Source organism: Natrix helvetica, assembly GCF_964273705.1.
Source record: "Natrix helvetica genome assembly, chromosome: 5".
Lineage (NCBI taxonomy): Eukaryota > Metazoa > Chordata > Lepidosauria > Squamata > Natricidae > Natrix > Natrix helvetica.
The window spans coordinates 86,079,883-86,368,240 of record NC_138551.1 but is presented as its reverse complement, the minus strand read 5'-3'; the positions used below and the strand labels follow the sequence as shown (position 1 = coordinate 86,368,240).

Below are 288,358 nucleotides of genomic sequence, written 5' to 3'. Positions count from 1 at the left end.
TGTTTAGGAGGGGTCACACCTTTTCAGCCGGCCTTATGTACGTTTCCTGGCAAAATACGTGGGAAAATCCCTTTGGGGAAAATTCCACTTAGGGTTAGGGTTAGCTATCCATGAATTCACAGAGCAAAACGTACATCGTCATTGGATTCGGAGCCTTTTGGTATGGGTAGGAGGGGTTACGCCTTTTGAGCTGGCCTTATGTACGTTTCCTGGCAAAATACATGGGAAAATCCCATTGGGGAAAATTCCACTTAGGGTTAGGGTTAGCTATCCATGAATTCACAGAGCAAAACAGACATCGTCATTGGATTCGGTTTCTTTTGGTATGGGTAGGAGGGGTCAAGCCTTTTGAGGCGGCCTTATGTACGTTTCCTGGCAAAATACATGGGAAAATCCCATTGGGGAAAATTCCACTTAGGGTTAAGGTTAGCTATCCATGAATTCACAGAGCAAAACGGACATCGTCATTGGATTCGGTGCCTTTTGGTATGGATAGGAGGGGTGATGCCTTTTGAGCCGGCCTTATATACGTTTCCTGGCAAAATACATGGGAAAATCCCTTTGGGGAAAATTCCACTTAGGGTTAGGGTTAGCTATCCATGAATTCGCAGAGCAAAACGGACATCGCCATTGGATTCGGAGCCTGTTGGTATGGTTAGGAGGGGTCACGCCTTTTGAGCTGGACTTATGTACGTTTCCTGGCAAAATACATGGGAAAATCCCATTGGGGAAAATTTCACTTAATGTTAGGGTTAGCTATCCATGAATTCACAGAGCAAAACGGACATCGTCATTGGATTCGGAGCCTGTTGGTATGGTTAGGAGGGGTCACGCCTTTTGAGCCGGCCTTAGGTACGTTTCCTGGCAAAATACATGGGAAAATCCGATTGCGGAAAATTCCACTTATGGTTAGGGATAGCTATCCATGAATTCACAGAGCAAAACAGACATCGTCATTGGATTCGGAGCCTGTTGGTATGGTTAGGAGGGGGCATGCCTTTTGAGGCGGCCTTATGTACATTTCCTGGCAAAATACATGGGAAAATCCCATTGGGGAAAATTCCACTTAGGGTAGGGTTAGCTATCCATGAATTCACAGAGCAAAACGGACATCGTCATTGGATTCGGTGCCTTTTGGTATGGTTAGGAGGGGTCACGCCTTTTGAGCCGGCGTTATGTACGTTTCCTGGCAAAATACATGGGAAAATCCCATTGGGGAAAATTCCACTTAGGGTTTGAGTTAGCTATCCATTAATTCGCAGAGCAAAACGGACATCGCCATTGGATTCGGAGCCTGTTGGTATGGTTAGGAGGGGTCACGCCTTTTGAGCCGGCCTTATGTACGTTTCCTGGCAAAATACATGGGAAAATCCCTTTGGGGAAAATTCCACTTAGGGTTAGGGTTAGCTATCCATGAATTCACAGAGCAAAACAGACATCGTCATTGGATTCCGTTCCTGTTGGTGTGGTTACGAGGGATCACGCCTTTTGAGCTTACCTTATGTACGTTTCCTGGCAAAATACATGGGAAAATCCCATTGGGGAAAATTCCACTTAGGGTTAAGGTTAGCTATCCATGAATTCACAGAGCAAAACGGACATCGTCATAGGATTCGGTGCCTTTTGGTATGGATAGGAGGGGTCACGCCTTTTGAGCCGGCCTTATGTACGTTTCCTGGCAAAATACATGGGAAAATCCCATTGGGGAGAATTTCACTTAGGGTTAGGGTTAGCTATCCATGAATTCACAGAGCAAAACGGACATTGTCATTGGATTCGGAGCCTGTGGGAATGTTTAGGAGGAGGTACGCCTTTTGTGCCGGCCGTATGTACCTTTCCTGGCAACATACATCGGAAAATCCCATTGGGGAAAATTCCACTTAGGGTTTGAGATAGCTATCCATTAATTCGCAGAGCAAAACGGACATCGCCATTGGATTCGGAGCCTGTTGGTATGGTTAGGAGGGGTCACGCCTTTTGAGCCGGCCTTATGTACGTTTCCTGGCAAAATACATGGGAAAATCCCTTTGGGGAAAATTCCACTTAGGGTTAGGGTTAGCTATCCATGAATTCACAGAGCAAAACGGACATCGTCATTGGATTCGGAGCCTTTTGGTATGGGTAGGAGCGGTCACGCCTTTTGAGCTGGCCTTATGTACGTTTCCTGGCAAAATACATGGGAAAATCCTATTGGGGAAAATTCCACTTACGGTTAGGGTTAGCTATCCATGAATTCACAGAGCAAAACAGACATCGTCATTGGATTCGGTGCCTTTTGGTATGGGTAGGAGGGGTCAAGCCTTTTGAGCCGGCCTTATGTACGTTTCCTGGCAAAATACATGGGAAAATTCTATTGGGGAAAATTCCACTTAGGGTTAAGGTTAGCTATCCATGAATTCACAGAGCAAAACGGACATCGTCATTGGATTCGGTGCCTTTCGGTATGGATAGGAGGGGTCACGCCTTTTGAGCAGGCGTTATGTACGTTTCCTGGCAAAATACATGGGAAAATCCCATTGGGGAAAATTCCACTTAGGGTTTGAGTTAGCTATCCATTAATTCGCAGAGCAAAACGGACATCGCCATTGGATTCGGAGCCTGTTGGTATGGTTAGGAGGGGTCACGCCTTTTGAGCCGGCCTTATGTACGTTTCCTGGCAAAATACATGGGAAAATCCCTTTGGGGAAAATTCCACTTAGGGTTAGGGTTAGCTATCCATGAATTCACAGAGCAAAACGGACATCGTCATTGGATTCGGAGCCTTTTGGTATGGGTAGGAGGGGTCACGCCTTTTGAGCTGGCCTTATGTACGTTTCCTGGCAAAATACATGGGAAAATCCCATTGGGGAAAATTCCACTTAGGGTTAGGGTTAGCTATCCATGAATTCACAGAGCAAAACAGACATCGCCATTAGATTCGGTGCCTTTTGGTATGAATAGGAGGGGTCACGCCTTTTGAGCCGGCCTTATGTACGTTTCCTGGCAAAATACATGGGAAAATCCCATTGAGGAAAATTCCACTCAGGGTTTGAGTTAGCTATCCATTAATTCGCAGAGCAAAACGGACATCGCCATGGGATTCGGAGCCTGTTGCTATGGTTAGGAGGGGTCACGCCTTTTGAGCCGGCCTTATGTACGTTTCCTGGCAAAATACATGGGAAAATCCCTTTGGGGAAAATTCCACTTAGGGTTAGAGTTAGCTATCCATGAATTCACAGAGCAAAACGGACATCGTCATTGGATTCGGAGCCTGTTGGTATGGTTAGGAGGGGTCACAACTTTTGAGCCGGCCTTATTTACATTTCCTGGCAAAATACATGGGAAAATCCCTTTGGGGAAAATTCCACTTAGGGTTAGGGTTAGCTATCCATGAATTCACAGAGCAAAATGGGCATCGTCATTGGATTCCATTCCTGTTGGTAAGGTTAGGAGGGGTCACGCCTTTTGAGCCGGCCTTATGTACGTTTCCAGGCAAAATACATGGGAAAATCCCATTGGGGAAAATTCCACTTAAGGTTATCGTTAGCTATCCATGAATTCACAGAGCAAAACGGATATTGCCATTGGATTCGGAGTCTGTCGGTATGGTTAGGAGGGGTCACGCCTTTTGAGCTGGCCTTATGTACATTTCCTGGCAAAATACATGGGAAAATCCCAAGCGGACAAATTCCATTTAGGGTTAGGATTAGCTATCCATGAATTCATATAGCAAAACGGATATTGCATTGGATTCGGAGCCTGTCGGTATGGTTAGAAGCGGTCACCCCTTTTGAGCCAGCCTTATGTACCTTTCCTGGCAAAATACATGGGAAAATCCGATTGGGGAAAATTTCACTTAGGGTTAGGGTTAGCTATCCATGAATTTGCAGAGCAAAACGGACATCGTCATTGGATTTGGAGCCCTTTGGTATGGTTAGGAGGAGTCACGCCTTTTTAGCCGGCCTTATGTACGTTTCCTGGCAAAATACATGGGAAAATCCCAATCGGAAAAATTCCACTTAGGGTTAGGGTTAGCTATCCATGAATTCACAGAGCAAAACGGACATCGTCATTGGATTCGTAGCCCATTGGTATGGTTAGGAGTGGGCACGCCTTTTGAGCCGGACTTATGTACGTTTCCTGGCAAAATACATGGGAAAATCCCAAGCGGAAAAATTTCACTTAGGGTTAGGGTTAGCTAACCATGAATTTGCAGAGCAAAACGGACATCGTCATTGGATTCTGAGCCCGTTGGAATGGTTAGGAGGAGTCACGCCTTTTGAGCTGGCCTTATGTACATTTCCTGGCAAAATACATGGGAAAATCCCAATCGGAAAAATTCCGCTTAGGGTTAGGGATAGCTATCCATGAATTCACAGAGCAAAACGGACATCGTCATTGGATTCGTAGCCCATTGGTATGGTTAGGAGGAGGCACGCCTTTTGAGCCGGACTTATGTACGTTTCCTGGCAAAATACATGGGAAAATCCCATTGGGGAAAATTTCACTTAGGGTTAGGGTTAGCTATCCATGAATTCACAGAGCAAAACAGACATTGTCATTGGATTCCGTGCCTGTTGGTATCGTTAGGAGGGGTCACGCCTTTTGAGCTGGCCTTATGTACGTTTCCAGGCAAAATACATGGGAAAATCCCATTGGGGAAAATTCCACTTAGGGTTATCGTTAGCTATCCATGAATTCGCAGAGCAAAATGGATATTGCCATTGGATTCCGAGCCTGTCAGTATAGTTAGGAGGGGTCACGCCTTTTGAGCTGGCCTTATGTACATTTCCTGGCAAAATACATGGGAAAATCCCAATCGGAAAAATTCCACTTAGGGTTAGGATTAGCTAGCCATGAATTCACAGAGCAAAACGGATATTGCAATTGGATTCGGATCCTGTCGGTATGGTTAGGAGGGGTCCCGCCTTTTGAGCCGGACTAATGTACGTTTTCTGGCAAAATACATGGGAAAATCCCATTGGGGAGAATTTCACTTAGGGTTAGGGTTAGCTATCCATGAATTTGCAGAGCAAAACGGACATCGTCATTGGATTCGGAGCCCGTTGGTATGGTTAGGAGGAGTCACGCCTTTTGAGCCGGCCTTATGTACATTTCCTGGCAAAATACATGGGAAAATCCCAATTGGAAAAATTCCGCTTAGGGTTAGGGTTAGCTATCCATGAATTCACAGAGCAAAATGGACATCGTCATTGGATTCGTAGCCCATTGGTATGGTTAGGAGGAGGCACGCCTTTTGAGCCGGACTTATGTACGTTTCCTGGCAAAATACATGGGAAAATCCCATTGGGGAAAATTTCACTTAGGGTTAGGGTTAGCTATCCATGAATTCACAGAGCAAAACAGACATTGTCATTGGATTCGGAGCCCGTTGGTATGGTTAGGAGGAGTCACGCCTTTTGAGCCGGCCTTATGTACATTTCCTGGCAAAATACATGGGAAAATCCCAATTGGAAAAATTCCGCTTAGGGTTAGGGTTAGCTATCCATGAATTCACAGAGCAAAACGGACATCGTCATTGGATTCGTAGCCCATTGGTATGGTTAGGAGGAGGCACGCCTTTTGAGCCGGACTTATGTACGTTTCCTGGCAAAATACATGGGAAAATCCCATTGGGGAAAATTTCACTTAGGGTTAGGGTTAGCTATCCATGAATTCACAGAGCAAAACAGACATTGTCACTGGATTCCGTGCCTGTTGGTATCCTTAGGAGGGGTCACGCCTTTTGAGCTGGCCTTATGTACGTTTCCAGGCAATATACATGGGAACATCCCATTGGGGAAAATTCCACTTAGGGTGATCGTTAGCTATCCATGAATTCGCAGAGCAAAATGGATATTGCCATTGGATTCCGAGCCTGTCGGTATAGTTAGGAGGGGTCACGCCTTTTGAGCTGGCCTTATGTACATTTCCTGTCAAAATACATGGGAAAATCCCAATCGGAAAAATTCCACTTAGGGTTAGGATTAGCTAGCCATGAATTCACAGAGCAAAACGGATATTGCAATTGGATTCGGATCCTGTCGGTATGGTTAGGAGGGGTCCCGCCTTTTGAGCCGGACTTATGTACGTTTCCTGGCAAAATACATGGGAAAATCCCATTGGGGAGAATTTCACTTAGGGTTAGGGTTAGCTATCCATGAATTCACAGAGCAAAACGGACATCGTCATTGGATTCGGAGCCTGTGGGAATGTTTAGGAGGAGGGACGCCTTTTGTGCTGGCCGTATGTATCTTTCCTGGCAAAATACATGGGAAAATCCCATTGGGGAAAATTCCACTTAGGGTTACAGTTAGCTATCCATGAATTTGCAAAGCAAAACGACATCGTCATTGGATTCGGAGCCCGTTGGAATGGTTAGGAGGGGACACGCCTTTTGAGCCGGCCTTATGTACCTTTCCTGGCAAAATACATGGGAAAATCCCAATCGGAAAAATTCCACTTAGGGTTAGGGTTAGCTATCCATGAATTCGCAGAGCAAAACGGATATTGCCATTGGATTCCGAGCCGGTCGGTATGGTTAGGTGGGGCTACGCCTTTTGAGCTGGCCTTATGTACATTTCCTGGCAAAATACATGGGAAAATCCCAATCGGAAAAATTCCACTTAGGGTTAGGGTTAGCTATCCATGAATTCACAGAGCAAAACGGACATCGTCATTGGATTCGGAGCCTGTCGGTATGGTTAGGAGGGATCACGCCTTTTGAGCCGGCCTTATGTACATTTCCTGGCAAAATACATGGGAAAATCCCAATCGGAAAAATTCCACTTAGGGTTAGGGTTAGCTATTCATGAATTCGCAGAGCAAAACGGATATTGCCATTGGATTCCGAGCCTGTCGGTATGGTTAGGAGGGGCCAAGCCTTTTGAGCCGGCCTTATGTACATTTCCTGGCAAAATACATGGGAAAATCCCATTTGGGAAAATTTCACTTAGGGTTAGGGTTAGCTATCCATGAATTCACAGAGCAAAACGGACATCGTCATTGGATTCGGAGCCTGTGGGAATGTTTAGGAGGAGGTATGCCTTTTGTGCCTGCGTTATGTACATTTCCTGACAAAATACATGGGAAAATCCCATTGGGGAAAATTCCACTTAGGGTTAGGGTTAGCTATCCATGAATTTGCAGAGCAAAACGGACATCGTCATTGGATTCAGAGCCCGTTGGTATGGTTAGGAGGAGTCACAGCTTTTGAGCCGGCCTTATGTAAGTTTCCTGGCAAAATACATGGGAAAATCCCATTGGGGAAAATTCCACTTAGGGTTAGAGTTAGCTATCCATGAATTCACAGAACAAAACGGACATAGTCATTGGATTCGGTGCCTGTCGGTATGGTTAGGAGGGGTCACGCCTTTTGAGCTGGCCTTATGTACATTTCCTGGCAAAATACATGGGAAAATCCCAAGCGGAAAAATTTCACTTAGGGTTAGGGTTAGCTAACCATGAATTTGCAGAGCAAAACGGACATCGTTATTGGATTCTGAGCCCGTTGGAATGGTTAGGAGGAGTCACGCCTTTTGAGCTGGCCTTATGTACATTTCCTGGCAAAATACACGGGAAAATCCCAATCGGAAAAATTCCGCTTAGGGTTAGGGTTAGCTATCCATGAATTCACAGAGCAAAACGGACATCATCATTGGATTCGTAGCCCATTGGTATGGTTAGGAGGGGTCACTCCTTTTGAGCTGGCCTTATGTACGTTTCCAGGCAAAATACATGGGAAAATCCCATTGGGGAAAATTCCACTTAGGGTTATCGTTAGCTATCCATGAATTCGCAGAGCAAAATGGATATTGCCATTGGATTCCGAGCCTGTCGGTATAGTTAGGAGGTGTCACGCCTTTTGAGCTGGCCTTATGTACATTTCCTGGCAAAATACATGGGAAAATCCCAATCGGAAAAATTCCACTTAGGGTTAGGGTTAGCTAACCATGAATTTGCAGAGCAAAACGGACATCGTCATTGGATTCTGAGCCCGTTGGAATGGTTAGGAGGAGTCACGCCTTTTGAGCTGGCCTTATGTACATTTCCTGGCAAAATACATGGGAAAATCCCAATCGGAAAAATTCCGCTTAGGGTTAGGGATAGCTATCCATGAATTCACAGAGCAAAACGGACATCGTCATTGGATTCGTAGCCCATTGGTATGGTTAGGAGGAGGCACGCCTTTTGAGCCGGACTTATGTACGTTTCCTGGCAAAATACATGGGAAAATCCCATTGGGGAAAATTTCACTTAGGGTTAGGGTTAGCTATCCATGAATTCACAGAGCAAAACAGACATTGTCATTGGATTCCGTGCCTGTTGGTATCGTTAGGAGGGGTCACGCCTTTTGAGCTGGCCTTATGTACGTTTCCAGGCAAAATACATGGGAAAATCCCATTGGGGAAAATTCCACTTAGGGTTATCGTTAGCTATCCATGAATTCGCAGAGCAAAATGGATATTGCCATTGGATTCCGAGCCTGTCAGTATAGTTAGGAGGGGTCACGCCTTTTGAGCTGGCCTTATGTACATTTCCTGGCAAAATACATGGGAAAATCCCAATCGGAAAAATTCCACTTAGGGTTAGGATTAGCTAGCCATGAATTCACAGAGCAAAACGGATATTGCAATTGGATTCGGATCCTGTCGGTATGGTTAGGAGGGGTCCCGCCTTTTGAGCCGGACTAATGTACGTTTTCTGGCAAAATACATGGGAAAATCCCATTGGGGAGAATTTCACTTAGGGTTAGGGTTAGCTATCCATGAATTTGCAGAGCAAAACGGACATCGTCATTGGATTCGGAGCCCGTTGGTATGGTTAGGAGGAGTCACGCCTTTTGAGCCGGCCTTATGTACATTTCCTGGCAAAATACATGGGAAAATCCCAATTGGAAAAATTCCGCTTAGGGTTAGGTTTAGCTATCCATGAATTCACAGAGCAAAATGGACATCGTCATTGGATTCGTAGCCCATTGGTATGGTTAGGAGGAGGCACGCCTTTTGAGCCGGACTTATGTACGTTTCCTGGCAAAATACATGGGAAAATCCCATTGGGGAAAATTTCACTTAGGGTTAGGGTTAGCTATCCATGAATTCACAGAGCAAAACAGACATTGTCATTGGATTCGGAGCCCGTTGGTATGGTTAGGAGGAGTCACGCCTTTTGAGCCGGCCTTATGTACATTTCCTGGCAAAATACATGGGAAAATCCCAATTGGAAAAATTCCGCTTAGGGTTAGGGTTAGCTATCCATGAATTCACAGAGCAAAACGGACATCGTCATTGGATTCGTAGCCCATTGGTATGGTTAGGAGGAGGCACGCCTTTTGAGCCGGACTTATGTACGTTTCCTGGCAAAATACATGGGAAAATCCCATTGGGGAAAATTTCACTTAGGGTTAGGGTTAGCTATCCATGAATTCACAGAGCAAAACAGACATTGTCATTGGATTCCGTGCCTGTTGGTATCCTTAGGAGGGGTCACGCCTTTTGAGCTGGCCTTATGTACGTTTCCAGGCAATATACATGGGAACATCCCATTGGGGAAAATTCCACTTAGGGTGATCGTTAGCTATCCATGAATTCGCAGAGCAAAATGGATATTGCCATTGGATTCCGAGCCTGTCGGTATAGTTAGGAGGGGTCACGCCTTTTGAGCTGGCCTTATGTACATTTCCTGTCAAAATACATGGGAAAATCCCAATCGGAAAAATTCCACTTAGGGTTAGGATTAGCTAGCCATGAATTCACAGAGCAAAACGGATATTGCAATTGGATTCGGATCCTGTCGGTATGGTTAGGAGGGGTCCCGCCTTTTGAGCCGGACTTATGTACGTTTCCTGGCAAAATACATGGGAAAATCCCATTGGGGAGAATTTCACTTAGGGTTAGGGTTAGCTATCCATGAATTCACAGAGCAAAACGGACATCGTCATTGGATTCGGAGCCTGTGGGAATGTTTAGGAGGAGGGACGCCTTTTGTGCTGGCCGTATGTATCTTTCCTGGCAAAATACATGGGAAAATCCCATTGGGGAAAATTCCACTTAGGGTTACAGTTAGCTATCCATGAATTTGCAAAGCAAAACGACATCGTCATTGGATTCGGAGCCCGTTGGAATGGTTAGGAGGGGACACGCCTTTTGAGCCGGCCTTATGTACCTTTCCTGGCAAAATACATGGGAAAATCCCAATCGGAAAAATTCCACTTAGGGTTAGGGTTAGCTATCCATGAATTCGCAGAGCAAAACGGATATTGCCATTGGATTCCGAGCCGGTCGGTATGGTTAGGTGGGGCTACGCCTTTTGAGCTGGCCTTATGTACATTTCCTGGCAAAATACATGGTCAAATCCCAATCGGAAAAATTCCACTTAGGGTTAGGGTTAGCTATCCATGAATTTACAGAGCAAAACGGACATCGTCATTGGATTCGGAGCCTGTTGGTATGGTTAGGAGGGGTCACGCCTTTTGAGCCGGCCTTATGTACATTTCCTGGCAAAATACATGGGAAAATCCCAATCGGAAAAATTCCACTTAGGGTTAGGGTTAGCTATTCATGAATTCGCAGAGCAAAACGGATATTGCCATTGGATTCCGAGCCTGTCGGTATGGTTAGGAGGGGCCAAGCCTTTTGAGCCGGCCTTATGTACATTTCCTGGCAAAATACATGGGAAAATCCCATTTGGGAAAATTTCACTTAGGGTTAGGGTTAGCTATCCATGAATTCACAGAGCAAAACGGACATCGTCATTGGATTCGGAGCCTGTGGGAATGTTTAGGAGGAGGTATGCCTTTTGTGCCTGCGTTATGTACATTTCCTGACAAAATACATGGGAAAATCCCATTGGGGAAAATTCCACTTAGGGTTAGGGTTAGCTATCCATGAATTTGCAGAGCAAAACGGACATCGTCATTGGATTCAGAGCCCGTTGGTATGGTTAGGAGGAGTCACAGCTTTTGAGCCGGCCTTATGTAAGTTTCCTGGCAAAATACATGGGAAAATCCCATTGGGGAAAATTCCACTTAGGGTTAGAGTTAGCTATCCATGAATTCACAGAACAAAACGGACATAGTCATTGGATTCGGTGCCTGTCGGTATGGTTAGGAGGGGTCACGCCTTTTGAGCTGGCCTTATGTACATTTCCTGGCAAAATACATGGGAAAATCCCAAGCGGAAAAATTTCACTTAGGGTTAGGGTTAGCTAACCATGAATTTGCAGAGCAAAACGGACATCGTCATTGGATTCTGAGCCCGTTGGAATGGTTAGGAGGAGTCACGCCTTTTGAGCTGGCCTTATGTACATTTCCTGGCAAAATACACGGGAAAATCCCAATCGGAAAAATTCCGCTTAGGGTTAGGGTTAGCTATCCATGAATTCACAGAGCAAAACGGACATCGTCATTGGATTCGTAGCCCATTGGTATGGTTAGGAGGGGTCACTCCTTCTGAGCTGGCCTTATGTACGTTTCCAGGCAAAATACATGGGAAAATCCCATTGGGGAAAATTCCACTTAGGGTTATCGTTAGCTATCCATGAATTCGCAGAGCAAAATGGATATTGCCATTGGATTCCGAGCCTGTCGGTATAGTTAGGAGGTGTCACGCCTTTTGAGCTGGCCTTATGTACATTTCCTGGCAAAATACATGGGAAAATCCCAATCGGAAAAATTCCACTTAGGGTTAGGATTAGCTAGCCATGAATTCACAGAGCAAAACGGATATTGCCATTGGATTCGGAGCCTGTCGGTATGGTTAGGCGTGGTCACGCCCTTTGAGCCGGCCTTATGTACATTTCCTGACAAAATACATGGGAAAATCCCATTGGGGAAAATTCCACTTAGGGTTAGGGTTAGCTATCCATGAATTTACAGAGCAAAAAGGACATCGTCATTGGATTCGGAGCCCATTGGTATGGTTAGGAGGGGTCACTCCTTTTGAGCTGGCCTTATGTACATTTCCTGGCAAAAGACATGGGAAAATCCCAATCGGAAAAATTCCATTTAGGATTAGGATTAGCTATCCATGAATTCACAGAGCAAAACGGATATTGCCATTGGATTCGGAGCCTGTCGGTATGGTTAGGAGGGGTCACGCCTTTTTAGCCGGCCTTATGTACATTTCCTGGCAAAATACATGGTCAAATCCCAATCGGAAAAATTCCACTTAGGGTTAGGGTTAGCTATCCATGAATTTACAGAGCAAAACGGACATCGTCATTGGATTCGGAGCCTGTTGGTATGGTTAGGAGGGGTCACGCCTTTTGAGCCGGCCTTATGTACATTTCCTGGCAAAATACATGGGAAAATCCCAATCGGAAAAATTCCACTTAGGGTTAGGGTTAGCTATTCATGAATTCGCAGAGCAAAACGGATATTGCCATTGGATTCCGAGCCTGTCGGTATGGTTAGGAGGGGCCAAGCCTTTTGAGCCGGCCTTATGTACATTTCCTGGCAAAATACATGGGAAAATCCCATTTGGGAAAATTTCACTTAGGGTTAGGGTTAGCTATCCATGAATTCACAGAGCAAAACGGACATCGTCATTGGATTCGGAGCCTGTGGGAATGTTTAGGAGGAGGTACGCCTTTTGTGCCGGCGTTATGTACATTTCCTGACAAAATACATGGGAAAATCCCATTGGGGAAAATTCCACTTAGGGTTAGGGTTAGCTATCCATGAATTTGCAGAGCAAAACGGACATCGTCATTGGATTCGGAGCCCGTTGGTATGGTTAGGAGGAGTCACAGCTTTTGAGCCGGCCTTATGTAAGTTTCCTGGCAAAATACATGGGAAAATCCCATTGGGGAAAATTCCACTTAGGGTTAGAGTTAGCTATCCATGAATTCACCGAACAAAACGGACATCGTCATTGGATTCGGAGCCTGTTGGTATGGTTAGGAGGGGTCACGCCTTTTGAGCCGGCCTTATGTACATTTCCTGGCAAAATACATGTGAAAATCCCAATCGGAAAGATTCCACTTAGGGTTAGGGTTAGCTATCCATGAATTCGCAGAGCAAAACGGATATTGCCATTGGATTCCGAGCCTGTCGGTATGGTTAGGAGGGGTCACGCCTTTTGAGCTGGCCTTATGTACATTTCCTGGCAAAATACATGGGAAAATCCCATTTGGGAAAATTTCACTTAGGGTTAGGGTTAGCTATCCATGAATTCACAGAGCAAAACGGACATCGTCATTGGATTCGGAGCCTGTGGGAATGTTTAGGAGGAGGTACGCCTTTTGTGCCGGCGTTATGTACATTTCCTGACAAAATACATGGGAAAATCCCATTGGGGAAAATTCCACTTAGGGTTAGGGTTAGCTATCCATGAATTTGCAGAGCAAAACGGACATCGTCATTGGATTCGGAGCCCGTTGGTATGGTTAGGAGGAGTCACAGCTTTTGAGCCGGCCTTATGTAAGTTTCCTGGCAAAATACATGGGAAAATCCCATTGGGGAAAATTCCACTTAGGGTTAGAGTTAGCTATCCATGAATTCACAGAACAAAACGGACATCGTCATTGGATTCGGAGCCTGTTGGTATGGTTAGGAGGGGTCACGCCTTTTGAGCCGGCCTTATGTACATTTCCTGGCAAAATACATGTGAAAATCCCAATCGGAAAGATTCCACTTAGGGTTAGGGTTAGCTATCCATGAATTCGCAGAGCAAAACGGATATTGCCATTGGATTCCGAGCCTGTCGGTATGGTTAGGAGGGGTCACGCCATTTGAGCTGGCCTTATGTACATTTCCTGGCAAAATACATGGGAAAATCCCAAGCGGAAAAATTTCACTTAGGGTTAGGGTTAGCTATCCATGAATTCACACAGCAAAACGGATATTGCCATTGCATTCCGAGCCTGTCGGTATGGTTAGGAGGGGTCCCGCCTTTTGAGCCGGACTTATGTACGTTTCCTGACAAAATACATGGGAAAATCCCATTGGGGAAAATTCCACTTAGGGTTAGGGTTAGCTATCCATGAATTTACAGAGCAAAATGGACATCGTCATTGGATTCGGAGCCCATTGGTATGGATAGGAGGAGTCACGCCTTTTGAGCTGCCTTATGTACATTTCCTGGCAAAATACCTGGGAAAATCCCATTGGGGAAAATTTCACTTAGGGTTAGGGTTAGCTATCCATGAATTCACAGAGCAAAACGGATATTGTCATTGGATTCGGTGCCTGTCGGTATGGTTAGGAGGGGTCACGCCTTTTGAGCTGGCCTTATGTACATTTCCTGGCAAAATACATGGGAAAATCCCAAGCGGAAAAATTTCACTTAGGGTTAGGGTTAGCTAACCATGAATTTGCAGAGCAAAACGGACATCGTCATTGGATTCGGAGCCTGTTGGTATGGTTAGGAGGGGTCACGCCTTTTGAGCCTGCCTTATGTACATTTCCTGGCAAAATACATGTGAAAATCCCAATCGGAAAAATTCCACTTAGGGTTAGGGTTAGCTATCCATGAATTCGCAGAGCAAAACGGATATTGCCATTGGATTCCGAGCCTGTCGGTATGGTTAGGAGGGGTCACGCCTTTTGAACTGGCCTTATGTACATTTCCTGGCAAAATACATGGGAAAATCCCAAGCGGAAAAATTTCACTTAGGGTTAGGGTTAGCTATCCATGAATTCACACAGCAAAACGGATATTGCCATTGCATTCCGAGCCTGTCGGTATGGTTAGGAGGGGTCCCGCCTTTTGAGCCGGACTTATGTACGTTTCCTGACAAAATACATGGGAAAATCCCATTGGGGAAAATTCCACTTAGGGTTAGGGTTAGCTATCCATGAATTTACAGAGCAAAACGGACATCGTCATTGGATTCGGAGCCCATTGGTATGGATAGGAGGAGTCACGCCTTTTGAGCTGCCTTATGTACATTTCCTGGCAAAATACATGGGAAAATCCCATTGGGGAAAATTTCACTTAGGGTTAGGGTTAGCTATCCATGAATTCACAGAGCAAAACGGATATTGTCATTGGATTCGGTGCCTGTCGGTATGGTTAGGAGGGGTCACGCCTTTTGAGCTGGCCTTATGTACATTTCCTGGCAAAATACATGGGAAAATCCCAAGCGGAAAAATTTCACTTAGGGTTAGGGTTAGCTAACCATGAATTTGCAGAGCAAAACGGACATCGTCATTGGATTCGGAGCCCGTTGGTATGGTTAGGAGGAGTCACGCCTTTTGAGCCGGCCTTATGTACGTTTCCTGGCAAAATACATGGGAAAATCCCAATTGGAAAAATTCCGCTTAGGGTTAGGGTTAGCTATCCATGAATTCACAGAGCAAAACGGACATCGTCATTGGATTCGTAGCCCATTGGTATGGTTAGGAGGAGGCACACCTTTTGAGCCGGACTTATGTACATTTCCTGGCAAAATACATGGGAAAATCCCAAGCGGAAAAATTTCACTTAGGGTTAGGGTTAGCTATCCATGAATTCACACAGCAAAACGGATATTGCCATTGCATTCCGAGCCTGTCGGTATGGTTAGGAGGGGTCCCGCCTTTTGAGCCGGACTTATGTACGTTTCCTGACAAAATACATGGGAAAATCCCATTGGGGAAAATTCCACTTAGGGTTAGGGTTAGCTATCCATGAATTTACAGAGCAAAACGGACATCGTCATTGGATTCGGAGCCCATTGGTATGGATAGGAGGAGTCACGCCTTTTGAGCTGCCTTATGTACATTTCCTGGCAAAATACATGGGAAAATCCCATTGGGGAAAATTTCACTTAGGGTTAGGGTTAGCTATCCATGAATTCACAGAGCAAAACGGATATTGTCATTGGATTCGGTGCCTGTCGGTATGGTTAGGAGGGGTCACGCCTTTTGAGCTGGCCTTATGTACATTTCCTGGCAAAATACATGGGAAAATCCCAAGCGGAAAAATTTCACTTAGGGTTAGGGTTAGCTAACCATGAATTTGCAGAGCAAAACGGACATCGTCATTGGATTCGGAGCCCGTTGGTATGGTTAGGAGGAGTCACGCCTTTTGAGCCGGCCTTATGTACGTTTCCTGGCAAAATACATGGGAAAATCCCAATTGGAAAAATTCCGCTTAGGGTTAGGGTTAGCTATCCATGAATTCACAGAGCAAAACGGACATCGTCATTGGATTCGTAGCCCATTGGTATGGTTAGGAGGAGGCACACCTTTTGAGCCGGACTTATGTACGTTTCCTGGCAAAATACATGGGAAAATCCCTTTGGGGAAAATTTCACTTAGGGTTAGGGTTAGCTATCCATGAATTCACAGAGCAAAACAGACATTGTCATTGGATTCCGTGCCTGTTGGTATCGTTAGGAGGGGTCACGCCTTTTGAGCTGGCCTTATGTACGTTTCCAGGCAAAATACATGGGAAAATCCCATTGGGGAAAATTCCACTTAAGGTTATCGTTAGCTATCCATGAATTCGCAGAGCAAAATGGATATTGCCATTGGATTCCGAGCCTGTCGGTATAGTTAGGAGGGGTCACGCCTTTTGAGCTGGCCTTATGTACATTTCCTGGCAAAATACATGGGAAAATCCCAATCGGAAAAATTCCACTTAGGGTTAGGATTAGCTAGCCATGAATTCACAGAGCAAAACGGATATTGCAATTGGATTCGGATCCTGTCGGTATGGTTAGGAGGGGTCCCGCCTTTTGAGCGGGACTTATGTACGTTTCCTGGCAAAATACATGGGAAAATCCCATTGGGGAGAATTTCACTTAGGGTTAGGGTTAGCTATCCATGAATTTGCAGAGCAAAACGGACATCGTCATTGGATTCGGAGCCCGTTGGTATGGTTAGGAGGAGTCACGCCTTTTGAGCCGGCCTCATGTACATTTCCTGGCAAAATACATGGGAAAATCCCAATTGGAAAATTTCACTTAGGGTTAGGGTTAGCTATCCATGAATTCACAGAGCAAAACAGACATTGCCATTGGATTCCGAGCCTGTCGGTATAGTTAGGAGGGGTCACGCCTTTTGAGCTGGCCTTATGTACATTTCCTGGCAAAATACATGGGAAAATCCCAATCGGAAAAATTCCACTTAGGGTTAGGATTAGCTAGCCATGAATTCACAGAGCAAAACGGATATTGCAATTGGATTCGGATCCTGTCGGTATGGTTAGGAGGGGTCCCGCCTTTTGAGCCGGACTTATGTACGTTTCCTGGCAAAATACATGGGAAAATCCCATTGGGGAGAATTTCACTTAGGGTTAGGGTTAGCTATCCATGAATTCACAGAGCAAAACGGACATCGTCATTGGATTCGGAGCCTGTGGGAATGTTTAGGAGGAGGGACGCCTTTTGTGCCGGCCGTATGTATCTTGACTGGCAAAATACATGGGAAAATCCCATTGGGGAAAATTCCACTTAGGGTTACGGTTAGCTATCCATGAATTTGCAAAGCAAAATGACATCGTCATTGGATTCGGAGCCCGTTGGAATGGTTAGGAGGGGACACGCCTTTTGAGCCGGCCTTATGTACCTTTCCTGGCAAAATACATGGGAAAATCCCAATCGGAAAAATTCCACTTAGGGTTAGGGTTAGCTATCCATGAATTCGCAGAGCAAAACGGATATTGCCATTGGATTCCGAGCCGGTCGGTATGGTTAGGAGGGGCTACGCCTTTTGAGCTGGCCTTATGTACATTTCCTGGCAAAATACATGGGAAAATCCCAATCGGAAAAATTCCATTTAGGGTTAGGATTAGCTATCCATGAATTCACAGAGCAAAACGGATATTGCCATTGGATTCGGAGCCTGTCGGTATGGTTAGGCGGGGTCACGCCCTTTGAGCCGGCCTTATGTACATTTCCTGGCAAAATACATGGGAAAATCCCATTGGGGAGAATTTCACTTAGGGTTAGGGTTAGCTATCCATGAATTTGCAGAGCAAAACGGACATCGTCATTGGATTCGGAGCCCGTTGGTATGGTTAGGAGGAGTCACGCCTTTTGATCCGGCCTTATGTACATTTCCTGGCAAAATACATGGGAAAATCCCAATCGGAAAAATTCCATTTAGGGTTAGGATTAGCTATCCATGAATTCACAGAGCAAAACGGATATTGCCATTGGATTCGGAGCCTGTCGGTATGGTTAGGCGGGGTCACGCCCTTTGAGCTGGCCTTATGTACGTTTCCTGGCAAAATACATGGGAAAATCCCATTGGGGAGAATTTCACTTAGGGTTAGGGTTAGCTATCCATGAATTTGCAGAGCAAAACGGACATCGTCATTGGATTCGGAGCCCGTTGGTATGGTTAGGAGGAGTCACGCCTTTTGAGCCGGCCTTATGTACATTTCCTGGCAAAATACATGGGAAAATCCCAATTGGAAAATTTCACTTAGGGTTAGGGTTAGCAATCCATGAATTCACAGAGCAAAACAGACATCGTCATTGGATTCCGTGCCTGTTGGTATCGTTAGGAGGGGTCACGCCTTTTGAGCTGGCCTTATGTACGTTTCCAGGCAAAATACATGGGAAAATCCCATTGGGGAAAATTCCACTTAAGGTTATCGTTAGCTATTGATGAACTCGCAGAGCAAAATGGATATTGCCATTGGATTCCGAGCCTGTCGGTATAGTTAGGAGGGGTCACGCCTTTTGAGCTGGCCTTATGTACATTTCCTGGCAAAATACATGGGAAAATCCCAATCGGAAAAATTCCACTTAGGGTTAGGATTAGCTAGCCATGAATTCACAGAGCAAAACGGATATTGCAATTGGATTCGGATCCTGTCGGTATGGTTAGGAGGGGTCCCGCCTTTTGAGCCGGACTTATGTACGTTTCCTGGCAAAATACATGGGAAAATCCCATTGGGGAGAATTTCACTTAGAGTTAGGGTTAGCTATCCATGAATTCACAGAGCAAAACGGACATCGTCATTGGATTCGGAGCCTGTGGGAATGTTTAGGAGTAGGGACGCCTTTTGTGCCGGCCGTATGTATCTTGACTGGCAAAATACATAGGAAAATCCCATTGGGGAAAATTCCACTTAGGATTACGGTTAGCTATCCATGAATTTGCAAAGCAAAATGACATCGTCATTGGATTCGGAGCCCGTTGGAATGGTTAGGAGGGGACACGCCTTTTGAGCCGGCCTTATGTACCTTTCCTGGCAAAATACATGGGAAAATCCCAATCGGAAAAATTCCACTTAGGGTTAGGGTTAGCTATCCATGAATTCGCAGAGCAAAACGGATATTGCCATTGGATTCCGAGCCGGTCGGTATGGTTAGGAGGGGCTACGCCTTTTGAGCTGGCCTTATGTACATTTCCTGGCAAAATACATGGGAAAATCCCAATCGGAAAAATTCCATTTAGGATTAGGATTAGCTATCCATAAATTCACAGAGCAAAACTGATATTGCCATTGGATTCGGAGCCTGTCGGTATGGTTAGGCGGAGTCACGCCCTTTGAGCCGGCCTTATGTACATTTCCTGGCAAAATACATGGGAAAATCCCATTGGGGAAAATTCCACTTAGGGTTAGAGTTAGCTATCCATGAATTCACAGAACAAAACGGACATCGTCATTGGATTCGGAGCCTGTTGGTATGGTTAGGAGGGGTCACGCCTTTTGAGCCGGCCTTATGTACATTTCCTGGCAAAATACATGTGAAAATCCCAATCGGAAAAATTCCACTTAGGGTTAGGATTAGCTATCCATGAATTCACAGAGCAAAACGGATATTGCCATTGGATTCGGAGTCTGTCGGTATGGTTAGGAGGGGTCACGCCTTTTGAGCTGGCCTTATGTACATTTCCTGGCAAAATACATGGGAAAATCCCAATCGGAAAAATTCCATTTAGGGTTAGGATTAGCTATCCATGAATTCACAGAGCAAAACGGATATTGCCATTGGATGCGGAGCCTGTCGGTATGGTTAGGCGGGGTCACGCCCTTTGAGCCGGCCTTATGTACATTTCCTGGCAAAATACATGGGAAAATCCCATTGGGGAGAATTTCACTTAGGGTTAGGGTTAGCTATCCATGAATTTGCAGAGCAAAACGGACATCGTCATTGGATTCGGAGCCCGTTGGTATGGTTAGGAGGAGTCACGCCTTTTGAGCCGGCCTTATGTACATTTCCTGGCAAAATACATGTGAAAATCCCAATCGGAAAAATTCCACTTAGGGTTAGGGTTAGCTATCCATGAATTCGCAGAGCAAAACGGATATTGCCATTGGATTCCGAGCCTGTCGGTATGGTTAGGAGGGGTCACGCCTTTTGAGCTGGCCTTATGTACATTTCCTGGCAAAATACATGGGAAAATCCCAAGCGGAAAAATTTCACTTAGGGTTAGGGTTAGCTATCCATGAATTCACACAGCAAAACGGATATTGCCATTGGATTCCGAGCCTGTCGGTATGGTTAGGAGGGGTCCCGCCTTTTGAGCCGGACTTATGTACATTTCCTGACAAAATACATGGGAAAATCCCATTGTGGAAAATTCCACTTAGGGTTAGGGTTAGCTATCCATGAATTTACAGAGCAAAACGGACATCGTCATTGGATTCGGAGCCCATTGGTATGGATAGGAGGAGTCACGCCTTTTGAGCTGGCCTTATGTACATTTCCTGGCAAAATACATGGGAAAATCCCATTGGGGAAAATTTCACTTAGGGTTAGGGTTAGCTATAGATGAATTCACAGAGCAAAACGGATATTGTCATTGGATTCGGTGCCTGTCGGTATGGTTAGGAGGGGTCACGCCTTTTGAGCTGGCCTTATGTACATTTCCTGGCAAAATACATGGGAAAATCCCAAGCGGAAAAATTTCACTTAGGGTTAGGGTTAGCTAACCATGAATTTGCAGAGCAAAACGGACATCGTCATTGGATTCGGAGCCTGTTGGTATGGTTAGGAGGAGGCACACCTTTTGAGCCGGACTTATGTACGTTTCCTGGCAAAATACATGGGAAAATCCCGTTGGGGAGAATTTCACTTAGGGTTAGGGTTAGCTATCCATGAATTTGCAGAGCAAAATGGACATCGTCATTGGATTCAGAGCCCGTTGGTATGGTTAGGAGGAGTCACGCCTTTTGAGCCGGCCTTATGTACATTTCCTGGCAAAATACATGGGAAAATCCCAATTGGAAAATTTCACTTAGGGTTAGGGTTAGCTATCCATGAATTCACAGAGCAAAACAGACATTGTCATTGGATTCCGTGCCTGTTGGTATCGTTAGGAGGGGTCACGCCTTTTGACCTGGCCTTATGTACGTTTCCAGGCAAAATACATGGGAAAATCCCATTGGGGAAAATTCCACTTAAGGTTATCGTTAGCTATCCATGAACTCGCAGAGCAAAATGGATATTGCCATTGGATTCCGAGCCTGTCGGTATAGTTAGGAGGGGTCACGCCTTTTGAGCTGGCCTTATGTACATTTCCTGGCAAAATACATGGGAAAATCCCAATCGGAAAAATTCCACTTAGGGTTAGGATTAGCTAGCCATGAATTCACAGAGCAAAACGGATATTGCAATTGGATTCGGATCCTGTCGGTATGGTTAGGAGGGGTCCCGCCTTTTGAGCCGGACGTATGTACGTTTCCTGGCAAAATACATGGGAAAATCCCATTGGGGAGAATTTCACTTAGGGTTAGGGTTAGCTATCCATGAATTCACAGAGCAAAACGGACATCGTCATTGGATTCGGAGCCTGTGGGAATATTTAGGAGGAGGGACGCCTTTTGTGCCGGCCGTATGTATCTTGACTGGCAAAATACATGGGAAAATCCCATTGGGGAAAATTCCACTTAGGGTTACGGTTAGCTATCCATGAATTTGCAAAGCAAAATGACATCGTCATTGGATTCGGAGCCCGTTGGAATGGTTAGGAGGGGACACGCCTTTTGAGCCGGCCTTAAGTACCTTTCCTGGCAAAATACATGGGAAAATCCCAATCGGAAAAATTCCACTTAGGGTTAGGGTTAGCTATCCATGAATTCGCAGAGCAAAACGGATATTGCCATTGGATTCCGAGCCGGTCGGTATGGTTAGGAGGGGCTACGCCTTTTGAGCTGGCCTTATGTACATTTCCTGGCAAAATACATGGGAAAATCCCAATTGGAAAAATTCTGCTTAGGGTTAGGGTTAGCTATCCATGAATTCACAGAGCAAAACGGACATCGTCATTGGATTCGTAGCCCATTGGTATGGTTAGGAGGAGGCACACCTTTTGAGCGGGACTTATGTACGTTTCCTGGCAAAATACATGGGAAAATCCCATTGGGGAGAATTTCACTTAGGGTTAGGGTTAGCTATCCATGAATTTGCAGAGCAAAACGGACATCGTCATTGGATTCGGAGCCCGTTGGAATGGTTAGGAGGAGTCACGCCTTTTGAGCCGGCCTTATGTACATTTCCTGGCAAAATACATGTGAAAATCCCAATTGGAAAATTTCACTTAGGGTTAGGGTTAGCTATCCATGAATTCACAGAGCAAAACAGACATTGTCATTGGATTCCGTGCCTGTTGGTATCGTTAGGAGGGGTCACGCCTTTTGAGCCGGCCTTATGTACGTTTCCTGGCAAAATACATGGGAAAATCCCAATTGGAAAAATTCCGCTTAGGGTTAGGGTTAGCTATCCATGAATTCACAGAGCAAAACGGACATCGTCATTGGATTCGTAGCCCATTGGTATGGTTAGGAGGAGGCACACCATTTGAGCCGGACTTATGTACGTTTCCTGGCAAAATACATGGGAAAATCCCTTTGGGGAAAATTTCACTTAGGGTTAGGGTTAGCTATCCATGAATTCACAGAGCAAAACAGACATTGTCATTGGATTCCGTGCCTGTTGGTATCGTTAGGAGGGGTCACGCCTTTTGAGCTGGCCTTATGTACGTTTCCAGGCAAAATACATGGGAAAATCCCATTGGGGAAAATTCCACTTAAGGTTATCGTTAGCTATCCATGAATTCGCAGAGCAAAATGGATATTGCCATTGGATTCCGAGCCTGTCGGTATAGTTAGGAGGGGTCACGCCTTTTGAGCTGGCCTTATGTACATTTCCTGGCAAAATACATGGGAAAATCCCAATCGGAAAAATTCCACTTAGGGTTAGGATTAGCTAGCCATGAATTCACAGAGCAAAACGGATATTGCAATTGGATTCGGATCCTGTCGGTATGGTTAGGAGGGGTCCCGCCTTTTGAGCGGGACTTATGTACGTTTCCTGGCAAAATACATGGGAAAATCCCATTGGGGAGAATTTCACTTAGGGTTAGGGTTAGCTATCCATGAATTTGCAGAGCAAAACGGACATCGTCATTGGATTCGGAGCCCGTTGGTATGGTTAGGAGGAGTCACGCCTTTTGAGCCGGCCTTATGTACATTTCCTGGCAAAATACATGGGAAAATCCCAATTGGAAAATTTCACTTAGGGTTAGGGTTAGCTATCCATGAATTCACAGAGCAAAACAGACATTGTCATTGGATTCCGTGCCTGTTGGTATCGTTAGGAGGGGTCACGCCTTTTGAGCTGGCCTTATGTACGTTTCCAGGCAAAATACATGGGAAAATCCCATTGGGGAAAATTCCACTTAAGGTTATCGTTAGCTATCCATGAACTCGCAGAGCAAAATGGATATTGCCATTGGATTCCGAGCCTGTCGGTATAGTTAGGAGGGGTCACGCCTTTTGAGCTGGCCTTATGTACATTTCCTGGCAAAATACATGGGAAAATCCCAATCGGAAAAATTCCACTTAGGGTTAGGATTAGCTAGCCATGAATTCACAGAGCAAAACGGATATTGCAATTGGATTCGGATCCTGTCGGTATGGTTAGGAGGGGTCCCGCCTTTTGAGCTGGACGTATGTACGTTTCCTGGCAAAATACATGGGAAAATCCCATTGGGGAGAATTTCACTTAGGGTTAGGGTTAGCTATCCATGAATTCACAGAGCAAAACGGACATCGTCATTGGATTCGGAGCCTGTGGGAATATTTAGGAGGAGGGACGCCTTTTGTGCCGGCCGTATGTATCTTGACTGGCAAAATACATGGGAAAATCCCATTGGGGAAAATTCCACTTAGGGTTACGGTTAGCTATCCATGAATTTGCAAAGCAAAACGGACATCGTCATTGGATTCGTAGCCCATTGGTATGGTTAGGAGGGGGCACGCCTTTTGAGCCGGACTTATGTACGTTTCCTGGCAAAATACATGGGAAAATCCCATTGGGGAAAATTTCACGTAGGGTTAGGGTTAGCTATCCATGAATTCACAGAGCAAAACGGACATCGTCATTGGATTCGGAGCCTGTGGGAATGGTTAGGAGGGGTCACGCCTTTTGAGCCGGCCTTATGTACATTTCCTGGCAAAATACATGGGAAAATCCCATTGGGAAATATTCCACATAGGGTTAGGGTTAGCTATCCAGGAATTCGCAGAGCAAAACGGATATTGCCATTGGATTCGGTGCCTGTTGGTATGGTTAGGAGGGGTCACGCCTTTTGAGCCGGCGTTATGTACATTTCCTGACAAAATACATGGGAAGATCCCAATCGGAAAAATTCCACTTAGGGTTAGGGTTAGCTATCCATGAATTCGCAGAGCAAAACGGACATCGTCATTGGATTCGGAGCTCGTTGGTATGGTTAGGAGGAGTCACGCCTTTTGAGCCGGCCTTATGTACGTTTCCTGGCAAAATACATGGGAAAATCCCATTGGGGAAAATTCCACTTAGGGTTAGGGTTAGCTATCCATGAATTCACAGAGCAAAACGGACATCGTCATTGGATTCGGAGCCTGTTGGTATGGTTAGGAGGGGTCACGCCTTTTGAGCCGGCCTTATGTACATTTCCTGGCAAAATACATGGGAAAATCCCAATCGGAAAAATTCCACTTAGGGTTAGGGTTAGCTATTCATGAATTCGCAGAGCAAAACGGATATTGCCATTGGATTCCGAGCCTGTCGGTATGGTTAGGAGGGGCCAAGCCTTTTGAGCGGGCCTTATGTACATTTCCTGGCAAAATACATGGGAAAATCCCATTTGGGAAAATTTCACTTAGGGTTAGGGTTAGCTATCCATGAATTCACAGAGCAAAACGGACATCGTCATTGGATTCGGAGCCCGTTGGTATGGTTAGGAGGAGTCACGCCATTTGAGCCGGCCTTATGTACGTTTCCTGGCAAAATACATGGGAAAATCCCAATCGGAAAAATTCCACTTAGGGTTAGGGTTAGCTATCCATGAATTCACACAGCAAAACGGACATCGTCATTGGATTCGTAGCCCATTGGTATGGTTAGGAGGGGGCACGCCTTTTGAGCCGGACTTATGTACGTTTCCTGGCAAAATACATGGGAAAATCCCATTGGGGAAAATTTCACGTAGGGTTAGGGTTAGCTATCCATGAATTCACAGAGCAAAACGGACATCGTCATTGGATTCGGAGCCTGTGGGAATGGTTAGGAGGGGTCACGCCTTTTGAGCCGGCCTTATGTACATTTCCTGGCAAAATACATGGGAAAATCCCATTGGGAAATATTCCACATAGGGTTAGGGTTAGCTATCCAGGAATTCGCAGAGCAAAACGGATATTGCCATTGGATTCGGTGCCTGTTGGTATGGTTAGGAGGGGTCACGCCTTTTGAGCGGGCGTTATGTACATTTCCTGACAAAATACATGGGAAGATCCCAATCGGAAAAATTCCACTTAGGGTTAGGGTTAGCTATCCATGAATTCGCAGAGCAAAACGGACATCGTCATTGGATTCGGAGCTCGTTGGTATGGTTAGGAGGAGTCACGCCTTTTGAGCCGGCCTTATGTACGTTTCCTGGCAAAATACTTGGGAAAATCCCATTGGGGAAAATTCCACTTAGGGTTAGGGTTAGCTATCCATGAATTCACAGAGCAAAACGGACATCGTCATTGGATTCCGAGCCTGTTGGTATGGTTAGGAGGGGGCACGCCTTTTGCGCCGGCCTTATGTACATTTCCTGGCAAAATACATGGGAAGATCCCAATCGGAAAAATTCCCCTTTGGGTTTGGGTTAGCTATCCATGAATTCACAGAGCAAAACAGACATCGACATTGTATTCGGAGTCTGTCGGTATGGTTAGGAGGGGTCACGCCTTTTGAGCTGGCCTTATGTACATTTCCTGGCAAAATACATGGGAAAATCCCAATCGGAAAAATTCCATTTAGGGTTAGGATTAGCTATCCATGAATTCACAGAGCAAAACGGATATTGCCATTGGATTCGGAGCCTGTCGGTATGGTTAGGAGGGGTCACGTCCTTTGAGCCGGCCTTATGTACATTTCCTGGCAAAATACATGGGAAAATCCCATTGGGGAAAATTCCACTTAGGGTTAGGGTTAGCTATCCATGAATTTACAGAGCAAAAAGGACATCGTCATTGGATTCGGAGCATGTCGGTATGGTTAGGAGCGGTCACCCCTTTTGAGCCAGCCTTATGTACCTTTCCTGGCAAAATACATGGGAAAATCCGATTGGGGAAAATTTGACTTAGGGTTAGGGTTAGCTATCCATGAATTTGCAGAGCAAAACGGACATCGTCATTGGATTCGGAGCCCGTTGGTATGGTTAGGAGGAGTCACGCCTTTTGAGCCGGCCTTATGTACGTTTCCTGGCAAAATACATGGGAAAATCCCAATCGGAAATATTCCACTTAGGGTTAGGGTTAGCTATCCATGAATTCGCAGAGCAAAACGGACATCGTCATTGGATTCGGAGCCTGTGGGAATAGTTAGGAGGGGTCACGCCTTTTGAGCCGGCCTTATGTACATTTCCTGGCAAAATACATGGGAAAATCCCATTGGGAAATATTCCACTTAGGGTTAGGGTTAGCTATCCATGAATTCGCAGAGCAAAACGGATATTGCCATTGGATTCGGTGCCTGTTGGTATGGTTAGGAGGGGTCACGCCCTTTGAGCCGGCCTTATGTACATTTCCTGGCAAAATACATGGGAAGATCCCAATCGGAAAAATTCCCCTTTGGGTTTGGGTTAGCTATCCATGAATTCACAGAGCAAAACAGACATCGACATTGTATTCGGAGTCTGTCGGTATGGTTAGGAGGGGTCACGCCTTTTGAGCTGGCCTTATGTACATTTCCTGGCAAAATACATGGGAAAATCCCAATCGGAAAAATTCCATTTAGGGTTAGGATTAGCTATCCATGAATTCACAGAGCAAAACGGATATTGCCATTGGATTCGGAGCCTGTCGGTATGGTTAGGAGGGGTCACGTCCTTTGAGCCGGCCTTATGTACATTTCCTGGCAAAATACATGGGAAAATCCCATTGGGGAAAATTCCACTTAGGGTTAGGGTTAGCTATCCATGAATTTACAGAGCAAAAAGGACATCGTCATTGGATTCGGAGCATGTCGGTATGGTTAGGAGCGGTCACCCCTTTTGAGCCAGCCTTATGTACCTTTCCTGGCAAAATACATGGGAAAATCCGATTGGGGAAAATTTCACTTAGGGTTAGGGTTAGCTATCCATGAATTTGCAGAGCAAAACGGACATCGTCATTGGATTCGGAGCCCGTTGGTATGGTTAGGAGGAGTCACGCCTTTTGAGCCGGCCTTATGTACGTTTCCTGGCAAAATACATGGGAAAATCCCAATCGGAAATATTCCACTTAGGGTTAGGGTTAGCTATCCATGAATTCGCAGAGCAAAACGGACATCGTCATTGGATTCGGAGCCTGTGGGAATAGTTAGGAGGGGTCACGCCTTTTGAGCCGGCCTTATGTACATTTCCTGGCAAAATACATGGGAAAATCCCATTGGGAAATATTCCACTTAGGGTTAGGGTTAGCTATCCATGAATTCGCAGAGCAAAACGGATATTGCCATTGGATTCGGTGCCTGTTGGTATGGTTAGGAGGGGTCACGCCCTTTGAGCCGGCCTTATGTACATTTCCTGGCAAAATACATGGGAAAATCCCATTGGGAAAAATTCCACTTAGTGTTAGGATTAGCTATCCATGAATTCGCAGAGCAAAACGGACATCGTCATTGGATTCGGAGCTCGTTGGTATGGTTAGGAGGGGTCACTCCTTTTGAGCTGGCCTTATGTACGTTTCCTGGCAAAATACATGGGAAGATCCCAATCGGAAAAATTCCACTTAGGGTTAGGGTTAGCTATCCATGAATTCGCAGAGCAAACCGGACATCGTCATTGGATTCGGAGCTCGTTGGTATGGTTAGGAGGAGTCACGCCTTTTGAGCCGGCCTTATGTACGTTTCCTGGCAAAATACATGGGAAAATCCCATTGGGGAAAATTCCCGTTAGGGTTTGGGTTAGCTGTCCATGAATTCACAGAGCAAAACAGACATCGACATTGTATTCGGTGCCTTTTGGTATGGGTAGGAGGGGTCACGCCTTTTGAGCTGGCCTTATGTAGGTTTCCTTGCAAAATACATGGGAAAATCCCATTGGGGAAAATTCACTTAGGGTTTGGGTTAGCTATCCATGAATTCACAGAGCAAAACGGACATCGTCATTGGATTCGGAGCCTGTTGGTATGGTTAGGAGGGGGCACGCCTTTTGAGGCAGCCTTATGTACATTTCCTGGCAAAATACATGGAAAAATCCCAATCGGAAAAATTCCACTTAGGGTTAGGATTAGCTATCCATGAATTCACAGAGCAAAACGGATATTGCCATTGGATTCGGAGCCTGTCGGTATGGTTAGGAGGGGTCACGCCTTTTGAGCCGGCCTTATGTACGTTTCCTGGCAAAATACATGGGAAAATCCCTTTGGGGAAAATTCCACTTAAGGTTAGGGTTAGCTATCCATGAATTCGCAGAGCAAAACGGACATCGCCATTGGATTCGGAGCCTGTTAGTATGGTTAGGAGGGGTCACGCCTTTTGAGCCGGCCTTATGTACGTTTCCTGGCAAAATACATGGGAAAATCCCATTGGGGTAAATTCCACTTAGGGTTAGGGATAGCTGTCCATGAATTCACAGAGCAAAATGGACATCGTCATTGGATTCGGAGCCTGTTGGTATTGTTTAGGAGGGGTCACGCCTTTTGAGCCGGCCTTATGTACGTTTCCTGGCAAAATACATGGGAAAATCCCATTGGGGAAAATTCCACATAGGGTTAGGGTTAGCTATCCATGAATTCACAGAGCAAAACGGACATCGTCATTGGATTCGGAGCCTTTTGGTATGGGTAGGAGGGGTTACGCCATTTGAGCTGGCCTTATGTACGTTTCCTGGCAAAATACATGGGAAAATCCCATTGGGGAAAATTCCACTTAGGGTTAGGGTTAGCTATCCATGAATTCACAGAGCAAAACGGACATCGTCATTGGATTCGGTGCCTTTTGGTATGGTTAGGAGGGGTCACGCCTTTTGAGCCGGCGTTATGTACGTTTCCTGGCAAAATACATGGGAAAATCCCATTGGGGAAAATTCCACTTAGGGTTTGAGTTAGCTATCCATTAATTCGCAGAGCAAAACGGACATCGCCATTGGATTCGGAGCCTGTTGGTATGGGTAGGAGGGGTCACGCCTTTTGAGCCGGCCTTATGTACGTTTCCTGGCAAAATACATGGGAAAATCCCTTTGGGGAAAATTCCACTTAAGGTTAGGGTTAGCTATCCATGAATTCGCAGAGCAAAACGGACATCGCCATTGGATTCGGAGCCTGTTGGTATGGTTAGGAGGGGTCATGCCTTTTGAGCCGGCCTTATGTACATTTCCTGGCAAAATACATGGGAAAATCCCTTTGGGGAAAATTCCACTTAGGGTTAGGGTTAGCTATCCATGAATTCACAGAGCAAAACGGACATCGCCATTGGATTCAGAGCCCGTTGGTATGGTTAGGAGGGGTCACGCCTTTTGAGCTGGCCTTATGTACGTTTCCTGGCAAAATACATGGGAAAATCCCATTGGGAAAAATTCCACTTAGGGTTAGGGTTAGCTATCCATGAATTCACAGAGCAAAACGGACATCGTCATTGGATTCGTAGCCTGTTGGTATGGTTAGGAGGGGTCACGCCTTTTGAGCCGGCCTTAGGTACGTTTCCTGGCAAAATACATGGGAAAATCCCATTGGGGAAAATTCCACTTAGGGTTAGGGTTAGCTATCCATGAATTCACAGAGCAAAACGGACATCGTCATTGGACTCGGAGCCTGTTGGTATGGTTAGGAGGGGTCACGCGTTTTGAGTCGGCCTTATGTACATTTCCTGGCAAAATACATGGGAAAATCCCATTGGGGAAAATTCTACTTAGGGTTAGGGTTAGCTATCCATGAATTCACAGAGCAAAACGGGTATCGTCATTGGATTCCGTGCCTGTTGGTATGGTTAGGAGGGGTCACGCCTTTTGAGCTGGCCTTATGTACATTTCCTGGCAAAATACATGGGAAAATCCCATTGGGGTAAATTCCACTTCGGGTTAGGGTTAGCTATCCATGAATTCACAGATCAAAATGGGTATCGTCATTGGATTCCGTGCCTGTTGGTATGGTTAGGAGCGGTCAAGCCTTTTGAGCCGGCCTTATGTACGTTTCCTGGCAAAATACATGGAAAAATCCCATTGGGGAAAATTCCACTTAGGGTTAAGGTTAGCTATCCATGAATTCGCAGAGCAAAAGGGACTTCGCCATTGGATTCGGAGCCTGTTGGTATGGTTAGGAGGGGTCACGCCTTTTGAGCCGGCCTTATGTACGTTTCCTGGCAAAATACATGGGAAAATCCCATTGGGGAAAATTCCACTTAGGGTTAGGGTTAGCTATCCATGAATTCACAGAGCAAAACGGACATTGTCATTGGATTCGGAGCCTGTTGGTATGGTTAGGAGGGGTCACGCCTTTTGAGCTGGACTTATGTACGTTTCCTGGCAAAATACATGGGAAAATCCCATTGGGGAAAATTTCACTTAATGCTAGGGTTAGCTATCCATGAATTCACAGAGCAAAACGGACATCGTCATTGGATTCGGAGCCTGTTGGTATGGTTAGGAGGGGTCACGCCTTTTGAGCCGGCCTTAGGTACGTTTCCTGGCAAAATACATGGGAAAATCCCATTGGGGAAAATTCCACTTAGGGTAGGGTTAGCTATCCATGAATTCACAGAGCAAAACGGACATCGTCATTAGATTCGGTGCCTTTTGGTATGGTTAGGAGGGGACACGCCTTTTGAGCCGGCGTTATGTACGTTTCCTGGCAAAATACATGGGAAAATCCCATTGGGGAAAATTCCACTTAGGGTTTGAGTTAGCTATCCATTAATTCGCAGAGCAAAACGGACATCGCCCTTGGATTCGGAGCCTGTTGGTATGGTTAGGAGGGGGCATGCCTTTTGAGCCGGCCTTATGTACGTTTCCTGGCAAAATACATGGGAAAATCCCATTGGGGAAAATTCCACTTAGGGTTTGAGTTAGCTATCCATTAATTCGCAGAGCAAAACGGACATCGCCCTGGATTCGGAGCCTGTTGGTATGGTTAGGAGGGGTCACGCCTTTTGAGCCGGCCTTATGTACGTTTCCTGGCAAAATACATGGGAAAAACCCTTTGGGGAAAATTCCACTTAGGGTTAGGGTTAGCTATCCATGAATTCACAGAGCAAAACGGACATCGTCATTGGATTCGGAGCCTTTTGGTATGGGTAGGAGGGGTCACGCCTTTTGAGCTGGCCTTATGTACGTTTCCTGGCAAAATACATGGGAAAATCCCATTGGGGAAAATTCCACTTAGTTTTAGGGTTAGCTATCCATAAATTCACAGAGCAAAACAGACATCGTCATTGGATTCGGTGCCTTTTGGTATGGGTAGGAGGGGTCAAGCCTTTTGAGCCGGCCTTATGTACGTTTCCTGGCAAAATACATGGGAAAATCCCATTGGGGAAAATTCCACTTAGGGTTAAGGTTAGCTATCCATGAATTCAAAGAGCAAAACAGACATCGTCATTGGATTCGGTGCCTTTTGGTATGGGTAGGAGGGGTCACGCCTTTTGAGCCGGCCTTATGTACGTTTCCTGGCAAAATACATGGGAAAATCCCATTGGGGAAAATTCCACTTAGGGTTAGGGTTAGCTATCCATGAATTCACAGAGCAAAACAGACATCGTCATTGGATTCGGTGCCTTTTGGTATGGGTAGGAGGGGTCAAGCCTTTTGAGCCGGCCTTATGTACGTTTCCTGGCAAAATACATGGGAAAATCCCTTTGGGGAAAATTCCACTTAGGGTTAGGGTTAGCTATCCATGAATTCGCAGAGCAAAAGGGACTTCGCCATTGGATTCGGAGCCTGTTGGTATGGTTAGGAGGGGTCACGCCTTTTGAGCCGGCCTTATATACGTTTCCTGGCAAAATACATGGGAAAATCCCATTGGGGAAAATTCCACTTAGGGTTAGGGTTAGCTATCCATGAATTCACAGAGCAAAACGGACATTGTCATTGGATTCGGAGCCTGTTGGTATGGTTAGGAGGGGTCACGCCTTTTGAGCTGGACTTATGTACGTTTCCTGGCAAAATACATGGGAAAATCCCATTGGGGAAAATTTCACTTAATGCTAGGGTTAGCTATCCATGAATTCACAGAGCAAAACGGACATCGTCATTGGATTCGGAGCCTGTTGGTATGGTTAGGAGGGGTCACGCCTTTTGAGCCGGCCTTAGGTACGTTTCCTGGCAAAATACATGGGAAAATCCCATTGGGGAAAATTCCACTTAGGGTAGGGTTAGCTATCCATGAATTCACAGAGCAAAACGGACATCGTCATTAGATTCGGTGCCTTTTGGTATGGTTAGGAGGGGACACGCCTTTTGAGCCGGCGTTATGTACGTTTCCTGGCAAAATACATGGGAAAATCCCATTGGGGAAAATTCCACTTAGGGTTTGAGTTAGCTATCCATTAATTCGCAGAGCAAAACGGACATCGCCCTTGGATTCGGAGCCTGTTGGTATGGTTAGGAGGGGGCATGCCTTTTGAGCCGGCCTTATGTACGTTTCCTGGCAAAATACATGGGAAAATCCCATTGGGGAAAATTCCACTTAGGGTTTGAGTTAGCTATCCATTAATTCGCAGAGCAAAACGGACATCGCCCTGGATTCGGAGCCTGTTGGTATGGTTAGGAGGGGTCACGCCTTTTGAGCCGGCCTTATGTACGTTTCCTGGCAAAATACATGGGAAAAACCCTTTGGGGAAAATTCCACTTAGGGTTAGGGTTAGCTATCCATGAATTCACAGAGCAAAACGGACATCGTCATTGGATTCGGAGCCTTTTGGTATGGGTAGGAGGGGTCACGCCTTTTGAGCTGGCCTTATGTACGTTTCCTGGCAAAATACATGGGAAAATCCCATTGGGGAAAATTCCACTTAGTTTTAGGGTTAGCTATCCATAAATTCACAGAGCAAAACAGACATCGTCATTGGATTCGGTGCCTTTTGGTATGGGTAGGAGGGGTCAAGCCTTTTGAGCCGGCCTTATGTACGTTTCCTGGCAAAATACATGGGAAAATCCCATTGGGGAAAATTCCACTTAGGGTTAAGGTTAGCTATCCATGAATTCAAAGAGCAAAACAGACATCGTCATTGGATTCGGTGCCTTTTGGTATGGGTAGGAGGGGTCACGCCTTTTGAGCTGGCCTTATGTACGTTTCCTGGCAAAATACATGGGAAAATCCCATTGGGGAAAATTCCACTTAGTTTTAGGGTTAGCTATCCATAAATTCACAGAGCAAAACAGACATCGTCATTGGATTCGGTGCCTTTTGGTATGGGTAGGAGGGGTCAAGCCTTTTGAGCCGGCCTTATGTACGTTTCCTGGCAAAATACATGGGAAAATCCCATTGGGGAAAATTCCACTTAGGGTTAAGGTTAGCTATCCATGAATTCAAAGAGCAAAACAGACATCGTCATTGGATTCGGTGCCTTTTGGTATGGGTAGGAGGGGTCACGCCTTTTGAGCCGGCCTTATGTACGTTTCCTGGCAAAATACATGGGAAAATCCCATTGGGGAAAATTCCACTTAGGGTTAGGGTTAGCTATCCATGAATTCACAGAGCAAAACAGACATCGTCATTGGATTCGGTGCCTTTTGGTATGGGTAGGAGGGGTCAAGCCTTTTGAGCCGGCCTTATGTACGTTTCCTGGCAAAATACATGGGAAAATCCCTTTGGGGAAAATTCCACTTAGGGTTAGGGTTAGCTATCCATGAATTCGCAGAGCAAAAGGGACTTCGCCATTGGATTCGGAGCCTGTTGGTATGGTTAGGAGGGGTCACGCCTTTTGAGCCGGCCTTATATACGTTTCCTGGCAAAATACATGGGAAAATCCCATTGGGGAAAATTCCACTTAGGGTTAGGGTTAGCTATCCATGAATTCACAGAGCAAAACGGACATTGTCATTGGATTCGGAGCCTGTTGGTATGGTTAGGAGGGGTCACGCCTTTTGAGCTGGACTTATGTACGTTTCCTGGCAAAATACATGGGAAAATCCCATTGGGGAAAATTTCACTTAATGCTAGGGTTAGCTATCCATGAATTCACAGAGCAAAACGGACATCGTCATTGGATTCGGAGCCTGTTGGTATGGTTAGGAGGGGTCACGCCTTTTGAGCCGGCCTTAGGTACGTTTCCTGGCAAAATACATGGGAAAATCCCATTGGGGAAAATTCCACTTAGGGTAGGGTTAGCTATCCATGAATTCACAGAGCAAAACGGACATCGTCATTAGATTCGGTGCCTTTTGGTATGGTTAGGAGGGGACACGCCTTTTGAGCCGGCGTTATGTACGTTTCCTGGCAAAATACATGGGAAAATCCCATTGGGGAAAATTCCACTTAGGGTTTGAGTTAGCTATCCATTAATTCGCAGAGCAAAACGGACATCGCCCTTGGATTCGGAGCCTGTTGGTATGGTTAGGAGGGGGCATGCCTTTTGAGCCGGCCTTATGTACGTTTCCTGGCAAAATACATGGGAAAATCCCATTGGGGAAAATTCCACTTAGGGTTTGAGTTAGCTATCCATTAATTCGCAGAGCAAAACGGACATCGCCCTGGATTCGGAGCCTGTTGGTATGGTTAGGAGGGGTCACGCCTTTTGAGCCGGCCTTATGTACGTTTCCTGGCAAAATACATGGGAAAAACCCTTTGGGGAAAATTCCACTTAGGGTTAGGGTTAGCTATCCATGAATTCACAGAGCAAAACGGACATCGTCATTGGATTCGGAGCCTTTTGGTATGGGTAGGAGGGGTCACGCCTTTTGAGCTGGCCTTATGTACGTTTCCTGGCAAAATACATGGGAAAATCCCATTGGGGAAAATTCCACTTAGTTTTAGGGTTAGCTATCCATAAATTCACAGAGCAAAACAGACATCGTCATTGGATTCGGTGCCTTTTGGTATGGGTAGGAGGGGTCAAGCCTTTTGAGCCGGCCTTATGTACGTTTCCTGGCAAAATACATGGGAAAATCCCATTGGGGAAAATTCCACTTAGGGTTAAGGTTAGCTATCCATGAATTCAAAGAGCAAAACAGACATCGTCATTGGATTCGGTGCCTTTTGGTATGGGTAGGAGGGGTCACGCCTTTTGAGCTGGCCTTATGTACGTTTCCTGGCAAAATACATGGGAAAATCCCATTGGGGAAAATTCCACTTAGGGTTAGGGTTAGCTATCCATGAATTCACAGAGCAAAACAGACATCGTCATTGGATTCGGTGCCTTTTGGTATGGGTAGGAGGGGTCAAGCCTTTTGAGCCGGCCTTATGTACGTTTCCTGGCAAAATACATGGGAAAATCCCATTGGGGAAAATTCCACTTAGGGTTAAGGTTAGCTATCCATGAATTCACAGAGCAAAACGGACATCGCCATTGGATTCGGTGCCTTTTGGTATGGATAGGACGGGTCACGCCTTTTGAGCCGGCCTTATGTACGTTTCCTGGCAAAATACATGGGAAAATCCCTTTGGGGAAAATTCCACTTAAGGTTAGGGTTAGCTATCCATGAATTCGCAGAGCAAAACGGACATCGCCATTGGATTCGGAGCCTGTTGGTATGGTTAGGAGGGGTCACGCCTTTTGAGCCGGCCTTATGTACGTTTCCTGGCAAAATACATGGGAAAATCCCATTGGGGAAAATTCCACTTAGGGTTAAGGTTAGCTATCCATGAATTCACAGAGCAAAACGGACATCGTCATTGGATTCGGTGCCTTTTGGTATGGATAGGAGGGGTCATGCCTTTTGAGCCGGCCTTATGTACGTTTCCTGGCAAAATACATGGGAAAATCCCTTTGGGGAAAATTCCACTTAGGGTTAGGGTTAGCTATCCATGAATTCGCAGAGCAAAAGGGACTTCGCCATTGGATTCGGAGCCTGTTGGTATGGTTAGGAGGGGTCACGCCTTTTGAGCCGGCCTTATGTACGTTTCCTGGCAAAATACATGGGAAAATCCCATTGCGGAAAATTCCACTTATGGTTAGGAATAGCTATCCATGAATTCACAGAGCAAAACAGACATCGTCATTGGATTCGGAGCTTGGTGCTATGGTTAGGAGGGGGCATGCCTTTTGAGCCGGCCTTATGTACATTTCCTGGCAAAATGCATGGGAAAATCCCATTGGGGAAAATTCCACTTAGGGTTTGAGTTAGCTATCCATTAATTCGCAGAGCAAAACGGACATCGCCATTGGATTCGGAGCCTGTTGGTATGGGTAGGAGGGGTCACGCCTTTTGAGCCGGCCTTATGTACGTTTCCTGGCAAAATACATGGGAAAATCCCTTTGGGGAAAATTCCACTTAAGGTTAGGGTTAGCTATCCATGAATTCGCAGAGCAAAACGGACATCGCCATTGGATTCGGAGCCTGTTGGTATGGTTAGGACGGGTCACGCCTTTTGAGCCGGCTTTATGTACGTTTCTTGGCAAAATACATGGGAAAATCCCTTTGGGGAAAATTCCACTTAGGGTTAGGGTTAGCTATCCATGAATTCACAGAGCAAAATGGACATCGTCATTGGATTCGGAGCCTGTTGGTATGGTTAGGAAGGGTCACGCCTTTTGAGCTGGCCTTATGTACGTTTCCTGGCAAAATACATGGGAAAATCCCTTTGGGGAAAATTTCACTTAGGGTTAGGGTTAGCTATCCATGAATTCACAAAGCAAAACGGACATCGTCATTGGATTTGGAGCCTGTTGGTATGGTTAGGAGGGGGCATGCCTTTTGAGCCGGCCTTAGGTACGTTTCCTGGCAAAATACATGGGAAAATCCGATTGCGGAAAATTCCACTTATGGTTAGGGATAGCTATCCATGAATTCACAGAGTAAAACAGACATCGTCATTGGATTCGGAGCCTGTTGGTACGGTTAGGAGGGGGCATGCCTTTTGAGCCGGCCTTATGTACATTTCCTGGCAAAATACATGGGAAAATCCCATTGGGGAAAATTCCACTTAGGGTAGGGTTAGCTATCCATGAATTCACAGAGCAAAACGGACATCGTCATTGGATTCGGTGCCTTTTGGTATGGTTAGGAGGGGTCACGCCTTTTGAGCCGGCGTTATGTACGTTTCCTGGCAAAATACATGGGAAAATCCCATTGGGGAAAATTCCACTTAGGGTTTGAGTTAGCTATCCATTAATTCGCAGAGCAAAACGGACATCGCCCTTGGATTCGGAGCCTGTTGGTATGGTTAGGAGGGGGCATGCCTTTTGAGCCGGCCTTATGTACGTTTCCTGGCAAAATACATGGGAAAATCCCATTGGGGAAAATTCCACTTAGGGTTTGAGTTAGCTATCCATTAATTCGCAGAGCAAAACGGACATCGCCCTTGGATTCGGAGCCTGTTGGTATGGTTAGGAGGGGTCACGACTTTTGAGCCGGCCTTATGTACGTTTCCTGGCAAAATACATGGGAAAAACCCTTTGGGGAAAATTCCACTTAGGGTTAGGGTTAGCTATCCATGAATTCACAGAGCAAAACGGACATCGTCATTGGATTCGGAGCCTTTTGGTATGGGTAGGAGGGGTCACGCCTTTTGAGCTGGCCTTATGTACGTTTCCTGGCAAAATACATGGGAAAATCCCATTGGGGAAAATTCCACTTAGGGTTAGGGTTAGCTATCCATAAATTCACAGAGCAAAACAGACATCGTCATTGGATTCGGTGCCTTTTGGTATGGGTAGGAGGGGTCACGCCTTTTGAGCTGGCCTTATGTACGTTTCCTGGCAAAATACATGGGAAAATCCCATTGGGGAAAATTCCACTTAGGGTTAGGGTTAGCTATCCATGAATTCACAGAGCAAAACAGACATCGTCATTGGATTCGGTGCCTTTTGGTATGGGTAGGAGGGGTCAAGCCTTTTGAGACGGCCTTATGTACATTTCCTGGCAAAATACATGGGAAAATCCCATTGGGGAAAATTCCACTTAGGGTAGGGTTAGCTATCCATGAATTCACAGAGCAAAACGGACATCGTCATTGTATTCGGTGCCTTTTGGTATGGTTAGGAGGGGGCATGCCTTTTGAGCCGGCCTTATGTACGTTTCCTGGCAAAATACATGGGAAAATCCCATTGGGGAAAATTCCACTTAGGGTTTGAGTTAGCTATCCATTAATTCGCAGAGCAAAACGGACATCGCCATTGGATTCGGAGCCTGTTGGTATGGGTAGGAGGGGTCACGCCTTTTGAGCCGGCCTTATGTACGTTTCCTGGCAAAATACATGGGAAAATCCCTTTGGGGAAAATTCCACTTAAGGTTAGGGTTAGCTATCCATGAATTCGCAGAGCAAAACGGACATCGCCATTGGATTCGGAGCCTGTTAGTATGGTTAGGAGGGGTCACGCCTTTTGAGCCGGCCTTATGTACGTTTCCTGGCAAAATACATGGGAAAATCCCATTGGGGAAAATTCCACTTAGGGTTAAGGTTAGCTATCCATGAATTCACAGAGCAAAACGGACATCGTCATTGGATTCGGTGCCTTTTGGTATGGATAGGAGGGGTCATGCCTTTTGAGCCGGCCTTATGTACGTTTCCTGGCAAAATACATGGGAAAATCCCTTTGGGGAAAATTCCACTTAGGGTTAGGGTTAGCTATCCATGAATTCGCAGAGCAAAAGGGACTTCGCCATTGGATTCGGAGCCTGTTGGTATGGTTAGGAGGGGTCACGCCTTTTGAGCCGGCCTTATGTACGTTTCCTGGCAAAATACATGGGAAAATCCCATTGCGGAAAATTCCACTTATGGTTAGGAATAGCTATCCATGAATTCACAGAGCAAAACAGACATCGTAATTGGATTCGGAGCTTGGTGCTATGGTTAGGAGGGGGCATGCCTTTTGAGCCGGCCTTATGTACATTTCCTGGCAAAATGCATGGGAAAATCCCATTGGGGAAAATTCCACTTAGGGTTTGAGTTAGCTATCCATTAATTCGCAGAGCAAAACGGACATCGCCATTGGATTCGGAGCCTGTTGGTATGGGTAGGAGGGGTCACGCCTTTTGAGCCGGCCTTATGTACGTTTCCTGGCAAAATACATGGGAAAATCCCTTTGGGGAAAATTCCACTTAAGGTTAGGGTTAGCTATCCATGAATTCGCAGAGCAAAACGGACATCGCCATTGGATTCGGAGCCTGTTGGTATGGTTAGGACGGGTCACGCCTTTTGAGCCGGCTTTATGTACGTTTCTTGGCAAAATACATGGGAAAATCCCTTTGGGGAAAATTCCACTTAGGGTTAGGGTTAGCTATCCATGAATTCACAGAGCAAAATGGACATCGTCATTGGATTCGGAGCCTGTTGGTATGGTTAGGAAGGGTCACGCCTTTTGAGCTGGCCTTATGTACGTTTCCTGGCAAAATACATGGGAAAATCCCTTTGGGGAAAATTTCACTTAGGGTTAGGGTTAGCTATCCATGAATTCACAAAGCAAAACGGACATCGTCATTGGATTTGGAGCCTGTTGGTATGGTTAGGAGGGGGCATGCCTTTTGAGCCGGCCTTAGGTACGTTTCCTGGCAAAATACATGGGAAAATCCGATTGCGGAAAATTCCACTTATGGTTAGGGATAGCTATCCATGAATTCACAGAGTAAAACAGACATCGTCATTGGATTCGGAGCCTGTTGGTACGGTTAGGAGGGGGCATGCCTTTTGAGCCGGCCTTATGTACATTTCCTGGCAAAATACATGGGAAAATCCCATTGGGGAAAATTCCACTTAGGGTAGGGTTAGCTATCCATGAATTCACAGAGCAAAACGGACATCGTCATTGGATTCGGTGCCTTTTGGTATGGTTAGGAGGGGTCACGCCTTTTGAGCCGGCGTTATGTACGTTTCCTGGCAAAATACATGGGAAAATCCCATTGGGGAAAAGTCCACTTAGGGTTTGAGTTAGCTATCCATTAATTCGCAGAGCAAAACGGACATCGCCCTTGGATTCGGAGCCTGTTGGTATGGTTAGGAGGGGGCATGCCTTTTGAGCCGGCCTTATGTACGTTTCCTGGCAAAATACATGGGAAAATCCCATTGGGGAAAATTCCACTTAGGGTTTGAGTTAGCTATCCATTAATTCGCAGAGCAAAACGGACATCGCCCTTGGATTCGGAGCCTGTTGGTATGGTTAGGAGGGGTCACGACTTTTGAGCCGGCCTTATGTACGTTTCCTGGCAAAATACATGGGAAAAACCCTTTGGGGAAAATTCCACTTAGGGTTAGGGTTAGCTATCCATGAATTCACAGAGCAAAACGGACATCGTCATTGGATTCGGAGCCTTTTGGTATGGGTAGGAGGGGTCACGCCTTTTGAGCTGGCCTTATGTACGTTTCCTGGCAAAATACATGGGAAAATCCCATTGGGGAAAATTCCACTTAGGGTTAGGGTTAGCTATCCATAAATTCACAGAGCAAAACAGACATCGTCATTGGATTCGGTGCCTTTTGGTATGGGTAGGAGGGGTCACGCCTTTTGAGCTGGCCTTATGTACGTTTCCTGGCAAAATACATGGGAAAATCCCATTGGGGAAAATTCCACTTAGGGTTAGGGTTAGCTATCCATGAATTCACAGAGCAAAACAGACATCGTCATTGGATTCGGTGCCTTTTGGTATGGGTAGGAGGGGTCAAGCCTTTTGAGACGGCCTTATGTACATTTCCTGGCAAAATACATGGGAAAATCCCATTGGGGAAAATTCCACTTAGGGTAGGGTTAGCTATCCATGAATTCACAGAGCAAAACGGACATCGTCATTGTATTCGGTGCCTTTTGGTATGGTTAGGAGGGGGCATGCCTTTTGAGCCGGCCTTATGTACGTTTCCTGGCAAAATACATGGGAAAATCCCATTGGGGAAAATTCCACTTAGGGTTTGAGTTAGCTATCCATTAATTCGCAGAGCAAAACGGACATCGCCATTGGATTCGGAGCCTGTTGGTATGGGTAGGAGGGGTCACGCCTTTTGAGCCGGCCTTATGTACGTTTCCTGGCAAAATACATGGGAAAATCCCTTTGGGGAAAATTCCACTTAAGGTTAGGGTTAGCTATCCATGAATTCGCAGAGCAAAACGGACATCGCCATTGGATTCGGAGCCTGTTAGTATGGTTAGGAGGGGTCACGCCTTTTGAGCCGGCCTTATGTACGTTTCCTGGCAAAATACATGGGAAAATCCCATTGGGGTAAATTCCACTTAGGGTTAGGGTTAGCTATCCATGAATTCACAGAGCAAAATGGACATCGTCATTGGATTCGGAGCCTGTTGGTATGGTTAGGAGGGGTCACGCCTTTTGAGCTGGCCTTATGTACGTTTCCTGGCAAAATACATGGGAAAATCCCTTTGGGGAAAATTCCACTTAGGGTTAGGGTTAGCTATCCATGAATTCACAGAGCAAAATGGACATCGTCATTGGATTCGGAGCCTGTTGGTATGGTTAGGAAGGGTCACGCCTTTTGAGCTGGCCTTATGTACGTTTCCTGGCAAAATACATGGGAAAATCCGATTGCGGAAAATTCCACTTATGGTTAGGGATAGCTATCCATGAATTCACAGAGTAAAACAGACATCGTCATTGGATTCGGAGCCTGTTGGTACGGTTAGGAGGGGGCATGCCTTTTGAGCCGGCCTTATGTACATTTCCTGGCAAAATACATGGGAAAATCCCATTGGGGAAAATTCCACTTAGGGTAGGGTTAGCTATCCATGAATTCACAGAGCAAAACGGACATCGTCATTGGATTCGGTGCCTTTTGGTATGGTTAGGAGGGGTCACGCCTTTTGAGCCGGCGTTATGTACGTTTCCTGGCAAAATACATGGGAAAATCCCATTGGGGAAAATTCCACTTAGGGTTTGAGTTAGCTATCCATTAATTCGCAGAGCAAAACGGACATCGCCCTTGGATTCGGAGCCTGTTGGTATGGTTAGGAGGGGGCATGCCTTTTGAGCCGGCCTTATGTACGTTTCCTGGCAAAATACATGGGAAAATCCCATTGGGGAAAATTCCACTTAGGGTTTGAGTTAGCTATCCATTAATTCGCAGAGCAAAACGGACATCGCCCTTGGATTCGGAGCCTGTTGGTATGGTTAGGAGGGGTCACGACTTTTGAGCCGGCCTTATGTACGTTTCCTGGCAAAATACATGGGAAAAACCCTTTGGGGAAAATTCCACTTAGGGTTAGGGTTAGCTATCCATGAATTCACAGAGCAAAACGGACATCGTCATTGGATTCGGAGCCTTTTGGTATGGGTAGGAGGGGTCACGCCTTTTGAGCTGGCCTTATGTACGTTTCCTGGCAAAATACATGGGAAAATCCCATTGGGGAAAATTCCACTTAGGGTTAGGGTTAGCTATCCATAAATTCACAGAGCAAAACAGACATCGTCATTGGATTCGGTGCCTTTTGGTATGGGTAGGAGGGGTCACGCCTTTTGAGCTGGCCTTATGTACGTTTCCTGGCAAAATACATGGGAAAATCCCATTGGGGAAAATTCCACTTAGGGTTAGGGTTAGCTATCCATGAATTCACAGAGCAAAACGGACATCGTCATTGGATTCGGTGCCTTTTGGTATGGGTAGGAGGGGTCACGCCTTTTGAGCTGGCCTTATGTACGTTTCCTGGCAAAATACATGGGAAAATCCCATTGGGGAAAATTCCACTTAGGGTTAGGGTTAGCTATCCATGAATTCACAGAGCAAAACAGACATCGTCATTGGATTCGGTGCCTTTTGGTATGGGTAGGAGGGGTCAAGCCTTTTGAGCCGGCCTTATGTACGTTTCCTGGCAAAATACATGGGAAAATCCCTTTGGGGAAAATTCCACTTAGGGTTAGGGTTAGCTATCCATGAATTCACAGAGCAAAATGGACATCGTCATTGGATTCGGAGCCTGTTGGTATGGTTAGGAGGGGTCACGCCTTTTGAGCTGGCCTTATGTACGTTTCCTGGCAAAATACATGGGAAAATCCCTTTGGGGAAAATTCCACTTAGGGTTAGGGTTAGCTATCCATGAATTCACAGAGCAAAACGGACATCGTCATTGGATTCGGAGCCCGTTGGTATGGTTAGGAGGGGTCACGCCTTTTGAGCTGGCCTTATGTACGTTTCCTGGCAAAATACATGGGAAAATCCCATTGGGAAAAATTCCACTTAGGGTTAGGGTTAGCTATCCATGAATTCACAGAGCAAAACGGACATCGTCATTGGATTCGTAGCCTGTTGGTATGGTTAGGAGGGGTCACGCCTTTTGAGCCGGCCTTAGGTACGTTTCCTGGCAAAATACATGGGAAAATCCCATTGGGGAAAATTCCACTTAGGGTTAGGGTTAGCTATCCATGAATTCACAGAGCAAAACGGACATCGTCATTGGACTCGGAGCCTGTTGGTATGGTTAGGAGGGGTCACGCGTTTTGAGCCGGCCTTATGTACGTTTCCTGGCAAAATACATGGGAAAATCCCATTGGGGAAAATTCCACTTAGGGTTTGAGTTAGCTATCCATTAATTCGCAGAGCAAAACGGACATCGCCATTGGATTCGGAGCCTGTTGGTATGGGTAGGAGGGGTCACGCCTTTTGAGCCGGCCTTATGTACGTTTCCTGGCAAAATACATGGGAAAATCCCTTTGGGGAAAATTCCACTTAAGGTTAGGGTTAGCTATCCATGAATTCGCAGAGCAAAACGGACATCGCCATTGGATTCGGAGCCTGTTAGTATGGTTAGGAGGGGTCACGCCTTTTGAGCCGGCCTTATGTACGTTTCCTGGCAAAATACATGGGAAAATCCCTTTGGGGAAAATTCCACTTAGGGTTAGGGTTAGCTATCCATGAATTCACAGAGCAAAATGGACATCGTCATTGGATTCGGAGCCTGTTGGTATGGTTAGGAGGGGTCACGCCTTTTGAGCTGGCCTTATGTACGTTTCCTGGCAAAATACATGGGAAAATCCCATTGGGGAAAATTCCACTTAGGGTTAGGGTTAGCTATCCATGAATTCACAGAGCAAAACGGACATCGTCATTGGACTCGGAGCCTGTTGGTATGGTTAGGAGGGGTCACGCATTTTGAGCCGGCCTTATGTACATTTCCTGGCAAAATACATGGGAAAATCCCATTGGGGAAAATTCTACTTAGGGTTAGGGTTAGCTATCCATGAATTCACAGAGCAAAACGGGTATCGTCATTGGATTCCGTGCCTGTTGGTATGGTTAGGAGGGGTCACGCCTTTTGAGCTGGCCTTATGTACATTTCCTGGCAAAATACATGGGAAAATCCCATTGGGGTAAATTCCACTTAGGGTTAGGGTTAGCTATCCATGAATTCACAGAGCAAAACGGGTATCGTCATTGGATTCCGTGCCTGTTGGTATGGTTAGGAGGGGTCAAGCCTTTTGAGCCGGGCTTATGTACGTTTCCTGGCAAAATACATGGGAAAATCCCATTGGGGAAAATTCCACTTAGGGTTAAGGTTAGCTTTCCATGAATTCACAGAGCAAAACGGACATCGTCATTGGATTCGGTGCCTTTTGGTATGGATAGGAAGGGTCATGCCTTTTGAGCCGGCCTTATGTACGTTTCCTGGCAACATACATGGGAAAATCCCTTTGGGGAAAATTCCACTTAGGGTTAGGGTTAGCTATCCATGAATTCGCAGAGCAAAAGGGACTTCGCCATTGGATTCGGAGCCTTTTGGTATGGTTAGGAGGGGTCACGCCTTTTGAGCCGGCCTTATGTACGTTTCCTGGCAAAATACATGGGAAAATCCCATTGCGGAAAATTCCACTTATGGTTAGGGATAGCTATCCATGAATTCACAGAGCAAAACAGACATCGTCATTGGATTCGGAGCCTGTTGGTATGGTTAGGAGGGGGCATGCCTTTTGAGCCGGTCTTATGTACATTTCCTGGCAAAATGCATGGGAAAATCCCATTGGGGAAAATTCCACTTAGGGTTTGAGTTAGCTATCCATTAATTCGCAGAGCAAAACGGACATCGCCATTGGATTCGGAGCCTGTTGGTATGGGTAGGAGGGGTCATGCCTTTTGAGCCGGCCTTATGTACGTTTCCTGGCAAAATACATGGGAAAATCCCTTTGGGGAAAATTACACTTAAGGTTAGGGTTAGCTATCCATGAATTCGCAGAGCAAAACGGACATCGCCATTGGATTCGGAGCCTGTTGGTATGGTTAGGAGGGGTCACGCCTTTTGAGCCGGCTTTATGTACGTTTCCTGGCAAAATACATGGGAAAATCCCTTTGGGGAAAATTCCACTTAGGGTTAGGGTTAGCTATCCATGAATTCACAGAGCAAAACGGACATCGTCATTGGATTCGGAGCCTGTTGGTATGGTTAGGAGGGGGCATGCCTTTTGAGCCGGCCTTAGGTACGTTTCCTGGCAAAATACATGGGAAAATCCGATTGCGGAAAATTCCACTTATGGTTAGGGATAGCTATCCATGAATTCACAGAGTAAAACAGACATCGTCATTGGATTCGGAGCCTGTTGGTACGGTTAGGAGGGGGCATGCCTTTTGAGCCGGCCTTATGTACATTTCCTGGCAAAATACATGGGAAAATCCCATTGGGGAAAATTCCACTTAGGGTAGGGTTAGCTATCCATGAATTCACAGAGCAAAACGGACATCGTCATTGGATTCGGTGCCTTTTGGTATGGTTAGGAGGGGTCACGCCTTTTGAGCCGGCGTTATGTACGTTTCCTGGCAAAATACATGGGAAAATCCCATTGGGGAAAATTCCACTTAGGGTTTGAGTTAGCTATCCATTAATTCGCAGAGCAAAACGGACATCGCCCTTGGATTCGGAGCCTGTTGGTATGGTTAGGAGGGGGCATGCCTTTTGAGCCGGCCTTATGTACGTTTCCTGGCAAAATACATGGGAAAATCCCATTGGGGAAAATTCCACTTAGGGTTTGAGTTAGCTATCCATTAATTCGCAGAGCAAAACGGACATCGCCCTTGGATTCGGAGCCTGTTGGTATGGTTAGGACGGGTCACGCCTTTTGAGCCGGCCTTATGTACGTTTCCTGGCAAAATACATGGGAAAAACCCTTTGGGGAAAATTCCACTTAGGGTTAGGGTTAGCTATCCATGAATTCACAGAGCAAAACGGACATCGTCATTGGATTCGGAGCCTTTTGGTATGGGTAGGAGGGGTCACGCCTTTTGAGCTGGCCTTATGTACGTTTCCTGGCAAAATACATGGGAAAATCCCATTGGGGAAAATTCCACTTAGGGTTAGGGTTAGCTATCCATAAATTCACAGAGCAAAACAGACATCGTCATTGGATTCGGTGCCTTTTGGTATGGGTAGGAGGGGTCAAGCCTTTTGAGCCGGCCTTATGTACGTTTCCTGGCAAAATACATGGGAAAATCCCATTGGGTAAAATTCCACTTAGGGTTAAGGTTAGCTATCCATGAATTCACAGAGCAAAACAGACATCGTCATTGGATTCGGTGCCTTTTGGTATGGGTAGGAGGGGTCACGCCTTTTGAGCTGGCCTTATGTACGTTTCCTGGCAAAATACATGGGAAAATCCCATTGGGGAAAATTCCACTTAGGGTTAGGGTTAGCTATCCATGAATTCACAGAGCAAAACAGACATCGTCATTGGATTCGGTGCCTTTTGGTATGGGTAGGAGGGGTCAAGCCTTTTGAGCCGGCCTTATGTACGTTTCCTGGCAAAATACATGGGAAAATCCCATTGGGGAAAATTTCACTTAGGGTTAGGGTTAGCTATCCATGAATTCACAGAGCAAAACGAACATCGTCATTGGATTCGGTGCCTTTTGGTATGGATAGGAGGGGTCACGCCTTTTGAGCCGGCCTTATGTACGTTTCCTGGCAAAATACATGGGAAAATCCCTTTGGGAAAAATTCCACTTAGGGTTAGGGTTAGCTATCCATGAATTCAAAGAGCAAAACGGGCATCGTCATTGGATTCCGTGCCTGTTGGTATGTTTAGGAGGGGTCACGCATTTTGAGCCGGCCTTATGTACATTTCCTGGCAAAAGACATGGGAAAATCCCACTGGGGAAAATTCCACGTAGGGTTAGGGTTAGCTATCCATGAATTCGCAGAGCAAAACGGACATGGCTATTGGATTCGGAGCCCGTTGGTATGGTTAGGAGGGGTCACGCCTTTTGTGCTGGCCTTATGTACGTTTCCTGGCAAAATACATGGGAAAATCCCATTGTGAAAAATTCCACTTAGGGTTAGGGTTAGCTATCCATGAATTCACAGAGCAAAACGGACATCGTCATTGGATTCGGAGCCTGTTGGTATGGTTAGGAGGGGTCACGCCTTTTGAGCCGGCCTTAGGTACGTTTCCTGGCAAAATACATGGGAAAATCCCATTGGGGAAAATTCCACTTAGGGTTAGGGATAGCTATCCATGAATTCACAGAGCAAAACGGACATCGTCATTGGACTCGGAGCCTGTTGGTATGGTTAGGAGGGGTCACGCCTTTTGAGCTGGCCTTATGTACATTTCCTGGCAAAATACATGGGAAAATCCCATTGGGGTAAATTCCACTTAGGGTTAGGGATAGCTGTCCATGAATTCACAGAGCAAAATGGACATCGTCATTGGATTCGGAGCCTGTTGGTATTGTTTAGGAGGGGTCACACCTTTTCAGCCGGCCTTATGTACGTTTCCTGGCAAAATACGTGGGAAAATCCCTTTGGGGAAAATTCCACTTAGGGTTAGGGTTAGCTATCCATGAATTCACAGAGCAAAACGTACATCGTCATTGGATTCGGAGCCTTTTGGTATGGGTAGGAGGGGTTACGCCTTTTGAGCTGGCCTTATGTACGTTTCCTGGCAAAATACATGGGAAAATCCCATTGGGGAAAATTCCACTTAGGGTTAGGGTTAGCTATCCATGAATTCACAGAGCAAAACAGACATCGTCATTGGATTCGGTTTCTTTTGGTATGGGTAGGAGGGGTCAAGCCTTTTGAGGCGGCCTTATGTACGTTTCCTGGCAAAATACATGGGAAAATCCCATTGGGGAAAATTCCCCTTAGGGTTAAGGTTACCTCTCCATGAATTCACAGAGCAAAACGGACATCGTCATTGGATTCGGTGCCTTTTGGTATGGATAGGAGGGGTGATGCGTTTTGAGCCGGCCTTATATACGTTTCCTGGCAAAATACATGGGAAAATCCCTTTGGGGAAAATTCCACTTAGGGTTAGGGTTAGCTATCCATGAATTCGCAGAGCAAAACGGACATCGCCATTGGATTCGGAGCCTGTTGGTATGGTTAGGAGGGGGCATGCCTTTTGAGCCGGCCTTATGTACATTTCCTGGCAAAATGCATGGGAAAATCCCATTGGGGAAAATTCCACTTAGGGTTTGAGTTAGCTATCCATTAATTCGCAGAGCAAAACGGACATCGCCATTGGATTCGGAGCCTGTTGGTATGGGTAGGAGGGGTCACGCCTTTTGAGCCGGCCTTATGTACGTTTCCTGGCAAAATACATGGGAAAATCCCTTTGGGGAAAATTCCACTTAAGGTTAGGGTTAGCTATCCATGAATTCGCAGAGCAAAACGGACATCGCCATTGGATTCGGAGCCTGTTGGTATGGTTAGGAGGGGTCACGCCTTTTGAGCCGGCTTTATGTACGTTTCCTGGCAAAATACATGGGAAAATCCCTTTGGGGAAAATTCCACTTAGGGTTAGGGTTAGCTATCCATGAATTCACAGAGCAAAATGGACATCGTCATTGGATTCGGAGCCTGTTGGTACGGTTAGGAGGGGGCATGCCTTTTGAGCCGGCCTTATGTACATTTTCTGGCAAAATACATGGGAAAATCCCATTGGGGAAAATTCCACTTAGGGTAGGGTTAGCTATCCATGAATTCACAGAGCAAAACGGACATCGTCATTGGATTCGGTGCCTTTTGGTATGGTTAGGAGGGGTCACGCCTTTTGAGCCGGCGTTATGTACGTTTCCTGGCAAAATACATGGGAAAATCCCATTGGGGAAAATTCCACTTAGGGTTTGAGTTAGCTATCCATTAATTCGCAGAGCAAAACGGACATCGCCCTTGGATTCGGAGCCTGTTGGTATGGTTAGGAGGGGGCATGCCTTTTGAGCCGGCCTTATGTACGTTTCCTGGCAAAATACATGGGAAAATCCCATTGGGGAAAATTCCACTTAGGGTTTGAGTTAGCTATCCATTAATTCGCAGAGCAAAACGGACATCGCCCTTGGATTCGGAGCCTGTTGGTATGGTTAGGACGGGTCACACCTTTTGAGCCGGCCTTATGTACGTTTCCTGGCAAAATACATGGGAAAAACCCTTTGGGGAAAATTCCACTTAGGGTTAGGGTTAGCTATCCATGAATTCACAGAGCAAAACGGACATCGTCATTGGATTCGGAGCCTTTTGGTATGGGTAGGAGGGGTCACGCCTTTTGAGCCGGCCTTATGTACGTTTCCTGGCAAAATACATGGGAAAATCCCATTGGGGAAAATTCCACTTAGGGTTAAGGTTAGCTATCCATGAATTCACAGAGCAAAACAGACATCGTCATTGGATTCGGTGCCTTTTGGTATGGGTAGGAGGGGTCAAGCCTTTTGAGCCGGCCTTATGTACGTTTCCTGGCAAAATACATGGGAAAATCCCATTGGGGAAAATTTCACTTAGGGTTAGGGTTAGCTATCCATGAATTCACAGAGCAAAACGAACATCGTCATTGGATTCCGTGCCTTTTGGTATGGATAGGAGGGGTCACGCCTTTTGAGCCGGCCTTATGTACGTTTCCTGGCAAAATACATGGGAAAATCCCTTTGGGAAAAATTCCACTTAGGGTTAGGGTTAGCTATCCATGAATTCACAGAGCAAAACGTACATCGTCATTGGATTCGGAGCCTTTTGGTATGGGTAGGAGGGGTTACGCCTTTTGAGCTGGCCTTATGTACGTTTCCTGGCAAAATACATGGGAAAATCCCATTGGGGAAAATTCCACTTAGGGTTAGGGTTAGCTATCCATGAATTCACAGAGCAAAACAGACATCGTCATTGGATTCGGTTTCTTTTGGTATGGGTAGGAGGGGTCAAGCCTTTTGAGGCGGCCTTATGTACGTTTCCTGGCAAAATACATGGGAAAATCCCATTGGGGAAAATTCCACTTAGGGTTAAGGTTAGCTATCCATGAATTCACAGAGCAAAACGGACATCGTCATTGGATTCGGTGCCTTTTGGTATGGATAGGAGGGGTGATGCCTTTTGAGCCGGCCTTATATACGTTTCCTGGCAAAATACATGGGAAAATCCCTTTGGGGAAAATTCCACTTAGGGTTAGGGTTAGCTATCCATGAATTCGCAGAGCAAAACGGACATCGCCATTGGATTCGGAGCCTGTTGGTATGGTTAGGAGGGGTCACGCCTTTTGAGCTGGACTTATGTATGTTTCCTGGCAAAATACATGGGAAAATCCCATTGGGGAAAATTTCACTTAATCTTAGGGTTAGCTATCCATGAATTCACAGAGCAAAACGGACATCGTCATTGGATTCGGAGCCTGTTGGTATGGTTAGGAGGGGTCACGCCTTTTGAGCCGGCCTTAGGTACGTTTCCTGGCAAAATACATGGGAAAATCCGATTGCGGAAAATTCCACTTATGGTTAGGGATAGCTATCCATGAATTCACAGAGCAAAACAGACATCGTCATTGGATTCGGAGCCTGTTGGTATGGTTAGGAGGGGGCATGCCTTTTGAGGCGGCCTTATGTACATTTCCTGGCAAAATACATGGGAAAATCCCATTGGGGAAAATTCCACTTAGGGTAGGGTTAGCTATCCATGAATTCACAGAGCAAAACGGACATCGTCATTGGATTCGGTGCCTTTTGGTATGGTTAGGAGGGGTCACGCCTTTTGAGCCGGCGTTATGTACGTTTCCTGGCAAAATACATGGGAAAATCCCATTGGGGAAAATTCCACTTAGGGTTTGAGTTAGCTATCCATTAATTCGCAGAGCAAAACGGACATCGCCATTGGATTCGGAGCCTGTTGGTATGGTTAGGAGTGGTCACGCCTTTTGAGCCGGCCTTATGTACGTTTCCTGGCAAAATACATGGGAAAATCCCTTTGGGGAAAATTCCACTTAGGGTTAGGGTTAGCTATCCATGAATTCACAGAGCAAAACAGACATCGTCATTGGATTCGGAGCCTTTTGGTATGGGTAGGAGGGGTCACGCCTTTTGAGCTGGCCTTATGTACGTTTCCTGGCAAAATACATGGGAAAATCCCATTGGGGAAAATTCCACTTAGGGTTAGGGTTAGCTATCCATAAATTCACAGAGCAAAACAGACATCGTCATTGGATTCGGTGCCTTTTGGTATGGGTAGGAGGGGTCAAGCCTTTTGAGCCGGCCTTATGTACGTTTCCTGGCAAAATACATGGGAAAATCCCATTGGGGAAAATTCCACTTAGGGTTAAGGTTAGCTATCCATGAATTCACAGAGCAAAACAGACATCGTCATTGGATTCGGTGCCTTTTGGTATGGGTAGGAGGGGTCACGCCTTTTGAGCTGGCCTTATGTACGTTTCCTGGCAAAATACATGGGAAAATCCCATTGGGGAAAATTCCACTTAGGGTTAGGGTTAGCTATCCATGAATTCACAGAGCAAAACAGACATCGTTATTGGATTCGGTGCCTTTTGGTATGGGTAGGAGGGGTCAAGCCTTTTGAGCCGGCCTTATGTACGTTTCCTGGCAAAATACATGGGAAAATCCCATTGGGGAAAATTTCACTTAGGGTTAGGGTTAGCTATCCATGAATTCACAGAGCAAAACGAACATCGTCATTGGATTCGGTGCCTTTTGGTATGGATAGGAGGGGTCACGCCTTTTGAGCCGGCCTTATGTACGTTTCCTGGCAAAATACATGGGAAAATCCCTTTGGGAAAAATTCCACTTAGGGTTAGGGTTAGCTATCCATGAATTCAAAGAGCAAAACGGGCATCGTCATTGGATTCCGTGCCTGTTGGTATGTTTAGGAGGGGTCACGCATTTTGAGCCGGCCTTATGTACATTTCCTGGCAAAAGACATGGGAAAATCCCACTGGGGAAAATTCCACGTAGGGTTAGGGTTAGCTATCCATGAATTCGCAGAGCAAAACGGACATGGCTATTGGATTCGGAGTCCGTTGGTATGGTTAGGAGGGGTCACGCCTTTTGTGCTGGCCTTATGTACGTTTCCTGGCAAAATACATGGGAAAATCCCATTGTGAAAAATTCCACTTAGGGTTAGGGTTAGCTATCCATGAATTCACAGAGCAAAACGGACATCGTCATTGGATTCGGAGCCTGTTGGTATGGTTAGGAGGGGTCACGCCTTTTGAGCCGGCCTTAGGTACGTTTCCTGGCAAAATACATGGGAAAATCCCATTGGGGAAAATTCCACTTAGGGTTAGGGTTAGCTATCCATGAATTCACAGAGCAAAACGGACATCGTCATTGGACTCGGAGCCTGTTGGTATGGTTAGGAGGGGTCACGCCTTTTGAGCTGGCCTTATGTACATTTCCTGGCAAAATACATGGGAAAATCCCATTGGGGTAAATTCCACTTAGGGTTAGGGATAGCTGTCCATGAATTCACAGAGCAAAATGGACATCGTCATTGGATTCGGAGCCTGTTGGTATTGTTTAGGAGGGGTCACACCTTTTCAGCCGGCCTTATGTACGTTTCCTGGCAAAATACGTGGGAAAATCCCTTTGGGGAAAATTCCACTTAGGGTTAGGGTTAGCTATCCATGAATTCACAGAGCAAAACGTACATCGTCATTGGATTCGGAGCGTTTTGGTATGGGTAGGAGGGGTTACGCCTTTTGAGCTGGCCTTATGTACGTTTCCTGGCAAAATACATGGGAAAATCCCATTGGGGAAAATTCCACTTAGGGTTAGGGTTAGCTATCCATGAATTCACAGAGCAAAACAGACATCGTCATTGGATTCGGTTTCTTTTGGTATGGGTAGGAGGGGTCAAGCCTTTTGAGGCGGCCTTATGTACGTTTCCTGGCAAAATACATGGGAAAATCCCATTGGGGAAAATTCCACTTAGGGTTAAGGTTAGCTATCCATGAATTCACAGAGCAAAACGGACATCGTCATTGGATTCGGTGCCTTTTGGTATGGATAGGAGGGGTGATGCCTTTTGAGCCGGCCTTATATACGTTTCCTGGCAAAATACATGGGAAAATCCCTTTGGGGAAAATTCCACTTAGGGTTAGGGTTAGCTATCCATGAATTCGCAGAGCAAAACGGACATCGCCATTGGATTCGGAGCCTGTTGGTATGGTTAGGAGGGGTCACGCCTTTTGAGCTGGACTTATGTACGTTTCCTGGCAAAATACATGGGAAAATCCCATTGGGGAAAATTTCACTTAATGTTAGGGTTAGCTATCCATGAATTCACAGAGCAAAACGGACATCGTCATTGGATTCGGAGCCTGTTGGTATGGTTAGGAGGGGTCACGCCTTTTGAGCCGGCCTTAGGTACGTTTCCTGGCAAAATACATGGGAAAATCCGATTGCGGAAAATTCCACTTATGGTTAGGGATAGCTATCCATGAATTCACAGAGCAAAACAGACATCGTCATTGGATTCGGAGCCTGTTGGTATGGTTAGGAGGGGGCATGCCTTTTGAGGCGGCCTTATGTACATTTCCTGGCAAAATACATGGGAAAATCCCATTGGGGAAAATTCCACTTAGGGTAGGGTTAGCTATCCATGAATTCACAGAGCAAAACGGACATCGTCATTGGATTCGGTGCCTTTTGGTATGGTTAGGAGGGGTCACGCCTTTTGAGCCGGCGTTATGTACGTTTCCTGGCAAAATACATGGGAAAATCCCATTGGGGAAAATTCCACTTAGGGTTTGAGTTAGCTATCCATTAATTCGCAGAGCAAAACGGACATCGCCATTGGATTCGGAGCCTGTTGGTATGGTTAGGAGGGGTCACGCCTTTTGAGCCGGCCTTATGTACGTTTCCTGGCAAAATACATGGGAAAATCCCTTTGGGGAAAATTCCACTTAGGGTTAGGGTTAGCTATCCATGAATTCACAGAGCAAAACAGACATCGTCATTGGATTCCGTTCCTGTTGGTGTGGTTAGGAGGGATCACGCCTTTTGAGCTTACCTTATGTACGTTTCCTGGCAAAATACATGGGAAAATCCCATTGGGGAAAATTCCACTTAGGGTTAAGGTTAGCTATCCATGAATTCACAGAGCAAAACGGACATCGTCATAGGATTCGGTGCCTTTTGGTATGGATAGGAGGGGTCACGCCTTTTGAGCCGGCCTTATGTACGTTTCCTGGCAAAATACATGGGAAAATCCCATTGGGGAGAATTTCACTTAGGGTTAGGGTTAGCTATCCATGAATTCACAGAGCAAAACGGACATTGTCATTGGATTCGGAGCCTGTGGGAATGTTTAGGAGGAGGTACGCCTTTTGTGCCGGCCGTATGTACCTTTCCTGGCAACATACATCGGAAAATCCCATTGGGGAAAATTCCACTTAGGGTTTGAGATAGCTATCCATTAATTCGCAGAGCAAAACGGACATCGCCATTGGATTCGGAGCCTGTTGGTATGGTTAGGAGGGGTCACGCCTTTTGAGCCGGCCTTATGTACGTTTCCTGGCAAAATACATGGGAAAATCCCTTTGGGGAAAATTCCACTTAGGGTTAGGGTTAGCTATCCATGAATTCACAGAGCAAAACGGACATCGTCATTGGATTCGGAGCCTTTTGGTATGGGTAGGAGCGGTCACGCCTTTTGAGCTGGCCTTATGTACGTTTCCTGGCAAAATACATGGGAAAATCCTATTGGGGAAAATTCCACTTACGGTTAGGGTTAGCTATCCATGAATTCACAGAGCAAAACAGACATCGTCATTGGATTCGGTGCCTTTTGGTATGGGTAGGAGGGGTCAAGCCTTTTGAGCCGGCCTTATGTACGTTTCCTGGCAAAATACATGGGAAAATCCCATTGGGGAAAATTCCACTTAGGGTTTGAGTTAGCTATCCATTAATTCGCAGAGCAAAACGGACATCGCCATTGGATTCGGAGCCTGTTGGTATGGTTAGGAGGGGTCACGCCTTTTGAGCCGGCCTTATGTACGTTTCCTGGCAAAATACATGGGAAAATCCCTTTGGGGAAAATTCCACTTAGGGTTAGGGTTAGCTATCCATGAATTCACAGAGCAAAACGGACATCGTCATTGGATTCGGAGCCTTTTGGTATGGATAGGAGGGGTCACGCCTTTTGAGCTGGCCTTATGTACGTTTCCTGGCAAAATACATGGGAAAATCCCATTGGGGAAAATTCCACTTAGGGTTAGGGTTAGCTATCCATGAATTCACAGAGCAAAACAGACATCGCCATTGGATTCGGTGCCTTTTGGTATGAATAGGAGGGGTCACGCCTTTTGAGCCGGCCTTATGTACGTTTCCTGGCAAAATACATGGGAAAATCCCATTGAGGAAAATTCCACTCAGGGTTTGAGTTAGCTATCCATTAATTCGCAGAGCAAAACGGACATCGCCATGGGATTCGGAGCCTGTTGCTATGGTTAGGAGGGGTCACGCCTTTTGAGCCGGCCTTATGTACGTTTCCTGGCAAAATACATGGGAAAATCCCTTTGGGGAAAATTCCACTTAGGGTTAGAGTTAGCTATCCATGAATTCACAGAGCAAAACGGACATCGTCATTGGATTCGGAGCCTGTTGGTATGGTTAGGAGGGGTCACAACTTTTGAGCCGGCCTTATTTACATTTCCTGGCAAAATACATGGGAAAATCCCTTTGGGGAAAATTCCACTTAGGGTTAGGGTTAGCTATCCATGAATTCACAGAGCAAAATGGGCATCGTCATTGGATTCCATTCCTGTTGGTAAGGTTAGGAGGGGTCACGCCTTTTGAGCCGGCCTTATGTACGTTTCCAGGCAAAATACATGGGAAAATCCCATTGGGGAAAATTCCACTTAAGGTTATCGTTAGCTATCCATGAATTCACAGAGCAAAACGGATATTGCCATTGGATTCGGAGTCTGTCGGTATGGTTAGGAGGGGTCACGCCTTTTGAGCTGGCCTTATGTACATTTCCTGGCAAAATACATGGGAAAATCCCAAGCGGACAAATTCCATTTAGGGTTAGGATTAGCTATCCATGAATTCATATAGCAAAACGGATATTGCATTGGATTCGGAGCCTGTCGGTATGGTTAGAAGCGGTCACCCCTTTTGAGCCAGCCTTATGTACCTTTCCTGGCAAAATACATGGGAAAATCCGATTGGGGAAAATTTCACTTAGGGTTAGGGTTAGCTATCCATGAATTTGCAGAGCAAAACGGACATCGTCATTGGATTTGGAGCCCTTTGGTATGGTTAGGAGGAGTCACGCCTTTTTAGCCGGCCTTATGTACGTTTCCTGGCAAAATACATGGGAAAATCCCAATCAGAAAAATTCCACTTAGGGTTAGCTATCCATGAATTCACAGAGCAAAACGGACATCGTCATTGGATTCGTAGCCCATTGGTATGGTTAGGAGTGGGCACGCCTTTTGAGCCGGACTTATGTACGTTTCCTGGCAAAATACATGGGAAAATCCCATTGGGGAAAATTTCACGTAGGGTTAGGGTTAGCTATCCATGAATTCACAGAGCAAAACGGACATCGTCATTGGATTCGGTGCCTGTGGGAATGGTTAGGAGGGGTCACGCCTTTTGAGCCGGCCTTATGTACATATCCTGGCAAAATACATGGGAAAATCCCATTGGGAAATATTCCACTTAGGGTTAGTGTTAGCTATCCATGAATTCGCAGAGCAAAACGGATATTGAATTGGATTCGGTGCCTGTTGGTATGGTTAGGAGGGGTCACGCCCTTTGAGCCGGCCTTATGTACATTTCCTGGCAAAATACATGGGAAAATCCCATTGGGAAAAATTCCACTTAGTGTTAGGATTAGCTATCCATCAATTCACAGAGCAAAACGGATATTGCCATTGGATTCGGTGCCTGTTGGTATGGTTACGAGGGGTCAGGCCTTTTGAGCCGGCCTTATGTACACTTCCTGGCAAAATACATGGGAAAATCCCATTGGGAAAAATTCCACGTAGTGTTAGGATTAGCTATCCATGAATTCACAGAGCAAAACGGACATCATCATTGGATTCCGAGCCTGTTGGTATGGTTAGGAGGGGGCACGCCTATTGAGCTAGCCTTATGTACATTTCCTGGCAAAATACATGGGAAAATCCCAAGTGAAAAAATTCCATTTGGGGTTAGGATTAGCTATCCATGAATTCACATAGCAAAACGGATATTGCCATTGGATTCGGAGCCTTTCGGTATGGTTAGGAGGGGTCACGCCTTTTGAGCCGGCCTTATGTACATTTCCTGGCAAAATACATGGGAAAATCCCATTGGGGAAAATTCCACTTAGGGTTAGGATTAGCTATCCATGAATTCACAGAGCAAAACAGATATTGCCATTGGATTCGGAGCCTGTCGGTATGGTTAGGAGGGGTCACACCTTTTGAGGCAGCCTTATGTACATTTCCTGACAAAATACATGGGAAAATCCAAATCGGAAAAATTCCACTTAGGGTTAGGATTAGCTATCCATGAATTCACAGAGCAAAACGGATATTGCCATTGGATTCGGAGCCTGTCGGTATGGTTAGGAGGGGTCACGCCTTTTGAGCCGGCCTTATGTACATTTCCTGGCAAAATACATGGGAAAATCCCAATCGGAAAAATTCCACTTAGGGTTAGGGTTAGCTATCCATGAATTCACAGAGCAAAACGGACATCGTCATTGGATTCGGAGCCTGTCGGTATGGTTAGGAGGGGTCACGCCTTTTGAGCCGGCCTTATATACATTTCCTGGCAAAATACATGGGAAAATCCCAATCGGAAAAATTCCACTTAGGGTTAGGGTTAGCTATTCATGAATTCGCAGAGCAAAACGGATATTGCCATTGGATTCCGAGCCTGTCGATATGGTTAGGAGGGGCCAAGCCTTTTGAGCCGGCCTTATGTACATTTCCTGGCAAAATACATGGGAAAATCCCATTTGGGAAAATTTCACTTAGGGTTAGGGTTAGCTATCCATGAATTCACAGAGCAAAACGGACATCGTCATTGGATTCGGAGCCTGTGGGAATGTTTAGGAGGAGGTATGCCTTTTGTGCCTGCGTTATGTACATTTCCTGACAAAATACATGGGAAAATCCCATTGGGGAAAATTCCACTTAGGGTTAGGGTTAGCTATCCATGAATTTGCAGAGCAAAACGGACATCGTCATTGGATTCGGAGCCCGTTGGTATGGTTAGGAGGAGTCACAGCTTTTGAGCCGGACTTATGTAAGTTTCCTGGCAAAATACATGGGAAAATCCCATTGGGGAAAATTCCACTTAGGGTTAGAGTTAGCTATCCATGAATTCACAGAACAAAACGGACATCGTCATTGGATTCGGTGCCTGTCGGTATGGTTAGGAGGGGTCACGCCTTTTGAGCTGGCCTTATGTACATTTCCTGGCAAAATACATGGGAAAATCCCAAGCGGAAAAATTTCACTTAGGGTTAGGGTTAGCTAACCATGAATTTGCAGAGCAAAACGGACATCGTCATTGGATTCTGAGCCCGTTGGAATGGTTAGGAGGAGTCACGCCTTTTGAGCTGGCCTTATGTACATTTCCTGGCAAAATACACGGGAAAATCCCAATCGGAAAAATTCCGCTTAGGGTTAGGGTTAGCTATCCATGAATTCACAGAGCAAAACGGACATCGTCATTGGATTCGTAGCCCATTGTTATGGTTAGGAGGAGGCACGCCTTTTGAGCCGGACTTATGTACGTTTCCTGGCAAAATACATGGGAAAATCCCATTGGGGAAAATTTCACTTAGAGTTAGGGTTAGCTATCCATGAATTCACAGAGCAAAACAGACATTGTCATTGGATTCCGTGCCTGTTGGTATCGTTAGGAGGGGTCACGCCTTTTGAGCTGGCCTTATGTACGTTTCCAGGCAAAATACATGGGAAAATCCCATTGGGGAAAATTCCACTTAGGGTTATCGTTAGCTATCCATGAATTCGCAGAGCAAAATGGATATTGCCATTGGATTCCGAGCCTGTCAGTATAGTTAGGAGGGGTCACGCCTTTTGAGCTGGCCTTATGTACATTTCCTGGCAAAATACATGGGAAAATCCCAATCGGAAAAATTCCACTTAGGGTTAGGATTAGCTAGCCATGAATTCACAGAGCAAAACGGATATTGCAATTGGATTCGGATCCTGTCGGTATGGTTAGGAGGGGTCCCGCCTTTTGAGCCGGACTAATGTACGTTTTCTGGCAAAATACATGGGAAAATCCCATTGGGGAGAATTTCACTTAGGGTTAGGGTTAGCTATCCATGAATTTGCAGAGCAAAACGGACATCGTCATTGGATTCGGAGCCCGTTGGTATGGTTAGGAGGAGTCACGCCTTTTGAGCCGGCCTTATGTACATTTCCTGGCAAAATACATGGGAAAATCCCAATTGGAAAAATTCCGCTTAGGGTTAGGGTTAGCTATCCATGAATTCACAGAGCAAAATGGACATCGTCATTGGATTCGTAGCCCATTGGTATGGTTAGGAGGAGGCACGCCTTTTGAGCCGGACTTATGTACGTTTCCTGGCAAAATACATGGGAAAATCCCATTGGGGAAAATTTCACTTAGGGTTAGGGTTAGCTATCCATGAATTCACAGAGCAAAACAGACATTGTCATTGGATTCGGAGCCCGTTGGTATGGTTAGGAGGAGTCACGCCTTTTGAGCCGGCCTTATGTACATTTCCTGGCAAAATACATGGGAAAATCCCAATTGGAAAAATTCCGCTTAGGGTTAGGGTTAGCTATCCATGAATTCACAGAGCAAAATGGACATCGTCATTGGATTCGTAGCCCATTGGTATGGTTAGGAGGAGGCACGCCTTTTGAGCCGGACTTATGTACGTTTCCTGGCAAAATACATGGGAAAATCCCATTGGGGAAAATTTCACTTAGGGTTAGGGTTAGCTATCCATGAATTCACAGAGCAAAACAGACATTGTCATTGGATTCCGTGCCTGTTGGTATCCTTAGGAGGGGTCACGCCTTTTGAGCTGGCCTTATGTACGTTTCCAGGCAATATACATGGGAACATCCCATTGGGGAAAATTCCACTTAGGGTGATCGTTAGCTATCCATGAATTCGCAGAGCAAAATGGATATTGCCATTGGATTCCGAGCCTGTCGGTATAGTTAGGAGGGGTCACGCCTTTTGAGCTGGCCTTATGTACATTTCCTGTCAAAATACATGGGAAAATCCCAATCGGAAAAATTCCACTTAGGGTTAGGATTAGCTAGCCATGAATTCACAGAGCAAAACGGATATTGCAATTGGATTCGGATCCTGTCGGTATGGTTAGGAGGGGTCCCGCCTTTTGAGCCGGACTTATGTACGTTTCCTGGCAAAATACATGGGAAAATCCCATTGGGGAGAATTTCACTTAGGGTTAGGGTTAGCTATCCATGAATTCACAGAGCAAAACGGACATCGTCATTGGATTCGGAGCCTGTGGGAATGTTTAGGAGGAGGGACGCCTTTTGTGCTGGCCGTATGTATCTTTCCTGGCAAAATACATGGGAAAATCCCATTGGGGAAAATTCCACTTAGGGTTACAGTTAGCTATCCATGAATTTGCAAAGCAAAACGACATCGTCATTGGATTCGGAGCCCGTTGGAATGGTTAGGAGGGGACACGCCTTTTGAGCCGGCCTTATGTACCTTTCCTGGCAAAATACATGGGAAAATCCCAATCGGAAAAATTCCACTTAGGGTTAGGGTTAGCTATCCATGAATTCGCAGAGCAAAACGGATATTGCCATTGGATTCCGAGCCGGTCGGTATGGTTAGGTGGGGCTACGCCTTTTGAGCTGGCCTTATGTACATTTCCTGGCAAAATACATGGGAAAATCCCAATCGGAAAAATTCCACTTAGGGTTAGGGTTAGCTATCCATGAATTCACAGAGCAAAACGGACATCGTCATTGGATTCGGAGCCTGTCGGTATGGTTAGGAGGGGCCAAGCCTTTTGAGCCGGCCTTATGTACATTTCCTGGCAAAATACATGGGAAAATCCCATTTGGGAAAATTTCACTTAGGGTTAGGGTTAGCTATCCATGAATTCACAGAGCAAAACGGACATCGTCATTGGATTCGGAGCCTGTGGGAATGTTTAGGAGGAGGTATGCCTTTTGTGCCTGCGTTATGTACATTTCCTGACAAAATACATGGGAAAATCCCATTGGGGAAAATTCCACTTAGGGTTAGGGTTAGCTATCCATGAATTTGCAGAGCAAAACGGACATCGTCATTGGATTCAGAGCCCGTTGGTATGGTTAGGAGGAGTCACAGCTTTTGAGCCGGCCTTATGTAAGTTTCCTGGCAAAATACATGGGAAAATCCCATTGGGGAAAATTCCACTTAGGGTTAGAGTTAGCTATCCATGAATTCACAGAACAAAACGGACATTGTCATTGGATTCGGTGCCTGTCGGTATGGTTAGGAGGGGTCACGCCTTTTGAGCTGGCCTTATGTACATTTCCTGGCAAAATACATGGGAAAATCCCAAGCGGAAAAATTTCACTTAGGGTTAGGGTTAGCTAACCATGAATTTGCAGAGCAAAACGGACATCGTCATTGGATTCTGAGCCCGTTGGAATGGTTAGGAGGAGTCACGCCTTTTGAGCTGGCCTTATGTACATTTCCTGGCAAAATACACGGGAAAATCCCAATCGGAAAAATTCCGCTTAGGGTTAGGGTTAGCTATCCATGAATTCACAGAGCAAAACGGACATCGTCATTGGATTCGTAGCCCATTGGTATGGTTAGGAGGGGTCACTCCTTTTGAGCTGGCCTTATGTACGTTTCCAGGCAAAATACATGGGAAAATCCCATTGGGGAAAATTCCACTTAGGGTTATCGTTAGCTATCCATGAATTCGCAGAGCAAAATGGATATTGCCATTGGATTCCGAGCCTGTCGGTATAGTTAGGAGGTGTCACGCCTTTTGAGCTGGCCTTATGTACATTTCCTGGCAAAATACATGGGAAAATCCCAATCGGAAAAATTCCACTTAGGGTTAGGATTAGCTAGGCATGAATTCACAGAGCAAAACGGATATTGCCATTGGATTCGGAGCCTGTCGGTATGGTTAGGCGTGGTCACGCCCTTTGAGCCGGCCTTATGTACATTTCCTGACAAAATACATGGGAAAATCCCATTGGGGAAAATTCCACTTAGGGTTAGGGTTAGCTATCCATGAATTTACAGAGCAAAAAGGACATCGTCATTGGATTCGGAGCCCATTGGTATGGTTAGGAGGGGTCACTCCTTTTGAGCTGGCCTTATGTACATTTCCTGGCAAAAGACATGGGAAAATCCCAATCGGAAAAATTCCATTTAGGATTAGGATTAGCTATCCATGAATTCACAGAGCAAAACGGATATTGCCATTGGATTCGGAGCCTGTCGGTATGGTTAGGAGGGGTCACGCCTTTTTAGCCGGCCTTATGTACATTTCCTGGCAAAATACATGGGAAAATCCCAATCGGAAAAATTCCACTTAGGGTTAGGGTTAGCTATCCATGAATTTACAGAGCAAAACGGACATCGTCATTGGATTCGGAGCCTGTTGGTATGGTCAGGAGGGGTCACGCCTTTTGAGCCGGCCTTATGTACATTTCCTGGCAAAATACATGGGAAAATCCCAATCGGAAAAATTCCACTTAGGGTTAGGGTTAGCTATTCATGAATTCGCAGAGCAAAACGGATATTGCCATTGGATTCCGAGCCTGTCGGTATGGTTAGGAGGGGCCAAGCCTTTTGAGCCGGCCTTATGTACATTTCCTGGCAAAATACATGGGAAAATCCCATTTGGGAAAATTTCACTTAGGGTTAGGGTTAGCTATCCATGAATTCACAGAGCAAAACGGACATCGTCATTGGATTCGGAGCCTGTGGGAATGTTTAGGAGGAGGTACGCCTTTTGTGCCGGCGTTATGTACATTTCCTGACAAAATACATGGGAAAATCCCATTGGGGAAAATTCCACTTAGGGTTAGGGTTAGCTATCCATGAATTTGCAGAGCAAAACGGACATCGTCATTGGATTCGGAGCCCGTTGGTATGGTTAGGAGGAGTCACAGCTTTTGAGCCGGCCTTATGTAAGTTTCCTGGCAAAATACATGGGAAAATCCCATTGGGGAAAATTCCACTTAGGGTTAGAGTTAGCTATCCATGAATTCACAGAACAAAACGGACATCGTCATTGGATTCGGAGCCTGTTGGTATGGTTAGGAGGGGTCACGCCTTTTGAGCCGGCCTTATGTACATTTCCTGGCAAAATACATGTGAAAATCCCAATCGGAAAGATTCCACTTAGGGTTAGGGTTAGCTATCCATGAATTCGCAGAGCAAAACAGATATTGCCATTGGATTCCGAGCCTGTCGGTATGGTTAGGAGGGGTCACGCCTTTTGAGCTGGCCTTATGTACATTTCATGGCAAAATACATGGGAAAATCCCAAGCGGAAAAATTTCACTTAGGGTTAGGGTTAGCTATCCATGAATTCACACAGCAAAACGGATATTGCCATTGCATTCCGAGCCTGTCGGTATGGTTAGGAGGGGTCCCGCCTTTTGAGCCGGACTTATGTACGTTTCCTGACAAAATACATGGGAAAATCCCATTGGGGAAAATTCCACTTAGGGTTAGGGTTAGCTATCCATGAATTTACAGAGCAAAATGGACATCGTCATTGGATTCGGAGCCCATTGGTATGGATAGGAGGAGTCACGCCTTTTGAGCTGCCTTATGTACATTTCCTGGCAAAATACATGGGAAAATCCCATTGGGGAAAATTTCACTTAGGGTTAGGGTTAGCTATCCATGAATTCACAGAGCAAAACGGATATTGTCATTGGATTCGGTGCCTGTCGGTATGGTTAGGAGGGGTCACGCCTTTTGAGCTGGCCTTATGTACATTTCCTGGCAAAATACATGGGAAAATCCCAAGCGGAAAAATTTCACTTAGGGTTAGGGTTAGCTAACCATGAATTTGCAGAGCAAAACGGACATCGTCATTGGATTCGGAGCCTGTTGGTATGGTTAGGAGGGGTCACGCCTTTTGAGCCTGCCTTATGTACATTTCCTGGCAAAATACATGTGAAAATCCCAATCGGAAAAATTCCACTTAGGGTTAGGGTTAGCTATCCATGAATTCGCAGAGCAAAACGGATATTGCCATTGGATTCCGAGCCTGTCGGTATGGTTAGGAGGGGTCACGCCTTTTGAGCTGGCCTTATGTACATTTCCTGGCAAAATACATGGGAAAATCCCAAGCGGAAAAATTTCACTTAGGGTTAGGGTTAGCTATCCATGAATTCACACAGCAAAACGGATATTGCCATTGCATTCCGAGCCTGTCGGTATGGTTAGGAGGGGTCCCGCCTTTTGAGCCGGACTTATGTACGTTTCCTGACAAAATACATGGGAAAATCCCATTGGGGAAAATTCCACTTAGGGTTAGGGTTAGCTATCCATGAATTTACAGAGCAAAACGGACATCGTCATTGGATTCGGAGCCCATTGGTATGGATAGGAGGAGTCACGCCTTTTGAGCTGCCTTATGTACATTTCCTGGCAAAATACATGGGAAAATCCCATTGGGGAAAATTTCACTTAGGGTTAGGGTTAGCTATCCATGAATTCACAGAGCAAAACGGATATTGTCATTGGATTCGGTGCCTGTCGGTATGGTTAGGAGGGGTCACGCCTTTTGAGCTGGCCTTATGTACATTTCCTGGCAAAATACATGGGAAAATCCCAAGCGGAAAAATTTCACTTAGGGTTAGGGTTAGCTAACCATGAATTTGCAGAGCAAAACGGACATCGTCATTGGATTCGGAGCCCGTTGGTATGGTTAGGAGGAGTCACGCCTTTTGAGCCGGCCTTATGTACGTTTCCTGGCAAAATACATGGGAAAATCCCAATTGGAAAAATTCCGCTTAGGGTTAGGGTTAGCTATCCATGAATTCACAGAGCAAAACGGACATCGTCATTGGATTCGTAGCCCATTGGTATGGTTAGGAGGAGGCACACCTTTTGAGCCGGACTTATGTACATTTCCTGGCAAAATACATGGGAAAATCCCAAGCGGAAAAATTTCACTTAGGGTTAGGGTTAGCTATCCATGAATTCACACAGCAAAACGGATATTGCCATTGCATTCCGAGCCTGTCGGTATGGTTAGGAGGGGTCCCGCCTTTTGAGCCGGACTTATGTACGTTTCCTGACAAAATACATGGGAAAATCCCATTGGGGAAAATTCCACTTAGGGTTAGGGTTAGCTATCCATGAATTTACAGAGCAAAACGGACATCGTCATTGGATTCGGAGCCCATTGGTATGGATAGGAGGAGTCACGCCTTTTGAGCTGCCTTATGTACATTTCCTGGCAAAATACATGGGAAAATCCCATTGGGGAAAATTTCACTTAGGGTTAGGGTTAGCTATCCATGAATTCACAGAGCAAAACGGATATTGTCATTGGATTCGGTGCCTGTCGGTATGGTTAGGAGGGGTCACGCCTTTTGAGCTGGCCTTATGTACATTTCCTGGCAAAATACATGGGAAAATCCCAAGCGGAAAAATTTCACTTAGGGTTAGGGTTAGCTAACCATGAATTTGCAGAGCAAAACGGACATCGTCATTGGATTCGGAGCCCGTTGGTATGGTTAGGAGGAGTCACGCCTTTTGAGCCGGCCTTATGTACGTTTCCTGGCAAAATACATGGGAAAATCCCAATTGGAAAAATTCCGCTTAGGGTTAGGGTTAGCTATCCATGAATTCACAGAGCAAAACGGACATCGTCATTGGATTCGTAGCCCATTGGTATGGTTAGGAGGAGGCACACCTTTTGAGCCGGACTTATGTACGTTTCCTGGCAAAATACATGGGAAAATCCCATTGGGGAAAATTCCACTTAAGGTTATCGTTAGCTATCCATGAATTCGCAGAGCAAAATGGATATTGCCATTGGATTCCGAGCCTGTCGGTATGGTTAGGAGGGGTCCCGCCTTTTGAGCGGGACTTATGTACGTTTCCTGGCAAAATACATGGGAAAATCCCATTGGGGAGAATTTCACTTAGGGTTAGGGTTAGCTATCCATGAATTTGCAGAGCAAAACGGACATCGTCATTGGATTCGGAGCCCGTTGGTATGGTTAGGAGGAGTCACGCCTTTTGAGCCGGCCTCATGTACATTTCCTGGCAAAATACATGGGAAAATCCCAATTGGAAAATTTCACTTAGGGTTAGGGTTAGCTATCCATGAATTCACAGAGCAAAACAGACATTGCCATTGGATTCCGAGCCTGTCGGTATAGTTAGGAGGGGTCACGCCTTTTGAGCTGGCCTTATGTACATTTCCTGGCAAAATACATGGGAAAATCCCAATCGGAAAAATTCCACTTAGGGTTAGGATTAGCTAGCCATGAATTCACAGAGCAAAACGGATATTGCAATTGGATTCGGATCCTGTCGGTATGGTTAGGAGGGGTCCCGCCTTTTGAGCCGGACTTATGTACGTTTCCTGGCAAAATACATGGGAAAATCCCATTGGGGAGAATTTCACTTAGGGTTAGGGTTAGCTATCCATGAATTCACAGAGCAAAACGGACATCGTCATTGGATTCGGAGCCTGTGGGAATGTTTAGGAGGAGGGACGCCTTTTGTGCCGGCCGTATGTATCTTGACTGGCAAAATACATGGGAAAATCCCATTGGGGAAAATTCCACTTAGGGTTACGGTTAGCTATCCATGAATTTGCAAAGCAAAATGACATCGTCATTGGATTCGGAGCCCGTTGGAATGGTTAGGAGGGGACACGCCTTTTGAGCCGGCCTTATGTACCTTTCCTGGCAAAATACATGGGAAAATCCCAATCGGAAAAATTCCACTTAGGGTTAGGGTTAGCTATCCATGAATTCGCAGAGCAAAACGGATATTGCCATTGGATTCCGAGCCGGTCGGTATGGTTAGGAGGGGCTACGCCTTTTGAGCTGGCCTTATGTACATTTCCTGGCAAAATACATGGGAAAATCCCAATCGGAAAAATTCCATTTAGGGTTAGGATTAGCTATCCATGAATTCACAGAGCAAAACGGATATTGCCATTGGATTCGGAGCCTGTCAGTATGGTTAGGCGGGGTCACGCCCTTTGAGCCGGCCTTATGTACATTTCCTGGCAAAATACATGGGAAAATCCCATTGGGGAGAATTTCACTTAGGGTTAGGGTTAGCTATCCATGAATTTGCAGAGCAAAACGGACATCGTCATTGGATTCGGAGCCCGTTGGTATGGTTAGGAGGAGTCACGCCTTTTGATCCGGCCTTATGTACATTTCCTGGCAAAATACATGGGAAAATCCCAATCGGAAAAATTCCATTTAGGGTTAGGATTAGCTATCCATGAATTCACAGAGCAAAACGGATATTGCCATTGGATTCGGAGCCTGTCGGTATGGTTAGGCGGGGTCACGCCCTTTGAGCTGGCCTTATGTACGTTTCCTGGCAAAATACATGGGAAAATCCCATTGGGGAGAATTTCACTTAGGGTTAGGGTTAGCTATCCATGAATTTGCAGAGCAAAACGGACATCGTCATTGGATTCGGAGCCCGTTGGTATGGTTAGGAGGAGTCACGCCTTTTGAGCCGGCCTTATGTACATTTCCTGGCAAAATACATGGGAAAATCCCAATTGGAAAATTTCACTTAGGGTTAGGGTTAGCAATCCATGAATTCACAGAGCAAAACAGACATCGTCATTGGATTCCGTGCCTGTTGGTATCGTTAGGAGGGGTCACGCCTTTTGAGCTGGCCTTATGTACGTTTCCAGGCAAAATACATGGGAAAATCCCATTGGGGAAAATTCCACTTAAGGTTATCGTTAGCTATCCATGAACTCGCAGAGCAAAATGGATATTGCCATTGGATTCCGAGCCTGTCGGTATAGTTAGGAGGGGTCACGCCTTTTGAGCTGGCCTTATGTACATTTCCTGGCAAAATACATGGGAAAATCCCAATCGGAAAAATTCCACTTAGGGTTAGGATTAGCTAGCCATGAATTCACAGAGCAAAACGGATATTGCAATTGGATTCGGATCCTGTCGGTATGGTTAGGAGGGGTCCCGCCTTTTGAGCCGGACTTATGTACGTTTCCTGGCAAAATACATGGGAAAATCCCATTGGGGAGAATTTCACTTAGAGTTAGGGTTAGCTATCCATGAATTCACAGAGCAAAACGGACATCGTCATTGGATTCGGAGCCTGTGGGAATGTTTAGGAGTAGGGACGCCTTTTGTGCCGGCCGTATGTATCTTGACTGGCAAAATACATAGGAAAATCCCATTGGGGAAAATTCCACTTAGGATTACGGTTAGGTATCCATGAATTTGCAAAGCAAAATGACATCGTCATTGGATTCGGAGCCCGTTGGAATGGTTAGGAGGGGACACGCCTTTTGAGCCGGCCTTATGTACCTTTCCTGGCAAAATACATGGGAAAATCCCAATCGGAAAAATTCCACTTAGGGTTAGGGTTAGCTATCCATGAATTCGCAGAGCAAAACGGATATTGCCATTGGATTCCGAGCCGGTCGGTATGGTTAGGAGGGGCTACGCCTTTTGAGCTGGCCTTATGTACATTTCCTGGCAAAATACATGGGAAAATCCCAATCGGAAAAATTCCATTTAGGATTAGGATTAGCTATCCATAAATTCACAGAGCAAAACTGATATTGCCATTGGATTCGGAGCCTGTCGGTATGGTTAGGCGGAGTCACGCCCTTTGAGCCGGCCTTATGTACATTTCCTGGCAAAATACATGGGAAAATCCCATTGGGGAAAATTCCACTTAGGGTTAGAGTTAGCTTTCCATGAATTCACAGAACAAAACGGACATCGTCATTGGATTCGGAGCCTGTTGGTATGGTTAGGAGGGGTCACGCCTTTTGAGCCGGCCTTATGTACATTTCCTGGCAAAATACATGTGAAAATCACAATCGGAAAAATTCCACTTAGGGTTAGGATTAGCTATCCATGAATTCACAGAGCAAAACGGATATTGCCATTGGATTCGGAGTCTGTCGGTATGGTTAGGAGGGGTCACGCCTTTTGAGCTGGCCTTATGTACATTTCCTGGCAAAATACATGGGAAAATCCCAATCGGAAAAATTCCATTTAGGGTTAGGATTAGCTATCCATGAATTCACAGAGCAAAACGGATATTGCCATTGGATGCGGAGCCTGTCGGTATGGTTAGGCGGGGTCACGCCCTTTGAGCCGGCCTTATGTACATTTCCTGGCAAAATACATGGGAAAATCCCATTGGGGAGAATTTCACTTAGGGTTAGGGTTAGCTATCCATGAATTTGCAGAGCAAAACGGACATCGTCATTGGATTCGGAGCCCGTTGGTATGGTTAGGAGGAGTCACGCCTTTTGAGCCGGCCTTATGTACATTTCCTGGCAAAATACATGTGAAAATCCCTATCGGAAAAATTCCACTTAGGGTTAGGGTTAGCTATCCATGAATTCGCAGAGCAAAACGGATATTGCCATTGGATTCCGAGCCTGTCGGTATGGTTAGGAGGGGTCACGCCTTTTGAGCTGGCCTTATGTACATTTCCTGGCAAAATACATGGGAAAATCCCAAGCGGAAAAATTTCACTTAGGGTTAGGGTTAGCTATCCATGAATTCACACAGCAAAACGGATATTGCCATTGGATTCCGAGCCTGTCGGTATGGTTAGGAGGGGTCCCGCCTTTTGAGCCGGACTTATGTACGTTTCCTGACAAAATACATGGGAAAATCCCATTGTGGAAAATTCCACTTAGGGTTAGGGTTAGCTATCCATGAATTTACAGAGCAAAACGGACATCGTCATTGGATTCGGAGCCCATTGGTATGGATAGGAGGAGTCACGCCTTTTGAGCTGGCCTTATGTACATTTCCTGGCAAAATACATGGGAAAATCCCATTGGGGAAAATTTCACTTAGGGTTAGGGTTAGCTATAGATGAATTCACAGAGCAAAACGGATATTGTCATTGGATTCGGTGCCTGTCGGTATGGTTAGGAGGGGTCACGCCTTTTGAGCTGGCCTTATGTACATTTCCTGGCAAAATACATGGGAAAATCCCAAGCGGAAAAATTTCACTTAGGGTTAGGGTTAGCTAACCATGAATTTGCAGAGCAAAACGGACATCGTCATTGGATTCGGAGCCCGTTGGTATGGTTAGGAGGAGTCACGCCTTTTGAGCCGGCCTTATGTACGTTTCCTGGCAAAATACATGGGAAAATCCCAATTGGAAAAATTCCGCTTAGGGTTAGGGTTAGCTATCCATGAATTCACAGAGCAAAACGGACATCGTCATTGGATTCGTAGCCCATTGGTATGGTTAGGAGGAGGCACACCTTTTGAGCCGGACTTATGTACGTTTCCTGGCAAAATACATGGGAAAATCCCGTTGGGGAGAATTTCACTTAGGGTTAGGGTTAGCTATCCATGAATTTGCAGAGCAAAACGGACATCGTCATTGGATTCAGAGCCCGTTGGTATGGTTAGGAGGAGTCACGCCTTTTGAGCCGGCCTTATGTACATTTCCTGGCAAAATACATGGGAAAATCCCAATTGGAAAATTTCACTTAGGGTTAGGGTTAGCTATCCATGAATTCACAGAGCAAAACAGACATTGTCATTGGATTCCGTGCCTGTTGGTATCGTTAGGAGGGGTCACGCCTTTTGACCTGGCCTTATGTACGTTTCCAGGCAAAATACATGGGAAAATCCCATTGGGGAAAATTCCACTTAAGGTTATCGTTAGCTATCCATGAACTCGCAGAGCAAAATGGATATTGCCATTGGATTCCGAGCCTGTCGGTATAGTTAGGAGGGGTCACGCCTTTTGAGCTGGCCTTATGTACATTTCCTGGCAAAATACATGGGAAAATCCCAATCGGAAAAATTCCACTTAGGGTTAGGATTAGCTAGCCATGAATTCACAGAGCAAAACGGATATTGCAATTGGATTCGGATCCTGTCGGTATGGTTAGGAGGGGTCCCGCCTTTTGAGCCGGACGTATGTACGTTTCCTGGCAAAATACATGGGAAAATCCCATTGGGGAGAATTTCACTTAGGGTTAGGGTTAGCTATCCATGAATTCACAGAGCAAAACGGACATCGTCATTGGATTCGGAGCCTGTGGGAATATTTAGGAGGAGGGACGCCTTTTGTGCCGGCCGTATGTATCTTGACTGGCAAAATACATGGGAAAATCCCATTGGGGAAAATTCCACTTAGGGTTACGGTTAGCTATCCATGAATTTGCAAAGCAAAATGACATCGTCATTGGATTCGGAGCCCGTTGGAATGGTTAGGAGGGGACACGCCTTTTGAGCCGGCCTTAAGTACCTTTCCTGGCAAAATACATGGGAAAATCCCAATCGGAAAAATTCCACTTAGGGTTAGGGTTAGCTATCCATGAATTCGCAGAGCAAAACGGATATTGCCATTGGATTCCGAGCCGGTCGGTATGGTTAGGAGGGGCTACGCCTTTTGAGCTGGCCTTATGTACATTTCCTGGCAAAATACATGGGAAAATCCCAATTGGAAAAATTCTGCTTAGGGTTAGGGTTAGCTATCCATGAATTCACAGAGCAAAACGGACATCGTCATTGGATTCGTAGCCCATTGGTATGGTTAGGAGGAGGCACACCTTTTGAGCGGGACTTATGTACGTTTCCTGGCAAAATACATGGGAAAATCCCATTGGGGAGAATTTCACTTAGGGTTAGGGTTAGCTATCCATGAATTTGCAGAGCAAAACGGACATCGTCATTGGATTCGGAGCCCGTTGGTATGGTTAGGAGGAGTCACGCCTTTTGAGCCGGCCTTATGTACATTTCCTGGCAAAATACATGTGAAAATCCCAATTGGAAAATTTCACTTAGGGTTAGGGTTAGCTATCCATGAATTCACAGAGCAAAACAGACATTGTCATTGGATTCCGTGCCTGTTGGTATCGTTAGGAGGGGTCACGCCTTTTGAGCCGGCCTTATGTACGTTTCCTGGCAAAATACATGGGAAAATCCCAATTGGAAAAATTCCGCTTAGGGTTAGGGTTAGCTATCCATGAATTCACAGAGCAAAACGGACATCGTCATTGGATTCGTAGCCCATTGGTATGGTTAGGAGGAGGCACACCTTTTGAGCCGGACTTATGTACGTTTCCTGGCAAAATACATGGGAAAATCCCTTTGGGGAAAATTTCACTTAGGGTTAGGGTTAGCTATCCATGAATTCACAGAGCAAAACAGACATTGTCATTGGATTCCGTGCCTGTTGGTATCGTTAGGAGGGGTCACGCCTTTTGAGCTGGCCTTATGTACGTTTCCAGGCAAAATACATGGGAAAATCCCATTGGGGAAAATTCCACTTAAGGTTATCGTTAGCTATCCATGAATTCGCAGAGCAAAATGGATATTGCCATTGGATTCCGAGCCTGTCGGTATAGTTAGGAGGGGTCACGCCTTTTGAGCTGGCCTTATGTACATTTCCTGGCAAAATACATGGGAAAATCCCAATCGGAAAAATTCCACTTAGGGTTAGGATTAGCTAGCCATGAATTCACAGAGCAAAACGGATATTGCAATTGGATTCGGATCCTGTCGGTATGGTTAGGAGGGGTCCCGCCTTTTGAGCGGGACTTATGTACGTTTCCTGGCAAAATACATGGGAAAATCCCATTGGGGAGAATTTCACTTAGGGTTAGGGTTAGCTATCCATGAATTTGCAGAGCAAAACGGACATCGTCATTGGATTCGGAGCCCGTTGGTATGGTTAGGAGGAGTCACGCCTTTTGAGCCGGCCTTATGTACATTTCCTGGCAAAATACATGGGAAAATCCCAATTGGAAAATTTCACTTAGGGTTAGGGTTAGCTATCCATGAATTCACAGAGCAAAACAGACATTGTCATTGGATTCCGTGCCTGTTGGTATCGTTAGGAGGGGTCACGCCTTTTGAGCTGGCCTTATGTACGTTTCCAGGCAAAATACATGGGAAAATCCCATTGGGGAAAATTCCACTTAAGGTTATCGTTAGCTATCCATGAACTCGCAGAGCAAAATGGATATTGCCATTGGATTCCGAGCCTGTTGGTATAGTTAGGAGGGGTCACGCCTTTTGAGCTGGCCTTATGTACATTTCCTGGCAAAATACATGGGAAAATCCCAATCGGAAAAATTCCACTTAGGGTTAGGATTAGCTAGCCATGAATTCACAGAGCAAAACGGATATTGCAATTGGATTCGGATCCTGTCGGTATGGTTAGGAGGGGTCCCGCCTTTTGAGCTGGACGTATGTACGTTTCCTGGCAAAATACATGGGAAAATCCCATTGGGGAGAATTTCACTTAGGGTTAGGGTTAGCTATCCATGAATTCACAGAGCAAAACGGACATCGTCATTGGATTCGGAGCCTGTGGGAATATTTAGGAGGAGGGACGCCTTTTGTGCCGGCCGTATGTATCTTGACTGGCAAAATACATGGGAAAATCCCATTGGGGAAAATTCCACTTAGGGTTACGGTTAGCTATCCATGAATTTGCAAAGCAAAACGGACATCGTCATTGGATTCGTAGCCCATTGGTATGGTTAGGAGGGGGCACGCCTTTTGAGCCGGACTTATGTACGTTTCCTGGCAAAATACATGGGAAAATCCCATTGGGGAAAATTTCACGTAGGGTTAGGGTTAGCTATCCATGAATTCACAGAGCAAAACGGACATCGTCATTGGATTCGGAGCCTGTGGGAATGGTTAGGAGGGGTCACGCCTTTTGAGCCGGCCTTATGTACATTTCCTGGCAAAATACATGGGAAAATCCCATTGGGAAATATTCCACATAGAGTTAGGGTTAGCTATCCAGGAATTCGCAGAGCAAAACGGATATTGCCATTGGATTCGGTGCCTGTTGGTATGGTTAGGAGGGGTCACGCCTTTTGAGCCGGCGTTATGTACATTTCCTGACAAAATACATGGGAAGATCCCAATCGGAAAAATTCCACTTAGGGTTAGGGTTAGCTATCCATGAATTCGCAGAGCAAAACGGACATCGTCATTGGATTCGGAGCTCGTTGGTATGGTTAGGAGGAGTCACGCCTTTTGAGCCGGCCTTATGTACGTTTCCTGGCAAAATACATGGGAAAATCCCATTGGGGAAAATTCCACTTAGGGTTAGGGTTAGCTATCCATGAATTCACAGAGCAAAACGGACATCGTCATTGGATTCGGAGCCTGTTGGTATGGTTAGGAGGGGTCACGCCTTTTGAGCCGGCCTTATGTACATTTCCTGGCAAAATACATGGGAAAATCCCAATCGGAAAAATTCCACTTAGGGTTAGGGTTAGCTATTCATGAATTCGCAGAGCAAAACGGATATTGCCATTGGATTCCGAGCCTGTCGGTATGGTTAGGAGGGGCCAAGCCTTTTGAGCGGGCCTTATGTACATTTCCTGGCAAAATACATGGGAAAATCCCATTTGGGAAAATTTCACTTAGGGTTAGGGTTAGCTATCCATGAATTCACAGAGCAAAACGGACATCGTCATTGGATTCGGAGCCCGTTGGTATGGTTAGGAGGAGTCACGCCATTTGAGCCGGCCTTATGTACGTTTCCTGGCAAAATACATGGGAAAATCCCAATCGGAAAAATTCCACTTAGGGTTAGGGTTAGCTATCCATGAATTCACACAGCAAAACGGACATCGTCATTGGATTCGTAGCCCATTGGTATGGTTAGGAGGGGGCACGCCTTTTGAGCCGGACTTATGTACGTTTCCTGGCAAAATACATGGGAAAATCCCATTGGGGAAAATTTCACGTAGGGTTAGGGTTAGCTATCCATGAATTCACAGAGCAAAACGGACATCGTCATTGGATTCGGAGCCTGTGGGAATGGTTAGGAGGGGTCACGCCTTTTGAGCCGGCCTTATGTACATTTCCTGGCAAAATACATGGGAAAATCCCATTGGGAAATATTCCACATAGGGTTAGGGTTAGCTATCCAGGAATTCGCAGAGCAAAACGGATATTGCCATTGGATTCGGTGCCTGTTGGTATGGTTAGGAGGGGTCACGCCTTTTGAGCGGGCGTTATGTACATTTCCTGACAAAATACATGGGAAGATCCCAATCGGAAAAATTCCACTTAGGGTTAGGGTTAGCTATCCATGAATTCGCAGAGCAAAACGGACATCGTCATTGGATTCGGAGCTCGTTGGTATGGTTAGGAGGAGTCACGCCTTTTGAGCCGGCCTTATGTACGTTTCCTGGCAAAATACATGGGAAAATCCCATTGGGGAAAATTCCACTTAGGGTTAGGGTTAGCTATCCATGAATTCACAGAGCAAAACGGACATCGTCATTGGATTCCGAGCCTGTTGGTATGGTTAGGAGGGGGCACGCCTTTTGCGCCGGCCTTATGTACATTTCCTGGCAAAATACATGGGAAGATCCCAATCGGAAAAATTCCCCTTTGGGTTTGGGTTAGCTATCCATGAATTCACAGAGCAAAACAGACATCGACATTGTATTCGGAGTCTGTCGGTATGGTTAGGAGGGGTCACGCCTTTTGAGCTGGCCTTATGTACATTTCCTGGCAAAATACATGGGAAAATCCCAATCGGAAAAATTCCATTTAGGGTTAGGATTAGCTATCCATGAATTCACAGAGCAAAACGGATATTGCCATTGGATTCGGAGCCTGTCGGTATGGTTAGGAGGGGTCACGTCCTTTGAGCCGGCCTTATGTACATTTCCTGGCAAAATACATGGGAAAATCCCATTGGGGAAAATTCCACTTAGGGTTAGGGTTAGCTATCCATGAATTTACAGAGCAAAAAGGACATCGTCATTGGATTCGGAGCATGTCGGTATGGTTAGGAGCGGTCACCCCTTTTGAGCCAGCCTTATGTACCTTTCCTGGCAAAATACATGGGAAAATCCGATTGGGGAAAATTTCACTTAGGGTTAGGGTTAGCTATCCATGAATTTGCAGAGCAAAACGGACATCGTCATTGGATTCGGAGCCCGTTGGTATGGTTAGGAGGAGTCACGCCTTTTGAGCCGGCCTTATGTACGTTTCCTGGCAAAATACATGGGAAAATCCCAATCGGAAATATTCCACTTAGGGTTAGGGTTAGCTATCCATGAATTCGCAGAGCAAAACGGACATCGTCATTGGATTCGGAGCCTGTGGGAATAGTTAGGAGGGGTCACGCCTTTTGAGCCGGCCTTATGTACATTTCCTGGCAAAATACATGGGAAAATCCCATTGGGAAATATTCCACTTAGGGTTAGGGTTAGCTATCCATGAATTCGCAGAGCAAAACGGATATTGCCATTGGATTCGGTGCCTGTTGGTATGGTTAGGAGGGGTCACGCCCTTTGAGCCGGCCTTATGTACATTTCCTGGCAAAATACATGGGAAGATCCCAATCGGAAAAATTCCCCTTTGGGTTTGGGTTAGCTATCCATGAATTCACAGAGCAAAACAGACATCGACATTGTATTCGGAGTCTGTCGGTATGGTTAGGAGGGGTCACGCCTTTTGAGCTGGCCTTATGTACATTTCCTGGCAAAATACATGGGAAAATCCCAATCGGAAAAATTCCATTTAGGGTTAGGATTAGCTATCCATGAATTCACAGAGCAAAACGGATATTGCCATTGGATTCGGAGCCTGTCGGTATGGTTAGGAGGGGTCACGTCCTTTGAGCCGGCCTTATGTACATTTCCTGGCAAAATACATGGGAAAATCCCATTGGGGAAAATTCCACTTAGGGTTAGGGTTAGCTATCCATGAATTTACAGAGCAAAAAGGACATCGTCATTGGATTCGGAGCATGTCGGTATGGTTAGGAGCGGTCACCCCTTTTGAGCCAGCCTTATGTACCTTTCCTGGCAAAATACATGGGAAAATCCGATTGGGGAAAATTTCACTTAGGGTTAGGGTTAGCTATCCATGAATTTGCAGAGCAAAACGGACATCGTCATTGGATTCGGAGCCCGTTGGTATGGTTAGGAGGAGTCACGCCTTTTGAGCCGGCCTTATGTACGTTTCCTGGCAAAATACATGGGAAAATCCCAATCGGAAATATTCCACTTAGGGTTAGGGTTAGCTATCCATGAATTCGCAGAGCAAAACGGACATCGTCATTGGATTCGGAGCCTGTGGGAATAGTTAGGAGGGGTCACGCCTTTTGAGCCGGCCTTATGTACATTTCCTGGCAAAATACATGGGAAAATCCCATTGGGAAATATTCCACTTAGGGTTAGGGTTAGCTATCCATGAATTCGCAGAGCAAAACGGATATTGCCATTGGATTCGGTGCCTGTTGGTATGGTTAGGAGGGGTCACGCCCTTTGAGCCGGCCTTATGTACATTTCCTGGCAAAATACATGGGAAAATCCCATTGGGAAAAATTCCACTTAGTGTTAGGATTAGCTATCCATGAATTCGCAGAGCAAAACGGACATCGTCATTGGATTCGGAGCTCGTTGGTATGGTTAGGAGGGGTCACTCCTTTTGAGATGGCCTTATGTACGTTTCCTGGCAAAATACATGGGAAGATCCCAATCGGAAAAATTCCACTTAGGGTTAGGGTTAGCTATCCATGAATTCGCAGAGCAAACCGGACATCGTCATTGGATTCGGAGCTCGTTGGTATGGTTAGGAGGAGTCACGCCTTTTGAGCCGGCCTTATGTACGTTTCCTGGCAAAATACATGGGAAAATCCCATTGGGGAAAATTCCCGTTAGGGTTTGGGTTAGCTGTCCATGAATTCACAGAGCAAAACAGACATCGACATTGTATTCGGTGCCTTTTGGTATGGGTAGGAGGGGTCACGCCTTTTGAGCTGGCCTTATGTAGGTTTCCTTGCAAAATACATGGGAAAATCCCATTGGGGAAAATTCACTTAGGGTTTGGGTTAGCTATCCATGAATTCACAGAGCAAAACGGACATCGTCATTGGATTCGGAGCCTGTTGGTATGGTTAGGAGGGGGCACGCCTTTTGAGGCAGCCTTATGTACATTTCCTGGCAAAATACATGGAAAAATCCCAATCGGAAAAATTCCACTTAGGGTTAGGATTAGCTATCCATGAATTCACAGAGCAAAACGGATATTGCCATTGGATTCGGAGCCTGTCGGTATGGTTAGGAGGGGTCACGCCTTTTGAGCCGGCCTTATGTACGTTTCCTGGCAAAATACATGGGAAAATCCCATTGGGAAAAATTCCACTTAGTGTTAGGGTTAGCTATCCATGAATTCGCAGAGCAAAACGGACATCGTCATTGGATTCGGAGCCTGTGGGAATAGTTAGGAGGGGTCACGCCTTTTGAGCCGGCCTTATGTACATTTCCTGGCAAAATACATGGGAAAATCCCATTGGGAAATATTCCACTTAGGGTTAGGGTTAGCTATCCATGAATTCGCAGAGCAAAACGGATATTGCCATTGGATTCGGTGCCTGTTGGTATGGTTAGGAGGGGTCACGCCCTTTGAGCCGGCCTTATGTACATTTCCTGGCAAAATACATGGGAAAATCCCATTGGGAAAAATTCCACTTAGTGTTAGGATTAGCTATCCATGAATTCGCAGAGCAAAACGGACATCGTCATTGGATTCGGAGCTCGTTGGTATGGTTAGGAGGGGTCACTCCTTTTGAGCTGGCCTTATGTACGTTTCCTGGCAAAATACATGGGAAGATCCCAATCGGAAAAATTCCACTTAGGGTTAGGGTTAGCTATCCATGAATTCGCAGAGCAAACCGGACATCGTCATTGGATTCGGAGCTCGTTGGTATGGTTAGGAGGAGTCACGCCTTTTGAGCCGGCCTTATGTAGGTTTCCTTGCAAAATACATGGGAAAATCCCATTGGGGAAAATTCACTTAGGGTTTGGGTTAGCTATCCATGAATTCACAGAGCAAAACGGACATCGTCATTGGATTCGGAGCCTGTTGGTATGGTTAGGAGGGGGCACGCCTTTTGAGGCAGCCTTATGTACATTTCCTGGCAAAATACATGGAAAAATCCCAATCGGAAAAATTCCACTTAGGGTTAGGATTAGCTATCCATGAATTCACAGAGCAAAACGGATATTGCCATTGGATTCGGAGCCTGTCGGTATGGTTAGGAGGGGTCACGCCTTTTGAGCCGGCCTTATGTACGTTTCCTGGCAAAATACATGGGAAAATCCCATTGGGAAAAATTCCACTTAGTGTTAGGGTTAGCTATCCATGAATTCGCAGAGCAAAACGGACATCGTCATTGGATTCGGAGCCTGTGGGAATAGTTAGGAGGGGTCACGCCTTTTGAGCCGGCCTTATGTACATTTCCTGGCAAAATACATGGGAAAATCCCATTGGGAAATATTCCACTTAGGGTTAGGGTTAGCTATCCATGAATTCGCAGAGCAAAACGGATATTGCCATTGGATTCGGTGCCTGTTGGTATGGTTAGGAGGGGTCACGCCCTTTGAGCCGGCCTTATGTACATTTCCTGGCAAAATACATGGGAAAATCACATTGGGAAAAATTCCACTTAGTGTTAGGATTAGCTATCCATGAATTCGCAGAGCAAAACGGACATCGTCATTGGATTCGGAGCTCGTTGGTATGGTTAGGAGGGGTCACTCCTTTTGAGCTGGCCTTATGTACGTTTCCTGGCAAAATACATGGGAAGATCCCAATCGGAAAAATTCCACTTAGGGTTAGGATTAGCTATCCATGAATTCACAGAGCAAAATGGACATCGTCATTGGATTCGTAGCCCATTGGTATGGTTAGGAGTGGGCACGCCTTTTGAGCCGGACTTATGTACGTTTCCTGGCAAAATACATGGGAAAATCACATTGGGAAAAATTCCACTTAGTGTTAGGATTAGCTATCCATGAATTCGCAGAGCAAACCGGACATCGTCATTGGATTCGGAGCTCGTTGGTATGGTTAGGAGGAATCACGCCTTTTGAGCCGGCCTTATGTACGTTTCCTGGCAAAATACATGGGAAAATCCCATTGGGGAAAATTCCCCTTAGGGTTTGGGTTAGCTGTCCATGAATTCACAGAGCAAAACAGACATCGACATTGTATTCGGTGCCTTTTGGTATGGGTAGGAGGGGTCACGCCTTTTGAGCTGGCCTTATGTAGGTTTCCTTGCAAAATACATGGGAAAATCCCATTGGGGAAAATTCACTTAGGGTTTGGGTTAGCTATCCATGAATTCACAGAGCAAAACGGACATCGTCATTGGATTCGGAGCCTGTTGGTATGGTTAGGAGGGGGCACGCCTTTTGAGGCAGCCTTATGTACATTTCCTGGCAAAATACATGGAAAAATCCCAATCGGAAAAATTCCACTTAGGGTTAGGATTAGCTATCCATGAATTCACAGAGCAAAACGGATATTGCCATTGGATTCGGAGCCTGTCGGTATGGTTAGGAGGGGTCACGCCTTTTGAGCCGGCCTTATGTACGTTTCCTGGCAAAATACATGGGAAAATCCCATTGGGAAAAATTCCACTTAGTGTTAGGGTTAGCTATCCATGAATTCACAGAGCAAAACGGACATCGTCATGGGATTCCGAGCCTGTTGGTATGGTTAGGAGGGGGCACGCCTTTTGAGCCGGCCTTATGTACATTTCCTGGCAAAATACATGGGAAGATCCCAATCGGAAAAATTCCACTTAGGGTTAGGGTTAGCTATCCATGAATTCGCAGAGCAAAACGGAGATCGTCATTGGATTCGGAGCTCGTTGGTATGGTTATGAGGAGTCACGCCTTTTGAGCTGGCCTTATGTAGGTTTCCTGGCAAAATACATGGGAAAATCCCATTGGGGAAAATTCCCCTTAGGGTTTGGGTTAGCTATCCATGAATTCATAGAGCAAAACGGATATTGAAATTGGATTCGGAGCCTGTTGGTATGGTTAGGAGGGGGCACGCCTTTTGAGCCGGCCTTATGTACGTTTCCTGGCAAAATACATGGGAAAATCCCATTGGGGAAAATTCCACTTAGGGTTAGGGTTAGCTATCCATGAATTCACAGAGCAAAACAGATATTGCCATTGGATTCGGAGCCTGTCGGTATGGTTAGGAGGGGTCACACCTTTTGAGGCAGCCTTATGTACATTTCCTGGCAAAATACATGGGAAAATCCCAATCGGAAAAATTCCACTTAGGGTTAGGATTAGCTATCCATGAATTCACAGAGCAAAACGGACATCGTCATTAGGTTCCGAGCCTGTTGGTATGGTTAGGAGGGGTCACGCCTTTTGAGCTGGCCTTATGTACATTTCCTGGCAAAATACATGGGAAAATCCCATTGGGGAAAATTTCACTTAGGGTTAGGGTTAGCTATCCATGAATTCACAGAGCAAAACGGACATCGTCATTGGATTCGGAGCCTGTGGGAATGGTTAGGAGGGGTCACGCCTTTTGAGCCGGCCTTATGTACATTTCCTGGCAAAATACATGGGAAAATCCCATTGGGAAATATTCCACATAGGGTTAGGGTTAGCTATCCAGGAATTCGCAGAGCAAAACGGATATTGCCATTGGATTCGGTGCCTGTTGGTATGGTTAGGAGGGGTCACGCCTTTTGAGCCGGCGTTATGTACATTTCCTGACAAAATACATGGGAAAATCCCATTGGGGAAAATTCCACTTAGGGTTAGGGTTAGCTATCCATGAATTCACAGAGCAAAACGGACATCGTCATTGGATTCCGAGCCTGTTGGTATGGTTAGGAGGGGGCACGCCTTTTGCGCCGGCCTTATGTACATTTCCTGGCAAAATACATGGGAAGATCCCAATCGGAAAAATTCCACTTAGGGTTAGGGTTAGCTATCCATGAATTCGCAGAGCAAAACGGACATCGTCATTGGATTCGGAGCTCGTTGGTATGGTTAGGAGGAGTCACGCCTTTTGAGCCGGCCTTATGTACGTTTCCTGGCAAAATACATGGGAAAATCCCATTGGGGAAAATTCCACTTAGGGTTAGGGTTAGCTATCCATGAATTCGCAGAGCAAAACGGACATCCTCATTGGATTCGGAGCTCGTTGGTATGGTTAGGAGGAGTCACGCCTTTTGAGCCGGCCTTATGTACGTTTCCTGGCAAAATACATGGGAAAATCCCATTGGGGAAAATTCCCCTTTGGGTTTGGGTTAGCTATCCATGAATTCACAGAGCAAAACAGACATCGACATTGTATTCGGAGTCTGTCGGTATGGTTAGGAGGGGTCACGCCTTTTGAGCTGGCCTTATGTACATTTCCTGGCAAAATACATGGGAAACTCCCAATCGGAAAAATTCCATTTAGGGTTAGGATTAGCTATCCATGAATTCACAGAGCAAAACGGATATTGCCATTGGATTCGGAGCCTGTCGGTATGGTTAGGAGGGGTCACGTCCTTTGAGCCGGCCTTATGTACATTTCCTGGCAAAATACATGGGAAAATCCCATTGGGGAAAATTCCACTTATGGTTAGGGTTAGCTATCCATGAATTTACAGAGCAAAAAGGACATCGTCATTGGATTCGGAGCCCATTGGTATGGTTAGGAGGGGTCACTCCTTTTGAGCTGGCCTTATGTACGTTTCCTGGCAAAATACATGGGAAAATCCGATTGCGGAAAATTCCACTTATGGTTAGGGTTAGCTATCCATGAATTCGCAGAGCAAAACGGACATCCTCATTGGATTCAGAGCTCGTTGGTATGGTTAGGAGGAGTCACGCCTTTTGAGCCGGCCTTATGTACGTTTCCTGGCAAAATACATGGGAAAATCCCATTGGGGAAAATTCCCCTTAGGGTTTGGGTTAGCTATCCATGAATTCATAGAGCAAAACAGACATCGACATTGTATTCGGTGCCTTTTGGTATGGGTAGGAGGGGTCACGCCTTTTGAGCCGGCCTTATGTAGGTTTCCTTGCAAAATACATGGGAAAATCCCATTGGGGAAAATTCCCCTTAGGGTTTGGGTTAGCTATCCATGAATTCACAGAGCAAAACGGACATCGTCATTGGATTCGGAGCCTGTTGGTATGGTTAGGAGGGGGCACGCCATTTGAGCCGGCCTTATGTACGTTTCCTGGCAAAATACATGGGAAAATCCCATTGGGGAAAATTCCATTTAGGTTTAGGATTAGCTATCCATGAATTCATAGAGCAAAACGGATATTGCAATTGGATTCGGAGCATGTCGGTATGGTTAGGAGCGGTCACCCCTTTTGAGCCAGCCTTATGTACCTTTCCTGGCAAAATACATGGGAAAATCCGATTGGGGAAAATTTCACTTAGGGTTAGGGTTAGCTATCCATGAATTTGCAGAGCAAAACGGACATCGTCATTGGATTCGGAACCCGTTGGTATTGTTAGGAGGAGTCACGCCTTTTGAGCCGGCCTTATGTACGTTTCCTGGCAAAATACATGGGAAAATCCCAATCGGAAATATTCCACTTAGGGTTAGGGTTAGCTATCCATGAATTCGCAGAGCAAAACGGACATCGTCATTGGATTCGGAGCCTGTGGGAATAGTTAGGAGGGGTCACGCCTTTTGAGCCGGCCTTATGTACATTTCCTGGCAAAATACATGGGAAAATCCCATTGGGAAATATTCCACTTAGGGTTAGGGTTAGCTATCCATGAATTCGCAGAGCAAAACGGATATTGCCATTGGATTCGGTGCCTGTTGGTATGGTTAGGAGGGGTCACGCCCTTTGAGCCGGCCTTATGTACATTTCCTGGCAAAATACATGGGAAAATCCTATTGGGAAAAATTCCACTTAGTGTTAGGATTAGCTATCCATGAATTCGCAGAGCAAAACGGACATCGTCATTGGATTCGGAGCTCGTTGGTATGGTTAGGAGGGGTCACTCCTTTTGAGCTGGCCTTATGTACGTTTCCTGGCAAAATACATGGGAAGATCCCAATCGGAAAAATTCCACTTAGGGTTAGGGTTAGCTATCCATGAATTCGCAGAGCAAAACGGACATCGTCATTGGATTCGGAGCTCGTTGGTATGGTTAGGAGGAGTCACGCCTTTTGAGCCGGCCTTATGTACGTTTCCTGGCAAAATACATGGGAAAATCCCATTGGGGAAAATTCCCCTTAGGGTTTGGGTTAGCTGTCCATGAATTCACAGAGCAAAACAGACATCGACATTGTATTCGGTGCCTTTTGGTATGTGTAGGAGGGGTCACGCCTTTTGAGCTGGCCTTATGTAGGTTTCCTTGCAAAATACATGGGAAAATCCCATTGGGGAAAATTCCCTTAGGGTTTGGGTTAGCTATCCATGAATTCACAGAGCAAAACGGACATCGTCATTGGATTCGGAGCCTGTTGGTATGGTTAGGAGGGGGCACGCCTTTTGAGCCGGCCTACGTACGTTTCCTGGCAAAATACATGGGAAAATCCCATTGGGGAAAATTCCACTTAGGGTTAGGGTTAGCTATCCATGAATTCACAGAGCAAAACAGATATTGCCATTGGATTCGGAGCCTGTCGGTATGGTTAGGAGGGGTCACACCTTTTGAGGCAGCCTTATGTACATTTCCTGGCAAAATACATGGAAAAATCCCAATCGGAAAAATTCCACTTAGGGTTAGGATTAGCTATCCATGAATTCGCAGAGCAAAACGGATATTGCCATTGGATTCGGAGCCTGTCGGTATGGTTAGGAGGGGTCACGCCTTTTGAGCCGGCCTTATGTACATTTCCTGGCAAAATACATGGGAAAATCCCATTGGGAAAAATTCCACTTAGTGTTAGGGTTAGCTATCCATGAATTCACAGAGCAAAACGGACATCGTCATGGGATTCCGAGCCTGTTGGTATGGTTAGGAGGGGGCACGCCTTTTGAGCCGGCCTTATGTACATTTCCTGGCAAAATACATGGGAAGATCCCAATCGGAAAAATTCCACTTAGGGTTAGGGTTAGCTATCCATGAATTCGCAGAGCAAAACGGACATCGTCATTGGATTCGGAGCTCGTTGGTATGGTTAGGAGGAGTCACGCCTTTTGAGCTGGCCTTATGTAGGTTTCCTGGCAAAATACATGGGAAAATCCCATTGGGGAAAATTCCCCTTAGGGTTTGGGTTAGCTATCCATGAATTCATAGAGCAAAACGGATATTGCCATTGGATTCGGAGCCTGTTGGTATGGTTAGGAGGGGGCACGCCTTTTGAGCCGGCCTTATGTACGTTTCCTGGCAAAATACATGGGAAAATCCCATTGGGGAAAATTCCACTTAGGGTTAGGGTTAGCTATCCATGAATTCGCAGAGCAAAACAGATATTGCCATTGGATTCGGAGCCTGTTGGTATGGTTAGGAGGGGTCACACCTTTTGAGGCAGCCTTATGTACATTTCCTGGCAAAATACATGGGAAAATCCCAATCGGAAAAATTCCACTTAGGGTTAGGATTAGCTATCCATGAATTCACAGAGGAAAACGGACATCGTCATTAGGTTCCGAGCCTGTTGGTATGGTTAGGAGGGGTCACGCCTTTTGAGCTGGCCTTATGTACGTTTCCTGGCAAAATACATGGGAAAATCCCATTGGGGAAAATTTCACTTAGGGTTAGGGTTAGCTATCCATGAATTCACAGAGCAAAACGGACATCGTCATTAGATTCGGAGCCTATCGGTATGGTTAGGAGGGGTCACGCCTTTTGAGCTGGCCTTATGTACATTTCCTGGCAAAATACATGGGAAAATCCCATTGGGGAAAATTCCACTTAGGGTTAGGGTTAGCTATCCATGAATTCACAGAGCAAAACGGACATCGTCATTGGATTCGGAGCCTGTTGGTATGGTTAGGAGGAGTCACGCCTTTTGAGCCGGCCTTATGTACGTTTCCTGGCAAAATACATGGGAAAATCCCAATCGGAAAAATTCCACTTAGGGTTAGGGTTAGCTATCCATGAATTCACAGAGCAAAACGGACATCGTCATTAGGTTCCGAGCCTGTTGGTATGGTTAGGAGGGGTCACGCCTTTTGAGCTGGCCTTATGTACATTTCCTGGCAAAATACATGGGAAAATCCCATTGGGGAAAATTTCACTTAGGGTTAGGGTTAGCTATCCATGAATTCACAGAGCAAAACGGACATCGTCATTAGATTCGGAGCCTATCGGTATGGTTAGGAGGGGTCACGCCTTTTGAGCTGGCCTTATGTACATTTCCTGGCAAAATACATGGGAAAATCCCATTGGGGAAAATTCCACTTAGGGTTAGGGTTAGCTATCCATGAATTCATAGAGCAAAACGGACATCGTCATTGGATTCGGAGCCTGTTGGTATGGTTAGGAGGAGTCACGCCTTTTGAGCCGGCCTTATGTACGTTTTCTGGCAAAATACATGGGAAAATCCCAATCGGAAAAATTCCACTTAGGGTTAGGGTTAGCTATCCATGAATTCACAGAGCAAAACGGATATTGCCATTGGATTCGGAGCCTGTCGGTGTGGTTAGGAGGGGTCCCGCCTTTTGAGCTGGCCTTATGTGCATTTCCTGGCAAAATACATGGGAAAATCCCAAGTGGAAAAATTCCACTTAGGGTTAGGATTAGCTATCCATGAATTCACAGAGCAAAACGGATATTGCCATTGGATTCGGTGCCTTTTGGTATGGTTAGGAGGGGTTACGCCTTTTGAGCCGGCGTTATGTACATTTCCTGACAAAATACATGGGAAAATCCCATTGGGGAAAATTCCACTTAGGGTTAGGGTTAGCTATCCATGAATTCACAGAGCAAAACGGACATCGTCATTGGATTCCGAGCCTGTTGGTATGGTTAGGAGGAGTCACGCCTTTTGAGCCGGCCTTATGTACGTTTCCTGGCAAAATACATGGGAAAATCCCATTGGGGAAAATTCCCCTTAGGGTTTGGGTTAGCTATCCATGAATTCACAGAGCAAAACAGACATCGACATTGTATTTGGTGCCTTTTGGTATGGGTAGGAGGGGTCACGCCTTTTGAGCTGGCCTTATGTAGGTTTCCTTGCAAAATACATGGGAAAATCCCATTGGGGAAAATTCCCTTAGGGTTTGGGTTAGCTATCCATGAATTCGGAGAGAAAAATGGAGATCACCATTGGATTCAGAGCGCTTGATTATGTTCAGAAGTGTCAGTTACTTTCTCAGTATGGCATATCTGCGTTTTCTGGTTAAATTCATGGGAAAATCCTGATTTGTGAGAAGGGATAAATGCTTTGCCCAAAATACTGAAATGCTCTGTCATAAGATTACTTAGCATCCCGTGTTTTTCCTGAAACATGCTGTACCATGTATTTTTCAAAGTGATCTTTATAACTCTGAAATACCAGTTTGAAGTTGTAAGAATAATGAAAACTGTTTTATTCACTGCAGGATTCTTGCCAACCTCCAAGGATATGCTTTGGACTCAATAGTTTAGAGCAAAGTTGGAGAAAGCTAGCTAGGCTCCGAAATATGAGAACTAAACATCAGGAATTGAGAGGACACAAGTCTTTACCACAATGTGAATCAAAGTATATTTGGTAGTGAAAGAGAATGCTTTAGACCAGTGGTTCTCAACCTGTGGGTTGGGACCCCTTTGGGGGTCGAATGACCTTTCACAGGGGTCGCCTAAGACCATCGGGAAACACATATTTTCGATGGTCTTAGGAACCGAGACACCAATTTTATGGTTGGGGGTCACCACAAAATGTGGAACTGTATTAAAGGATCGCGGCATTGGGAAGGTTGAGAACCATTGCTTTAGACCATAACCAGAGCATGATGCCTGGTTAAGCCTAATCATTTCCCACTACAATAATATAGAAAATTAAACTGGCCTTTTCAGATTGTTTTTTTCTTTTAATCTCACAATTATGTTCCAGCACAGGTGAGACTTGCTGAATATGCAGGGAAAACAGTACAGTATGGATAATTTCTAAGTAGACATACTTGTGTGTTTTTTTTTAAAAAAATATTGTAAATCAAATAACAGAATAACAGAGATGGAAAGGACCTTGGAGATCTTCTAATCCAATCCTCTGTCCAAAAAGGAGATCCTATATACTATTTCAGACAAGTGGCAGTCCAGTCTCTTCTTGAAAGCCTCCAGTGATGAAGCAATCACAATTTCTGAAGGCAAGTAGATTAATTTTTTTCCCACTGTTGGAAAATTTCCCCCTAGTTCTAGATTGCCTCTCTCCTTGATTAGTTTCCATCCATTGTTTCTCTTTTTGCCTTCTGGTGCTTCGGAAAACAAGTTGACCCCTTTTACTTTATGGCATCCCCTCAAATATTGGAATGCTGCTATTATGTCACCCCTACTTTTTCACTAGACTAGAATAGACAGACTCAACTCCTGTATCATTCTTCATATGTCTAAGCCCAGCGGTCTCCAACTTTTGGGCATCACGGACTGTTTCTGTGGAGAGGATTTTCCATGGACTGGAGGGTGTGTGTTTCACATGCTGCCTATAACCTGCAGATGGGGCTTTCTTTGCTCGGCCCAATTTCTGGCATGCCATGGCCTGGTGCCAATCCATGGACTTGGAATTGGGGACCTGTTTTAGCCTACAGTTCCTAATCTTTGTTTGCTCTTCTCTACACTCTACAGTCTTTCCAGTGTCTCAGCAGCTTTTTTACAATGTGGTGACCAAAATATGAATTTACTCTTCAGTAGAACTACAGTGGGGACACGGTGGCTCAGTGGCTAAGACACTGAGCTTGTTGATCAGAAAGATTGGCAGTTTGGCGGTTAGAATCCCTGCTGTCGCGCAATTGAGTGAGCTGTTACTTGTCCCAGCTTCTGCCAACCTAGCAGTTCAAAAGCATGTAAAAATGCAGGTAAAAAAACAGGAACCACTTTTGGTGGGAAGGTAATAGCGTTCCATGCACCTTTGGCATTTAGTCATGCCGGCCACATGACCCCAGAGACATCTTCGGACAGCACTGGCTCTTCGGCTTTGAAACAGAGATGAGCACCACCCGCTAGAGCAGCGGTTCTCAACCTGGGGTCGGGACCCCTTTGGGGGTCAGATGACCCTTTCACAGGGGTCGCCTAAGACCATCGGAAAACACGTTTTCGAAAAAATATGGAAAACATAAATTTTATGGTTGGGGGTCACCACAATATGAGGAACTGTATTAAGGGGTCGTGGCATTAGGGAGGTTGAGACCCACTGTGCTAGAGTCAGGAACGACTAGCACATATGTGCGAGGGGAACCTTTACCTTTAACTTAGAACTACAGTAATAGTTTGTTTCAATCTAAGATTGGATCAGGTGTTACACTGTAATGCCAAATTACACTATCGGAGCATTTGAAAGTTCAAGAAAATGTTTGCTAAACCATCCTTTGTTTTTGCAGTCTGCTGAACGGGGAAAAAATAGGGGGGGGAGGCAGGTGATGTCATTTGAACCTCTAGTTTGTGCACCGATATGATCAAAGGAGTGGAATTTGATGCAATTGAAGTTGAATTAATTACCATATTGAGACATCCTTCAGATAGTAAACAAGATTTCTAAAGATCCCCGTTGACTGATGGGCGTATTCTCTTACATTTCACAAAATAACTATTGTTTGGTAAGTTTATAAATTGCTCTTTAGTCCTCAGGCTTACCCATCCTCCTCACCTCTTCATTTATTCCCCACAAAATAAAACATTCAAAGGAGCCCAGAATGCTTCAATACTTTATTAATACTGTCCCTTCTTGTCCCATTATACTCAAACGTATATGTGGCCTTGTTTGAATTCAAGCTAAACTATCCTCTTTTGTGGATTTGTTTCCCAGCATCTTGTTCATTAAGCTCTTTTTCTTAAAACAGCGTATTTCTGGCATGTTTGCACAGAATGACTGTGAAAGGCAACACGGCCCTCAGAGAGACGATTTGGTATCACTTTGGCGCATGCTGTTCTGACCTAAGCTTCTCCAGCAGCATGAAGCTGAGTCCTCATCCTGATAAACTCCTTTTATTTAATTTACAGTGAATTTCTCTCCAGCAAAGTCCCGGCCCACAGTCTTTCCAGATAGTTCACAATTACCGACATTTATCAGGCTTGGAGAGTGGCCAGGCGGATCTCTTTCAGATGCCACAATACTTGGCAAGAATGCAAGAATGAACTAAAGGTCTCCTACAAATACCCCTCTCCTTTCGCTTCTCTTTTATTCCCTATGGGAGAGGCCATTCACCGTCCACCTGTGACCTTACTCCCAAGTCTACCCTTGTTCCTTAGCTGTTCCCTTCGTCTGGCAACTCTGCCCATGCGCACACTGGGAACAGGCTCCAGCTGGCTGAGGAACTCTGGGAGTTGAAGTCTACAAGTCTTAAAGTTGCCCAGGTAGGCACCCCCTGTTCTACAGCACATATTATTAGCTCCATCGAGAAGAAGAAAAATGCTGGGGTCATCAACCTTCTTGTGGCTGTGCCACTTAAAAGGAACCTTTTATTGCAGTATAATAGAAGATCTCAATTTAATTCCACGTTAAAATATTTATTCTGACAATTCGCGAGAAGTTTTTGAAATGGTGACTCTTGATCTAGGATGTTTTCCCTAGAAACAGCAAATGTGGTTTCTTCATACTACACTTGCCTTGCTGTTGAATACATTGATTTTAAAAATGCTATCATAAATGGAGGACTGGACAGGTAATCCTCAACCTACGGCCACAATTGAGCCCAAACTTTCCATTGCTAAGGAAGGCAGTTGTTAAGCGAGTTTGCTTCACTATAGGACCTTTCTGTTCTGACCTAGGATTTACAGTCACAGACCTTATCTGGCTTGGAGAGCCGACAGGCCAATATCTGCAAAACTTGGCAAGGAGCCTCTCACAAACCAATTAAACAAACTAATTGTCTCCTGCAAACTCCACTCCCCTTTCGCTCTTTTATTTCCTGGGGAGGGGACAATTACTGTCCACCTGTGGCTTTATTCCCAAGTCAACCCTTGTTCCTTAGCTGTTCCCTTCGTCTGGCAACTCTGCACATGTGGACACTGGGACACTATCTGCCCCACTGATGTCTGACTCTGAAGGCAGCTGGTAACTGGGATATGGCTCTGGCCCCCTCTCTGCTTCCGACAGAGAGCCCTCATCAGAGCCTCCCCAGACTCCAGGACTGGCCCATGTTCCTCCCCAACCTCCTCACTGTCTGAATCTGCTGCCAGTTCTGTTGGCTACTGGTGGGCCACAACACTTTCCTGCTGCAATGGTTAAGTGAATCATGTTGTTGATAAGAATCTCCCCATTGAGTTTGTTTGTCAGAAGATTGCAAAAGGGGACCTCATGACTCCTGGACGCTACAATCATCATAAATATAAGCCAGTTGCCAAGCATTTGAATGTTGATCCCATGACCAAGGAGATGCTACAAAGGTTGTGTGAAAAATGGTCATAAGTCACTTTTTTCAGTGCCACTGTAACTTACAAAGGTTACTAAATGAATAGTTGTAAGTTGAGGATTACTAGCATTGAAGGAGAGAAAATAAATACTTCATCCTGGTCTCAACGTCATACAAGGATTTCTGCACTAATAATACTACAAATAAGATGTCCTGCTGGCTTCTTTTATTGCTACTGCTGTGGTTTAAATACTGGCTGCTACCAGGATTCCTGGGAATATTTGCAATTTCTCATGAGGAGACTGGTAAACCGTGAGATCTTAGAACAGTTCCTAGACCTCATAACCACAAAGGATCTCTGTTAATGACCACAAGTCTTCTCCCAAGAACAACTGACTTACTTTTTAGGGCTGAAATAGCTTATGTTGTTGTTTTTTAACAGAACTTGTAGGAAGGAAAACAAGTTCTTGAGACAATCCATAAAATAAGGTCTAGATCAGTGTTTACTGATCTGGGTAACTTCTGCATGTTTGGATTTTGACTTCCAAAATGCAGTTGTCCAAGTTGGGCAACATTGTCTAGATCACTGTTTTCTTCAACCCTGCAACGTTAAAGATGTGTTGGCCTTGAACTCCCAGAATTCCCCAGCCAGACTTGCTGGCTGGGGAATTCTGGGAGTTCAAGGCCAACACATTTCCAAATGGCCAATGTTGAAATACACTGGTCTACTCTAGACAGCCTGATAAGAGCACTCTTCTCTTACACTTAGGAATTGGTTGGGCTATAGAATAGAATAATAGAGTTGGAAGGGACCTTGGAGGTCTTCTAGTCCAACCCCCCTCCTTTGGCAGGAAACCCTAAACCACTTAAGACAAATGGTTATCCAACATTATCTTCAAAACTTTCAGTGTTGGAGAATTCATAACTTCTGGAGGCAAATTGTTCCACTGGTTAACTGTCAGGAAATTTCTGTACAGCTCTAGGTTGCTTCTCTCCTTGATTAGTTTCCACCCATTGCTTCTTGTCCTACCTCAGGTGCTTTGGAGAATAGCTTGACTCACTCTTCATTGTGGCAACCCCTGAGATATTGGAATACTGTTATCATGTCTCCCCTAGTCCTTGTTTTCATTAAATTAGATATACCCAGTTCTTGCAAGACAACTATGCAAGACAACTTAAGAGCCTGTGTGTAGAAAACATACTCACATATAAGCATGCTCTGAATTCCTATTTCCATTCTAGGATTTGCCCTGTTCTGTTTGAACACTCACAAGCACAGCCTTACAATTATTGTGAAAAAGTTGTAGAGCTGCCCATAAGTAGAGTTACAAATGACACTTCAGGGGCATGTGGGAGATTGCATGACTTCAGATTCAATCTCTACAATTTCTGTTTGAAATCTCATATACTATGTATAGGTCTTGGCAGGAGAGAAAAAATCCACATCTGAATCAAATGAAGTCACAGCCGCTAGTCTTTGGTACATACAGATTAGTCATGTGAACGAATGTGAAACTGGCTACGGGTGACTGAATACATAACATTATTGACTGGACAGACCTGTTGCAGAAGAAAAAATACATTTCATTATTGCTGGCAGGCTGCATTTGAAAACAAAAAGTGAAAATTTGGAGCTGGGGACTCCAGAAATACAGGCACTGATACTATTCTGCAGCTGGCATAGCTGCTTGTTTAAAATTGGTTCAACCTATACATTTGTACTGTACATTAAACCATGTGTAGCCACAGAGCCTAAAAATATTGTTTGGGAGAAAGAACCTACACTAAGGTGAGGGCCCTACAATGTTGTTCTTCCTATCAACATTGCCAACCATGGTGTCTCAAGGGTGCTTTTTCAAGTTGGTAACTGGATTTCCTTGGTTTTTTTCCCTGGAAAAAGTTTGGGCTTCTCACCCAAAAAACTTCTTCAGTTCTGCAAGTTGTGACGAAGCTTCTTGAGATGAGAAGTGAAACGTTTTCAAAGGGAAAAGAAAAACCAAGGAAGTCCAGCTGCCTTTTGAAAAAGCACCCTTGGGACATCATTCTTGCTGTTGGGATTGTTATAGGGACAATAACATCTACTAGGTTGTAGGTCCCTCACCTTAGTGTAGGTTCTTCCTCACAGAGAGGTTTGGATGATTGAGAATCTCCATAGACATTAAAAATGATCAGTTGCAGTTGAACATCTGATAGTCTCAAGGCTCTTCACCCAATTCAAACTAAGAAGGCAGGACAGGTGAATTAACCATCTGCTATATTCAGATAAGCACCGTGTGTGTGTCTGTGTGTGTGTGTGTGATGCCAGCCACCCTAGAACAGTGATGGCAAACCTCTTAGGCACAGAGTGCCCAAATTGGAAGGTGCACACATGCAGGTGCCAGAGCACCACAAACCCAACAATCAGTTGGCCGGCACGCATGCGTGCCTTGGAAACCCAACTGTCAGTTGGCTGAGCTGGGGTGATGGCGCGCGTGCCCACAGGGAGGGCTCTGCATGCCACCTCTGGCATGCGTGCCATTGGTTTGCCATCATGGCCCTAGAAATTTCACTATCTTCTTAGGCATGCAGTGAAAGATCCACATTGGGCAGGGTATGTGACCTTCTCCCATTCTTGGCCCAGGACAACTGTCCAACAATGGTGATTACCAATTGAAGTATCATAAATGTACATCAGCATCATCATAATAAAACAACGAGATTCAAAGGCAAGAAATACTGAAGCCACATGGAACTGCCCCTTAAATGTTTCCTACTTCTGCATAAACATAATATACAAGTTACCTATTTGGGTACCAAGTCCTCAGAAAAAAAGTCTTTTGCGGCCCCCTGGGGACAAGAGAAGGTATAGAATATCTGCTTTATTTAAATTTATTTTATTCTACCTGGGGGAAAAAAAAACCCTAAAAATGTCTTCAAGGCCATTCGACCTCTTTTTCTGGGAAACACGATCCTTCATGAAGGGACGTATTTCATAAGCTTCAGGAAAAACAGAGAAAGGTGGTGATTTAGCCGCCTCTGGAGAAGTGTTGCAGTCCTTCAGGTCCTGAATAATGCTGGGCTCTAAATGAAGTGTCCTTGGAAGGGCAGGAGGCTACGGCTTTGCTCCTGCCAGCGATAGCGAAGCTGGGAGAGGGCCTGCCTGTCCAGAGTTTCAAATTCAGAAAAACCCAGCTGGTTCAGGATCTCATAGACACCTGCCTTGGCCGCCACCTGGAAAGCAGAAAAACGAATCAGGGATCGGCAGGGAAGAGAAAAACACACAGTGAGAACGATGATCTTAAGAGGATTTTAAAAAATAACGCAGAGACAAAATATATTTATTTTTTTTGACTACAGATAGTCCTTGGCTTACCACCTTTCATTTGTTGACCATTCAAATGACCATTCTTCACCATTGCAGCATCCCCATGATCACGTGATCAAAATGCAGATGCCTTAGTTTAGTTTAGTTTAGTTTATTTTCATTGCACATCGTGCAACAAAATTAAATGCCGTCTTCAGTGTACATTATAACTATAAAAATAAAACACACACATTCTTCACATTCTATATAATTAAAATTGAAAACACCCGATACTGCATTAATACTGCACTATACCATAGAATTAAATATAGTTACTGTCCTGGGATAGACGCTGTTTTTCAGCCTATTTGTTTTTGTTTTTATTGTCCTGTACCGTCTGCCAAATGGTAATAGTTTAAAAAAAGGGTGCCCAGGATGAGATGAATCTTTAGGAATGCTTTAAGGCAGCGGGAGCTATAAAGCTCTTCCAAAGATGGGAGAGGGCAACCAACGATCCTCTGGGCAATGATGTTGACCCTCTGTAGAGCTGTCCTATCTGCCACTGTGCAATTGGCAACCCATACACATATAACCTGCCAGGTATTTATGACAGTTGCAGTGCCCTGGGCTCTTTAGCGACCATCTGACATAACAACTGCAATGATCCATTTAACCAAAGTCACAAAATGAGGGCACAACTCACTTAATAGCTGCCTTGCTTGGCTTAGCAACAGGAATGTTGGGTTCAATTGTGGTCGTACGTCGAGGACTACCTACACCAGCATGCACAAAAGGGATGCAGTAAGCATCGAAATATGCACCCAGGTGTGCCGGTGTGTCAGGGGTGGGTTCCTACATGAACCGGTACCAGTTCGCTCAGGTGCACATTTTGCACACGCACTGCTTGCTTTGCACATGTGAACACCGCCCACACATTGCTTGCACATGCACAGTTTGCTGTTAATGGTTGTGCGCATGTGCGAAGACCATTAAAAGCTAATAAACAAGATGCCAGCAACAGCAATGGAGACCGGGGAACCGGTTCGGGGGCGTGGCCAGCCTGGGTCACTGCCGGTTCTGGAACCCAGGCCAGATTACCAAACCGTGCCGAACCGGGAGAAACCCACCTCCCTCCCTCCCTCCCTGATTAAGCACACGTTTTGAAGGAATTATTTATTGGTAGAAGAGAATATTTGTAATATTCTATCTATTGATCTATCTACTGATGATGTTACCTAGTTTGCTAATGAAACATCTGCAAGAAACCCACCAAGCTCAGAAAGCCCCAAGGTGCTACAGTATTCCTTACTGTTCCCCCCCCCCCCCACAATTTTTTTCTTTTATATGTATGTATCAACGTGTGAACAGTGTGGCACCCGGGTGTCATATATTCTAACACAAATAAAACTAGTAGAATTCATCATAGTTATTACATTCAACCAACTTATAGATTTCTAATAGTAATACACATTTATATTAAATTATCATCTGTCATTATTAAATTGTTCCGTGTTTTCTCTTGCTGTTGCTTTTATTTTATTATGTAAAAGTGTATACACTAATATTTCCCCTTTCTCTTATTTCTATCTCTTATTCTAACTTTTAATCATGTCACCCTTTTATTAAGACGTTTTCTTTCTATCCTACCTAACTTTTGATCATGTCACCTACCCAAAAAAGAAAGGAAAGAGAGGGAAAAAGAAAAGCAAATCAGAACAACAACAAGAAAGAAAAATCATCTATCCATCATCTCTTGCCCGCCTTAATACTTTAATTGCTTTGCTTTGTTTTGACTTGACTCCCATATTCCTCTCTTAGATCTTTACCTCTGTCTGCATATATGTCTTGGCTATTCAATCTAAGTATTTCTCCCATTCCTACCCTCTTCCACTACCTAGTTTCCAAACTTTCTGCCCATGCCCCTATCTCCCTTTCAAAGATATCTTCCTGTATCTCCAATTCTCTTCTTAACTCTTTTTACTGTTTTCTAAAGTACGGTACTTTCAGATATATTTGAAATACTCCAATCTATGCATTTTCCAGCCAGACATTCACACACTTTGATTCACATGGGCCGAATTCTCAGGCATTTTCACTTAGTGGATGCAATCTGACAATGTTGCGTGTGTTGGGAGAGCAGGGGACATAAGCTTATCCCTGTAGTAACTCCCTGCCTGGCCCAAAGGACTATTTCCCATCCAACAAATCACAGATGAAAAGAGCAAGTTGCTTGTCCAGGCAGGGCTCCATAACGCAATGCCCCTTTCTTGAACTCACAGAAGTTCTTCCCCCAAAAAAGTTCAACTGATAATGCTTACAGTGAAGGAATCTGGCCAAGAAAGCCTGTCATGAATGCCAAGTCACATATTTGCCTCCACAAAACAAACTACAAATGATCCCTTTGAGTGGAAGGCATAAGAGAAGATCTTCTCGACAAGCAAAGTCAACAGGGAAGCCATGGGCGTCCATCATCACAGTAAACTGGGAGCTTATAACAAAATGAAATTCAATGGTGAAAAAAGTAAGGTCCTACATTTAGGCAAGAAAAACAAAATGCACAGGTACAGTATACAGCACGTGGTACCTTGCTCAATAGTAGTAACTGTGAGAGGGATGTTGGAGTCCTAGTGGACAACCATTTAAATATGAGCCAGCAGTGTGCAACAGCTGCCAAAAAAGCCAACACAGTTCTAGGCTGCATAAACAGAGGGATAGAATCAAGATTACATGAAGTGTTAATACCACTTTATAATGCCTTGGCAAGGCCCCACTTGGAATACTGCATTCAGTTCTGGTCACCACAATGTAAAAAAGATGTGGAGACTCTAGAAAAAGTGCAGAGAAGAGCAACAAAGATGATTAGGGGACTGGAGGCTAAACATATGAAGAACGGTTGCAGGAACTGGTGATTTTACAGTATCTTTCCCTTGCCACGGCCACCAAGCCATGGCCACCAAGCCATGCCATGCCCACAGAACCAGTAGTAAAAAAATTGGAATCCCAGCACTGGTTTCCTGCCTAAGCAGGGGGTTGGAGTAGAAGACCTCCAAGGTCCCTTCCAACTCTGTTATTCTATTCTATTCCTAAATTTTAATTTAGTTCTACATTTTAAAAACAATTAATGAAATTAAATGTATACAATTTAACTGCAGTTATCCAATTATTTGTCTCTCTGTATATGCATCCTGCAGTCCAGCTTTAAGAAGATTGATGGGGCGGCAAAACAAATAGAAAAAAAATGTAACAACAATGGTTTATAAAAGTAAGAAAACGTTTCAGGGCTATTTCCCCCCAGCCCACATCAAGTAAGGATGAAAGTAATCCAAAAACAATTTGGGAGATTCTTTCATCTAAATATGCTGGAAGAAGACAAATAGGAATATGTTCACATTTTTCTCCTACCAAATAATTCAAAATACAGTCATTATTTCCCCTGTAGCTGTTATTGATAGGCCCCTCTCCACCAAATATTTGAAGCTGCTTTGCGAAGCATGTGTCTGCTTTGGGGGAGAATGCTCCCCCCCAAAATTTATGTCATTGAGGAAAAAAGAACTGCAGTCCTTAAAAAAAAGACTATTTAAACTGCTTTAGCTGCCTAGAAGTGTATATATCTATCTATGCATCTTTGAGTGGATTCCAATCATGAATGTGCAATTTGTTGATCAGAATTTGGCTTGGCCTTGCTGACATCATTATTATTGAAAAGATGTCTCTCAGGAGCCTACAGGAGCCTAATGATATATACAACAATGTCAAATCTTCACATCTATGGTAGAAGACACTATAGAACAGTGATGGCGAACAGTGATTTTCTTCTTGGGTGTCAAAAGGGTGTGCATGTGAGTGCCCACACCCATAATGCAATGTCCTCCCCCCTGCTCATGCACACAACCCCCTCATGCTCCCCTTCCTCATGCATGCGCGCAGGCCTCACTGAAGCCTTTGGACTTCCGGTAGGCCCATTGGGCAAAAAACGGCCTCCCCCCCACCCTCCGGAAGGCCAAAAATCAGCTGGCCAGCGCACACATGCATGCTGGAGCTGACATAGAGCAATGCCTGTGGCATGCGGGCCATAGGTTCGCTATCGCGGCTATAGAATATAAAAATCCAAACTACCAATCCCATTGCCGCAATATAAACATTTTATTGCATGTTCTCAACTAACTAAAGTTCCTCAGAAGATCTCCTATCTTCACTTCTTTCCAGAAGACCAAGGAACAAAGAATCTTTCCAAGGGTGGGCTTCAAAAATTTTAGCAAGGGGTTTCTCTGCCTGGTTGCTGGGTGGGTGTGGCCATGGTGGGTGTGGCCTAGTCAGCCTCCTTCACCAGGGCGGGGGGGAGGGTGTTTTCATCGAGCCTCCCCAAGCTCCAGAGACCCTCTGGAGGCTGAAAACGGGCCCGTTTCCAGCCTTCCCAAACTTCCCATTTTCCGCCCTCCTCGAGCTTCCGTGTGCACCCTGCAGGTACCTGCATCCAAAATGGGCCATGTGGAGACTCCTGGGAGGGACGGGGTGGGAGAGGCTAGCCAGGTGTGGGATTTGGGGGTTCTCCGAACAGCACAGAATCTTAGCTAGAGGTTCTCCTGAACCCCTACCAACTCCCAGCAGCCCACCCCCTGAATCTTCCTGTCCAAAACAGTAATACGTTCAAACCACACAGTACTACAATATGACAGGATGCTTTCAATCATCCCACTATAGAAAGTGGTAAGGACAGGTAAAGGAAGATCTGCTCTTCTCATATGATGCAGAAAACTCAGGCATAGCGGTGCCTGGTTCACCAGTGTCTCACTGTTGAACGACCAAGCTAATCTACTCATCAACTGCACACCCAGAAACTGGATACTATTAACCACCTCCACAGTTGAATCATGATGTCTTTTGTTTTTCCTACATTTAAAACCAGGGTATTTTTATTACACTGGTTCATCAAGCCCTCTACTTCTTCCTAGTTAATCGCCCTTATTATCATCCTGAATAAGGATCATCGTATCATCTGCATACTTCTGTTTGCATTATGTATACACAATTGTATCATCCGCATACAATATGTCTGATAGCAAACTTTCACTAGAATGGAATGGAATGGAATAGAATAGAATTCTTTATTGACCAAGTGTGATTGCGCACACAAGGAATTTGTCTTTGGTGCCTATGCTCTCAGTGTACATAAAAAGACAAGATACATTCATCAAGAATCATAAAGTACAACACTTAATGATAGTCATAGGCAGTGGTGGGTTTCAAATTTTTTTAGAACCTGTTCTGTAGGTGTGGCCTGTGCTTTTCTGCTTTGTGGGACTGGCCATGTGACCGAGTGGGAGTGGCTTGCCAGCCATGTGACCGAGTGGGAGTGGCTTGGCAGTCATGTGACTGGGTGGGCGTGGCCAACTTGTAAAATGTGGTGAAAGTCACTTAACAACGCTCTTGCTTAGCAACCAAAATGTTGGCTCAGAAACTCTGGCATTTGAAGCACGCAAGTCTAAAAGCTGTCAAGTTACAAGACCCTTGCACCCCTAACCCTTTAGAAAAAAACCCCAGGGGTGTTCAAATTTGACAGCTTTAAGACTTGTGGACTTCAACTCCCAGAATTCCTCCTCCATTCATGTTGGCTCAGGAACTCTGGCATTGAAGTGTGCAAGTCTTCAAGCTTTTCTAGTCACAAGACCCTTGCACCCCTAACCCTTTAGAAAAAAAACCCAGGGATGTTCAAACTTGACAGCTTTAAGACTTTAAGGTTTAGATAGGACTCTTAGAGGCAGGTGGGGCGATTGGTGAGCCAGCCAATCAGTGAGCGGCGGGCGGGGCAAGTGTGGTGTGAATGGGTGGGGGAGGGAGCTGGAACTGGTTCTAAATGGCACAGTAGATTTGTGGAACCTCTTCTATAGAAGAGGTTAGCACTGGCAGGAACCCACCCCTGGTCATAGGGTACAAATAAGCAATCAGGAAAAAGTTACAGTCATGCAGTCATAAGTGGGAGGAGATGGGTGATAAGAATGATGAGAAGACTAATAGTAATAGTAATGCAGCCTTAGTGAATAGTTTGACAGGGGTGAGAGAATTATTTGTTTAGCAGAGTGATAGCGTTTGGGAAAAAACTGTCCTTGTGTCTAGTTGTCTTGATGCGCAGTGCTCTATAGCGTTGTTTTGAGGGTAGGAGTTGAAACAATTTATGTCCAGGATGCGAGGGGTCCGTAAATATTTAAACACTACAGACATGGGTGAACAATAGTGGATTTAGGACACAACCCTGAGGACAACTTGCACTCAGAAACATGGTGCTAAAATATTAGTCCTAACTCATACATACCTGGGGCCTATCAGTGAGAAAATCAAGAACTCAGATGCACTCACTTTAAATGCTCAGTTTATCAATAAATTGTTATGTCTAATAAGGTGCTCATCACTGAATTTCTTGCAATTCCATTTCCCTATAACCTCACTGTTATAATTCCTAACCAGAGGCCTATGAGCCGTGGTGGCACAGTGGTTAGAGTGCAATACTGCAGGCTACGTCTGCTGACTGCTGGCTAACTGCAATTTGGCAGTTCAAATCTCACCAGGCTCAAGGCTGACTCAGCCTTCCATCCTTCCGCGGTGGGTAAAATGAGGACCCAGATTGTTCAGGCCAATAGGCTGACTCTGTAAACCACTTATAGAGAGGACTGTAAAGCACTGTGAAGTGGTATATAAATGCTATTGCTATGTATAGATTATATTCCATAGAAACATAAAGGTAAATATAAAGGTTCCTCTCACACATATGTGCTAGTTGTTCCCGACTCTAGAGGGCAGTGCTCATCTCCATTACAAAGCCGAACAGCCTGAGCTGTCCGAAGACATCTTTATGGTTACGTGGCTGGCATGACTAAATGCCGAGGGCGCACGGAACGCTGTTACCTTCCCACCAAAGGTGGTCCCTATTTTTCTACTTACATTTTTACATGCTTTCAAACTGCTAGGTTCGCAGAAGCTGGGACAAGTAACACTCCATTTCGCGGAGCTAGGGATTCGAACCGCCGAACTTTCTGATTGACAAACTCAGCGTCTTAGTCACTGAGCCACCGCATCCCGTCCCATGGAAACATAGATCATAATAATTGGTTATTCTAAAATGCTGCAAGAGTCTTGTTTTCCTTTTTATGGAATGAACCTTTTTTTTTCTTGTTAAACTGAGTTAAATTTATTCTTCATTTATGTAATAGTTCTCATAACTTGCCCCAAAGCCAAGAGCCCCTCGGCTGCATAAATCAAATGAAAGGAAGACAACATCATCAGCATAAATAGCTAAATCCAAATAAATATCAAAGACCAAAATATAATCATTAAGGAAAGCAGGGAAGAAGGAATCCACAATAATTCAGCCAATTGTAACACTGGGGTGGAGAGTTTATTGGGTGTTGTATTGTGTTTTGTATTGGGGTTTTATCCTTGTAAACCCACCAGTGCCACTGAGGGTGAGTTGGATGTCCAAATAAATGTTGGCAGAGGGTTGCAGAAGACCATCGCAGCCAGAAACGGAGCTCAGGAGTCTGTTTTCGCTGGCAGAGTGCTTGGGCCACCACAGGGGCCCTGACATGAATGACATCGAGCTGGCCACACCCCCTGGCCATGCCCCCCTAGGGAGGGGTGGGTTCCAGCTGCCATTACTACCCGTTTGGCGCCAGAAAAATTCGGCGCCAGAAATTTTGCACAATGCAGGGGGGGGGGAGAGATTTCCGTAGCAGTCAGCAACACAGTTGTGCCCTTCACACAATCTGTTCTATGGCACAATATGCTTTTTTTTCCCAAGAGCAGGATAAATGTGTGCAGGGAACATTCTTTCTCTCTCTGCTCAACCCCTTTCGTGCAGTACATTTCTGACCTGCACGCATTTCAGTCCCATCTCTCTTCCACCCACTGGATTAATGTCATTTCCCAGCATCTCTCTTTAATCGAGAATAGCCAGAGTGTGATTGTAACCACAGCTGGCAGATTCCTCTTTCATCTCTTACCAAGGAGATCATACATGCCAAGATGAATTTGCAAAGCTAACAGAGACAGAGAGGAGATGAAGCTTTCCCATCATGCATACCAGGCAGGGGCTCTTTGCTTACAGCTGACACAAGCAAGAAAAGTCGAGAGGCTAATCTCGAGGTAACAGATAAAATGTGTTTAAGCAACCCATTTGCTGCCCGCTCACCTTCTCCCATTCCAAGTAATTATTTGCTTGGTACTTCTGCTGGGTGATTCCACTGTAAAGTTAATCACCAGAGCTACATTTGGAGGGCTATTAAGCCTATTAAGAACCATTTAAGACACTGGAGCATCCAGTGGAGCTTATTAAAGAATGCAGGTGTTTCTGAGGGTGGGGGCTCTTACATGAATGCCTGAAATCCAACAGAAGTGGATAATGCTATTTTTTATTTTGCAAATCCCATTGAAATCAAACCAATTCCACCATTGGCTGGCCCTTTACCAATCCCCTTTGAGCTGTTGTTATGTTTTGACTAGAAAGAAATAAACAAGAGAGAGCTTGGTGGAAGAACAGATGCTCTGCAGCTGGGATGACGGGACATCTTCAATGAAAAAGATCTCAGATAGGGGGAGAGATAGAACATAGAATAATGGGGTTGGAAGGGATCTTGGAGACCTTCTAGTCCAATTCCTTGCTCAAGAAGGAGACCCTATATCAGTGATGATGAAAGTTTTTCACCTCAGGTGCGCACTATTGTACGCGCTCGCATAGCCACCCACATAACTTAATGCCCTCTGCGCCATGCCCCCTGCGGATGTGTTCGTGAGCCCCCGCTGCCCCATGCATGCAGAGCTTTCTTGGAGAATGAATTTCGGACTTCCAGTGGGCCCGGTAGGTCTGTTTTTCGCCCTTCCCAGGTTCCAGAGGCTTTCTAGGATCCTGGGGAGGGCAAAAACAGCATCCCCCCCCTGTAGGCTGGAAACAGCCCGTTTTCTGACTTCCGGTTTGCATGTTGTGTTGTTTGACGCACTCCAGAGGGTTCAGAGAAGTCTCCTGAAGCCTCCAGGCGGCAAAAAATGGCCCAACGCACAAACCAGATGTTCAGAAATAGAGTTATGGGTTGCCCATAGGGCCGTTTTTCTCCCTCCGGAGGCTTCAGGAAAACCCAACGCGCAAACCGGAAATCTGTTCCCAAACTTCTGGTTTGCGTGTTGTGCAGGAAAGCCTCCGAAGGGTGAAAAACACTGAAAATGAAGGCCAAAATCAGCTAGCCAGCATGCACATGTGCACTGGAGCTGGCAGGGCAATGCCTCGCGTGCCCTAAGAAATAGCTCCATGTGCCACCTGTGCACATGTGCCATAGTTTCACCATCACGGGCCTATATTGTTCTGGACAAACGGCTGCCCAGTCTCCTCTTGAAAACCTCCTGTGATGGAATGACTTTGTTGAGCTGCAGTCCATTAGAAAATACAGTGCTAGAGGGAGGAGAGAAAACTCATATACTGTGTTTCCCTGAAAATAAGACCCTGTCTTCTATTTTTTTTTTGCCACCAAAAAAGGAACGTGGTCTTATTTTCAGGGGATGTCATCCACTGACTCACCTCACTTGCGCACGTCACTCCTGGCCTCCTTTTCGCTGTCAGAGACCTTCAGGAAAGACTTGCCGGCTGCAGAAGAAATGGGCCGGCAAGGCAGGTGTCGTGGTGTGCGAGGCCTGGCTGCAACTGTCTGAAGGTAAGTAATAGGGAAGCTCCACCCACCCATCCCCTCCCTAGTTTAATTTTTACCCGTGGACCCTGGAGTGAGCAGTGTCAAAATTAGGGCTTATTTTGGGGGCAGGGCTTATATTAGGCACACAGTCGGTTGGGAGACCGCGGGCGCTGGATACGCCCGGTCGTTTGTACCAACCCCCGCACTCTAGGTGATCAGGGCTTACAGAGCCGAGGCATGAGGCTGATGTTGTGTAACGCAAGGTCCGTTGTTAATAAGGCCCCCCTCATCCATGATCTGGTTTCTGAGGGGGAGCCGGACCTTGCAGGGATCATGGAAACCTGGTTGGGCCACGAGGGGGGTTTGCCCCTCGTGGAAATGTGCCCACCAGGATACCGTGTATTCCATCAGCCTCGTGCCCGGGGTAGGGGTGGTGGGGTAGCGGTCATTATACGGGAAGTCCTGGCACCGAGAGAATTCACCGTACCTCAGATATCCAGATGTGAGACTCTAGGTGTGAGATGGGGCCCAGGGAGTCAGTTGGGCCTGCTGATTGCATACTTGGCTCCTCGCTATGCATCAGCGGCCCTGCCAGAGCTCCTCGAGGTGATTGCGGAGGTGGCGGTTGAGACCCCCAGACTATTAGTCATGGGGGACTTCAACCTGCCATCGACGGGTGAATCATCCGAGGCAGCCCGGGAGTTCATGGCTTCCATGACAGCCTTGGACCTGACCCAAATAATTCAGGGCCCCACACACGAGGGAGGCCACATGCTGGACCTTGTTTTCATCTCTGGTCGATGGAAGAGTGATCTGGGAATAGGGGATCAGGTTATCATTCCCCTGTCATGGTCAGATCACTCGCTTCTCCGGCTGGACTTCCCTGATGCCACCCCCCATCGCGGGGAGGCGGAACCAGAAGATCTTAGATGGTTCCGCCCCAGGCGACTGATGGAACCAGATCGGTTCCAGACGGAGCTTGGGCCACTTCCTGTAGCCCTGACCCGCTCCCGGACGGAGGACCTGGTGGCCGCATGGAACAGTGCGGCGGCCGGGGCCTTGGACCGGGTGGCGCCCTTGCCGCCTCTCCGGTGGCAGCGAACCACCCTGGCCCCTTGGTTCACTGAGGAGCTGAGGGTGATGAAGCGCCACAAGAGACGCCTAGAGAGCAGATGGAGATCCTCTCGTGCCGAATCTGACCGAACACAGGTAAGAGCCCATTTACGGACCTACCTTGTGGCACTAAGGGTGGCTAAATGTCGATATTACGCCACCCTTATTGCGTCCGCAGAAAACCGCCCTGCCGCCCTGTTTCGGGTGACCCGCTCCCTCCTTTCACAGAGGTCGCGGGAAGCCCCTTTACAGGGGAGGGCAGAGGAATTTGGGGAATATCTGCAGGACAAAGTCGCTCAGATCCGGAGCGAATGGGTCCCCCTCAGTGATCGTGGGGAGACACCGGAGGCGAGTCTTGAGGTACCACTCTGGGAGGAGTTTGACTCTGTTGCCGCCGAGGATATGGACAGGCTACGCGGGCGACTGCGGGCCACCACATGTTTATTGGACCCGTGTCCCTCCTGGCTTGTACTGGCAGCCTGGGAGGTTACACGAGACTGGCTCCTGGGGCTGGTGAACGCCTCGCTGGGGGAGGGGTTCCTACCAACCGCCTTGAAAGAGGCGGTGGTGAGGCCCCTACTTAAGAGGCCTTCCCTGGACCCAGTAGAGTTAGCCAATTATTGTCCTGTCTCCAACCTTCCCTTTTTAGCAAAGGTTGTTGAGAGTGTGGTGGCGCAGCAGTTCCCTCGACAGCTGGAGGAAATTACTTATCTAGACCCGCGCCAGTCCGGTTTCCGACCCGGCCACAGCACGGAGACGGCTTTGGTCGCGTTGGTGGATGATCTCTGGAGGGCGAAGGATGGGGGTTGTTCCTCCATCCTAGTCCTGTTAGATCTCTCAGCGGCTTTCGATACCATCGACCATGGTATCCTATTGCATCGACTGGAGGGGATGGGGGTGAGGGGCACCGTTTTGCAGTGGTTCTCCTCCTTCCTCTCCGGTCGGACGCAATGTGTGTTGGCGGGGGAGCAGAGGTTGACCCTGAGGCCGCTCACGTGTGGAGTGCCACAGGGGTCGGTCCTCTCCCCTCTCCTGTTCAACACATACATGAAACCGCTGGGCGAGATCATTCGAAGATTCGGGGTTGAGTGCCATCTGTATGCAGATGACACTCAGTTGTACATCTCTACCCCGAACCACCCCAACGAAGCTGTCGAGGTGATGTCCCGGTGTCTGGAAGCCGTGCGGGTCTGGATGGGTGACAACAGACTCAAGCTCAACCCTTCCAAGATGGAGTGGCTGTGGCTACCGGCGCCCCGCTTTAGCCAATGTGTTCCATCTCTGGCCATCGGGGGGAACAACTGCCCCCGGTGGATAGGGCACGCAATTTGGGCGTCCTCCTAGATTCCCGGCTGTCGCTAGATGATCATGTGACGGCCGTGGCTAGGGGGGCGTTCCACCAGGTTCGCCTGGTGCGCCAATTGCGCCCCTTACTAGAGCGGGACGCCCTTTGCACAGTCACTCATGCCCTAGTGACTTCCCGTCTTGATTACTGTAACACTCTCTACATGGGGCTCCCCTTGAGATGCACCCGAAGGCTCCAGCTGGTTCAGAATGCAGCCACGCGGGTTATTATGGGGAGTACTAGGTACTCCCATGTAACACCTTTCCTGCGTGAGCTGCACTGGCTGCCTATGGCTTTTCGGGTGCGTTTCAAGGTGTTGATTGTCATCTTCAAAGCGCTCCATGGCTCGGGACCTAGTTACCTGCAGGATCGCATTCTACCCCATACATCCCTGCGACCAATCCGCTCTCACAGAGAGGGTTTCCTCCGGGTACCTTCCGCTAAACAGTGCGGACGGGCGGTGCCTAGGAATAGGGCCTTCTCTGTGATGGGCCCAACCCTCTGGAACGACCTCCCCCCCGATATTAGAACCACCTCGGATCTCCGCTCCTTCCGCAAGAAACTCAAGACCCACCTGTTTCGATTAGCCAGCCTGGCCTAATTGTAATTGTAATTGTATTTACAGGGAACATCTATTACTAACCTTCCTGGATGGCTTTTTAAATTTTAAATTGGGGTTTTAAATGGGTTTTAAAATTGTTTTAATTATTTAAATTGGTTTTGGGTTTTATACACAGACTGTATGTGTGCGTTGTTTTGTTTGATGTCTTATGTTATGTTTTGTTGTCTTGAACATGAACGGTCTGTACACCGCCCCGAGTCCCTACGGGGAGAGGGGGCGGTCTGTAAATTCAATAAACCTTAAACCTTAAACCTTAAACACGTAAAAATGCATTGCGCCATTTTGTCTTGTATATATCCAGATGATTTTCTTCTGTCACGTAGGCAGAGTCTCTTAATTCTTCTATCATCATTTGCTGTTGTGCACTCTTTCCTGCTTTTACCAATGTGGTTTTGTAGTGACTGAGTCTCCTTATGCCTCTTCAAAAACTTAGAAATGCCCACCTTTGGTTAAATTTCCACCAATTTGTCTTCTAATTTCTTTATAACTGTAGCCTTGTTCACTTAATAAATACTATTTTACATTGCTTTCTGGGCGACCAGTAACTCTTTGCACCATTACTTTAATTTTATTATGTTTTACAAGCTCACTAAATGAAAGAACATCAAAAAAAAAACCAACCGACGTGATAGCGATCACATAACACACTGACAAATGTCCTCCTCTCAGCTTCAATGACATCAATAACAATACATGACATCAATAATTGAATCTTACTGAGATTTGATTGGCTCATTGCCAAAACAAGATGACGCCTGATTGGCTCTCTAAGCACACATGCTCACTGGCTCATCAGATGAAGGAAAGCTACCTGATATCAACCTAAGCAAGTTGTACTTCCTTTTTCTGGTTATTTAGTTATAACTCTTCATAGAATACAGATAATTGAACATTACATTTTGTTGCATTACATTCATGATTAAATTATATTTCCATTGATACATAATGTTATGGTACTGCTCCAAAAAAGGTGGTGTTATCAGCCATCAAAACTCAAAAATATAATTTTCCCAAAAGGTTTCCACAATTTTGGCCATTACTGAATATACAAATGCAGTGATAATCTCCACATTATACTTGTGCATGGTTGTCCCACATAGGATAACTATGCTTGTAACAGAAAACATCATCCTGCCCTCTACAACTCTGATGAATTAAACTAGAAGTTAATTTTGTAAACACATGTTTCTCCCAACTAATAGTTCACAATTCCCTGCACGTACAAAAAAAAAGTGTCAAATTAGGGGCAAAAAGAGAAAAGGTAGGCTTCCACACAGTTTTCCAAGTTAAAAGATGGGGCTGACAACAGCTCTGAAAGATCTGAGTGCTCGTGGATAAAAGAGAGAAGAAAGCCAAAGATGCAATGAAACAAAGACATCAAAAGGTCTTTTCTGCAGAATAAGGCAGCAAAGAAAGATACTTTAGATGCTTATTAAGGGCTCGGAGGGACGGGGGAATTCTAAAACTCAATGTCAAAACCAGCAATGGTTTGCAGTTGATCTCACTCGTTTCCTTAATATGAGCTCATCTCAGACAGCAGAGTGCAAAGCTTCCTTGGGGCCACACTATGTTTTCCTTGTGTGCCAAGGACCGTATTCCAAAAATAGGGCTGGTACTTCTGGGATGCAGATGAGTCCTCCCTCGCTCCCCATACATCTATAGGGGTCTGGAAAAAAGTGATGTTTTTATTGCCCCAAGAATACACTTACTGCATGCCTGCTCTAGAGACTGTAATCTAATTTAGCTTTGAAGAATTGAATCACTTCCTGTCCTGTTTGTTCAAAAGCTGGAGTATGTATGACCAACTCATCGCAGACTAGGAGTGTGTGCCTTCAGCAGGAGGATAAAAACAGAGGGGGGAAATGTAACTGTCTTAAATAGTCATGTTCTGTGATGCTCCTCCTTCAAAATAGAGAAATCTACTGCAATAATAATTATCTAAATAAACAGGAAAAATAAATACAATTAGTTTCTAATTTAAAAGGGGACGGTGATCATCTCCGTTTTAAAGCTGAAGAGCCAGCACTGGTCATGTGGCCTGTCTTCATAGTCATGTGGCCGGCATGACTAAACACCGAAGGTGCATGGAGCCTCTTATCTTCCCACCAAAGGTGGCTCCTATTTTTCTACTTGCATTTTTACATGCTTTCGAACTGCTAGGTTGGCAGAAGCTGGGACAAGTAATGGGAGCTCACTCCGTTACGCGGCACTAGGGATTTGAACCACCAAACTGCCGACCTTTCGATTGACAAGCTCAGTGTCTTAGCCACTGAGCCATCGCGTCCCTATAATATACGTATACATATATAAATATACATATAAACATGTGTCAAGTTTTTCACTTTTCAATTTTCAAACATTAGGAGTGGTCAAAAGTTGTGAAAGCCTTAAGGATTGTAAAGATATTTTGGTTGCTTTAATATAATTTAGATGTGCTTGGTAAAAAACATACCTAAATATCATAGCTTTTTAACATTTTGTTTGTTTCATTTACATCTACATCTACATATAAACACACATATCCTGCCTTTATCGTTTTTACAAATAATTCAGGGCAGTAAACATATCCACCCAGGTACAGGCTTTTTAGCCTGGTGTGTTAAGCACTAGACCAACCTGGCTCAATTTATCCACATTTACTGTCTGTAAATGGAATAAAAATGTGAATATTTTGTGAACAACTTTTGTGATTGATCTGTGCAAAGCCTACATGTTTATTTAGTTTTCTCATTATGGATAGGATGGCAGCCTAGGCATATTAGCAAGAATTGTTTATGTGTATTCAATATATCTGTACAAAATACCAGACAATGCATGTTATTCTAGAAAAGTCATCTGGCCCACTTTACTGCACTGTGACAATGCATTCATGCCAACCAAGGTGAGAAAGACCAACATAAGACATTTAAATGGTAAGAGCTGACCAATCTATGTTATCTTATCTTATCTTATCCAATCTTATTCTATCTATCTATCATCTATCTATCTATCTATCTATCTATCTATCTATCTATCTATCTATCATCTATCTATCTATCTATCTATCTATCTATCTATCTATCTATCTATCATCTATCTATCTATCATCTTATTTATCTAAAGGCTGTATGTATGTATGTATGTATGTATGTATGTATGTATGTATGTATGTATGTATGTATGTATGTATGTATGTATTTCCAGCATAACTTTGGAGCGCCTTGAGCAATTTCAACCAAACTTGGTACACAGATGACTTACCCTCTGGAAACCAATACCGTAGGGTGGGGGGAGATACACCCCTGGTGTGTGTGTGTGTGCGTCACTGTCTGTGTGTGTTCCAGCATAGCTCTGGAATGACTGGCCCATTAAGGAGAGCGAGTGTGGCATCCTAGAGTGGCAATTGTTTGTGATATCAGTTCCTTCGCAGCTTCCTCTGGAAAGCCAGCCGTGATGTTCGCCCTCCAGTGGACCAATGGAGGAGCGCCTGATGGATTTGGGGCAAAGTGCCAGGATCGTAGGGCAGGACAGAGGAGCACATGGGAGAGGGAAGGGAGAGGGCAGGGATGATGGGAGTAAGGGGAAGAAAGGCCCCTCTCAATGGCTCCCTGTCAGACAAATGCTTCAACATCTATAAATACCCGAGCAACGCCGGGTTATCAGCTAGTCTGCTATAATTTGTGAAGAAGGCATCCAAATTTCATTTCTTACTTCCTATGTCAAATGACATGGAGATTTATTTACTAGGATAACAACACTATGACAATAAAGATTACAATAGAGGTCTTAGCACATTCTTACAAGGACTGAGGAATCTTTCCTCTGCTTGCATGCCTTAAATAAAATCATGATAATGTTGACTTTTATAGAGAAGAATGGGAAGCTGGAAATGGGAAATAAAGAGGAAAGCAAATATCAGATAAGATACACCATGTATAGTGGTCAGTTGTAACTCCAGTAAAAACAGCCAGAGTCACACAGTCTTTTGGAGAAATCTCATGACCTATCATTTTCCTTCTCCCGCTGGTTCAAATTTCCTCAACAGGATTTCTGGATTCTATTGTTAACTCAAGACTGTATAAAAATTGTACCTGGGCACAATAGGAAGCATTAAGATTTGAAAAGGATGGCTCAAAGAATAACAAAGTTGGAAGGGACTTTGGAGGACTTCAAGCAGGAGACCCTATACTATGTCAGACAAATGTCTCTTCAACTTCTTTTAAAAATCTCCAGTGATGGCACACCCATAACTACTGGAGGCAAGTCGTTATCACTGTCAGGAAATTTCTCCTTTGTTCTAGGTTGGTCCTCTCCCTGGTAAGTTTCCATCCATTGTCCCCTGTCCTGTCTTCAGCTCCTTTGGAGAATAGATTGACACCCCCCTTCTTTGTGGCAGCTCTTCAAAATATTGGAACTTTCTAAGAAAATGGATTGTATCCTCAAAATATTGGAGCTTTCTAAGATATGGATTGTATCCTCTGCTTTAGGAGATACCCATATGAATCATTAACTTTCTTGCTGGAAAGAAGGAAAAACTGATCTCATGTAAGTTCCTTTCTTCCCACACTCTGATGGGACTATATTGACCTCAATATAGGAAAAGTGACAAAAGATAATTTGCAGCATGAAATGAAATTGGGGGAGGACTCGGTTTGTGGTGATTCACCACAGAAATAAGGTTTTTAGCCCTGGATTACATTATAGATGGCTCTAAAAAAACTATCCAAAAAATCAATCTGGTAAATCACATATGGATTATATTATTATATATTTAGTGAATTTGAGGATGTTTGCTCCAGTTCTGATTTTTGAACATTTACAGCAATTCAGGGATTAAGAAAAAATTCTTACAAATGGAAACTGTCAAGAATGTCCCTTATACTGTAGCTGCTTATTGTTTACTGGATGCTGAAGTCATTGCCTGCTTCATTGGATAAATAGAAAACATTGCAAGTATATAGTGGCTCAACATACAGTGTTATTAGTTACAAATTACATTGCTATATCTCATTGATAATTATGTGTTTTCTATACAAAAATGTAGTGACATTAAAGGTGTTATTTTGGTATTGTGTTTCCCACAAAATAAGATAGGGTCTTATTTTCTTTTGACCCCCGAAATAAGCACTTGGCCTTATTTTCAGGGAGGTCTTACTATTTTTGAGGTGCAGGGGGCGGCGAGCGTGGTTACCTCATGGCTGTTGCGGTGTTGCAATATTTTCAGGGAGGGCTTCGTTTTGGAGGAAGGTGCTCAAAAGCCTGATTGGTCTTATTATCCAGGAAGGTCTTATTTTCAGGGAAACAGGGTACTTTATCATATTGTTCGCCTATCTAGAATAAGTCCCATATGTCTCCCACGCAATTCTACTGTTTCTGTGGAAATTAACTAGGGTTTTAAGTGTGGTTTGAATTCTTTAAAAGACAGGAAAAATTATTCCAAGGAAACAGTCCTCATTTGTAGTTCTAAATATATCAAAGTGTTCCTCTCCAGTGAAAATCAATGGATGCAGATGGTTTAAAATTTCCAATGCGTTTGAATAAATGCAGCAAAAAGGAATATCACTTCAAGATTTGCATATTTATTCATGGTTTTATGTTAATATCTGTAACTCATTTCAAGCAGATTAATAAAATAGTAAGGATTTTTAAAATACAAACAACTATAGATTTTCCTTACAATTATCAATAATCATGAGATTTTCAATATTCCTGCTTTTTAATGGAAATGTATTTTGATTTCCATTGTTTAAACAAAAAGTTCGAGTCTACTAGAGTTTTTAGTTTTAATATGTTATTTTAGTTTCATTTTAGTTTCAGTATTTTATTGGAATGAATTTGGGTGGTGATGGTGAACAAATTGCCATTATGGGCTAAACTGGAAAGTTATTGTATTTATCTACTTAAATCTGGCAGTTGTAAATCACAATTAGAATTAATTAAATTAGAATTAATTTAGCATTTTTAACTTTGTCAGCAATAAGGCGTTAGCTATGCTCTTTTTAAATAAACAATTAAAGGCTATCACTAAGGTAGATCTTAGCAATTTGCAATACATTTGTTATAACTAGTTAGCTTTTACTATAATAATAAAAGAATAGAAAATCATCTTAGCAATATTACATGCCTTTCTTATATTCTTTAGAAGGAAATAATCCAAGAAAAGAATGTTTTCATGATTGAAGGAGTCTCCAGATGTTTTTAAAGGGCTGATCAAGTTTATTATGCAACAAATGCGAAATGGATGAGAAGATATCTCTTCTCATGTGTATGTAGTATTGGCTTATTTTAGTAATACTGTTTTGGTTTGACATCTGATTGCTAAAGTATTTTTACAATGATCATTATAGTCTAATTTTACTAAAATGTTGGAACTTACTATTACACATATTTATTAAGCAAATATTATTGTTCAATCTTGACAAAACAGTACTTAGATTCAAGATACCATATTTTTGTGAGTATAAGACACTCCAGAGTATAAGACGCACATTAGTTTTTGGGGAGGAAAACAAGGGGGGGAAATTGTGCCTCTGCCTACCAGCATCCATCGGTATTGATCTGGCTAGTGTCCTTGCAGCAAACAGCCTGGTCAACTTCAACACATTATTGCAGCCTGATTCAGCACAAGCAGCTGATTGGCGGTTGGATCAGCCTTCTAGAATACTGGCAATCAGCTGTTCCAGGCTGTGGGGATCGCCACAGCACATTGCTGCCTCTGCGCATCATGTTTTCGGCCTCCGCACGCCTCATTTTCGGCCTCTGTGCCTCGCGTTGTTGGTCCGTTCCAGGCAGGCTGCCTATCCCTGCCGCCTGGAACCAATCGAAAATGCAATATGAGGAGCCCAAAAACGGGGTGTGCGGAGGTTGAAAATGTGACACGTGGAGGCAGCAGCGATCAGCAGTGTCTTTGGGCAGCGACGGTGGAGATAGATGGCAGCGATCCCCACAGCCTGGAACAGCTGATAGGTGGTATTCCGGGAGGCCGATCCAACTGCCAATCAGCTGCCTGTGCTAAATCATGCTGTGGTGAAGCTGATCAGGCTGTTTGCTGCAAGGCTGCAAATTGCTGGGAGGCAGAGGCCGAAGGATGGTGGCCGGAAGGTGGGCAGGGCTTCAGCAATATTCACTATATATGTATAAGACACACAAACATTTCCACCCACTTTTTTTGGGGGGAGGGGTGTCTTATACACCGAAAAGTATGGTACATATTTATACTTTGCCTAGGAAGTGGCTCTTTCTGATATAATGCAATGCATGTTATTTTGTCATCCAGGTTATTTTAAATTTGTTGTTTCTGTTTGTACTTTTTGTGGAACACAAAAGGAAAAGAGTAGAATAGCAACAGAAATGGAGCTTTGAAACGAGAGCTAGCAAGTTTGTGTCAGGTATTTTGCATTTTCTAAGCCATACGGTGAAACAATATGAAAGCAGACACTGAAACACCAACAAGTTCATTTGCGGACAAACCACAATTCTTTCTTTCCAGGACAAAATTAGATTTTGGGTGTAACAGCCAGGGATGCCTTAAAAGGATTGACAGGAGGGAAAACATATGAAAGCAATTTGGGGGGATTCTGGAGACAACAGGGATGGGCCATTGTGTGGGAAGCATAGACACCCGAGCATAGGACCAATGGAGGACAAATAGAGAACGTAATCAGAAGAAGCCTGGTGGGAAGAACAGGATAGAGATAGAGGTGTAAGGGACTAGAAATAAATGGCTTCCTTCCAACACAAAATGTTTCTATTTTAGCAAGTAAACAGTAGCTCTAAAACACAACTAAAGTAAATGTCATGAGGCCTCTCAGCTTTCTGCCTGAATGATTCATTCTGAGGCAACAGCTCTCTGGAACCCCTATCACAATGTTGGTTAGAGCTTGAATGCTTCTGCTGTATTTCACAGTATATAACTCTCAAGTTTCCTTTCCCTTAACCCTTACAGTGCACCATGTCCTTTTCGCATGCGAGAAGATGGGCTTCTCTCGTTGGGCAGCTAACCCGATATTCTTGAACAAATCTGTTATCTTGATTAGGAAGAGTTCATTCAGTTATGGCTAACCTTTTTGTCATTGTGTGCTATAAGTGCATGCATGCGACAGCGCGTGCGTGCACCCACCCGTAATGCTGCGCTCCTCTCGCCCCCACCTATGTGCACGCAACACCCCCCATGCTCCCCCCAGCCCCCTGTGTGCACGATCTCCCGTGCCCCCTTTTCGGCCTAGTAGGCCTCCCTGCAGCCTCCTGGGAGTAAAAACAAGCCACAGGGAGGCCGCACCGCACATGCCTGCACCCCATTTTGGGCCTAGTAGGCCTCCCTGCAGCCTCCTGAGAGCAAAATCGGACTGCAGGGGGGACCGCACCACCCCTCCCCCGCACATGTGCGCAATCCCCACACAAACACTCCACCCCCCGCGCATGCACGGCTGAGACCCAAAAACCAGCTGGCTGGCGGGAGGCACGCACGCACATGCACAGTGGAGCTGAGCTGGGGTGACGGCTCAGGTACCCTCAGAGAGGGCTCTGCGTGCCACCTGTGGCATGCCTGCCATAGGTTTGCCATCACGGAGTTAACTGCTTTCTGTGGAATTTCACAATTAAGCCACCTAGCTCTGTACTGTCTACGTTGATGGAAAATGGTTCTCTAGAGTTGCATCTGTTTTCTGGAGAAGTACTGGATTAAACCTAAAAATTCTGACATGCAAAGAATGTTCTCCATCACTAGAAAACAATAGCTGAGATTCAAGGCAGCCAAACCTGGGGTAGCCAAAGGTCTGAGGTTGAAACAACAGAGAAACAACCAGTTTCTTTGCCTTCCACAGAGGGGAGACCAGGCAGAGAGTGGTAGCTAAGTTTAAAAATTAGCATACCAGTCTATCTATAGAAGATCAAAAATGAGAAAGAATAAAAAGAAATAGAAATTCATAGCAATAAAGCATGACATAAATACACAGAAACCCACAGAAATCTATGAAAATAAGAAACACAGAAACATATAAAGATAAAACTTAGAAATTTATATACATGAACAAGGAAATAGAAGATAGATTGGTAAGAGTACATGGGAGTTATGGGAAAATCCTGGAAATCAGAAATAGTTTTATTTTTCTTTCTTTCTGGAGGTTTTGGTACAATAAAGGGAATCAAACCTCACTTATCTGTGGTCTGTATTACTGTTCTGACCATTAAAAAATTACCATTAATAAATTGTAAAAGTCAGCTTTACTTGGAACAGTTTATTGTACATCCTGCAAAAATACCTTTAATTTATTAAACAACAACATCTGCCTATCTCAGGTCCTTGGGAAGGACTTGATGGGTGGATTAAAATGCCAAATCCAGCAAGACACATTTATAAGCATGGAAAGTCTACTTGAGAACCTATAACCCAGAAGCTGTTAAGTTCCTGAGAGATGCTCCAAGACATCTTTGGACGGTCCCATTAAATCCTTCAAATCTGGAAGCACAGATCCACCTAATGCATGTGTTAACCACTCTCTGTCAACCTGCTTTCCTGGCCTCTCTATACAGTCTTCGCAGTTGTTCTGACCCAGGCTCCACAAGATCATGCAGCAAACTCCTTGTCCTGACAAAATCCCCTTTTATTAATTTATTGTGAATTCTGCTCATCCACAGCCAACAAAGTCTTTTGAGGGAGGATTCACAGTCATAGACCTCAACAGCATGGAGAGCTGACAGGCCAGATATCTGCAAAACCTGGCAAGGAGTCTCAGAGAGTCACAAACCAATTAAGGAAACTAATTGTCTCCTGCAAACTCCTCTCTCCTTTCGCTCTTCTTTTATTTCCTCTAGGAGGGGCCATTCATTCTCCACCTGTGGCCTTACTCCCAAGTCAACCCCTGTTCTTTAGCTGTTCCCTTCGTCTGGCAATTTTGTGCATGCACACAATGGGAACAGGCTCCAGCTGTTCGTTTTCCTCACTGATATTTGCCTCTGAAGGCAGCTGATAACTGGCTCCGGTCCCCTCTCTGCCTTCGACACAGAGCCCTCATCAGAGCCTTCCCCAGACTCCAGGATTGGCCCATGTTCCTCCCCAACCTCCTCACTGTTCGAATCTGCTGCCAGCTCTGCTGGCCGTTGGCGTGTCACAACAACTAGTTCCCCTAAAGAACTGTTGCACACATGTTGTTTGTTGTCCTGTGATGGACACAACTGATCTTTGTCCCAAGAATAACATTCAAAATGAAGGGATATATTTCATCATCATTTATCAAGTAGCAACTTGGCATTCTTTAGCCTAGGTGTGTCAGGAATACAACTCCCAAAATTTCCATGCTGGGATTTACATTACCTTAGCACACTTGTTAAATCATTTTTCTATGGAGTTTGGCCAAGTGGAACAGTGAACAGTTCAAAGCACTCCTTTCCAATTGGCAAGGTGATATGGAGCACAAAAAACTAATAGGTTAAAGCCCACTATAGTAAGATGACTATGTTCTGACCCAGGCTTCCTTATAAAGCAAGAAGCAGACTCTTGGTCCCGGCAAAACCCCTTTTATTTACACGACTGTGAATTCCTTTCCTTCACAGCCAGCAAGGCTTAGCAAACAGTCTTTCAGGGGAATGTTTATCAACACGGACCTCATCTCGTTTGGAGAGCTGCCAAATAACTAGTTTCCAAACGAAGGGCAAGGCGACACTTGGCACAGAGTCTCTTATAATCACAAACAGAACTTTTCACTCTTGAAATGACCGAATAAACAAACTGCTTCCTGCAAAAACCCACTCCCCATTCATTCCTCTTTTGTTTCCTATGGGAGGGGCCAATCACCTCCAAGATGTGGCTTTACTCCTAAGTCGACTCTGCTTTCTTAGTTGTTCTTGTCTTCTGGAAGCTCTGCGCATGCGCACACTGGGAACAGGCTCCAGCTGTTCCTCTGCCTCATTGCTGTCTAGTTCCCTCTCTGCCTCTGATGCAGAGCCCTCGTCTGAGCTTTCCTCAGCCCCCAAGGACTGGCCCATGTTCCTCCCCAATCTCCTCACTGTCCGACACTGCTGCCAGCTCTGCTAGTCACTGGCGGGCCACAACAGGCTACTTAATGATTTATAGTTATCACAAAGAAAAACAAAGCATATTCTCTACTTTCACTCTGGATCTGGTGTACATGAGACTTTCATGTTTAGGTGGAGGTTTCCTAGATCCAAAAAAATAAGATTTATGATCAGATGTCTTGCTTACATGCTTTCTTTAGAATTAGGGGTTGCAGCTAAACCCTGGGACTGCATTATTGCAAGAAGTTAGCTGAATCTTTTCAGCTGGGTATATCGGCTAAAGAGGTTTTGCCATTTCCCCAAAGAGAACAAGGGCTGCAGCAGTGGTGGGTTCCTACTGGGCGTGCCATGCCCCTGAATCAGTTCTCCTAGGGTGCCACCATCTTGATTTTCAGCTCTGCGCATGCGCAGAACAATTTTCATTGCACAAATCTTTCCCCCCCCCCATTCTTTAATGTTTTGCACATGCGCAGACCGTTTTGCACATTCGCACGCATGCGTTTTTTGCGCACCGAACCAGCAGTAATGCCAGCAGCAACCCACCCCTGGGCTGCAGACATATAAAGCAGTCAGGAATAAGGAAACTGTAACCCACCAATTGTCCCCATCACTCTCATTAAAATGGCCAAACATAATTACCCCCTTGCCTGTCCACAGCTGCAAAAACATCTGGCTTGTGGTCAGACGCTCTGGACAGTTCCTGGTCGTCTGAAGCCACTTGGCTTAGCCTTTTGCTCTTTGCCATACAGGCTTACTCAATAAAGATATTCGGAGAAATAACGAACATCATCGAGAAGTTTACAAGAACAGCTGTTGTTCATGGGAATGAATCTACAAGGAATGCAACAATAATGCATTCTGCCATAACAATAATGACCGGGGATGGAAAACAGGGTTTTTCTTTAGGCCTGTGAAGGATCTCTTTGAAAGCTACAACCAGCTATGAGCAATGATTCGTTTTAAGAGAGCAGACATGTAAATTTAGAAACAAAAAAATCAAGACTATAAAATGCTGTTCCTAGGAAGGTTTGTCACCCCACTGTTCCACACTGTACATATATGTATATTTAAAGAAAGAAAGATTGGTCCTCTCTGTTACAATAAAGTCCAAAAGTCTTTATACTTGCCCATTTTTTAATATAATCATCCAATGGTCAATAGTAATTATTCAGCAAAGCTATCTCCCTGATGGAAAACTACATTGCTGCATGGCAGGATCATGGAGCATACAGAACCGTGATGGCAAACCTGTGGCATGCAGAGCCCTCTCTGTGGGAACGCGTGCCATCACCAGCTGCTCCTCTGGTTTCTGTTGTGCACATGTGCGCCAAACAGCTGGTCTTCGCGGGTGCTAGAGCACCACAAAACGGCCTGAAAAATGGCCAAAAAACCAGGCTGTTTTGGGGCCTTTTTAGGGCTGTTTTCAGGGTCATTTTCAGAGCGGTTTTGGGCTGATTTTCAGGCTGTTTTCGTGCCAAAAATCAGCCTGAAAACGGCCCAAAAAAAACAGGCATATGCACACCAGCCAGCTGGTCTTTGGGTCTCCAGCGCTCTGGAATGGGGCCTTCTCCAATGGCACATTCACGAGCATGTACGCACGTTCCGGTTTGGACACTCGGTGCCCAAAAGGTTTGCCATCACTGATATAGAACATTATACTCAAACACCAAGATCCACATTTTAAATGTCAATTAAAGCACAAGAAGAGCAAACAAAGAAACAACAAAACCTGGCCAGAGCAGGAAAGTTGGAAAAAAAAAGACCAAGAGGCCAATTCTGGCTGCACAAGAACAAGCCTTTAAAACAAATGCATATAAAACCAGAATTGAGAAGACAAGAGCTGTCTCTGCAAAGAAGCTGAGACCACCTAGCCAGCTCTTGCAAGAAGACTGCATTACAAACAAACAAAGGCATGGCAACAGCAGCAGCAACAACAACAACAACAGTGCATTGGAATATCTGCAAGACTACTTGTTTGCAAGCAAAAAAAGGATGGTGCCACAATACAGATGAAGTCATAGAAAATGAAGAAGCTAAAGTGTTCTGGGACTTTAGAATTCAAAAAACAAGTGTCACGACACCCCAGACTTAACAATTGCCAAAAAAAAAGTTTGGATAATGGACATTGCAATACCTGGAGACAAAGGAAAAGAGAAAGAACTGGACATAAATCACAGAATAAAAAGAACTGTAAATAGAAGTAGAATGACTATTGCAAAAGAAAACAAAGATAGTACTAACAGTAATAGGTTCTTTGGGTGCAATCCAAAACCATGTGCAGTATCCCTTGAGAATTTTTTTTTTACCATACTCAATTGTAAAAGTTAGACTTACTTGGAACAGTTTACTATAAATCCTGCAAAAATACCTTTAATTTATTAAACAACAACATCTGCCTATCCTGGGTCCTTGGGAAGGACTTGATGGGTGGACTAAAATGCCAAATCCAGCAAGACACATTTATAAGCATGGAAAGTCTACTTGAGAACCTATAACCCAGAAGCTGTTAAGTTCCTGAGAGATGCTCCAAGACATCTTTGGACGGTCCCATTAAATCCTGCAAATCTGGAAGCACAGATCCACCTAATGCATGTGTTAACCACTCTCTGTCAACCTGCTTTTTTGGCCTCTCTATACAGTCTTCCCAGTTGTTCTGACCCAGGCTCCACAAAAGCATGCAGCAAACTCCTTGTGCTGACAAAATCCCCTTTTATTAATTTATTGTGAATTCTGCTCATCCACAGCCAACAAAGTCTTTTGAGGGAGGATTCACAGTCATAGACCTCATCAGCTTGGAGAGCTGACAGGCCAGATATCTGCAAAACTTGGCAAGGAGTCTCAGAGAGTCACAAACCAATTAAGCAAACTAAATGTCTTCTGCAAACTCCACTCTCCTTTCGCTCCTCTTTTATTTCCTGGGGGGGGGGCATTCATCCTCCACCTGCAGCCTTACTCCCAAGTCAACCCCTGTTCTTTAGCTGTTCCCTTCGTCTGGCAATTCCGCGCATGTGCACACTGGGGACAGGCTCCAGCTGTTTGTCTGCCCCACTGATGTCTGCCTCTGAAGGCAGCTGATAGCTGGCATACGCTCCGGCCCCCTCTCTGCCTCCGACACAGAGCCTTCATCAGAGCCTTCCCCAGACTCCAGGACTGGCCCAGGTTCCTCCCCAACCTCCTCACTGTCTGAATCTGCTGCCAGCTCTGCTGGCTGCTGGTGGGCCACAACACCAATCCCAACAATCATGGCATACCCATGACTTAACTCTAACCAAGGAACAAAGCCCAGGTGCTGCTGGTTCTTTCTCCTTCCATTTATTTATGGACACTCAATTGCCTTGTAGTAAAGATATACATATCCACCACTCTGTTTCCTTTGTCATGTGAACATTATGAAAAATGAGTACAAAGTAATAAACCAAAGAAATGAAAATAGGAGAATTATTAGCTTACAGCAGTGCAAACCAAATCATCTCCCTGCCTTTCTGTCCTGGCAAATCTTCCTTTCTTCTATCATATTGATACTATTCAGTCATATGGTAAATTGCCTTTTGGCTTTTAAACTTCTCAGCTCATCAATTCCATTCAATGGTAGTTTATTCCTTCCTTTCCTCCTGAAACATTCACTCTTCCTACCACAATCCCATCCTCATTCATACTCTCTATATGATTAAACTATTTTAACGTACTTCTTTTGTACCTGCTACCCCACTTGTGTATTCCAGCCATATTAATTCGCACCTCCCTTCTTTCTTGACCCATCTCTTCCTATTTACGACATACACTTCTCCCCAATGCATAAAACTTAAAAAAAATATTAATGAAATATATTACTGGCATTTTTAAAATTCTCTTCACAAACATTCTTTCTCATAACAGACCACATATTACCAACTAGTCTATCAGCAGCTGGTGCTTCCTCCCAACTTTTCTATCTTTAATTAATGTAATACGGAGGTATGAAAATGTATCCATTTGCTTTCATTTTTTAAAATATATTTTTGTTTACATTTCAAGTTCACACCTTTCCCTATTAAACCTAATAACCTTGGTCTTTGATACACTGATTTTTAGATCCAAATTCTCACTGCATCCTATTATTTATTTATCTAAGTATCCACGGAGAATATTATACTGCTTCAAAATATGTGCAAACAATGTATGCATCTCAACAAGCTCTGATCTGAAAAAATTGCATCCAGAAACTACACTATGTGACTAAGTGCAGAGTTTAGACTACCTAAGCTGTGAGAAGGGGAAATAGACCATGACTCCTGTTGAGAGCAAATTCACCTTCAGATATAGATATTTCCAGCCTGCATTAACTCCCCCATTCACTAAGGTTAGCATTGCTCAACAAAATCAAAAATCTACAAAATTTTATCCAAGTGCTATCAGTTGGCATTGGAGACTACTGACCTCATGCATCCAGACACTGAAAGGTTTCGCCCAGGAGTCTTTTTTCGCCAAGTGAAGATACGCGTTGAAGAGAATGAGATAAATATAGCGTTCCAAGAATTGCAGGCTCCTTAGCTGTAAGGTCTGTATCTCTGCTTCCTCCTTTGCAGTTTTCCCCTGAAATCAGTAATTTTAAAAAGGCTTTAATGGTAGGAATCAGATGCCCTTCAACTCTTGGATGGGCAGGTTGAATTGCATTTTAACAAAGAGTATGAAAAAAAAATCAAAACACAACTGTAACAGCTCAAGACACAATTCTGGGGATTATTTCTTGATCAAAAGCTATAGAACGGTTGGGATCAGCTCTCAAAGTGGTTCCTTAGCAGCAGTGGTGGGATTCAAAATTTTTAGCAATCGGTTCTCTGCTCAGTTGCTGGGTGGGTTTGGGCGTGGCCTACTCAGCCTCCAGAACCATGGCAGAGGGGACGTTTTCACCTGCCCCAGGCTCCGGAGGCTTTCTTTGAGCCTCTGGGAGAGTGAAAACGGCCTGGGTTCCGGAGGCCCTCCAGTGGCAGAAACAGGCCCATTTCTGGGCTTGCAGAACTTCCGGGAGGCCCGTTTTTTGCCCTCCCCAGACTCCGGAGGCCTTCTTCAAACCTCTGGGAAGGTGAAAATGGTCTCCCCCAGACTCCGGAGACCCTCCTGAGGCCAGAAACGGGCCTGTTTCTAGACTTCTAGGAGGCCCATTTTTCACCCTCCCAGAGCCTCCACATGGGCCCTGCACTTACCTGGCATCCAAAATGGACCGCATGGAGACTCCTGGGAGGGGTGGGTGGGGCCAGCCAGTCCTTGCAACTACCGGTTCGGCGAACCAGATGTAAAATTAGCATCCGGTTTGCCTGAAGCAGTCTGAACTGGCTGAATCCCACGCCTGCTTAGCACCTACTCAACTATGGTTAATGTCAAAAGCAAAGTTTGGCTAGACCTGATTAGCATTTGGATGAGCGAGTACCAGGATGAATTTTTTTTTAAAATCCCACCAATCAGCAATAGCAGACCATGTCCACATTGTTGCCAAAAATGGATTAAGTTCAATTTGATGGCGATTTCATACATACATGCATATACATACACAAACACCACATATGTAATGTATCTGAAAGATCCACAGTTCAGAAGTAATGCAACACACATTTTGCATGGAATTTCAGATACAATATTGAGCTTTATAGGAGTGTCAAGTCAAAAATGCAGTTGGAAGACCTGTTCCTAGATTCAACTCAGTGTGACAATAACCTCTTATAGATTTTAACAATCTATAAAGCTAAAATTTGTGCCAAACGTTGAGGGAGATACAAGCATGATAAATGTATCACATGATACAGAGGAATGGATTCGTAGAGTGATAGTCCAGAACTGTTACGTGAATAGACAATTGAAAATATCCCTTGTATCAGTGAAAAAAGAAAATCTCCATTAGATCAAAGGAAAGCAGTTAGACAAAGAAAAGCCATCCTACTGTATACAGGGATTTATGGGTTCCAGAAAGGAAATAGTTCAGTTGTGAAACTGAATCTTCCCAATAAATCTTAGTGAAAAAGACGCTGTGAGAATTGTGCATTTTCAGATGTACTAGTTTACTGCCAAAAAGCTCGACACATTCCATAAAAGCTAAGAACACACCTGTCCTGCAGAATGGCACAAGAGTACCCTTTAAATGTTTTGTATTTGAAACGCTAAATCAAAACTACACTGACAAGGGGCTAAGCTGGGATTGATGACCCCTTTGCTTTCTAATATCACCACAGCTGCTAAGCAAGGACACACCTCTAGCCCAAGGGTGGTATTTACTTACCTTTCCTGCAGGTTTGCAAATATGAGCGTGCACACTCACTCGCTTCGCTCACATGCGCTACCGTGCATGTGCTTTTCGCTAAAAAGGACCTAAATGGGATGCCTTAGAGCCGGGGCGGGAGGGCAAAGCTACCCGTGATTTCCGCTACCGGTTCGAGCAAACCGGAGCAAACCGGTAGAATACCACCTCTGCTCTAGCCAGATTTGATTGGCTGATTTTGGCACTTTCACACTAATCAACTGAAAGGATCAAGGGAAGCCCAGGCATTGGGGTGGCACAAAATGTTGTTTTATTTCTTTTTGGGTGGCGGGAGGGAGAAATGAACCAATGAATGATTGAATAAATGAACGTTCCCTAGATCAAGAATGTCCATTTCTTTTGAATCCTGAATCTTTCCACACCAAAAAAAAAATGCATTCCTGCAAATCAAAGTGGCAGTGACTCTTGAAAACAATTACTTTCAGACTTGGTTCAGCCTTCCTGTTTTAATACCTGTCCATATTAAATGCCCAATTCTGGAAGCAGCTTGCAAGCTTCCCTATCAGCCTACCACAGTCTCACGAATGAAAGCTAATGTATGTGTCCCAGGATAATGTTGTAGGATTTAGTCTTGGTCAGTCAACTACTCTTCCAAGCTTTCGGACCCATGCTGGAGTCCAGTCCCCTTGTCATTAACAGGGGTGCTGATTTATCACCAGATTGGATCCTGCTACCCCAGTATGGATGCTGTAGTGGCCTACCAGCAGCCAGCAGAGCTGGCAGCAGATTTGGCCAGTGAGGAGGTTGGGGAAGAACACGGGCCAGTCCTGGAGTCTGGGGAAGGCTCTGACGAGTCCTCTGTGTCGCAGGCGGAGATGCGGCCAGAGCCATCTGACAGTTATCAGCTGCCTTCGAAGTCAGACCTCAGTGAGGCAGATGAACTGCTGGAGCCTGTTCCCAGTGTGCGCATGCACAGAGTTGCCAGACGAAGGGAACAGCTAAGGAACAAGGGTCTACTCAGGAATAAGGCCACAGGTGGACGGTGAATGGCCCCTTCCAGGAGGGGAGGAGCAAAAGGGGAGGGGTGAAAAGAGGAGCGAAAGGGGAGGGGTGAAAAGAGGAGCGAAAGGGGAGGGGTGTTTGCAGGAGACAATTAGTTCATTCTTGCATTCTTGCCAAGTATTGTGGCGTCTGAAAGATATCGGCCTGGCCACTCTCCAAGCCTGATAAAGATCGGTAATTGTGAACTACTTTGAAAGACTCTGGGCTGGGACTTTGCTGGAGAGGAATTCACTGTAAATTAAATACAAAGGGTTTATCGGGACGAGGACTTGGCTCCATGCTGCTGGGGAAGCTTAGGTCAGAACAGGTTTAGCGAAGGAGGAAAAAGTTGCGATACATCACATGACACCGTCATGATGACATGAGTTTGACACCCCTGTGCTAGAACCTCCAAAGAAGCATTACAGTCCCACAACCACCCAGGGCTAGCATCCTTTGAGCCACATTCCTTCCTTAACCTCCCTTTTCCTCAGTAACTAATAATAAAGCAGCTCCTGTTGTCAAAACCAGCAACTTTAGAAAAGGATCTAACCCCGGGTCACGTTTAAATTTGGTCAGCCAAGTTCCCACTAAATTGTGCTCCATGCTAAAACTTTCTTTCTTTAGACACAGAGACCCCTGAAATAGAAAAAAAAATGTTGCCAACATCCACTTTATTTTATAAACGTGGAAAGCGGGGGGGAGGAAGGGGAGAACCAGGAATAGGCAGTTGAGATTTCGAGCTATAAATTGAAAACGCTTGTTTTATATAGTGCTGCTTTTCCTGAAAAGACTTCAGCAACCAAGAATTAGCCTTATCCTCCCTTCTGTCCCTACCTTGACCTCGGCTGAGTCATGACCACACAACAGCAATCACTGAGGTAGACATTCAGCGGCGTCCGTAGCTGTGTCCGTATTCATAGTTTCAGGCTGAATGTAAACACTGCCCAGCCTCCAGCTCAAAGTAACCACTTTGCTATAAGTAGAAATTAGCAATTAAAGCTTTATAGAACGGAACGAAAGCAAACAAGAAAGAGGTCGGAAGCTTGGGGGAAATAATGCAATTATCAGGGAAAGGGGGGCCTTCAAACAGATGGCGTCAACACTGCCAGATAAAAGGTATTCTATGGAGCCACTCCACCATTTTTCTTCTTTCATGGATGTTTCACAGTAGGAGAAATGGGGGAAGGAAGGGGGGAAAAACAATGGGGATTCACAAATGAGGAAAGGCCATCTGGAGCCTTCATAAAAATCAGTAAATAAGCCAAGCCCTAGCACAATGAGTTCCTTGTCTAAAGAGGGCCAGGCTAAGCCTATAAAGCTGTGCCTGCTTACCTTGGAGTAAAACTCACTCAACTCTGTTGGGCTTACTCCCACTTGTAAGCCAACAAAAGTAGGCAGGTTTTTAGAAACAAAAATAGAAAAAGACCGCTATTCCTTTCTAAGAGCCAGAGTGATGGTAGTCTACTAAGCAGTTAACATGTGCAAAAAGTTACTCCTTGGTTGCTTTTCACTAAAATCTGATGATGGAGAGAGGTGTACTCCCCCCCCCCCTAAATTAGGGTTGTGCTCATTTAAAGCAGCATTGGGGTTTTTTCCAAATTTGGAATTCACAGCATGTTACTCAAACAGGTTTGATAAGAGCATCCGTGGTTTTGGGGTTGAGTACCACCTGTACGCTGATGATACTCAGCTGTACATTTCAACCCCAAACCACCCCAACGAGGCTGTCGAAGTGATGTCCCGGTGTTTGGAAGCCGTCGGGGTCTGGATGGGGGACAACAGACTCAAACTCAACCCCTCCAAGACCGAGTGGCTGTGGGTACCGGCACCTCGGTTCAGCCAGCTGACACCATCGCTGGCCATAGGGGGCGAACAACTGTCCCCTGTGGAGCGGGCGCGCAATTTGGGCGTCCTCCTTGATGCCCGGCTGTCAATGGAGGACCATGTGGCAGCCGTGGCAAGGGGGGCGTTCCACCAGGTTCGCCTGGTGCGCCAATTGCGCCCCCTACTGGACCGGAGTGCCCTGCGCACGGTCACTCATGCGCTGGTGACGTCTCGCCTGGACTACTGCAATGCCCTCTACATGGGGCTTCCCTTGGGACGCATCCGGAGACTGCAGTTAGTTCAGAACGCAGCCGCGCGGGTTATCATGGGGAGTACACGTTACTCCCACGTAACACCTCTCCTGCGCGAGCTGCACTGGCTACCTGTGGCCTTTCGGGTGCGTTTCAAGGTATTCATTACCATCTTTAAAGCGCTCCATGGCATAGGACCTAGTTATCTGCAGGATCGCATCCTACCACACACGTCCCTGCGACCTATCCGCTCACACAGGGAGGGACTCCTTCTGGTGCCGTCCGCTAGGCAATGCCAGCGGGCGACACCTAGGAGTAGGTCCTTCTCTGTGATGGGCCCAACCCTCTGGAATGACCTCCCCCCTGATATTCGAACTACCACCGACCTCCGTTCCTTCTGTCAAAAATTAAAGACTCATCTATTTCAATCAGCTGGCCTGGCACTCTCTTAGTTTTACCTCCCGGGGATATATCTTAATTGGGTCTGGGTATTTTAATTGGGGATGTTTTTAGGGTTTTTATAGTATATTTATTTCTTGTACAGCCTTATCTCCTCCATCCAAATGTATTTAATTGTTTTATATTATTGTATTTTTATCTGCATTTGACTGTACACCGCCCCGAGTCCCTTTTTGGGAGAGGGGGCGGTTTAGAAATCCAAGAAATAAATAAATAAATAAATAAATAAAAATAAGCAGTGATGGCTAACCTTTTTGTCCTCGCGTGCCGAAAGTCCACACCCACAAATGCAATGTGCACGTGCCCCCCCCCACGTGCTTCCCTGCTCCCTGCGCATGCGACCCTCCTGCGCCAACCTTAGTTCCAGGTTGCTTCTCTCCTTGATTAGTTTTCACCCATTGTTTCTTGTCCTACCCTCAGGTGCATTGGAGAATAGCTTGAGTCCCTCTTCTCTGTGTCAGCCCCTGAGATAGTGGAAGACTGCTATCATGTCACCCCTAGTCCTTCTTTTAATCAAACTAGACATACCCAGTTCCTGCAACCGTTTATCGTATGCTTTAGCCTCCAGTCCCCTAATCATCTTTGTTGCTCTTCTCCGCACTCTTTCTAGAGTCTCAACATCTTTTTTACCTTGTGGCGACCAAAACTGAATGCAGTATTCCAAGTGTGACCTTACCAAATAAATTAATTAAATCAATGTTTGCAAAGCCAACTTTAAAATCACATTAAGATCAGAATTTTTCAAGCAGCTGCTTTCTTTGAATCATAAACATTAAGTGGAAGAAGGAAATGGAGGCGAATATGATTCAAAAACCTCAGAAAACTTCAAATGGTAATGAAATGACTTATTCTAAAATCAGATTCCTCTGCTGGAATTTGGGTCCAGCAGCAGCTACCCAACAGCCCAGACAGAATAGAGATAGAACATTTAATTCTATTTCAGCACCCATGCAACATCTATAGCATTCAGAAATATCTATGCCCAGCTGTAGCCTTATAAGATAAAGACGGAAATGTTCTGTGATCTCTCTTGCTGAAAACTTAATGGACCCGTGGGGTAACTGCTAGAAGATCAGAAAGAATCAGAAGATATTGAATTCATTATTTTGTAGCAACCTGATCTTACTATGCGGTTTCCTATTTAAAGCATCTGCCGTCTCCTACCTCCACTGTCGTGTCCATTTGCCAGAATTCTGTCTGGTTTTTAAATCACACATTTCAGCAGGTTTGCAAGCAGACATCCCCTTGTACTGCTTTCAGACAGTCAAGCAGAGCAACATAAGGAGAGCAGCAACTTTTTCTCCATGTCTCTACTTGATACTCCACTGAACTGTCAATACTGCGACTGGATGCCCTGCTCCAATCTGACAGTCACAGGATGAAAGGATCCTTGCCTACATGTAAACAAGTCATATTTCCACATATGTGTGCTTAATCCAAATAAAATCCTGTCTAGATGCTTCAACAGTTCCATTCTTTCCTTTGGCTTAGTATCCAATTATGGCAAAGACTTCTGGACTTATAATGTTTACTAGATGAATCAAAAGTTGGAATTAAGATTGCCAGGAGAAATATCAACAACTTCAGATATGCAGATGGTATCACTCTAATTGCAGAAAGTGAAGAGGAACTAAAGAGCCTCTTGATGCAGGTGAAAGAGGAGAGTGCAAAAGTTGGCTTGAAACTCAACATTAAGAAAACTAAGATCATGGCACCCGCCCCCCCTCAATTCCTGGCAAATAGATGGGGAAGAAATGCAGGTAGTGACAGATTTTATTTTCCTGGGCTCCAAGATCACGCAGATGGGGACTGCAGCCAAGAAATTAAAAGACGCTTGGTCCTGGGGAGGAAAGCTATGACAAATCTAGACAGCATATTAAAAAATAGAGACATTACCCTGCCAACAAAAGTGCATATAGTCAAGGCTATGGTTTTCCCAGTTGCAATGTATGGCTGTGAAAATTGGACCATAAGGAAGGCTGAGCGCCAGAGAATTGAGGCCTTTGAACTATGAAGCTGGAGAAAACTTCTGCGAGTCTCTTGGACTGCAAGACGATCAAACTGGTCAGTCCTAGAGGAGATCAACCCTGACTGCTCTTTAGGAGGCCAGACCTGAAGATGAAACTCAAATACTTTGGCCATCTAATGAGAAGGAAGGACTCACTGGAGAAGAGCCTAATGTTGGGAAAGATTGAGGGCAAAAGAAGAACGGGACGAAAGAGAATGAGGTGGCTGGATGGAGTCACTGAAGCAGTTGGTGTGAGCTCAAATGGACTCCAGAGGATGGTAGAGGACAGGAAGGCCTAGAGGAACATTGTCCATGGGGTCACAATGGGTTGGACACAACTTCGTAACTAACAACAATAACAACCTATGAAAATGTCTCAGCAGCCACATATGGAAAAGCATATTAGATTCATTTCAAGGCAAATATTAATGGGTTGTTTGGAAGGCAGTTATTTTTAAACCATATTTATGTGATTTTTTTCCTCCCTGGTATTCAAGACTGTTCTAGTAGAATGAGACTAGATGTCAGAAACAACATCAGCAAAGTGCCTCTCATAACATTCAAGTTGACAGTCTGAAGTAGCAGTTGAGTGCAGGTTGAACTTTAGAAAAACAGACGCTCTGTCACTTTCACCTTATAAAGTAATACATTGCTTGTTGCTAAGAGAACACTTGGACATTTCCTTTGAAATTTTACACTCTGTTTTATGCTAACAATTAATCAGTGGAATGGTGTGGTGTAGGAGATGACCAAGCTAGCTCGAGGGAGGGGGCCAAATGAGCCATAAGTCATGAGTCCCTACGTGCCCAAGAGATTTAAGTCCAGCCCACCTTGAATGCCTCTCTTATCTCCCGCTCATTTCCTTTGAACATTAGTTGGTCAGATTCTTGTAGAGAGCTTGCGATACATCTTTAGACTCATTTGAACAGCCCGAATCTCCTGATTTCACTGGCGCTTGACAAATGGGTTGCCTTCAGAAGTTGTGGATCCATCATAACTGGAGGTTTTTAGGAAGAGATTAGACAGCCTAAATTTATCCAGAATGGTATAGGGCTGTGATGGTGAACCTATTACACGCGTACCACAGGTGGCACAGAAAATCTCTCTGTGGGCATGCGCAACATCGCCAGCTGATCTTCCAGGTTCCATCATGTACATGTACACTGGCCAGCTGGTCCGGCGCACATGCACACCAGCCAGCTGCTCTCTTCCGGTTCTGGCGCTCTGGCGCATATACTCCAGTTTCGGCACTCTGTGCCAAAAAGGTTAACCATCACTGGTATAAGGTCTTTAGCCTGAGCAGGGGGCTGGACTACAAGACCTCCAAGGTCCCGTTCAACTCCATTATTCTGACAAAGTGATTAGCCCCATCCTGTTCTTTTCAGGCAGAACATCTGCAATCTATTGATAGGAACAAGTAGGACACTCTATAATAAGAATTGTTCAATACATCAAGAAATACATCAAGAAATTGCAGCTTTCTGTAATAACACCAGCAGAACTGTAAAAAGTACGCTACTCAGAAAATCGTACATTTTAAGAAGGTACCTGGTTGATACCTAAGACGCTGGCAGCAACTAATATCAACCATTAGCACCAGTCAATGGTGTTTGTGATGCATTTTTGAACGTTCAGTTGACTGAGTTTCATTTTTAATGAATAAACCAAATTCGTTGTATACATGATGTACAATGACAATAAAGACTATTATTATTATTATACACTTTATTCATTAAATAAAGTGTGTTTTCTTTTTAAGCTTAATATTGCTTGCATTTTATGCTTATATGCATTCATTTGCACATGCGTGGGTGCACCCAAGGGACCCATCAATCCATGTTTAAGGAATTAGCTTGAAGTAGTACACAATGTCTGGGAATTATAAGATTACACAACTGCGCTCACACGAAAGCTAGTGACTTTGTCTGGCCTTGGAAGCTAAGCAAGGTTAGTACCTGGATGGGAAACCGCCAAGGAATCTGAAAGTGAACTGGGTGCTAATTTAAAAAAAAAAAAGCATCTCAGAAACAGAGGACAGCAAATCTGTCATATAATGTTGCCAAGAAAGCTATATAAACATGAAGCCACCAGAAGTCAAAAGTGATTTATTAGCGGCCATTATATTACACGACAAAGGGCCAAATTCATACTTGTTATTAAGGGGTTGCAAATCCTCTAACTTGATCATGAATATTTATGGTAGCATATGATATTCCCACGGATGAACTAATCCCATTTAACTTCAGACTTTGTTTCTTTCGCTTTTCAGAAGAAAGTTGCAAAAATAGCTGAAAATTCTCCTGTTCCTCTTGCTGAATTGGGACACATTTGAGTTATGTTTGGTGTACTTGGTGATGGTGTTAGATGATGGGGGGAAGACGATGACACAATGCCTATATATTTGGAACTGAATCTTAGAATGTTTGCCAGTCCCATTCTACAGTCAAATTCCTAATAGCAATAGCACTTAGACTTACGTATATACCACTTTACAGGGCTTTACAGCCCTCCCTAAGCGGTTTACAGAGTCAGCATATTGCCTCCAACAATTTGGGTCCTCATTTTACCCACCTTGGAAGGATGGAAGGCTGAGTCAACCTTGAGCCTGGTGAGATTTGAACTGCCAAACTGCAGTCAGCTGGTAGTCAGCAGAAGAAGCCTGCAGTACTGCACTCTAACCACTGCGCCACCGTGGCTCATAGATGTATAGATGTAGTTGATAATAGTCCTCCAAAGCAGTTTATAAAGCTATAGTTTTCCCTCCATTTTTACCGTGGACTTACACATAAAAATCTTAAGGAAGAAACAAGAGTGGGAAGATGTGGAGAGAGAAATATGGGTACTATGTGACCGAAAACTGCCTTAGTTGATTCAAGAATTACAATTCTGAGAGCTGGACCATCTGCATTCACTACCACAATCATAAGTTTCAATATGAAATTGACTTCAACATCCATGAATACAAGGCTCAGATTATATATTTGTGTTCCAAAGCCGGCAGTTAAATGAAGGAATTAAGTATATTCTCCATCTCATGATTGATCATAATGTAGTGGCTAGACCACAGGAGATGATTTCTGCTTTGTGGAGCTGGGTCAAGCAATACAATTTTTCTATGCCAAGAAGTTGGTGTTGACTCTTAGCAACCACATAGGCCATACTTCTCCAGGGGGAATTGTTCCCAACCTGATCTTTTAGGTGCACTCCTCACTGCTGTGTCCATCCATCTTGCTCATCATCTTTTTTTTCCTCTCTTTTCACCTTTCCCAATCATTACAGAGTTCTCAAAAGAGCTTGCTTTGTTCTTTCTCTGTCCTGAATGAGAGAGAATGGAGCCTCAGTAAATCTTTAAGGGGAGAATAAGCTCTTAACTCACACTGAAACTTTTAGCAGTTCAGGGTAAAAGATTTTTGTTTCAGTAGGGAGTTTGTGCTGGCATGCGTTGTCCAGCTAGTGGGTAAAGCACTAAAAAAGGGCCCATTCCCTAAAGCAGGGGGTCTCCAACCTTGACAACTTTAAGACTTGTGGACTTCAACTCCCAGCTTTGCTGGCTAAGGAACTCTGGGAGTTGAAGTCCACAAGTCTTAAAGTTGCCACGGTTGGAGACCCCTGCCCTAAAGTACTTTGAGAATGATAGATGGGAGGAGTCCCTTTAGCAGGGAAGAAGGGGGGGGTCCTCACTTGGACCATGATAGTTTCCAGCCCTTTCATAGAAAGAAATACATACATATAAAACTTTAGTTTATAGCCAACGAGTTCTCTGCTGGGGAGAAGAAATATCTTGAGCAGACTGAAATCATACTTCAGACGTTGTCCCCTGAATGTCCCCTATTAAATCATCTAGTTTTATTCTTTTAACAACTGCTAAGCATTTTTTTTTAAAAAAAACCTTCCTTTGTGTTTTTACGGAGCCACATATCAATGCGAAATGGAATTTACATTCAGTTCAGCCTAATGGAAAGTGTCATATATTGACTCAGTGGGGTGATTACTTGGCTAATGAAGACTGACTGAAATGGGACACTCTCAGTGGACCATTCTTCCAGCAGCTTCACTGTTTGTCCACTTTTTCTTGGAATAATGACCAATTTCCCCTGTCCCTCGCAACTTAGTTGGCCCCATATCTTATGGGGGTGCATTTGCCTGCAGGCACTGGGGCCAGGATGTTAGGGGAGCAAGGTTTGTGTGGCTTTACATATTCATAAGGAATACAATTCTTAAGGAATGTCAGTTATGAGTAGTCCTCAACTTACAAGTTTGTTTAGTGACCATTGGAAGTTACAATGCCTTCAACTGTGAACTAAATAGGACCTCAACTTTTTCCTTCATATTTTCTGTTGGCTAAACAACCCCAAACCCAACTCCTTGAGATAATTCCCTTATCACCAAATGCTTAATCCCTCATCTTGGTGACAAGTTTCTGCTTGGATGTGATAGGGGAAGTAAATGAAAATGTCAAAACATTAAAAAATATAACAAGAATTGGGATTTAGTAGAAGCTCAGAGTTGGTGGTTCTTTGATACCAACTTCATCCACAGGAATCTGATATAGAGGGATTCACTTTGAGAAGCCATCAGTGGTGGGATTCCAAATCTTTTCTTACTGGTTCTATAAGATAGCGCTTTGCGCACGCAGCACTCAAAGACTGCCCTCGGTGTCAGACCTGGTGAGCTGAGCTGTGTTTTAGCTCAGCTGAGGCGCAGCAATCCACTCTGCTGCGCGAATCAGCTGAGGTAAAAAACAAGGGAATATAGGACAGGCAACGCCGGGGGTGGGAGGGTGGGGCCAACCAGAGGTTCTCCAACTACTCAAAATTTCTGCTCCTGTTTGCCCTGACCGGTTCAAACCGGTTGAATACCACCTCTGGAAGCTATGCCATGCCATGCCACGTTCAATTTTGGTGTCACCCTGCAGCATCTAAATATCAGCACTTATACCTTCCATTTTCTGAAATTCAGGGAACAGGTGGCAAAAGAGGGAAGGACAAAAAAAAAACCCCAACATTCTTTTTCCAAACATCCTTAAACTAATTTATCTCCAGACCAGAATGCTTAGCATGGTTGATCTTCAGAAATATAAATAACCAGCACAAAATGACATTTTCCACTACATTCTGGAATGTTATTGTTTGTTCTCACCAGGCGTGAAAATTATGCATTTAAGAAAGCCTGTTTTTTTCTCCCCAATTCCCATTTGCAAATGGCTTGTGTGTTTGACAGAAAAGCCAGAATACAATTAAAGCTGGAATTAAAATTATTAATGCATCCCAGTGGGAAATCTTTTACAAAGAAAATAACAGAAAAATAAATTAAGCATCTACAGCTGTAGAAAGAGCTGTGGGTTTTTTGCTTGGGATCTGTTTGGACACACATCGTTCCTGCCTTGTAAGACACATGTTGATTTCCAATTGTGGATTTTGTTCCTTGACTTTATCTCCCACCTTGTCTCTGGAACTGTTCTGACCTAGGCTTCCCCAAAAAGCACGAGGCAGAGCTCTGGTCCCGACAAAACCCCTTTTATTCAACAAATGTGAATTCCTCTCATTCACATTCAGCAAAGGCCTGGCAAACAGTCTTTCAAAGGAATAATTATGACTACAAACCTTATCTATCTTGGAAAGCTGCCATGTAAATATTTTCCAAATCAGGTGCTGTTAAAGGAAAGACTGGGCACAGAGTCTCTGAGATTCACGGACAGATCTTCACACTCCTGAACGAATCTAATGACCGAAGGAACAAATTGTTTCCTGCAAAAGCCCATTTCCCTTTTGCTCCTCTTTTTATTTTCTATGGGAAGGGCCAATCACTTTCCACCTGTGACTTTACTCCCAAGTCTACCCTGATTTCTGAGTTATTCTTTTCTTTTAGCAGCTCTGTGCATGCGCACGCTGGGAACAGGCTCTAGCTGTTCCTCTGCCTCACTGCTGTCTAGCTCTGTAGGCACCTGATCACTGCCAGATGGCCTCGGGACCATCTCTGCCTCCAATGCAGAGCCCTCGTCTGAGTCTTCCATAGCCCATGCTCCTCCCCAACCTCCTCCCTGTCCAACTGCTCTCGGGCCACAACAGGAACCACCGTATACACAGAAGGATGTTACTTAATTTTATATCCAGAGGTACAACCCCATAAGATAAATTGGATTACAAGAAAGTAATAGACCACACTCATTCAGCAAAAGTTCCCTCCTGAGTGGGACTTAAGCCTCAATTTCCTCATCCAAATCAACTATTATATTACACTGACTTGCCTATGAAATGAGTGTATGAATCTCTCAAAGACATAACAATGCTGCCGCTGTATGTGACGCACTAGGACTGAGCATCGTGCATAAAGTCAAATGCCAATGGTAAGGCTTCAGATGAGTATTTCTCTCTTCAGGTACGCTGATGAAGCCACCTATCTGTCACCTGTTGGGTGACAGAAGGGGAGCTCTAAGTGAAAAGAAAATTGTGGCAAGACGGGAATTAGAAGCAGATGGCTTATTAGGGGGAAGAATCCAATGTAAGACTTAATTTGGAAGCAATACCAACTGCAACTTGGAATCTATCTATGAACAATCATGGAGGCAGCAGTAGAAGCAGCAAATGTGCAGAACACATTAGCAGTGTGCACTCTGAAGGGTGATTCAATCAAGGCCACCCCAGTAATTGTCCACTCAATGACACAGATCCAGAAGTATGACTTAATTTTTATTTATAGACCATGTGAAAACATAAAGGGCTGTCATGGATGATGAAGCCATGCTGGAATGGAGATAACTATCCTGCCCTAGCTGGTTTTTTGCCTACAATGGTTTCCTACATTCAGAGAGCAGGAGGCACTGGCCACAGACACATCTTTGGTGAGCTAAGAATATACATTTGGATCCCCTAGGTTCAAAATAATCGAACATTTTTAAGAGAGATGTTTAGAAATACACTGTTTTCAGTGGAGATCCGTGGACTGATATGGCAGACTTCAAGTTTGCTAGCCCTTAGGTTTTTTGGTAAGAATTGTTTTTTTATATGAGAACATCACCAGCAAGCGTACAAGGTAATGTCAAATCAACAGTGAAGCCATTATCCATCACACTCCAGATGTGAATACATAATGGCTAATACAGGTAGTTTTCAACTTACAATCACAACTGAGCCCAAAATTTTTGTTTCTAAGTGAAACAGGTGCCCCATTTTATGACCTTTCTTGTCATGGTTGTTAAGTAAATTGCTGCAGCTGTTAAGCTAGTAACAGATGTAAAATAAACCTGCTCTTTGATTTTGCTTCCCAAAATCCTCTTTGATTTTGCTTGCAAAAGATGATCACATGACCCAGGGACACCGTCATAAATGAGAGTCAGTTGCCAAATGTCTGAATTTTGATCACATGATCACGGAGATGCTGCAATGGTCATTAAGTGTGAAAAATGATCATTAAGTCACTTTTTTTTCTGTGCCATTGTTAATTTTGAAAAGTCATTAAAGGAATTGTTGTAAATTGAGGACTATCTGTACCAAACCTAGCACACCTTGCTTGCTGAATAGACCTAAACCTATTTGTTCAAAGAAGTTCTTGAATGAATCTTTGTTGATGGACATTTGTTGCCATGCTGATCATTCTAGTTTTAGCATGTTGGGATTGAATGGTTTTAATTCTATTTTGTATCCCACACTGTGATTGTAATGAAAGAAGACAATGAACAAATATGCGCTGCATGATGCAATTTAGCATCGACTGTAGAGCCTAGAGATCTAGAGGCAAAGAGATCAGCCTCTATTGCTATGAGTTTTTAAAAAAGATTAACAGGGTTGGAAGGGATCTTGTAGGTCATCTAGTCCAACCCCCCTGCCCAAGCAGGAGACCCTACACCATTTCTGACAGATTGAATAGAATAGAATATCGGAAGGGACCTTGGAAGTCTTCTAGTCCAACCCCCTGCTCAGGCATGAAACCCTACACCACTTCAGACAAATGGTTATCCAACATCTTCTTGATGGCAGTCTAGTTTCTTCTTGAAAGCCTCCAGTGATGAAGCTCCCACAACTTTCAACGGCAAGCTGTTCCATTGGTTGATTGCTCTGTCAGAATATTTTTCCTTATTTCCAGGTTGAATCTCTCCTTGATCAGTTTCCATCCATTATTCCTTGTCTGGCCGTCAGGTGCTTTGGAAAATAGCTGACTCCCTCCTCTCTGTGGGAGCCCCTCAAATATTGGAACACTGCTATCATGCCTAAATGTTAAATGTCAGAAACGTTTTATCAATAGATCTTAACTCTTGTTGAGAATTCCAGAGCAAAGCATCTGATGGGCTGCAAGATCCTTTTCAGATGTATAATTTTGGATCAGAAATGATCAAAACCTAAGATGAGATCCTGCCTTGATGTCCATTTCCCAGCCTGATTATTGTTTGTATGTGTGATTATTTCATATTAATCCAGACTTGGTTCCATTAAATATAATTGAATTCTACAGAATACACATAGCACCACAGCTTACAAAAAGCCAGTGGATTATAAATAGCATAACAAAGACAACATATTATACATTTTATTCAACTTGCTCTCTTCAGAATGGAAAGTTAAACAACTGCATACACTCAGATCCAAGCTGACAAGAAGCAGATGACATTAGTTATGAATTATGTTTTAGGGTTTGCTCCCAAAGAGTTGCTCACAGTTGGTAATGAGAAACTCTTGTATAATTATGTCTACATTTGTGGGAAGCTAGGAAAAAGAGGAGAGGAAGATCTCCCAAGTTACAGCCATAGAACTCATCTAATCTAAAAGCTAAATTCAAAAAGGAGAGACTCAAAAGGTCTCAGTATGTCTTTTCAAAAATAGCATGCAGAGACCCTCTATTTTTTGGACACAGTCTTTTTTTTAAACATCTACAAAGAAACATCTTACAGTGGTTCTATAAGTTGACTTCCTCATTTAAACCTCTCCCAAATGTTAAATGTTTTCTAAGTTGTCTGGTTCTCTTGCTCAGTTGCAGGCAGAAATATAGCTAAAATCGTTTTCCCCATCCAAATAAAAATCTTAGGTATGTTGAGAAGGTTTTAGAGTCTAAGCAGCTGAAGCAACTATTAGTTAAGAGCCACTGCTGGGAATCCAATAAAGTTTCTTCCAACTTCTGTCCAACGCTCCTGTGTTTGCTTAGCTACTTTATAGCTTCTTGAATCCCAGCACTTAGAAAGAGACTCAACCAAAACTGGTAAGTCCTTATTGTTTCCTTCTGCTTCAAATATTGTTGGCATTTCACCACTTGATGCCCTCTAGATGTGTTGAGAATGCAGCCCTCATAATTAATAGGCATCACTGCCCAGCATTTGACCAACACAAAGTTAAAAAGGCATCAGTTTCAGAAAGCTTTATTAGTGCTAATTCTAGATAAATACTTGGATTATTAAAGACCTTTCACCCACCCATAGATCCTAGTGGATCCAGGAGCAGAAGTACAATATTAGAATCCATTCTTTGTCTAAAGTAATTTAAGGCCATTCTTTAAGCCAAAATCCCTTTTCTAATGAACTAAATTAATGGCAGTAAGTGTACTGTTGAAATACTTAAGAGACTATATTAGGGTCAAATTGGGGGGGGGGTGTCTATTTATGTGGTTCTGAAGAATCAACACTGACTGAATGGCACAAAACAAATAATTAAATAAATACAACTAAAATAAAACAGAAGAGAACATATATAGAACATTTATGCACATAGACAACTGTGTATATAAATTTGATCAAAGTATTTCAATTAATGATAAGCCATACTTCATTGTAATCAACTCTGATTTATATCAATAAGAAATTTGTTTGTTGCTTAAGGCTAGAGACCATTCAGCCAAATACTTATCTCTCCAATATTGAAGTATTTTAACAATAAATAGAAAACAGAGAATCAGAGTTTTTTTGTCCAGCTATCAATTTCCATGCGATAGGGATATAATTCAAGGAAAAATCGAAGAGTTTTAAGTCTTGTCTCAAAAACTGAATTACTCTTAGTAATTTTCTCCCAAGAAAAACAATTATAGGACAGCACACAGACATGTTTAAATTAAGCATGAATGCGTAACCTAATTGAAATTAAAATTCCTCAAAGGGGAAGTAGCATTTTTCAAAAATACTTTAACATAGGATGTGACAAGAAGGGGTTTCCTTTATCCAGTTTTCAAGTCTTTCCTGGTTATTTATTTCAGCTTTAGTATCATAAAATGTTCTGCAAACGTCAGGCAGAAATGTAGTAATGAAGAGAATTAGTGAACAGAACTTGGAACAGACTATTAGTACCGCTATAAATACTTTAAATAGTTAAATTTTCCTTCACCTTCCAGCGTGGATCTTTTATGAATCTGGAATCCTTGTGCATACAATTACATTTTAAAACTTTCATGTAATGACATGTTTAGCACTGGGCAAGCTTGGATGACAGGGAAATTGTGTTCCTCCACTGATGCTGAATTATTTTAGAGTCAGACCTTGCCCATATGTTTACATTGTCTGTCTGTTGCTATTGTGTACTCTAGGTCTGGTCTAGTTTTAACCCTCGATTCACTACCTAGAGTCACTGGTGTGGAATAGGCACCTATGCAATTGGTAAAAGAAATTAAATAAAATACATGCATTTTCCTGCACTCCCTAACCATAGGCTTGTTATCTGCCTTGTCAGGATCGCACACAGGCAACATGGGATCCTAGCAATTCAAGGCCCCGAGGCTAATATATCTAACTAGCTGATAACCTGGCATTGCCTGGGTATTTATTTATAGAGGGAAAATGTCTGGACCAAATGTAATTTCTAATGTTGGGTTTTTCCCCTTACCAGAGGGAGCCCCCTTGTGGAGTACTGTGAAACCATTACCATGGCAACTCCACTGCGCTGTACAGTAGAAGCCAGTACAACAGTATAGCACAATAGGCTGTATCTTAACAGAACACCCCCCCCCCAGGGGTTTTAAGGATGTTTCATCCCTACAGTATTTGTCTCCAGATAGTAAGTCATCTGTGTACCAAGTTTGGTTGTGAGACTCTTGTGCATGCAGTGACCCTCCCACATATGTGTGCAACCCTCCCACCCCATGTTGGGCTTAACAGGCCTCCCTGCAGTCTCCTGGGATCAAAAATGGGCAGGGGGGCATGCTGCATCCCCAAAGCATACACAAATGACTCCCTGTCCCACCCCGCTCCACCCCCACCCCCACGCATATGTGTGCATTTCCCACATATGCGTCAGCTGGCCGGTAGGAGGCACCCGTGCATGCGCAGTGGAGCTGAGCTGAGTGACAGCTTGCGTGCCTGCAGAGAGAGCTCCATGTGCCACCTATGGCACGAGTACCATAGGTTCACCATCACGGCTCTAGACAATTGACCATTCTCTCAGACTTAGCATCTCCACCTGCGCCTGAGGAAAGGGGGAATACTTAGAATACAAAGAAATAGTTAAGATTTTTAAAAAGCATAAAATTAAATACACAGGAATAAGAACATAGAAATAGAATATAAGAATACTTTATAGATTAAATAAGACTAGAAATCGAAAACAGAGAATAGAATAAAATTTATAATTTGTGTAATAGAATAGTGTTATGAGAAGAAGTATTGTCTGCTTGTCCGTGTTGTATTCCATATTAAGAAAAACTCTTAAGACACACAACGAAATATATTGTCAAAGTCTTATGTCAATCAACACCTGCTGTAACTATCAGCAACCACAGATTAGAGGCAGACAATGTCAAAGTTAAAAGAGAATCTGGAACAGGTTCAGGCAACCTACCACTGCTCGGATGTCTGGATGCTAATTGCCTGCGCTGATCACTTTTCAAAAAATGACAAAAATACCAAACTATTTATAGAAGACATACTCTTTTGATATTCCTGAACAGAAATGAATAAGGTTTTTATTTTCCCCCCCAAGAGCAGAGGGTCAATAAAGAATGCTGGTAATGAAAACAAAAAACACCAAGGTGAGATCACACTTGAGGGGCCCTTGGTGCTCTCTGAACTTACTTGTATTCCTGCAGACGTTTCATTGCCCGAACTAGGTAACATCATCAGTGCTACTAAGAAGGGCAGTTTGCTGTCAGTTTTGCTCCACTCCTTACCAGCACTGATGATATTACCTAGTTTGGGCAATGAAACGTCTGCAAGAAAACAGGCAAGCTCAGAGAGTACCAAGGACCCCTCATGTCAACCCCAAGCTCTAAATATTCTTCTTTATTGATATAACACTCGCCATATTATTTTTGCTTTAATGACATGAATCCTAAATTAACAAACAGAGTCTACCTGATAATTTCCCATGAAGGCTTATGAGGAATATATTTGCTATTTTGGAAAATTTTCAACTTTCTTCCCCCCCCCCCCCCCGCAAAGCATCGTATGGAAGAGGGTTCCATAAGTATCTTTCAATTTATATTGTTTTTATTTGTTTCCTAGTATGATTTGATAGCATATTGGTAACCTTGACTATCACTAAGTGTTGCATCTTTTTATTCTTGATTGAGTTTGAGTTTGAGTTTATTAAATTTATAAACTGCCCCCTCTCCCCGCAGGGACTCGGGGCGGTGTACAGACATCGCCTATATAAAACAACAAAGCACAACACGAAAACCCAGACAAACAACACGAAAACCCAGACAAACAACGTAGACATACAGTCTGTATATTAGCCCAAACTAATTAATAGTTAAAACCAATTTAAAACCCCAAAATTTAAAATTTAAAAAGCCATCCAGGAAGGTCAGTAATAGATGTTACTTATGATGAATGTATTTTATTCTGTTATGTACATTGAGAGCATATGCAACAAAGATAATCACACTTGGCCAATAAAGAATTCTATTCTATTCTATTCTATTCTATGCATGCAAGCTCATGGAAAAAAGATCTGTCCATCCATCCATCCATCCAATTTAACTGACAACTTGCAACCAACCTGTCTTTACAGAATATATATATAATAAAGTGGCTTACCATAAAAAAAACCAGAATACAGAATCAAAATAAAATTAATTAAAATGTTAACCAGGAACAAATAATATTAGATGTCCATTCTTCATGAAACGGGATGCATTAAAATTACTTGCGCCTTTCTGACCAGGCTAGACAAGATTCAGACACAGTGACAATTGGATTTAAAATTATGTTTTCAATGTCCACTCTGATTTTGTAGCCACAAGGAAAATATTGGCATGCCAACCTGACATCTAGTGGTGTTTTCCAGACATGACATGCAGTTTACACTACAGATGTAGACAAAGCCACAGAAACATGTAAATGGCTCTCCACCTTATACATTGAAACTACAAGTGAAGAAAAAGACAAGAGCGGAAAATGTGTCCAACTGAACACTGATTTCCATTTTTAAAAAATACAAGAAGAGTCAGATAACAGTCAAAAGGGGAGGATAAAGGATTTCTTGAATAAAAGTAAAGGAACAGGAAACGTATATAAAGATGAGCATTATAGGCAGTCCTTGAAATACAACCACAGTTGGGGCGAGTTTGCTAAGCAAGGTGGGTGTGGAGTAAATTGCACTCAATTTTACGACAAGGTTGTTAAGTGAATCACTGCAGTTATTAAGTGACTCATGCTGTCGTTAAGAAAATCTGGCATCCCCTATTGATTTTGCTTGTGGTAAGTTGGCTGGGAAGGTTGTAGGTGGCAATCACCTTTTTTTTCAGATCAACGGAGTGTTGATCCATTGGTTGCGACAGGAATTAACCAACCAGCTTGTCATGCAAATCTGATGTCATGGACTGAGAGTGAATGATTGGCCCAAAGTCACCCAATCAGCTTTCATGCCAAAGGTGGGACTAGAATTCAGTCTCCTAGTTTCTAGCCTGGCGCCGTAAGCACTAAATCAAACTGGCTCTCTATTTAGAACAGAATAGGGAGAAATTAAATGGTTCCAAACTTGGAAAAGAAAACATGATAATTGAATATTACCATCATATTCATTTAACATACGTAAAACAGATCAGCAGAAATAACTGGGGGAAACGTTAACAACTTCAGTTATGATATGACAACAACCTCAAGGGCTGAACGCGGGGAAATCTTATGGAATATCCTGTTGGAGGTGAGAATTCAAAAGTCACTCCACTGCTCAATCTTTTAAAAACTAATATTATGTCAACAGGCACAACCCATCAATTGAAAAGGGGTGGAGAAAAAACTAAAAAGTTGACCAATTTTATCTTTCTAGGCTCATAAACTAACAGGAATGGTGACAGTTGCCATGAAATAAAAATCTCTTGGACTAAAGACTACAAACGATCTAGAGCTGTGATGGCGAACCTATGGCACACGTGGGTGGCTGGCACACTGGGGTGGCGGCTGGCACACAGAGCCAGCCGCCACCCCAGCCCACCTCTACCGTGCATGCGTGGGGGGCAGAGGGCATGCGAGGGACACACATGCACATGCGGGGGTGGTGGTGGTGCGCATGTGTAGGGGGGGATGCTCGCATTGCATTTTGGGGGTTCATACAGCACCCCTGCACCCTGTTTTGGCTTCCAGGTTGGTGCAGGAGACCTTCCAGTCCCAAAATGGGTCACCACGTGAGGCCCAGGGGTGGGTGGGGCGCATGCATGGAGGAGCATGGGGGTTCACGCGCATGCGCAGGGGGTGGTTGCATGTGCATTGTGTTATGGGTGTGGGCGCACGCACTGTCATGCGGCTGCAACACCCCCTCTTATTTTTGATCCTTCTATGGCAGCACCATTCCAAAACATTCCAATTATACAGGGTTGACTAAAGTCACATCACACCCACAACTACTTAGTGGTCTTAATAGCCGATTGGACCAGAAGTGAGCAAAAATTCATAAAATACACCCAGTAACATGGGTTTTTTTTTTCTTCTCTCTGAGGTTAACCTTACCTGTCTGTAAGTACTAATGATGATTTCTCTCAGGTGGTAGTGCATAGGCGTCATTGTTTCACTCACTGTGTCCAATGCCATGTCGACCTCCTTCTTCATCCGGTGTCCCTCTGGCAATATCTGAAGGATTTTCATCACCACCTGGCAGATAAGAGCAAACCATACAGCTGATGATGAAGCTTTTCCCTTCTGGAGTCTCTTTTCTCTCACAAGGACTAAACACTCAGCAAAGAAAATGCCTCCAGCAGATGTAAGAAACACAGTTTCTCTATGAAGGCAAAGTTTAATACTTAGATATCTGTGGCCCAGCAGCGGCCAGCTGAGCTGTTGGTGGACTCTGACAGCGATGAACATTATGGGACTGCTCTGGAGGATGAAGAAGACCTGGGAGTGTGTTTGGAGACAGAGCAGGGACTAGAGAGGCCTGTTGGCCACCAGGTGGCATCTGAGTCAGGGAGCAGTGAGGAGGAACAGAGGGAAGTTGTCCCTGATATGCGTGTGCGTAGAGCTGAAAAGAGAAGGGAGCAGCTGTGGAGAAGATGTCATAGAAGGAAATAAAGACAGGTGGCTACTATTGTGGCCCCTCCCAAAGAGCTTATAGGTGGAGCGATGGGAGGGGAATCTTTGCAGGAAACAACAGTCCACTTTACTAGCAATTGAGAAAGCATTCCGTAAGTCTAATCTTGGTTTCTTGAAGATAGCATTCTAGGCTCCTAGCCAAGGGGTGGCTTTATCTCCTTCATTGGTCGTGGCAGACAGCCAAGCCTGTGTCTGCATATTCATTAGAATCACGGGACAGAACAGATATCCTCTTTGCATCATTAAAAAAACCCATGTAGACAAAATCAGGGGACATATTATCACATGTGGTGATAATGTCCCAAAGTTAAACAATATTGGAATAGAATAAGAAAACAGCTTGAAGAAATAACTAAACAGCAAATAGATATGAACCCGGAATTATTTTTATTGGGAATACCGACAGGGAAATATGATTTTAAAAATACAGTATTTAATTTTACACATCAATAACGGCAACTAGAATAACATATGCACAAAACTGGAAGAACAATAACATACCAACAGAGGAAAATGTGATAAAGAAAGTTTTAGAGTGTGCAGAGATGGACAGACTCACAAAAGAAATAAAAGAAAAGGAGGAAACAAAATATTAAATGGTATGGAACGAGTGGTACAAATGGTTAGAGGATAGGTGTAAAGCTTAAGGAAAGACTAAATGAAGAAGGCACAGAAATTAGAAATTAGCAATGTACATATATGTAGAGATGAAATGTATAAATGGAAAGATACACAATGAAGGATTGTTAAGCTTAAGGAATGTATATATTAATATCATATGTATAGACAAAGAGAAATTGAAATAAGGGGAGACAAATGCATACAAAATGATGTATACCAATGTGGAAATGTTGTACAGAAGGAAATTTTTAAAAAATGTTTTTTAAAAACTGTTTTAATAAAAATATTTTTTAAAAAAAAACCCAACATAAAGGAGGCCCTGAGATGTATATCTCAGTGTTTCTTCAACCTTGGCAGCTTTAAGAGACATGGACTTCAACTCCCAGAATTCTCCAGCCAGCCCTGCGTACATGCTTACATTTGTGAACCGGTAGGGAAGGTAAGATAATCCCACCACTGTCACATAAGGTAAGTTGTTTTAAAGCTCAATGGGTCATTCATTTGGTATATAGACCAAGGTACTTGTCTCTCACCCTCTTATACAGGCAACAATCCAGAGGTGAGTTCCTACCGGTTCAAACCGGTTCGGCTGAGTAGGTGGTAACTCGACCTGCCACGACCCCGAACCGGTTCTATCGGCGGTGGCACCATCTTGATTTTTGGTTCTGCGCATGCGCAGGACAGTCTTCATTGCAAAAATGTATTTTTTCCCCTTTTCTAACATGCGGATGCACAGACCTTTTTAGATGCAAATGTGCAAACGCATGGAGCAAAATGTTTTGTGCGCCAAACCAGCAGTAATGCCGGCAGCAACCCATCCCCGCAACAATCAAATAGGTAGGATGTGAGCCAGTTCTTCTACCTCTGCTGCACAAATGCAGAGATGTCCATTGTAGGATATAGAGTGGAATTTCCCATGTCTGACCCTCTTGCTTGCGTAAGTATCTCCCCAAGATGTTTTGTCAGTTGTAACTTCAAATAGCTGTCTATTTGAAAAGTATGCTTGTTATTATTTGGTTAGTAGCTATGTTTGCTTCTTGTCAAAATATTTCCAGCCTGATTAGTAAAGTTGCTGCAATCAACTGTGACTTACCCTGGGCAGATCAAATGTTAATGTTAAGCACAAAGGGAAGAAAACTGGAAGTCACATTTTAGTTATTAGGTATTAGGAGTCTTTGGGGAGGGGGGTTGCCATGAGAATGCGACTCTTCCTGCATCCTGCAAAGTTTTGCTTTGCAAATAAATAATTCAAAAGTGTTGCTCTTAATGTGTCAACATAAAGACTTTTAGCATGCTATTAGTGTAATTCATCTACTTGGCTTTGACATGCTTGTGCATTATCTCATTCTGAGCATTAGGATGCATAAAAATGCAAAGGAGATATTAGTTTAGCCAACTTGCTAAGCTTTGCTTGCATACCCACTCTAACTCCTCTTGTCTTTTGCTGTGATGTTAATGTTATTCATCATTTAAAAGCTCGCTCCTTCCTTCCTTCCTTCCTTCCTTCCTTCCTTCCCTTCCCTTCCCTTCCCTTCCCTTCCTTCCTTGCAACTGACCACTACTTTTCTATGTGAGAAACCCACAATTGCCTAAAAAAGGAATTGTGCAAATCTATTTATAGAATGCCACTATGTAAGTAACATAGCAAAACCTATGTAAAAACTGGTCAGACTGCTTAAAATATTTTTAATTTTGGCCTATCACAACACAGCCTGTTTAGAACTCATGTCAATGTAACATTTCAAGTTGGGCTCTTTTGTTCAAAGCTGTTCAAGATGGCTTCTGTTTCATGCACACTCTGCTACATTAAAATACATTTTATTGAGTAAATCACAAGCAGCAGGGTTGACATGAAACTCAAAGTCAATGCATTTATTTATGAATGTGAAGGTTCCCTGCTGGAAAAGCATTACCGTATTTTTCAGAGTATAAGACAGACTTTTTTCCTCCCAAAAAGAGGGTGAAAATCTGGGTGCATCTTATAGTCTGAATACAACATTTTTGGCTTACCGAAACCCCGTCCCCTTTGCAAAAATGAACGTGCAGAGGGGTTAGGAGGCTTGCAAAGTTGCCGTTTTTGCAACCCAGGAGCACTCTACAAGCCTCCCAAAGCCACTGTGTCCCCCCCCCCCTTTTTTTTTTTTTTTTGCAAAAAACCAGGCGTGCAGAAGGTTTGGGAGGGCTGCAGAGTGCAAAAAGTTTTTTTTTAAAATTACCTCTTCAAAATCATGGTGTGTCTTATACTCCAGTGCATCTTATACTCTGAAAAATATGGTATATTAAGAAAATACAAAGCATGCATTAGAAGACACCAACCTCAAATTCTCCTTTTGTGTACTTGGCATCTGGCACACTCACAATCTCATCCTCTGTGATCTCAGGGATTCCCTGCAGCAAAAAGACAGGCTTAGACTCGGTTTTAAAGCTGTGAAAAAGCTAAAAACAGTGGTTCCTCCTTTAAAGAGTTGGCATATACCAGGGGTGCCAAACTCAAGGCATGCGGGCCAGATCCGGTCAAAGGGGTGCTTCAATTTGGCCCATGGAGCCAGCATGGAAATAGTAAAGGACTGGCCTGCGGTGCCTCTGGCAACCAAAACGGGGTACGGGAAGTCACAGCAGGATTCGGGATTTTTTTTCGTAAGTGCACATGGCAAAGTTTCTAGGAAATTTTGAGTCTAACATGAGAAAAATGGACCCCTTCAAGCTGTAATTACAGGTGTCCTTTCTTCTCCTCTTTTTTTTTGGTCTAATTCCAGGACGGGTCCAAATTCTTTCCTTGCACCAACCTGATCATAAAGGCCTTGGTGCGTTAAGGTTATTGTGATTCAGGACACCTGCCACTAAGATAGGATGATCACGACAATAACAGCTTTTAGAATAATGGCATGGCTGAAAGATTACTGTTATGGTGCACTGAAGGACTGGTGATATTTTAGCTTGTAAATGGCCAAAAGAATGGGAATTATTCGTTATAGAAACATAGCCACTATTTTTCTGATTATGTGCAATTCCATATGCTGTCCAACTTCCAAATAAATCAGGCTTATAACATAGGGATTGAAATTGGCTTACTGCCAGACAAATTGGCCATAATTTGCTGAGTTAGGATGAAGTAATAAGATAAGGTTGACCAAATTCCAACTCTTCCACCGAGCTATGTCGTAATACGCTTTCGGCTTGGCTCTGACATTTATAACGATAGAATTGATATGATAATAGACAAAATACTTTTATCTTACAATAAGCAAGCATTCATTCTGAAAAAAAACAGCTCCAGTTGTCTTCTGGCCAGAGCTGAGTGAGCTGATTTCAATGGACCTCTGTTATTCTTTCATTTCTCACTGAAGACCACCCTGGACATTTTCACAGAACTCAGTAAACATGAGCAGAAATATCCACATTGTTTCAGTGGTGAAATTCATTTTTTTTTTTTACTGATGGTTCTGTGGGCGTGGCTTGGTGGGCGTGGCAGGGGAAGGATACTGCAAAATCTCCATTCCCACCTCAGCCAGTTTGCCAGTTCTCTGAACTACTCAAAATTTCTGCTACCGGTTCTCTGAACTACTTAAACTTTCCGCTACTAGTTCTCCAGAACCTGCTGGATTTCACCCCTGCATTGCTTTTGTAAAAATATTCCTCCTGTTTTAATTCATCAAATTCAACCAGAAAAGGAAGTCATCACTTCAACTTGGAGCAATATAATCAGAACTAAGATAAGGTCTCTTGAAGTATTGTCTTGTGTTGCAAACATGAAAAGCTTTTTTAAATGGATGATGAAGAGACTATGAATTTGGGCAAGATTAGGAAGCTCTTGCTACATAGCTCCTCACAGGGGGAAATCACAAAGACTGCCAACATCTGGACAAATTAATGTCATACCTTGTATTTTATTTATATCTCTTCCAGATATGCAGCTCCAGAAGCAGCGTGAAAGATTAAAACCTGTGACCCTGAAATAACGTGGGATCCGATACCCTTTGCAGTAAGATTTCATTCAAGATACGAGGTCCCACTTTCTACATAACTCTAGACCATGGGTGTCAAATTCAAGGCCTGTGGGCCAGATGTGGCCTGCGGGGTACTTAGACCTGGCCCACGGGCAGGGGTGGGCTGCTATGGGTTCGCCTGGGTTTGGGAGAAACTGTAGTTAACGTTATGGCCAGTTCAGAGAACCTCCAAATCCCACCCCTGGCTGGCCCCACCCACCACGCCCTGCCTCTGCCACCCCACCACACCCCTCTCAGGAGTCTCCACGTGGCCCGTTTTGGATGCGAAGCAAGTGCAGGGCCCACGCAGAGGCTTGTGGAAGGGGAAAAACGGGCCTCCAGGAAGGCCTCCAGAGTCTGGGGGAGGCAGTTTTCGCCCTCCCAGAAGTTCGAGAAAAGCCTCTGGATCCCGGGAAAGGTGAAAATAGTCCGTCCGTCCCCCGCCATGGTGCAGGAGACCGGTTAGGCCACACCCACCATGCCAGCAACCAAGCAGAGAACCTGTTGCTGAAATTTTTGAAGCCCACCACTACCGGCGGGGCCATCATGGAAACAGCAAAGGACCAGTCGACGGTGCCTATGACAGTGAAAACAGAGCTTGGGAGGGCCCCGCGCCCCAACACAAGTGACACTGAGCTGGCCACGCCCACCCTGGCCACGCCCACCCTGACTCCTGACATCAAACACAACCTCAATGAAATCGAGTTTGACACTCCTGCTCTAGGCTGTTCTGCCCATGCCGCTCCCAGGGAGCACATACCTTGAAATGCCAAAGGATGAGGACAGCAATAACCATGGCTGTTGTAGTTCTTCCTCTGCCACTGTGACAGTTGAACAAAAAGGCTGTGTGGGAGTCTTCAGCCAGTGCACCCTTCATGGCTTCCAGCATCTGATCAAAGTCCTAGGGACACAAACCAAAGATGTCATGAGAAATCACTTTTTTTTTTTCAGATGGCAAGATAACAAATTTTAACTTCCAAATCACTTAAATGGATCCTCCAAAATTTGAGAAGTGTTTCTTTTTGCCAGTTTCCCTACAAAAAAACATCCATTTAAATGAATAGTTTCACTAAATGGCCACTTTCCCTCTTTCTTCTCCTTCCTCCTCCTCCTCCCCTTGTGCCGGCCGCTCCGTTTCCCATTTCTCCATTGCAGCGCAATGCCCAGGATCCACTTTGATAGCAAGTGGTGGTGGTGGTGGGTGTAATTTAACAACTGGTTCGCCCAAGATCAGGTTGGTCATCGCGGGAGACTTGTCCCGCATGGGCAGCGGAGCTGAAGGACGGGAACGGGCCACGCCTCCCACGACAGCCAACCTGATCCTGGGCGAACCGGTTGTTAAATTATTTGAATCCCACCACTGAGCAGAAGTGGAACTTCTAAGGTGCTTGCTTACCTTCTCCTTCAGACCACAGAAATCTGGAACTGGGATCCGTTTGTAGGCCAGCCCTTGGCAATTGCTTTTGTGCCGGTTAAATATCTCCTGCATGGTTAAGCATGATTTCAACGTTTTCATCTGCTTCTCCTGTTCCAAATAAACCTCAATCCGTTTCTGGGATTTCAACAGATCATTCTTCAAGGCAGATTCTAGTTTCTGAAGCAGTGTCAAAGAAACAAGGGAGTCATTCATCTCTTTCAGTGCTATCTTCAAGAAGCTTAATCTTCTCTCACCCGATACCCTCCAGGTAGGTTGGAATACAATGCCCGTATTTCCATCGAGAAAGGAATCATAAAAACACAACTGGAGGGAACCAGGTTGAAGAGTACACTAGTACAATAGAAATAGAAATAGAAAACCAACTATTCACCCGAGAAACTGGATATTTTATGGAATGCAATTTATGCTTACAATGCATAAATTAATGGGGGGGGGGGGAATTCAACTGAGGGAAAATGCTGCATAATTTCACAAGGCAAAAAGCCTCACTCCTCTCCAATATAGAATCTCTGTAAATCTACAAAGTTAGTATTTCTAACAAAAGCTCATATATTCAATCATATGTACATAAATCAAAATCTTTTTTTTATTTGTATCACTCTCTGCTATGCTAGTGTGATGTAATGGTTAAGGTGCTGGACTAAGTCCTGCCAAAGGTTTACGAGCCAGCTAAGTGAGTGTTTTTGTCCAGTGGTTCTCAACTGGGTGTGTGTGTGTGTGTGTGTGCGTAATATCATCACAAGGGATCCCATGAAGTCTTGAAGAAATGTTATGATTTAAATCTTGAATTAATACTTGGGGGTTTACGGCCATGATCCGTGACCACAAAACGTATTTAAAGGGGGTCAAAGGTTGAGAACCACAGGTTTAGTCACCTCTTCTAAGCCTCAAATCAGCATGGGACTCTACAGAAAAATATCTTGAAAACAAAAGCCCTCATCTCATAATACATTGATCATTTCAACATCCAAACTGCAATGAGCAATCAGTACAAAACATCCAGACCTTGCAACTAAGCAGGACAAAGACTAGGAACAAAATCTGTTATTTAGCATCTTGATATCACTTTAGTAGAAAGAAGAAGAGTATCAACAATACCTATTTTTGTCTTTTCTGTTCTGACCTAGGCTTCCCCAGCAGCACGAAGCCGAGTCCTCATCCCAATAAACCCCTTTTATTTAATTTACAGTGAATTCCTCTCCAGCGAAGTCTTTCCTCTCCCACAGTCTTTCAAGATAGCTCACAATTTATCAGGCTTGAAGATGGCCAGGCCGATATCTTTCAGATGCTGCAATACTTGGCAAGAATGCAGGAATGAACTAATTGTCTCCTGCAAACTCCACTCCTGTTTCGCTCCTCTTTCATTCCCTATGGGAGGGGCCATTCACCATCCACCTGTGGCCTTACTCCCAAGTCGACCCTTGTTCCTTAGCTGTTCCCTTCATCTGGCAACTCTAAGCATGTGCACACTGGGAATAGTCTCCAGCTGTTCTTCTGCTCCACTGATGTTTGACTCCCCTGGCCCTCTCTCTGCCTCTGACAAAGCCCTCATCAGAGACTTCGCCAGACTCCAGGACTGGCCCATGTTCGTCCCCAACCTCCTCACTGTCTGAATCTGCTGCCAGCTCTGCTGGCCTCTGGCAGTCCACAATATTTTCTTTCCCTGAACGTGTGATGATACACACCTTGCACACCTTTACCAGGGTTTACAGAATTTGGGAAAATATTTTATATGAAGTTCCTTGAGAATATAATTGAATTGGGTTGTTGTTGTCATATATAAAATGCACAAAAGGGCATGCATCCAACTGTTGCCAAGAAGAACGACATGACATAAAGAAATTACTTTGCCTATTATTTCTACAGAAATCAATGCCTGTCTTTAATCACTTATTGCCAAAAACATTGTATTTCACAAGACTTTTTTTCCCCCAGAGTGTTCATTGGAGAATAGAAAATTATCTTCGTTGGCTCCCATGTCAAGGAATGTTTGACTAACCCTAATTTTCCCGCATTACATAAAAGAGCCCTCTGCCTTTAAACATCTATCCCACATGATTATGTCTGGTTAGTGAAAAGATGGTTTCTCTGTTCCAGAACTGTCCATACACAAAGTCAGAATGTTGCTTTGTTATTGATTAGCACAGGGGTGGGGAACTAAGGCCCTTTTATGATTCGTGGACTTCCATGCTGGCTCAGGAATTCTGGGAGTTGAAATCCACAAGTCATAAAGGGGTCACAGTTCCCCACCTCTGGATTAGCATGATGTATTAACTCCTTTTTAAAAAACGTAATGTTATGTGCCAACTGGGCCACTAAAGTTTATTCAACAATTCAGGGGTTACAAAATCCCGGCTTAACACTTCAGCATCTTACAAATAATGTAGACAAAATGTCAATAATGAATTACTCTTGAATATCAAGTCTCAGATTATTCTGTTATCTTTTATGGTATGAAAGGAGATTCATCTATGCCAGTGATGGTTAATCTTTTAGGCACCGAGTGCTGACACTGCAGGGTGCGTGTGTGTGCCAGAGTGCGGGAAACCCGGAAGAGAGCAGCTGGTTGGTGTGCGTGCGCATGGCAGCCAGCTGTTCTTCCGGGTTCCATTGTGTGCATGCACACACATGCACACAACAGAACTCAGAAGAGAGCAGCTGGCCAGAGCACATGCACACCAAACCAGCTGTCCGACATGCATGCGCATGATGGAACCCAGAAGAGAAGATGGTGATGGCATGTGTGCCCCCAAAAAGGGCTCTGTGTGCCATCTCTGGCACATGAGCCATAGATTCGCCATCATGGATCTAGGCTATGGAACAGATTCACAATTCATGATCAGATTGTCAAAGATCGTATTGCTTCAGAGGCCACGCTGTGATGGAATTATACCAATCTAATTACCTACTGAGTGACGTATTTAATTTCTTTTACTACGAATGTGTTATTATTACTTTATGCCATGAATTGACAAGAGTCTAATGGACTGCAGGAGGGGCAAACTGAATACAGGTAATCCTCAACTTACAACCATTCATTTAACAACCATCTGAAATTAGAATGGACCCCAAAAGTGACTTACAACTGGTCCTTGCACTTACAGCCATTGCAGCGTCCCCACAGGCATGTGATCAAAATGTGTGCACTTGGCAAATGGCGTGTGCAGATAACAGCATGGCTTGGGTCATGGGATCCCCATCTGTCACTTTCCCAGCTGGCTTCTGACAAGCAAAGTCAATGGGGAAAGCCAGACTTGATTAACAAACAACTGATTTACTTAACCCAGGGGTGTCCAAACTTGGCAACTTTAAGACTTGTGGACTTCAACTCCCAGAATTCCCCAGCCAGCTCTGCTGGGAGTTGAAGTCCACAAGTCTTAAAGTTGCCAAGTTTGGACACCCCTGGGTTAACCATTGCAGTGATTCACTTAACAACCATGGCAAAAAGGTTGTAAAATCAGCCCCATCTTAGGTAACAACCACCTTGCTCAGCAATGGAAATTCTTGTCCCCACTGCGGTTGTAAGTTGAGGACTAGCCATAAATGAATACATTCTACAGCAGGGGTGTCCAAACTTGGGAACTTTAAGACTTTAAGACAGCAGGCTGGCTGGGGAATTCTGGGAGTTGAAGTCCACAAGTTCTACAGGAAGAACATATCCTGTACCCATTCTAAAAATAGAAAAAAAACATTTTCCAGTTCCTTTTAGGTTTAAAACATTGTTGATGGTGACCGATAGGCTTACGTGGACATGAGAAGGACGTTATGTCAAGAAATAAATATCACAAGCTGCTTTATTTATCTGCTTTAAATATGGAACTCATCCAATTGATATATTAAGATAAAATGTGGAAGAGAAAAAAAATAAGGGATTCTGGATTTTTCCCTTCCGCCTTCTACTTGCAAGAGAGTAAGTGCAATGAAATGGGGAATTACTCAAAGCATGAGTAATTCAGAGGTGGTGCATGCACACTCACACTTGTGAACCGGTAGCGAAGGTAAATTGATTTCACCCCTGCGATCAAGACCTTTGTAGATAGTAAGAAATTTGCTAGCAGAACAAGTAAGCAGAGGAATCAACAGAAAATTCTAGTGTCCAAGGTCTCACCTCTAGTTGTTCTGAGGATGCTACAGGTACTGTGATCTGCTGTTCCAGATTGCCAATTTCCCGTAAGGTATAGGTTTGTTCATTCTCTTCTAGAACTATATCTTCACGGAGATTAATCCATAAGATGTGAGAATGTTTCCTCTTTGCATCTGTCAGGTAGTTCAAGACATTCCCAATTGCCTAAATAGAAGAACACTCACAGTGTCTTAAAAAGGAAAACCAAGGAAATTATCTACAAAGATTGACAGATGATAAGCCTATCCCTTAGGCTATTACAAATAAATCAAATGAATAAATCAAAGAACTATAGAGACCCCTTCAGCGGTGGTTGTTTCTTTCAGATCAGCTTTGATAAGAGGCCTTCTGAAGTGAACTCACTGGAACAGGAATCTCCGAGCAGACAAATGAGCAGGCAGGCATTGAAAACTATCTTTGGCCTTGACCATATGAGGCAACGTGGAGATAGGCAATGGGATTGAGAATTCTGATAATGGCCAAGTCGGGGGGGGGGGGGGACATGACTTTCAAAAACTTCCAAAACTGTTTTCAAGGAATATCAGAGAAAAATATTTTTTTAAAAAAAAAATCCTTCTATTTTACAATATATTACTGATTCTGCTAGATTCCTTTAAAATATATCATTGATTCTGCTAGATTCTATTAAGAGTGGAGTGGAGTGGAATAGAGTGGAACGAAATGGAATGAAACAGAATTCTTTATTAGCCAAGTGTGATTGGACACACAAGGAATTTGTCTCTGGTGCATAAGCTCTCAGGGTGCATACATAAGTTCTCAGTGTACATAAAAAAACCCAAAGTGATAAGTCATAGATCATAAATCATAAGACACTACCATAAATCATAAGATACAAGCAGGAAGTGATAAATGATAAGATACCAATAGGAGAAGGTAAGTAGGAAAGATGAGGAGAAAGATGAGAAGGATAATAGCAATACAGCCCTACTACATTGTTAGGTATCTTTAGACATAAGACAGTACAGTGAGAATTAGGTGTTTAGCAGAATGATGGCATGGGGGGGAGGGGGAAACTGTGTGTCTCTTTATGGTCTGGTTGTTTTGGCATGCAATGTTCCATAGCAGCATCCTGAGGGAAGGACTTGAAATAATTTATATCCAGGATGTGAGGGGTCTGTAGGTATTTTCTCAGCCCTCTTTCTGGCTCATGCAGTATACAGCACAGGTGGTATTCAGCAAGTTCTGACCAGTTCTGGAGAACCGGTAGCGGAAATTTTGAGTAGTTCAAAGAACCAGTAAATACCACCTCTGACTGGCCCCGCTCCCATCTATTCGAGTCCCAGCTGATTGGGAGGAAATGGGGATTTTGCAGTAACCTTCCCCTGGAGTGGGGAGGGAATGGAGATTTTACAGTATCCTTCCCCTGCCACGCCCACCAAGCCATGCTCACAGAACTGGTAGTAAAAAAAATTGAATCTCACCACTGGTATATAGGTCCTAAGTAGAAGATAGTCTGGTTGCAATTAAGTACCAAATTGGAACATCTAGAACAGTGTTTCTCAAACTTGGTGACTTTAAGTCCTGTGGCTTAAAGTCCTATGCTGGCTTGGGGATTCTGGGAGTTGAAGTCCACAGGACTTAAAGTCACCAAGTTTGAGAAACACTGATCTAGAAGCATTAGTACAGCTTCTGCTTAAATTCCAGTTTGGGAATTTGGTTTGGATTGACCTGGTCCCAACAAAATCTCTTAATGGAAACCACACTTACCTTGGAATTGGGCTGAGCCATTCCATACACAGGCATTTTAGGAACTCTCCGGAAATTGGCCACATTCATGTCTTTGATGGTACTAAGAACATCTGGAGAAAACCGTTCATCCACAACCTACAGCAGTGATAAACGTATGAAGCCTTTGTTCATTTTACATATAAACCAGGGGTGGGTTCCTGCCAGTTCTAACCTCTTCTATAGAAGAGGTTCCACAAATCTACAGTGCCGTTTAGAACCGGTTCCAGCTCCCTCCCCCCGCCCATCCGCCCATCATCAAGATGAAGAGAGAGAGGAGGAATTCTGGGAGTTGATGTCCACAAGTCTTAAAGCTGTCAAGTTTGAACACCCCTGGGTTTTTTTTTCTAAAGTGTTAGGGGTGAAAGGGTCTTGTAACTTGACAGCTTTAAGACTTGCGTGCTTCAATGCCAGAGTTCCTGAGCCAACATTTTGGTTGCTAAGCAAGAGCGTTGTTAAGTGAGTTTCACCACATTTTAAAAGTTGGCCACGCCCACCCAGTCACATGGCTGGCAAGCCACTCCCACAAAGCAGGGCACACCTACAGAAGAGTGTTCTCTGCAAATAATCATGGAAGAGGTAAGCTACATATGCAAAGTTTGCTGAACCCTTACTACTTTTTTTAAAAAAACCTGCTTTCTTTACAAATGCAGGGGGGAAACTTAAGAACTTGACTTTAGAGAAGATTACAAATTAATTTCAAGGCAACTGAGAGGAACAAACAGTCCTAGCTCTGAACTAAGCTCAACCTCAGCAACAAGAATATTGCTATAATAGTCTATTAACTGATCTATTTAGTACAATGACTCTCACACTGTGGAAGGAGCACTAAGAAAGAAATCCAAAGATTAAGAAGATACAACACAGGGCACTCACCAGGACCCGTACTCCCTTAGTTATGTGTTCCGCTGTGACTGTAAGCTCTGACAGATTCATGTTGGCTTGAAGTCTGTACAGCTCGGGGTGTCTGCAGATCCATCTACTGAAATTGAGAGCAAAAGCCAAGGGATACTGCCAGCCCAGAAGAAAGAAGAAAAGGACAATTTCAGGAACAGGGGGTGTACTCGTCATCACTTCAACTTATCAAAAGATCTGGTTTTCAGACCACTGAGGTGTATCTATTTATTTATTTACTAGCTGATAACCTGGCGTTGCCCAGGTACTGCATTTATTTATAGGGGGAAAATGTCCAGACCAAACGTAATTTCTAATGTTGGATTTTCCCCCTTATCAGAGGGAGCCCCCTTGTGGAATACTGTGAAGCCGTTACCATAGCAACTCCACAGCACTGCACAGTAGAAGCCATTTTACGGCAGTACAGTAGAAGCCATTTTAAGGCACAACAGGCTGTATCTTAACATAACACACACTCCGAGGGATTTTAGGGGTGTCTTACCCCCACAGTATTTGTTTCCAGAGAGTAAGTCATCTGTGTACCAAGTTTGGTTGAAATTGCTTGAGGAGTTCCAGAGTTATGCTGGAACATACACACCCACAGCCGCTTTTACATATATAGATTCCTTCATTTGGTTTGTATAACTGCCCATTTCAGTCACTGACTCTGATTGCAATTCAAATAATATGCTACAGTTAAAACAACAGAAAATAATAAAGGCAGCCAAAAGAAAAAGAAATATATAAAGCAACTGTGATACTTGGCCAGTTAATAGCACAGCCAGGAAATGAGGCCCTTGATACATTCAGCACCTCAGGCTGTGAACATAGCCAGGAATTTAGGGCCTCATAAAAGGCTAACAGGATTGGGGCCATTCTGACCTCCAAAGGGAGGATGTTCCATAGAGTAGGGGTCACTGTGGAGAAAGCCCATCTTCAATCCCTCCCAGCTGGTACTCTATGGTTGACAAATCTGTGGCAGTCCATTCTGCTAGATCTAATTGGATGGGTGAGGTAAAGGTAATCTCTCAGGTAATCAGGTCCCAAGCCTTGTAGGCCTTTAAAGGTGAAAACCAGCATTCTCCAACACTGGATGTTTTAAAGAAAAGATTGGACAACCGTTTGTCTGAAATGGTGTAGGGCAGTGACGGCTAACCTTTTTGTCCTTGCGTGCTGAAAGCATGCGCCCACACCCATAATGCAATGCGCACACAACCCACAACCCATGTGGCCTGCCCCCTGCGCATGCATGTGTGCCCCCTGCACATGAGTGCACAAACCTCCTCCTGTGCCCTGTTTTGGGCCTAGTACACCTCCCTGCAGCCTCCTGAGACCAAAATGGGCCACGGGGGGAGGGGCACCACACCCCCTGCGCCCATTTTGGGCCTAGCAGGCCTCCCTAGAGCCTCCTGGGATCAAAAATGGGGTGCAGGGGGAGCAGCGCACCCCCCGCCCCACATGCCTGCGTGCGCATCTCCCGCATGTGCAGCAGAGACCCGAAAATCAACTGGCTAGCGGGAAGCGTGTACATGTGGGGTAGAGCTGAGCTAGGACGATGGCTTGCATGGTCACAGAGACGGCTTTATGTGCCACTTCTGGCATGCGTGCCATAGGTTCGCCATCATGGGTAGAGGGTTTCCTACCTAAGCATAATTGGACTAGAAGACCTCCAAGATCCCTTCCAACTCTGTTATTCTATTCTAGCATCTTGAATTTCACCTGGAAACATACCGGTTGCATATTTCCACTGATCTAACTTCTATATCAGGAAAGACTGGCTGAAGACAAATATTTAATGGACATTTAGAAGATGTAATAGAAGCTCCCTGACAAATTTCAGGGAAGAGGATATTCCATGGTACAAGCACCAGTGCAAAAAACAAAACCAAAAAACCAACAACAAAAAGGCAACAAGTCAGAGGCCACAAGATGGCACTCTAAAGTTTTCAACACACTGAGCAGGGAAGCACTCAACTAGATTTAGCCAAGCAAATTTCCATTAAGTAGCCTATTCAGAAGTTGATTCAGGGTTTAGAGATGATAGCTAAGGTGTTATTTAGAACCCACATAACTCAAGAAACTCAGGGGGTTTACAGTTATTAAATAGATGTTAAAAATAAAATAAAATGAAAGATATTAAAATAATAAAACTGTAGTGACTTCAGATTAATAGTGGAGAGGCATAGATTTTCAGGAACGATAATTAACCATAGACAGGCAGTAGCTATTACGTTCCAACAGTATAATAAAAAGCCAAATCTTCAAGTGGCTCCAGAAAGAAATAACGTTGACATGAGTCTGGCTGACCATCATAGCAGAGAAGGCACTTTGAGGTACATTCATCAAGAAGCCATGCTGAACTTAATGTTCACACATATATACAATTATTTAAGATATTAAATATCATTATTAAAAAGTTGAAGTCTAACAGGCATTGTACGGTAAAGGTAAAGGTTCCCCTCGCATATATGTGCTAGTTATTCCCGACTCTAGGGGGCGGTGCTCATCTCTGTTTCAAAGCCGAAGAGCCAACACTGTATGAAGACATCTCCATGGTCATGTGGCCAGCATGACTAAATTCCCAAGGCGCATGGAACGCTGTTACCTTCCCACCAAAGGTGGTTCCTAGTTTTCTACTTGCATTTTACATGCTTTTTTACGTGCTTTCAAACTGCTAGGTTGGCAGAAGCTGGGACAAGTAACGGGCGCTCACTCCGTTTACACAGCACTAGGGATTTGAACCGCCGAACTGCCGACCTTCTAATCGACAAGCTCAGTGTCTTAGCCACTGAGCCACCCCGTCCCTTAAGAGGCATTGTATAGGTAACATATATACAATGTTATAATGCCGTGATGAACCTATGGCACGCGTGGCACAGGTGGCACGCAGAGCCCTCTCTGCAGGCACGCCAGCCATTGCCCCAGCCCAGCTCCACTGCACATGTGCACACGTCTCCTGCTGGCCAGCTGGTCTTCGGGTCTCTGCCACGTATGTGTGGGGGGTGGGGTCTTCCCGATGTCTACAGGTTCCCCTCCAGCGCGCCCTATCTTTCTACTCATTTCTGCTGCCCGTGCCTTCCCCAATCTCCACAGGTTCCCCACCCACCCACCCCACAGCCCTAGTCTATGAATAATGAACAAAGTGCCGTTTCCCTCATTTACTTATTGGGTATTGAGTGAATGGGAGATGTAATTTAGTTACGGTATATCTGATCATATGAACTATACCCTGATAAACCATGAAGGAACAGATGGACCTTTGAGACAATGCATGGCCAAACATGATTGTTATGAGTCACTCGTCTGCAGCAGGGATTGGAAAGTGCACACTGCAAGATGATGATTCATGGAGGTACGCTCACCTGTTCATGAAGGTAATAATTGAAAGCAATCAAGAAGAAGTAGCGTTCAAGTCTCTGTAATGTCTTCTGAAGGAAACACTCTTTGGTGCTGTTCTTCTACAAAACAAACAGATATAACAATCCAGGTAATTGTATATAGTTTATGGAATGCTAAACTGAAAATATACACTTTTCAGCATCTAACTTATTCCAATGAACCAACTATATTTATGCACAGAGAACAGAGAGAGAGAGATGCAAATGAACTTGTAAATTTGCCTCTCAATGTAAATTATTACTTAACACTACGCTACAGTACAACTAACACACCCTAAATATCTTTATAATCTATTATTAGCAGTAATAAGTTGAGATGCTTCTCAAATCATGATGACATCACAGATATATATCTATGATTAAAAAGAAATTAAAAATAATTTTAAAAAATAAACAAGCAAAAAAACAGCTTAAGTTTTATTTCTAGAAATCTAACTGAGCCTCAGAAATCTTAGAAAATAAAAAAGATCAAGGGAAGTTCAAAATATTCTGGTCTAAGGAGTTGCCAGCAAATTGGTATATGTTTATGTCACTGCGACAGGCATCTTGTGACTAAGTGAATCTCTCAGCAGCCATTTTGTGAAGATTCCAATCAAGATTGGGGATTCATGTTTAAGACCATGATTTTCCAACACAAACATCTGCCAAAGACCTCTATTCTTTGGGTAACTCAACTTCGGAAAGCACCATTGTCCCTCCAAGAAACATAAGAGCAAAATCATGGTCTCCATTATCTGTATCCTCCTGTCAATGTCCGTGATGTAAACTAAACTCAGCGCTAATGTTCTATTAATACCATACCATGAATTTCAAAACTGTGTGGCAATTTAGATAAAATAATCCTAATCTACCTCTAGGGTTTTTTTTTAATTACATTGGCTCTGTATGGACAAAACAGACCTTGAACAAACTCAGAAAGGTTTCATTTGGTTTTCAGAAAGAGAGAATTTGGCAAGGCTCCATTGGAATCTTAAGTTATATAATTGCCTTTCATTAATATTTACTTGTTATCCTCCAAGAAAAATCTGCCCTAAAGTCATTTATCAAAAAGATTTAAGAAACGCACTTAGAAATATTTTCCTGCACAGGCTATTTCCATCCACATGTTAAAATAAATGATAGTGATGGCACAAATCCAACTATTAAAATCTCATTGCTCTCAAATGCAGAGATCTACAACAGTTTTATTTTTTTTATTTTTTCAAAGAATTTTTTATTTGTTTATTCTCTTACATACCATTTTAAGTATATATTCACATAATTGTTATTCTTCTTTACATTTATCATTCTTATACATTTATTATTTCATTTAATAGATTATAATATACAGTTTGGGTTGCATTATTTACCATCCATCCCTCCTCTTGTAACACCATCTTGTTTTTCTCTCTCCCTCCCTTCTCTACTTTCTTCCTTCCTCCTCTCCTTCCCCTTCTTTCGTCCCTTCCCTTTCTCCTACTCCTACTCTTCCTCTTCCTTCTCTTTCTCTCCCTTCCATCCTCCTCTCCTTACCTCTTTCTTATTTCCCCCGTCTTCCTTTCATTCTCTCCTCCTCTCTCCCTTTCTTTTTCTATTGTTGTTGGTGTATATTTCAAAACTCAGTTTATGTTTCCTTGGGATGGCATTTCCGCAAACCCAAATATAATTTAGTATCATTTCTTATTTCCTTACCTTCGCTAGTCTACCCTAGTTATGTTTCCCCGCCCCCCCCCAAAGAATTTTAAAAATAGTATTTGTAACATGCTTTATGGTTTCCCTTGAAAAGATATTTGCTAAGATCTTATCGTACATTTAGATATGCATAAATTATGCATTTTATAAAGCCCGCTTTTATTTATTAAAGAAAGACTGCATTAGGTATACATCAAGTCTCCATAACCTGTATACAACCTATCACATAAAGATAGCATAACAATAAATTGTGGGCATATTTTGCTCCAATTTTTGCAGCCCTAGAAAGTAACAAGAACAGCAAGAATGTTGACAGCCCTCATTTGGCTTAGTGATCTGCCATGTCACAGATATACCCCGTTCCCCTGAAAATAAGACTTCTCCCAATCGGGCTTTTGAGCGCATGTGCTAAAATAAGCCCTCCCCCGAAAATAAGCCCTTCCCCGAAAATATTGCAACACAGCAGCAGCCATGAGGTGACCACGCTCGCCGCCTCCTGCACCTCAAAAATAATAAGACCTCCTCGAAAATAAGGCCAAGCACCTTTTTGGGGGGTCAAAAGAAAACAAGATCCTGTCTTATTTTCAGTTCTGCTGCTTTTCACAAGGATGACAAAAGGATATTTTTCAAGAAAAAATATTCCATTGTTTAAGAGCTGCTCCTCTGCTTGATTTTCATATAAACATTAACTGTGTTTATAAGTAAAGTGACTTCCAAAGGCTGATCTTTTAGGGCTGGTGAAAACATACACTACATGCTGTGAGGACAACCTGAAAATCACTTCAAAAGAAAAGCTCAATTATTCTCACAAAACCACTGCTCAGAACAACAAAACGAGAAGAGGACCCCAGCAGGTGAATTTCCACTTGAAGAGAAAATCTCACATCACAGTAGAGATAGTAACTTTAATTTACTGTCCAAAGAGATGGCTAAGTCCCGAATAATTCACAGATCTGGGGAAAATATTATTTAGCCCGTTTCTAAACTACTTTCTCTCAGGAGTTTGGATGGAGCTGTAATATGCAGTTACAGATAGCACCCAACTTACAATGACAATTCAGTCCAACATTTCTATTGCTAAGCAAGACAATTTTTCAGTGAGTTTTTCCCCCCATTTTACAACCTTTCTTGCCACAGTTGTTAAGTGAACCACTGCAGGCATTAAGTTAGCAATGCAGTTGTTAAGTGAGTCTGGCTCCCCCCACCCTACTTGTCAGGTCACAAAAGGAGATCACATGACCCCAGGACACAGCAACCCTCATAAATATGAATCAGTTGCCAAGTGTCTGAATTTTGATAAATCGCTTTTTTCAGTGTCACTGTAGCAATAGCAATAAGACTTACACTCTGCTTCACAGTGCTTTGCAGCCCTCTCTAAGCGGTTTACAGAATCTGCATATTGCCCCCAACAATCTGGGTCCTCATTTTGCCCACCTCGGAAGGATGGAAGGCTGAGTCAACCTTGAGCCTGGTGAGATTCGATCTGCCAAACTGCTGGCCGCCAGTGATCAGCAGAAGTAGCCTGCAGTACTGCACTCTAACCACTGTGCCACTGTGGCTCCTAACTTCGAATTGTCACTAAGTGAATGGTTGTAAGCTGAGGCTTACCTGTAGATACTATGTTTATTCCCCCCCATTGAAACGAAGTAAGGAGTTGATTCAAAAAATGGATGACTGCCTAAACTCTATCAATGGCTAAATAAAAATTAGAATCCCTTGGAATCCCTATGACTAGGCAAAATAAAGCAGCAACTATTGGCCCATAAAAATGGCCATCCTCCTGCCCCAATTTTTTTCTCCTTACCTCCTTGATTATTTCTTTCTGCTAGTGGAAAGAATAATGTATGCAGTGTAGCTGAACCTTTCATTCATGAGCTTATTCTTAAGAGCTATGAAGAATGCCATCTGATATTCCGAGATTATTCACACCCTGGTCAGTGTCTCTTCACACTTCTACCATCGGGCAGAAGACATCGAAGCATAGCCAGCCAAACAAATAGGTTTAAAAATAGTTTATATCCTTGGGCTGTCAGGCTCTTAAACACAACCACAATCTCTCCAAGCACACGCAGAAACGTATGACTAGTTTTTCTTCTCTCCCCCCCCCCCCCCTAATTACTTGGATAGGGATTATTCTTTATACTATTTATGTTGTTTGTATTTTTTCTCATGGATTGCACCGGTGAGACTAAAACCAATTTCATTGTATATATGATGTACAATGACAATAAAGGCTATACTAAGTTATATCAAGCTTCTGAATGTGAAATGGGGTGGTGCTAGTTGCTCTTTCATTGTGCAAGATAGAAGGCCCTGAGTCAGTCCTGACATGCAATCACTTTATCAAACTGTTGGCAAAAGATGAAGAGTTTTGAGCCTCCTCTGTTCACCTTAAGCAGAAGCAAGACTAAGAATGTTAAAAAAAGTCTCTTCACTGATTAAAATAAAGCTCTCACCTATCACTTGGCAAGGTCAGCCAACTGACCATAGTATAACTCCATCTCTCAATCGAAGTTACTACAAAGGTTAGTTGGGAACATAACACTAAATATCCTGTACTTGTTGTGGCCCACCAGCATCCAGCAGGGTTGGTGGCAGACTCAGACAGTTAGGAAGTTGGGGAGGAACATGGACCAGTCTGGGGAAGGCTCTGATGAGGGCTCTGCATCGGAGGCAGAGATGGGGCCAGGGCCGTCTGACAGTTATCAGCTGCCTTCAGAGTCAGAGATCAGATGGGCAGAAGAACAGCTGAAGCCTGTTCCCGATGTGTGCATGCGTAGAGCTGCCAGGAGAAGAGAACAGTTAAGGAACAAGGGCCGACTCTTGAGGTGCATGGTGAATGGCCCCTCCTAGAGGGAATAGAGGAGTGAAAGGGGAGTGGAGTTTGCAGGAGAAAATTTGTTCATTTCATTAGTGTGAAGATTCCTTTGTGACTCTCAGAGTCTCCTTGACAATTATTTTCTTGTACAGCCTTGCGAAGATATCGGCCTGGCAGCTCTGCAAGCCTGATAAGGTCTATGGCTGTAAATCCACCCCTGAAAGACTGTTTCCTGGGACATTGCTGGATGCCAATGAGAGGAATTCACATTAGCTTAATAAAAAGGGGTTTTGTCAGAACAAGGAGTCTGCTTCGTGATTTTGGGAAGTCTAGGTCAGAACAGTACTGAAGGAGTTAGTCATCCTTTCAACGTCTTGTTAATCCATTATAATAATATAATTTTTTTTAAATGGATGAACTAGTTCAAGATTAGAGATCCTGCTTACGAGGCATCAGACTTCTTATAAAAGAATAATGAAATCTTCAAAAGAATTTTGCCCCAAACAACTTTATGCAATAACAAAGTCTTGAAGAACTTGGCAATCTCAGGATATTTCATTCATTTTTAAATATTAAATGGGGAGGGGGTGTGCTATGCATGTGGTAAGGGATGTCACAGGAATTTGGAGCCTTGAGGAACTGAGTTACTGACTCTTGCAATACAATGAAATTAGGCTGAAAAAGCCAGAGAGGAAAAACAAGACAAAGACCTAACTAAGGCATATGGGCTAGCTGATACAGAAAGTTCTCCTGATGGGCTTAATAGTCAGTCTACAACAGTGGTGAACCATTGCAGCATCAAGTGCCGAAAAGGGAGTGTGCAAGCGTGCACTCGTCGGAGACACAATCCAGAAGAGGAGCTACCCAGAGGGCTTGCACACGCTGGAGAATGAACTTCGTTTCCAGCGTGCACACAAGCCAGCTAGTCTTCCAGTTACTGGCAAGCATGCAAACGCTATGATCAGCTGACCGGCGCGCATGCTCGCACTGGAAAATGGAAGATCAGCTCTTCCAGTTTACGGCACTGCCGCCCACATGAAAGCCAGCTGATCGTCGCATGCACATGTGCACCAGAAACCTGGAAGAGGAACTGGAGACGCCACACGTGCCAGGCGACATGGCTCCGCATGCCACTTTGGGCACGCAAAGGTTCACCATCATGGCTCTGCAATTTCCTTCTCATGCCCAGAACTAGATAGTGCACAGAGGCTGAGGCCCAATTCCATTTTAAGCATGATACCTTGGATGAAGAATAAATCACAACAGTGATAAAAAAAAATTAAGAGCAAGGATTTTGCATCTTCAACTCTCAAGAGTTCACTTGGAAATCCAAAATAGTTTTGTGATATTCTGGATAAACATTTATCCAGTGGAAAACTTTCTGGCTTTCAGGACAAACAGTTCTTTGTTTATAGTCATCTTTTACACCTTAAGAATTTTATAGTCTATCCTGTTTATATGTATTTAGGCATGGTGGGAGGAAGGCGCTTTTAAAAGAAGAATTAAAGCCACATGTCTCTCTTTCAACTCCCTTTTTTCAATTTTACAAAGTCTTTTTGTTACCGTTTGATGATGCTACATGTTGTAACAGAAAACCACTTCTCTCACTCCCAACAAAAATAAAAAAAAATAAACCAATCGGCGGACCGAAATATTCATGATACACAGTAAAAGTAAGAACTTATTTGGGGTAATCAAATGCAAGTCACTAAATCACAAAGCAGGTGATTTAGCTAACAGGTTGGCTAAAAAAAGTAAAGTACACGAAAGGCTTCACAGAATATAGCAAGCCAATAAATAAAACAGCAAGTTGAAATAATTAGCAAATTTATCATTTATCTTAAGAGAATCTCTGAATTTGAGGATTACATAAAGGAGAAACACACACATACTTTGATACAATTATAAGTCTCCTGAACTGTTGTAAGGCCTCGACTTAGAACAGTTCATTTAGTGACTGTCCAAAGTTACAACAGCACAAAACAAAGTGACCTATGACTGTTTTTCACGCTTATGACCATTGCAGCATCCCCATAGTCAGGTGATCAAAATTTGGAAGCTTGGCAACGGGACTCATATTTGTGACAGTTGCAGTGTTATATACTCCTCTTTTGCAACCTTCTGACCAGCAAAGCCAATGGGGGAAACAGATTCACTTAGCAACCATGTTACTAACCTAAAATGAGTGATAAGTTTAACAACAGTGGCAAGGAAGATCATAAAATGAGGCAAAATTGACTTAACAAATACCTCACTCAGCAACATAGATTTGGGGCTCAATTGTATTCGTAAGTCGAGGACTACCTATACTTGAAAAAAAACTGCACTGTTAAACATAACAAGGATACAAAACAACTTTTCCTGACCTGGGAATCTATCTATCCTTTAATTCCCTTGAATCCACGTTTGATTTATAATGGCCGAAGTGAACTTCAAGGCATCTGGACGTTAAGACAGGGCGTTTTCTTAAAACAATACTACTCAGCATCATTTAGTAAAATTGCCATCAGTCCTCCAGAATCTGAAACAGATTTTTCCCATCGTCTATTACATGAGATTGTTAATTGGAAATGCCAGAGATTAGATCATCAGAAAATTTCTGGCTATGATCCTTTTGAATGTACCTGCCTGGTTCGAACCCGTAAGGAACTCATTACAAGATATAATTTCTCAACTTCAACCTCCACATTGCCTGTACAATTGTAGCCGTATTGACTTTACTTAACAAGACAGATGGACTTGGAATGTGCATGAAGTCCAAGAATTATATCTAAATTTTTATCGGATTATTTTATCTGATTATTATTATTATTAGAAAACCAAATAATAGTAGATTTTTGGAAATAGAAAATAACCCTATATAGCCCAGATGGACTACCAATTCCTTTTCCTATAGTGGTTCCTGCCACAACCACAGCTGCTAGAAACTGGTGTCATAGGTTCCTAGCCTTCTGAGGTGGGAAGCATGTGCACACATGCGTATACTCAAAGAGAAAGGCATTAAATCCTAAAACAGATTCAGTATAATGTATAAATTGGAGATAACATTCCAAAATCTTCAAACAGATGTTTAAATTTTGGACCCACCATTCTGCATTATGATCGCACTATTGCCTTGGGCATCCACAAATTCTGAGTCCAACCCTTGACATCAAAGATTGCCAGCCCCAATATATAAGAAGAAGGGCTCCTGTTGCAAGATCAGTAATCTACCTGTATCTATAATCTGTAAATCTACCATTCATGACACTTTTCCAATAAAACCTAATAATTCTAATTGCTTTGTAGTTAGATATCCCCATTTTCTGAAGAAGACAAAATCACAATCACAACAGTCATCCGAAGTATAAATACATAGAGCACTGTAGAGCGAACTTACTACAGGAAGTCCTCAGGTTACAACTATTTCAGCCCTGCAATTATGCTCACAATTATGTTGGTCATATCATGAGACCGGACCTCGTTATGACCTTTTTTGGGGTGGTTGTTAAGTCAACACAGTGCTAGTTAAGTGAATACCATGGTCATTAAGTAAACCTATTGTTCGCTATGGGGCAGTTTTTGCCGGAAGTAAACACCAGTTTCTGGCAAAAATGTCATAAATTGTGGTCGCGTGACTGTGGGGGGACAGACATCAGAACTTTGAAAGCAGGGTGTAAGTCCCTTTTTCAAGGTCCAGTGCAGTGGTGGATTACTACCAGTTTGGACCGGTTCAGCTGAATCGGTAGTGGTTTGATGGCCTGGGTCGCTGGAACCAGCAACGACCCAGGCCTGCCATGCCCCCAAACTGGTTCCCCAGTCGGCGCTATTGACACCGCCATCTTGTGCATGTGCGCAGAACAATTTTAATTGCACTGCACATGCGAGCACGTGAAGCCCGCACACAAGTGAACCGGCAGTAGTGCTGGCTGGAACCCAGCCCTGCTCCAGTGTAACTTTGAACAGTTGCTAAGCAACCTGTCCTAAGCCTGTGCCATGGATCTTGTCACCATTTAAAATGAACTACTAATACCTGGTTTTGATAATCTTCTCCAATCCCTTCCAATTTCCTCTTGTATTCATAGATGGCTTCCTTCACATCATGCATTTCTGAACACAAGACAATGGCAGCATCCACCTTTGAAGGCCAAAGAGAGAAAGTCAAAATCTATTGAGAGAGAGGATTTCATTCTCTTCAATTGTATTTCTATTTTATCAATGTCCTCTGTTAATGATCACCTGGAATCTATTTTTTTTAAACTGGAATGAGACACGGGCAATCAAAGCACCTTCAATCTCTGTACACCTTCAGAATTTTGTACCAATGAAGTAGGGTGGGAAAGCCTCAAGAAATGAAGGACACTTTTGTCACGATGTTAAAAGGTTTGCTAGGCCTGAACTGCCTAAACTGACACTCAAGAGTTAAACTAAGAAAGCTTTATTGCGCAGGTCATAAAACAAAATGTTATCTGAAAGTGATTTATTGCGCATGCGTTTACACATTCCAGAACAAAATTCTCTTCTTCTTTGTTCGGCTGCCAGCTTGGCAGACGTAGCTTTTATTATCAAAATGTAACAATTAGTTATTTTCTGTTTCATTTACTTTTTATTTTATTATTAAAGTTTGTTTATTAATTAGAATACTTTTAAAGACTTTTATTTTTCTCAATATCTCAAAAGATATGCGGAAGGGAATCAGCCACGGTCCATTGATCTCAGATTTCCCCAGGGCATTTTTTTTTTCCCTGACAACTTGGTAGCAGAGTTTTGGTCCGATGATACAAGCTGAGATGGCTACAATTTATGGCTGTATTTTCCCTTCATGCTATCTAAAGATAACCGACTAAGCCTAATTAGCAATGTCGGAGAAAAAAAGAAAAGAAAAGGAAAGATGGGGCGAGCACAGATGAATCAGCTTCCTCTGACAAGGAGGCCCCCTCGGACACAGAGAAGCAAGATCAAAACGTGCTTCAGGAACAACAAATTCCTTCAGGTGCCGAGCCAGATGTGGGGGAAGGAGCTACAGGACGCGACATCCACGAAACGAGGTCAGTGGTTCCTCCTTCTAAAATATCTCCAGGAGATTATGAATTTTTGGGGGCCAAGCCAAAACTTCCCACTCTGCCAGAGCCACTCCATTCCCAGACCCTCGCAGATTATCAAACAATTGATGAATGGCCGGCTGAAAAAAAATCCTCCCACGCAGAAAGCAAAGTCTATGAAATCTCCCCAGATGATGAGCAAGAAATGCAAAGCTATCTTGATCAAATAGAACGTTTCGAAAAATATGCTAGGGAGGCGAGAGTGTGTTTTGAAGAGATAAGGCAAAGTAGGAGAAGCTCCCCCATTCCCAAAATGTCTGAGGACGCCATCTTGTCTTCAAAACAACAGCCTAAGACACACCCCACAGAGTTCATTGGTCAATCAGAACAAAGAGACATGTACACGTCACCGAGGTCACGTGGTCCCTTTGAGTCAACTGAACTTCCGCATACGTATAGAAAGGTGAGGCAGCCAAAAAGTGAAGCTGCACTGCCATCTGCTGGCGGAGAAAAATTATTACAGCAAAAGATGAAGCAGTTGGACCAGATTTTTAGAGATCTGTCTATGAGTTTTACAGAAGCCCAAGCTTTGCCCTCAAAGGATAAGTCTTCAACACCCCCTGGCGGTGCTGAATCCTCCCTAGATGGAAAAGGGCAAAGCCAAAGGCGAATTCGAGGAAGCCAATTTGATGTTGCCACGCAAAGGCCAATGATGCAACCCCAGCATCCCCTGGTTCAACAACCAGATTTGCAACCAGAGCAACAAATTGTTCCTCAGCAGGTATTCACAGTCACCCCCTTGACTGGTGAGTCCAAATTAAAGGAGTCAGGAGAGAATTATAAAGCCTGGGTCAGTGAAATTGCGCTCTTGCTTCGAAGAGAAGGCACATATTCCATGGTTTTTAATCCTCCCCGTCAACCCTGGACACCTGCGATAAGAGACCTCGAAAACAGAGCAATCACGACTTTACTCATGTCAATGGAAATTGAGATCCAAGGTATCTTTCCACCTGATGCAACTGCCCAAGAAATATGGGCTATTTTGGAAGATTGCTACAGGCCCGTTTCAATTGAATCCTCATGTTTGCTCATGTCTGAGTTCCATGGTTCGAAGTTGAAACCTGGTGAACGAATTGGTGGACATTTGACCAAACTGAAAAAAATGAGAAGTGAATTGAGACAAAATGGCCATGTAATCGATGATATCCAAATGATTAGCATCATCATTAACTCATTGAATTATGAATGGAAAGATGCTGTTGCAAAGATTAACTACGTGCCTATTGCTCAACGCACAGTTAACCACGTTTGCAGACTTTTAGTGGAAGACGAAGCTATCAGGTTAGCTACACCACATCTGCAACGGCCTCCAGCGTTAAAGGCTCCAGCCAGACGTCCCTTCCGAGGAAGAGGCTACGCTCCAAGGATGCCAAAATGCTACACCTGCAACCGTGTGGGACATGACACCCGGGATTGTCCCCAACGAGTTCCAGCTCCCGCCACGTACCAGCCCAGAGGAACAGATTCCAGAGGCAGAGGTAGAAGACAAGGCCGTCGTGGTCCAAGGCATGATTCACAAGCTCCACTTGTGACACTGGCCATAACCAACGTTCCACAACCTGATCCAAAGTTTGACAGACGTCTTTTGTGGACTTTAGATAGTGGAGCAGCTGTGCACGTTACCCACAGAAGGGAACTTTTCACAGAGATGGGCGAACCAGAGCCCGAGTATCGAGAACTGTATTCCTTCACCAACCACACTTGCAAGGTTATGGGAAAAGGAACTGTTTACATTGAAGAGCTCGATACACACATCCCTGATGTTTATTACATACCTTCAGCAACCAGTAATTTGCTTAGTCAAAGTCACTTGTCCAGAGATTTAAAGTTCCAGGTTCACCACCTCGAAAAAGCAAGTTACTTAGTTAAAGATGGAGATATTGTTGCTGAAACTATGCTGATTGGTGGTGTTTATTACTTAAAGCCAAAGCCTAAAGGGCAAGCACAGGCAAGTATGCAAACTCCAAAAAGGCACAACGTGAACCCAGAGAGAGTTGTCCCAGAGAGAGAAAACGTTACTGTGCCAAAGGCTCCTAAAGCCAACAAACAAAGAAAACAGAAACAGATTGCTCAGAGCAAGCCTGAGGGTCCTCATGAAACTGTTAATGTTGAGAATTTACTAACTGGTAAACCTTTGCATTCCAGGTGTATTCACAAGTGGCACAGAAGATTGGGACATGCCAGTTTCCGTGTTCTTAGAAAGATGCCGGAGTTCGCAAAAGGTTTGGATCTAAAGGGGTGTAAGGTGTTTTTGGATTGTGCGGTTTGCAAAAAGGCTAAATCCAAGGCGGCTGCAATTCCCAAACACGCTACACGCCGGTCAACACGCATTTTTGATTTGGTACACACTGACATAGTGGGTCCTTTCCCACCAACACTTGGTGGCAGAAAGTATTTTTTAACAATTGTAGATAATCATTCTAGATATGGATTTGTATATCCTATGAGAGAGAAATCTGAGACCTTTCAGATCTTTAAAGACTTTGCAGCGTTTGTTTCTACACAATACCAAGTTCGCATCGCCAGAATCCAGAGTGACCGTGGTGCAGAATTCATGTCTCAGCGTTTCCAGGACTGGATGCGTAAGAATGGAATTCTTCATCAGACATCTGCTCCATATACACCGGCTCATAACGGAGTCGTAGAAAGAAGACAAGGGGTTCTACAAACCATGATGCGTTGTCTTCTAGAAGATGCCAATCTCAGTAACGCATACTGGGGTGAAGCAATCAAATATGCAAATTACATTGTCAACCGTACTTGGAGCAGTGTAATCAATCAAACTCCTTTCTACATGCTGTATGGCTACAAGCCTGATCTCAAGAACCTCCACATTTTTGGTTCATATGCTATGGTGAACACTCCTATAACTCAAGGACCAAAGAGACTAAGATTTATGGGTATTGATGATAATTCAAAATGGTACAAATTCATTGATACTAAACATGTGATTGTCATTTCACAATCTGCTAATTTTGAGGAAGACATTGACTGGTCCAGGATTCATTCCAATGATCCTGAAGTTTATTTCAAACCACCCCAACGAGGCTGTCGAAGTGATGTCCCGGTGTTTGGAAGCCGTCGGGGTCTGGATGGGGGACAACAGACTCAGACTCAACCCCTCCAAGACCGAGTGGCTGTGGTTGCCGGCACCTCGGTTCAGCCAGCTGACTCCATCGCTGGCCATAGGGGGCGAACAGTTGCCCCCTGTGGAGCGGGCGCGCAATTTGGGTGTCCTCCTTGATGCCCGGCTGTCAATGGAGGACCATGTGGCAGCCGTGGCAAGGGGGGCATTCCACCAGGTTCGCCTGGTGCGCCAATTGCGCCCCCTACTGGACCGGAGTGCCCTGCGCACGGTCACTCATGCGCTGGTGACGTCTCGCCTGGACTACTGCAATGCCCTCTACATGGGGCTTCCCTTGGGACGCATCCGGAGACTGCAGCTAGTTCAGAACGCAGCCGCGCGGGTTATTATGGGAAGTACTCGTTACTCCCACGTAACACCTCTCCTGCGCGAGCTGCACTGGCTACCTGTGGCCTTTCGGGTGCGTTTCAAGGTATTGATCACCATCTTTAAAGCGCTCCATGGCAGAGGACCTAGTTATCTGCAGGATCGCATCCTACCACACACGTCCCTGCGACCTATCCGCTCACACAGGGAGGGGCTCCTCCTGGTGCCGTCTGCTAGGCAATGCCAGCGGGCGACACCTAGGAGTAGATCCTTCTCTGTGATGGGCCCAACCCTCTGGAATGACCTCCCCCCGGACATTCGAACTACCACCGACCTCCGTTCCTTCCGGCAAAAGTTAAAGACTCACCTATTTCAATCAGCTGGCCTGGCACTTTCTTAGTTTTACCTCCCGGGATTCATTTATTTTAATTGGGTTTGGGGTTTTAATAGGCTTTTAACGTATTATATTTATTATTCTATTACAGTCTCACAACCTCCTTCACCTACGTATTTAATTATTTAACTGTTTATGTATGTATTTTACAACGTATTTTAGTGACTGTACACCGCCCCGAGTCCTCTCCGGGAGAGGGGGCGGTCTATAAGTGTGAATAATAAAATAATAAATAAAATAAAATATTTTCCTAGAGATGGTGTTCCAGATGCCACGCAGCCTGATGACAAGTCGCAGGCAGATATTCCTTCTACCAGTTCTTCACAACCTGATGTTCCGTCTTCGCAAGCCGCGGATGCTGATGCTAGCGACGAACGTGAGGACGAGGATGATGATGAAGAAGAAGAAGACTGGACTGTTGCTCCTAGACGCTCCAAGAGGGCCACAAAAGGAATCCCTCCACAACGTTATTCATGGCAACTGACAAAAACACCAGTACCTTTGATTTGCAACGTTACTCTTCCTCCAGAGACATTCACACAAATCAAACAGCTTCCTGATTCAGAGCAAGACAAGTGGTATGATGCAATGCAGGATGAAATGGACAGTTTAAAGAAACTTAATGTATTCACACCTGCAAAACCTCCAGCAAACAAGAAAGTCATTGGCACCCGATGGGTCTACAGAATCAAGAAGAAACCGAATGGTGAGTCTTTATACAAAGCCAGACTTGTAGCTCAGGGTTTCGCTCAACGTTATCCTGAGGACTACACAAACACTTACTCACCAACAGTCAGAACTGAAAGTGTAAAAATTGCCTTAACCACTGCAACTATTCTTGGTTTAGAAGTTTTCCAATTTGATGTGGACACAGCTTATCTACATGCAGACCTAGATGAAGAGATCTACGTGAGAAGCCCTCCAGGATTCCGAAAGCAAGAAGGGGATACCTGGTTCCTGAACAAAAGTCTTTATGGTCTAAAACAGTCAGGTTTAATGTGGTATTTATGTCTTACTGACAAACTAAATTCAATGGGCTTTATTAAGTCCGAAACTGATGAATGCGTGTTCACAAAAAGATCTAACAATGCATATGAGATAATTCTTGTTTATGTTGATGATATTGTTTATATTGGTCCAAATAAGAAAATGAGTGAGATTTTTGCCAAAAGTTTGCAGAGATACTTCACACTAAAATCTTTAGGACACATTAGCACTTATTTAGGTGTTCAAATTGAAAAGACACAGAAGGGGTTTAGTCTTTCACAAGAAGAGAAAATTGACCACATTCTACATCATTGCAACATGAAAGATGCTAGCACAACAAAGACACCCATGCAAACAGATTTTCACAACTTAACACATGATCCAAGTCCTGAGTTCGAGGATCAAACACTTTATCGTTCAGTCATTGGTTCACTATTATACATTAGTAGTTGGACCAGACCTGACATCGCACTTAGTGTTAATCTTTTATCACGACACGTAGGTAAGGCAACACAATTTCATTGGTCATGCATTAAGAAGTTGTTGAAATACCTGAAACACTCTAAACACATGAAGTTATTGCTAGAACCAACACACACTGATCAACCAAAGTTGATTTGTTTTTCTGACGCCGACTGGGCGAGCGACAAGAAGTCACGCAAAAGCACTTATGGTTACATGATGTTCCTAAATGGTTGTCCTGTTTACTGGCAAGTGAGAAAACAGAGTTTTGTTTCATGTTCATCTACTGAAGCTGAATATGCTTGTGTTTCAGATGCTTGTAATTCTCTAACGTGGTTTGATGCTTTGATCACAGATATCCGGACACGTCCGATTCGACCAATCACCGTGATGGAAGATAATGTATCTGTGGTTTATATTTCTGAGTCACATTTTACAGGTTCTAGGTCCAGACACATTGACATTCGTTATCAAAACACAAAGCAATTAGTTAAGCAAGGTTTTGTTAAATTGCAATATGTTTCTACACATGATCAGATCGCAGACATGCTTAACAAACCACTTGCCGCAAATCAACACGAGTATCTGCGAAAGAAGATGTGCCTTAATTGATGATTTGATGACGTCAGCCCAGACTAGCAAAAGAAGGGGTGTCACGATGTTAAAAGGTTTGCTAGGCCTGAACTGCCTAAACTGACACTCAAGAGTTAAACTAAGAAAGCTTTATTGCGCAGGTCATAAAACAAAATGTTATCTGAAAGTGATTTATTGCGCATGCGTTTACACATTCCAGAACAAAATTCTCTTCTTCTTTGTTCGGCTGCCAGCTTGGCAGACGTAGCTTTTATTATCAAAATGTAACAATTAGTTATTTTCTGTTTCATTTACTTTTTATTTTATTATTAAAGTTTGTTTATTAATTAGAATACTTTTGAAGACTTTTATTTTTCTCAATATCTCAAAAGATATGCGGAAGGGAATCAGCCACGGTCCATTGATCTCAGATTTCCCCAGGGCATTTTTTTTTTCCCTGACAACTTTCTAATCATTTCTGAGGGAGATGGGTGGTTAAGAAATACGACATACAAATAAATTAAATGGGTTTGGAGAAGAAAAACTGTCAATTTCTCCCCCTCTTAAAAATGCACCCTTCTTTTCCCCTTTACTCAAAATGCTGACATAAAGGCACAGCTAAAATGAAAAATGTCCGTTTGAAAAAAAACCTCAGCATAAAAAGCTTTAGCTTACTGAAAAACAGACAAAAGGGTAGAGGAAAACTTATCAGAAGAAAGAATGAAGTTTTCGCATTTTAATCCCTTACAGGGCCAAATTAACTATTATGCTATACGTGCTAAATAACTCTTTCATCCAAAATGTGATCTCTATCTTAGTTTACTTTTTACATAGAATAATCACCCACTCCCCATTGTCTTCAGACCGTTTCTTCAATAAAATATCACTATTTTGGACAACTTTCTCCAATCTCACAGCCTCTTTCAACTCTGAATACTGCAGTCCCAAAAACCTCTGGATGAGCATCCAAGTTGAGGCAGGTTGTCTTTTTAGTCATAATGGAGAGAACTCAATATTTCTTTTTGTACAATCAGGCTCTTTTTCTCATTAATGGCTACATTAATGTCAAGCACCAGGGAAATTAGGAGATTCAGGCAGTTCAAATGAGTATGAAGATTTATTGCAACCCTAAGCTCTGTACAAGAATCTGAGCTACTAATGGTCAAGGGAAATGAGCGGGAATTAAGGAGGCATTCAAGATGGGCTGGACTTAGATCTCTTGTGGGCATGCAGGGACTCATGACTGATGATTAATTTGACCCTTCCTCGGGCTCTGCATAGTCATCTCCTACAATTAATATAATCAAACACAGAGAATTGTAATCTCTCTCTCTCTCTCTCTCTCTCTCTCTCTCTCTCACACACACACACACACACACACACACACACACACACACACACAAACTATATGATACTTCATTTAAAGAAGGCATCATGAATTTGTCTGGGTAACTTCTGTGTTCTTCTGCTCAATTTGTAGAGTGTCCCGATCTTTATCAGAGGCTGTCACAGATTGAGACAAGTAACTCTGTCAGAGATATTAATTATCCTCAATGGGAATAAGGGACAATGAAGTATAAGAAGATCACTGAGGCTAAAGGAACAATATACAATTAGATTCACTCACCTCTTCCACTATCTGTTGCCCGTTGGCTACCATGCTAATGAAGTTCTGAATAATCCGAAATTGTTCTCTGGGTGAATATTTGGGAGACTGTGGAAGGCTGTGATTGGATAATGTTAAAGATATGCCTTAATGCATGGAATCGCACAACAGTGTAACAAACTTTCTAATTTTGCTTTTATTAAAATTATGTGATGCACTTCATTCTGCTCTCACAAACACCACTTAGTTAAAGAAAAAAAAATACAAGCTCCTACTTGAAGCAAAGAATTTGTTTATATACAATCTTTTACATTTGGTGTACTATTACTATATTGGTTGGTACTACCGCAATTACATAAAATTACATTTAAAAAGAAGCCATATCATTCATGCCGGCCACATGACCAGCATGTTTCTTCAGGCAGCGCTGGCAAACAAAGATGAGCACCATTCCTTACAGTCGGGAACGACTAGCATATATGTGCAAGGGGAACCTTTACCTTTACCTATAGCATTCATCTTGATCAAACATGAAATCTTGATGCCCCTACTGAAAATAGAATAGAATAACAGAGTTGGAAGGGACCTTGGAGGTCTTCTAGTCCAACCCCCTGCCTAGGCAGGAAACCCTATACCGTTCCAGACAAATGGCTATCCAACATCTTCTTAAAGACTTCCAGTGTTGGGGCATTCACAACTTCTGGAGGCAAGCTGTTCCACTGATTAATTGTTCTAACTGTCAGGAAATTTCTCCTCAGTTCTAAGTTGCTTCTCTCCTTGATTAGTTTCCACTCATTGCTTCTTGTTCTATCCTTAGGTGTTTTGGAGAATAGTTTGACTCCCTCTTCTTTGTGGCAACCTCTGAGATATTGGAACACTGCTACACGGGGAGAGGGGGCGGTCTAGAAATCTAATAAATTATTATTATTATTATTATTATTATTATTATTATTATTATTATTATTATTATTATTATTATTATTATTATTAATGTCACCCCTGGTCCTTCTTTTCATTAGACATACCCAGTTCCTGCAACCGTTCTTCATGTTTTAGCCTCCAGTCCCCTAATCATCTTTGTTGGTCTTCTCTCCACTCTTTCTAGAGTCTCAACATCTTTTTTACATCGTGGCGACCAAAACCGAATGCAGTATTCCATGTGTGGCCTTACCAGGGCATTATAAAATGGTATTAACACTTCAAGTGATCTTGATTCCATCCCTCTGTTTATGCAGCCTAGAACTGTGTTGGCTTTTTCAGCAATGTGTGCAGCCCCTGCCAAAAAAAGCCATCACAGTTCTAGGCTGCATAAACAGAGGGATGGAATTAAGATCAAAATATTTTGTTCTCTTAATGTTGCGCAAATTGTCAATCATTATGTAAACAATGCAGTTCAATCAATGCTTCACTGAGATAATATCCTAAATATATATAAGGGGAAAAGGTTTCTAATTCCTCTCATTTTGTGATACAACGTCCCTAAGTTAGGAACAGAACTATTCCTTATTGATGTAAGCAGATTTTCAATGCCTATAAATAATCATGATTAATCAATAATCCCCATTTCATTTCATCCAAGTAGGAGAAGCTACAAAGCTCTTACTCTTGTTTTTGTAGGCCACCTTTACGGTGATAGAGGAGCAGAGTTCCTAAGACCATGGCGAAATTGGTTGTCCCGACACCAGTTTGGCAACTAAACACCAAGGCAGGAGGTGGCTTGCTGGGATCTTGTAGAAGGAGAAGATTTGGACTTTCCTGTAAGACAGAATTATACACATTTGTTGGATCGGACACGATTTCGCAACTAACAACATAGAAAATAAAAATCAAATTTTAAAAAACCAATTAACCGCAACCTCCCAGTCCCCAGTGACAACACAAAGTCAAATGAGCCATTTGGTGGGCTCCTGCATCTCACTCTAGTTTCCCCTGTCCAAATGGCAAAACCAAGTACCATATTTTTCAGAGTATTAAGACGCACCTTTTTCCCTCAAAAAAGAGGGTGAAAATCTGGGTGCATCTTATACACTGAATACAGCATCTTTGGCCTCCCAAACCCCCGCCCCTACACCAAAATGCCATGCATAGCTTTTAGGAGGCTTCCAGAGTGCTCCTGGGGTTTGGGTAGGGAAAAAACGAGCAAAAAATGGACCGTTTTTTGCTCATTTTTGCCCCCACCCCACCCCAGAAACACTCTATAAGCCTCCTAAAGGCTATGCATGCCCTTCTTTTGACAACAAACAGTTTTCACAAAAAATGGACCGTTTTTGGGAGGTCTGCAAAGTGCAAAAACTTTTTTTTAAATTTGCCTCTTCAAAATCTTAGTGGGTTTTATACTCCAGTGCATCTTATACTCCGAAAAATACAGTATTTTAAAGTTCGCACACATTGTCTGGTGTTGCTCCAGACCAAGAGAAGAAAACACCCATGGGTAACCAAAAAGGGGACAATGACCTTTCTGGTCAACCCCTCTTCCTTCTGAACAAGCAGGAAATGCGATTAGACGGCCTATCAGCCTCTTCTAAGCTTGGTTAGTATTGATGTTACCTAGTTGGGTAACGAAAGTGTTGCAAGAAAATAACCAAACTCAAGAGAGCGCAAAAGATCCCACAGGTCAACCCTGAGTTAATACTGGTGCCTCTTCTAGTTCCGTTCCTACCCATTCACTCTCAAAATATGAATTAAGATTAGCCTCAATCCTATTGGCCATTTAGAGAGCTCTCAAGACATGATCTTTCTAGCAAGTCTCAAGATCCCTTAGAACTAGAGAGCCCACAAAATGTCTTTATTATATAAAAGTTTTTAAACACTCTTACTTACTTCTGTTATATGTATATTTCTTGTTTTCTATGTTTATTTTAAATGTATCTTTATTGTTCTGTTTTTATTGTTCCCTGACCAAAATCACACGTGCGATGGATGGCTATATAACATAGATCAGGGGTGACATTGAGGGCCGCATCAGGGTTGTCTTTGACCTTGGGGGGGCTGGAGGGGCCGTGGCCATGGTGGCCATGGCCAGCTCTACATCATTCATGGCGGGGGCACCTGCAGCCCTCTGCCAGCGAAAATGAAGCTCAGGAGGGCTGTGTGCAGCCTTCCCAGGCTCCGTTTTTACTGACAGAGGCACTGCAGGCCGATCCTTCGCTGTTTCCAGGGTGGCCCCGTGGGCCAGATCTAAGCACCACGTGGGCCAGATCCGGCCCCTAGACCTTGAGTTTGACACCCCTGACATAGATAGATAGATAGATAGATAGATAGATAGATAGATAGATAGATAGATGGATGGATGGATGGATGGAAGGAAGGATGGATGGATGGATGGATGGATGGATGGATGGATGGATGGATGGATGGATGGACGGACGGACGGACGGACGGACGGACGGACGGACGGACGGACGATAGATGGGTGGGTGGGTAGGCAGACAGACAGACAGACAGACAGACAGACAGACAGCAGTGACGTGCAGTCAGGCGAGGCAGGGGAAGCAGAGCCTCACCGCTCTCATCATGAAAATAAAAAAAAAATACTCCAGGAAGCCGTGAAAGTGGCTGTGAGAGGCGCGCGGCTTGATTTAGCCTCCCTGGACATCTCAGCAGCAGCCCCAGGTGTGCCGATCTCACAATTTTTTGCATCGGACGAGCCCGGGATCCTTGCAAGGGGAATGGGACCACGTGTGCAGGCGGTTCCTCAATGCCAGCCTCAGAACAGCGCAGCCGCGGTCCCTTTCATGTTGGCTTAGGAAGGAGGGGAATGGGACCACGTGTGCAGGGGAAGGGGATTGCGGCTGTGCTAATCTGAGGCTGTGCACTGCTGAGGAGCCGCCTGCACACGTGGTCCCATTCCCCTTGCAAGGATCCCGGGCTTGCCCGATGCAAAAAATGCCTAGGTAACATCATCAGTGCTAGAAGGGGGGAGGAGGAGGAGAAAGGAGAAGTTTCTCTTCTCAGAAATGTCTTCTCAGTGGAGCTGCGGCAGCCTGTCTGTCCCTTTCTGACATTTCTGAGAAGAAAAACTTCTCAGTTTGGGCTGCGCCCGTGCGATCGGAGCAACCATGCGGTTTGATGACGTCACCAGCCTCACCAGTCATAAACCTCACCGTACGTCACTGATGATAGATAGATAGATAGATAGATAGATAGACAGACAGACAGACAGACAGACAGACAGACAGTGATTAGACAAATGTAGTAACTGTAAATACAACTGTAACTCTAAATATCCTATTTACATAGCTTAATGCACAGAATAATAGCTACTAGCAAACAAACATTTCTGCTGTTGTTTTGCGTTTGTGTGTGTGTGTGTATCTTTGAATTAGTTTTGACTCCAAGGAAGTGCTTAGGTAAGGCCCTGCAACTTTCTTGCCAAGCTTTTTATACTTTGATTGTCATTGTCGTCTTCTTAGAGCTGAATGTGTGGGACTGGCTGTCTTGGTGCCTCAGACAGGACTAGAACTCCCTATTTCTAGTCTGATGCCTTAACCATTACACCAAACTGGCTTACCTTTTAATCTTATGTGATTTTTTTTAAAAAAAATCTTGTCTGAAGTCTCACATTATTTTTTAAATCTTTTTCTAAGGAAAACGAAACATTCTCCCAAGAAAATATACATATCATTGCCACTGAATGGCTTATTACTTCCCAAAACAAAGAAAGCCTCTCTTCTTCTCTTAATCAAATTAAATTAACATATTAAACACAGCTTAGAATCTATCCTGGAATTACTTTAACCCTGAATTGTTCCCATAACACTGCATATTTTTAGTATCTCCCAAAACTGTCTCCAGCCTTAGCAAAACAATGGAAGGTCCAAAGTAAACACTGGCACTGCAACTAGCAATTGGATGCCCATTAATTAAATTCAGTATTATAGATTTGATCCAACACCCAAAAAACTAAGCATTTATTTTAATGGTTTTCAAATAAACGGGCCCTTCAAAGTTTAATTTCTTGCTGGCTTGTGCAGTAATTCTTTTTATGGTGTGTGTCTGTGGGAGGATTAGACTTTTTACGTTTGGCACAACAAAACCGTACAGTTAAGTCATGAGCCCAAAGCACATACAGGCGTCTAGCAAATGCATATGTTCAAACACCAGCTAGAGGGATCCAGAAATAGACACATGAAACTTCACTCGGCAGATGTAAATACAGAAGGGGGGGGGGAGCAAATGTTTGTAGCACCTCCACCCAACAGGAAGAATTTCCAGCTTCTGCTAACAAGCATCTCGTATGCGCTTCCTTTTCCAAGCCAGCTTATTACCGTATTTTTCGGAGTATAAGACGCACTGGAGTATAAGACACACCAAGGTTTTGAAGAGGCAAATTAAACAAAAAGTTTTGCACTCTGCAAACCTCCCAAAAACGGGCCCTTTTTTTCTTCTCAAAAAAAGGATATGCATAGCCCTTAGGCAGCTTGTAGAGTGTTCCGGCGGGAGGGGGGGGGACAAAAAATGGCCCGTTTTTCACACAAAAGTGGCCCATTGTTTGTCAAAAAAAGGACATGAATAGCCCTTAAGTGGCTTGTAGAGTGTTCCTGGGGGTGGGGGGCAAAAACGAGCAAAAAATGGCCCATTTTTCACACAAACAGGCCCATTTTTTGTCCAAAAAAGGCATTAGGAAGCTTATAGAGTGCTCCTGGGAGCTGGGGGAGGGGGCAAAATTGAGCAAAAAACTGCCCATTTTTGCTTACTTCTACCCTCCCTAGCCACTAGGAGCTCTCTGAAAGCCTCCTAAAACCTATGCACGGCCATTTTGGTGAAGGGGCGGGGTTTTAGGAGGCAAAAACATGCTGTATTCAGTGTATAAGACGCACCCAGATTTTCAGCCTCTTTTTTGAGGCAAAAAGGTCTGTCTTATACTCCGAAAAATATGGTAAACAAAAGACAGCTTGTAGATTAACATCTGGCATCAGATCTTACCCGGAGGAAACTGATGAAAGCATCAAACTGTGTTTCTAAAGGCGCTCCGTTCACAGGCAAAGGCAGCCGATGGTACCTGCCAAGAAAAATGAATTATTTCTAGTTTTTTGGGGGGAAAACACCCTCGGTCAACATGCAGGCAAGCTTTGAAAGTGTTCTCGGATAGACACATTTAAAAAAAAACATACTAAACCTAACAAATATGAACAAAAATATTTTATTTATTAAAGTAAATAAATTTAATTTAATTTATTTATGTATTAAAATGTATGACATGTGGAATAGGTGATTGATATAAAAATAACATATTGAAATATTGAATAATTACTGTGTTTTTCATAATACAATATGCACCAGGATTTTGAAGAGGCAAATTAAAAAAAAAAGGTTTTGCACTCTGCAGACCTCCCAATAACAGGCCCATTTTTTGTCAAAAAAAAAGGGCATGCATAGCCTTTAGGACATGGGTGTCCAAACTTGGCAACTTTAAGACTTGTGGACTTCAACTCCCAGAATTCCCCAGCCAGCTTTAGGAGGCTTGTAGGGTGTTCTTGGGGGTTTGGGGGAGCAAAAACGAGCAAAAAACAGCCCATTTTTCATGAAAATGGGCCCTTTCTGTCAAAAAAGGGCATGCATAGCCTTTAGGTGGCTTATAGAGTGCTCCTGAGGACTGGGTGGGGGAGCAAAAATGAGCAAAAAAAGGTCCATTTTTCGCTCATTTTTGCCCTTCCCAGCCTCCAGGAGCACTCTGGAAGCCTCCTAAAGGCTATGCACAGCCATTTTTGCAAAGGGGGAGGGGTTTAGGGAGGCCAAAAATGCTGTATTCAGTGTATAAGATGCACCCAAATTTTCACCCTTTTTTTTGAGGGAAAAAGGTGCGTCTTATACTCGGAAAAATACGTTAAATAATGAAGGATTATAAATTGAACAAGCAAATAATGGAAGATTACAATTTATCACAACTGTTTGTACTATTATTAGAATTATATAAGCTAGTTAAAAGCAATAAATATGATTAATAATATTCAATTTGTATTAAAAGGTACGACACTTGGAATAGGGTGATTGGCATAGAAATGACACATTGAAATATTGAATGATTAAATAATGAAAGATTATAATTTAATAAAAATACGTGTATTATTACAAAAATTATATAAGCTTGTTAAATGAAACTAATGCGATTAATACTGCTTTATTTGCATTGAAATGTATGACACTGCGGTGCCACACTGTTCACCCATTGATATGTTTGTAAAAAATAAAAATATATATAATAAAATTTAATTCAGCACATTGCGCATGATGAAAAGAAGGAATTCAGATATAATATTGCTTTCTCGTGTGTCTGTTCTGTATTAAAGCCATGGCTTTATTTTGAACCATGACAAATTTTAACCATGAGAAAAAGCCACGCTTTATTCAATCATGGGGATGAGGTGGCTCCGTGGCTAAGACACTGAGCTTGTCAATCAGAAAGATCGGCAGTTCAGTGGTTCGAATCCCTAGCGACACATAATGGAGTGAGCTCCCGTTACTTGTCCCAGCTTCTGCCAACCTAGCAGTTCGAAAGCAAGTAAAAATGCAAGTAGAAAAATAGGGACTACCTTTTGTGGGAAGTAACAGCGTTCCGTGTGCCTTCGGCATTTAGTCATGCCGGCCACATGATCACAGAGACATCTTCAGACAGTGCTGGCTCTTTGGCTTTGAAATATGATGAGCACCGCCCCTTAGAGTTGGGAACGACTAGCACATATGTGCGAGGGGAACCTTTACTTTTACCTATTCAATTATGCCACTTGAAAAAGGATAGAGTTTGGCTAAATTTACAGAATGCATTAAGTCAAATATGAACAAATGAAAGGTAGTCTTCAACTCATAACCGTAATGGAGCCTTCCTATTGCAGTCATAATTTGTGATGGTTATAAAGTGGGTCATCATGTAAGCAGGCCTGATTTTACAACCTTTTTGAGAGCCATCATTAGAATAAGGGAATAACAGAGTTGGAAGGGATCTTGGAGGTCTTCTAGTCCAACCCCCTATTCAAGCAGGAGACTCTCTTGTCACTTATGCCCACAAGCAGATCGATCCCCTGTTATAGGATAGGTTTGCATGCAGTTTAATTTGCCCTCCATGTTCTATTTCCACTGTGATTTCTCAAACGTTTTGAGTGCCCTGCCTCTTTTGATGGGGAAACAGAAGGAGCATCCCTGACTAAATAAGGCAACATGACAGAGACATATGACAAGTAGGCAGCTTTACTGATTGGTTTGGTAGCTTCCTGGAGACCTTTGTGTGGCATGGATGTAGGTCACAAAGGTGGAGGAGCAGGTAAGCTTTGATAGGAGGATAAGGGAGGCAGTCATCTCCTTGGGAATTCTCATGGCTTTATGACTTCATCCCTGCAGGCTAAAGTGACATTTGCTGTCAGTTATCAGAGTGAAGATGCCTTTCTAGAGGTAGATTGCTCTTCAGTGGGGCTCCTGGACTATGGGGAGACTTCCCTCTTTTAAGAGAAAAGGCTGAGAAGGTGCTTGAGGTTGAGAGTCAGTCAGGATGGGGGGGGGGACTGGCATGGGGGAGAAGGGGCAAAGAGGTGGAGTGGGATGGGTAGGAGAGGTGATGGGGAGAGGGAAGGGGGACAGGACAAAGAGGGAAGGGAAGATGATGAAGAAAGAAAAGAGGAGGGGGACGAAGAAGTGGAGTAGGTCCAATAGAAGAGGGGAGGAAATGGAGGCAGGACAGGGAGAGGAAGATAGGGACAAATAAGGAGGGTGCAATTCTAATGCCTTTATGACTTCATCCAGGCAGATTTATTACCAGAGCTAAAGGAGAGGGAGGGAGGGAGGGAAGGAAGGGGAGAGGAGGGGAGGAAAGGAGAGGAGAGGGGAAGGTGTCTAGGGAAGAGGAAGGGGTGGATGACATGGCATAGCAAGAGGGGGAGATTGGGAATGGGAATGGGACAGGGAGGTGAAAGGCAGGTAAGAAAATGTGTGTGGGTGGGGTGGGTGTGTTAATACTAATGTTTTCATGACTTCATCCATGCAGGTTAGCAGAGGTAAGCAAGAACAATTAGTACAGAATAGAATTAGAATGGAAGAGAATTAGAAGAGAATTAAATAGACATGACTTAGATTTAGAGCAGAATTAATATTAGAATTAGAAGATATACTAACTCATACAACTACAACTACAGCACAATTAGAATAAAATAAAATTAGAATGGAATTAGAATACAATAAAATTAGAATAGAATTGGAATTAGAATAAAATTAGAATTGGAAACAGACTAGAATTAGAATGGAATTAAGAATTAGAATAGAATGAACAAAATTAAAACAGAATTGGAACTACTGTAGAATAAGAATAGAATAGAAATGGAATGAAATAGAATTTAAATAGACTACAATTAGAACATAATTAGAATAGAATAGAATAGAATAGAATAGAATAAAGTAAACACAGCAATCATTAAGAAAACTCATTGTTCTCTATGGAGTGTTTTTGTCAAAAACAAGAAGTAAAAGGTGTTTTCTGCAAAAATGTCATAAATTGTGGTCATATGACCACAGGACCAGTCATTTTATAATGCAGAGATAAATAACCAGATATCTGGAGGTCCGGCCGCACCCAGCCGCTGCGGCGACGTCATCAAGACGAAGTGGCTTGGAGGCGAAGTGCTTTCCAGTGCTTTTCTGTGCGTCTGGCGTTTAAGTAGATAGCTGGATGTCCTAAATGCCAGACGCTCAGAAAAGCACTGAAAAGCAGCTGCTCTTGGGGACTGCGGAGCGCGAGCTGGCGGAGCGCGCTCAGGAAGGCGGGGAATGGGATCACGTGTGCTGGAGGCTGGCAGCCTCAGCCTCCAGTACACGTGGTCCCATTCCCCGCCTTCCTGATGACGTCACCAGCCTCACCAGCCATAAACCTCACCGCACGTCACTGGTGGGAAGCAATCTATAATAATCTATACACCTGGACATCTGGGAAGCTGTCTGTCTCCCCAACTTTAATTTTGATGCTCCTGACTTACAACTAGAATTTAGCCCAAAATTTCTGTTGCTAAGCAAGGCACATTTTATGACCTTTCCTGTCACAGCTGTTAAGGGAAGCGTTGCTGTTGTTAAATGAATCACGGGATCCTAAAGTAAATGTGGCTTTCATCACTGACTTTGCTTGCTGGAAACTGTCTGGGAAGGGTTCAAATGGCTACTAAATGACCCTGGGATGTTGCAACTGTCATAAATACATATCAGTTGCCAAGCAAACGAATTTTGATCATGTGACCATGGGGATGCTGCAATACTCGGAAGTGTGAAAACCAGTGATAAGTCAGTTTTTTCAGCGTTGAGGTAACTTCGGTCATTAAATGAATAGTTGTAACTTGAGGACTACCTGTAATGTTTTGTAATGTTTTACTTAGGTAAAACAGAGAATGGTGGGGGAAAAATAAGGTCAGAGTTAGTACAATTATTTATTAATAAGGGCAAAATTGTCTTCCGCTGAAATTTACCTGTAAGATGGCAGCAGGAAAACAGGCCTTTTGTACACTTCCTCGGTCACTTGGATGTCTTCTTCACAGAAGATTTTGACTGAATGCGGCTCATCTTTGAAATGTTCAGTATCATTGTAGACGTAATATATATTCTCACTCAGCTGGGCAAAGTCATGTATCTTCAACAGATAAATCCAAGAAACCAACCTGAGAAGAAGCTTGCTTTATAAAACATTATCTACAACCTGCTGATACGCAGTTTTCTCCCTTAGACCTACTTGCCGACTTTGCTAAATGGTTTCCTTTGTAGAGATGCAAAGGAAACGGCTCTGGTCCTGCTGATCTCCAGTTGTCCATGCAGACAATGGACCAGGGATGGTATTCACTTACCTTCCCTACCGGTTCGCAAATGTAAGCGTACGCGCATGCACTTTTGGTTAAAAGAAAGGGCGCAAATGGGATGCTGTAGAGCCGTGGAAGGTGGGTGGGGCCAACCGCGAATTCCACTACTGGTTCGGGCGAACCAGTCCAAACCGGTAGAATAAGACCTCTGTGTAGAACCAATATTAAGATTGCATCATAAGGCTACTAAAATACCAATATAATGCCAGATATGCTTCTATTTTGTTGTGCAGGTGTCTAAAATGGGATCTCAGTTCAATGGCACAGAAATGTTAAAAGGACACCGTGCAATCTGATAGCCGTTCTCATTCCCAAATGTAAACCTCCAGAGAAATATTTTGTACTATTGTGATGACTCCCCCGGATGCTTTCTCTGATTCCTTTCCAGATGTCAGCTCGGAGGAGGATGAACTACTTCCGGGCACATCTGGAGCAGGGGTAGGTTCCGGCTGCTGCTACTGCCAGTTCACTCACGGACGAGCTTTGCGCGTGTGCTTGATTTGCGCTACGTGCGCATGCGCAGTGCCAAAAAAATTGCTTCTGCACATGCACAGAAGCAAAAATCAAGAGAACTGGTTTGGGGGCGTGGCAGGCCGATTTACTACCTACTTGGCCGAACCAGGCCGAACCGGTAGGAACCCACCTCTGGTCTGGAGTGGAATTGGTCAATGGCTCTGAGCAGCCATCTGAGAGGAATTTGGCTGCAGCAGGACAGCCCTGAGGCTTCAGGTGGGGAAAAGCACACAGCTGCAGCAAGTCAGCAATGAGGAAGAAGAACTGCCTTCTGTACCTGATCCCAGAACACATAGTGCAGAGAAAAGGCAGCAGCAGCTGAGGTCAGCCAGATTACTCACGAGGAGGCAGCTTCGGCCTTCTTGATGGGCTGCACCAAAATCTGGCTATTCAACACAGCAGACAGATGGAGGCAATGCTGGGAACAATGTGTTCATTTCCTAGCTGTGTGTTTCCTGCCTTGATTTAGATTGACACCATGCTTGGATTGTGCCTTGTGAACTCTGGACTTTTCTTGCCCCATGAACCTCCTTGTATTGTGGATTTAACTTTGCCTGCTGGGTTTATCTTGTTTGGGAAACTTTCAAGTGCCTTGTGGACTCATTGGCCATTGCTCTGTGGACTAGCATTGGTCTGTGTTTGGCTTGACTTAATTGGGACAGTTCTGGGTTTCTGGTGAAGGAAATTGTGAGGGAATATTAATAAACCCACTAAACCACCGTTACATGTGAGTGAGTGGGACAGCAGGACTACATAGTTATGTAATTAAAGCTGTACTACTTTTTTTTTAAAGCAATGGTGTCTGGAAAAAAATAAATTAGAATACTCAAAATAAAAAAAAAACACATTATGAAGAAAGTGAAAGTTATAGAATAAATAATATTACAGGTATTTTGACTTATGACCACAATAGAGCCCAAAATTTCAGTCTTAGGTCATTGTGGTTGTTAAGTCAAAGATACCACACCACCAGATTTGATGTTATGACCATATTTACAATGGTTGTAAGTCTCCAAAGTTGTTATTATTATTATTATTTATTATTATTTTATTGAACTTATTAGTCGCCCCCTCTCCCCACAGGGACTCGGGGCGACGTACAGAGCAATAATCAAGATAGAACCATATATCGTGCAGAGGAGGTAAAAATAAGTCCATAAATAAGCATACTTACAAAATTTAAAACCCCAAAAATATTAAACTCTAAAAACTTTAAAAACAAAATTTCCCATTATAAAATGACCTGGGGTGGCAAGATTGTAACGTTATGCCAGGCCGGCTTGACGAAACAGGTAGGTCTTCAGCTTCATACGGAAGGAGCGAAGGTCGGTTGTTGTCCGGATGTCTGGGGGGAGGTCATTCCAAAGGGTAGGGCCCACCACAGAGAAGGCCCTACTCCTGGGCACCGCCCTCTGGCACTCTCTAGAGGACGGCACCCGGAGTAGCCCCTCTCTGTGTGAGCGAATGGGTCGCAGGGATGTATGGGGCAGGACGCGATCCCGCAGGTAACTAGGCCCTGTGCCATGGAGCGCTTTGAAGATGGTAACCAGTACCTTGAAGCGCACCCGGTAGGCCACAGGAAGCCAGTGCAGCTCGCGCAGGATAGGTGTTATATGGGAGAATCTCGATCTCCCCATAATAACCCGCGCGGCTGCATTCTGGACCAACTGCAGTCTCCGGGCGCACCTCAAGGGGAGCCCCATGTAGAGAGCGTTACAGTAGTCCAGGCGGGACGTCACCAGCGCGTGAGTGACTGTGCGCAAGGCCTCCCGGTCCAAAAGGGGCCGCAACTGGCGCACCAGGCGAACCTGGTGGAACGCCCCCCTTGCCACGGCCGCCACGTGATCTTCTAAGGTCAGCCGATCGTCAAGGAGGACGCCCAAGTTGCGCGCCCCTTCCACCGGGGCTAATTGCTCATCCCCGATGGTCAGCGATGGAGTATGCTGATTGAATCGGGAAGCCGGGAACCACAGCCACTCTGTCTTGGAGGGGTTGAGCCTGAGCCTGTTGTCATCCATCCAGACCCGTACGGCTTCCAGACACCGGGCCATCACTTCGACAGCCTCGTTGGGGTGGTTTGGGGTGGAAATGTACAACTGAGTGTCATCAGCGTACAGATGGTAACTCACCCCAAAACCACGGATGATCTCGCCCAGCGGCTTCATATATATGTTGAACAGGAGAGGCGAGAGGATCGACCCCTGAGGGACCCCACAAATGAGGGGCCTTGCGGTCGACCTCTGCTCCCCCGTCAACACACATTGCGTCCGGCCAGAGAGGTAGGAGCGGAACCACCGTAGCACGGTGCCTCCAACCCCCAACCCCTCCAGCCGGCGCAATAGGATACCATGGTCGATGGTATCGAAGGCCGCCGAGAGATCTAATAGGACAAGGATGGAGGAACAACCCCCATCCTTTGCCCTCCAGAGATCATCCACCAACGCGACCAAGGCCGTCTCCGTGCTGTGACCGGGTCGGAAGCCGGACTGGCGCGGGTCTAGATAATCAGCTTCCTCCAGGTGGCGCGGAAACTGCTGAGCCACCACACTCTCAACAACCTTCGCTAAAAAAGGAAGGTTGGAGACAGGACGATAATTTGCTAGCTCCATTGGGTCCAGAGAAGGCTTCTTGAGCAGGGGCCTGACCACCGCCTCTTTCAAGGCGGCCGGCATCAGGCCCTCCCCCAACGAAGCGTTCACCAGTCCCAGTAGCCAGCCTCGTGAGCCCTCCCAGGAGGCCAGCACCAACCAGGAGGGACACGGGTCCAGTAAACATGTGGTGGCCCGCAGTCGCCCGCGCAACCTGTCCAAATCTTCGATGACAACAGGGTCAAACTCCTCCCAGCATGGTCTCTCAAGACTAGTCTCGGACGTCCCCACTGGAGCACTGGAGTGGGTCCAACCTCTCCGGATATGATCGATTTTATCCTGCAGGAACTCTCCAAATTCCTCTGCCCTGCCCTGCAATGGGGGGTCCCGCTGCTCCTGTGACAGAAGGGAGCGGGTCACCCGAAACAGGGCGGCAGGGCGGTTCTCTGCGGACGCTATAAGAGTGGCACAATACTGACGTTAAATGATTCATGTGGTCATTAGACAATCCAATACAGTTGTTAAGTGAATCCAGCATATTGAAAGGTTGGAAGTTTTTGCCATTGTTTGCAGAGGTGGTATTCATCAGGTTCTGACCAGTTCTGGAGAACCGGTAGCGGAAATTTTGAGTTGTTTGGAGAACCGGTAAATACCACCTCTGATTGGCCCTGCCCCCATGCATTCTCTGCCTCTCGAGTCCCAGCTGATTGGGAGGAAATAGGGATTTTGCAGTACCCTTCCCCTGGAGTGGGGAGGGAATGGAGATTTTACAGTATCCTTCCCCTGCCATGTCCACCAAGCCATGCTACACGCACCAAGCCCTAGCCACAGAACCGGTAGTAAAAAAAATTTGAATCCCACCACTGATTGTCTGCCAGAAAATGGCAACAAAAAAATAATAATAATCGCAAATCGTGAGCATGCGACTGCGGAATGCTACAATTAGTTGTAAATGTGAGCCAATTGCCAAGCCCTTGAAATGCAATCACATGATTACAAGGAGGAGTGGGCAGTCATAATTCCGAGGATGAGTCATCAATAGCTTTTTTAAAGCCCATTGTAACTTCGAATGGTCATTAAACAATAGTTCGTAAGTGGAGGATTACCCACTTCCAAAAGTGGAAAATATATCTGAAGCAAATCTCAAATGCAGTGCGTCCCTCAAAAATCACCTCTTTTCGAATAGAGACTTCCAAGTCTTCTACTTTGACTCCTCTATGCTGATTGTGTAGGTTCTCCTTCAAGTTCTCCTTTGCTCTTGGAGTGTAGGGGATGAAATCATTGTCCATACGCAGAAAAAGTACAGGCTCTTCACGAATGCAAAACACAATGCATTCCTGCTATGACAAAAAAAAAAAGAACTGTGTTGGCTAAATTCTTGAGAGAGTATAGAGAAATGCTGATTTACATACAAAGCTTTTCTTGTCTGCAATAATGATCTACAAGTTCACTGACACATTTTTCACCTTGTCCTTCAGGGCACTTGTTCAAGGGCAAACCTCTAGGTGTGCAAGAGAATAAAAGATACACCGCAAAAAAACAGATTTCTTCTGTTGTTAGGCAAAAGTCAATGGTACATCAAAATGCCTATGGAGAAAAACTGGGAGTTCCACTGTTTTCTCCCATCTAATAACATGTGCATAAAAGCAAGTGTACATATCTATAATGCATTTGAACCCTGCTTGTGAGAAAAACATGTGGGGGCTACAAGGGTGCTTTTGTTTTGACACAAATAGGAATGCAGAACTTTCAGCCAATGTTAAGCCTTGGTGGTGCAGTGGTTAGAGTGCAGTACTGCAGGCTACTTCTGCTGACTGCCTGCAATTTGGCAGTTCAAATCTCACCAGGCTCAAGGTTGACTCAGCCTTCCATCCTTCTGAGGTGGGTAAAATGAGGACCCAGATTGTTGGGGGCAATATGCTGATTCTGTAAATCACTTAGAGAGGGCTGTAAAGCACTGAAAAGCGGTATATAAGTCTACGTACTACTGCTATTGCTAAGCAGAGGCGCCCAATCTTGGCAACTTCAAGACTTGAGGACTTCAACTCCAAACATTCCCGGGTCAGCTACGTTTTTCAGTTTGGCTTTCTTTCATATACGGACCTTATGACCATCATTCTGGAGCTTCTGCAGGACTTGTTTGAATCCACCAAAGCTGGGCTGCCCCATCCCAAACACTGCATATCCTCCTTTGGCCTGCCGAAAGTTGGGAGCCCCACAAGTGCTGGAAGTATTCAGGACATCTGCTTTGCTGTATACATCACGGACCATAAAATATTTCCCCTACATGGAACAATAACAAAAAAAATGGATATCAATGTGCAGAAGAGGTAATGTAAGTAATTGGTCAATTAACATCCTTACAAAAATAACATGATTGAGAATTTGCCGAGAATCAGGCAAATAGGCTGGAAGACAGCCCTATTACGGTCATTGCCTATTAATGCTCAATAATAAACATTCAGCAATATTACGCTGCAATGCATCACTCGTTGGGCAGGGAAGCAGAATAGGAAGGCTGCATCATGTTTCTTGGCCTCTGTTGGCCATTGTGAGAAAAGAGCTGCTGATCTTTTGGCCCAGAAAAGCTCTTTTTTAATGATTTTGATCACCACCTCCTTCTGAATATTCATACATAATCCACAACATTCACCTGGACAAGATAATGTTCTGGAGTAGATTCTGTAATCCGCCCCACAGTATAGCTGGCTTTCAATAAGTCGTCATGTATTTGAAATTCTTCTTTGCAATTGTAGCTGTAAGAAACACAGGACAGAAGTTGCGTGGTTGGTTTCTCTGCTACTAAAATATGTTTTTTGGGATTAAACAAGCATTGTAAGAGTCCATTGCTTAATTTCCTATTCACAGAAAGTTGATACATCTTACGCAGATGGTAAAGTCTACCACAAAATAAACAAACTCACAGCCATAAGTCAAATTAGTTGGTGTAACTCTACTATTTTATCCTGAACATGTATACATACTGTTATGTTGTCTATACAAATTTACAATCCAATTAATAACATTAATTGCATCTCCAAGTTACCTTGAAAAACTAAGAACTAACGTATTTTTCAGAGTATAAGATGCACCAAGATTTTAAAGAGGCAAATTTAAAAAAAAAGATTTTTGCACTCTGCAGACCTCCTAAAAATGGCCCTTTTTTTGCAAAAAAAAAAAGGGGGGGGAGCATGCATAGCCTTTAGGAGGCTTGTAGAGTGCTCTTGGGAGCTGGAGGGGGCAAAAACGAGCAAAAAACGGCCCGTTTTTTGCCAAAAGGGCCTGTTTTCTGTCAAAAAAAAAGGGCATGCATAGCCTTTAGGAGGCTTGTAGAGTGCTCCTGGGGGCTGGGGGGGAGCAAAAACGAGCAAAAAAACCAGTCCATTTTCCACTAATTTCTTCCCTCCCCAGCCCCCAGGAGCACTCTACAAGCCTCCTAAAGGCTATGCAAGGCCATTTTGGTGAAGGGGGTGGAGCTTCGGGAGGCCAAAAATGCTGTATTCAGTGTATAAGACGCACCCAGATTTTCACCCTCTTTTTTGAGGGAAAAGGGTGCGTCTTATACTTCGAAAAATACGGTAGATTCTTATATCCTTATTATACTTTAAATCAATTAACAATACAGTGACATATATACACAAAAACTATTTATACAGAAAGAGGGGGGGAAGAGACTTATTTGATTTGATTATTTATGAACTTGGAACTGGGTAGCAGAAATTGTTACATTGTGCTTCACATGGTCAATAACTTTAAGTCATTTTTCCATTACAGCAAGTTTCCAACGTATTTGCCACCATGTGAAAATTCTCAAATCCATTTGTGCTTTCCAGGATCCTGCTACTACCGGCTGTAACCAATTACAAAACTATCAATTGTTTGTTTCAACTTAGTAAAGCCAATAATATGGCCATTATCTTAGATAATGGGCTCAATTGTGATTTGTTTCGTTTTGCAATTATAAAAAACAATCAGTGGAAAAAGACTGAAAAGGTTTTCAAGATTACCACCCATGACAAAAACTATTACTTTGTTTTCTGTAACAGCATCGTCAGAACTCCAAGATCCCACAGAGATCCCAGAGGTGGTCCTAGGCATAACAACAGTGTATGGCTGAATTCTATCCAGCAAAGAGAGAGAAATTCATAGAGTAACAGAATTGGAAGGGACTTTGGAGGTCTTCTAGTCCAACCTCTTCCTTGAGCAGGAGACTTTAGAAAAATGGTTGACCAATCTTTTTTTGAAAGCCTCCATTGATGGAACACCCACATCTGAAGGCAAGCTATTCCATTGGCTGACTGCTCTCACCGTTAGGAAACTTCTCCTTAGTTCTAGGCTGCTTCTCTCGTTGGTTAGAGGTTAAGTTAGACTAAGAAAAGGAAGCAGAGGATAATCTAAGGAGCTTGTGCAGATGACACTTGGTAAAGCTATGTTTTGGGACTATTGTCTCTGTCTATAAAAGCCATTTGTTTTGTTTTATTTTTCAATATCCAAATTGTGCCTTTCAGTTCATAAATGTTGCCTGTTCTTCATTTATATTCTTAAGTTTCATAAACCAATTATGAGGCAACTCAGTTTTAAGGGGAAATAATACATATGATCAGATTGGGAAAATCTCTTTTGGGAGAATGAGATGGACATGAATTGCTTAGCTTTTATATTCAGCTGGAGACCTATGTCATTCTTCTCTTGATTTTAACGTGCGAGTTTTATATGCCAACAAAAACTTGTTCATTTTATTTTATGCTGTGGCTAATATTTTTGGGGGGAGGGGGTTGTGAATAAGAATAAACATTCAAACTGTCATACGTAGGGCAGGTTCCTGTGTGTGTGTTACACCAACAAAGACCCACCCTAACTTTTGACATTCTGGAGCTTCAAGATTTTTCTCCAGCCCATTCCCATCTGAGATAACAAAATCAGGTGAGGGAACAGAATTCCTAACCATAATCCACGGCAAATGGGCTATAATCAATTTAGTAGGCCACAAGAATAGACGGCTCGTTTTAGAGAAGCCTTTATTAATTTGGTGTCCCCCAGATGTTTTCCAGATGTGCTCTGCAGCCTTTGTCATCCCCAGGTATGAATACAAAGTTCACACACACAATATGAAAGGAAATAAAATGCTAGGTCTCTTTTCTTAGCCTAACTCTTTATATAGACAACATTACAGCCCTTAGAAGACCACGAAGCTCCAGAAGATTGAGACAAAAGATGAAAGGATCTGCAGAGAATATAGGTGGTGGTTGCAACTCACGTAATAACAACAGGAGCCACCTTATTAGTAATGATAGACTTGGCTTTGTTATTGTGGAGGCCAATGGTCTGGAAGGAGTGGATGCTGAGGGAATGGTGATCCTCCATGGTTCCACTGCTGTGAATGTTCTCAAATGTTGCGGTTGCTACTGTCTGCTGAGCTGTGCTGGCAGTTGTACCCATAATCCACAGGCAACTGTACCAATAAAAATAATCAGAAGATGAATAAGCAGAAGGGGAATGTTAAAACTTCAGTATTCTGCAAAGAGGAAGGGAGGGAGGAAGGGAGGATGGGAGGGAGGGACGAAGGAAGAAAGAAAAAGACAGACAGATGAAAAGGAAGGTAGGTAGGTAGGTAGGTAGGTAGGAAGGAAGGAAGGAAGGAAGGAAGGAAGGAAGGAAGGAAGGAAGGAAGACAAAAAAGAAGGAAGGAAGAGGAAGGGAGAGAGGGAGAAAGGAAAGAAAAGAAAGAAAAAAGGAAGGAAGGAAGAGGAAGGAAGGAAGGAAGGAAGGAAGGAAGGAAGGAAGGAAGGAAGGAAGGAAGGAAGGAAGACAGAAAAGGAAGGAAGGAAGAAAAAGAAAAAAACAAATATATTTAGGAAAAGGCAATCAGGATTTTGTTTGCATGTATGTATTTATTTACAGGACTTAATATGGCTGAAGAGCCAGCTGATGGCAAAATTTAAGGCATGAGAGTATGCCCACCCTATCTAACCTAGTAGGACAGAGATACCTTCAACGAGAGGTGCTCCCACAAGTAACCTGCTCCTCTGCCACGTAAGGTTTTAAAGGAGATAACCAGCACCTTGAACTGGACCCAAAAAGCATCTGGAAGCCAGTATAATTGATGTAGCCATGCTCTTACTATTTGACATTGTTATCTTCCCCATTTCAGAACCAGAGCTTTCAGACTCTGTTCAGGAAAAGAAATAAGGATTCCTCAGGCATTCTTCACAAAACTCTGGATGAAAGGCAGAGCTGATGTTGCATAGGAATGAAGAGCCTACAAGAACGTTTCAGGCATCTGAAGCTAAAAGATACTGGACTAAAATACACATGTGGTTGGAGAAAATGATACATAAACATATAGACTTGAAACCAGAACTTTTTTTATTGGGAATAATACCAGAAATATACAATAAAGACTTGAAATATTTGATCATAAATGTGTTAACAGCTGCTAGAATTGTATTTGCTAAAAACTGGAAAAATGAGAAATTACCAACAGAGGAAGAAATTGTTCGGAAAATAATGGACTGTGCTGAAATGAGTAAACTTACATTTGAAATTAGAGAACTAGAGGATGAGCAATTCTATAAAGTATGGGACTTGTTTTATCAATGGCTGGATAAAAAAATCTGGAAATGAATCTTTTTTTTTCCTTTATCCTATCTCATATGTAATAATAATAGAAAGTTATACTTAATGTTTTGAAAAAATCTCTTTTTTTTTCTCTTTCTATACATATTAAGCTTTTACTATGAAACAGACTATTTACTTATACGAGATAAGAATAATAATGTATTTAATGTATAAGAGTGAGATGATTTAAATTGTTAGGTATGATTGTGGCTGGTGACTATCTTATAATATAAAATGGAATAATGATGATGTAATGAACAATGGATATAAATATAGATTGAAATATTTAATGACTACATGGATTGACAAATAATAATGGGAAATTAAATTTGGAGTTGAGGATGATTGGAAACTCTAAGGTTACTGGAAAGTAGAAATGTCTTATATGAAGTAATGAGTTTCTTTTTTTCTTTGACTTAATCTTTATTCTTATCTTTTAGAGAATGGTGATATAATTTTATAAAGACTTATTGTTACCTAGTATATAATTATGGAGGTAAAGAAACAAGGGTTGTCACAAAAGAAAGAATACTAATGGTAATTTGAACACACAATGCTCAATGAAATACTTAACTATGTTTAATACAATACAATAACAGAGTTGGAAGGGACCTTGGAGGTCTTCTAGTCCAACCCCCTGCCTAGGCAGGAAACCCTATACCGTTTCAGACAAATAGCTATCCAACATCTTCTTAAAGACTTCCAGTGTTGGGGCATTCACAACTTCTGGAGGCAAGCTGTTCCACTGATTAATTGTTCTCACTGTCAGGAAATTTCTCCTCAGTTCTAAGTTGCTTCTCTCCTTGATTAGTTTCCACCCATTGCTTCTTGTTCTACCCTCAGGTGCTTTGGAGAATAGCTTGACTCCCTCTTCTTTGTGGCAACCCCTGAGATATTGGAACACTGCTATCATGTCTCCCCTAGTCCTTCTTTCTCTTAAGCTAAACATACCCAGTTCCTGCAACCGTTCTTCATATGTTTTAGTCTCCAGTCCCCTAATCATCTTTGTTGCTCTTCTCTGCACTCTTTCTAGAGTCTCCACATCTTTTTTACATCGTGGCGACCAGAACTGAATGCAGTATTCCAAGTGTGGCAGATAATGGCAGATAATGAAGAAGTTTAATGGATAATTAGTCACCGTATCCTTAATTGTAAAAACCACCGCACAAAAACTTGTAACCAAACAACATGCTTGATGAAAATGTGTGTTTTTCTTTTTTTACTTCCCTGCTCTTGTGCTGTATGTGTTGTTTTGTCTTTTTAAAAGAAAAATAAATAAACATTTATTTAAAAAAAAAGAACGTTTCAGGCATCATTCTAGGGATTAAAATCCTGGCATTCTGTGGCAGATAATGAAGAAGTTCTTGGCAGTGCTGAAAACATTGCCCAAAACTGGAAAAAAAAAAAATCACAAGCCAGTGATCTATTGCTGTGCCCACAGTCCATTCTGGCTACTCTGATGACTTCCAAAGTAGTCGTTTGTTTAATAAAACAAGGTAAACACTGAGTAAATAGTCTGGAAAGTATTTAGAACCATCCATAATCCTGCAGTGTTGTGACTTGCAATGTGATTAGAGCTTCAACGGTGCTATTAAAGAGGTAGTAGTTAAATCAGTAGCACACCAAACAGTGGATTGGGCTATAACTTTATTTGTAGAAGTTGAGTCAGCATGTTTCTTTATAGGTAGTGACTGCTGGACCCAAATATTAAAAGCATAGATGAAATCTTGCAGGGTGGCAAAATATTCTAAGATATTAACCATAAGCTTATTTTGGTATTAACACCTGCAAGTATCCACATGAACTGTCAGAAGTCTCCAGATCTTATCAACCATCCAAAGAACCAAACATTAGGTAGTATAGTAAACATGTTTTTTTCATCCTGTTCCCATGAAGTTTTTTCTCAGACTAGCTGATTATTTATTTATTTATAGGGGGAAAATGTCCAGACCAAACATAATTTCTAATGTTGGATTTTCCCCCTTGTGGAGTACTGTGAAGACATTACCATGGCAACTCCACTGTGCTATACAGTAGAAGCCATTTTACGGCGGGACAGTAGAAGCCATTTAAAGGCACAAGCTGCATCTTAACAGAACACACACCCGAGGGGTGTTAGAGGTGTCTTATCCCCACAGTATTTTTTTCCAGAGAGTAAGTTATCTGTGTACCAAGTTTGGTTGAAATTGCTCAAGGTGTTCCAGAGTCATGCTGGAATACACACACACACACACAAAGCCTGCAGAAGGATAAAGACTTTTCAACCAATTGGACTCTATTCTACTATTGCTTCTGCAATTTTGCAGAATGCCGTCACCTATTAATCCAAGTAGTAAAAATCTTCAGTGCATCATAAATACAACAATGTAATCCATCAGTAACTGTGATAAGCAGGATGGAAAAAAATTGAACCAAAGTACTCAAAATGACTTGCTTATATTGTCACAGAAACAACAAATTGGAACTGTGCTTTATAGAAAGTTCTGAACTCAAAGGATCATATGAAGTAGGCCACAGTCTGTAAAACAGTGAATATATGACTTTTTAAAATACCATAACCATTTGATTATAAATATTCATTTCACAAGGAAGGCTGTGTGCATGCAAAACAAATTAAACTTGTTCTTTTTAAAGTTTATCATGAAACTTCTGCCCATCCATAGAGTAAGAAAGACCACTGCTAGAATTAGAGTAGCAACCGGAATTCCAGAAGAAATTTCAAGACAAGGTAAGCAGACAATCAAAACATCTTCTCTCACATTAACACATATGTGATAGACCATGACACAGATTCTTTCGAAGAAGATTGGCCAACCATAAGTTTTCAGTTGCTTATTTTTAAACTTAGTCGCTTATTTCAAGGGTTCCCAACCTCTGGCACATGGATTGGCACCAGGCCACAGCATGCCAGAAAGTAGGCTGCACAAACAAGCTAAACCTCATCCACGGGATAAAGGCAGCTCGCAAACCACATTCCCTTTGGTCCAGGGAAAAATCTCTTTCCATGGAACCGGTCCCTAGCGCCCAAAAAGTTAGGGGTCACTGATTTATTTGATCAATTATGTCTTTGCTTTTAAAAACAAATGAGTGGCTATCTGTAGATGCAATAAGGGCAGAAACAGTAATGTTGTTAGGCCTGGAAGCCATCTTTTGCATTGGGCCTTCAGGCCTACCACATTTATTGCTGTGGGAAACTGGGAGGGGGGATTATATGTAGTATGGGAGATATATAGTCTAAATAACATCCCTTTCTCAGAGAGTCAAGGACATCTTGCCTTGCACCTGGAGTGGCGTGACTGGGAGGCATCTTCAGTTGGGACGGTGCCTGATTGAACCATGTGATGGACATGTGGGTGCTAGAAAGGGAATTGAACTTTCATTTGGGTGGGGAAAACTTGGAAGCTTTTATATTCAAGTTTTCCCAGATGTGCCAATATGACATTTCCAATAAAATGGAACTTTGAGGAAACTCAAGCCTCGGAGTCTTTTTTCGTTGAGGGTGTTAATTGGAACCCTGACAAATGTTTTGCTGTCCATACCACAAGGAAGTAGGCGTCATTGTGATAAGGACATGTTCAATCAGGTTTGCTCCTTGTCCTCTACCAGTGCTGCTCAAGGTTCTCATCCAGGCCCCCGAGACATGAGAGGTTGCCCAGATGCAATCTGTTTCTTAGCTCCCGTCACCCTCTCATTCCAGATGGCCATGAGGACTTTGATTAGATCATGGTGTATACCCTCCAGAACAGGGGTCTCCAACTTTGCAGAGGTGGGCTGCTCCCGGTTCGGCCCGGATCAGACGAACCAGTAGTAGCGGTGGTGGGAGGCTCCACCCACCTTCCCGGATGCTTCTGCGCCTGCGCAGAAGCATTGCGCGCACAAGCAAACCCGAATCGGTAGTAAAAAAAAATTGGTAACCCACCACTACAACCTTGGCAACTTTAAGACTTGTGGACTTCAACTCCCAGAGTTGTTGAAGTCCACAAACTTAAAGTTGCCAAGGTTGGACACCCCTGCTCCGGAACAATCCCAATTGTCCATTAGTTTCCTGGACTGTCCCATAAGGAAAAGCTTTTCCGTGTACCCGTGGGAACATCATCCCTCCGGAGACCAGGCTGACTCCAACCTTGCTGGCTTTTCATAAGGTCTTCAAAGACCAAATTTTATACTAGAGCCTGGGGCGCCAGATGTGCGAAGGAACCCACCTTCTAGTTATGGTAATTTATGTTTGTGATTTTTTTCTCAGTTGCTGCCTTCTAATTTTTATATGTGTTTGGGTTTTATTGACTTATAATATTGTCAGCTGCCCAAGGACATTAGTTTGAGATTGGCAGTCAAATAAGTTGATTAAATAATTCCCCCCCCCACTTCTAGTTCACTCTCAATTCCCCGGAAGAAGAAGTTTACAAGACAAGTTCAAGCTGTTCAGAACAGCTGGCTCCTTTCTAAGGAAGGGGGAGAGAACTATTGTTTCAAATCTTGAAACATGAAACATAGAACCGCTGAGAGCAGGACATCTTTGTTTCCTTGTAGTTGCTGTTCTCACCTTTGTGATTCATCCAATTACCTGGAAAAATCCATTAACCTCCTAATCTAAGCGCAAATTATTTTGAGTTTAAGGGAATGGCACATATGATTTTGTACCTGAACAACCGCTCTTGTGGGGAAGAGTAGCAAGTTGGGAATGTGTGCATTAGAAACTTGAACTGGATTTACACTGGCTAACCTGGGCAATGGCACCATCAGAATATAAGTTCTACAGTGGAATTATTGAGTCTGTCATCTGCACCTCTATAACTGTCTGGATTGGTTCTGCAACCCAACAAGACAGACACAGACTTCAGAGGATAATCAGAACTGCAGAAAAAACAATTACTACCAACCTTTCTTCCATTGAGGACCTGTACACTGCACGAGTCAGAAAGAGGGCTGTGAAAATATCTATGGACCCCTCACATCCTGGACATAAATTGTTTCAACTCCCACCCTCAAAATGACGCCATAGAGCCCTGCATACCAACAACTAGACACAAGGACAGTTTTTCCCCGAACGCCATCACTCTGCTAAACTGTCAAACTATTAAGTCTGCATTATTATTACTAATGTTCTCATTGTTCCTATCATCCATCGTCTCCCACATATGACTGAATGACTAACGTTTTGTTTGTATCCTTACAATATATATTGATTGCTTTCTAATATGATTTGATTGCTTATTTGTATCCTATAACTATCATTAAGTGTTGTACCTTATGATTCGTGACAAATGTATCTTTTCTTTTATGTACACTGAGAGCATATGCACCAAAGACAAATTCCTTGTGTGTCCAATCACACTTGGCCAATAAAGAATTCTATCTATCTATCATCTATCATCTATCTATCATCTATCTATCTATCTATCTATCTATCTATCTATCTATCTATCTATCTCTATCTATCTATCTATCTATCTATCTATCATCTATCTATCTATCTATCATCTATCTATCATCTATCTATCTATCTATCATCTATCTATCTATCTATCTATCTATCTATCTATCATCTATCTATCTATCTTTTATCTATCTATCTATCACTACTGATAGTATCAGCTGGTCTTTGTGGCCTCTTCTTGTTTTTTTGTCCCTGCCTTGGTTCCTATTCAGCAGGCTGAGCCATTCATTCTACCTACACATCATCACAAGATTCGTATTGTCAAGAGGGATGGCTGACCTTCCAGGTTCAAAAACACCTTTGTGAATGTTACGCTTGCTTAAAATTGAATGTAAACTTTTTAGGGAAATTTAAAGGGGGGAAAAATGAACAATAACCCATAAAACTGCCCACCTTTTTGGGAGGGGATGAAGAGAGACCAAAATGAATGACAAATCAGCAACTACTCTTCTATTGTCCAATGAAAGTTTTTAAAAATGTTTTATCAAAGAGATCTTCTGTTCTAGACACAGTATCTACTCCTATTAATTGAGATAATTTTTAGGAGTGCTGCTGCAAGTCCATTAATGGAAGCACTTTTTATGCCAAAGCGGGGGGGGGGGTGTCACTTGATGCCATCTACTGTATCTATCACAATTGACATCATGCTCCCAATGATTGATGGTGTTCCTCCTTTTTGCACATTCGCAAGCCAACTCTCGTAACCACCCACACCACAAGATTTCTGACTAAAGGCCAAACTAATGCATTCGCTTGGCCATCCCACAGGCAGTAAACCAAACCTAAAGAAGTCACATATCAAAAACAACTCCAGTGTTGGGGAAGTTTGTGTGAATGGTGCAGGCTGGAACTTGTGCTGGTGCTGTGTGAAAGAAGGCTTCAAAGAAAACGCAAAGTTTTCATTTGTTCCATTAATATCCGTATTTCTTTTGAAGAGCACAGAGTGCTGTACCTTTAGCCCAGAGGTGGGTTCCAGCTTCTGTTATTGCCGGTTCGGTGCTTCGGGCAAGGATGCACAGAAGTACAAAAAATTGCTTCTGCGCATGTGCAGAAGTAAAAAAATAAAATGGCGGCACCGTAGATGGTGCCACAATAGAACAAGATGGTGGAGCAATAGAACCACTTTGGGCATGTGCCCGGCCGAGTTAGTACCTTACTCAGCTGACCTGGTAGGAACCCACCTCTGCTTTAGCCCAATTAAGGAGACTAAAATGTTGGATCAGACCATTCTAGTTCTATATGGGTTATTCCAAGAAAGGCATTTAGATGTTAATGAAAAGCTCACACTGATCGGCAGATGATACTGTTAATATGACACGGCAATATATATCTTACAACAGTGATGGCAAATCTTTTCGGCACTGAATACCAAAAAGGGAGGGAGCATGTGTGCGTATTGTGCATGCTGGTCAGGGCCACAACCAGAAGAGCAACTGCCCGGGGTGTGTGTGCTGGTTTCCAGTGCACACTGGCCAGCCAGTTTCTGGCACACATGCACACGTGACAATCAGCTGGCCAGCGTGCATGCTCATGCCAAACACCAGAAGACCAGCTCTTCCAGTTTTTGGCACTGCCACACACATGAAGGCCAGCTTATTGTCTTGAGTGCATGTGCACCAAAAACCCAGAAGATGAATGGGCGATGCTATGCGTGCCATGCAAGATGGCTCTGCATGCCACTTTGGCCATGCGTGCTATAGGTTCGCCATCACGGTCTTACAATATCTTGAATCCCCAAGGACTTATGTAAAGGTCTACAAGCTCGGCATTCAATACCATCATTCCAGACATTCTTTCCTCTAAACTGACTCAGCTAGCTGTACCTGACCATACTTGTAAGTGGATTTCTAACAGATAGGAAGCTGCAGGTGAAGCTAGGCAAAATCACATCAAATACCTGCACAATTAGCACAGGTGTCCCCCAGGGCTCTGTGCTCTCTTCATTACTCTTTTCTCTCTCAAAGGATCCCTCTGTTAAAGGTTGCAGATGATAAACAGTCATTGGCCTCAGTTGGGACGATGACGAGTCTACATATAGACAAGAGGTAGATCAACTGACCCATTGGTGCAACCAGAACAATATGGAACTCAACACTCTGAAAAGGGTGTTGTATCATCTGTAGATATGATAGTAGATTTTAGGAGGGGCAGTATTAGTCAACACAGCATCAATAGTAGAGAGCTTCACGTTTCTGGAATCGATAATCTCCCAGAACTTGAAGTGAACACTTAACATTAGAACTGTCATTAAAAAGACACAACAAAAAATATTCTTCCTGCACCAACTCAGAAAGCTCAGGCTGCCCAAGGAGCTGCTAATACAATTCTATAGAGGAAGTACTGAGCCTGTCATTTGTACTTCTATATATAGCTATCTAATCTGGTACAGAAACTGAACACGACAGGCAGAGACTTCAATGGATAGTTAGGATTGCAGAAAAAACAATTGCAATCAGCCTGCCTTCCACTGAGGACCTGTATATTTCACAGGTCGGAAGGAGGGTTGAGACAATATCTAAAGACCCCAAACACAAACTATTTCAACTTCTCCCATCAAGATGCCACTATAGGGCACTGCATACCAAAACAACTAGACACAAAGACAGTTTTCCCCATGCCATCACTCTGCTAAACACGTAATTCCCACAGCACTATCTTATGCCTAAGTACTGTGTGTATATATATAGTGTATATATAACCATATAGTAGGACTATATTACTATTATCCTTCTCATCTTTCTTACTACTTACTCCTATTGGTATCTTATGGCTATCACTTTGTTATATTATGATTTATCATTGTAACCTATGATTTTATTATTTATGACTTTGTTGCGTGTATGTGCACTGAGAGCTTATGCACCGGAGACAAATTCTTGTATTTCTTTTCTACTCTACTCTACTCAGCAGAAATCTAAAATGTAATCTCAGCTCAGATACAGAAAGCATACTGTGAGTGTGGAGGGAAGTAACTGCAAGCTGAGAGAGCACAAGTGACCCAAAATTACTACACATCCCAAAGTTAGTTTGAAGCTGATAAGTTGTTATCTCATTTTTTTTCATTCATCTTATCTTCAGACAGTAGGGACATTTAAGGATAAGTTAGGTAAATTCAGAATTAATGGTACTGAAAGATGGTAACTGGCAAAAGAGTAACCAGAAAAAGTTTATAATCAAGTGGAAAATTGAATTGGGGCTTCCTACTCCAATATTGATAGGATTCACGTTTCATGCGAAGCCATGTTTGCTTAATCACAGCACGTAAAAGCACAGAGACTGGATTCGCATACTATGCTACACCAAAACAAACTCATATTACTGTATAGCTAAGCCAAAACAAGGTGGAGAGAATGAATTAGTCAATATAACATATTGATATTAAGAAATTAATTTAGCCATCTCAGCTGAAAGATGAATAAATCACATTTCTTTCAATTTATATGAGTGACAAAGGCCAAACAATGCATCTTTATGGCTGGCTGTCAATGCATATTAACGTTTAGATGTCACTGCATCTGACCACGAACAAATACACATTTTAACAGATCCCAGGAGATGGGAGGACAGAATACAACTCACTCCCATTTCTTGCTTCGACATTTTCACGCTGTCTATCAGAAGGTGGCTTTGTACGTAAAGACACAACAGCCCAGGATCCCAAAAGACTACAGCAAAGACTACAGCAAAACGCAACAACTCTGCTTCCAAAGACACAATAGCAGTGTTGTTTCCCTGCCAGCCACTCGTGGGGGGTGGGAGGGAGCTCCATCCCTCCCCCTGAATTGTCCTGTGCCACAATTATTCACACATCTTGAATTTACATTCCACCATAAGAAGAGAGACTTGGCAGGAATCAGAGACAAGCCTAACAATGGGCTAAATTTAGATAGTGTGGCTAACAGGGAAGAGAATAGAGGCCCACAGTTGCAGGATGCATCTGTCTAGGTCTCCGCTTCTACTTAGCAGGAGGGATTCCTTTGGCCCTGTTTTTTTTTTTTTTAGCTAAGAGAATCAACGCAAAGAAGAAGAAGCACTTATATACACACATACAAACACAAGTGCGCGCACACACACACCTTTAGCTCCCCTCCCAAAAAAAAACCCTTTCATCTGAGCCAGACGCATGCATGACTTAGCAATTAAGTAGGACATCTTGAAAATTGTTTCTGGCTTTCAAGTCATCTCAGCGCATATATTACCATATTTTGCAGTCAGGTTAGGGTGAATTCCGCTTCCTTTCTATCTGCTCCAAGGAAAAGGCTACACATGACAGCCAAGCAGAGAGACTTTGCCATTGCAAACATTGGCAGGGCGAAGTCATTTTCTGAAAACCATAAACTGTTGTTTGGAACCCCAGGCCGCCGTTCCCCATTTCATCCATGTTTTTGGCAAGCCGAGACATCCTTTAGTTAGTAGCTTGGCAAGCTAACATCTTTTCACCTCCATTTGCTTCGGTTGAGTTCATTTCTTTTCAAGACTGCTCTTCTTTCCAACAATGAGAAGGGGAAAAGGGCAGTTAAAAACTCACAAAAGGGAGCTAGCTGGTTTACACGATCAGCGTAAGACACGGTTCATGCAACGTCTTTGGGCTTTTTGGAAAAGCAAACCCATTTTTGACGTCACACCTGGCAGAGGAGATTCTACTGAAGTGCTGGGGTGTAAACTCCTCGCAGGAGCATGGAAGAACATATTTAACAAAACCAATCCTCCAACTTCACCTCCTAGGGTTCAATTCTTGACTTTAAAAAAGAAAAAGATGCGTAAAGTTAAACAATACTCAGAGGGACTAACTCAACAGGAAAGAGGAAAGTCACGCAAGAGAGACAAAAGCATTTCCATCCTCAAGCAGCGTGTTGCAAAATCAGGGCACATCTGAATATGACCTGAACCTCCGGGAAAAAATGGAATTTCAGCAAAGGGCAGTGAACAGGGGAAATGTTATTGTAGCAGCCAGCAGAGGCTCGTAGTTGAACGGGTCAAGGCGGAAATGATTTCACCAAACAGGTTGTCTTTTGGCATTTCCCAGGAAGCATCCGGAATATGCATTTATTCCTTTTTCAGCCTTGGGTCAAAAGACAACTATTTTTTTTTAAAAAAGAGGCTCTTTTCCAACAGAGAAGGCCTTGGTGGAACCATAACAGTATCCTTACAGATCAGGGGTGTCAAACTCAAGGCCCTGGGGCCGGTTCCATCCCGCAGGGTACTTAGATCAGGGCCACCTTGGAAACAGTGAAGGGCCAACCAGCGGTGCTTCTGCCAGCGAAAACGGGCTACCGAGCTCCATTTTCGGCGGCCCCGGCCTCCTGAAACCCTGTGCCAGTGAAAATGGAGCTTGGGAGGGCGCCCTCAACACGAGTGATGTCGAGCTGGCCATACCCATCCTGGCCACACCCACTCTTACACCACCACCATCCCGAGGTCAAACACAACCGTGATGCGTCCCTCAATGAAACTGAGTTTGACACCTCTGTTATAGATCCTAATTTGAGCTCTTTGTTTTGAACAATTTTAATTTATTAGGATGAGATTGACAATGGAACAATCCTGGGTAGAGACAAAATAGAAGCCAGCACATCAAATAGCAGATATAAGAATCAAATTTTGTCAGCCGAAACCAAAAAAATCCTGCACTGGAATAACTGCAGTTAAAAAGACAAAAACAGGAAACTGCAATTAAAGTTTTGGATGATAGACTCTTTAAAGACATATTTATCTGCATATCCGGTCCAACATCAAATCTATTCATACTTCTCCAGAAATAAATTTATTTATTTAAGAGACGCATTTTAATATGACAAGGGGACAATTTGGGCATTTTGCTCTTCTCTCCAAATTTCCAAGTCTCTAGTTTTGCAAAATTATAATTCATTTTCTCAGCGTTTGCAGTATTTTTAAACAGTCAAATGCTTGTTTTATTAATTATAGGAAGTATAAAGAAATAAAGCTGAATATTAGAATTCTATTTATCCTACAAACTGCCCAGATTCACTTAGATAAGATGGATTGCTTATAAGTTTGATAAATACATGAAGACAGTACTCTACATGATTCAAATGTCTATGTATTACCTTAAAGAGATTTATGCTCTGTGAATAAAAGAGATTTATAGTGAATTCATTTAAATTCTGCTTCTGCTCTTCAGCAGTGACACCTTCAAACATCTACCTTGACAGAAAGCTAAAAACATTGTGAGGGCAGGAAGGGGTATGTTTTTTTGAGGACCTTGATATTAACAAAAGAACATTTTGTATTACTAGTTTATGTAACATTTCTGGCTGTTGAATATATACAGTACGTACAATATGTATAGCTGGATTGCCTGTAGCAACCCAAGGTGCAGTCTATGCCACGTTGTGTATATGAAAGCAGTGGACATGGTAAGAATATTTTTACACACATCTACTAATTTTGTGAAATGCCTATATCCGTGATGGTGAACCTATGGCACGCATGCCAGAGATGGCACCCAACGCCCGCTCTGTGGGGCACGCGAGCTGTCGCCCCAGTTCAACTCCGCCGCACATACGTGTGTGCCTCCTGCCAGCCAGCTGGTCTTCAGGTCTCTGCCAGCAATGCATGGAAGGCAGGGCACATGCAGGGGGCACGTGAGCATGGATGTGGGGCTGCACATGCATGCACGGGGAGCGGGGTACATATGCGGGGGCAGAGGTGGGTTGCTGACAACATTGCTGACGGTTCGCTGCACGTGCGTTTTTCTGCGTGCACGTGCTCAATTGACTATAAATTCTGTGCATGTGCAGAACATAAAGAGATTACTAAAGAACACCTGTGAATCAGTTTGGGGGGGGGGTTCACCCTGAGTCGCTGCCAGTTCTGCGACCCGAAATACCACCGGTAGTGAACTGGTAGCAAGCCACCTCTGTGCGGGGTGTGGGGTGCATGCACGGGGGCCGTGCACGCATTGCATTTGAGGGGTTCGGGTGCGTGCACACTTTGGGCACTCAGTCCGGAAAAGGTTAGCCGTCACTGGCCTATATGATTCCTTGAACAGTGTCATATCTAAATCCTAGACTGGAAGCCTGGAGAATAGTTAAGGGTTCGAGAAAAGATAATACTTAACTCAGCAAAAATGCAATAGATGAGACTCAATATATCTGAGGCCGTAATTATGCAGACATCCCAATAATTTGTCTAGAAACATGAAATCAATAAATAACACCATGATTTACAGGCTTCTTTACACTTAATAATTGTAATCAACACCAGGATCAGCATAATAGCAGGAAAATTTATAAATGATGACTGGTCCACCAAAGTCCTTTCATGTAAGCATGCAAAATTCACTGGCAAGTCAGCTGCACCTCTGAGAAATGCTTTTAAGGAAGAGAAGAAAGTGGCTTCCGATCTCCTCCTCCCCCCCCCCCCCCCTTATATAGGCAGGAAAGAACATCAAGCATGACATTCTTGAGGAAGGGGAAGAAAGGTTCCTGTTTTTCCTCCTCAAGCTGTAGCAACAACTTGTGCTGGCTGTTCCGTTAAATGAGAACCATGCCAAGAAACACATCCTGTGCAGCAGGAGAAGCATCTGTAATCTGTAACACCTCTCCCTCGGTTTTCACGGCACTCCTTAAATATATAGCAACACTAGCCGATAACCCAATGTTGCCCGTGCATTTATTTATAGGGGAAACAGGTTGCATCTTAACAGAACACACACCCTGAGGGATTTTAGGGGTGTCTTACTCCCACAGTATGTGTTTCTAGAGAGTAAGTCATCTGTGTACCAAGTTTGGTTGAAATTGCTTGAGGCGTTCCAGAGTTGTGCTGGAACATACACACGCACAGCCATTTTTATATAGGTTAGGTAAGGTTAGGTAAGGTAAGGTAAGGTAAGGTAAGGTAAGGTAAGAAGATGCTTCATACCGAATTAATTATATTCTGGGATGGGGAATGTCCAACACAGATGATACTTTAACTCACGTGTCAGGATTGAAGGCTTAAAAAGTCTTCCTGGCATTTATTTTCAGCACCGCACTAATAGAGGGATTAGCTTTAACCATGATTATATATTTAATCTAGAGAGGGATATTACCCAATTGCTAGCTGTTGAATGCATGAACCAGAGGCCATTATCCTATAGAATAATCTTTAACTTACAATGGTTTATTTACATGGGCAAGACACAAGCAAAAAGCACAGACTTCAATAATGGGTTTTTATTGTTAGTCTTTAGTTAACACAGAGTCTAAGACGGGTGTCAAACACAAGGCCCGGGGGCCTGATTTAGCATGTGATGTGGTCGAATCCAGCCATGGGGCCATACAGGAAAATGTAAGGGACTTCGGCCCGGTCTACCCAATGCGAAGAGGAAACATGCCAGCAGTTTGGGGAGTGGCGTCAAGCTGGGCACGCCCATCCAGTCGGCCATGTCCAGTGAGTGGCATCAAGATGGCCACACCCACCCAGTGCATTAAGTTGGCCACGCCTACCCAGTCGCCCATACCTACCCAGTTGGTCACGCTCAAAGTCAACAACAGCCCTGATGTAGTCCTCAATGAAATTGAGTTTGATACCCCTGGTCCAGGACATTTGAAGAAAAATTTCAAAGCCTTCTTCATAGTGAATTTATTCGGGCACAGATTCTTTGAACGATATGAAATGTTTCTCCCTAGGTTTCTTGTCACCTGGGCTCAGCTTCCATTTACAAAATAAGTTGCCAATGGACTCCCTTTCTATCTCTTGACTCATTATGCCTATCCCTTCCTTTACTTTCCCAGCTTCTGCACAATCTCTCACATAAGGTCAGCACTGGTTTTGCATCTTTTTTGCAGAACACTAAGCATGCTGCAAGAAACATCTCACCCACTCTGCAACCATGCAGTTCTTACATAGCACAATTGTAAGCCCATCCAGCACAGAGTTTCATAGTACTGATTTCTCTGTTTCTTCATCTCTTCTCTCCCTGCACTCAAAATATCCAGGTAGCAAATGGCAGCTTGCAAGATTGGAAAGATGACACGGACTGGAAATAGGCAACTTTTCCTACTTCTGAATTACATAAATACTATGAGATGCAGAGAGCAGCAAACCAAGTAAGAGGTTTGTAACTTCTGACATATGGCATATCATGTATCAGGAAGATGGCTTATAACTTTTCATTGTACGCTTTATAATAACACTTCTGTTCTTTGCAGTGGAAGAAGTATTCATTCACTTAAAAAAAAAAAAAAAACTCCACAAAAATTTACAATCCGAAGTAACATGACATGGGAAGAGTTTTGCTATTCAATTGTGCCATGTTGCAGAATTATGGTTTATTTGTCTTTGAGCAAAATGTCGCTTATTTCAGGGGTCACCAACCTTTCAGACCTCAGGGACCACTAAATTCATAATTTTAAATCCTGTGGACCACTAAAAGATCTGCCTAATGACCGGCTGGGTGGGCGTGGCTATGTGGTCCTGTGGCTGGATGGGCATGGCCAACTTGATGTCACTCACATTGAGGGGCACCTCACCAGCCCCTACTCGCCCCTCCCCTCCCAGTCATTCCTCACCTGCCAGCCTGGCCTCCTTAGGGCTCCAACAGGAAGCAGTTGTTGAAGCTAAGCAGCCACCATGAGAAAGAGTTGGCAAAACAGCTGGCTCAGTTCAGATTGGGTATGGCCGAGAAAGAGGCTCAGTAGAAGTACCTCCCTGAGGACTACGAGCATAGACTTTCCAAGCAGAGGGAAGACCTGCAGGAGTATAAGGCCAGATACTGGCTCCTGGAGGCTCACTGGGCTGAGATGGTCAGCCAGTTCCAGGCCATGATGCAGTCCCACTGGAATGAGGCCCTCCAGCTCTTTGCCACCAGTGGCACTTCCCTCCTGCCTTCGTCCAAAGCCCCACACCAGGAGGCCGAAGCAGATCCCAAGTCAGAATTTCTCCCCCACTCCCCGACCCGCACAAAAAGACCCTGAAGGGGGAAGACTCTCTGCAGCAACACAAACGTTCATTGCACATATCCGTAGTTTGAGGACCCGATTTAGTACAATATAACTTTTGAATCACCAAAAGTTTCTTGTGTATATATCACAATATAGGAGGACTGTATTAGTATTATCCTACCTACTCCAGTTCGTGACCACTGACTTATTCTGTTCCTTCCTATTTCCACATTAAACTGCCCATTTCTTAAAAAGAAAAAAATCATCTGCAATTATTATTTAAACCCGCATCAACTGTTGTGGCACACCAGTGGAGCTGCCAGCAGATTCAGACAGTGAGGAGGTTGGGGAGGAACACGGGCCAGTCCTGGAGTGTGGGGAAGGCTTTGATGAGGGCTCTGTGTCAGAGGCAGAAAGGGGACCAGGGCCGTATGCCAGCTCTCAACTACCTTCAGAGGCAGGCATCAGTGAGGCAGACGAATAGCTGGAGCATGTTCCCAGTGTGCGCATGCGCAAAGTTGCCACACGAAGTGAACAGCTAAAGAACAGGGGTTGACTTGGGAGTAAGGACACAGGTGGACAATAAATGGCGCCTCCCAGAGGAAATGAAAAAGGAGCGAAAGGGGAGTGGAGTTTGCAGGAGACAATTAGTTCGCTTAGTTGGTTCGTGACTCTCTGAGACTCTTTGCCAAGTTTTACAGATATCGGCCTGGCATCTCTCCAAGCCAGAGAAGGTCTGTGACTGTAAATCCACCCTTGAAACACTTTGCTGGATGTGAATGAGCAGAATTCACAGTAAATAAAAGGGGGTTTTGTCGGGACCAGGAGTTTGCTTCACGCTCTTGGGAAGTCTAGATCAGAACACCAACGTACATTTGGATAATCAAAATCTCAGGGTCGCAGCACCTGGAAAAGTATAAAATCAAATAGCCAGCTAGGTTCCAAAACATCAAGAATAACTACACTCGGAGTACTGAACTGTGTTCAAGCTAAATCAAGAAGCTGTAGTTAACGTTGTAGTATCAGAGGCCATTCTTATAATTGAAGAAGAGGAAAGGAGACCTTATGATGAAGAAAGAGACTATTAATCCCTACATTAAGCACAAAGACTAGAACAAAATAGTAAGAAAGAAATAATTGTTGAAAAGAAGATGTTCAGCTAGCAACAAAACAGAGCTTTGGGGTATTTTTCAATTCAATTCCATTTTCAATTTATTAGCGCTTATAGACCGCCCCCTCTCCCGAAAGGGACTCGGGGCGGTGTACAGTCCATGTCAAAGAATTCAAAATTAAAACAATTAAAATTACTACATGGAGAATTTTGACCGCACACTATCAATAAATAGAACTGTTTGTTAATAATACAAAGGCCCATGGCACAACTTTCAAGTATGTGGAAAGGAGAATCATTTGCTACAAACTGGCCAAGGTTTAGCTTGATCTACTCACACAAGTAGACATGGTGATTCAGTGGCTAAGACGCTGAGCTTGTCGATCAGGAAGGTCGGCAGCTTGGCAGTTCGAATCCCTAGTGCTGTATAATGGAGTGAACTCCCATTACTTGTCCCAGCTTCTTCCAACCTAGCAGTTCGAAAGGATGCAAAAATGCAAGTAGAAAAATAGGAACCACCTTTAGTGGGAAGATAACAGTGTTCCGTTCGCCTTTGGCATTTAGTCATACCAACCACATGACCTCAGAGACATCTTTGGACAGTGCTGGCTCTTCAGCTTTGAAGCAGAGATGAGCACCACCTCCTAGCCTAGAGTCTAGAACGATTAGCACATATGTGCAAGGGGAAAATGACCATTGGCTTACCTGAAGGGTCCTTTTCTGTACACCGCGGGAGAGTCCAAGCAATGGGTTAATTCAGTCTGCTTGCCCTTAGGACTGAGGAACTATTTTTCCTTTAGCCACACCTCCTCCTGGTGTGCTCAATCCCCCAGAATTCTTAGAAGGAGTCAGTTCGTGCGGACGGAGCGAAGCGTCCAAGATGATGTACTGTTGACATGAAGAACCCGAATCCCGGCCTTGAGAGCCAGGGTGGGTTGGACTCTCCCGCGGTGTACAGAAAAGGACCCTTCAGGTAAGCCAATGGTCATTTTCCTGTACACCGCTTGGAGACTCCAAGCAATGGGACATACCCAAGTTATTGTCCATCTGGGTGGGCAGAAGAAGGCTCCCGGGATTCGGTCTCTGACACAACCGCCTGGAGCACACGCCTGCCGAAGGACGTCTCAGCCGAGGCGAAAATGTCCAATTTATAGTGTCGCACAAAAGGAGAAGGAGAGGACCACGTAGCGGCCCTGCAGATGTCCAGGATCGAGGCCTGGGTGGCCCAGGCCGCCGAGGTAGCAGCACTTCGTGTGGAGTGTGCGGTGATGCCGCGCGGAACGGCTTTGGATTGGCTTTCATAGGCTGTCGCAATGCAGGCACGAAGCCACCTGCCAATCGTGGAGGAAGAGACCTTCTTCCCTAGAGAACCAGGCTGGAAGGAGAGGAAGAGAGCCTCTGACTTCCTGAACTCCGCAGTACGAGCGATGTAAACCTTCAGGGCCCTCCTGACATCAAGATTATGCCAGGAACGCTCTCTGGGATGCGACGGATGAGGACAAAAATTTGGCAACACAATGTCTTGCGCTCTATGGAACCATGAGTTTACTTTGGGTGTAAAGGTCGGGTCCAGCCTCAAAATGACCCTGTCAGGGTGTATGACGCACAGGTCCTGGCGAACAGACAGAGCCTCCAGCTCCGAAATCCGGCGAGCGGACGTGATGGCAATCAAGAAGGCCGTCTTCAGCGTCAGGAATCGAAGAGAAGTAGTGCGTAGAGGCTCGAATGGAGGGCCGGAGAGGGCCCGTAGGACCACGGACAGCTGCCAAGTGGGGTAGCGATGAACGGTGGGAGGGCGAATGTTAGAGGCGCCCTTGAGGAAGAGGCGCACCTTCGGGATTTTGCTGAGAGGCAAAAGATGGTCGCCCGACCAGACGGTGGACAAGGCCGCCACTTGGCGTCGAAGGGTGTTCGGGGCCAGGCCCTTGTTGAGTCCCGCTTGAAGAAAGTCAAGGACTCTGGGAACAGGCGCGGTCGTCGGCTCGATGAGCAGCTCCTCACACCACTTTGCGAAGGCGGCCCAAGACGCATCATAAATTCTGGTGGTTGAAGGACGTCTCGCCGCCTGAATGGTGTTCACTACCTCCTCTGACAGGCCTTGGCCTTTTAGTTGGTCCCCCTCAAGTGCCAGACGGCCAACTGGAGCCACTGGGGCTCTGGATGAACCACGGCCCCCTGGCTGAGGGAGATCTGGTCCGGAGGGATGCGCCACGGAGGAGACACCGACAGGTGGACAAGGTCGGCGAACCACGACCTGCGGGGCCAGTGTGGGGCCACGAGGAGAACTTCCGCTCCCTCTGCGATGACTTTGGAGATGAATTGAGGAAGGAGAGGCAGGGGAGGGAAGGCCTACAGTAGCTCGCGGGGCCACTTGCAACACAGTGCATCTGTCCCCTCCGCCCCCGGGGTGAAGAACCGGGAGTAGAAGCGGTCGAGCTGCTTGTTGTCCCTGGACGCGAACAGGTCTACGGTCGGATTTCCGAATCTGTTGGACATCTGGTGGAACAGGCGAGGGTCCAGTTTCCACTCCGCAGGATCTATGGTTGTCCTGCTCAACCAGTCTGCCTGTGTGTTGTCCACTCCGGAGATGTGGTCGGAGCGGAGGGATTCCAGATGGAGCTCCGCCCAGCGGCCCAGGGACTCCGCCTCTCTCATCAGTGCTCTGGATCTGGTGCCGCCCTGGCGGTTGATGTGGGCCTTGGTGGCCACATTGTCCGTCATTAGAAGCACATGTTGACGATGGATGGACCGGCTGAAATGGCGCAGGGCCAGGCGAGCAGCTCTCAGTTCCAGTAGGTTGATGCTGTAACTGGTTTCCACTTGGGACCACTTGCCCTGGACAACCAGGGAACCCATGTGGGCTCCCCAGCCGGAGAGGCTGGCGTCTGTGGTGATGATCAACCTCTCGGGCTCCTTGAATAGGTGGCCCTTGAGGACGGCCGGAGACACCCACCAGCGGAGAGACCTCTTCACTTCCGGCGGAACTCGAATCGGCCTGGGAGAGTTGCTCCTGGATGCCCTCTGGTGCGGCAGCAGCAGCCACTGAAGCGCCCTGGAATGCAGGCGGGCCCACGGCACGATGGAAATGCAGGAGATCATTTTTCCCAGCAGCTGCGACAGAAGGACCACTGGAGCCTGCCTCAAGCTCATCACCTTGTGGGTCATGGACCTTAGACCATCCAACCTGTCTTGGGAGAGGAAAACCCTGCACAAGTTGGTATCTATCACCGCCCCCAGGTGTACAAGTCTGTTTGTTGGAGTGAGATGGCTCTTCTCTATGTTTAGAGTGAAGCCGTGATTTCTGAGGGATCTCATAGTGGTTTGGAGATCCCGCAATGCCTGCTGCCTGGACGACGACTGGATAAGGATGTCGTCCAGGTAGCACTGGAGCCTTATGGGCCTGCGTCTTAGCTGGGCCGCCACTACCGCCAGAACTTTGGTAAACGTCCGAGGAGCGGACGAGAGGCCGAATGGGAGAGCTTTGTACTGGAAGTGGCGACCTGCATAATAGAAGCGCAGGAACTTCCTGTGCTGAGGACGGATGGGAATGTGGAGGTATGCCTCTTTGAGATCTATAGATGTGAGTAGATCTCCCTGTCGAATCCCCGCCAGGATGGTCTGCAGTGACTGCATCTTGAACCTCCGGTAGGCGATGTGCCTGTTGAGGTTTTTGAGGTCCAAGATGGCTCTCCACCCCCCCCCCCCGAGTTCTTTGGCACAAGGAAGAGGATGGAGTAAAACCCCCTCCCCTCTTCGCCCTGGGGAACTGGTTCCACGGCCCTGATGTCTAGGAGATGTCTGACTTCTTTTGAGGGCAGGACGGGACTGGGCACCGGATGAAGGTCCGGGGGGGGAGGGACAGGAACTCCAGGGAGAGGCCTTCCCTGACTATCTGCAGAACCCAAGCATCCTCGGTTGTCTGGGCCCAATGGGGGGCAAACAGCTGGAGGCGACCCCCGATGGGCGCCGAGCCCGGGCAATCACTTTGACTTACGGAACGGCCTGTTGGAGGCCCCACCGCGGTTATACTTGCGGAAGCCGAACTGCTGCCTGCCTGTCCTGGGACCTGTCGCCCTGCTGACCGAAGGACCTATTGGAGGGAGAGAAGGAAGAGGCAGAGGTGGAAGGCTCGGAGGCACAAAAGGACTGCCTCCTAGAATAGGGAGCGGTCTTACGTTCCTGCTTCTTGTTTAGAGAAGGGAGGATCTTCCTCTTGTCCTTGGACTCGATGAGGAGAGGATCCAGGGACTTGCCAAATAATTTGGACCCCTTAAAGGGGGCGGAAGCCAGTTTCCACTTGTTTTTCTGGTCCGCTTGCCAATGGCGGAGCCAGATCAGCCGGCGAGAAGTGATATTAGAGCCGAGTGCCCTGGAGGCGAATTTAGTGGCGTTAAGGGAAGCGTCAGCGGCGTATTGGGAAGCCGCGATTATTTTAGACACGTCCTGGTGGAGGCGGACGTCTCCCGCCGGGAGCTTGGTTAGGAGCTCACGCAGCCAGATCACAGAAGCCCTATTGAAAAAGGAGGCCCTAATGGCCCAGGCAGCCGCCAGGTGGGTCTTGTGGCACGCCTTTTCCGCCTTCTTGTCCTCCGCCTTAAGGCCTTCCAGAAGGTCGGCCGGTAGGGAGGAGTTAGAAGTGAGTGCAGCGATGGGCGGGTCGACAGTGGGAAGGGCCAGAAGGTCCTCCAGCACTGGCTCCATAGTATAAAGCTTCCTATCTACCCCACTGGGAGAGGACTGCGTGGCTGGTTGAGCCCACTGGCGCTGGATTAGGTCGAGAAACAGCCCCGGGACCGGAACCAACTCCTGTTGAGGTGCTGGGACATCAAACATGACCGCATTGGGATTAGCCGGAGTGGCATCCGCCGCCGGCGCGGCCAGTTTGGGCTTGATCCCCACCCTGGTGGCAGCCTTGACCTTGTGAAGGACAGATTTGAAAAGGCTGGGCTTGAACAGACCCGCAAAGGCGGGCGCTTCAGGGGGAAGGTCCTCGTCGTCCGAGAGACCTAGCACCTCCGGGTCAGGGACCTCAATGGCAGAGGCCTCGCTGACCACCGAGGATTCCAGGGAAGGATGGCGAGCACGCTTGCTTGGAGGGGGAGCTGCCTGATCGGTTTTGGGACCCCTTGGGGTCACTGCAGTGGGATTCTTGAATTTCATGGCCTCCGTGATGCCCTTGGCAATGGCACGAGCCATCAGTTCCTGCATGCGGGGAGATAATTCCTCTGAGTCAGAATCAGGATCCAAACCTCCTCTAGGGGAGGTGAGGCCTCACCCTGCATATCATCTATGCTAGCATCCCCAGGGGGAGGAGCCTGCTCATAGGCCCAGGAGGGTGCCGGGGAAGCCGGCTCTGCAAATGACCTATTTGGGGATAGGTCCTGGGACTCCACCTCCTCGGCAAGTACCATTTGGAGATCCTCCCGGGAGGGAGGGATTCCTGAGTGGGACTGCTCCCTGACTGCCTGGCGTCTGGCCTTCTCAAACTGCTTGTCAAGGGCCCGCTGGCGCCTTTCAGTATCCTTGGCCTCAGCCACGGAAGGGGTTCTGGAACGCTGTTTCCCAGAGGTACCCCCACCACTCTTGCCCGCACCCCCACTCCCCGATGAGGAGGAACCCTTGCTAGGGGCCTGAGAGAGGCTCGGCCTAGTATCTTGGGAATCGGGGGGACTAGGCAGGTCCATAGTCAATGACCACACAAGATGGAGCAAGGCTATGACAAGGCAGAAGTTAGAGAGAGAGACTGGTTGCTGCAAGGGGAACAAAACAAAAAGATTTGTCAAAATTGCTATATGCACAGTAATTGAGTCAATACGTATGAAAGTATCCCATGCTTAATACCAGTCAGAGGCCCAGGGGTAGGATTGGGGCCTGCACCGAGGCGCAAGGCTCCGCAGAAGCAGGGAGGAGAATGACTAGAAAAATGCTTTGGCCTGCGCTTACTTAGGCCTCCTCCCTGAGCCGGTATAATGACCGTTGGTATGGCCCAGGAACCAGCACCGCTTGCAAAAATAGGCAAAAAGACGAAGGTGGCGATCCCAGCCTGAGAAACCCTTGCTAGGCCCTGCCACCTCCAGCGGTCTCCTGATAACGAGGCTGATGCAAAATGGCGGCCATGGCTGGGCGAGCTTTTTTTTTCACGCCTAAAATGGCCGCCGCAACAGCGTGGGGCTAAGGGAGAGCGAAGAGCGAACGCGCCTCGAATGGCGACGATCGCTCACTCCTCCCTGCGGCAGAGGTCCTCTATAGCAGGCCGGGGAACGAAAAAAACTTCGTCTAAAATAACAAACGAGGGGCCTGGGAACGTAGGAACCTCGCCGCTGCAGCCGCGCCATTTTAACGACAAGCGGCAGGCCTCCGAAGCCGTCCCATAAGGATCGGCTGAGGGGCACCCCCCACCACCTTCCAACTTACCTCCTGGCCTTCAAATGTAGATTCTGCTGGAGAAAAACGCAGCGATGAGAAGAAAAACGTCTCACAAAGTTGGGGAAATGTTAGGAAAGAGAAATAAAACGCAAATAGAGAGTCCAAGCCAAAAAAGGATTAATTCAGCTCAGAGCTCTAGCTAATTACGTCCAAACGGGCTGACTGAGGAAGAATTCTGGGGGATTGAGCACACCAAGAGGAGGTGTGGCTAAAGGAAAAATAGTTCCTCAGTCCTAAGGGCAAGCAGACTGAATTAACCCATTGCTTGGACTCTCCAAGCGGTGTACAGGAAAATTTACCTTTATCTTACTCACACAAGCAACCTACACACAGGCCCAGAGGAAACGGGCTACAGCTGCTTTCTAGCAAGTGCCAATTCTGGTGTTCTATTATCAAGCCATAATGTTATAGCTTCAACTTAAAAGCCTACATAACTATTCTAAATTGGATCATCATCTCTCCCGTAAACTGGATTAGGTACTAAACTGAAACAGTTGCTCAGGGGGTGGGGGAATTCTTTGTTTTACAACTTTAGAACAATAAAGTTGGGCAAGTGTTCAAGTCACATCTGTTCTCAATATACTAAAGACAAAATTACATAAAGGGTTTTTTTTTTTGTCTTTGTGTGTGTGCCTTTGAGTCAGTGATGACTCCTGGTGACTGACTGGACAAGCCACTACAGTTTTCTTCACAAGATTTTTTTGGAAGTATCTTGCCATTGCTACTTTCCTAGGATTGAAAGAGAATGAATGGCCCAAGGTCACCCAGGTGGCTTTGCGCTTTGAGACAGAAGTACAGCTCACAAGCTCTCGGTTTCTAACTTGTGCCTTATCTTCATCAAAGTGGCTCTCAAGAAATTTAGGAGATAATTCTATCCAGAAGAAGAGTTATGTATAAGAAGGAAATGGGAAACATACTGTAGTTTCTGGTGTATAAGACACTCCGAAGTATGTTGCACCTAGCTTTTGGGGAGAAAAACAAGAAAAAAAATCTGCCTCTGCCTCCCAGAAATTTGCCTCCTTGCAGTAAACAGCAAACAGCCTGTTACAGTTTCAGCCCAGCCTGATTAGCACAAGAAAAAAAATCTGCCTCTGAGCAATTTGCCTCCTTGCTGCAAACAGCCAGTTTCAGTCTCAGCATAGCCTGATTAGCACAAGCAGCTGATTGTTGGTTGGATTGGCCTCCCAACGCTCAGCTGTTTCAGGCTGCAGGGATTGCCATACCCTATTGCCCCTCCGCAAGCCCCATTTTCCCCGTTTGCTGCAAGGAGGCAAATTGCTGGGAGGCAGAGGCCAAAGGGTGGAGGCCGGTGGGTGGGTGGGGCTACATCAGTGTATAACACACACCCAAATTTTCACCCTCTTTTGGGGGTGAAAGTGCATCTTATACTCCAAAAAATATGGTACTTTACTAGAATCCTCAACACGTAACTATTTGTTTAACAGCGAAATTCGTAACAGATTTGGAAAACTTATAATGCTACACTACCTTTTGCAGTCGTGTGATTGCAATTCAGATGCTTGAAAATTTAGGTATCCTCTCACAGATTTCCCCCTTGTTTTTAAAATGAATTACAGCTACTTAGAGGAGTTTATGGCCTCTAGGATCCCGTTTGGGGGTTATAATTAAAAACACACACCAACAATAATCAAGTAGCACATTAAGTGGAAACATATTCAAAAGTCTGCCTTCGACACACTGAATTTTCTACATTTTGGATTTGTGAATAACTGCAGGTAGGCATTCAGGTTCACAGAAAGAACTTGTGCGCTTAACTGGTATCCTGTAGAAACTGCATCAATTTCTATTCATTTATGACTTTGGTGAAAGAAACAACGGAGTCTGGGTGCCTACATTTTTCCCTATGCCCCTATAAAGTTGGCAATACTCTGTACCAAGAAAGATGGCCATTTATCGTCACTCTGCTCTTCCCGCCATACAGAGTTGCCAAAAAATAGAAGTACGAATTGAAATAAGAACAACAACAATCATCACAAGCCCATAGAGACAATGTTATCATTTAGCTAACTAAAGTGTCCCATATGAGGTTTTAGAGTTTCAAGAACTCTTAATCTTGACATCTAAAAGTCTGCTGTTATTTTGCAAAATTTCATGTGCTTAGCGAAGGTATTGTTATCTATGGTTTTCATTTTCTTTCCTTCTTGTGCCAACATTAGTATTTTTGCTCTGTAAAAGAATGAGTTTTCTTGACCTAGAATAAGAGGAAACACATGCCAAAAGAGGGGGGGGGACCCTCTCTACAGCATTTCAGATAATATGAAACCATTCATATATGTAAGCTTTGGCTTAGGGACAACACGCTGCATATAAAAGGATTATATTTGGAAGCTCAACATTATGATTTTTGTTCTATTCATAGCAAAACCGCGGCTTCTCCTGCCAATTAGAGATCCCGAAAGCAACAAGGGCCGTGTTTACAGGCCTCATCATCTTTTCATATTGCTCCAATTAAGGGACCTTCAGAATTCTGCAAATTGTTTTCCCCAAAAGAAAAAAGATATTTACTAAAAAGATCTTTATTTTAGTCGCAGCCGTGGTTTGCCGCTCGACTGTTAACAGGAGCGGCGGAGCGTTCTCCAGCTGAGCTCACGGCAAGCCGAACAAGAAAAAAACAGCGCAGCGACTGATCTGTCCAATACAATAGATGGCCCCTTCTGACCCGATAACAAGCGGTGCAGATCGAGCGGCAACAGTTTTCCTTGCAGTAATGGCCACCCTTGCCACAACGCTAGCCTACGTGCCCTAACAGGGCTTAGAGGCTCTGACCACCAACGCCTGGTCCCTGCAAGACCTTAGTGCCATAGGGTCGCTGAAATTAACTTCTTTCCTTCAGAATTCAGCCAAGTACTCACAAATCACCAATAATCAAACAAGCAATTAGATCAATAAGACCGGAGATAAGCGATGACGCAGCCGTCCTCATCGAGGGACTGAGTCGAAAGCTGGGTCTACCTAGCAACAGGGGTGGAGTTTAAAGATGTTACCAGACTCAGTCCTCAATATGATTGGATAAGAGTTAATCCAGCCTGGATGCTGCCACCACTAGGGAGAAAAGAAAAAACAACCCTGGGGCCAGTGGTGGGTTCCGGGCGATACGGACTGGTATAGCTGTACCTGTAGTAGCTGGAAGCAGCGGCCACCGGTACAGTGGCTCGTTTGGCCCACCGGCCTGCGTTCCATAGCTGTTCATAACGTGACCTGCCAATTGTGCATGTGTGCACAGCGTGTGGCACCTGCGTAAACTCCACCGAGCAGCTGGGTGTTGCAGGGTGGTGGCGTGTGCATGAGTGCGCAGCACGCATGGACAACTAGGACGCCCAGCCCTGTGCACAGCGTACCGGTTGCAACAGGATCCGGAACCCACCACTGCCTGAGGCCATATAACTGCACAAAGGACAGTGTTAATCCAAACACGTTTCTTCTTCCCCTTTAGGAAAATTATTCAGAGTGCAACACAAACTTGGTGAACAGCACAAGGAAAGTCGACACTCCTTGGTTGAGAAGAGGAGAAAGGGATGAATAGACTGTCTTCCATCACAAGCGGGGCACAAATGTTATCCATTGAATAACTGGGAAAAACTTTTGTTACACACTTTTAAATTTATGCCTTTGTTTATTATTCTTATTCTACTTTGCTTTCAGGAGCTCAGACAGCATAAGTTGCATCCTACCTCGATTTTATACCCTTAATAGGCTCGACTGAAAAATAATGAGTGACCTCAATTCACCCATTGAGTTTCTATGTCTGAGTCTGATCAATTGATCACCAATCGCCAAATATTGGATTGAATTAAGGTAAAGGTAAAGGTTCCCCTCGCACATATGTACTAGTCATTCCTGACTATAGGGGGCAGTGCTCATCTCCGTTTCAAAGTCAAAGAGCCAGCGCTGTCCGAAGACGTCACCATGGTCATTTGGCCGACATGAGTAAATGCTGAAGGCGCACGGAGCGCTGTTACCTTCCCGCCAAAGGTGGTTCCTATTTTTCTACTTGCATTTTTTAAGTGCTTTCGAACTGCTAGGTTGGCAGAAGCTGGGACAAGTAACGGGAGCTCACTCCATTATGCAGCACTAGGGATTCGAACCACCGACCTTTCTGATCGACAATCTCAGAGTCTTAGCCATTGAGCCACCGTGTCCTGATTGAATTGAATACAACAACACAAGTTATCCTTAAGGAGAAAAGCCAGGGCTCCTCAACATGGAAGAGCTAAGCTTACCTAATTCAGCATTGTCTCCCTCTCCCAAAATCAATGGAGGAGCCAGATTCACTTAACAACCAGGTGATTCACTTAACAACTGCAGTAATTCACTTAACAACGATGGCAAAAAAAATATCATAAAATCAGCACAACTCCCTTAATAAATGCCTTGCTTAGCCAAAGAAATTCTGGTCCAAATTGTGGTCGTAAATCAAGGTCTACCTGTATTTACATTGCCAAAATATATATTGCTGGAAAATTTGCAATAACTAAAAAGAGAGATAATAATCTACAGTTTCTTCAGGAATATTACATGTTTTAAAGTAGATGTACCATTCAACGCTGAATTATTCAGAAAGCCTGCAGTTCAGCAAAACGTTCTCTGATTGTCTACACTGAGGAGGACATAAATTTAATTTAGCCTGACAAATTTATCTACAGTAGTTATGTTCCTCATAACTATTAGCAGGTCTACAAGGCTGATTTAATTAGTGCAGGGTTGAAAAAACAAAGAGATACAATAACTCACAGTGACCCAGATGGTTTTTAACTCTTGTAATATTCCTGTGTTCTGAGGAATCCAAGCAATGATTTAGAACTGATGGAATGCTGGATGAACAAAAGGAGTAAATTATTTTATTTCCTTACATGAGTGCCAAAAAAAAAAAAAAGATTCCAAAAATTAGCATCTGCTGATACTGGTGTTAGAAAACATCTCCAAGAATCACAATCGCACTTAGACTTATATACCACTTCACAGTACTTTTACAGCCCTCTCTAAGCGGTTTACAGGGCCAGCCTCTTGCCCCCAATAACCTGGGTCCTCATTTATCTACCTCAGAAGGATGGAAGGCTGAGTCAACCTTGAGCCTGGTGAGATTCAAACTGCCAAATTGCAGGCAGCCGGCAGTTAGCAAAAGTATCCTGCAGTACTGCACTCTAACCACTGCGCCACCGTGGCTCCTTGTAAAGAAGCATTCTTTACAAAAGTTATCAAAATCTAAACAGCCCATAGGCCTCATTTATTAATAATTACTAATATTACTAATATTAGAGAAATTAGAATTATGAAAGTTTGAATAGCAAATACAGATAGTCCTCAACTTACAACAAGTGAGCCCAAAATTTCTGTTGCTAAGTGGAACATTTGTTAAGTGAGTTTTGCCTCATTTTATGACCTTCCTTGCCACAGTTTAAGTGAATTCTTTGTTAAATATGATTGTTAAATGAATCTAGCTTCCCCACTGACTTTGTCAGAAGGTCACAAAAGGTGACCCCAGGACACGGCAACTGTCATAAATAGGAATCAGTTGCCAAATGTCTGAATTTTGATGAAATGTCCATGACAATAATGGCTTCCTCTTATCTTCTCTACTGGTTCGGAACTGGGAGCACGCATGGCATTTCTGCGAATGCACAGAGCATTCATGATGATGTCTGGATGGCTGGGTGGGTGGACCCTCCCGCCACCGCTGCTATAGGTTCGCCTGCACCAGGGGCAAAATGGCAGAATACCATCTCTGGTCCATGGAGACGTGCAATAGTTAGAAGTTGAAAAATGGGCCTAAGTCACTTTTTCAGTGCTGTTATAATTTTGAACAGTCACTATATGAACTGTTGTAGGTCAAGGACTACCTCTACATGTTCAACCTGGAATAGGTAAAACCCTGGATGACTTGATTTAAAGCAAATGGTATGGAGTTATTGGATCTATGGCAGACACACACAAAAACAAGATTTGTTCTAAAGAAAACTACTCTTATCTAAAGGCTATACTATTCATATTGAGATGAAGTAAATTACAGACATTGTTAATCTATGAGGTTTTGATTTACGTGGGACAAAGCCAATGTTCCATGCGTCTTGAACTTTCACTCAGTTGAAAATATAGCTTCCACTAAAACAAAATTACAATCAGCCAACTATGATATACAATTTTGAAGAACAGCATGGTATATTTTTATCAGGTTTATTTTTCCAAACTTCCTCCGTTCTTTCTGTTTCTGCAGTTTGACTGCTTAAAATCAGTAAAATGCATTTTATTTTCCAGATAAAACAATGCAGTAGCTTTTAACAGCAGTCAAGGCTAAAGCAAGGAGACAGCAGAACTGACACAATATACCGAGAGGCACACAAGTTGGAAACATAACAATTTGTCCAAGACTCCTTACATTCCTGCCAAGGTTTTGGAGAAATGGGCAGATAGTCCAGAGCCAGGATTTGCTGCTATCTGTACTTTCATTCTCTTTTTGCTTATTTTAATATTTTATTGTTATTCACCCATTTGGCCATCTCATCACAGAGATTTAATCTTTCTTAAGACATACACAAAGCAACAGCTTCTAAAGGCACTTGCACCAAAGTAACTGAGTTTTCATTGTAAGCTTAGAACGTAAAAATTCTGCCAAGTTGGTCCGTTTTCTTCCTAACAATGGCCAGCCAGGTGTTCCTGGGAAGGAAATACAGAAATTCTTTTGTTTGGTGAATACAATAACTCTGCTGGATCAGATCAGGGGCTAAGGATATACTAAAGAACCTACAGAGAGAGGGACTTACATGAAACAAAAGACACACAAAGAGAGAAGAACAAATCTAAAAAGTGGAGTCAACTTTTTAAAATACTGTATTTTTCGGAGTATAAGATGCTCCAAAGTATAAGACGCCCTTAGCTTTTGGGGAGGAAAACAAGGGGGGGGGGGAAATCTGCCTCTGCCTTCCAGCAATTTGCCTCCTTGCAACAACAGCAAATAGTACAGACAATATACAGTATTTGTGGTGTTACATTTCAGACTAAACTTGTAAGATGCTATTAAAATTGATATGGCTTTCTGGAAGTATACATTATTCTCTGCTATTTAAAAGAAGATACAATAGCACTGGGCCTCTTCAGATCAAGCATTTATTTTATAAAGCTTCTTCATTTTGTTAAGTTGTCTAGAACAATAATAAAGCAGCCTTGAGAGGAGGAGCCAACATCGCAACGAGACTGCAGGCGATACTTTTTCCGCTGGGTGGTCCAATCAGACCTAAACTGTCCCACAGAGATGGTGAACAGGAGGAATACGTCTTGCTGATCTCAGGGACATCGCAAAGTCCCTGATCGATCCAAGAGAAGGTCTTCAAGCCGGCGACAAAAAAAATCCAGCCATGGCTGATGAAGTCGGGGGGGAGGGCTCCAAAACAGACGGATACGGAAAGAGAAAGTGTTTCCAGCTGATGAGGAATTTTTACCGTTTTAAAAGAGACTGCCTATAAAAAACTTAAAGTTAATTTAAATTTGAGAACAGAAGAAATAAGCGGCAGAATTTAGTTTGAATGGTTTTGGACAGTGGGTTATCTTACTTTTTAAATGTTATTTTCATGGATGGAATTTATACAAGCCTTTTAAACCGAAGGGATTAAGTTTTCTTCTTCTTCTTTTTTCATTATTATTTTTTTGCAACCTATGGACTAAAATTCTCCTTCTTCCTTGCTGTGTGTGTTTTTCCCTTTTTCTTCTCTATTTCATTCAAGAATTTTTTTTAAACTTGGAATAAAAAAAGATACAAAAAGCAACAAAGAAGATTGTAACAACAGAGGGAACGACGACACTGCTACTTGGAAGCTGGAAGTTTGTGTATTGGAAACAAAACACTTTTATTTTCCTCGCTGATTATTCTGGCTTGGCATTTCAAGGTCTCACTATTTTGTCTACAGAGAGTGATAAGAAGAAAAGCATACAGATGTTCCTTTGAAGTATATCTTTAACCAGAGAAAAGTGAAAATAAGGCCTTATTGTGAATTTATGCTTAATCTTGTAAAAACCTTCCAAGCTAGAGCAGCAGTGTTTGTCAGCTTGAGATAATGGCACAATCTCAACAGCAGAAAGAAACTTTAAGTTTGCAAAAGATATTGTTAGAAATTCAGAAATTATCAAACACATTTGAGTGGACAGAAAAGAAGTTGGAAAATCTAGAGCATCTAACAGTAAAATATGATGAAGAAGTTGGAGATGTTTATCAAGTGGAAAAAACGGAGGTTAGAGTCCTAAAAACCGAAGAGAAAAATGACTACAAAGAAATTAAATCCGCTGATATTTATGGTGATTGGTTTGTGTCTGGAAATGGAAAGAGTGGAATAAGGAAAGAGTAATTAAATGGAGGGGAACTCTACCCCAGATGGTAAGATACAGAAGAAGAAAAAATAAAAGAATTTATGGATTTAAGGAGAGAAATTTTGTTAACAACATCGTTGAAAACACCACTGACAATTAAAGATAAGCTGATTAAGGAAACAGAAGAAGGGCATCAAAACTACATGAGAGACTTAATAAGCAATGAGTTGCAAAGAGGAGTCCATACAAATTTGATTAAGGAGATGATTAGAGGACTGATACCACAAATGGCAGAAGACATGAGATTGTTTTGCTACTGGAAAGATACAGGTTGATAGATGAAAGGGTATAATCTAAAACTAGTTAAACTTAGTGAAATTTAGTGACAATAGATATAGTTAAATAAATAATTGATAATGATAATAATATATACATGTGTATTGCTATGATAAGTAATAATTGGATATGAATATTGAATGGTACCTATGAAAGGAAGATTAGAATTTTTTTGGTTATATATAAAGGTTAATAAAAAAGGAACTGTTAAATTTAGTTTATTAGGGGGGGAAATGTTATAATAAAGGACACAGTCAAATAAAGGAGGGATAATGATGACAATGTATATATATGCATGGGTACAACATAAGGAAAGTAGATGTAAATTGTAAACAGTGATTTGGAAAGGAGGATTAGAAATTTTTGTTACTAAACATTATGGATGTTTAGTTAGAATAGGACATAAGGATTCAGTATTATTGGAGGATATTAGAAATAGCAAATGAAATGCAGTATGTAGTTATGTTTTAAATCTTGATATATTTTATGATGAAGTACGTTTAAACAATTATAGTCAAATGAAAATGGAGGTATGATGATGGTAACATGTATAAATATCTGAGTTAAAATACTTGAGTTAATATGAATTATGGTTGATGACTGTGGAAGAGATGCACGAAAGTCTTTTGTAACCAACTGATACACTTCCTACAGTATGTAAAGAAGGAGGATTCTTTGTGTTGTGTCTGTTTTGAAAATAAAAAATAAAAATAAATTAAAAATTAAAACATTAAAAAAAATAGTAAAGCAGTCTTTAAAAAATAAGTCTAATAATTTGAACATTCTATAGGCATTTATAGTCATTGATTTTCCTTCTTGCAGCAAACAGCAAACAACCTGATTAGCCCAAGAAAAAAAATTCTGCCTCTTCCTCCCAACAATTTGCCTCCTTCAAACAGCAAGTTTCATTTTCAATTTCAGCATGGGCCTCCCAATCCTCAACTGTTTCAGGCTGCAGGGATTGCTATAGCCCAGTGGTGGGCACCCTTTTTTTTCAACTGAGCCAAATCTCGCCAAAACCAAGATTGAAATTTATTTTGAGAGCCACATTTTTAAAACCGAAAATACATAGGATGGTACACTGTTTTTAGTTTCAATAAACTCTGGCATTTGAAGCACGCAAGTCTTAAAGCTGTCAAGTTACAAGATCCTTGCATCCCTAACCCTTTAGGAAAAAACCCCAAGGGGTCTTCAAACCTGACAGCTTTAAGACTTGTGGACTTCAACTCCCAGAATTCCTCCTCCAGTCATGTTGGCTCAGAAACTCTGGCATTGAAGCATGCAAGTCTTAAAGCTGTCAAGTTGCAAGACCCTTGCACCCCTAACCCTTTAGAAAAAAAAAAACCAGGGGTCTTCAAACCTGACAGCTTTAAGACTTGTGGAGTTCAACTCCCAGAATTCCTCCTCCAGTCATGTTGGCTCAGGAACTCTGGCATTGAAGCATGCAAGTCTTAAAGCTGTCAAGTTGCAAGACCCTTGCACCCCTAACCCTTTAGAAAAAAGAAAAAACCCAGGGTCTTCAAACCTGACAGCTTGAAGACTTGTGGACTTCAACTCCCAGAATTCCTCCTCCAGTCATGTTGCGGCGACGTCATCTGCGTGGATCCATCTTCGGCTTTTTTCACAGGGGGCAGGGCTGCTGCTGAAGATGTTCGACGAGCCCCTTCCGCCACCAGAACAACAGCTGCCTCCTCCTCCTCCTCCTCCTCCAACAGCACCACTACATTTGGAGTGAAGCCGCCAAAGCTCCCGCTGGCGCCCCCCTCCACTCGGAGCACCGCGTTACCCCTGCTGCCTTCTCCGCCGCCGCCATGCTTTTGAGAAGCCATGAGGCCTTTTTTCCCTGCTCCTGCCCCCCCCCCGCCGCCTTCCTACTGGCTCCCGCGGCCTCATGGCTCCTCAAAAGCACAGCAGGTGCTCCGAACAGAGGGGGAGGCGCCGCTGCCATAGGCGGGGGCGCCGGCGGGAGCTTTGGCGGCTTCACCTCTGCCATAGCGTCGGGTGCTGTTAGAGGAGGAGGAGGAGGAGGCAGCAGATATTCCGGTAGTGGCAGGGGCTTTACTTTAGCTGCAGCGGCGGGCGTAAGCAGCTAGGATTGGCCACCCACAAAGGACCTCCTCCCCGGGCTTGCTTTCCTGGCGTCAGTCGCCCCGCGCTCACCAAAACAAGTCTGGGGAGGTCCTTTGCGGGCGGCCAGTTCTAGCCGTCTGCAAAGGACCTCCCCAGCCTCCGGCGCCTGTGACAGCAGAAAGCACTGCGCGGCAGTTGGAAACTGCTGCGTGGTGTTTTCTTGCCACCTGCGCGGGCGCGCAGCCGCGCACCTTAGAGGGAACAGTGGGAGGGAGGGGAGCGGGCGCCCGGCACACAGAAGAGCCGCATTAAAATGTGTAAAGAGCCGCATGTGGCTCGCGAGCTGCGGCTTGCCGACCACTGCTATAGCCTATTGCCCCTCCGCAAGCCCCATTTTCCCCTTTTGCTGCATGGAGGTAAATTGCTGGGAGACAGAGGCCAAAGAGTGAGGGCGGTGGGTGGGTGGAGCTACATTCAGTGTATAAGACACACCCAAATTTTCACCCTCTTTTAGGGGGGGAAAATGTGTGTCTTATACTCCCAAAAATATGGTAGTAATTCACTAAGGCTCAATTTCATTAAGCAGGGCTGTGGTTGACCTCGGGGCCCCGGTCAGGTGTGGCCGACTGGGTGGGCGTGGGCAGTTTGATGCCACTCACCAAATTGCTGGCATGTTTCCTGTTCACACTGGGTACACCAGGACATCCCCGCGGGCCAGATCCATCCACATTATGGGTCGAATCTGGCCCGTGGGCCTGAGTTTGACACCCCTGCACTAAGGTATAAAAAGAAAACGAAGGCATTGGAACATCAGATACGAACAGCAGATCAAAGGCCTGTCTAATCTGGGACCAATCAAGATGTCTCGTGATCTTACAAGAGGTATACAAATCCAATAGAAACTTTCCACCTACGCTTCTGCATACCGAGCAATAACAAACGATAACCTCATTCTCTGTAATCTGCCTCAATCCTTTTCTGAAGCAGGATTGGAGCAATCTAAATTCACGTTTGTTCACTCTCAGTATGAATCTCACCAGATTAACTCAGATTTTTTAGGATGCCCTGAAACATAACAAAAACGTACCATGATCCAAGTTTTGTCTCTGTAGTGGTTTGATTGCATGGTACATAGCTATTGTTCTGTAGGGAGAATGAGGCAGACAGGAACTGAGGCAAGGCAGGTTGAAGCTAACACAACCTCTATTAACAGTTTAACAAGACAAAATGTAAGGCAAACCTCGACCCGGCAAACAGCAGCATTTGACAGCTGACAGCCCTTTTTATACTAGAGCTGTGAGATGCTGAACCAATAGAATGGATGCATTCTCCCGCCACCTGGCTGCTCGCGTCTCAACCAATCAGGGGCCGTAATGATAGTCAATGGCGTCGTAGCCTCGAGGACTTAACACCTATAATACGTAAGCAGTTGCAGAGAAAAGAAATTGAATTTTACCTATATAAATAGGTAAATTTCTGGGTAAAAAAATAGATATATCATGTAGTTAATTTTTGTTAAAAGATTGCATAGTTCAAATTATTAGGTATATATTGACAGTTGGTCACTAGAGTTAGTGCTCTACTTACAACATTCATTTAGCGGCGGTTAAAAGTTAAATGACACTGAAAAACAGACTTGCAACAAGTCCTCACAATATGATATTGCAGCATGGTCACATGATCAAATTTTGGTTGCTTGGCAACCAGCATATATTTGTGAGGGTTGCAGCATACTGGGGTCATGCAATTGCTATTGGTCACCATCCCAGCTGACTTCTAACAAGAAAAGTCAATTGGAGGAGCCAGACTTGCTTAATGATCATGTGATTCCCTTAACAACTGCAGTGATTTACTTAACAACCGTGGCAAATAAGGCTGGAAAATTGGGCATGACTCACTTAACTGCCCTGCTTAGCAATAGAAATTCTGCTCCTAATCTTGTCATAAATTGAGGAGTACCTGTATAGATCTACCCTGTTCCCCCGAAAATAAGACCTCCCCAGATAATAAGCCCAATCGGGCTTTTGGGTGCATGCACTAAAATCAGCCCTCCCCCAAAAATATTGCAACAGAGCAGCAGCCATGAGGTGACCATGCTCGCCACCTCCTGCACCTCAAAAATAATAAGACCTCCCTGAAAATAAGGCCAAGCGCTTATTTTGGGGTGTAAAAGAAAATAAGACCCTGTCTTATTTTTGGGGAAACATGGTAAATAAACCCTAATTGACCAAACAAAAATCTGGTGAACACCCTTTGCACTAAGTTATTATAGGAATGCATAGCACTGTTTACACTTGTTAACTATGTGCATGTCTGATTTGTTCTAATCCAGTGCTATGCACCAATTTCTTCCTATCTCACAAGGTCATTGTGCAGAAACATGGAGAAGAAAATCCCATGTACACCTATGTACATGTCCTTGAATTTGGAAGAAAAAGTGAGATAGGAGAACTGCACCTAAATTCATTCAAAATATGGGAACAGATATACTGCTTTCCTTAATTTCCTAGGCAAATAAAGGGCAGGACCTTTCCTTATTTGAAAGCACATGCCGCCTGCATGCAAAATAACAACTTAGGACAGCAAAAATCTGGGGAGGTGGGGGTGAAACTTGTGCTTCAATCCTCCACCTGCGGAGAAATACAAAGGGAAACAAAACAGGCAGATTTGATAGTCAATGCATCGAGATACTGTTGTGCCAGACTTTGCAAGGACATAAGCTATGAATGAATGTTTTCAAGGCACATGTGGGGTTTTGAAGAGGACAACACAGAACTTCCTGGCAACTTGGTCACCTCTTTTGATGGATTATGTGCCTCTAGCTCGTTTTCAACTCTCTGCATCTCCTACATAATTTTCTTTAGGGCAATCCATCTCCAATCTGTTCTTTCAGGTCTCCCAATGGTGCCCTCCTTTCCCATCGTAACTGAGACCGTCCACTTTGCTGCTGGCTGTCCTCTTTGCTTCCACTTTTCCCAGCATTAGAGACTTCTTAAGAGAGCTGGGTCATTACGTGTGTCTGAAGTAAGTCATTTGTGCCTTGAGTGAAAACACTGGGTTGATTTGTCTGATGATCGATTGGGGTTTTTATTTTTATTTTAGTTGGCTGTCTATGGTATTCTTAGGAGCCTTCTCCAACACCAAAGTTCAGTAGAATCAATACTCTTCCTACCCTGCTTCTTCAAAGCCCCAACTTTTGCTTCCATAGGATGTCACCATGGCTTGCTTGACTCTGATCCTTATAGGTATGGACACATCATAGTAGTTTAGTATCTTTTCAAGGTCTTCATAGCTGCTCTAACAAGTGCAACTCTGAGACATATTTCTTGGCTGCTTGTTCCTTTCCACTTGTTGATCCTAAAAGGAAAAAGCTGTCTACCACCTTGATGTCTTCATTGAAAGTTAAACCTCTCCCATTGCTTCTTAAATGATCCTTAATAATCCAGAATCTATAAAGGGGCAATTGGCAACAGCTTTGAGGTTAAAACTGAACTCCGCTCCTCTGCTACATTAATAGCAATAGCACTTATATATCGCTTTACAGTGCTTTATAGCCCTCTCTAAGTGGTTTTCAGTCAGCATATTGCCCCCAACAATCTGGGTCCTCATTTTACCCACCTCGGAAGTATGAAAGGCTGAGTCAACCTTGCCACACACTTTGTTTAATCAAGGCCCAGTGAATTTATCCCATTTGCTTTGCTAAGCCAAAATCCAACAAACTACACACAACTCATGTGTGAATGCAGCTTGTAAACATGCTAAGGAAGAAAATACATCCCTGAACTGCCGATTCTCACCACAGCAGGAAAAGGAGGATCAGTCAATTTCTCCTCCTTAAAACCAGCCCCAAGAATGTGCTTAGATCCTTTTCAAAGGCTTTTTGAAAACACATCACGTCCTGTGGCTCAGTACTAGCACGATCAATTACAGAAGCTTCGGGATACAGGGTGGACTTGGATGTATTCTTAATTTTTTGAAATGGTTTCTCTTCAGGTATACACCAATCACCATATACATATACTAAACCACCCCAAGGTTTGTATTCAGTGTAGAAAACAAAGCTGAACTCTGGAAGGTCTCAAGGCCACCACACCTCCTCCTGTTATTGAGGACATCCTCACAACCATTTTCTAAAAAGTACAATTTGCCATAATGGGGAATTTATGAAGCTCAGGGGTTGAATTGCTGGGTTTTTGGTGTTCTGTCTACAATTTGTAGACGGGAGAATGGAGCAAGATAGTCAGCAATAGTGTCTACAATACGTATTTGCATTAACCTCGATGCAGAAGTAGAATCATACTGTAGTTGATTGATGATGATAGAAGATAGACAGAAGACAGAAGATGGATGATGGACGGACGGATGTATGGATATAGAGCAGTGATGGCAAAACTTTTCAGTACCAAGTGCCCAAACCGGAACGAGCATGCACACAAGCACACTGGAGTGCCAAAAACCCAAAGAACAGATGGCCGGCATGTGCATGCCTCTTTTTTGGCTTTTTTTCGGGCAATTTTTGGGCTGTTTTTGGCATGAAAAACAGCCCGAAAGCACCCTCAAAATGGCCTGGGAAGCAGCCTGGTTTTTTAAACATTTTTCGGGCCGCTTTCAGGCTGTTTTCTGGTGCTCTGCTGCCCACGAAGACTAGCTGGCCGGCATGCCAGAAACCAGAAGAGCAGCTGGCGATGCTGCAAATGGCCACAGAGAGGGCTCTGCGTGCCGCCTCTGGCACACATGCCATAGGTTCGCTATCATGGATATAGAGAGATGGAGATAGAAAAAGAGAGATAGACAGACAGATGTTTTATTAGATAAATCGACCATATCAAATCTATAAAACTGATACAAAAATACAAAGAAATATAAAGAAAACAATAGGACATGCTTATAATAAATTGTCTTCACGACTTCTTAGCTAGGATCAAGTCTAGTATAAGATTCCGAAAAACGCTCAATGAATAACATAAGCCAAGCCTCAACGTCACCATCTATGGCTTATCTCAAGGCTCAACTTGGCAACGTGTAAACCAACCCTCTCTTTACTGGGTGACTCCAGATGGGCTAGACTTGAATTCACACAATGCCCAAACACAACGAAAAGATCTGAAATTCCCACCACCGACTCTCCCGAGCTGGTCTTCCATGTCCCCAGATGTATCTGTCAGCTGAGAAAGTCTTGAGCTTGATTGCAAATGTGCAGTTGTTATCCATTTGTTAAAGGCTTTCCAGATGTCACACCAGTCCCTGATGATGAAGCCAGATTTAGTCAATGACACGAGGATTGGATATCACACCATGACTGCTGGGTTGCTGCTGGAGTCAAGAGGAATCCCATCCATTTCACATTTGAACCAGTGCACACAAATTAATCTCAGCATTTCACCAATATACCTTCCCCCAACTCCCTGTGGGTTTTCCCACTCTCACTGCTTAAACAAGAGCTTCTATTGTAATAAAACTTGAGCATCCATGGCCTAATGCCAACATCCCATAAAGCAGACATTATCATTCAGCAAGGAGACACATTTTTAACTCCTGGATAGAGATAGCGGAAGATGATACTTACACAAATCCTTACCCATCATTTTGCCATCTTCCTCTTCCCCAGGTTTTATCTCTCATTGCTCAAATATTATACACAGTACATCATATTCAGAAATGTTTGAGAGTTGGGGTGGTAATTTATATTTTACAGGGAAGAGCACAAATTCAAGAAGATCTAAGGATGATCATAGGATGAAAGGAACAGGATCTGATTAAACAGATTGAAATGTAACATTTTATACCTGGGAAGGATATAAAGAATGAAGATCCAAGCATAGGAAAACATGGCTTAGCATTAATACTTGTCAGTGGGATCAGAATGCCATGAAACACGTAAGCCATCAGCATGAGGCAGGTGAGGTAACAGAAATCTAGATCAGTGTTTCTTACCTTCATCCATGTTAAGATAAAAGGTAAAAGTTTCATTCGCACATATGTGCTAGTCATTCCCAACTCTAGGGGGCAGTGCTCATCTCCATTTCAAAGCCGAAGAGCCAGCTTTGTGGAAGAAATCTCCATGGTTATGTGGCCTGCATGACTAAATGCCGCAGGCGCTGTTACCTTCCCACCAAAGGTGGTCCCTATTTTTTCTACTTGCATTTTTTACGTGCTTTCGAACTGCTAGGTTGGCAGAAACTGGGACAAGTAATGGGAGCTCATCCCATTTAGGGATTCAAACGGCTGAACTGCTGACCTTCTGATCGAGAGACTCAGGGTCTTGGCCACTGAGCCACCACGTCCCTGAAAATTAAGGGATTACCGGGTTGTAAAAAGGGAGGTCTTATTTATTTAAATCTATTGGCCATCAAATTCTGACTTATAAGCCTAATATTTTATATCAGTATAGTATATTAATTATATATGATGATATGATATATATTATTAATAAACCTAGGCAGGGCAGCCGGCTGACGTCCCCAAGGGTGGCTGGTAAACAACACAGGCACGCCAGCCGTATTTCCACACGGGGAGCAGAGTGCTTTGGGGCAGGGATGGCGCGGTCTCCTCCCTTCCGAAGGGAAAGCGGTCCTCACTTACACGAGGAAGCGGTGCTCATCTCCGTTTCTAAGCTGAAAAGCCAGCACTGTCTGAAGACGTCACCGTGGTCATGTGGCTGCATGACTAAAAGCCAAAGGCACACAGAATGCTGTTACCTTCCCACCAAAGGTGGTCCCTATTTTTCAATTTGCATTTTTACATGCTTTCGAACGGCTACGTTGGCAGAAGCTGGGACAAGTAACGGGAGCTCACTCTGTTACGCAGCATTAGGGATTCGAACCACTGAACTGCCGACCTTCTGTTCGACAAGCTCAGCATCTTAGCCACTGAGCCACCGCGTTAAGATGGTGCATGTCAAATCCCTGAATTCCCTGGCTATCATGTTGGCTGGTGAATTCTGGGAGTTGAAGTCCACTCACCTTAACATTGCCCAGGTTAAGAAACATTAATCTAGATCATGAAGAAGGGACTGTCCACTCAACTCTGTCCTGATAGACCCCTATTTGGAATATATCATGTCCAGTTCTGGGCATCACCATTCCAAAAGGACAGTGCCCGGCCTAAGCCAGGGACAAGACAACTCAAGATCCCATTGCATCCAATCTTTTATTTGCTTAGATCCAATGGAGAGAATCTTGCCAAACTAAAGCTGTAACAATCTAACTCTCTAGATATATCTTAAGGTGTTGTGGTTGCACTGGAACTCTTTCCCTCTCTTGCATACAGTGATTGGATAATGTTAAAGATATGTCTTAATGCATGGAATCGCACAACAGTGCAACAAACTTTCTAATTTTGCTTTTATTAAAATTATGTGATGCACTTCATGCTGCTCTCACCAACACCGCTTAGTTAAAGAAAAAAAATACAAGCTCCTACCTGAAGCAAAGAATTAGTTCATATACAATCTATTTACATTTGGTGTACTATTACTATATTGGTTGGCACTACTGCAATTAAATAAAATTAAATTTAAAAAGAAACCATAGCATTCATGCCGACCACATGACTATGGAGATTTCTTCGGATAGCGCTGGCTCTTTGGCTTTGAAACGGAGATGAGCACCACCCCCTAGAGTCAGGAACGACTAGCACAAATGGATGAGGGGAATCTTTATCTTTACCTATAGCATTCAACTTGATTAATCATGAAATCTTGATGCCCATACTGAAAATAGTATAGAAGTACAGAGTTGGAAGGGACCTTGTGGGTCATCCAGTCCAACCCCCTGCTCAAGCAGGAGGAGGAGCTTCCAATGATGATGGCAGGCGTCTCCTGAGCTCCAAGAACACCATGGAGCTCCCGCCCGATTAAGGGTTGCTGCCGGCCCCCGTATCATCCGAGGGGGCCGAGAGTTCGATAGCCCGACCACCCAGGCATGTTTCGGGCTTGTTTTGGCCCGCCAGGGTGGTCGGTGAAGACCGGAGGGAGGAGAGGACTGGAGGGCTGCAAACGGCTGCAAACGGCCACCGGCAGGAAAAAGCAATGGCTGCGCCGGCGGGAAACGCTGAGAAACACCAAGAATAGAAGAGAAACACCGAAAAACCCTAAAAGAGCCGGAAAGCTGAAGGAGAGTGAGAAGAAGGGGGAGAAGAAGGGGGTGAGAGGCCCCGGAGGCATTGGAGGCATTGGAGGCACCGGAGAGATCCCTGAAACATCAAAGGACCCGAGGGAGAGAAACAGGAAACATCGGATAGGTGAGAAGGACTGGGAGGCAGCCGGAGGCTGCTGGAAGAGACAAGGGGAGATGACTGCGACGATGGTTGAATGGAGGAAGTTGCAGCCAGGGACCCCTTGGGATATTTTGTCATCTTGTCATTCCTGGCTACTTGCTTCTGGCTACTCCCATTTCCCCTCCTCCCGGGCCCCTGCTGGCTCGAGCGGACTAACACTGGGAGCCTAGCAGCTGGGCCAAGAATGCCCCCCCCCATCCATCGGGGGGGCCACATACACCATGATGAATGGAACTATCATCTATCCTGTGCCTACATTTTCCATTTACCACCTTTGCCTTTCCCCCCACCATCTGGGATATTCAATCATGGCTTGCTCTCCCCCCCCCCTTTTTTTCTCTCCAAGTTCTAAGTACCACCTGGACATTGAAAAACCCTCCGCCCTCCATTGAGACTCTAGCCCACTGGTTTTTAACTATTAACTTTTATATCATCTGCACCCCTACCCTATCGGGATGGTCAACAACCTACCAATTTACTCGAGGACAGACCTGCTTCGCCTGCGGGAGGCCCCTCTCTCGCAGGTATGGCCCTTGGCTCTCTCAAGGGCCAGCCTTGATGACGGGTTCGTGAACCCCGAGAGGTGGAAGAAGAGGAAGCTGAGGGGCTTTTTAGCAAAATGTTTTATACTGTTTTTAGGGGGTTCTGGGAAGGGGGGGGATAACCAGGCCAGGAGGGAAGCCAGTGCCACACGAACAGGTGAGTCCAGGAGGGAAGTGAGCAGAGTGGGGGGGGGAGAGGGAACAAACTATTCCAGTAGAGGGTTGTTTTATTACAACGGTCGCGGGGAGGAGGGGATGCGAGGACAAGAGAAGATCACAAGGTCGGTTGGGAGACCGTGGCTGCTGGCTACGCCCGGTCGTTTGTACCAACCCCCGCAACCTAGGTGGTCGGGATCTACAGAGACAGGGCCTGCGGCTGATGCTTTGCAATGCAAGGTCCGTGACCAACAAGGCCCCCCTCATTAATGAGTTGATCTCTGAGGGGGAGCTGGACCTTGCAGGAATAACAGAGACCTGGTTGGGTCACGAGGGTGGTTTGCCCCTCGTGGAAATGTGCCCACCAGGTTTCCATGCATTTCATCAGCCCCGGGCCCTGGGTAAGGGTGGAGGGGTGGCGGTGGTTATACAGGATGGTCTAGAGCCGAGGGAGTTCACTGTTTCTCAGATACCCGGGTGTGAGTCACTTGGTGTGAAATGGGGCCCAGGGAGGCAGTGGGGTCTGCTGATTGTATACTTGGCTCCTCGCTATACGTCAGCAGCCCTGCCCGAGCTCCTCGAGCTGATCTCGGAGACGGCGGTGGAGATCCCCAAACTTTTGGTTATGGGGGATTTCAACCTGCCGTCAACGGGAGCAGCATCCGAGGTGGCTCGGGAGTTCATGGCTTCCATGACAGCCATGGGCCTGACCCAACTAATTCAGGGCCCCACACATGCAGGTGGCCACACACTGGACCTTGTTTTTGTATCTGAGCAGTGGACGAGTGATCTGGGAATAAGGGACTTAGACATTACTCCCCTGTCATGGTCAGATCACTCCTGTCTCCGGCTAGACTTCCCTGGCGCTACCCCCCACCGCGAGGAGGCGGAACCAGTTTGTCCAAGCTGGTACCACCCCAAGCATCTGATGGAACCTGATAGGTTCCAGTCGGAGCTTGGGCCGCTACCTGTAGCCCTGACCCGCGCTTGGTCGGAGGACCTAGTGGCCGCCTGGAATAGGGCGACGGCTGGGGCCTTGGACCGGGTTGCGCCTTTGCGACCTCTCCTACGGCAGCGACCCACCCGGGCTCCCTGGTATACCGAGGAGCTGAGGGTGATGAAGCGCCAGAGGAGACGTCTAGAGAGCAGGTGGAGGTCCTCACGCTCCGAGTCTGACCGAACACAGGTAAGCGCCTATTTACGGAGTTACCTTGTGGCATTGAGAGCGGCCAAACGTAGACATTGTGCCGCTCTTATTGCGTCTGCGGATAACCACCCTGCCGCCGTTTAGGGTCACCCGCTCCCTCTTGGTGCAAGAGACGCGGGGGGCACCCTTACAGGGTAGAGCAGAGGAGTTTGGAGAATATCTGCAGAACAAAGTCGCTCAGATCCGGAGCGGATGGGCCCCCTCCAGTGGTCTGGACGGGCCGTCAGCAGTGAGTCTTGTGAGTCCACTCTGGGAGGAGTTTGACTCTGTTGCCCCCGAGGATTTAGACAGGTTGCGTGGAAGGCTGCGACCCACCACATGTTCATTGGACCCGTGTCCCTCCTGGCTGGTACTGGCATCCTGGGAGGTGACACGAGGCTGGCTTCTGGGCCTGGTGAACGCCTCGTTGGGTGAGGGATCCTTACCTACCGTCTTGAAAGAGGCGGTGGTGAGGCCCTTACTCAAGAGGCCTTCACTCGACCAAATGGAGCTAGCTAATTATCGTCCAGTCTCCAACCTCCCTTTTTTGGCGAAGGTTGTTGAGAATGTGGTGCCGCAGCAGTTTCTGCGTCACCTCGATGAATCCGATTATCTAGACCCACGCCAGTCCGGCTTCCGACCCGGGCACAGCACTGAGACAGCCTTGGTCGCGTTGGTTGATGATCTCTGGAGGGCCAGAGATAGAGGTTGTTCCTCTATCCTGGTCCTATTAGATCTCTCAGTGGCTTTTGATACCATCGACCATGGTATCCTTCTGCGCCGGCTGGAGGGGATGGGAGTCGGAGGCACCGTGTTACGGTGGTTCGACTCTTACCTCTCCGGCCGGATGCAATATGTGTTGACAGGGGGGCAGAGATCGACCCCGAGGCCACTCTCTTGTGGGGTGCCGCAGGGGTCGGTTCTCTCGCCCCTTCTGTTCAATGCATACGTGAAGCCGCTGGGCGAGATCATCCGTGGTTTTGGGGTTGAATACCATCTGTACGCTGATGATACGCAGCTGTACATTTCAACCCCAAACCACCCCAACGAGGCTGTTGCAGTGATGTCCCGGTGTCTGGAAGCCGTCGGGGTCTGGATGGGGGACAACAGACTCAAACTCAACCCCTCCAAGACTGAGTGGCTGTGGCTTCCGGCACCTCGGTTCAGCCAGCTGACTCCATCGCTGGCCATAGGGGACGAGCTACTGCCCCCTTTGGAACGGGCGCGCAATTTGGGCGTCCTCCTTGATGCCCGGCTGTCAATGGATGACCATGTGGCAGCCGTGGCAAGGGGGGCGTTCCACCAGGTTCGCCTGGTGCGCCAATTGCGCCCCCTACTGGACCGAGATGCCCTACGCACAGTCACTCATGCGCTGGTGACGTCTCGCCTAGATTACTGTAATGCTCTCTACATGGGGCTTCCCTTGGGACGCGCCCGGAGACTGCAGCTAGTCCAGAACGCGGCCGCGCGGGTTATCATGGGGAGGTCTAGATACTCCCACGTAATACCGCTCCTGCGCGAGCTGCACTGGCTACCTGTGGTTTTTCGGGTGCGTTTCAAGGTCCTGATTACTATCTTTAAAGCGCTCCATGGCTCAGGACCTAGTTACTTGCGGGATCGCATCCTCCCACATACATCCCTGCGGCCAATCCGCTCTCACAGAGAGGGCCTTCTCCAGGTGCCGTCCACTAGGCAATGCCAGCGGGCGGCGCCGAGGAGTAGATCCTTCTCTGTGATGGGCCCAACCCTCTGGAATGACCTCCCCCCCGACATTAGAACCATCTCGGACTTCCGCTCCTTCCGTCAAAAATTGAAGACTCACCTGTTCCGACTAGCTGGCCTGGCATGATTATAAATGTTACATCTATGAACTCCTGGTAGTATATTCTCATCTGGTTATTTTAAGGGTAATGTTTTGGTTTTAATTGTTTTTAGGGCTTTTAGCCTCATATTTATTTATTCTTCTGTACAGGACTCTTAATTTTAACCTCCTCCACATACATACATACATATATTTTTTAGCCCTATTTATATTTGTATTTTATCTGTGATTTATTGTGGACTGTACACCGCCCCGAGTCCCTTTTTGGGAGAGGGGGCGGTTTAGAAATGTGAATAAATAAATAATAAATAAATAATAAGCAGGTGACCCTAATTGGCTTAATCTGGGCTTCACTCTGGGAAACTGTGTTGTCAAAAGATACCCTCTCTGCTCCTGCTGGTGCATATGCCATCACAGACCATGATAATTGGAGTGATGCAGGGGAGGATTATCAAGATGGTGAGGGGTCTGGAAATGAAGCCCTAGGAAAGAGTTAAAGGAACTGAGTAAGTTTATCCTTCAGAAAATATTAACTGAAGGAAGATGTGATGGCAATCTTCAGATATGTGAAGGGCTGCCAAATAGAAGAGGAAGTGGACATATTGTCTATTGCCCTAGAAAACCAGAACAAGAACAACACCTTAAAACTCATAATAGCAGATTCAGGCTAGATGTCAGAAAGAATTTCTTAATTGTTTAGCAGGAGCAGCCTTCCCCGATGACCAGACAGGAAACACAACTGGATGAGCTAATTCTACTTTATTGTATGGCTACTTTAACAGAATCTTGAAGTCTGATAAGGACAAATCTTTGGTGTCTCTTTTGTATCCTGAGGAGGTTTCTTCTCTGACTCTCTTCCCATTACACAGTGGCAGAATATGCCCTATCTTATCTGACCATTCTCTAAGCAACATCTCTTCTTCCCCCCCACCCCCCATGTGTCCCAACATCATCAACACATATCATTATAGGCAGGCATACAGTATAAAGTGGCAAACTCTTCATTACAGAGACATTCAGAGATTGAATGGTTACCTGTCAGAAATGCTCTAGCATAGGGGTGTCAAACTCAAAGCCTGGGGGCTGGATCCGGCCCGCAGGACCAACCTAGAAACAACGAAGGCCCGCAGTGCCTCTGCCAGTGAAAAGGGAGCTCAAGAGGGCTGTGGGCGGCCCACCCCACCTCTGTTTTTGCTGGCAGAGGGTTTCAGGAGGCCATCACAGCCGAAAATGGCGCTCGCAAGGGCCAAAAGTGGCACTCCCAAGCTTCGTTTTCACTGGCGGTGGGTTGCAGGAAGCCGTCAGTCAAAAACGGAGCTCGGGAGCCCGTTTTTGCTGGCAGAGCACTTGGGCTACCACAGGTGCCCCCGACACAAGTGACTTGTCTAGCTGGCCATGCCTACCCTGGCCATGCCCACCCTGGCTCCCCAAAATCAAACATAATCTTGATGCAGCCCTCAATGAAATTGAGTTTGACATGCCTGCTTTAGCAGAACCTGTGCTGAGTAGGGAGTTGAACTAGATCAGGGGTCCCCAACTCGTGGGCCGTAGCCCACTACTGACCTGGCCACACAAGCGATGGGCAAGCAAGTGTGCACAGCTCCACTTACGTGACCAGTGCTGTTCACACAAAACCATCCCCTCTCCTCCTCCCCCCCGCTAGGCTACCGAGACGGAAAAGTTGGGGACTGCTGGATTAGATGACTTCTAATGTCATTTCTCATTCCATTATTCTGTGTACTCCATTCTCAGCATCATGAAATCCAACGGTACATTACTTGAGCCTGCCCCATGTGGGATTCTTCTTGCCTATCAGGGAAATAAAACTGAATGCTGGGTGGGAGTGAGGAGACCCAAACTACCTATGGCAGGTTGTAGTCAGGTCATTCAAACACCAACACCACCACCACATACACTCTGCCAAATATTCCTTTTATCTCCCGAAGAAAGGTGGTAAACCACTTTAAACAATGCAAGCATTTGTAGAAATATGACCATTTTGTTCCACTGGCAAAGTAGGCTCTAGCCCAGGGGGGTCCAAACTTGGGAACTTTAAGACTTGTGGACTTCAACTCCCAGAATTCCCCAGCCAGCCATGCTGACTGGGGAATTCTGGGAGTTGAAGTCCACAAGTCTTAAAGTTCCCAAGTTTGGACACCCCTGCTGTAGCCCAATGGTGAAATTCAATTTTTTTACTACCGGTTCTGTGGGCGTGGTGTGACTTGGTGGGCGTGGTTTGGTGGGCATGGCAGGGGAAGGATACTGCAAAATCCCCATTCCCACCCCCCTCTGGGGCCAGCCAGAGGTGGCATTTGCCGGTTCTCCAAACTACTCAAAATTTCCGCTACCCGTTCTCCAGAACCTGTCAGAACCTGGTGGATTTCACCCCTGCTCTAGCCTATAAAAAGTTATGGCATAACATGCTGCTTTCTTATAACAGAGGAATCCATCATTCTCCATTGCTAAAAACACAGGTTAACATAAAACCCTGTGACATACTCCTTGTGGTGTCTTCCCAAGCCACGCAGAACAGACTTCTCACTTCATCCACTGGGGTTTTACTCTCCGGGGCGGGATTTCTCTGGGAATTCCAGCCAAAACAGCATTTCTTAAAATATTTCTCAAAATGTCACAGAAGGCATTTTTCTCTCCAAACTTATCACCACAAAGGGAGCGCACTTTTTTCCTCTGTGTTTTTTTTTTTTAACTTTAACTTTTTCTTTGCTACTGGACTGTACGATGTTTTGGTAACTAGTTTAGAACGCTCTTCAGAAAGCACGATGTGTTTGCCAGAGAAAGCTGGTAATTTTCCTAATCTGGCAAGAGAAGAATTTATTTATTTGTTGTTGTTGTTTTTTAAAAAAGAAGAAGGCACAAATCAAATCCATTTGGAAATGCATGGTCCCGGGATCAGGATTCATTCCCAAATCAACGTCATTAAATTCCGGGTGCAAATCTACTTCATCCAGTCTGCGTGAATAACATAAATCATCTCTTTGGCTGTTTTTCCACTACCCTAAATTCTAAGCTGCAATCATCAAAATAAAGTACATTCTGACGGAGAAACTCTGTTCTATCTAAAAATACATCATGACCCACCAGCCACAATAGATACAATGATCTCTTTAAGACACGGAGCAAATTCTGCATGTAAACATGCTTTCTTTAACTTTCCAAAGGATACCAATGTTTCTCTGACATCTCATGATCTGCCAGAGTGTGAGGAATTGTGGCAATTATTACATGCTCCGGTAGCACATACATGAAAATGCAACTTTCCTGCACCCGTGTAGTTTTACTATGGCCATAAAATGCAGAAGAGATTAGATACTCAGCATCAAAAGAACAAGCAACAAGTGAGACTATCAAAAAAAAATTTTTTTTCAACATTCTATAAGGAGAAACAAGATTTTATAGTGCTGGACATCTTGATGTTTATAACCTGCTAAAAGCATCCCCCAGCCCAGCCCCAAAAGAACTTTTGAAGACAACCAGAGAAACTAGCAGCAAGAAAAATCTATTTTCCAATCCCACCAGATTTTTAAGATTCCAGAATTAAGGATATATAACATTACAATTGAAGAACAACAACAGAAGGGGGGGGGGGAGTCAACACAATGTACCTGATTTTTAGCTGCCAGGGAGAACATCCAATTTCCTCTCTTTGCAATGAGGAATTTAAAAAAGGAAAACAAACCAGCTGACTCAAAGTAAAGCCACTCAATCTTTCCAGAAGAGCTTTCAAAGAGATTCCTCTGTTCTCTCTCCAGATTCTCAAGAGGTTCCTTCAAAGTTGGCCATGGCTGATCCTCTCTGGTGGTGAAGCAGTTAAGCCCATCCTTGGGGACTGTGGGAGGAATGCCAGCCACCGATGAAGCAGAGACTGTAGCACTTTGTTTTCCAGAGATCAAATCCTAGCCAATGCCAATTAAAACAGGACTAGCGGAGAACGACTGGAGCTGACCCTCTCTCCGGGCAAGAACAGCCTCTTCGACCATCTGTGGGCTGGAGCATGTGTGAGGCAGCTCAGCTCGGGGACTTTTCTGCCAATGAAAAGCTGGGAGATTCCTGGCAACAGAAGCCAAAGGCACTCAGCCGCCAAGTGAGGGGGATTTCGAAGGCAGGACTCTCTTCTTCATTTGTCAGGAAGGCGCTTTAAGAAAGCCTCTAGTGCAGCATCTCTCAAGCTTGGCAAGTTGGAAACAGGAGGACTTCAACTCCCAGAATTCCCCAGCCAGCCTGGGATTTGAAGTCCACCTGTCAACCTGCCAGAAACAGGACTGCAGAGCAGCAAGAATACTCTATGCGCAAAAATGGAAGGATACCTTGATTCAGGAGTGAAATTCAGCCTTTTTAGACAGGTTCTGAAGAACCAGTAGTGGAAATTTTGAATCGTTCGGAGAACCGATAAATACCACCTCTAACTGGCCCCGCCTCTATCTATTCTCTGCCTCCCGAGTCCCAGCTGATCGGGAGGAAATGGGGATTTTGCAGTAACCTTCCCCTGGAGTGGGGAGGGAATGGGGATTTTGCAAAATCCTTCCCCTGCCACGCCCACCAAGCCACGCCCACAGAACCTGTAGCAAAAAAAAAACAACTTCACCACTGCTTTGATTCCCACCACGGACGAATAGCTGTAAAAAAATGGATGGGAGTTATCAGAGATGGCTAAATTGACAAGCTTTGATTAAAGGAAAGAACGCCATTAATTTTGTGTTTGTTTGGAAACTGCTTTTGGACTTTGTGCTTGAGATGGGGGGGGATGAAATTTTGATTTTAGGTGTTGCTGATTAGATAGGTTTGTTGTTATAGAAATGGCAAGTATATATTAAAATTAAATATAAAAGTAAAAAGTCAAACGTTTTGTGTTATTCCCTCATTCTATTGCTCCAAAAGGAATCAGGTCAATGCTTCCCCCCTTTTACTCTACACTTTTTTCATTCCTCTTTTCCTCCACTATTTTCCCATTATCTTTGTTTTCCTTTGTATTTCTGTATTTTACATTTTGATAAACTAAAAAATATATTTAATTTAAAAAGAGAAACACAGCTCTCTCTAGCATCTAGTTGCCAGTAAGCATCTGCAAGAACCTTCAAAAAAACAGGTTACTGCAACAAAAGCAGATAGTTTCTAAATAGCTCCTTTCTACCATCATCCACTTCTTACCTTTAATGTTAATTTCTTCCAAAAGAGAGGGAGGGGTATCAGCATTTCCCAAAATTGACGGGAAGGAAAGAGAAGTCATTGGAAATGAATCCTCTTGGGACTTCTCAAATAAAATCCTAAAATCCCTCCACCAAGCAAACATATTCATAAGCAATATTTAATAGAATAGTTAATAATTACTGCAGATAGTCTTTCAATTTATAACAGTTCGTTTAGTGACTGCTAAACACTGTTAAAACAACACTTTTGACCATTTTTCACTTATGACTATTGTAGCATCCCCTTGGTCATGTGATCAAAATTCAGACACCTGGCAACTGACTCACATTTATGACGGCTGCAATGTCTCAGGGTCATGTAATCCCCTCCTGCAAACTTCTGATAAGCAAAGTCAATGGGGAACCCAGATTCACTTAACAACCGTGTTAGTAATTAAGCAGCTGCAGTGATTCACTTAACAACTAGTTGTAAAGGTTGTAAAATGGAGTAAAACTCACTTAGCAACATAAATTGTGGGCTCAATTCCAGTGAGAGGTCAAGGACTTACCTGTATGAACGATATTAGGTAAAGGTAAAGGTTCCCCGTGCACATATGTGCTAGTCATTCCCGACTCTAGGGGGCGGTGCTCATCTCCGTTTCTAAGCTGAAGAGCCAGCGCTGTCCGAAGACGTCTCCGTAATCATGTAGCCAGCATGACTAAATGCCGATGGTGCACGGAACGCTGTTACCTTCCCACCAAAGGTGGTCCCTATTTTTCTACTTGCATTTTTACATGCTTTCGAACTGCTAGGTTGGCAGAAGCTGGGACAAGTAACAGGAATTCACTCTGTTACACGGTGCTAGGGATTCGAACCGGCAAACTGTCAACCTTTCTGATCAACAAGCTCAGCATCTTAGCCACTGAGCCACTGTCTCCCCTTATGAACAATATTAATAATACTTAATTCAAATGCAACACTGTATGTTGCCTGCCTGGGTTGTATGTGAATTGCTTTGGTGCTTAATTCATATTCTCTGTCTCTGTCTCTCCCTCCCTCTCTCTCTCTCACAGACATACACAGAGGCACATACGTGTCAGAAAAAAGAGCCACTCTTTAACACAAAGGAATCAAAGTCTATCCAACTCCATTTGCTTACACTCTTTGGGGAACATCCTTGCCAGCATCTTCCCAAATCTTCTTTGCTATTTCCCCACTCCTGAAATTATACTGTTGACTCACAGAGGGTGCTTCCCCTCCCACTCTAGACATAACTGTACAGCAGCACAAACCACTTTGCTTCTTTTAAAGTAGGATCCGCTCCTCTGCTAGATAATGGCAACTTGTAAACCAACTCCAGACAAAAGAAAGAAAGATAAGTCACTTGCAATCATCATGATTGAAGGGGCATAGAAATATAAATAAATCAAAGGCCACACAAAAGAACCAGATTTACTGCGGATGATTCATTTAAGGCGATTCCCATAGTTAAAACTTTCCTAATCCTGCTGGGATAGCTATCGGAATGTTGACTTAGCTACTTCCCAAAAAACAATAGACAAAAGAGGGGCGGATGAGTAATTTCCTTCATTTCCTCCTTCCAAGATACTGTAACACACACTGCAAAATGTATCTGTCCATATCTCTCTCTCCACACCTGCATATTGGCACCCTGATACAGGTGACCTTCAGGGCGCAGATAAACCTCCAGGTGGCCTCCAAAGCTCTCAGGGAGAGTGCTAACTACCAGATGACTGCAAAGGAATACTGTATTTTTCAGAGTATAAGACGCACCTTTTTGCCTCAAAAGGGGGGCTGAAAATCTGGGTATGTCTTGAATACAGCATTTTTGGCCTCCTGAAACTCCGCCCTCTTTGCAAAAATGGCCATGCATAGCCTTTAGGAGGCTTCCAGAGCGCTCCAAGGGGCTGGGGAGGGCAAAAATGAGCAAAAAACAGGCTGTTTTGTGCCCCCGCAGCCCCCAGGAGCACTCTATAAGCCTCCTAAAGGCTATGCATGCTCTTTTTTTGACAAAAAATGGGCCGTTTTTTGCTCATTTGGGGGAGCAGCCCCCAGGAGCACTCTACAAGCCTCCTAAAGGCTATCCATGCCCTTTTTTGACAAAATAAACGGGCCTGTTTTCATGAAAACTGGGCCGTTTTTGGAAGGTCTGCAGAGTGCAAAAAACTTTTTTTTTAAATTTGCCTCTTCAAAATCTTAGTGCGTCTTATACTCTGAAAAATACAGTAAGTTCTTTCCAACCCCTGGAGCCCTCCATCCTGTCAGAACGAATCCTTCCATCTCCGCCACCATGCCACCAGAACCGATGAAGCTTCCTGGGTGAGAAGCGAACCGTCTTCTTCCTCAAGGGAAAAAAACAGCCTAGTTGCCCTTTGAAAAAGCACCCTTTGAGGCATCTCTCCAGAGTTACCGTACCTTCTTCTCACCGCATTGGTGAAACCTGCTACCCATTTTCTCTCTCTTCACCCATCAAATGCCTCTTCATGGAATTCTGAGCTGGAATGACATATTGAAAGAAGAAAAGCAAATGATGACACTCCTGTGAAAAACACAATGGCATATGACTCACAACCAGAGCTGGGTTCCTACTGGTTCGCACCGATTCAGTGGAACCAGTAGTGGAAATGGTGACTGGGTCTCTGAACCGGTAGGGATGGAATGCTCGCCACGACCCCGAACCGGTTCTCCGATTGCCGCAGCATGTATTTTTGTCATTTTTAAATGTTCTGCGGATGCACAGACTTATTTATAGGCAACTGTGCATGCGCGCAGAGCACACGTTAGGCATGCGAGTAAAGCTAGTGCGCACGGGCAAAATCGCACACGCATTGAACTGGCAGTAATGCCAGTAGAAACCCACCCCTGCTCATAATCCCTCATGAATTTCAGGCAAGAGTTTCTATTACTATATACCATGCTTAGGAGGGGCTAAGCCTAGGTTTTACACACACACCAGGGAGCCCAGTTGCCCTGCATTAAAAAGAAATAAACATGTTCTGTCTTGGTCTAGAAAAATAGCAGGAGCACCTACATTTTAACCAGATTTCTCCTTCTTCTTTGGAAGTTTTCTTGATGGTCAGTACGTTTAAGCTGAGGAGCCCTCTGGGTAAATGCCAACCACAGAGACTGAAACACACGCTCTTTAAATGCGATATTTCTTCCGCAAACACCACTGACTTGTGCTGCAGCCACCAAGCAGAAGCCAAATATTTACAAGATATCATCAGGCTGAAGGAAAACAGTGGGGAAAGGATCCAAGGCAATAAATATCAGGAGGAATGTAAATGGAACCCAGAAAGTGCCCGAAAATGGTAAAGAGTAAAAGACTTAAAAAGTCTGCTCTCCTATTCTGGATTAAGGCTGCGCACCTTTCGAAAATTATTCAAAGTCCTGCATTGGACATCGCATAAGTATATCACCCTCCTCTTTATTAAAGCAGCCGTGTTTTTAGGCTTGCTAGAGTAAAAAGAGAAGCTACTGCTTTAAAAGTCACTTTCAAGACTTCACACCATAAAGCAGGAGTCATCAACCTTTTGGACTCAGGGACCATTAAATTCATTATTTTAAATCCCACAGACCACTAATATGATCTGTCTAATGAGCAGCTGGATGGGCGTGGCTAGGTGGTCATGTGACTGGATAGACGTGGCCAACTCGATGTCACTCAAGTCAAAGGGTGCCTCGCCAGCTTCCACTCGGCCCTCCCCTCCCAGCTCCTCCTCGCCTGCCTGCCCGGTCTCCTTAGGGCCCCAGCAGGCAGCAGTTTTTGGAACCAAGCAGTCACCATGAGAAAGAGTTGGCAAAACCGCTGGCTCAGTTCAGATTGGATCTGACCTAGAAGCACCTCCCTGAGGACTAGCAGCATAGGCTTTCCAAGCAGAGGGAAGACCTGTGGGAGTGCAAGGTCAGATACCGGCGCCTGGAGGCTCAGCAGGCTGAGATGGTCAGCCAGTTCCAGACCATGATGCAGTCCCACTGGAACAAGGCCCTCCGGCTCTTTGCTACAAGCAGTGCTTCCCTCCATCCTTCACCCAAAGCCCCGCACCAGAAGGAGAAGCAGACCCCAAGTCAAAATTTCTCCCCCCTCTCTGACCTGCACAAAAAGACCCAGAAGGGGGAAATTCTCTGCATCAACACAAGTGTTCATTGCACATACTCGTCCCAGGGGCCGTAGTTTGTGGAGCCCTGATTTAGCACAATATAAATAAAATGCAAATAATTTTTCTGCATACCAGCAAAAATTTCTTGCGGACCACCAGTTGGTGACGACTGCCATAAAGAAATGAATGCAGGAAAAAATTTTAACAGCATAACAGGTACGGTGTTTTCAATGGCCTGAAGCATTTCTTGCAAACCATTTTCAAAGCACAGCCAGCCTTATTATGGAAGTTGGGTTTTCTTGCAGCCCTTCAAGCTGGCACAAGTAAGTAAATTTTATTTTTGTCAAATCATCAAAGAGGACATCGGAAATGGCCTTGGATGACAGGAGGAAGAGCAAGTCAATGATCAGATAAGAAAGGATTAAACCCAGATGAAGGAAATAACAGAAAAGTGTCAGGCAAGCTCCTCTCCAGTTCATACCGAGATAAAGAGATGGAGGTGAGGGTGGGAATAGAGCCATGATAGCGAACCTATGGCACGCGTGACTGAAGTGGCAAGTGGAGCCATGCCGTCCATTCCTCTTCCAGGTTTCTGGTGCGCATGCGCACATGACGATCAATTGCAGTGTAAGCAGTGCCAGAAACCGGAACAGCTGGCCTTCCATTTTCCGCCGTGAGCATGTGTACTGGCCAGCTGATCATGCATAGCAGTAACCAGAAGACTTGCTGGCAGGTGTGCATGTGCACACCGGAAAGCGGAAGTTTATTTTCCGGCGCGTGCATACCCCCTGGGCAGCTCCTCTTTCTGGTTGCAGCCTAGATGAGTGCAACCAAGTGCTCCCTTTTCAGCACTCGATGCCACACGCAGGCACACTCCAAGTGCCAAAAAGTTTCCCCGTCAGTGGAATAGGGGGAAGCACACTCAGGCATGTAAGATTCTGTTACTATAGAATTATAGTTTAATCTTCCAATAAAAGTACTCTCAATCTATATGATACAAGTTTTTTAGTTTGGTCTATTACACAGGTGTCCAACCTTGGCATTGTCCCCTCAGTCATCGAAAACAAAGCCATCACATTACTGAATTTACCTATGGCACAATTTGGATGTTCATATCTATAGTTAGAGCTGCATTCACATCATATTCAGTTTTGGTCACCACGATGTAAAAAGATGTGGAGACTCTAGAAAGAGTGCAGAGAAGAGCAACAAAGATGATTAGGGGACTGGAGGCTAAAACATATGAAGAACGGTTGCAGGAACTGGGTATGTCTAGTTTAATGAAAAGAAGGACTAAGGGAGACATGATAGCAGTGTTCCAATATCTCAGGGGCTGCCACAAAGAAGAGGGAGTCAAACTATTCTCCAAGGCACCTGAGTATAGAACAAGAAGCAATGGGTGGAAACTAATCAAGGAGAGAAACAACTTAGAACTGAGGAAAAATTTCCTGACAATTATAACAATTATTCAGTGGAACAACTTGCCTCCTGAAATTGTGAATGTTCCAACACTGGAAGTTTTTAAGATGATGTTGGATAACCATTTGTCTGAAGTGATGTAAAATTTCCTGCCTAGGCAGGGGGTTGGACTAGAAGACCTCCAAGGTCCCTTCCAACTCTGTTATTCTATTCTATATGCTAACACGTTTACTTTTTTTCAATTCCAAACCACTTTGAAATTTTTTTTTATTAAGGAGTGATATATAAATATCATTAAGACATGTGGACTTCAATTTTCAGAATTCTCAGACACACCTGCTCTACCATATAAGGTTGCCACATTTCTTATTATTCAATTGGATCTCTGTAATTCAAGTTACCACCTCAAATGTCAGAGCAATCATTCCAATATTTCCTTTCAAGGCAAGATTTCTATCTTTGGAATATGAAATGTAACCCACTAATTACTGGAGGTCAGCACGAAGAGAAAAAATGGGTTTGTAAAATGTTACTTCACCACAGAAAACCATTTTAGTAGCAATAAAACATTTTTAAAAACAGTGTCTGAATTATCTTGATTTCTTTTTTTCCCCTCCTTCCTTTCTCCTTTTTCTTCTGTATCGGGAAGGGAATCCACAGGGCAAAAAAGTCAAGATGTCAGTCACAACTGTGCAAAACAAGTCCCGGCCACACCCTGCAACCAAGAACCCTGAGTCCTTTTAATTTTAGTTTTTAAAACTGAAGTGGAAAGTGGAAGCTGTTGGATTTTTATTATTCTGTTCGGAGAGCTTTTTAAATGAAAAAGTTTAATTAACGAAGTACACCAGAGCAGGGATTTCAGTAATACCCATGTAAGTGAGGGAAGGATGCGGCCTTAAGGCTCTTCAAAAATATTACTTAACAAGATTTTTTTACCAAATGTTTTAAGGCACAAACTTAAGCAAAGGCACCATGCTTTGGAATATACAGAAGTTTGATCATTTTACTTCCTCTGTCCTCCCGACTTTTTGAACACAGGTTGGTTGCCAGGCAGTTTCCAGGCAACCATGATTTCCTCTCACAGATTTTTGCTATTATACCACAATGCTGTTTGTAAAGCTACAGGATTAAAGTTAGGAACTAGGAAACAGCTCAGCATTATTTTTGTAATGCAAGGAAGCCTGCTGATCTAAGGAGATGGGGGAGGGGAGGGGGAATAAAGGAAGTATGCAGACGTAGACTCTGCCAAACTATGTTTCTCATGCGGTGTTTCCCCAACCTTGGCAACTTTAAGATATGTGGACTTCAACTCCCATGTTGGCTGGGGAATTCTGGGAATTGAAGTCCACAAGTCTTAAACTTGCCAAGGTTGGACACCCTTGCGGGGTGTTAAACTTGATTTCATTGAGAGCTGCATCAGGGTTGAGTTTGATCTGGGGGGGGGGGTTCGTGGCCAGCTCGATGTCACTGGTGTTGGGGCACCTGTGGCAGCCTAAGTGCTTCTGCCAAAGAAAATGGGCTCCCAAGCTCCGTTTATGGCTGTGACAGCCTCCTGCAACCCTCTGCCAGTGTGAAAACTGAGCTCAGGAAGACTGCCCTTGCATACTCCGTTTTCGGCTGCGATGGCCTCCTACAACCTTCTGCCAGCAAAAATGGAGCTCAGGAGGGCAATCTGTGGCCCTCCCGAGCTCCACTTTTCCTGGCAGAAGCACCGCAGGCCAATCCTTCACTGTTTCCAGGGCAAACCTGCAGGCCAGATCTAGACACTCCGTGGGCTTGAGTTTGGCACCCCTGGTCTAGAGGGAAGCCTAAAAGGAAGAGAGAAGAGAGCAAAAAAAGTTCGTTATCTCACAACTTGTAATAGTAACTAGACAGAACTAGCCTGTCTAAGCAGCCTCTCTTCCACGCGTCAATTTAAAAATACAGGACATTTTTGATCTTTCAACACGATTACAGAATGATTCACTTCATTTAATGCTTGTTCAGGCAGGTATTTTTATTGTCTTTAATACTGACACCCTTCCTTTTATTCATTGGTGTATTCAGTTATATAGTTTTTTACTTTCATTTCTACGGAGTATAAAACCCCTTTAAAAACCTGTGTAATGGTGACCCCTCCAGGCAAAACAAGGGATGCCTCTGCAAACATTCAATACATTTACAAAAAGAAATTGTTAGATACTAGCTTCCACTATAATGGTTTTCACCAAGGTCCTCTGTTCCGGCGGGAACAGAGGTTTAATCTCATTGGTTGAAGGGTCTGACAGCTCCCTATAAAAGGGCTGCTGTCAGACTCAACCTTCTCTGGATTGTATATAGTTGTTACTGAGTTAATAAAGAGCTGTTGTTACCATTAAGCCTGTGTGTGCCTTTCCATTACCCGATCTAACACTGGCGATGAGGGTAGGATTGGAAGGCAACTAGGCGAACCAAAAACAGTGTAGCAATCCAGCAAGTAAATCCAACCCGGAGCTCAGTGCGGCTTCAAGCAGCCATTTTTGAGCAGCAAACTCAAAACGCCCTCAGAACCCAAAATGGCCATGGACGCCCCACTGACTCCGTATGACCCAGTCACCGAGCACTGGGGCTCGTATTTGCTGAGGTTCAACTGCTTCCTCGAAGCCAACGACCTCATGGGCCTGTCTGAAGGCCACAACAAGAACATGTTCTCGGTTACTATGGAGAGGAAGTGTTCGAAACTGCCAAAGACCTGTCAGAACCAATGGCACTACAATCGGTCGCTTGGTCCGTGCTCCAGCAGGCGCTGAGGACTCACTACGCTCCCAAGCTGTCTAAGCACGTCCACCAGCACGAATTTAATATTTGCAACCAGAAGGAAGGCTAATCAATCAACAAGTATGTTGCGGCGCTACAAAAGGCCAGAGCGTACTGCGAGTTCCGAGACCTTGACGAGCTCATTCTTGACTGCATCATATGCGGTGTGCAGGACATTAATTTACAGAGGAGGTTACTCAACAAATCTAACCTCACTCTACAAATTGCCTTGGACGAAGCCAGGCATCAGAATTGGCCATCAAGTTAACAGAAACCCTACTGCGCCAAAGCACTCCACAAGACGAGTGAAAGAACACACGCGTTCATCGCAAGGCTGCAGAGGCCGAGAGCTCAGAAGGCGAAGAAGATGACAGCTGCCGCATGCGCAGTAGCTGCACCAAACCGGTGCGCAAATTCAAACAGCGTTTCCCGCCTTGCACTAGCTGCGGAGGAGACCATGCCCAATCGGCTTGCTGTTTCTGCGGTGCTATCTGCCAGCACTGTGAGTGAAAGGGGCACATCACCAAAGTTTGCAGAAGCAAGCATCCCACGACGACCTGGCAGCCAAGAAGCTGAGCTAACCGCCAGCAGAGGCCCAAAGGGCATGACAGAAGAGATCACAGCGTTCAGAGGGCGACACCAGAGTCACCTACCACACCTCAATCGGCCAAGTCCGCACTAGGCGGCCAAAAAAGCTGAAGTCCACAGTCCTCATCGAGGACTCTCCATGCGAGATGGAAATCGACATAGGATCATCACTGACCATTATGCCATGGTCTACACTCAAGCGGGCTATCCTAGCTTGAAGAAGCAGCATCTTCGCGCCCCTGACATCCGCCTTCGCGATTACCAGGGGAACCGAGTCCCCATCGTGGGCCAGGGCACCTTCCGGGTGCAATTCAAGAAGTACAACGGCCAGCTCCCAGTGACAATGGTCAGTGGCGACCTGCAGAGCCTCCTGGGGCTTGACTGGTTCGAAGCCATGGGCCTAGAAGTGACCAGTATCAACGCCTTGAAAGACGAGAGCGCTGAAGCAATTTTTAAGGAGTTCAAGGACATCGCCGGCATCGGTCTGGGTAAGTATGTGGGGACTCCAATCTCTTTTAATTTGGACCCCAACATAGTCCCCATAAGGCTAAAACCCAGGAGAGTACCTTTTGCTCTCCGCCCCAAAATTGATCTGGAAATTGACAAGCTCGTAGGCCAGGGAATCCTAGAGCTGGTTGATCACGCACACTGGGAGACCCCTATAGTGACACCTGTCAAATCTGATGGGTCTGTCCGCATCTGCGCTGACTACAAATGCACAATCAATTAAGCGCTACAACAAAGCGCTTACCCTGTATCCATTGTACAGCACCTACTACATTCTTTAGGCCCCGGCAAAATATTCGCTAAATTGGACATGGCGCAGGCATACCAACAATTGCCTGTAGATGGCGCTATGGCGGAGGGCCAAACCATTGTGATGCACAGGGGTGCATTCAAATGTCACCGCCTGCAATTTGGAGTTAGTATTGCCCCTGGACTGTTCCAAAGCATCATAGAATGGTTTTTGCAGGGGATTCCAGGAGTCGTCCCCTATTTCGACGACATCTTGGTATCGGCTGCAAATGAGGCGCAACTTTTCAAAAGTTTACTAACTGTTTTGGCTAGAATTAGAGACAAAGGCCTCTATCACAAAAAAGAAAGATGCTAAATTAACGTGCCAAGGGTTGAATTCTTAGGGTACCAAATCGACGGCTCTGGGATTCACCCGACTACGAAAAAAATTAAAGCAATTCAGGACGCCCCCACACCTCGCAATCAAACCGAGCTATAGGAGTTCCTCGGGCTCCTTAATTCCTACAGCATCTTTCTTAAACAAAAAGCCACCGTTGCTGAGCCCTTACATCGTCTCCTGGCAAAGAACGCGAAGTGGTCCTGGGGCAGAACCAAGGCTGCCGCATTTGCTTTGGTAAAAAGACTTCTGTCAGCAGACACATTCCTGGTGCAGTACAGCCAGACCCTGCCACTGGTGCTGACCTGCGACGCTTCCCCGTTTGGCGTCGGAGCCGTCCTCAGCCACCGCATGCCCAACGGAACCGAGACTCCCATAGCCTTTTACTCTAGGACCTTGTCTGCTGCCTAGCAGAACTACAGCCAGCTGGACCGTGAGGCTTTGGCTGCAGTGGCCAGAGTAAAAAGGTTCCATGAGTAACCATACCACCATGATTTTGAACTCATTACGGACCATAAACCACTACTGGGCTTGCTGGCTGGGGACTGACCTACTCCTGTGTCATTATCACCGCGGATGACCAGATGGACCATTTTCTTAGCTGCCTACTCCTACCGCCTCATCCACCAACCAGGCTCCACTTTGGGGCACGCTGACGCTCTGCACTGCTGCCCGCTACCAGAACTTCTTGCTGACCCTACCCCGAGATGCCAGTTCTTCTCATTGACTGCTTAGAGACTGGTCCTGTCTCGTCTAGTAACGTTGCCCACCACACTGCAAAAGACTCCACCATCAAACAAATTTTGAACTGGGTGTAGAGGGGATGGCCCAAGGGGCCGGTTGGGTCTGAATTCAAAATGTACCATTGAAAACATGACAAATTGTCTGTTGTTAATGGCTGTTTGTTGTAGAGGGACCGGGTCATTGTTCCACCCAAACTGCGCATTGCAATATTAGAGCTTTACATGTAGGGCATCCTGGGATTGTCAGGATGAAGTCTTTGGCCAGGAGTTACTGTACGTGTGGTGGCCTAACATGGACAGGGAGATCAAAGAATGAGTGGCTACATGCACACCGTGCCAGGAGTCCAGACCAGCTCCCACAGAGGCACCCGCTAAGGAGTGGGAGCAACCTCAAGCTCCGTGGTCTAGGGTGCACATTGATTTTGCTGGCCCAGTTCATGGCCAGATATTCCTCGTAGTTGTGGACGCCTACTCGAAATGGCTAGAGGTAGTCCTGATGATCTCCACAACGGCAGAAGCGGTCATCAAGGTACTATAGAGACTTTTCTCCGCTCACAGCCTGCCCAACGTCCTGGTCTCTGACAACGGGCCTCAATTCACAGCCATGCAATTCAAGAGCTTTCTAGCAGCTCAGGGAATCAGGCATGCCCTGGGCGCGCCATTCCATCTGGCCTCCAATGATCAGGTGGAGAGAATGGTGAGATCTGCAAAAGAGACCCTATCTAGGATGGGCCCGGGAGATTGGCAAACATGGGTTGACCACTATTTGCTAATTCAGCACATCACACACAGTGCCACTACAGGGAGAAACCCCTCTGAGCTTGTCATGGGTCGCTGGCTAAGGTCCCACTTAGACTGGCTGCACCCAAACTATTCTGCCGCATCGCCCCCTGACTCCACAAGCAAAATTGGGAACTTTGGCATAGGGGATTCAGTTTACACCCACAACTACGCCGGGGAACTCTGTGGATTCCTGCCACAGTAATAGGCATCACTGGGCCTTGCTCTTATCTTGTAGAGCTCGAGGACGGTCGGAATTGGAGAAGGCACGTTGAACAACTCCGTGGCCACCTCTCCAACTCCACTCTTAGACAACCAGAGGTAACTCCTGCATGAGTTAGTCAAACCCTACCCAAACGGAGCAAGAACTCACTCCATCCACAGGCAGCTCAAGCCCGAGGGTACCAGGGAACTTATCTGGTTGTGTTGCAGGCCCGCAGCGAGCTCTGAGCGAACCGGCTCTAAAAGCTCCAGCCGCGGCCTGTGAAAGATTCCAGGAACTTCCACCAAGCGGAGCTGTGGAGCAAACAGGTCTGTCCAACCTGTCCAAAGAACACCCTCTGACTGAACTGCGCAGGTCAGGCAGAGCTACCAAAAAGCCCACCTACCTGCGTGACTATGTGAGCCGCTCCGCTGAGGAAACATCTCCGTTCCCAGCCGAGCTGGTGGAGCGCAGGCAGGCGTCGTTGCTTCGCCAGGGGCGGGGCAAGACTGTACTTCCGGTTTCAGCGCCGGAAGGGAGCGCGCGAGCCAGGTGTAGCGCTGAAAGGGAGCGCGCGAGCCAGGTGGAGCGCTGAAAGGGAGCACGCGCGATCCGGTGCGATCCAGCAGGAACCCACCACTGCTATATAGGTACTAATTTGAAAGTAGTGTCCTTGTTTGAATTCTTGTGCTGTAACTTCAAAACTTCCTTCTAACAAATCAGAGTACTTGGACTAACTATTTTTGGTGCAGACTATAGGTAGTCTGCACCAAAGGGGACGTGTGGCTTAGTGGTTAAGATGCTGAGCTTGTCAATCAGAAAGGTCGACAGTTTGGTGGTTCGAATCCCTAGTGCCCTGTAACGGAGTGAGCTCCTGTTACTTGTCTCAGCTTCTGCCAACCCAGCAGTTTGAAAGCATGTAAAAATGCAAGTAGAAAAATAGGAACCGCCTTTGGTGGGAAGGTAACAGCATTCTGTGGTTTTTAGTCATGCTGGCCACATGACCACGGAGAAGTCTTCGGACAGCGCTGGCTCTTCAGCTTAAAAACGGAGATGAGCACTGCCCCCTAGATTTGGGAACAACTAGCACGTATATGCGAGGGGAACCTTTACCTTTACAGGTAGTCCTCAACTTACAAAAGTTCATTTGGTGACTGTTTGAAGTTACAACAGCACTGAGAAAAGTGACATGGACATTTTTTTACACTTACGACCAATGCCATATAATCAAAATTCAGATGTTAGGCAACTGACTTATATTTATGACAATTGCAATGTCCCTGGGTCACGTGATCACCTTTTGCAACCTTCTGACAAGCAAAGTCAATGGGGAAGCTAGACTCACTTAACATGGAAAGAAAGGTTGTAAAATGGGCCAAAGTTTACTTAACAAAACTCACCTAACCACCATCTTACTGAGCAGAAGAAATTTTGGGCTGTATTGTGGTCGTAAGTTGAGGACTACCTGTATAAAGTCTGACAGCAGTTTATTAAAAAACATAACTTTAATCACAAACTGGAACAAAAGCCAACTAGTTTTTAGTGACATACCGCAGCTGAATATAGGATTAGTTTCATTTCCTATTCTAGAGAATACAACAAACTCCAAGCATCCATAATCATATCTGATTACAACTTGATTAATACATAAGAAAATCCCCAAACTGCAAAAAGTTGAAAGAAATATCAAGCAAAAAACATCAAGATGGCAATGGCAGGTGAAGGAAATATGCTAGAAGTTAAGAGTCGTGCATGGCAGAAATACTGAATATGTCAGTCATCAATTGCTACTTCTTACTAATACCCTGTTTTCCCTGAAAATAAACCCTCCCCGGATAATAAACCCAATCAGGCTTTTGAACGCATGTGCTGAAATAAGCCCTCCCCAAAAATAAGCCCTCCCTGAAAATATTACCACGCTCACCGCCTCCTGCACCTCAAAAATAATAAATAATAATAAAGCTTATTTGGGGGGGGGGGTGTCAAAAGAAAATAAGACCGTGTCTTATTTTTGGGGAAACACAGTAGCAATAACACTTAGACTTACATACCACTTCACAGTGCTTTGCAGCCCCCTCTAAGCAGTTTAGACTCAGCCCACCGCCCCCAACAATCTGGATCCTCATTTTACACCTCTAAGCAGGAGAAATGCAAAACAAGCTATGGAAGTAACAGGATGAAGTGCCAGGTTTAAACTACAGAGGATATTTGGAATACTATACCCTCATTCTGGCAAATCATCAAATGAAGTACTATAGCTTCAGTGTACTATGCAACGCAATTCTTATTCAAGCGATGCGGAGCATTTGGATAACTTCTACTGAGTCCGGGCCAGCTAAATAAAGGGGAGACGTTGATAACTGATCGCTTTTATACTGCTGCCAAGAAAATCTTATGACTCTGTGGAGGCCATAAAGTCATGAAAAGTCCAACTGTACCAAACAGAATCCAAACCTTTCCTATAAACCTACAGCTACCTTAGGAGGGATGATGAAAGTAATCATTTCCCAACAGCTAGATTCTTGTCCTAGATTCTTACCTATTTAAAAACAAAAATTGTAACGCTGTAACACAGGGGTGTCAAACTCGATTTCATTGAGGGCCGCACCAAGGTTGTGTTTGTTCTCAGGGGGCCAGGGTGGGCATGGTCAGCATGACATCACTCATGTTGGGGGATGTCTGTGGTGGCCTGAGCGCTCTGCCAGCGAAAACAGGCTACCAAGGTCTGTTTCGGCTGCAAAGGCCTCCTGCAACGCTCTGCCAGAGAAAATGGAGCCAAGGGGGCCACCCACAGCCATCGCAAGCTCTGTTTTTGGCTGGGACGGCATCCTGCAACCCTCTGCTAGCGAAAACAGAGCTTGCAAGGGCCACATGCGTCCCTCTGAGCTACATTTTTGCTGGCAGAGGCACTGCAGGCCTGTTCTTCACTGTTTCCAGGGTGGCACCGCAGGCCAGATCTAAGCATCTCATGGGCTGGATTTGGCCCACGGGCCTTGAGTTTGACACCCCTGCTGTAACAGTTTAGCCCTTAAAAGCGATCCGTGTAATCAATCAAAGTCTCAATCATGAAAAAGCCTACGCAGTGATACCAAAAGTAGGCAGAAATTATGAAGGTCTTTTAAAGTTTTCCTGAAATTCTTAAACTTACACCTTTACAGCTAGTCCTTGACTTACGACCACAATTAAGTCCAACATTTCTATTGCTAAACAAGGCAGTTTTTAAGTTGGGTTTTGCCCCATATTACAACCTATCTTGCCACAGTTGTTAAAGGAATCCCTGCAGTTTAAGTTATTTTGAAATAAAATTAACCTAGTACATAATTTGCAGGATGTGAAGGTACTATTGCACGTGGCACTAACCTCCAAAATTTTATTTTCTATTTTAAAAGTTCTTTGAAAATGAGACAAAATGAGACAGGCTGTGCCAGAACTCAAAGTGGGGAATGGCTGAGAGCCTGCAGTGTGACTGTGGTGCTCTGAAACAAACGATAACACATATGCTTCAAGAATATCTCCTCAGAAAATTTCAAGGCATCTGGGATGATCTCATGTCAGCCATACCAGAAGCAGTGACTTGATTCACTTCCTCAGATATCAAATTATAACATCTATCCCACTGCAATTATATGGCTCCGTATTATGGTGATTTAATTATGGTTTTATATTAATTTAATATTTTATCTCCTGCATTGTACTGTCCACATCTCTTTCTCAGCGTCTCTCCCTTGTTTTCTCATTTATATGTAGCTCAAATCAAATCAAATCAAATCAAATTTTATTTGCTTAGCCGCACCCTCTCCAGAAGGACTCGGGGCGGCGTACAATTAAAAACACATAAAATATACAAATATAAACAGTAACATATGCATGGAGGAGGTAAACAAATGGATAAAATAGAATTAAAATTTCAATTTAAAAATCCCCTCAATTACGATACAAAATACACAATTAAAAAACCCGTAGGGAGCGATATGATAAAACTATGGTTGAGCCAGGCCAGCTACTTGGAAGAGATGGGTCTTGAGCTTTACGCGGAAGGAGCGGAGGTCAGAGGTGGTCCTGATATCAGGGGGGAGGTCGTTCCACAGGGCTGGGCCCGTCACAGAGAAGGCTCTGCTCCTAGGCGTCGCCCCCCGACACTGTCTGGTGGACGGCACCTGGAGAAGTCCCTCTCTGTGCGAGCGAATTGGTCGCAGGGATGTATGGGGCAAGATACGATCCCGCAAGTAACTAGGTCCTGAGCCATGGAGCGCTTTGAAGATCATTATCAAAACCTTGAAACGCACCCGATAGACCACAGGAAGCCAGTGCAGCTCGCGCAGGAGAGGTGTCACATGGGAGTACCTCGTACTCCCCATAATCACCCGCGCGGCCGCATTCTGGACCAACTGGAGTCTCCGGGTGCATCTCAAGGAAAGCCCCATGTAGAGAGCATTGCAGTAGTCAAGGCGAGACGTCACCAGCGCATGAGTGACTGTGCGTAAGGCATCCTGGTCCAATAGGGGGCGCAATTGGCGCACCAGGCGAACCTGGTGGAACGCCCCCCCTTGCCACGGCTGTCACATGGTCATCCATGGACAGCCAGGCATCCAGGACGACGCCCAAATTGCGTGCCCGCTCCACGGGGGCCAGTTGTACGCCCCCAATGGCCAGAGATGGAAGTAACTGGTTGAACCGGGGGGCCGGAACCCACAGCCACTCCGTCTTGGAGGGGTTGAGCTTGAGTCGGTTGTCATCCATCCAGACCCGTACGGCTTCCAAGCACCGGGACATCACTTTGACGGCCTCGTTGGGGTGGTTCGGGGTGGAAATGTACAGCTGAGTATCATCAGCGTACAGATGATATCCCACCCCAAAACCACGAATGATCTCACCCAGCGGCTTCATATATGTGTTGAACAGGAGCGGCGAGAGGACCGACCCCTGTGGCACCCCACAGATGAGGGGGCTTAGGGTCGACCTCTGCTCCCCTGCCAACACACGTTGTGTCCAGCCGGAAAGGTAGGAGTCGAACCACCGCAAAACGGTGCCCCGAACCCCCAACCCCTCCAGTCGGTGCAACAGGATACCATGGTCGATGGTATCAAAAGCCGCCGAGAGGTCTAATAGGACCAGGATCCTCCAACCGTTTTTGAATTTTTGTCCAAAATTCCTTAGCTTTGAGACAAGTCCATCACATGTGATAGAAGGTACCTTGTTGATGGTCCCTTGTCAACAAGGGTCTCTTGTCTTCTTATTTATATGTAGTTATTCCAAATGGTTCATCTTGGAAAACTAATTCTTGGTGGGGGAAAAAATTCTGTATGTAAACAAATCAGAGATCTTCTCTATCTCTAATTTTATTTATTTATTTAGCATATAGCCTATGACAGACGTCAAACTACCACTGATATACAAATTTAGTTTAAATAAAGCATCAGCAAATACACACACATTCCTTGTGTGTGTGTGTATTTGCTGATGCTTTACTTAAACTAAATTTGTATTTCATACACACACACACACACACACACATTAATTTAGTTTAAATAAAGCATCAGCAAATACACACATACTTTATTTAAACTAAATTTGTATATCAGTGATTACATGACCTCTGCAGAGGCCACACCCTAAATAAATAAATAAAACAAGACCGAACATAATTGGAGAGAAGAGAAGTTTTCTGATTTGTTTACATACATATTCTTTTTTCACCAAGAACTAATTTTCCAAGATGAACCATTTGGAATAACTACATATAAATAAGTTGACAAGGGACCATCAACAAGGTACCTTCTATCACATGTGATGGACTTGTCTCAAAGCTAAGGAATTTTGAACAAAAATTCAAAAACGGTTGGAGGAAGTAACGGAATAAAAAATTGACATGAAGCCTGAGCTGTTTCTTTTGGGAATAATAAAAGGAAATATAAGCAAAGAAATTCAATATATTATGCTTCATATAATATGAATCAGCCAGAATCTCATTTGCCCAAAACTGGAAACAAAACACCATCCCCTCAAAAGCAGAGATCATAAAAAAGGTGCTAGAAGGCGCGGAAATGGAAAAATTAACAATGGAACTAAGGGATAGAGAGGAAACAATTATAAGATATGGAATAGGTGGTATAATTGGCTCGAAAAGAGATGTAAAATTAATGCATAATGAGGGTATAGAAAATATAACAAAAGGAGATGGTATATATTCAGAAATCAAGAGAGATGTAAATGTTGTATATACGTTGTATATATTCTAAAAATAATAACCACGAAACAAGAGGGTATATGTATGAAACAATAGGCCGTAGAATGGAAAAGTAGAAATTAGAAAAAAGAATACCGATAGCGGAAAGCTGTAAAAGTGTAATTGTGATTTTAATGTTTAAAAATGCTGAATAAAAATGATATTTAAAAAAAGAAGACAAGGGAGAGACAGTTGGCTATTCTGGAAGGTCACATCCAGGAAACCAACCAACTAACTATTGACTCCATAAGATTTTGCATCGCTCAGCCACCGAAATGAGGGAAAAACATGTCAATGGTGCTTGGGCAGGACTCATATGGCAAACACAATGTGTGGTTTGATATGTAGCCAAATCTGTCAGGGGAATTCTTTAAAATGCTAAATATTGTTCCCAGACTGGACACTGCTTGTAGCTCCCAACACAGAGCAAACAGAATTCCTTCCTAATAGAAACTAAAAAAAAACCACTCTGCCAAAGTCTTCGAAACTAGAAAAAAACTGATTTTATCAACAACTGTCCCAAGGGAAACTGGGGAATGTGCCACCCTGCCAGTATTTTTAGAAATAAATACACAGAGGGAGAGAGAGGGGGGGGGGAGATTGTTAAGGAGTCAACGGAATAGAAGTAAGTGGTAGTATTTTTAACCAGCAATGTAGATTATAGTATCCTCACTCCAACCTGCAGCTCTACACTTATGTTGAATGCAATTCACATCATCTCCAGGTACTACAGATAGATCTTGACATAAACCTTTTGTTTATTGAGTGTTCAAAGTTTCCACTGAAAAATGTGACTTCTCACCATTTTTCACATATATGCCCATTGTAACATCCCCATGGTCACGTAATCAAAATTTGGCGCTTGGCAACTGACATGTATTTATGACTTTTGCAATTACCCAGGATCGTGTGATCACTGTTTATAACCTTCCCAGGTGCTCGGCAGAGGTCGCTGTGTACGCATGCGCAAATGGCCCGGTTGGCTCAAATACAGGTAAGGAACATGGGCGAGCAGGTGGGCACCGTTCTGGTACGGTGGCTGCTGCTCCCAGCAGGCACCGGTATGCCCATACTGGAGCATACCGGCCTGAACCCATCACTGCTGTAGATGTATTTACTAAAGTATTAAACACTCCCCCAGTCTGGGGCCCATAAGAAATAGCAAAGTTTAAGTAGATTGAGAGAAAGTCAGTCACAGGCAGGAAAAGACCAATAGTAAAATATAGAAGACTTGTTAAATACACAACAGCTGTACGTATACAGCAAGCCACAGAAAATAAATTTCACCGAAATGCTAATATTTCTAGATAATGGCTATACTTCCAAATAATAGTAGCAGGTGCTATTTAATGAATGTGAAACACAAGCCTAAATAACTTCCAGTGTTTTAGATTACAACCCTTATCAAATCCTGACCAATGTTTAGAATAGTATTTCTTAACTTCGGCCACTTTAAGATGTATGGACTTCAACTCCCAGAATTCCCCAGCCAGCATATCTCTTAAACTGACTTGTAGAAGCACTGGCTTAGAAGATGAAGAAGTAAAGTCCAGTAATTGACAAGACACACAACAGACTATACTTGCACTAAACCCATTGAGATTTGGGAACTAATGATCCAGATCCCCAATTCAAATCCAGAGAGGAAAATTCCATCCATCCATATCAGCTAATATTTAATTACTAAAATGACAGACTTCTTATTTGGAATTAATATTTCCCTCTTATGTCCAGTAACTTTATTTGGGCTGCTAGCAATTAGTAACCTGAATAAGAGGCTTATTTATTTATTTAAAATGTATATACTCACCCATCTCACTTATTAGATTCTGGGTGACTCACAAATTTCCTCTCTCCTAATTAGACTCATTTTATTTCATGTCCCAAAGCAAAGCTCAACAGCAATAAATCAAATTAAGCTCCATAGTAATGTATGTAAAGACCCTGAATTTCTGCACTCTACATTATTCCACTTTCGGTCCACCCACGTTTTTTATTCAAATGCTTTGTTTACCTCTCCATCGCCTACCCCAAACCACCCAGGCCTGCATTTTCAAAGCCATTTAAAAACTACTACATCCTCCTTCCTCCCCCACCTCCCCATTTCAAAGAATACACAAAAGAGGCAAACAAATCTTTAAAAGCCCTCGGTTGCATGTACACTTAGAAGAGGCTGTGTCGTCTGGTCACCAACTTTTGGGACCTGAGGGACCACTAATATAATTTTTTTTTAAAAAAAGATAAATAGTATTTAGTGCCATATAAAAATGCAAATAATTTTTCTGCGGACCACCAAAATGTTCTCACGGACCACCAGTTGGTGACCACTGATCAGGACTACAAGCAAAAACTAATATATCTGCAATTGACCCAAACTCATTCTGACACTGTGTTGTAAAGCAACTGCACAACCGTGTTTGCCCAGCCGGCTAGGCTAAAAACGTGACTGAAATGTAATTTTAACCAGTGTCTGCGTTTAAACCACATGTTTAAAACCACGATTAAGGTGCCCGCGTTTATATCACCCAGTGGCCATGGTTTGCTGTGATCATAAACTAACCACAATGGTTGGACTCGCGTTATAAATTAAGCCACGGATTTAATTAATAATTCTCTGTACACATCGCTTGTTGAGCGAATGAGGGTCCCGGTCTACCCGCAAGGTTCAATTCGCTTCTCTCCCGAATCCTGTTTTTCCTGAGAAAAGTGCCACTAACACACACCCGTCGGAACTTACGCTTAGGAGTAAACAGAGTTTACACTGGAATGTAAACCTGAACCCACCCGGTCCTGGCTCCGTCCAAATCCGAGCCCGGCATCCGTTCGCAGGACAGAGGCTCAAGAACGCCCAGCGAAAACTGCCTTTCCCCGCTGAGCTTGGCAGTAAAGCGGCGCAGAGCTCGACCCGCCCGGGGAACAGCCGCAGCGCTTCCTGCCGGGAGAAAAGAGGACGGAGAGGCTCCCCACCCCACCCCACAAGCCGCGAAAGTCGGGCCCCCGCTCACCGGAAAGGTCGCTGCATCCCCCGCCGGCCCGGCGAGCGAACTGGAAGCGGCGGAGCGCAGAGCCAGCCCTTTGTTCCCTTTTGCGCATCCACGCGCCGCTGGGGCTTCTGGAGAGCGCGCCGCTCTCCAACTAGGGGAGGCCGGAGGAAGTTCGCACCGGTTTCCTCGGCTCCTCTTGTTGGCGGGCGTTGCCGGCGATGGGTCCGACGAAAGAACTGGTGGGGGACGGAGGAGGCACAGGCGCAGCGACACACACACACAGTTGGTTTCAGCCCACCCACTCCCTCAGCCAGTCTCACCACCATCTTTTATTGATTGATTGATTGGTTGATTGATTGATTGGCATTTGTCAGACAGAAACGAAAACAGAAATTATGTATGTATGTATGCATGTATGTATGTATGTATGTATGTACCGGTATGTATGTATATGTATATATGTATGTGTTGTATTTGTGCTGATAAATATTGGGCATACCAGGGGTTGTAACACAAATACATATATGTATGTATGCATGTATGTATGTATGTATGTATGTATGTGTGTGTGTGTGTGTGTGTGTGTGTATACACATACACACACATCTATTTGTGTTACAACCCCTGGTATGCCCAAATATGGGAGGGAGCTCACTACTCCCCCTTTCTTGTGTGTGTGTGTGTGTGTGTTTTGGTTTCAGCCTCCCCCCTCAGCCATTTATTTATTTACTTATTATTTACTTACTTACTTACTTATTGTAATTTGTCAAACAGAAACGAAAACATAAATAATTGTGTGTGTGTACATGTGCATATGTGTGTTCCAGCATAAATACTGTGGAGGTGAGCACCCCTAACATTTCTCGGGGTATGTGTTCTGTTAAGATACAGCCTGTCGTGTCGTTCTGCCATGCTGACTTCTACTGTACAGTGCAGTGGAGTTACCATGTCAATGGCTTCACAGTACTCCACAAGGGGGCCCTCCAGAGGTGCGGTTCGGCCCAGATCAGGCAAACTGGTAGTAGCGGTAGTGGGAGGCTCCGCCCACCCGCTGGATGCTTCTGCGCATGCCCAGAAGCGTCACACACGTGCGGGATCATGCGGGAGCACGCCCGAACCGGTAATAGAAAAATTGGTAACCTCTGGGGCTCTCCCAGTAGTGGGATTCAAAAATGTTTACTATCGGTTCTGTGGGCATTTCTTGGTGGGCATCGCATGGCATGGCATGATGGGCATGGCTTGGTGGGCATGGCAGGGGAAGGATACTGTAAAATCTCCATTCCCTCCCCGCTCCAAGGGAAAGTTACTGCAAAAATCCCATTTCCTCCCCAACAGCTGGGACTCAGGAGGAAGAGAATAGATGGGGGCAGGGGCAGTCATAGGTAGTATTTACCAATTCTCCAAACTACTCAAAATTTCCGTTACCGGTTCTCCAGAACTGGTCGGAACCTGCTGAATACCACCTCTGGGCTCTCTCTCTGGTAAGGGGGAAAATCCAACATTAGAAATTACATTTGGTCCGGACATTTTCCTCCCATAAATAAATACCCGGGCAATGCCGGGTTATCGGCTAGTATTAAAATACAATGACAGGGACAGATAGGCACGTTAGGGCATGTATTCACTTCCACTCTATGGACCTTTTAAGTACCAAGAGAGGTCCACGGAAGTCAATTTGTGACTGAAACTGTGAAAAATTGTAGCCGAGACAACTGAATCAGGCAGAACATTCCAAATTTCGACAACTCTTACAAAAAAAAACCCATATTTTTTACAGTCAAGTTTAGAACGGAGTTTAAAGTGGTGGTTTGCACACATATTATTGCGATTAAAACAGAAAAAGTCATTTACAGGTAAAACATTACTACGTACAATTTTATATGCAATACCTAAGTCGGACTGCAAGCCACGCAGTTCCAAATAATCCAGACCAAGAATTTTGAGCCTAGTAGCATAGGAAATTCCATTATGTACAGAAGAGTGCAAAATGTTTTTCTTAAAATACTTCTCAACCCGTTCAATTGTATTCATGTCAGATATATGGTAAGGATTCCAAACAGTTGGATCTTCCGTGTTGTCGGCCACATTTTAGCACTTGTGGTCTCTTTTCCCAAAACATCCCAACCCGGTAGTCCTCGATCTGCGAACTCAATTGAGCCCACAATGTCTGTTGTTAGCGAGACAGTTCTTAAGTGAATTTTCCCCATTTCACAACCTTTCCTGCCACAATTGTTAAGTGAACCACTGCCGTTGTTAAGTCAGTGATATGATTCTTAAGTAAACCTGGCATTGCTGGTCAGAAAGTCGCAAAAGGGAACCACATAACTCTGGGACACTGCAACCATCATAAATACGAATCAGTTGCCAAGCGTTTGAATTTTTGATCATGTGACCATGGGGAAGCTGCAATGGTTGCATGAAAAAGGGTCATAAGTTCCTTTTTTTCAGTACTATGGTAACCGGTCACTAAATGAACTGTTGTAAGCTGAGGATTACAGTATCTGTACCCCCAAACACTTGAGTTTGCGCAACTTGAAGATTTACTAAGTGCCACACTGGCTGGGTTGATGCAAGGACCAATGGGTTGACTTTATGGTTCAGGAGCTGTATTTACCTTAATATATAGAATTCAGTTTAAAACTTTAAGGAAGCAGCAAACCTTTTGTTTGGATTCTTGGATTTATATCTCCCATCTCTCTTGAATTTATTGGTTATCTTATGTAGGAAGATAACTATTAAGTTTCTTCTGGACCTTAATGCAGTGCTTCTCAAATAGTGGGGCGGGCTCCCCAGGGGGGGCACGAGGCTCCGTAAAGGGGGGCTCAGCTCAAATTATTTTATATATTTTTGTTTTGCAGGTTAAAGTTTTTTTTAATATTGTGTTCCTTTAAATCCTGTGCTCCTTTAAATCTTTTCTGCTACAGTTAATAAAGCTATTCTTTGTTGTAAATTGATCCACATTTCTTTCTTTTTTTATTCTCTTATACGTTAATAAGGATACAGTGTTATGCAGAAGTGTAATAACAATTTTATAGACAAATGATACTATTTACAGTCGCCCGGAGGGCACGAAATGTTTTCTTCTTCCTAGGGGGGGCATGACAGAAAATAATTGAGAAGCACTGCCTTAATGGCTTGCTTTGATAACAATTACAACCTGGGTCTCTTTTGAGGTTAGATATTGATGGGGCCATGCTGAGGAAATAAGAGACCTAAATAAGGAAAACTTTCCAGTGAGCCGAATTAAAGTAACAAACACAAGCATAAATAGTTTTATGCTTAGTTATCCTCACATGTATGACTGTCACAATATTCCTGAGGTCATGTTATCAAAATGTGCATGTTGTCAGGCCTGGAAGCCATCTTTTGCGTTGGGCTTTCAGGCCTGCCACATTCAATGCTGTGGGAAACTGGGAGGGGGGATTATATGGAGTATGGGAGATACACAGTCATAATAACATTCCTTTCTCAGAAAGTCAAGGACGTCTTGCCCTGCACCTGTAGTGGCGTGACTGGGAGACATCTCCAGTTGGGATGGTGCTTGATTGGACCATGTGACGGACATGTGGGGGCTGGGCAGGGATTTGAACTTTCATTTGGGTGGGGAAAACCTGGAAACTTTCAGATTCGGGTTTTCTCAGATGTGCCAATAGGACATCTCTAATAAAATGGAACTTTGAGAAACTTCAAGCTTCGGAGTCTTCTTTCGTTGGGGGTGTTGCTTCGAACCATGACACACGTGACCCACTTGGCTTCCGTCAAGCAGATATCAATAAAATTGAAAGCAAAATGTGATGTCTTACTTAATGACCATGTCAGTTAGAGATGGAGCTTCCAGTTCCAATTGTGGTTAAGTGATGACTACCTATAAGTAGCAAGTGATGAGGTTTTGCTGGGTTTTGTATTAGGAAAACCTCCCAGAGTCACTGCAAGTTGGGCAGCCATATAAATGTTCTTAACAAATAAAGACCAAGAGAAAAGAAGGCACTAAGCTTTGACAGTGTTAGCACCTGGCCAATATGCCTAGATTCAGAAACCAAGCAAAGATGGGCAATCGTGGTTAGAATTTGAATGGAAGCCCACTAAGGAATGTAAGGATTATTAAGCAAGATTGGGAAGTTGATTAGGAAAAGAATCTCAGACAAAGGCAGTAGAAAGCCACTTCCATCCTGTTCTGCAATATTTTTACCCCATCTTGCAAAACTGAATTGTAAAACAACAAAAAGGCCTGAGCATTTCATGTTTAAACTTCAGCATTTGGCTTCCCGTCACCTCTTATTTCTTTCAAAGCAGGGAGTTCCTGTTGTTTAGAAGTAGCCAAGAACAAAGCAAGTTCCTTTATGCTTGACCCCTTTCTCATCACATTGAGTCAATTGTTGAAATGCATCTGTGCCTTTGATTAACAGTGTTTGTTTGTGTTCTTTGTATGATGATCCCATCCTTGCACTGCCACATGCATCGCACATGGACAGGATATTGCACAATTGTGGCGCAGGTCTCATTGCCAGGAATTTCATACAATAGTTAAGCTGAAATTTGGACATAGTCTGATGAAAGAGCGAAAAGAGCTATAAAACTTTAGTCAATTACCAAAAATGCCCCAAGGCAAACACCGTAATGACAATCGAGAGAAAACGGGAAAGGCATTATCCAGTAATGAACTGCAGTCAAACTGAGGTAGTTGAAGAAAGTTTGTCCAAGTAAAACTAAGGGGAATTTGCTGCTCTAAGATAATCATAATTCAGAGTGTGGCTGGATGAAAGAAGATCTGAATCTTCTGGTTGATTTCTGCATCATTTACAATAAAGTCACCAAGGATTTCAGGTTTATAACTGCAGCAGTGGTGGGATTCAATTTTTTTTTACTACTGGTTGTATGGGCATGGCTTGATGGGCGTGGCGTGGCTTGGTGGGCATGGGAGGGGAAGGATACTGTAAAAATCTCCATTCCCACCCCACTCCAGGATAAGGTTACTGCAAAATCCCCATTTCCTCCAGATCAGCTGGGAGTTGGGAGGCAGAGAATAGATGGGAGTAGGGCCAGTCAGAGGTGGTATTTACTAGTCCTCCAAACTACTCAAGATTTCCACTACTGGTTGCACAGAACTGGTCAGAACCTGCTGAATACCATCTCTGAACTGCAGATAATAAGCAACAATTTCCCCTAAACAGTACAACTTATAGTCTGTAGAGATTGCATTGAATCCTTCCTAAAGACCTAAGATAGGCAGATGTGGTTGTTTGATAGTGTTACAGATATTGTTACAGGATGTAAACTGTTCCCGGTAAAACGGCCTTTTGCAATTGACTGATAATTTGATAGAGTTCAAGTGATGCTCAAGTTGCTTTGGGATTGCACCCAAGGTGCCTATTACGATTAGTAATGTCTTTGCTTTCTTTTGCCATAGTCATTCTACTTCTATTTGCAGGTCTTTGTATTTTGTTATCTTTTCCAGTTCCTTCTCTTCTCTTCTCCTCTCCTCTCTTTTACCCCCTCCCCTCCGCTCTCTTCTCTGTTCTGCTGTGTCCACTATCCAGACTTTTTTTGTCTTTCTTAGTGACAATTGCAAGAATATCTGAAGGGCAGCGAAGAAGATGCACTGAAGCAAGTATACCAAGAAGGTTTATTGAATACTGGAGAGACCAAACTGGCCTACAATAAAGACCAAAAGAAGATCAGTAAGGAGGCATGGAAAAACAAAGCATTACATGGCTAGTATATTTAAAAAATAATAATGTGGAAAACAGATAATAGCAAGACCTGGCAATGACTGAATATAGGAAAGTTAAAGAAAGAAGCAGAGTGGATAATTCTGGCTGCACAGACTAATACTTAAGACTTTGTTGTGTGTACACACACACACACACCCCTATATCTATATATCTATATATCTATATCTATATCTAATATATCTAGCTACCTACCTACCTATCTATCCATCTATCTTCTCATATTGTGATGCTTTTAATTCTCTGTTAGCCACACAGAATCATTTGGCAAATTGACATCCCTGCACATTGAATAAATAAATGTTATTGAAATCAAACAGGAGAGGAAGTTTGGGTTTTGAGTCTGTAATTCTTTTCTTTTTAACCACGCTCCATTTGATGGATCTTAGGAATCCAGTAAAGGAAACAAATGAAATTCATAAACTTGAAGTTCTCCCACTCCTAAATTAGGTAAAAGTATTACATACAAGACTCATTTGAAACACAGGGAAAAAAACAATTATCTGATCAGTATGACAGAGAAAACTGAGTATAGTTTATGTTTTTTCCATTACAAGAAAAAAAAAAGGAATGTATAAAATCTTAGCAGGCTCAAAAGAAACAGAAACAGACTTACGTGTGTTATAGTATAGATCTAACTGGGCTAGGTATTTTACAAAGGGTGCGTGTATAACATGGGCATTATCAATGAGCTGTTGCAAAGGTAGTGGGCTCCAGCAATGGGAAATGTGGTGAGAAGCTTGCACCATGTTGTAATGAGAGCCCACATTAGGAAAGAGTTGTAAAATGGAAATCATGTGAGGGGACCACTGGGGAGAGAAGAGAACTTGTGACACTGGTGTTTCCTTTTTGGACTAAGAAATAAACAGGAAGGGAAGCTAGCTGTTAGAACAGGTTATTTTTCCAAAATGACCAACAATTGTGGCTGTTGAAAAAGGTAGCCGCCATCGGGTTGCCATCTGTGCCACCCTAGAAATGTGTATGAAACTGTATGACTAGAATAGAATAGAATAGAATAGAATAGAATAATAACAGAGTTGGAAGGGACTTTGGAGGTCTTCTAGTCCTACCCCCTGCTTAGGCAGGAAACCTTATACCACTTCAGACAAATGGTTATCCAACATCTTCTTAAAAACTTCCAGTGTTGGAGCATTCACAACCTCTGGAGGCAAGTTGTTCCACTGATTAATTGTTCTAACTGTCAGGAAATTCCTCCTTAGTTCTAAATTGCTTCTCATTTGTGTACAAGATAGCAGATATGTATGAACATGGACATGAACAAAGGAAATGAATACAAATAAATGGGGGCAGTAGGACAGGGACGGAAGGCACGTTGGTGCACTTCTGCACATCCCCTTTACGGACCTCTTAGGAATGGGGTGAAGTCTACAGTAGACAGTTTAGCTGTGGGGGTTAGAGGATATAACAATGGAGTCAGGTAGAGCATTCCAGGCATTGTCCACTCTGTTGCTGAAGTCATATTTTCTGCAATCGAGTTTGGAGTGGTTCATTTTGAGTTTGTATCTATTGTTTGCCTGTGTGTTATTGTGGTTGAAGCTGAAGTAATCATTGATAGGTAGGACGTTGTGGCAGGCAATTTTGTGTACTGTGTGAATTATATGATTCGTGAATGGAAGACCAAATAAACTGGGAAGGTAGTAAGATGGAGAGAAATAAATATTAAGATAGAAACCTTCAAAGGCAGCAGAATAGAAACCAATGGCACAATTAATTCAACCTGAGTTAAGGAAAACTTTGCAAAAACAAAGCCCATTCATGGAGGCAGCTTCATTCTTTCTGCTATACAACATGCACATTTAGTGAATGACTCACAGTGATGGTTGCAAGGAAAATCAACCTTCCAGGATGCCAGTACATTTTCAGCCTTGCTTAAAAGATTGTCTTCCAAAATCTCCGAGCCAAGGCAATCCACGTTGCTGCTCACCAGCAGCTACTGAAATGAAAGTTATCTCTGAAGTTAAAGAACCTGAGAAGAAGGCAATCATAGCAAAACACTAATAACTACTATGGAAATAATTGCTCTGCATATCTTAAAATATACAAAATATCCTCAACTTACATGTTGATTTAGTGACTGTCTGAAGTTACAATGGCATTGAAAAAAGTGATTAATGACCGTTTTCAACTTATGACTATTGCAGAATCCCCAAGATCATGTGTGTTCTGACCTGGGCTTCCCAAGAATATGAAGCAAACTCTTGGTCACGACAAAAACCCCTTTTATTAATTGACTGTGAATTCTGCTCATTCACATCCAGCAAAGTCTTTCAAGGGAGGATTTACAGTCACAGACCTTATCTGGCTTGGAGAGTTGCCAGGCCGATATCTGCAAAACTTGACAAGAAGGAGTCTCGGAGAGTCACGAACCAATTAAGCAAACTAATTGTCTCCTGCAAACTCCACTCCCCTTTCGCTCCTCTTTTATTTCCCCTGGGAGGGGCCATTCATTGTCCACCTGTGGCTTTACTCCCAAGTCGACCCTTGTTCTTTAGCTGTTCCCTTCATCTGGCAACTCTGTGCATGCGCACACTGGGAACAGGCTCCAGCTGTTCATCTGCCTCACCGATGTCTGACTCTGAAGGCAGCTGATAGCTGGCATACAGCTCTGGCCCTGCCTCTGATACAGAGCCCTCATCAGAGCTTTCCCCAGACTCCAGGACTGGCCCATGTTCCTCCCCAATCTCCTCACTATCCGAATCTGCTGCCAGCTCCACTGGCCGCTGGTGGGCCACAACAACATGATCAAAATTCAGTCACTTGGCTACTGGCTCATATTTATGACTATTGCGGTGTCCCGGGGTCATGTGATCACCTTTTGTGACCTTCTGACAAGCAAAGTCAATGGGAAAACCATATTCACTTAACAGTGGTGTTACTAACAACAACTGCAGTGTTTCACATAATAACTGTGGCAAGAAAATTGGAGCAAAACTCACTTAACAACTGTCTTGCTTAGCAACAAACATTTTGGGCTCAATTGTGGTAATTTGAGGACTACCTGAATTGGTGATCTTGAGGGTGTCAGTGGAAAGACAGATGATTTATCATGCAAAAGAGACTTTAGAGCATGTGGCTGTAGTGTCCATGAAATTGTAGCAAAATATGAATATGTGAACACAATGGAATTTAGAACTGGTGCTCTAATGCTAAATACATTTAAATGTGCCTTTCAAAAAAATCATAGCCTATTTTTAAAGTAAAAATAACATGAGCATCTGCAATAATAAACATGCCTGGCCTTCCACTTCAGCCTGTATTGAAAAAATAGGAAACGGGAAGAAAGAAAAGGTGCTAAATATACGCCTTTGTCCAAATGGCACCTGACCTTTCCAGGTGCAGATGCCAGGTTTCCCGCTGGCTCCATTCAGTGACCGTCTTTGAATAGAAAGTTTCATTTGATGGAGGGACCCTGGATTTATGCTTGGAGATCACCATGTATCTACATTACAGTAACCAGTTTCCCTGATTGGGTAGGGGTTGTTCCTTGATATCAGAGAGTTTGATGCGAGGCATAAAACAGCTACAAAGTGCAATGAATCCGCAGCAATTTTACACGATCTGTCTGGACGTCTTGTTTTCTCTTTCCAAAAGAGCAGTGAAGATGTCAACATTCTCACTCTCAGGCAACAACCCCATAACTGGCTCCAAGAAAAACTAATTAATTCAGGGCTGGGTGACATTATTTACTGACTCATTCATTCATTCAATTTCTATATCTGCTCATTTCAATAAAAAGATTCCGGGTAGCTTACAATTTTAAAAAAAAATTGCATCTACAACAAGGGTGTCAAACTCAATTTCATTGAGGGTCGCATCAGGGTTGTGTTTGACCTCGGGAGGCCAGGGTGGGCGTGGCCAGGGTGGGTGTGGCCAATGACATCACTCGTGTTGGGAGTGCCTGTGGTGGCCCAAGCACTTTGCCAGTGAAAACAGGCTCCCGAGCTCCGTTTTCAGCTGCAATGGCCTCCTGCAACATTCTGCCAGTGAAAATGGAGATCGGGAGAGCCATGGGCAGTATTCCCGAGCTTCGTTTTCGCTGGCAGAGGCACCATGGCTGGTCCTTCACTGTTTCCAGGGTGGTCCCATGGCCCAGATCTAAGTACCCCGCAGGCCAGATCTAGGCCCCTTGGGTTTGACATCCCTGATTTACAACGAATGATCTTGGAAAGCTTGAAAATATTATCAAATAGAAAAAGCTGCCACCTTCCCCACCCCATCATTAGGATCTACTGCATGCCCCTGGTTTGAGCTTGCCTTCGGGTGACTCCATAGAGGGAAATATATTGTTTTCTTCAGCAATGCAGGCATTGTTTATTTAACAACCACCCCAAGTGATGGCAGCCTTGGAAAAAGTGACTTATGACTTGTAGTCGCACAACAAGTTATGTGATCGTAATTAGGATGTTTGGCAACCGTCTCCCCTTTAGGACTAGTTGCAGCATCCAAAGCCACGTCATCATTTATGCTGATTTCCTGGTTTGAATAGCACGTTGCAATATCCACCAAAAAGTAACCAGGGGCAAAGCCAGATTTGCCAAATGATCACTTGATTCATTTGACAACCACCATAACAATTATTCAATGGAGCTCTCGCCTCGCAATCAGGAGGCTGTGAGTTCGAACCTATGTAGAGGCAGAGATTTCTCACTCTGGGCACACTGAGAATTTATCTGCTGAACAAAACTCCGCATTGGCAACAGGAAGGGCATCTGGCCATTTAAACACTTTGCTTGCTCCATTCGGTTGCCCAGACTCCACCCCGCAGCTAAAAACCACTCTAAGAACGTCATAGAAGAATGATGGGTCTAGATGAACTATTAGGACTTTTACTATAACATTTGGGAAATAATGTGATAAATATCACTTTTGTGGATACGAAGATATTTAGTTTTATTTAAGTCATAGTAGAAATTAGAGACTTTGTTATTTCAGAAATTGGACACTAGAGGGAACTAAAGATTCTAGGCTTAAAAGAAAAAAGAAAAAGGATTGCCTTTTGTCTTTAGTTACATTAGAATAAAATGACAGAAAATGGTATGACATTTGAAATATTCCAGAAGAGCTTTGAAAACTGGGAACAGAAACGAAAAGCTACAGTGTCAGCAATGATGTCTAACTACTAGGGCTAGATTATTTCCTGACAATGTTAAAGATGTTCACTTGCTTCCAGAAGCTGTAAAAGTTCCAACACTGGAAGTTTTAAAGAAGAGATTAGACAACCATTTGCCTAAAATAGGATAGGGCCATGATGGCAAACCTACGGCACATGTGCACAGGTGACACGTGGAGCTCTCTCTTTGGGCATGCAAGCCGTTGCCCCAGCTCAGCTCCACCATACATGTGCGCACGCCTCCCTCCAGCCAGCTGATTTTTGGGTCTCTGCCGCGCATGTAGGAAACACATGTGCATGGGTGGGTGTAGGGGGAGGACAGTGAGGGCCAAAATGCCCCCTGCGCCCCATTTTTGGTCCCAGGAGGCTTCAGGGAGGCCTGCTAGGCCCAAAATGGGGCATGGGAGTATGTGGGCGCCCCCTCGCAGCCCATTTTTGGTCCCAGGAGGCTTCAGGGAGGCCTGCTAGGCCCAAAATGAGGCACAGGGGTGTGTGGGGCGCCCCCTCGCAGCCCATTTTTGGTCCCAGGAGGCTTCAGGGAGGCCCAAAATGGGGCATGGGAGTATGTGGGCACCCCCTCGCAGCCCGTTTTTGGTCCCATGTCTACTAATCACACTTAACCCTCAGTTATGGAAAAATAGAAGGAAAACAATTAGTCTGCTTGATTTCTGGAACATTACTTCCCAAGTAATCATTTACAGGGATACGATAGCTCTCCTTCACAGTATACAGATAGACTATTTTGTATATAGAAATTGTTTCAAAATGTTTCAACATGTAAATAGAAAATGAAATGTAGATGCAAGAACATTGCAGATATCACAAGCTTTTCTTAAGCTCAAATGATAACTTTATGCTTTAATTGGGTTGGTATTGATTGGAAGAGTATTACCTTGTTTTAACAGCCGTCCGTCAGCTGTTGCCCTTCACCTCAAAAAGTTTATTTTATCTTGACACTTCCTTGTCTGCCTTGTTCACAAGGCAAAAAGAATCATGTTGACGTATCGGTCCTACTCACAATCATACATAAGGCTCCGAGTTATGGCAGTGCGATAATGTGCAGTTCTGTTTATTTTAAGGCAGAATTTCATTACTGATTGTATTAAGCCTAATCTACATTTTTTTAAAAAAAAATCTGATAGGCGTTCACACTTCAGGCTTCTACTGCATCTATTAAAATTGAAGGGTTTTTGAAAAACTTGATTAAATGTTATTTCTTCCATCATGTTAACAGATACTTTCTACAGCTAAAGGCAATAGTTTTCCCACTTTATAGGTATTTAGCTTCTTTTATAGCAGAGAAATATTGTTACTTTCAATTAGTTCCTACAGCCTGATGCATCTTGGTTGGGTTAAGGCTAATTTTGGGGGGTGGGGGTGGGGGGGAGAGCAGCCAGTGAAGTTGCCATGAAGTTCTGATATTACAGGAAATTACTGTTTTTCCTCTCTCACCCCACTCCTAGTGAATCAGTGGTCACATTTCAGCTTAGACTAAACTGCCATTAAAATAAGATGCTGCATACAAAAATGGAAATCATTTAACTCTTACCATATACAATTATGGAAAAATCAATCTATTTAACGTGCAGCAGCCACCGATTTTCAGAATTAAAAACAAAAATAGCAGCTTAGTACAGCCAGGTTGTAAAGGCAACTGTTGATTTTAAAAAAGAGAACTAAAATACAGGTAGTCCTTGAGTTACAACAGAGGTGGTATTCATCCAGAACTGACCGGTTATGGAGAACCAGTAGCGGAAATTTTGAGTACTTTGGAGAACCAGCAAATAGGCTGGCCCTGCCCACGCTGCCTCCCAGATGATCTTCTTTTGTTGCCCTGAACAGGAGAATGGAGCTGGAAATCAGGTAAAGAGTGGGGAGAGAATGGGGATTTTGCAGTATCCTTCCCCTGCCACGCCCACAAAGCACGCCACGCCTTCAAAGCCATGGCCTGTCCACAGAACTGGTAGTAAAAAATTTGAATCCTGCCATTGAATTACGACCACAATTGAGCCCAAAATTTATGTTGCTAAGTGGAACATTTGTTAAGTGAGTTTTGCTCCATTTTACAACCTTTCTTGCCACAGTTATTAAGTGAATCACTCTAGTTGTTAAAGTTACTATGTGAATCTGGCTTCCCCACTGGCTTTGCTCGTCAAAAGATCGCAAAAGCTGATCACATGACAGGGAACATAGCAACGGTCATAAATGTGAACCAGTTGCCAAACATCTGAATTTTGATCATGTGACCACGGGGTTGCTGCCATTGTAAATTTGAACAGTCACTAAATGAACTGTTATAAGTCTAGGACTACTTGTAGACCCTAAGAAGATCTTGAACCCTACATTATGAAGCAACAGTTTCTTTAACACCCCCCAAATTCTTATGGTAAATGGAATTTTCAATGCAAACTCTCATTCTTTTTCTGGAAAATGTAAAAACCCAACTGCCGTCACTGATCGCGGAACCAATACAGTTACAGCTACATCAGTTTTTTACATTTTGATTTCCTGCAGTAGCTTAGGGGCCATACCATAGCAAGCAGCTGAAATAAAGCTACCCTAGAATGTTTTACACCAGGGTTAGGCATCAAAACAAGGATACCATCCACCCAGAAGTGCACTGCTGGAGTTTCGCAGGGGTTCGGAAGAACCTCTAGCTAACATTCTGTGCAGTTTGGAGAATCCCCAAATCCCACTCTTGGCTGGCCCCACCCACCCCTCCCCTCCCCGGAGTTCCCACGCATCCTCTGGATGCAGATAAGTGCAGGGAGCACACGGAGGCTTGGGGAGTGTGAAAAATGGGCCTACTGGAAGTTCAGGAAGTTCGAGAGGGCCTCTGGAGCCCGGGGAGGCATTTTGCACCCTCCCGGAGGCTCGAAGAAAGCCTCCGGAGCCCGGGGAGGGCAAAAATCTCCCGCCATGGTACAGGAGGCTGACTAGGCCACGCCCACCATTTATTTATTTAATTTGTCAACAAGTACAAGGAAACAAGAAGGAAAAACACATGAACAAAATACGGCCATGCCCACCCAGCAACCAGGCAGAGACTCCCTTGCTAAATTTTTTGAAGCCCACCCCTGCATCCACCTCACCCCTAAAACAAAGTTTAAAGTGTTGCTTTCAAAAAAAGGAAATAGTGCCAGCATCCAAGGGACTCCTGCTGAGACCACAGTTCACTTCAGAGATCAGGAAGAACTATGCATCAATTGCTGAATTGCATTTGCCAAAAGGGCATTAAAATGTGTGAGAAGAAAGCAGAAGGAATCATTGACTTTGAATAAATAACATTCGCATCGTTTGCTTTGGCATAATCTCTTAACAGGCAGCAAACCAAACTAAAGTGTTCATTTTTACCTTGAAATGTCAAAGGGTCAGCAATTTTTTTTTTCATCCTCCTACGATAGATTGTTGCTATCTAAAGATTAAAAAAACAGATTTATGGAAATGTGTATGCACTTACCCCTTTTAGTGATAATTCAGAATCAATTTCAGGTGACTTGTGTGCTCTAGCTGTATTCCTAAAACTACAATTCAACATGGCAAAAACAAAACAACCCTGAAATTAAACATGCAAAGTTTAATTTGAACTGTTACAGAAACAGTGCATAAATAGTAAGTTCCATTTACTCCTTTACAGATTAACATCTGGCCTGACCACATACATAGGTCAGTAGCTCTTTAGAGAGAGCTACTGAGATATCATTCCTAGAGGTAACTTTCAAGTAGCCCAAAGTTCAAAGAACGAGATTACCAATTGCTTGAAACAAAAGGGTGAAGAAAAACGTGGAAAACTAAAAGTTAGCAAGGATCTGTTTACATTAGAAATCCCAACCTGGTTTTTTGTTTTTTTGCAGGTCTAATTCAGAGTTAAATCTGCCTCATTTTATGACAGCAATACAATATTTAGGCATACATTCCAGGATTCTTATGGATATGTAAAAAGGAAGATCAAGGAGAGAAACAACCTGGAATTAAGGCGAAACTTCCTAAGAGGGAGGACAATTAACCACCTTGCCTTCAGAAGTTGTGCATGCTTCATCACTGGACATTTTTAAAAAAAGACTGGGCAGCCACCTGTTTGAAATGGTATAGGGCGGGTGTCTGCAAACTATAGCTCCGGAGCTGCATGCGGCTCTTTGGGTCTTCTGTTGTGGCTCCCTGTTGGGTGATCCCACTCCTTGCCCTTCCCTCCCAGTCTCTTCTCGCCTGGCGTGAGAAGGTAAGGGTGACGATGGGGGATGGAGAAGTGGCCCGGGCTGATTCTCCAGTGCCTCACTTGCTGGAAAGCTGGTGTTGGCACCACTCCACTGGAGGAGTAAAGACGCTCAGGGTAGCGGGAAAAGGGGCTGGCCCCATTGAACCTTGCACGGCCATCCCGGGGGTCAGGTTCACCCATCAGCCAGTCTCCCCCTTTCCCTGTATCTCTCGCTCTCTATGTCTCTGTGTATCTCTGTATCTCTCGCTCTCTGTCATTGTATCTCTCCTCTCTCTCTCAGAAAGCCAGTGAGCTCTCCTTGGGGCAGTTTGCTACTCCTTTTCTTTCTTCTTGGCAACCTTTTGGAAATCAGGGCTGGCCGAGGAACAAGTGTTAGCCATAGTGGAGGCTTCCCTTTGGGTGACCCTCCTCCCCCTCTCGCAGCCCCCTTGCCAGCTGTGGCAGGGCTGGAAGGGTGCACATGGTTGGATTAGATGACCTCTGAGATCCCTTCCAGCTCTATTCTGATTGATTGAAGATCGGTGATGTTCGTGTAAACAAGCTACAGCTATGTAACATTTAGAATTACTAAACTTTTAAGGTGCCAGAAGGTTCTTTTTCTTGTAGTAATACATTAGTACTATCTTTTCTTTTTTCCCCTGTGTTTTTTGTCTTGGTACTGCTTCACTTTCTTTCCCATCTGTTAAAAGAGCATATTTACTTTAAATAACAAGGGAATCAAACCTTTGCTTATGAAAACATCAGCTTGAACTATAGACAGATTTGTTCAATTAATAGCACAAAAGATATCACGAAGACCATGGCAAATTTTCAAAGACACTTCAACCAAATTCCTTGATGTTTCCCCCTAAAATTACATTCTAAAAGATGGCTTTTGTTAGGGTTCCAAATAGCATCCAAAATTAAATCAGAGTCCAAGGCAAAGTATTGCTCAAAGTTCCAATTTATTAAGAGAGTCATGTTGGCACATCTGGGAAAACCCGAATCTGAAGGCTTCCTGGTTTTCCTCACCTAGTTGAAAGTTCAAGATCTTGCCCCTACATCCACAAGTCCATCACATGGTCCAATCTCCCACTGTCATGCTGGCAGTTCCACCCATCCAGTTCCGGTCAGGTGCAGGGGTGCAGACAAAGGATGACCTTGGCTCTCTAGAAATGTTTTTGTTAGGACTACATAGCATCTCACTCCTTACAATCCCCCCACCCATTTTCCCACAATAGAAAATGCATAGTAGAATAATAGAAAGTGTAGCAGGCCAAAGATCCAAAAGAAAAAATGGCTGTAGGCCTGACGGCTTTACTTTGTCAGAAAACAAAGAGTTATATGTGGACTGACCATATGAAACCATTTTTGGGCTGGACTTTATTTTAATCTGTGCACTCATAAACTAGGACAATTATGAACCTGCTCCAAGTTAATTCTGTTATTGGACAAATTCAGATATATTTTTAAGGTTGTGTGTCTAGGAATAGGACCACTGTTTTTCTTTTCTGTTTTAGTGCACAAAGGAGGGACAATCTCCATACCAAGCATGGTGAGGG

At 44.3% G+C, this 288,358-nt stretch overlaps 1 protein-coding gene across 5 annotated transcripts; it reads right to left on the bottom strand.

Annotated features, from left to right (window-relative positions):
* Positions 1 to 90,335: 90,335 nt before the first annotated feature.
* Positions 90,336 to 271,981, bottom strand: PALD1 (phosphatase domain containing paladin 1). 5 transcript variants are annotated; one of them, XM_081954018.1, is made up of 21 exons: positions 271,763 to 271,981; positions 207,395 to 207,525; positions 198,700 to 198,894; positions 196,096 to 196,198; positions 195,546 to 195,725; positions 194,615 to 194,779; positions 189,958 to 190,118; positions 185,447 to 185,522; positions 181,125 to 181,276; positions 179,543 to 179,639; positions 170,980 to 171,084; positions 162,443 to 162,538; positions 159,063 to 159,197; positions 158,169 to 158,285; positions 156,426 to 156,605; positions 152,276 to 152,473; positions 151,640 to 151,780; positions 149,210 to 149,281; positions 145,694 to 145,834; positions 123,438 to 123,593; positions 90,336 to 95,208 (listed from the first exon to the last, which is right to left on the bottom strand). In XM_081954018.1, the coding sequence occupies exons 3-21, from the start codon at positions 198,879 to 198,881 to the stop codon at positions 95,059 to 95,061; spliced, it is 2,607 nt and encodes an 868-aa protein (XP_081810144.1). In that variant the 5' UTR covers positions 198,882 to 198,894; positions 207,395 to 207,525; positions 271,763 to 271,981; the 3' UTR covers positions 90,336 to 95,058. The 5 variants fall into 5 exon arrangements, with proteins under 5 accessions (XP_081810144.1, XP_081810143.1, XP_081810142.1 ...); XM_081954017.1 differs by lacking the exon at positions 207,395 to 207,525; XM_081954016.1 differs by lacking the exons at positions 207,395 to 207,525; positions 271,763 to 271,981 and adding an exon at positions 271,542 to 271,690.
* Positions 271,982 to 288,358: the final 16,377 nt, after the last annotated feature.

Bases quoted from the DNA above. Each gene is read 5' to 3' on its own strand.
- PALD1 (XM_081954016.1), bottom strand. From the start codon at position 271,576: ATGCCGGGCTCGGATTTGGACGGAGCCAGGACCGG. The intron at 196,199-198,699 runs GTGAGTTGCAAC...TGTTTCTTACAG, and splicing joins GTGGCTCCTGTTGTTATTAC to CTACAATTGCAAAGAAGAAT. The intron at 156,606-158,168 runs GTAAGTGTGGTT...TCTTCTATTTAG, and splicing joins TGGCTCAGCCCAATTCCAAG to GCAATTGGGAATGTCTTGAA.